The sequence below is a fragment of the Synchiropus splendidus genome, chromosome 5 (assembly GCF_027744825.2).
Source record: "Synchiropus splendidus isolate RoL2022-P1 chromosome 5, RoL_Sspl_1.0, whole genome shotgun sequence".
In the NCBI taxonomy this organism is placed as follows: Eukaryota; Metazoa; Chordata; class Actinopteri; order Syngnathiformes; family Callionymidae; genus Synchiropus; species Synchiropus splendidus.
In genome coordinates, this window is record NC_071338.1 from 25,046,584 (window position 1) to 25,315,596 (window position 269,013).

Below are 269,013 nucleotides of genomic sequence, written 5' to 3' on the forward strand. Positions count from 1 at the left end.
GCTCTCTGCTGGTCTGTCTGCATCTACATAGTTGTATGGTTTTTGGCACCTCCAAGTTCTTGATTGTGCTTGAAGACACCTTAAGAATCAGTGTTTCACTTGGCTGAGACAAGAAACAAAGGTCTGAAATACTTCGAGGCAGCAAAGTTGTCAATTATGTTCATCCAGGAGGCAATGTTTGCTCAGCTGAAGGTCTGACAATGAGGTTGTGGCAGTTTGCACGAAAGCACTAAGGTTGTTGAGGCCTTGTGGCACAAGGCTACTGACAGAAGTAGGGGTCAGGCTCAGATAAGTTATGCCCCCAAACTACCTCATTGCAAAGCTATATTTCACGGGATATTTAACACTGTGTGTGTATAACTGGCTCACTGCAGATCTGTCTGCATGTACATAGTTGGACGGGTTTTGGCACCTCCAAGTTTTTGATCGTGCTTGAAAACACCTGAAGAATCAGTGTTTCACCTGGCTGAGACAAGAAACGCAGGTCTGAAATTCGTCGAGGCAGCAAAGATGAGTCATTTATGTTCATCCAGGAGGCGCCGGCCGAAGGTCAGACAATGTCACAAACCTGGACTAGGACCCTGTTGTGGCAGAATTGCTGAAGATAAAAAGGAACGCCATCTTAGGTGCTGACTGAAAATCCCTGCTGATGCCACCACAGAGCAGCTATGACTCAGCTATGACAGCCCCAAATTCAATGAATTCATCCTGATTTGTGTTTCACATCTGGCTGTCGATCTTGAACCGGCAACTTGTTTCTTCCCCGTGGCCACATTCAGTGGCATAAGAGCAACACAGGGAGGTTAACTGCCAGCATCATCGGACAAAAGTCCATGTTGGAGGAAACGTTTTCTCAAAATAGCACACAGTTGGTGGTTATAAAACACTCTGACTTCATCTGGGTCTCCGATTCAAAACCCAGATCAACCTAACTCATCAGAGAGGCGCGCTAATGAGTGACACGGTCATTAACACTTTCAAGAGTGACTCATCGCTCGCCATTATTTCTACTGAGAACAAATCAAGTTAATAATAAGTCCACTGAAGCCACTCGGTGATCCTACTTTTAGTTTCATGACGGATGCATAAACAATAACAGTTATGGTCCAGAAAATGCACAGACAAACATGTTGCGGTGCTACACAAGGTTTTATTTGAAAGCCGGTGAAACCCAAATGTGCAGTTGCTTCCCAATGTTGCAGCATAACAGTAAACACAAGACCTTATTAAATATTCATACAAAGCTGTGTCCACTGTACAACAACTGTCATGAGATGCTGTACTGAGAATTCTGGTGTTCGACTGTGTATTCTGTGACCCAGTAAATTAGCAGGAAACCACACTCACTCATTCATAAGGTGTGTGATGGTGAGCGCCAGCAACACTCACTAGCTGTGCGCTTTTCGTTGACTGGATTCCTCACCACAGTTGCAGATCGATGCCGATACCATTGGTCAACACATCCGACCATCTGGTCACCTGGAGGACCTTTGCCAATCTGCCTCATGGTTTAATCCTTCCACCATGAATAATCCGTAATAAATGATGGGTGTTCAGGTGAAGCCTCTTGCTGTATAAGGCACTTTTTCATGGGCACCTTTTTTGAGACCATCTTTTCAGTTCTGCTTTTTAAGATCAAAGTACAACAAAGGCAAAATCTATTTGTCCCTCTCAGTACTGACCTGTGGTTGACATGTTCGAGTGCAAGAATCCACATTGTGATCCTCTGGTTTCCCGGACAAAAGGAAGTGATGTCACTCAGGTAAAAATGCTCTACAGAAGAGTTGAAATCAGACTGGCTCTTTGTCTATGATGCACTCTGTTTGGCTTTCATCTGTTCTTCAGCTTTCCTGGGAGGTTTGGGGCTGCCAGCCACCTTCCTACCAGTCTGTGGGCTGGAGGAACCGGCTCCCAGTTTCCGCTGCAGCAAGGGGCTCTTGGAGCCTCTGGGCTTCTGTGGTGTCATCAAAGAATCCAGAACCTTCAGAGACCTCAGGCCCAGCAGCCCACAGAAGTAGTTGCACTGGTGCTGAGACACGAACTGCTCGAAAAGCTTCGGGTTCCCCTCGACAGGAAGACCTTGATGTCTACGGAGAGATGGATAGGATCTAAATGTGAGTAAGATCTTGCCAAGTGGAAACAAGATCAGTGGACTGACCCGGATGATTTGGCTGTAATTCCAATGTTGGTGATCTTTGTGTCGACTCCTGCAATTTAACACAACAGGATTAGTTTTGTCAAAACATTCAGTGAGAAAAAGTTATTTGAATCATCAGAATTAAACAGAAATCACTATTTAACCACCTTATATTTAAATGTCTTTTTGACACCCATCTCACCCTCAAAAGGACCTGAGTGCTACACTATTAAGGTCACATTTATTTACAACTATGAAACAGACTTATGAAGGACTGACGAAGCTTCATGAAACAGTGTCCTCAGTTTCAGAGCTCAGTGGGTGGCGCTCTTGGTTTCAAAATGATGTGAGATTTTATTGAAATGGCTGAAGTTTCATGAAGCCTCATCAGCCTTTCGCAACAAAAGTCACTCACACATTGTCCTGCTAAACAACTAAACCTAGCCAGGGTTTGTTGCAGTTGATGGGCTGATGAGGCTTCATGAAACAGTGTCCTCATTTTCAGGGTCGCAAGACGACACACTCTGGTGTTAAGTCTTTGGATTTAAACAATCAGCTCAATGAGGCCTCACATCATTTTTGCTGGAGCCACAATATAAATTTTGTATAACGGCGTCTTTTATTGTTTTAAGTGTAGTTTTTTGGTTTGCCCAGTGGTGGCGCACTTACCAGCCAGGGTATTTAGGAAGGTGATGAGTGCCAGGTGCTTCTTGTTATTTATTTATGTTAGTTATTCTTGTTGTGTTTCTTGCATACATTTTTTACAGTGTCTGCGGTATGTCAAAGGTTCCCTTTCCTATTTGTGCAATTGGAAATCTACTTTTTTTGGAAAGAAGTCAAACTGTATTTGTGTTATCTCTTGTCTTCTGGAATATAGGACAATAAAACAGCTTTGGACAAAAAGAAAACAGGTATTGACTCATCACTGCTGTCAAAACACGCATACAAGTGAGTTTGCCTGGTTCATTGAAGACTCAATCCAGCGGAGAGGTCGCTACTTTTTTTTTTAATCAAATAGCGCCACCTGATGGGCTCTAAAAATGAGGTCCCTTCTTTTCATCTTTTTCAAAAACCTCCAGATGGCACTCTCTTCTCTAAAACCAGCTCCTTCTACACTTGGATTACATGGGCTCTGTATGTTGGATAGACAAGCTCTGCTGGATAGAAGATCTGGACCTGAGACTGGAATGCAATGACGGTAAATGAGTGCTCTATAGCATGGGTTCTTAACCTTTTTGATCTCAGGGCCCAACTTTCCCAGAACAAATGGGCCCGTGGCCCATTCAAGGAATGGAACTGATTCATTACTCTTGATTTCATTCGTGATCAATAACCATATGTAATCTACTTACATGTAAACAAACCAAAACCTTGAGAAATGACATGAAACCATGTGATCAGTGGAAAGATATTTGTCATCGAAAAGTCCAACCAGCAGCAGAACCAGGTGCAAGTCATATTCATCAAATTTACTGAAGAAAAAAAGAAAAACTGTACATCATGAATACAATTTTGAGTAAAACAAATATTCTAAAACAATGTCTAAATATCATGAAATAATAATATACTGTACATAGATTTTTCAGAATATAAACTAGAGAAGATATAAGTGTAAATGAAAGTATCACCATCAAATATGTAATTAATTTACAAAACTGCAACAGGTGCTTTCATCAACAGTTTTTACTGTTGGGGGCGCCATCACTTTCTTTATCATTTTTTCATTTCAAGAACTTCTCCACAGTTGTTAACTATCACAGATTTGCAGCCGTCAAGTCAATTCAGTGACACACTAAAGTGACATACTAAAGTGACCACCATATGTCACAAATGTATTAAAACTGAGCATGTTGTGGCCCAAAGGTGTAAAACAAAATACTTTTCCTGGCCCTGTAGGGGGCGCTCGCGGTCCAACCATGGGCCTCAGCACTATGGCTAAGAATCACTGCTCTATAGGAGGCTGATGCTGTTTAGTTATTGCAGATATCGGACTGATATCAGACCTTGGACCTGGACAACATAGAAAGTGAGACAGATATGGGGAGTTGATGATTGATTTATGATATCTATATTTATTTCATTTATAGAAATCCAAGCAACAATCAACAATAAATCATTGATAGCAATGACCTCAATGGGACTGCAGGTGGCAGCAGCCTTTTACCTCGCTTTCCTTGCAGGTTAGATTAAATGTAAGATATTTCACAACAGTACCTTCCATCTGAGTGAGCAGCAGGTTCCCGTGAGTCCACTGATAGATCCAGTGTTGCAGGGTACAGCACTTGAGCTCCAGCTCAGAGCTGCCTCTCATCTCCAGCTGCCCAGTGGCGTCCAAAGAAGTGTATGTCTTGAACACACCGGCCAGATCGGCCTCCACCGTGGCGTAGGGGATGGTGTTGGCGGGTCGGTACATCAGATACAGGGGGATGACTCTGGATGTGAAGGACACACCAGTCAGGAACTTGTGTATCAGCCACACAAGGAAAAGGCGATGACTTACTCAAAAGACGGCCCAAAGTTTTCAGTCACTCTGGTCTCAGCCGCGAAGATTTTACAATATTCACGGGCCAGGTTCTGGATTTTACACTCCTGCACCCAATATGACAGTTAAAAAAACATTTTAGTTGAAACAAAATTGTCATAAGAGTATGTTAGCTTCAACCAAAGATAGAGGGCAAAAATCTTTGCAAAGCGATCCTCGCGCTGTTCAGGCTTAGTGAAGCAGCATTGGTGTGTGCTGTGACTGTTGGGAGGGGACAAAAGAAGAGGGATGGAAGAAGAATGGCGTCGATTTTGTTGCTAAAATGCTTTTGATTAAAAAAAAAAAGTATGATCATGCTGTGACATTATATATTATTTCATTTTATATCGATTTTCTTGAAAGATTCTCTTAGAAATATTGGTAGATCTCTGAGGTATAGATCAGGTGTATGAGTGAAACAGGTAGCTATGATATAAAGGTACTTTATTAGGAAGTATTTATATTATTTATCTTCAGTTACTCATCAAATAATTATTTCATTTTGATCAAATCTAATCTAATATAATGTCAATATGGCCCGTAATTAGTCCCACAGTGGAGAAATTCGACAATATCTATGGGACAAGAAAAACAGGCACATAAAATGGGAATAAAAAGATATAGGCGTACAAATCTTTTGTAGTTTTGCTGTGACTTCATGAAGGCCACATAAACACAGGGCCTTTGCACACGATTGATCAGTGACAGGTTTTTGCTGCTTTTTTGCTGATGTCTGGTTCAGTCAACCAGGAGACACTCAGAGCAGCTGCATCACCACATCAAGACAAACCAGCTGAGGTGTCTCAGGCATCTTCATCCCTGGTGAGGCGGAAAGGAAGAAGACCCAGGACCCAGGATGATGACATTAGATAAATAAACACCCTACCCAAAGAGTTGTTCTTGACAGTTTGCCAAAGGTAGATACGACTGTCAGAAGCTCAGACTAGAGCCGCAGTTGAAATGATCAGCTACAGTTTTCTTTTTTTAGCTGCTACACTTCTACACTTTTGGGGGGCGTTCAAGTTAGCTGAAGCCACCAACAAAAATGGAGCCAGCACCTCTCTGTGTCTCTTGCTCAATGAAAGCAAGCAAAGAATTGTGAGAAAAAGGCTGTTTTGCCACCTCAATTTTAAGGTTTTCGAGCTCACATTAAGACAAGGAGACCAGGTTAAGCCCTTTCTCACCAGCGACGGGCTGATGAGGCGTCATGAAACATTTTTTTCCCAGCATAGGGAGTGTCTCCAATCGGGGATGAGGGCAAGTTGAGTGTATGGGGTAGCGTAAGGGGGCCCTATGCTGCTAGAACATAAGGCAGAACCCTGGGCTTCATTGGAATGGTTGTTCAAATCCAAATATTTTAGAGTGCAGAGTGTGATCTAGTGGGCTCTGAAAATGAAGACTCTTTCATGAAGCCTCATCGGCACACCAGGTGCCTTTTTTCCGTCCTCATGTATATGCTGAAGTCAATTAAATATCATTCATATTGTGTTCATAACACTCTTCAACAAGGACCACATGGACTTCTCACCTGTTTCACAAACTCCAGGTTTCTCTCCAGAAGGCAGCTTTCCTCTTTACCTCCGTAGGTGATGGGGCTGCGTGTCTTGATAATGCAGGTGTTTCCGGACTCAAAGACTGGTTCCAGCCCATAGATCACCTTCGCCCTCCACGCTTTATGCGAAGGGCCGTCGCCAACACGGGACCTCTGCACCAGAATCCGACCGAAGAACTTGTTCCCCCAGCTGCCCAAGTCCGCCACACCCTTGCTGAACAGCAGCGGCGTCATTTCAATCTCCTCTCCAACTTGACATAAAAATACAAGTCACTGAGTGAAGAGGGGAAGACGACAAGATGTTTCTCACCTCCAGCTTCGTCACGCAGCGAGCCTCCAGCCATCACTGCACAGGAAGAGGTTAGCATGAGACTTGCGGATCAAGAGTTTATGAAAAACTTGAAGATACATACGTTCAGCATTGAGGAGAAAGTCTGAGGAGTCGGTCCCAAACTCGTTTGTGATTGTGCATTTGTAAACGCCGGAGTCCTTGCCTGACGCGTGGACAATAGCAAGGTTGACTGGGCTTTCATCGGTGGCACTGGGACACAAAACGAAATATAATATCACCGTATAGAAACTTTATAGAATCAACACTTACCTTCGTTTAATCTGAGCGATCTCCACCTGATTTCTATACCATGTGATCAAGGAGTCGCTGAGAATGTTGAAGAACTGACACCACAGTTTCAAGTGTCCTGAAGAGTCTGCAAAATTCTCCCCTCGGATCTTACGGATGACCTGAGGAGCTGGACAATTGAGAGTCGTCATTTGCTCACCAGGGGTCGCTAAGGTACAGCAGATACACACACACAAATCACTCATCGGGGAGACAGACACCAAATCTGCGCGTGTCAGTTCTCTATTTAGACATCAAAATCAGATGGGACGCATCAGTCAGAGGATTTGAATCAGAATTTCAAGTGCTCTGATTATACCATCCAGCCGTGTCGACATAATTTCTCTCTAAGGTGCTAAATGTGGCGCTAAGGTTGCTGCAACATTGATCAACACGGACTGAGCAGTGACGACAGTGAGCCGTGTTCCCGTATGGAAGTAGCCACGTTGCTTGGAAATAACAAAGTTCAGATCAGCGCTCAGAGCCGTGACATGCGTATAAAAGATTCACACTGAAAATGATCTTTTGTTATTCTTGATCACGGCTGGTTACATCAATATGGAGCAAGACATTTCATTTGAGTGCAAGATAGCTGGTACAATGGTAGAGTGACTACATGAAAGAAGTAAGCCCATCTGACTTCAAACTGGACCTGAATCGGAGAACGAACATCTAAAACCAGGAGACCAATGAGTCCATCACAACCACAACTACAAGAGAAAATCCGAAAAGCAGCTTGTACTTGTGCCTGACTAGGTACTGTCCAGATTAAATTGCATGGGCAGGATATGAACTAACTTCGGATCATATTTTTTGGTCTACAAAAGCAGCTGATATCTAAATAAACATCCATCCAAGTTCAGACATACTTTGTGCGGAGGAACTAAAAGTAGATGGATCCTCTGCAACTTCTTTTTTTTTGAGTATTAAAAAAGAGATATTGCTTGCTCTTGCAGACTAAGCAAGACTACAAGAGCAAAAGCAAGATATGCCTGATACATTTAATAAAAAAGAAGGACTCAAAAAAAGGAAAAAACAAAAACTTTCAAAACAAATAGCTGTTGTAGCTGTTGATACCGTACATGATATAGGACTGTAAAGTTCTGTTTCAGTTTGACCAGTAAATTTGACCCAAGCACAGTTAGATGTATGCATGTCCATGTCGTGCTATGTAGAGTGCACTGGAAGTGCACCTGATATCCACTCTGCCCTCTTAGGACCTCAACTGTGCGACTTATGTCACTTTTTAAGAACACAGCAGCAACCTGTAGCAGTACTGTAGTCAAGACCAGAGTGTACAGAGACCGAGACCAGTACCAGAGATCAAGAGGAAGACCAAACAAAGTACAGAACACATGAACTGTGTGTTCCAATGAAAGCTTGATTTATTTTGGAAAAATGACCATTGTTTCTCTTGCAGTAAGAAATAAATGACAAGCTCAATATAGACTTGTGCTTCTGTTTCGTCTATTGAGTTTTATTTCAGTTTTGGTTCCTGTATGCTCAGGTCCTGACAACGACACTGACCTGTAGTGCAACCTTGAGGTTGATTGGGATTTCTAATATTTTGGCTAGCAGCAACTACTTGACCTTACATTTTTAAATGTTTCTCCACCTATCATTCTTGGTCTAACACAGAGAAGAGAGGCCATTATGATGAATTATGATGTGCACTATTTATCCAGATAAGTCGACTTGTGAACAGACAGGTTGACAGTAAAGTGATGCTTCCCAGTTAAGCGTATTACCTTTCCGTGGGTCTGGCCTGTTATTCTCCACCGGTTTCTCTTCTAATTTCTGGGTTTTCGTCTCCTCCTTCTGGATCTGGGTCTCTGGTGTTACCTTCCTTCTGCTCACCTGTGGAGACCGCTTCTCCGTTGTCGAGGGCCTCTCGTCGCTGGGCTGAAGCAGACGTGAGCGCCGCGAAGCGGTCGGGGAAGTGGCCAAAGTGGTGGGGCTGGCGGAGAGAGTGGCACTCTCTTCCTGGGGTGGAGAAGCACCATCGCTGGGCTCTTCACTTTTGGATTTTGGGGTGAAAATTTTGCGGCGGGCACCGGAAGCCAGTTCCTCTGGAGTGGCAGAGGGAATTGGTGATGGGCAATGTCTTTTCAACAGCAGTGGACTTGTTTCAGGGTTCGGATGAAGAGGTTCAACAGCCAAGATCTCCTGCGGGGTCAGCTGAGGATCATCTCCCTTGAAGTCCACGTTTTTACTGGATAACCTTCCCACACTACTGTCCGGTTCTTTAAGCTCTTCTGGAATTTTTTTGGAACTCTTCTCCTCATTTTCCAGTTCAACTTCATTACGGCGTTCTGGAGCTACAACAGCTACAACGTCTTCAGTGTTCTGCACTGGAATTGACTCCTCAGCGTCTGCTTTTGATCCGCCGGAATCCTCTTGGACAGCTTCAGCTTGATGTGATGAACTTGTGACCTGAACTTCCTCTTCAGGTAGCACATTAGTGACATGGTTTGTGGTGAGCTCAGGAGTATCAGCAACAGAAACATTAGCTGATTGGCTGGACTCTTGACCGACGTCCATGAAACCTTCAGTTGAACCTTTGACGTCACTCTCAGCAGCACTTGTGTCCACAACACAGATGGGAGGGGTTGTCGGAGGTTTTTGAGTGCTTGTTTCTGTAACTGAGCCCTGCATCTCATTTGCACTCTGATTAAGAAGTCGATAAATCTCCATGAGTGTTTCAGTCAGATTCTTTGGAGGCTTGTCAGCGTCTGGCTGCTTCTCAGTGACGGACTTGCTCGTTCCCTCACTGCTCATGTTTTCACTCTTTCCTCTGTCCTGAGTGCTTCTGTCGGCAGCAGAAGAATTCCCGGAATCAGACGCAAATCCATTTTCCAGCGACAGACCAAGAGCCTTTATTTGAGCTCTCAAAAGTTCTGCGATAGATATGACGCTCGTGACTGGATTCTGAACTTCTTGGACTTTATCAACAGATGTTTTGGGGGTTTGTAATGTCTTTGGCTGCTCCTGTTGCACTTCGCTTGGCCCGTTCACTGCTGCCGTCTTCTCGGTTACATTTGTGTCAACCACCGTTACCTCATTCTTCTCACTTTCTGGTTGAATCTCTATTTCATTCGGGGTCCTTGTTTCAGTCTCGTCCACTGACATATGGTCACCTGACACCGACAACCCTCCTTGCTCATTAACCGCTGCCTTTTCCTCCACTTGCATTTCTGTCTCTTCAACAGATTTGATTGCTGTATCAACTTGGCTCTGGGGGTCAAGGCTTGCAACATTACACCCCTCGGTGTTGTCATCACCACTCAGGCTTTTGACTGGTGACTTCTGGGAGTCTGTAAAAAGGAGCGTCTGGCCTCCACTTGATCCCTTGGAACGAGTTTGTGTGTCCCGTGTCACTTGGACGACGGCTGCCGCGGGATCGTCCTTCACAGAGGAGGTCTGGATGTCATCCGCAATGCTTCCTCTATCTGCTGGACTCTTTTGTAGCACTTGTACATCCTGCGAACACTGGTCGTCAAATAGCTTGACCTCAGGCGGGACGTCCTGCTTCATCTCTGTGCCGACCGGGGTAACCTTACGGACGATAAAAACAGTTTTGCACGTCGTAAATACTTGCGACATCGACTCCACAACAAACAGCACTCAGTGGAAAAGACTATAAACTAAAAGAATATGATATCTGATCAAGGAATGAGGGCCACATAAAGAACAAAAAAACATTTTTTTATGAGACTGATAATAAATTATGTTTTCAAAATCTCAGAATAAATTAGTATTTTTACTAGATTAATCTTGTAATAAATGTATTTTTAATAAGATTAATCTTGAAATAAATAAATTTTTTGATGAATTCTATCTCGTTCAAAACTCAAGATCGTAATATGACTAAGATGACGTCTTGTAATAAATTAATTTACTCATTCACTACTATTTACTATACTATTTACTAATAAATTCTTTTTCACAAGACTAATCTTGTAGTGAATTAGTTTCTTCTTTATGTGGCCCAAATAAAAGAATAAAGACTTTTAGCACTTCGTATTTTCGATTTCCATTTATAGTTCATTTCTTGTGCTTGCTGTAAAACAGGAACAGCAAACTTAGGAAACGCCACGTAACCTGCAGAAGGTGATGAACTGGGTTGCTGTAATAAAACATGGCGGTTAAATCCAGTGGCCATGACTTCAAAACTAATGGTTTGTGTGTGCTTGCACGGTTTTAAGGAGGCTGTTCTGTGAGCTTTCTATTTTACTCGTGCAAATTAGTCGGAAAGGAATTCCAGCCATTTAAAGAGGTGCTTTAAGTCGTGCCCTGTTATGACTCGGTTCTCAAAGCTGTCAGTAGCTGTACGGCTGTCTTGACAAGATTACATAAGCAGTGCGAGGCGAATTATAATAAGAGTGGCTCTAACGCTCCATCTAAAGTCTGAACACAGAAGATATTTCAATTCATATCATAACTGTCTTTATATGCCCAGTAGGCTTCTTTAACATTGAGATTTTATATTAAATTTCTTGAGTAATAGAACTTGTAATTTTCAAACCCTTTTCTGAATAAAGGTCATTGTAGATTTGTAATATTTCATAAGCTGCAGAAGTAGAAAGCATTCTCAAGTCGATTCGGATTCATACTGTTCTGTTGACTTGGAGATGTGGAACTTTTAGTCCAATTGTGCCTAAAAGTTGTTTAAAGTATGGCATCATCACAAGCAAACCAGACTTTACAATTACTTGCTATTTCAGTTTAGAAAAATGTATGATCACATTTTCTATCCAGTCTGTAGTCACAATATTTAACTCAGTGATGGTCGCATTTTGCATAAAAAGCGCTGAACATAATTCAACCAAATTTTCAGGAAATGCTGCCAATCGGAGAAAGAACAGATGAATGGGTTTTGGCGGTGTTGGGTGGAGACTGGCTGCTGGGCAGAGGTCTGCACTCTCTGAGTGCTCTTCTACTTTTGCTTATTTATTTATTCCCTTTGCTCCATGTACCTGCTCCACTGATGTGCGTCACTGGATTCTTGTGGCACAGCGGACGCACTTATGAATCTATAATTAGCTTGTGTTTCTGACGGGACCAGTGTTGGCAGCACAAAGAACTCATGAGCTCATGTGAAAAGACTCGCTCACCTCATTCGGCAGCGAAGGCTGAGACTCGCGCAACTTCTTTTGGACGGACCCGGTTTCCTTTTCCACCAGCTGATCCGGGGTCGGCTCGCTGGCAACAACTGTTTGTCTTTTAAATGGTGCACAAAGTGTCTTCATATTGGCTTTGGTTTTCATCTGAGCAGGCTTCTGGTCAATGTCCATGATGGGAGCATCCGCCATTTTGACAACTTTAGAAACCATGCTTGGAGGTTTTAAATTAATCTGGGGGTTGCTGTGAATCTGTTTTGGTAACTTCACTTGCGCCTCGTCAACTTTACTGTCCTTGTGCATCTTTGAGATTTGTTTGACCTTGGAAAGCCTGGGAGGAGGCGATGGAGTCATCGACGTGGAGATAGGTTCTTTCTTCACAGGTTTCGAGGAGACATTTTCAACCTTTGACTTCTGGTCACTATCTTCCCATTTCTTACGCACTGGCCTCCTCCTGGAGTCTGGATTGAAAGCTGTCCTGCTACTCTCCACTTCCATCCGCTCCTCTCCTGACTCTCGGCTGGGTGTTGAGATGGATGTACCTCCTCTTTTATCCTCGTTGACCTTCTCTTCTACAACATCTGCTTTTGCGCCTTTCATAAAGTTTGAAATCTTAATCTTCTTCTTCACAAAAGGTGCTTTGGGTTGGTGCACTGCAGAAGCCTGCGGGGCCTCCACTGCACCGTTGGTCACTCCATTTTCAGTGACTCCCCGTCTGTTATTACTCCCACTGACTGAGGAGGTTGCTGGCTTTTCATCCATCTGCTCCACAGCGGGCTCCTGCAGCCTCGCCTGTGGCTCCTCAGCCGCTCTCGTACAGGTGTCCTCCATCCCCTCGTCTTCTGTGGAGCTCGGAGTGCTCATAAAAGCCTCCATATTAGAGCGACGCTTCCTCTGTGTTCGGTCTGGACTGATGGTGCGAAACGGCTCCTGGTTTTCTTTGCCCTCCGCTTCTCTACATTTGCTCTCAGCCTTCTGCTTCAGCTTGGCAAAGTAGCGCTGGTGTATCTTGAACTCGTTCATCTCTCCGACCTCCAGAACCCCTGAGCACGACACGATACCTTTGGTGTTACTGGCTGACGCTTGGTATATGGCGGCATCATCCAAAGTGCAACTACAAACACACAGGGATTCTGTTTAAGCCATGTTGATGACATGATATGAACAATAAATCAACCACTGAAACAAATCGTAATTCAACATACTTGTAAATATGGAGGGAATGATTCTGTCCGTTACGAAATATTTCATATTTAGGCAGCCCACAGTATCTGTCCAGCTGCATGTCATCCTTGTACCAAGTAACTTGAGGGACGGGATGTCCTGTTGGTGGAGATGGAGAAAGTCAGGTCAGTGGCCAAGAATGAAGGCACTCTCTGACCACCATGTTTACTATTGTTGTCGACTTAGAGAGGTCAAGGTCTATTTAAGAATGTACAACAACTCATATAAACACCACACATTTAAAATACAAACAAGAAAAAAAAAAAAATCTAATATCTCTCAAGCAAAATGTATAGGCCCCCCTTATGGCTGGTTGTCAACATACAGGCTGGAATATTGTTTTCCTCAAGGTATTATCATTTTCTAAACAGAATCAAGGTTTGTTTAGTCCTAATACTACGCTGATGGGATGTTGTCGACTGGGTGACAGCAATCTTGTATTGGCAGTATTTATCAGGTAGTTGCATGTGATAGTCTAAACTCTGATCAATACCTGTGACGGTGCAGGAAAACTTGACGTTGCAGTTTGCACACACAGCTCGTGACCTGAGAGTCTTCTCAAACAATGGTTGTGTTTCCTCCGTCAGCTGGGCGATCACACTGCACAGTGTGCTCCTGAAGACAGTGGAGCAGGAGGCATGTTAGCGCTCAAGGAACGGAAGTGTTATCAGAGATAAGAGACAATCACTAAATCCATAAAGTCAGACTGTTTCATTTCACAGTAATTCATTCTGGGGTCCACGAACATATTTAACATATTGTTTTGCACCTCTCAGGCACCATATTTATGAGCATTAATCAACCACGAGAAAGGCAGAATTGTGTTCTTTGATCTAAATATGGCATGTAAAAAGAGACAACACATGAATTTTATTTGAGAAGCCTGAAGGCATAGCATCCTCAATATTCCACAAGGAACATGCCGTTTATATGGTACACAGTTTACACTGTGACTGTTTGTGTCCCTGCTGCTGAAGTGAAGTATTTATCAACAACAATATTTTGCTGCAAAAAATAAATGAGCAGCCTGGAAACGAAGACAAACAACCCATCTTCAAAAACAGTGTGATGCGAGAATGCTGCAGTGCATTAATGTCATCTCAACCATCCTTGGGCCACAGCTTTGTGCACTGAAACCAGCTTATTGAACATCCTGTCCTAGTTTCTCTCTGATTTTTCATGTCTTCTGAAACGTCTGAGCTACCTTTGTGATCTTCTGGAATACTTGCTGTCTTCACGCTCATCTGTATATCTAGTATTTCCCGCAGAGTTTTTGGTTTAGTACGACTAAGCATCTATGCCATCGACCAGAGTGTGAAAAAATAACACATTTAAAGCAAAACTCTAACAAGAAAAATCTAGACATCTGACTGGACAGTGTCCATCACTATGGCAACAAACAAACAACCAGCAATGCTTTTTTTGTCTGCTGACTTGGAAAAGCTTGGCATCACTGCACCATTGCACAACCGGCCCCTACCTGTTCTCTGGCCGGACGTTGGTCAGGTAACTGCAGCTGACAGGCCGACTCCCACCATTGGAGCTTTCCCCACTGCTTGATCGTCCGTTTCCAAAAGAGGTACGACTTGTTCTTCGGGAATCCATCACGTTTCCCCAGAGAAAACTTCAGCGGTTCTCCGACTACAGAAGTATCAGTTCTCACTTTCCAATAAAACACTGGAGGCTAGACTGCAGCTGTGAGAGAAGAAGTGGTTATTCATCTCAAATACTGTCGTTTAAGCCTGTTTGTGGAATCAACTCACCATACACATGCTTCTTTCCCTTCGTTCACAGATGCCCAGCAGCTCTGACTTCAGCGCTGCAATCTCCAATCAAACATGAGCATGCGTGAGCAGCTGCACTATTAATAGTCGGCCTGCAAATAGACACAAGAGCACATCCTAAAATCTCCTCTTTGGACCTTTAAAAACATGAACAATGAAACAGCCGCTGAACAGTTTTCACCCGGCAGTAAAACGCAACACAAATAGTTTTCCAAGTGGAAACATTCGTAGTCAAGGTCATCCCCGACGCAGGAGATCCCCAAATAGGAGCGGAGGATTATTGAAACATGGTGAGGAGTTTTTTTCTATTCAGATATGAATAGCAGCCAAGAAGAGGGGGACCTTTGGTTTTGGGAAGTTGAGATCCCCTCCTCCCTCAGGGATTTCTTTATTACTTAAAACAGGGCAAAGGGAATGAAGTGGTGGTAATATAAAACCTACTTCAACATAAACACGTCAAAGGTTTAATGGGAACTGGACATGGTTTATGACCATTTGAGGGCGTCATCACACTACTGTCTCTTGTATGAATGTGACATGTGAAGCAGTCTGAATGAGGATCATGGTTCTCAGGGAGAAATGGCTGGGATATCCTGAGCAGGTTGGAGAGGAGACCCTCCCTTAGGTGGAGTTGAAGTAGGGTCTTGTTCACGAATGAAGGACGGACAGCATTTGTGAGATTCAGTTTTGAGGAGTGTATTGGAGAAGAAAGAGCAGAGCCAAACGCTGTACATGCTATGGAGAATACCTAGCCTCACCTAAGGTCAGTAGTTTTAGGTCACGAATGACAGGTCACAGATTAAAGAGGACAAAATGATGCTTCTCTGCAGGGTTTCCGGCTACTATGTGAGAGAAGTGTGGCTATCCTGGAAAATCTCCAAGCAGAACCACAGCTCTACCTGGCATCTTATCACAATGCCTTCCATTCACCACTGTTATGAGGAGAAGCTTGGGCAGACAATGCTAGGATTTTCTCTCTGTACTCAACAAATGCATTCTTTAGTGTTGCACATTAATGAGGGGGGAATTTAACCTGAGAAATGTGGAGCTATTTATTCAGATTATTTTACCTTGTAGTTGTGAGCATTATATGCTAATATGATGTTGAGTCCTGCGGTTGTTCCCTGGTTCATGATGTCCAGTGACAATTGGTTTAGAATCTCAAAGCAGGCAAAAATAGAACAGCCTAATGTAAGCAGATCCAAATGACTGCCAGACAGCTCCAGTCTATAATCGACACACAAGTGCACATTCACTGTGGAGCAGGTTCCACAATATAAAAAAATAAAATCTAGTCCTGCTCTGTCAGGCTTTGATCAGTTTGGTTAGAGTTTTTATTTGATCTTATTCCCTTGATAGTGTCACAGGGAAGTGGAGCTATACTGGCTAACTGGGGCAGGGGACCCCCTGGAAAGGTTACGAGTCCATCACTGGACACATGTAGACAACCATTTGTACACACACACGTAGACAATCATCAGACACTAACACAGTGCCCAGAGATGCCTCAGTAGGATTCACACAGGGGATTCTTTCACTGTGATGGTGCAGCCCAAACCACTTCCCCATGGTGCGGAAAATCCAAACTTAACATGGATAAACACTGTACACAGACCGTCACTAAGCAGAAGACCGAATTCTCAAGGATTCGCTACTCAGCACATGAATGCATCATCTGGTAAAAGATCCTCCGATTGGTTACTTTTTGAGATTTTTTTCTGAGAATGTTGTTGATAACATATTGACCACACTGGAGCTAGCGCCACGACACACATTAATACACACACTGGTGGTTATTTTCGACATGTCCCACGTGTATCGGCCCCCCTACTACTGCTGTAAACACCCCACATGTCCCCATAAGACCAGAATTCTACACTACACATGGCTCGTAATGACAAGCGTGTTGGGCTGTGTGTATGTGTGTGTGTGTGTGTGTGTGTGTGTGTGTGTGTGTGTGCGAGAGGCTAGCCGCTGCTCTGGCGAGCCTCGTCTGCTGCTGCGTGGTCTGAATATTTCGGACAGGGTGTGTTCTGACATCAAAGTGTTCCATGTGGAAACATTACAGAAGCTCGGTCATTTGACTGCAGCTCCACGATGGAAGACATTTTTACAAATGTAACGGCAACTCAGGACTGGTTCATGTCATCTCTCACTAAATCATGAACTATTATTAAGCTTTAGAAAACATTCTGGTGACACATCCACCACCACAACAACAACTGGAGAGGTGATAAAATACAGCTAGCTAGCAAAAGGTTAATGCCAAAACCCTTCAGTAGAAAGCTTCCTCAATGTGTTCTGAAGAGCTCTTCACAGTGGCTGTTTCACCACACGAGACTAGAAACCTCTCCTTGATCCAGTGTAGGAGTCGGTTTGGTTCACTTTGTCAAACCTAGAGACAAGCTACGGGACTGCAGGAAGATGACAGCTGTGGATGACAGCTTATGTAGGAAAGGAGGCCTTCTATTATCTTACTCCCCTTCTAATGAATGCATACTAGTATTCAACAAAAAGAGCGTCATACAAGTCCGTTCTCAAGCACAGTTGGGTTTGATTCCGTGTTTCGTGTTGCAGCTACATTTAATAGCATCATTGTTTGGACAGTCCATCACGAGGGGTCCACAGGGAGGGCTGCATACCCATTGCCTCATGAGCTGCTATGTATAGCCAGCAGCCCAGCAGAGTTATAAATGAACCAGAGATGATGCACATATGAAATCACTACAGCGCTTATGTTTCATTACCCATCTTCTGAAACATAATTGTGCACCATCATGAATGAAAGACGGGCCATTACTGGAGACAGTCAAGTCAAGGGTTGGGGTGGGGGCTGCTGCACGCATAACCAAACAAATGTAGGAGAAAACATGAGCAATTGATGTCATTTTCTGAGCTTCTTTCCATTGCATTCTTGCAACATTCCTCACTGAACTATTGTTCAACAACAACACTGTCATCATGTTTCATTGTTAGAACAATATAAAGCCCACAAGCCAAAGAGGAGCCCTTGTCCATCAGACCCAGGGTCACTTCTGGGTGGATCGTGTCACTCACATGTATGTGATCCCCACAACAGTATATAAGGTGGGTGAGCAAGGCTTCCGTTCTTCTGTGGTATAAACATGCCAGTGTTGTTCTTCACAAACCATCTGGTCTCCCTAACATCTCTGACTCTCCCAACAGCTGCCGGTCTTCAGTTGAAACCATCTATCTGGAGGTTAGTTTAACTGCAGTGGGAGGGACTGCCGGCTAACTTGTCTCATCCAAAGAGACAACTGCGCTTTATCTGCATCAGGGACCAGGCTGTCTCAACAAAGGAATGTCCTCAGTCAGGTCCATTCATCAACTTTTGGATAGCACTACAACTATGCACCACCAACCTGAAAATGACAGTTTCTTTGCATAGGTGGTATCCCAGACGAAGGGGGAAGATCGTGGATCATCTCCCTGAACAGTAGTCCTCCTTAAAAGGAGGAATCTTCGGCGATAGAGTGCTTGCACTGCGAGTCACAGTAAATCGATGAGAACAACGGAACACCCCCATGAGAACCCTAATTCAAAAAAGCTGCCACAGCTCTCAAATTCAAGCACCAGCTTACGCTACCGCCGAATTAATTGGATTGTTTGCTCATCCGTAACCTATCGTTTGGTAGGTGTATATCCCACCATATTGGTTTACCTTTGCCCTATTTAATTCTGTCCAAATGCTTCCGTGATGTTGTGACTTCCCTCTTCTGAGAACACATCTTGTCTTAAAATAAAAAAAATGTCAGTCATAAAAGACGTTTTAAGATATTTTCAATTCTGAATGAGATAACTCTTAGTATAATATTCCTGTTGAGGTGTTTTAAAAGTGAACATTTAATAACTTAACATGTTGAATATAAAGCTAAATGTTCAGGGTTTATTTTTTCAAACAGTTTCTTCATCAAGCAATATGTCTGGAGTGCATTGGTAGTTTCAGATTGGCTACACATGCAGACATGACATGGTCGGCAATTGCAATTTCATGAAGTAGTGGGGCTCTGTATTGGCAGGTATCTTGCCATACGTATCCCGATACAGGAGCGGTGATACAATACATTGTGATACTGTAAGTTCAGCAATACATTGATATACGAACCATCACTTTAAAAGTAATAATGCAACACAATATTATGCACATAAAAATGAATTTTTGTTTTGACCTCACACCAGTCCAGAACTTTCAGTTCAGTTCAATTTCGCAGTCCAACAGAAGAATGAATCGCTCCCATAATCAACAAAGTTACAAAAACAGTGTACAAAATGAAAACCTTAGTATGACACATGTCACAAATGCAGCTGCATATCCAAGTGTCTATGTATCAAATATTGATGTAGCTGACTTAAAATGTCAAGACAATATCATTCGATGAAGAATTCCTATATTCTTCCAAAATATCAGCATTCAAGTATCAGGATATTTGAGGGCATCAATATTGTCTTACGCCCCTATTAAATTGTCCCATTGCATTTACAATATGTGCCATACTTTTAGCCTCCATAGACTTGCATCTCATCATGAGCGCGGAAGCCCAGATCTAAGTAAGGCCTGTGGTTCATGCTGCAGAGAGCCAAAAGTCAGAAATCGAGTTAAACCCAGCCTGGAAATCTGATCACCCCAGTATTCAAGAACCTTGTTTTTCAAAGTCTGTTCCAAGTTTCACTTCATTCACCAACACAAACGTAAAGTCAGAAACCAAAGACCTTTCTCAAACTCTCAAAAACTAGGTTTCAGTTTCCTCCTGAATCCACCGGCATAGATTGTTTTTCAGGTTCTAAAGCACAGAATATTTCTGGCGGCAGCCACACTACACATCCTGCCGATTAAAGACGAAGCTGCGGGACCCAGATCCCAGATCCAACATGCCTAGAGTAGCGACTTGTATGCACAAACAGAGGGGTAGCGAGGAACACTTGCTGGAACAAGTTTAAATTTAGGAACAGTTTCATGAAGCTGCCTCTAATGGCGCATTAGCAATAATTACAGAAACATATTTGCTCATTTTTGGGACTTAAACATGGAATCAAAAGGGATTTTATGAAGTTTCCACAGTTGCTCGGTTGTGTCCTGTCTATTAGAGAGGTGGCCCTGCGCCGACAGTGCCCACCCTCACCAGACCCACCCAGGCCACGTCTGTTTTGATGTTTGACAGGTCTCTGTGGAAACTGAGCTTGGCTTTGTATGGCTATCTGACCCGCTGTCAAAGTTGTGACATCATCTGGGAGACATTCTCACGCACACACACATGCGTGCACGTAGGCCAGCTCAGAGGAAGCAGAAACAGGAGAGGACAGCTGTGTGGCCCACAGACGCTCACACACACTCTGGCTCACACAAACATCTTGTCTCCACGCAGCACCATCAGATGAAATTATAAATAGTACCGTGAACGCTAATCAAACCAGTTTCCTCCTGCTGTTTAGATGCTTCCTCAAGTTCAGATCAACCTTGAACTTCAGCACTGTTGTCTCTCCTAAGTAGTGACACACACTGTGAATTAAATCCTGTTGTTTTCATCTGCGTTTTGTTCCAAAAAAAAAAAAAAAAAAGAAAATTACATAACTTTCATTCACCGTTTAGCCTTTTAATTGGAAAATCATACAAGAATATTAGGAATTAAATTTCATCCAAGCGTGTCATTGGAAATACTCATTTGCTTAGGTTCTTGACTAAAATATTATATACAATCAAATGAATTAACATTTGTTTCAAATCAAACTTAGTATAAATTTGAAGGAAGTGCAATGTGTTGTAGATATTATCTATTATAGCAACCGCTTGTGTGTTTTAGGTTTTCAAAATGTCAAGTTTGGGGAGACGCTATATAAACGTAATTTTAGGGAATCACGCAGCACATCTTAAAAATGTAATGTTTGAGCACCACACATATTTTAGAACATGTAACACAAAATAAGTGAAGTTGTGACTCACTCTAGCATACCACTGTTGAGCTACTGCTTTGTGTTCACATCAAAGCGAAATGAACCATTTTGGCCCGTGGATGACTCATAAAACCTGAGGCGTGAGCACACTCACCGTGTCTTCTTTCATTGAAGAAGTCTGTCGCTGCAGCCATGACCTCTACATGCCAGAAAAAGATGGAATTATTTGGATGAATGAAGTCATTCTTTCACATATTCTGGATGGAGTACCAACACCCCGAATTATGCACAGACTCCATCAAACAAATAAACAAGTGCATGCTGGACATTTTCAACCTTTAGGAGACTGAAAACATTGTGTAACAATAAATGGCACTGTTAATTACAGTTAACTCTACACGTGTTTTGGACTTGGTCTTCCAGTCATGTAACTTAAAGCAGAACAAAAAAAGAAACACAATTCACACATCCATACTTGTAATATATATTTTTGTATCTTGTTTGTTGTAGACTTTTTCAACTGCAATTTTGCGCTGGTTCTTCAGCGCGATCCTTTGACGTCACGTCCTTGAAGGCGAGTTTCCCCTGTGACGTCGAGTCGACGCTGAAAGAAACTGTAGAATAATAATTTCATTATTATCCTCACCTTGACAGCCAGAGAGGAATTTGGGTCGACCAAGTACTTCACCATTACCTTCGGTTGACCATCAGAATCCGCCAGGACTGCAATGCATGATGGGAAGCATCGTCTTTAGAAGTTAGTTTCAATCATATGCAGTATCATATATCATATGCAATAAAAATGAATTTTAAGGCGAGCATTTCACAGGATTATTAATATTATCTGAGTATATTCTCAATTATTTGAGTACGAGTTTCAGGCAACCTGAACTTTTGATTATGTAGCCTTTACTCTTGATAGATTCAGAACTCTGAGCACGTGATGGCAACTTAAGACACCAGCGCTTTCTGTCTTCATAGTTAAGTTGTTTTCAATTTATGTATTTAAACAGGGTTCATTTCATAGTTGAAAAGGTGGTGGTGAATAAAATACCGAGGAAAAAAACTGTGCCCCCCCTCGCGGAGATAAAGTGCATTACATCCAAACGAACGCGGGAATGCAGAAATACGGAAAATCACAAATTATTTTCAAATATTTAAGTTGTATTTTCATATATAACAAATGTGGTCATTATTTATTCACGAATTGTTTCTACATTTATTTGTTTCATTTTTTTATTCAAGCATTTATGAAATTGTCATCTGACAAAATGTGATTCGTGAAGAAAAATGAGTCAAACCAGAAATACATCAAAAGCAAAAGTCTACACTTTATTTCTTCTTTTCTTTCTTCTTCAGCATGTCAATGACAGACTCTGATTTACGCTTCACACCTGCGAACAAAAGCAGCATCAGGAGACATGGATTAATACGCTGATGTCCAGTGGATGTTGGAGTCCTTGCCACGTTTACCTTGTTTTTTTTGTGGCGACTCGTTGGAGGCGTTGGAGGACCTCCTGGCATAGGCGGCCTTCATTCTCTGGATGTTTTTCTTGCTGATCACTTCGTGCTCCACGATGGGACGAGGGTAATCTACACCGATGATGCAGCCTGCCGCCTGCTGGACGCTGCGAGGAGACTTCCACGGCTCGTAGATGTACTGGGACGGGAACTTTTTCAGAATGGGAAGGTATTTCCTGTAAGGCGAGAACTTAACCTTCACTGAAACTGGCATGTCATAAAACACATTATGATCAAGATTAGAACATTGTGTTTCTTCTCATCAGAATCCAGTCAGACGCAACTGTTCAACCACACTGAATCGCTCTGAATTGGAGTTTTCACGGCACAAAAACACCATTCTCCATCAACTCACTTGATGTACTCTCCGTTCTTGTCCGTCTTCTTGCCGAAGGCGATTGGTGAGTAGACTCTGAAGAACTGGTGAAAGAAGGTGCTGGCTGACAGCCACTGCCAGTTCCCGGCGTTCAGAGCCCAGTCGCCATCCAGGAGGAGTTCCTCGAACACCTTCATATCATTGGAGAGCACAGAACCTCAGACACCGGAGAGCATCTCGATCATTCATAAAGACGGTGAGTTGGCAAACCTTCTGGCCTTCCTCCCAGTTGATCCACAAGTCTCCTCTGGTGAGGAAACAGGCCACTGCGTGACGGGCCAGGTGGTGGATCCAACCTTCTTGTCTCAGCTGGGTCATGATGGCGTCAATGAAGGGGAAGCCGGTTTGAGCCTGGAGGAGAGAGATGACAAGTGCATTGGAATCCTAAATAAAAAAACCTTATTAGACAGGAAAAAGTGAAGTTAGAAGTCTATAAAATTTATACATTGACTTCACTAGGCTCAGCCAGAAGCCATCACATCAGTTAGAGCAGTTATTTTCCCTTAAACAAGCATAACAACAACATTATTTAAGAAGTAACTTCAGCATCAATGAGGATAGCTTTGAGGAATAGGCAGACTCCAGGGATTTCAGTCCAGGTTTTCTTTGGTGCCAATAGTAAACAAGACTTGCTGCACCACCCTTTTAGCACAGACTTGTCAGACAACTTCATTTCTTCACTGTTAGCAGAGGTGTAACGTTAGTGAAATGTACTAGTGGAAACTTTTTACCTTGACCTCAACTAAAAATAACTTGGAGATCTGCAGTGTTTTAAACAACTATTATTGCATTTATTAAGAATTATGTCCAATTAACTAGTTAACTGTTAGAGACTTCTGCTCAGATGTAATATTTATTATATAAATTTAAGAAGGAAAATAGATCAAGTCCTGCACCGGTCTTTGAGCCGCGGGTGCAGTGGTGCTGTCTGCGCCGTAGTAAGGTCAATGGTGCACCAAGATTAAAAATGCATGAGGATCACTTCTATATTACTTCTACAGGGTGCAGCATCAAGACTGACTCATGAAACAAGCTCGGCAATGTTCTGAACTTGAATCATGAACACCTAACATCTTTTATTGACATTAAAGCGCTCAAAATGTGGCGTTTTCACCCATGTGTCTGAAGTTTCAACAACACATCTGTTCTCAGCAGCTGCTTCTCATCTCCAGTCTTCCAGGAGACCATGTCTGTTGACGGAGCTGTGGACACGTGGGTGAAAACAGCGCAATTTGAGCGCTTTAAGGTCAATAAAATGTCTGGTCGGTTTGATATTTTGGCAGCCTGGCGCTCTTTAGCATATATTAGCCGTCGGATTCTGAAAAAAGTCGCAGCATATTGTCTAGCAAAATCCGGTAATGGATATCAAACTCATTTCACCACAGCCATGCTTTTCAACAGCATTATTTCCTGTGATCACAGTTCTTCCCACTAATGCATCTTTAACTTGGAGCACACAAATCCAATGACGATGAGGGTCATCCTCCTCCATCTCACCCTCTTCTCTCAAACCTACAAACCTCATGTCCTCCTTCACCACCTCCATAAATCTCCTCTTTGGCCAGAGTTTCTGTTTATAACCGAGCCTGAAAAGGGAGCGATACCTCTCTCCACGCTGCCAGGAACTCTGGCTTTGAGTCCCAGTCCACCTGAGTGCAGACAGGGTTTCCCTTCATCTTGTTGAAGTTGGGAATCCCCAAACTGGCGGTGTAGAAAAATTCCCTCCACAGCAACTGACCATGAAGAGACACTGGAGGTTCAGAGTGCTTCTTCTGCAAGCACAGACACAAACATGAAAGTTGCTTCTCTCAAATGTACAGATGAATCAGAATCAGCATTATTGCCAAGGTCAGTGAGGATCCCACCAACTAGGAAAGTGCTTTGGAACAACGTACAATAATGAACAAAACACAATAAAAACAACAATAATAATAATAATAATAATAATAAAAAAAAAATACAATTATAAAATAAAGACAAAAAAAATGAATAGAAAGGAGCAATGCTCAAAATATTCTTTCTCATCTTAAATTGAAAAATGAAGTCCTCAGAAGTCTCAAAACACTGTTGGGAATTCAGAAGCACATGACAGAGAAATCTTCATTATATTCTGCATATCTGAGCTCACCCCTCTGTAAACCTCCGTCAGCCTCCACCAGAAGGTTCGAGCAGACAAACATCCCATTGTGACGTACGGGCTCAGCACCGTGGTGCTCGGACTCAGTGAGTTTGGAGAAGTCTGGGGCTTCTCGAAGCTGCACACCCAGCCCTGCAATCAGAATCCAGCATTTCACTCTTCCAGTTCCAAAACAGCTAACAGAGACAGAAGAACATTACACTGCGCTGCATGTGTTCCTCCATTCTCCTCAGAGCCTCCTGCTCTCCACCCGGGAACTTCTCCTCAGTGAGGTCACCAACATCGTGTCCAAGCTCGTCCAACGTAGGGATTCCGAATTCTTTGGCATGGTTTTTCGAAACAGGAGTCTTCACGTCTGCGACAGAAGAGAGCCAGGTAACAATACTAATCTAGTGTGGTATTACCACACACTATAGAAATTCATGAGGGATCCCTTCTTCTGCATCAAAGATCCCAGTCCAATACCTTTCATATGCTCCGAGGTCAGGGCAGGCACCGGTCTTCTTGGTGGACCAATGCTCTTCACAATCGCCTGCATTTTGTTGTAGGTCAGTGGAGCTTTGCCATTGTTTTCCTCAATGATCCTGTGAGAAGAAGCAGAGTTATTGTTTCAGGCTTGGTAAGTGAGGTGAACTACTTTACCTGTCCAGGTCAAAGAGAGTGTGGGAGACCTTGTAGAGGACCTCAACTCCATTTTCCTCAGCAAGCACTGTAACTGCCTGGTCCCGGGTCAGACTGTCAGGTTCTGAGTCATACTCGTAGGTCAGCTTCGTCACCTTCCACTGGGTGAAGAGCTTGGCGAACACCTCCTCCGGTTTTCCTCTCAGAACAAACAACCTGAACACAACAGCCGGTGTAACAAACACGTCACATGTGGATGCGCTTCGATGCTTTTACCTGGAGTTGAGTTTACGGAGGCTGCTGTCCAAGTCGGCGAGCGCTCCGATCAGGAACCTCCAGCGGTTGATGCCGACTCTTGTCGTGTTGTGGAGATGAGGGTCGACAATGAACAGAGGGTAGAACTCCTTACTGTCCCGGAGAGCAGCCACCAAGGCCGGGTTGTCGTGGAGCCTCAGGCCTTTCCGGAACCAGTGGATGCACGTGTGCGCCATTTCTGCGGAGATAAAACCACATTAGATTGTATTTGAGTAACTTTGGTGGGAGACTTCCTTAGTGAATTAAAGAATAAACCCAAGATCTCTGTGTGGATCTTTTCATGAGCACCGAAGCTGGGATGTCACAATAGTATTACATTTTTAATCAAAAACTTATGACGTTTAAAAATGGCCAACCACCTGATATGGCACCTTAGTGTTTTGGGTAGAATTTTGGAAAGGCGTTCGAAAGTTTCCAACTCAAAGTGGATGGAACGAAATGTTGATCACATGGTCGTATGTGTTCAGAAGCTTAACCATGTCTAAAAATGCACTTCTGATTTCAGCAACTAAGCAACTAAAATTACCAAAAACAAATTACAGTGAAGTTTATTTGAAATACGAACTTTATCAGCCTCATAATAAGACGTGTTTTGAAACTATTCGTTTGCTTATTCGAACATATTTGGAGTGAACAACGCGACGAAGTGCATGCTCGACAAAACGTTAAAACAAAATGCATGCACGTGACTTCTATTAAATTACACTTTGGCGATGCATTGACAGCTAATTCCCAATGTTAGTTGAATGGGAAGTATTTCCACTTGAGAATAGATCGTTAGGGACACTTACCTAAACCAAGCAAACGTGTGCAAAAGCAGCGATGGTACTCTGGTTGCATAGTAAACGGCTCCAAGGCATCTTCAACTACGTGTCACAATTGTGATACTAAAACTCGAAAAGAGCAAGAAAGCGGCTTCTATGTGTTTCATAAACTAACTAAGAAAACCAATGCATTAAAACTTACCTTAGGATCGAATTACGCGGCGACTGGAGATCCTTCTGGTGCCGACTGAAAAAAACGATGTTTGGTAACAAACGTCCACGCTGTTACCAAACCAACACGTCATCGTCAACATAAGCCAATCGGAGGAGAGAAAACGATGGCACGTGGTGTGAGGGTCGCCGCAATTTCACTATGTCCACAAGGTGTCAGGATTGTACAACAGAGAATGTAGAAATACTCATCAATGTAGACGTCAATTCACCTCCTCGATTGTGTACAATACAAATATGATTTTGAGATACTCTGTTAAGGCGATCTGATAACGAAATATGTTTCTGAGGTAATTTGAACATCTATAAGAGCAAATAAATGGATTAAAATGCAAACAAGTTTTTGGCGATTTCTTGAAAAATTGGTCATGACACAAGGACGGAACACTCAGTCCCCTGTTGTCCAAAATAACAAAAATGATTTTTAACTAATTAATTTCTAATGATTTTTTAAATTATCAAAGGAATAAATAAAATAATACCACATTACACAAAAGAAAATAAATTACAAGCAATGTATCGAATAAATAATTCACAATATCACTCTCATCTAAATGTTTTTAAGTTTTCCTTTTGAAACTTAACTTCACATTTTTCTTCAATCTAAAAATGAAGGGCCACAATTTTCCAACAAAAATACATTTCCATCACAAGAAATTGCTTCATTTAAATTTTCCATGATTATTTTTTTAAACTCTCTTTATCAGTTAATATAACCTATAGCCCCATTTAGATGTTCATTTAGTTTCAATCAACAATTTTAACAATGACAAAATTATCATCCTAGTTCTCTCTACAAAATGAAAAACAAAATCATCTTTAGTCAAAAAATGCAATGGTTTTATGTGACTTTTTAATAAAAAAAGTCATAAATCCTCCAAACACAAGCCTTTTTATTCTGGTACAGAGCATGTTCCGTCTTAATTTCACTGTACAGCTAGCAAAGCTGAAAAACATGTTGACCAAGTTTACATTTCTCTCTCACATATTCCAAATATCCACAGTTTCAGCCACATCACATCCTCCACTCAGACTTTCCAATTCATCCCAATGCATTATCAGATCTTTCCTGTAAAAGTCCTCTAGATTTTCACATTCAATGAACTCATGTAAACACGTTTCTGTTTCTTTTCACATACTTTGCCATTTTTGTAACATTCATATCACCCTCTTATGTCGTAATAAAAATGTAGTTGCTCACACTCTGATTTATTTCATATTTTACCCTGAAGTTTCTCCATATTTTTGACCATTAACTCATTGAATTGCCTTCTCCCAGACTTCGTCAGCTGTTGATCTTGCTGCATTGTTCTTTCCAAGAATATTATATCGAGTTATCATTTCATTTAATTCTGTCCTCTTCTCCCCCACACCTTATACTGATTTTATCTGAAAATTTGAAAAAAAAAAAAAAAAAAAAAAAGAAACTTTTTTCTTTAAATTGGTCATCATTGTGTCAGGACCATTTTTCCCAAAAAAAATGATGCCAGACAAATTGCTTTTATGTCATTTTGTGAATTTTGGAGGTGGATGAATCAGTGCACCATTAGAATGCACTTAAAAAAGCTGTTCAGAATCAGTCACTGATGAGAAATGGCGAAGCTTCGCATGACAGCTGGGTGTTCTAATGGTGCCAGTGAGAATGGAAGCCTGTTCTACTAAGCAAAAGATGAAGCGCATCATCTGAGATAACTGAAGCAACTTTAAAGAATGAGGGGCGAGTGGTAACCATCTGCGTTTGGCTGCTTTGCAGGATTATTTTGCTCTGAAAGTTTGCCTCAAACAGGTTTTGAAACCGGCTGCAAATGCCCAGGGTTTTCCAAGGTAAGCAATTTGCATACGATGATAGACAGCAGAGAAGTTATCAAAAACATTGGTAAGGACATACTCTCTGGTGAAAGACTGAGTGAGTCCCACAATTGACCCCTATGCATGACGTGTTTTATGCAGCCGATCCTTCTGAAGAGAGTTATACATTGGCGCTCAATATTGCTTCCCGTCTCTGATCCGTTCAGACAGTTCACCCTCTCACAATAGTGAGTCGTGAACCTGCTCTTCATCCTCACACGCAGTTGACAAATCCCTCATTATTTGTTCAAGTTGTCGCCACTTTCACTGCTTCAGTTCACCAGTGTGTGTCCCGCCAGTGACATTACAAGATGCTCATCACAAACACAATGTACAAGTTGACGTAAGTCGAGGAGGTCATAAGTGGGATGTTACTTGTAATTTATGGTAGTATATAGTATGTATATTTTTTCTATACACGGAATGAAAACCCACTTTTTCGTGTCTTATTATGTCGCTGACTCTTTGAAAGTCACTTTCCATAGTTGTAGTTGCTCAACAGTGTTGTGTGTACGTGGAAAAGCAACTGCAGATGACAGAGCAAACATTGCTCAGATGGAGCAGCAAACCACCGTGTATTACTTCTTTGTTGACCCAATTTTCATGAACGCAGGTGAGGGTGGGATCTTTTGGGCTCAGCTCTGCCTCAGTGCAGCTCAAATCCACTCTCCAATTCGTCTTCTTTCAGAGAGAAGTTCTCCAGCTCAAAAACCTGCTCGAGTCCCACAACAGCAGCAGCAGGGGATTCACTTCTCTGCTCATTAAGGTGTCAGACCGACTAGCTAGTTATCACGGCGAGAACCTCACCATCATTGGAGATGTTCTTCAGTTATGATGTGTAAAACCCTCCCACTCTATTAAAACAGTGCTATATCAAGTTCCAGCCTTACAGGGTCTCACCAAACAAGTTTGTCTGGAACTCTGCGCGTCCTTTTCATCTGAAAGCACAAAAAGCCCTCTGACATCTGTTGGAATGTTCTGTCTTTTGATTTGGATGTTTTTGATACGACACACAAGAGCCGCTGACACAATATTCCTTTTTAATGAGCGCGATCATAGAGAATCGCTAATGCTGGCGGGAAAAGTGCCGAATGATTCATGGCTTTAATTTGCCGACACTCCAGCGCTGGGCTGAAGAGTACCACACATCTCGGCACGAGCCTTCATTTACACGCTCATACTCAGGCGAACCCTGTGCAGGAAGGACTAATGAAGAAATCACTAAACAGCAAAGTGCCAAGATGATTAATGAAGTGGGGCTCTCACAGTTTAGCGTCCGTTATAAATAACAGCTGCAAATATTTTTCAGCTGCTTTTTAATGAGTGTGATGGTGTCACTTTTGAGCCAGATCTGAACACCTGAACGTGTGGATAGCATCATCTCTCACCCTTCCCGCCTCCTACTAAATACCCACCTGGCTTGAACTGTCTCAGAAGACAGTATCAGGAAGTCTAGTTCAAAGACTGCAAATTGCAGCTGCGACTCAGGTCCAGCAGTGCAAGATAGAGGGTTCTCCTGCACCTGAGGTCATTTATCACCATGACTCATGTCCTGAGAGCATTCCATCCCCAACCAGAAGGACACTTTGTGTTAGGATTAAACCAATGTGAACATTTTACTTAACAAATAATGCAAATAAATAGATAAATGAAATCATGAAACACTCAATTAAAATATGATTGAGTTGATCTGTACTCTAAGCAACTTTAAAACAATTCAAAATGGAGGATGAAAACAACGGTCCCTAGTTGAAGTTGAACATCAGTGCAGTGCATTTTGTGCACTGGACACGATCCAGTTTTATCTCTTTGTCCGGAGATAGAGGTGGGCGACAAGATGTCATTAAATCCTGAACAAATAGAACGTGTTGACCATCTACCAACATGAAGAGATCACATGGATTCAGTCACATTCCTTCTATACACTGATCTATGCTTATGCATTGACTCGTCTATCAAAATTTAAAGCAGCACTGCACTTGGTTTTCCACACACTCACAGCAAAGAAGTCGGTGAAATGCACAACTTCGAGTTCTTTTCAATCCTGAAGTGCCTCTACCTTGACTAAACACCTTCACGTTCATTCAATAAAATGATGGAGAGATCCTTGTCAGACATCAAAGACTGTCTGCACCACAGAGCTAACAGAGCTAATGTGATGTGTCACTTGAAAACTTTATCGACACTCATAGAGTATCAATGTTTGCCTCGAGGTTTGAAAGTTGGCTGAAAACTAAACGCAGAACCAAATAAACGCACTCCAAAATGTAAGGAGAGAAATAATTGTTGTTGTTATGAAGCAAGATGAGGTAAAGAATGTTAAAGATTTGTCCTCAAATTCCCCAAACTAGAACAAAATAATGCAAATGAGATTCTGCTAAAATCAAATTTTCATTTTAAAATAAATAAATATATCTATATCTATATATAATATAAATATAAATATATATAATATAGTTTCCCCCTTTCTGGAATCATTTTTAAACAAATACATTCTCTGCAATTTGATTCTGCAAATAACATGCCAAAATAGCTGAGTGTCAGAAGGTACAATTTTTCACAAATTAAAGGGGATTTTCTACAGGGCTTTTTGACTAAGCACAATTACCCTTTGGCTGAGTTGGCTGATGGTGTGACTCAGGATTTTTTCAGTGAAAGAAGTGTGCCGACTACAAAAGGCTGAAAACACTGCATTAGTGGAGGACGTGAATATGAATGAGCAAGGACGTACAACAGGCATCAGGAGCTTATGTGGGATTTTTATGCAGGATTCTGTGACTGACCCACAATTTATTATATTTTACTTTTGGTTGTGCAACTACGTACCCTCACCTCGCTCTGTCATCGTGTTCATCATGAATTGCCCACTTTTGTGTGAAATTATCCGTTTTCTATTAAATGTAAATGCATTTTAAGCATCTTTCTAATGTGCATTTTCAGATACTGAACAAGAGGTGCGCTTTTTTTAACATTCTAAAATATCTCCTCCTCGCTTATATCGTTATTTTTGGAATATAGCTATGTCTAAATATAATTAAGAGATATAAAATTCATTTCATATGGAAGATATAGGTTTCCATCACCCTGCAGTTCATAAAACAAACATTTTTAAAACAGTTAAGAATTCGCTTTAACTGCCTGTTAGTGCTCGCTAGAGGTCACCAGTGAGCTGCAGAGCGTGCGCTCGTCCAGTCGGACGTGAATGGCGAGTCAATGTGTCTCAATGGAGCTTTGGACTGTGATGGAATGGTGATGATAATGACGGAACCGCTGGCTGCTCGCATGACACCGACAGAGGCAGAAATGGAAACTATGCAAAACGTTACACCATTTTCCTGATGATAATTGGAAATCACTGTTGTGTTTTATCAACCGAAGCGAGGCGAATGACCGCCGACGCGGAATTTTAATTACAACATGTAAATATGGAAATATCAATTTGTCAGCTCGAAGTCCAATCGATTTAGGTTGGACTTGCAAGTTTGCGCTTCATGAATTGTGTTATTGAATTTACGCTGGAAGACTGTTGCATAAACTGACTTCATATTCCGGAGGTATTTTGATGTTTCCATTTTCACAGAAAAGGTGCGCGGCCCGTGACCAAGTGATCCACACGGAGAGACTCCCAGAGAGAGAGAGAGAGAGCGAGAGAGAGAGAGGGGGCGCGGATTTGTCGACCACCTCCCTCCACTTACTCCGCGACACCCCGCCCGTCTGCCCGCCGTCTCCTCCCTCCACCTCCGCTGCTTCCAGCTCCGTGAGTCGAGCTGAAGCTCAGAGGAAGAAAGTGATCGAGACTCGACCCCATGCAGATCCCGAACCTGACCTAGGACCACCTGCTCCAGCTGAAGACCGGCGGGAGGACGCACGAGTGGCGGCGCTCATCCATGCGCGCCAGCCGAGCACGGGCATAACCAGGGGGAGGATCTGAGAGTGGAATGAGACTTGAGCCGAGCAACTGTTGGGAGAAGAAGCCTTGATGAGTCCATGCTGAGGAGAGTCATGCATCTCAACAGAGAGGAAGACGGCAGCAGAGGTGGGTGATGCTGCCGCTCCGAGGCTTTCCACATGCCCTTGAGTGTGTCATGATGTTGCCAAGTCCCGATGCTGGGGGTCATTGTGAGGTGTGTGGTGTCTGATTTGCAACACACCCACTCGCACTCGCGCATGGACCTCAGTGTAGTAACCGATACTTGAGCACTTGTTGTGCTCCATTTGTCTCCACTTGCTCCATGTTGGCCGTTACCACTGGAGCGGGGAAGCACAAGGTCAACCGTCCGCGGTCGCGGTGATGAGAAGTGTGTGTGTGTGCGCGCTGTAATTGATGCGCGTCCAGTGTCCAGTCTGCGCCGACAATTAAGAGAGCAGACGGTGTGTAATGAGACAAAACCATCGGGCAGCAGGAGAGAGGATGAAGAGAGAGTGTCGCTTGTGATGGTCCAGGCAGCGCCCTTCAGGGTCTGAAAGGAGGAAGGAGGTCCAGGTCACTGACAAACACCTGATGCTGAAGGAGACACCTTCCAAGTCTGGCGTCATGACGCAGCGCTGTTTGTGTTTTAGGAAAGCGGGGCATCACTTGTGGGATCCAGGTTGTTGCTGTTGAGAGAAAACACCACAGGCAGTTGAAAGGTGAATTACAGTCGAGAGCACTGCAGCCTGTTGACCTTAGACTTGTTTTCATTATTATTATTATTACTCATTATCTTATCATTATTGTCATGTGGACGTGTGGAAGAGTAATAGATTTTACAGGTGAAAGTTTAGCAGATAAAAAAATCACTTCCATCAGTGTAAATTGAATGTCCCCAAGACCAGCGTTTCACCTCATCCCAACCTGATCACTCCAGGGTCATGAGGTGTTCCAATGCCAGACTAAACCCTTCAGCTCATGAAGTTCTTGCTTGAAGAATTATGAATATTATCAGATGAATAAAGTTTGACTTCAAGTTTCTGCTGGACATATGAGCTTCTCCCTTGAATCTTCCTGGATTATTGTGAGATATGTGTAGCCTTCAAAACCCCTTCCTTGAACACGTCCAGAAGTTTCACTCCGTCTATGATAGTGATCGTCTCCTTTCCACCTGCATTTCACGGACTGAGCGTGTGAAAAGTTGATGAATGAGGGAACAAAAATGGATTCCCATGAGTGTCTCTGTTAAGGCTGTGGAATTCTGAAGTGTCTCACATTGTAGGAACCTGAAACATTCCCACCTAAACCTCATGATCACAGTGAAGCTTTAGGACAGGGGTCTTCATCTCGCTCCTCATAGGGCCACTGTGTTGCAGGTTTCTGATCCAGACACCAAACCGATTACCGGGCTCAGACACCTATGAGCAACACATCTAAGGCAGCTGTAGAGGATGAAGCACATGATTCTCTTTTAAGATTGAAGCGGAATTAAAGCTGTCAGAAAAAGGACAATTCCCAGCTGGTGTCAGCGTGTTCCTACCTTGTTTGTGGCATCTCAAACCTTGACCCTGACATGAGCCATCAGCTTTATGCTGCACTAGTAATTTCAATTCACACACAGAATGTAGGAGTGAGTGGAGTGGGAGACAGGTGACTTCAAACATCTGGAGTGCTAAGTACGATTCCATATGGACACCTGATGCTCGACCGTACTAGACGTGGCGAAGGAGGCACAATTACTATCATGATGGGCTTTTACTCCAGCTCAACACTGACTTACATGTTACTGGTCAAACACCTATTGAAAGGGAAAGTGTTGCTGTATATTTTCAATTCCAAAATCTTAATTGAACGTGGTATTTTTCTATATCTGCTGGTAGTTAAAAAGCGATTTGATAGGCTGCAGCCCTTCTCAGTCGTGGCACACCAGAAATGGCACAGTGAGTGAAACAGACTACAACACTAAAAACGTTGTGATGTAGGGCAGGTGCTGAGCACTTCCCAGAACATGACGCCAAATTAAACTTCTCATTGTTGGGCTGCCTAAAATGTCAATTTTCAGTCCTTACTTCTTCGGTCTACTAGGTTTTACATCACAACCAGTTATACCAGGTGTGTCCAAACCTTTTCAAAGTGGGGACCAATGTCAAAGTCAAACTCTATGTTTTAGCCATATCAATAATGTGCAGCTCACCCGTCTCATAAACGTTTAATTGGAAATGTAAACTTTGCTAGACCAACATCTCTCTGCCTTTTATATCTGAAGTTCACACAGCATAAAAAAGTTCTCTGAGAAACTTACAGGGAGCTGAAAGCCTTGCTTTAAACATGACAAGCCAATGTCAACTTTTACATAACATGAAACGTGGAGGAACACTACATTATGTGACGTGTGTCAAACTGATCTGGCTTCAAGAAGTGTTTCCTGCATTATTAGGTGGAGCTGTTGTGAACAACAATGCTTTAAGCGATATAACTATAACTATAATAGTAAGAGATTTTAATAATGTTAGCACAGCTTCCTGTCCGCCAGAAGGTTCAGGCTTCAAATCCAGCTCTGGACCTTTCTGGATGGAGTTTGCATGTTCTCCCCATGTACGTTTTCTCTGCGTACTCCGGTTTCCTCCCACAGCCAAAAAATCACTAGGTTAACTGGACACTCTAAAATTGCCCCTAGGTGTGTGTGTGAATGGTGTGTGTGCGCTGCGATGGCAATGACCACTGGGATGGGCTCCACCACTCCCTGCAACCCTGAACATGTTTTTTCTAATGTAGCGTATCATTGCTGCCATCAGTTGAAATAACAGATGTAACATAACTCCAAATAACCATTTATATTTATGATTTGAATTCAACAAAATATTTTTAATCCCGTAAATTGAAAGTTGTCTTCAGAGGCCGAACAGAGCAGCAATAAATCCTCCAGCCACCCAGGAAATCTTATATAAATGAAGTGACTCAAATGTTTTTTATGGCACCTTTTTCCAAAAGCGCTCTCATCATATTGGCCACTGATGTCACTCATGAGGTACTGGTCATCGGCAGTGTCAGACAGCCTCATTGTCAGGTCGGGTTTCACCAGGTCACCACATGAGTCACCATCACGCAGAGGTGATCTTGTGATGGCGTGTCGTGTTCAAGTTGAGATGGCATAGATTTAAAGATGAAATATAACATCTGGACTCAGCGCAACACCTTGTGAATTATTTCTATGAAAAACCTGATATGAAAAGCCGAGCCAACTCGGATTAATTATGCCACGTTAATGAGCAGCACACTTTCGAGTGAAGGCATCAGTCAGGACGAGTAATGGCTCAGCAGAATCATCTGCGCAACATGAACTGAAATAAAAACATAAATAAAACTTCAAGGCAAATCTGTTTTGTGAGTTGATTTATCACCGTTTGGCTGAGACCACTCAAATTAATTTTCACTAAATGACCCATTAGAATCATAGGAAACGTGTTTTATGATGCCCACCGCGGTGACAGCGGAGGACAAACAGAGATGGGTGTCAAGTTTGAAACAATAAGATTTGGCGCGAAAGGTCCCTGATACTTCACACAAACAGTGTCATAAACCTGTTGAAATGCTTGTTGTGTCCGTGACGTTCTGTGTTGGCGATATTTCAAATGTTTTTCACGTTTACGCAGCCACTATCAGACTGCATCAGGTTAACAGCATTGATTCATTACTCATTACAAGCCAGCGTCCATCTTTAATTGTTGTCTGACAAGAGGGTTATCAAATATTATTTTCAACACAATCCTCAGGCACTTGTTGGCTGCGGGGATCACTCCGCTTTTTTGAGTGAGACCTGAAGCAGAAGGGAAAAAGTGTATCCCGTAAGTCAATGGACAGGAAAATATACACATTTTCAGCACCACAGGTGGAAGAAACTACAGTTGCAGTTGGGTAAAATGTTGACATATTGAACACTAAATAATGGTTTCATGATGAGAGCAGTCACATTATAAGAGATCTTAGGTATTGCTATAAACATAAAATAAAACAATATTTAGGGGGAAATGTATCAGTAATATGTTAATAAAATAATATATTTAAAGATGAGGATTAGGATGAATTACACTACTACACTACTTAGAAGTAGAACTACATCCATTTTAGCCTCTGTAGTATACAGGGTTGCGGCTGCAGAAAGGGAATGGACACCCTGGAAAGGGCTGTTACTCTGTCACTGCCACAACATAATCTACAGTCCGGAGGGTCGCCTTCAACTGGAATTGAACCTGTGGCCGTCGAGCTGTGGGGCTGCAGTGCTGATCACTACACAGAGACATTCTATGTAGCAGTCTTGGTTGCAAGTGCATGGACCATAAAACCAACAGTTGACCTTATAACAATGACTTTAAAATATGAATTTCTACTCCCAGTATTGCATGAAATATTAAATCCATTTGAGAGAATAGTCAAAATGCTACTAAGTTTGATGCGACGGGTTTGTTCTGAGCTGGATCGCTAGGCTCGTATCGGTTTGTGTGTTAAAGTTTGAGATTTCAGAAATGTTTTCACTGTATTGTGGTGAATGAATTCTGAGATTGTGGGTCAGTCATGAGTGAGTGACAGGCTTATCACGGATGGCTCTCAATGAAATACATAATAATTTGGCAGAATTGGTGTGACAGTAGCTTCTTTTTCTCAAGTATTTAGGCATGAAAAGGGGTACTTTCCTCATGCAGGGAAAAAGGGCCGTTGCTCAAGCACCACTAGGGGTCATGTGTGCTCATCCCTGTTTTCGACTTTCTGGACAGAATACCCAGGCATTTACAGGTTATTTCAAACAGGATATTTATGGACGAGTGAGAATACAGAGTGCGAAGTGCCTCACACTTTTACCTGCTAAAAATCCCATTAAATAAAGTATAAATTGGTTGAAATGTATTTTACGACAAGATTCAAAACCATCATATTAAATTGGACCAGACATCAGCAACCTCTTACCTGAGGAGCGCAAAGATTAATATGGGGTGCGGTTTTTCTAAATTCCACCCATGCAGGACTCCAAAGGTCATGATCAAGATGTTTAAATGAATTCTGAATCCGACAGGAGGCCAGTGAGGTGAAAATGAAGCCAAAAAAAATAAATTCTGGATTTCAGTTTCAGTCGTGGTGGAGGATTTAAGGCGCTGTGAAGATGACTGGAACGAAAACACTGATCACTGAGGATGATTTCTCATTTTCTGTCCATCTTGTACCATATTATTTAAGAATTTATTGAGTTTCTGTCCCTGCGGATCATAATATTGCCGCTCCGCTGTGAGTGATTCATTATTTGTGGTATTTTGGGGCAGACGACAACACTGGGGGGTGAACCTCACTTTACCTGTGCGGATGATTCATTCAAGGCGTCATTTATTCTGAACTTGGTGAACCCACATTTAGAAATGACGTGTTTTTTCCATCATCTTTTTGCCATCTTTCACTCCTCATTATTCAACACGAGTCTAAAAACAATGTTGTAACTCTCAGGTGCAGCTGCTGTTTTGCCAACAGAAGCAGGGAAACACACCACCGTGTGACAAAACAGGCACATCTGTCGTTTGGCGACACGATAAATACAGCTCCGGCCACTTCACATTGGTTTTGTTCAAGGTTGAATTGGTGCCACCCTGGATCATTTCCAAAAACACACAGTTAGATTTGTTGCCATAATGTTTCTTTTTTCATATATATTTTTATTGACAGGTGGAAGTGAGTGGCTTGGTGGAGGCATCCTGAATAAAGAACAGTTCCCTGTAGACAAATTAGAATCACTAGTCGACCTCTGATGTTTTAGGACAGTGGGGTGAGACTGCAGAGTCTGGATGAAACACTGGCACACAAGAACATAGATAGTCCACACAGAAAGATCACAGCTGGAATGACACAGCTATGTCCACCTAGAAAAAGAAGAGCTATATAACTTGCATGACATGAATATTTTATTGGTCTCCTTATTTTAGCAGAACAATTTCCAGAGGACATCCTCCTCCACGTCGGTCCATTTTAATCATCCTCACTTGTCACACACATTCTCCTCATCCCAATGTTTACTGTATCCATGAACCACATTTGTTGTTTTGCTCTGTTCTACGTGAATATATTTGACACAATTCACCTATATTAATAAATAACTGAATAGGGACACTAAAAGGAAAGAAATCAATGCCATTGACTAAGAAGTGTGAAGTAAACCATAAATAATGTCACAGGCTCAGAAATGACAGGCGGACTCAAAGCTGGGAGTATGGGATGAGGGTTGGTAAATAGTAATACACAAAAACGGCAGAGCCAAGACAAACGGGACGCAGCCCAAAGTTAAGAACGGGAACAAAAGGAGTCTCCAACGAAGAATAAATGACGATCAGAGTTCAGGATGACCGTAATCCAATAAGCGAGAACAGGAAGAGTCTCCAATGGAGAATATACAGCAAAGAACAGTCCAAAGTCCAAACAAAAGAGCTCATGACATAGATCGGTCACAAGGAGGAACAGGAACACGCCATGAAACGTTCGCGATCTGGTGCTGCACTGATCCAGCTACGCCTTAAGAATGGGTGAAATCAGGAAATGAGGTGCAGCTGCCGGTCACACCCGATCTCTCAAAATAGAGGAAACACACACAGGTATGAGGAAGTGTCCACAAGTGTCTAGCGCATGACAGTAGAGGACCAGACAAATAATCAGCTAAAAGAGATTTAAAAACTTGTATATTTATTTATGTCACTGAATTATCAAATGCTGCAATGGATTTAAATTCGGGCTGCACCGATATATCGGCCAGTCTGTTTTATTTAACTATTTTAATAAGATGATATTTATATTTACACATGATGAGAAAATTTTTTTCTATCACAATGTAAAAATGACAAAACAAACCAATCATTTCTCCCAAAAATCGCACTGCTTGTTGTGATGCTGCAGCCCCTCCTGCAGAGTAGACCTGTCACTGCCAGCCATGATGGTGGTCGTATGGCAATATTTCTCCATCAGGAAAATGACAACCAAATTTCAGTTTGCAACATGCGCACCCATGGAGTCAGATACAGCATTAAAAAAAGACATTAGGCTTTAAATCACGTGCCAAATTTGACCACTACTGAGAAGCTAACGAACGAAAGCTAACCGGCTTTAACCACAGGTGAAACCAATGCTAATTGAGTTTATTGTTTTGGAAAAGCAGCCGAGTTCTGTTGCAATGTTTTCTGTATTGGGTTCAGTACTATTTTTATTGAGCAGGTTTATGTAATTAATCGAAGAAAATAAAGTGTGTGATGTGTGTGATTTAGTTGAGATGATAAAAAGAAAAACACAATTGGGAAAAATCAATATCAGACTGTCGAGACTTTCCAAAAAATTTGTACCAGCCTGTTGCGACTTTCCAAAAAATCGGTATCGGCCAGAAAAACGGTGATCGGCGCACCCCTAATTTAAATAAGAGTAGAATAAGAATATCAATTCACATAAAAGATCTGTTGGCTGGATAAAGACTGTAGCTCAACAAGTTTCATATTTGGGGGACAAAAAGGTGCTGCGGCTGACAGCCAATGTTGCACATGGAGGCACCAGGTGAGAGCAGAAGAGACACAACCACTGAGGTTGATTGATGAGGTGGAGGACATGAGGAGGACAGGTGTGACTCGAGGATGGTCAACGTAGGTGAAGGTGGAGGAGCCTGACTCGTGGTCACCTCTGATGCTGAAACATGACTGTTTACTCTCACCCTATTGGGTGTGAAGGTGTCTCCTGTCTTCCAGCCAATGACCTGGCAAAGACAAAAAACCATACAGGAAGAAACAAAACATGAGTGGAAATCATTGTGGATTCATCGCAGATGCTGGTCAATATTAACTGTTCATTATCAAACTAATTCAAAACTAATGGAGTGTAATCTAATTAGTACAGTGAGTGAAACTGTGAATGAACGTATGTTGAGTCGCTCTGGTTAGACCAGAGACAGCGAGGCCTTCGGGGGACTGTGTTCCACTCAGGTGCTCTCATATTTACAGCCACAGAAGATGAGGGGAGATCACATCAACAGCGATGGCCGGACAGAAATAGCAGACGGGAGGGCTCCAATAAAAACACACATCAGGCTCTCACAGCAAATGAAGCCCTCCGCTTCTTTCTTTGTCTTGCGTGACTTGAATGTATCACCCAACAGCAGTCTGTGATAAAAGCTGTTGCAACATTGATCGGTTTATAACGGAGAATAAACAGAAATGTTTGTGCGTTATTATACACTTCAAAGTGCACAGTATGGAAAGACATCTTCAGCTCATAAAAGCAAGAAACCTTCAGGGTTTCCACAATGATTTTTTTTTAAAACTGTGACAATAAAAGCGCTAATTTTTAATCATAGGAAGTAAATCCAATCCAATCTGCAGCTGTCGTCACTTGGTACACCTCATCATAAGTCCGGCTGAAATGCGCAACTTTAGTTTGAGACCTTAGTCATGTTTCTTTTGGGATTATTCTGTAAGAAACACGGTGAGAACCACAATAATCATGTCCACCTCCATGATGTGTTATGTGTTTTCAGCTTGTTTCGATGTTTCCACTTAATCATATATTTTTCATACATTTTCTCATACATTTTTCAGCCATTGATTTTTTCAGTCAGTAACTTATTCAAACTCTGACTTCTGAATAAGACATATTTTGACATTTTGTTCGTTAATAAATCACCGGCAAAATGGTGATCCGTACTTCAAAAAACATGAAAAAGCTGTCATGTATGTAGATGACATGTATGTGTAGCATACATTTGTCCAGGGCTGCACAATGTGGAACAAAACTAACATTGGAATTTAATTTTTGTTGCAATATATACTGCGATTTCAACACAAACTAGCAAAAATTCCCACCAGAACTTGAGCAGTGAGCAATGGAAAGGTTGATTCTCACAAGTGGAATTGGCAAGCAGATTAAAGTGATGAAAATATGGGATATAGATGTGAAAAAAATTCAGTTACTTCTGTGTTTCCTCCTCTGTGCGCCTCTGGACTTCCAATGAACGTCACTGCTGCAAAGGCACCATGACTCGCAATGACAAAACTCCACGGAGAAAACAGATTTATCAGTGATACTTAAATAAAGCAAAAAAAGTTGAAAAGTCAGGAAAAAAAGAATACAATGTCATGTCAAGCCCGATATTCTTCCATCATTGTCCAGCCCGATTTCATACCACTGTCCAAAAACAAATAAGTGACATGTACAGAGGAGAGAGAGCCAGTACATTGGTAGGAAGATGTTGAGGTTGGAACTGCCAGGCAGAAGGTGGAGAGGAAGGATTTATGGAGGTGGTGAAGGAGGACATGAGGTTTGTAGGTTTGAGGAAGAGGAAGCAGAGGACAGGGTGAGATGGAGGAGGATGATCCGCTATGGCCACCCCTGAAGGGAGAAGCCGAAAGGAAAAGAAGAAGAGTCCAAAAACAAATAAGTGTGTGTGTGGGTGGCGGTACGTCTGTACTGTGCTGTCCACTGTGTCACCTCTATCTCGAACAAGCTCGGATAGGTCCACGGAACCAGCAGAAGAAATGTTTCTTGGTCACTACAAAGTGTAATACAGCACCTTGAGATCTTCCTTTGGGTCAACAGAGCTTTGGAAATTCACATTTCATGTCTGTATCCAAAAGCAAACAGCTCTCTCCAGGCCCAGACAACGTCGACGTCACCATCTGATGTAGGGCTTTCACCGAGCTAACCTGATTCAATGGAGGGAGAAAGCATACTGTGGTTATTTTGGAAAACAGTCTCATATACTTGCAGTTCAAATGACGTCCTGGGGAGGAACAGGAAAGACAGATTTGAAAGATTCATAAAGTGGAGGAGGAAGTCTCCATCTTGCTTAGCAGTTACGCATCCTCAATCTTTTTGGATGGAACAGCAAAATACTTGTAGCTCAGAAGAGTTATTGTGGCATTCATTCCATCTCGTCCCACTTGACCCTGTTTTCCAGCATGTCAGAGTTTTACTTTGTGCCTCGCAATAATTGATAAGCACAGAGCAGAGGGAACACACAGATGACGGAGACGATTCAGGAATGTGGATAATGTGGCGTGAGGGAAGTGGGCTACCTCTGTATTGGCAGTGTGGGCTGAGAATGTTACTGACAGATATCGGGGGCTGGCGCACAGAAATAGATAACAGGAGACAGCAAAGGAAGAGCGCGGGAGTCTAGGTTTTGAGAGTATCTTTGTTATGTCTCTGCCAAGTGAGTGCTTTTGAAAGAGATGGCAAAAGGAGGGAAAGAGACACAACTGTTTAATCAGCGAGCTCAATGTGCAGCAGACGCTTCAGTCTGGGCCGAGAGGGGAACAGATGAAACAGATTCTACTGATGTATTACCGAAAGGTGCTCCTCCAAATGGATGTTTGAAGGGTTTTAACAATTGAAGATGCTCAGTCTTGCTTGCTGCATGAATGAAAAGAGTGAATCTGGGGAAGACGGTGTTCTGTCTGAGCCACATGGTGGTGTTCACAACCATTGTGGGCTTGTTTAAGAGGTCCGCTTTTATTTCAACGTCTCATATCTCAGCACAGTAGAATTGCTCAAGGACTTATATACCTGTTCATGCAGGAGACCAGAGAGTATTGATGAAAACTGACCTTGAAAAATGAAGTAAACAACTGTAAAGTCAGAAGGGATGGGGATTCCAATTCCGATTCCAATTCCGTTCAATGCAGCTTAATGATTCGGTTCTTTAGCGAGACTCTAAGGGATTCTTAATGGGACAAGAGGAAGAGAAGCAGGTCATTTAGCATCAATAGATTTGGTATTGTTTTAGATTCCATTTACAGTCCTACTTATTAAAACCTGTTGGAAACGTTTTTAAGAGTCAAATCAGGATCTAAAAGGATGTTTTTAAACATTAACTGTGCCACGCAAATGACGAGGAAACTTGAGTAACTGTCATTTAAAGTTCAAAAAGCTCTGTGGATTCAGCATCAGTGAAACAGGAATTAGTCGTGCTGTCTGAACCATGAATCAGTTGACAGAGAGCACCATTTCTTTTAAACTGGGGTCTTTATTGGTCTATGTGAACACTTTAAAACATCACTGTACATGTTTGCATCTTATTTAATATATCTGCTCATCGTGCATAAACGTCTTATTTGAATAACATTGTAAACATCACATCTAAAACGATGCGTTCAGTGTAGCTCCTGAGTTCAGTTCTTCTTGTCGTCTGCGCCTCCTGAGGAGGCAGACTTTGCTACATCACTGTAAAAACAAGTTTGGTAGTAGCGCAAATCTGACGTGTGTGACATTTTCAAATCAAATCAATTTCTTCTGACAACAACTGTCAGCGCCATGCAGTCAAACACAGAACACTTTTTCATCATTGTACCTGTTCTCAATCCCCATCCCTAAAAGTGGGTTTTGTAAAGTAATTCAGTTTTGCAGATGTATTACTTTCAAAGGCAGACTGTACAAATCTGTTTTCTAAACCAATATTTTACCCGTACAACACGCAAACAAGTAAACATTCACTCAGAGTGTATTCCATTTTATTACAAGTAACATCCGACATACGACCTGCTCAACTGACATCCACCCGTACCTGCGACCATCACGGCCAGCAGATGCTTTTTTACATTTTTTTTATTCAATGTCTGGCACCGCAGCACATAGCAGCCCGGCAACGCGTACAATGGTTACGGCAGCACAGTATCCCAGCATCTCACTCTCACACAGTGATCTGCCACTAGAGTACTACCTATAGTACCTATAACCCACGTGTTGGCTATTTTGAATGACTTACGTCCAATCTGACTTAGGACTGGTTGGTCGGAACCGATCCCGGTCGTAAGTTGGATGTTATTTGTACTTCTTTTGTTTTAATTAATTACATATTTCCCAAAACTTGAAACGGCTCGACTGCCCCTCACAACACACGCACCACGTGCTGCCTCCTCTGCACCAGAAATATGCGTTGTTTTATTGGTGACCTGCTAATTCCTGTGGCTACAGTGCACGATTCCCCAAATTTTCAACTTGACTAAACATCAATTTACTGGTGTCAGATACCAGAGCTCAAGCTAATGCAGCGGCGTATTTGAAGACAAAGGTTTCTCAGAAGGTCTGCCTCCATATTTGATAATCTGGGAGTCGTGGGGGAAATCTCTGCCTCTTCTTTTACTGAAGCTACTGAGACTCGTGGTGGCTTCAATTTGGCAGGTGAGCAGAGTGGGATTTTTCCTTTTTCTGACAGTCACACATGCTCCCCACAGTGGGCCTGTGTGACTGTGAGAGCTCTCAGGATGGCTACAGCCGAGGACTATTTATGGTTTCCTCTCTGGAGTGTAACTGGTTGGACGGATGGTTGGATGGCAACACCTTGGATTTATAAGAATGTGAACAGGATGTTGTAAGAACAGATACCAGCAGTATAGCCAGGAACAGATGGTGAGACCGAGCCTGCTGACAGAAACCATGTAACTCAAGATGCACGCACACACACATTTGTATTGCTATCCCTGTGGGGACGTCGTGAGGTTTCTCATTGACATCATGCTTTCACCAGACTCTCATTCTAAACCTAACCATCCAAAAACACATGGCTCACCTTAACCAGGACTCTGAACCAAACATATTATGATGACCCAGTTATTTTGAAGTCTTCATCTTCAAATTGTGGTTTGGACCTGTGGGGACCTGTCCCCACCAAGACATAAGGCCGCCACGAGGATAGTGTATTGTCAGGAATTGGTCCCCACGAGGCCCCCCTCCCAAATGTCCCCCAAAATGTGAAGACACTTCCTGTCCTCACATTTTGACCTGTCCCCACAAGGGGGTGTTTTCCCCAAAATTGGACCTCCGTAGGATAGATATGCCTAAACACACGTACAGTTATCTCCATTTAAATGGGCTCTTACGCTTGACTGAGATAATGCGATTTTACTTCATCAGCTTTTTAGTCCAGCTCACTTCCCAGCAAATACATTTATGGCTGACTGGTAAATATTTTATTACAGGTATTCGGGAGCCAATTAAATAAGCCAGTGCAACAAAGCTCCGGGGGACTATTAAATATAGCTCAAATGTTTATTTTGGAGTTAATTAGATACGTTGGCTGATGAGCAGCAGATATCCTAACTCGGGGGACCAAGAGGCTTTGGCTTGTTTCTTGTTAGAGGAAAGGTTGGATGCTGGATGTCCAGCGTGGTAGATGTGGAGCCTGCAGAGAGAGAGAGAGAGACAACATGTCTCGCTCCAACTCCTTCTTTGCTAATCTGATAGAAGAGCACCAGGGCTGCAAAACCCCCAAGTGTGATTATACATAGAAGACGTGTGCCTCGTAAAAAAAAAAAAAAGAGAAAAGAAAGAAAGAAAAAAGGGACAAAATATTATAAAGGAGTTCAGGGTAAAAATAAATAAGTAAGTAAACATGTGCAATGTTATGAAACAGCGGTGACATAACTGCCCGAGCAGACTGACGTCATCTGAAGATGTTTATGGAGTTCAATAATCATTGCAAGACAAGACATATTTACAAAAACAAATATGCATCCGAATAAATAATTTATAACAGACGAAACACGCTTTTTATGATGTTGGCATGAGCTGAGGTAAGAACTTCTTTAAAAGACAAGTGTATACTGCTCTGTTGTAGTTTTTAATCAAACATCATCAGAATATTTTTAAATACCAATGTGAATTAGGGCTGGGCAATTATCGTTCATGAGTAATTATCTAAATTGAAATATTAAAACTTCTGGTCGATGTCGATTATCGGCCGTCACCCTGTTTATCGATTGGACACCCCCCTCCAACAGAGAGGTTCCCAAAATGTTTCATGTGAATACTGTGGTCAAAGGAGTGAGATCACGTTTAGTTGAGTGCATTTGTTCAACTAAGAAATAACAATTCCCACAGAACTAAAGTCCCGGACAGACGTCTGCAGGAGCGAGTCGAGTCAGAATGGCAGCAGCCTGAAGTGACATTTACAATTCACGATTAAATAATAATGTTTTTATTGTCATGTCTTCAATAAATGTCAAAACTCCCCCCTTTGCTTCAGTGTTTCTCAGTCGGATTGCCACTGCATTTGCTTTAAAACGTTCCAGATTATGTCAGAGGGTAATTGGGGGGCTCCGCCACGGTTTCAGAAAATCCTGGTCAATTCCCTGGTTAGACTAGTTGTTTGTTGGTGTTTTTGGCAACTTTCTCTGACAATCGCGATCAGTTCCAACGCATGATGTCAGTTTCTGCGACTCGCTTTTATCATGCTGGAATACAAAATTAATAACCAGGTTGAGCAACGGTGAAACTGAGAGCAAGACAGATGATGTTACATATTGTGGGGGAAAAAAAGAATGTTGGTTGTGTGGCGGTGGTTCGGTTATCTCAGCAGTGACATGGTGCAATATACTCTGGTTTGCAAGCTGTGTCAGTGGCTGGTGGTGACAAAAACAGGCTGCACTAAATGCATCACCCAACTGATTATGATTCAATCATGAAGATTTGTGAAGTCCCTGCTCAGCCTGCTCTCAAAATAACTCCACTTTCCGTTTTCCTTGCTTTAAAAGACTGCCATTTTAAAAACAATGTTGAAAAGAAAAAAAGCATATCGAGAATAATCGATATGGAACAATATGGAGAAATATATTGTGATATTCTTATTATGCTATATCATATATAGTGTGAATGTTATTTTTTTTGGTTTCAAAACAGATGCTTCCAACAAAACTTGAGAGCCACCACTGTAGTGATCGCGCAGTCTGAGACCATCAATTGTCTTATTTATGCTTTGTCTACCCGTATTCAATCCTCCAATCTCTGTTTTGTCCTCTTCACTTTGTCCTCCGGAGACTTTTCTCTGGGACCCAACGAGTCATGACTGGCCCAGACACCCTCTATATTAAACCTCACCATCCATTTCATCAATTAACTATTCATTTTCTATACCATTGCACGCACTAATGAACGATCTTCCAACAAAGCTTTATGATCCTTGTCAGCTCCTTTCGCACCGTCGAGTTGAAGTATTCAGGAATCTGTGTAGAACCTCAGTTTATGTTGGTCTAGTATTTACTCTGATGAATTTATCATACGGTAGAATAGCAAGCTAATGGCTCTGCGGTTCTGTTGAATGTTGACATTTCAAGAAGTTATTTTTTTAATAATCAAATGGGATGAATCCAGATAGTAGGATTCAAGTACGTGATTGTTTTTTTTAACACCTTTCTTTGGCTTCCTCAGTCAGGGCGTCCATCTCTGGTCCACCAGCTGGATAACCTTCGGTGAAAGATGTGTCCACCTTGATCGTCTGTGATTTCCACGATTGTTATTGTTCATGGGTATAAAACCAGTCACTACTGCGGGATGAAATGCTTTACCTTTGGCAGAGGCACCTGAGGTCGCCGTCTGCTGCCTGGCTTGCTGTTTTTATCTCCGGCTGGCTGGTGTGCAACTGCGCCGTTCTTCCTCAGGCGTCATCAACTGTACGAAGCTGAGACTCCAGAGGAGAAGCTTGTTGCAGAGGCAGAAAGTTGTTTTCAGAAAATGCAAAGCAGGGGGCATTAAAATTCTTCTCTCCGATCCTATCTAATCCGCCCGAATATCTTGTCCATTCCTAATCATGAAGCATATTTCCCTTTCTCCTCCAATGTATTGCTTTATTTACCTGCATCAATCCAATCCAAAGGACCTGCCCGCGCGTCTTCTCCCGCTCATCAGTAGTCTGCTCACTCGCGGCGGATTGCTCCTCTGTTGTCTTGCCGGAGCGGTCAGTGCTGAAGGATGGCATTATGTCTCGCAGTGGTCTCAGCTGATGTGTAATTGTTAGGCAGCAGGAAACACAAACAGCAACCAGGTGTTGCGTTAATAAGAAATATAAATTGCTTTTAAAAGGCCGCTCGCGTTTCACCTCCCGTTTCAACCTCTTCCATATTTTCCATTACGAATAAACGCCCACCACCTGCGCACTGATGATTGTAATTGTTATACTGCTGATGTCTGTCTGTCTATACGGTGTGACTGTTCCAGTGGGGAATGAGATGCACGCATGTATTAGACTGAGCAAACAGGTTAGAGTAATGGATGCTTCCATCTCTTGGTAAACGCCGGCTAGTGTGAAAATGTTTACAACAATGATAGTGTTTAAGTCGAGCTGATGTTTTCCATTGTCTTACCTTGTCTCAGGACATATCCTCAGCCAGACATTTCAAAGACTAAATGAATCAAAGAGAAAGGTATTGGCGAAAAAGGCTTATGTACATTATTTTCACGCGTCCACAGTTTGAATAAAAAATTCCAGCGGGGGCCCAGCTGATCCTATAATATCCAGTATTTCTGCAGTCGAGCGCGACTAAACCCAAGCTATTTTTGGCGCTCGCTGACAGACACACTGACACAAGATAAACCAGTGTCAGAGGTCGGCCTGAGTCAACATGTGTTGTCAGCGTTTGAATCAGCATGTGTTCTTTGGCGTGCATGTCTTCTACACGTTAAAAGACCTGTTTTGACCTCAGTTTGCAAGTGTGACGCATGAGATGATAGCGTTATTACTCCCCCTCCATATAGACACGCGTCATGATCATTTAGGTCAAAATCTGAATTTGAGTGGCGCATGGTACTGATGCATTTTCACCTGAACACAAAGACTGTGGACCATCTTAGTCATTTGTCGAATCGATGTCATCAGTTGACCACATTTTGGACTATGGATATTGAATTCTTTGTCAATTTTGGTTTTTATTTAGTTCTGAATTTTTGTCTTTTTGTCTAGTTTTTAGAGTGGGTTGGCTATTATTAATTAGATTCAGTTTTTGAAAAATTGTTTCTGTTTTTATTGCTTTTGGTATTAGTTTTAGTTCTTTGTTTTTGTTTTTTTTTCCTTCAATATGGGGTGTTGGAACCAGATCGAAGATCTGACACCATGCATTTAGATGAGGCTTTTGTCACGAACTTGACATGCTGCACCTGGTCGACAGCTGTCGCAAAACTATCTGTGCCAAAATAAATTGTTTTTAAATCATCTCAAAATGTTTCTTTATTCAATAAACAAAGGCGAAAACTAAGGACAATTTCGCCATAATTTATAACAGTAGTTTCAGTTAGTTGTGTTTTTTATGTTTTTATTTATATGTTTCAGTTAAAAAATGATTTACAATTTCAGTTTTTGTTTTTTTGTTAGTTTTTGTTAACTATAATAACCTTGCAGGGAGCCGGAGAGAGAAACCCACACTAGTGCATTGAGAGCAGAGCTTCTTGAAGAGAGCCCACAGCCTTCTTGCTGTTAAGCTTCAAGTGTTGCCCATACACTTCTGTAGCCATTAAAATCTTGTTCTTGGTATTAGTCATAGTCTCTTGATGACCAGGTGCACAATTCAAGGGTCATCACAATTCCATCTGTAGCTGTACAGGACTAGCTCTATAACCATGATCACAGATCCCAGCAGCATTTCTAAATAAGAGGGTCGGTTAGATAATGCAACTGAAAACAATGTAAGCTCAGTTCCACAATTGAAGCATGATAACATTCCCAGCAATATTCATATTTCAAGCCTTAAAATTGGGGCTTCCTGGCTGTAAGAAATTACATCAGTGTTACATTTTCCTGAAACAAAGATGAACCTCCAGACTGTATACATCTTATCAGGACATTTCTTGGGTGTTTTACATGACTCCAGTGACGCCGGCGGGTGCGTCTCATAGTGCCACCAGTCAGTCTGAATAATTTAGATATTTTAAATTGCCCCAAAGTTCTTTATGCGATCATCATTGTGCATCCAGAACAGTTTTGTTTTCATCAAATGTTCTATTTTTAACAAAAAAACATGGCCTTTAGTTCAATTTGCTCGACAGTTGCTGAGAAAATTTGCTGGAAATGGAGTTAGCCGGGATCATTAAACTACGGAGGAGTGCCGCAGAACTTTTATTATAACACCAAGAATCTCTGCACTTGTTAATCTCCCCATTAAGCCTGCAAATCTTGTTTTCCGTAGTTCTTCTTGATTTATGCAGGAAGTCAGACAGGCAGTATTTGCAGTGACGAATTACCAAAGAATGAAGTGTTGCAAAGGAAGAATAGTGACACCGGAAGAGATCATTGGACTCACATGATATGCAATATATCCCTATTCCCATGCATTGGTGACTGTGATGAGATGAGAGGTTCTACAAGAGACATAAAGCGTAGTACGTGAACAATGTCCGAATTCCCATGATGGAAATGTATAATAGACAGAACTAATATACGGATTTTGCTAGCGCAGCACCCCGTCACCTGAACACTATACAGGGCTGATCCATCTCTGTCCACACTATTTGACATCTCAACCCTATGCAACATGGCAGCAGTAACTGTCTTAACTGGCTGAATTAATGAACCTCTGAACAACTCCGGTCGCCACCACCTTTACCTCTCAGACGCAGCCCATCCAAACATCCACCAGGCTCCACCCTTGTGAGGTGCTCTGTAACAAAACAACTACTACTCACTGAATATGATTTTATTTCACATTTAATAATTTATTGATTTTGGTTGTGGTCGTTCTTTGCATATTTTGCTACTATCATTGCAGACTGGAGCTCTTTTTTAGCTGAAACTGACTCGAGTTTTTTGTAAGCTAATGTACAAAGTTCCTTATTTCCTCCAACTTTTACCACAATTACGTGTAACATCCGACTTACGACCTGCTCGACTTACCTCCACCCGTACTTACGACTTCGGCCAGCAGATTTTTTTACTCAATGTCTGGCATCGCAGCACGTAGCAGCTCGGCATCGCGTACGACAGCTACGGCAGCACAGTATCCCAGCATCTCACTCTCACACAGCGATCTACCAATCTGACTCACGACCGTTTGGTTGGAACCGATCCCGGTCGTAAGTCGGATGGTACTTGATTTTTCAGGCATTGTTGGCCTGAAAAATCAATACAAAAGTCCATGAAATCCTGGTGGGACGGATAGTGGCACCACAACCTTCCATGTAACACTAGCAACTCGTCTCCTCAGCATCATGCAGGACATGTTCAGAATAGGTTAGTAGTTTTATTACCACTCAGTGGTGGGTCAAGACGGGGAGACTATATCCAGTCCATAAGAAGATTCATCAGGACTAATCTTCCTTATTTCCTTCATCTCTCTCTCTCTCTCACACACGCAGACACACACACGTAGGACACACATGAAGACACGCTCGCCCAGACTCACGAACGCACAGCGCTTCACTTAATGGCAAAGGTGCATTGGGTTATGGCAGTCATGGCCTCTGGCTGCAGCAAAGGAGACTCGGTGGGAAGAGCTTGACTTCTCTTATGAATTAAAAATGACATATTAGAGGGTGAGCTAAATTAATCACGACAAGGAATTCCAGCTCGACTCTGCCTTTAATAATGGCTAATTATTTACAGGGTACACCCGGGCAATGGACGATCACAACCAATTCTAATGAGCTCGTTGGATGAAACACTTAGCGGCCTTCAAATTAAAATCCTCAGCGTCCGTGCCTGGTTTTAAAGCGTACTCTTGAGCGAGATGGAACATATTCATATGAGTCTTCATAATGCCAACCTGTGCTGGAATTAGCATGTATACATGGCAGACGTGGTCTTTCCTGGACTGAGTACACTTGAAAGAGTGGAGAACAAAACCAGGATAATGTTGATCCCAGTCCTCCTTATTATTCCTCAACAAAGAGCTGCCACCGTCGTGACACATTGAGGCTTTCATAATTACACTCCTGCAACAAATGAGGTCAGCGTGGCTGTTCTGAGACGTGAGCAATGGGATTCCTGCACGGCAGGTCTGCCTGCCTCAAACCCTCACGATGGTTTCGTTCGATACTGTTCAATATGTGTGCTTTTTGGTCTCGCTGCATGGAGTTGGACGGGAGATTTTCTCAAAAAATCATCTCAAAGAAGTGAATTATTAAATTATGCCTAGAAGCCTGTTTGGAAGGGGCTTGTTCATGCTTTCATTTGTCTTTAAGTTCATTTCCTCCACCCTCTTGGGCTTTTATGTTTTAGTGTTAGCTCAACAGCACTCATATTAAAATGAATTATTTATATTATTATAGCAGTGGAAAGAGGAATTCAAAGTGCATTTCACCAAAATTATTTTATGTTATTTTTAAGTAATTAGGGTAAATTGTTCCAAAAGCCAGAGAATGTTCACACGAACCAGGTCGCCCCGACTGCCACCTAGTCCTCTTTGCACCCGACCCCTATGACTCCCTCTGTCCTCTGTGGGTGGTGGGTCTGCAGGAAGGGGCGTGAGATTGATAGACAGGTTGGTGCAGCGGCAGCAGTGATGCGGTCGCTGTATCGGAACGTCGTGGTGAAGAGGGAGCTGAGTCACAAGACGAAGCTCTCGATTTACCGATCGATCTACGTTCCCACCCTCACCTATGGTCACGAGCTTTTGGTAATGACTGAAAGGATGAGATCACTGATACAAGCGGCTGAGATGAGTTTCCTCCGCAAGGTGGCTGGGCGCAGCCTTAGAGATACGGTGAGGAGTTCGGCCATCCGGGAGAACTCGGGGTGGAGCCGCTGCTCCTCCACATCGAGAGGAACCAGCTGAGGTGGCTCAGGCATCTGATCTGGATGCCCGCTGGACGCCTCCCTGGGGAGGTGTTCCGGGCATGTCCTACCGGGAGGAGACCCCGGGGAAGACCCAGGACTCGCTGGAGAGATGATGTCTCCGGTCTGGCCTGGGAACGCCTCGGGATCCCCCGGGAAGAGCTGGAGGAGGTTTGTGTGGATTGGGAAGTTTGGGCTTTCTTCCTCCGAATGCTGCCTCCACGACCCGACTCCGGATAAGTGGCAGAAGAAGGGCCTAGGGTAAATTGTGTTTTAAATAATTTCAACGATGCCTGAATTTTGCTGAAGCCATAAAACTTCCCTGAAAGTATTTTACTTAACAGTTAACCAGTGGTTTTCGCTACATGTAAAATAGTGGCTTAAATGCAACGCCACACCTCCATAAAAATGTCTTTTAAAAGATCCTCCTTGAGGCGGACATCAACAGTTTTCTGCAAAAATTCAGAAAGAAACCTCATAATGGCTGAAGTCCATTGCTTGCTGAAGTCAAGTCACGCATTCCAGCTGGACATATGAAGAGACAGATCGCTGCAGATTGGAGAGACATTTACTTCACATGATGAAAAACTAATGTTTTTATTGTCACCAATTCAATATCCACGCTTCTGTTTTCTTGCCAGTGTAAAAAAATACTTGTGAAAACCTGTTTTACTAATACATTAATCAGAGTTTATGCGTACAGAGACTTTTCTGTCAGTCCGTCTATTGTTGCGACTTCTGCCAAGGAGGTGATATGATGTCTGTATATAATGTATACACTGCTTTTTTTCAGTAAGTTTAGGAAATGGCACAAGGAAGAAATGAATCACTCTTGGGAGTGATCCGATCCAGGATGAAGGATTCTTTAACATTTAAGACAGGGCTATTGGTGTTGTTTAAATTGTTGTTACATTACATGGAGGATGGAGAATCCTGTTATTGATTCAACAAGTATTTAGATGAGACTTGCACGTGTTAGTGACCCACATAAAATTTGAATGTCTTTTTGTATTTAAGAAAAGAAAACTTGAATCCAGTTGTGCTTGTTCTGACAACGTCTGCATGATGGTACAGTCCAGACTCTGTGGTCTGTTCAGGAGTCCCAAGTGGCCCATTTCTCTCTCTGTTTATGAGTGGACACTACTTTTGTGTTGTACGATGACCATGTCTATTCAAACTTGCCTTCATCTTAAAGCTTAAAAGGCGGCTTCCAAAGTTGTCAATATTCATTCACACAAATCTTCTCTTGAATCAGCTCTTATATCAAATTCTGTTACCGTTTATGCCACTCGAATCAAAAGGTTTATTCAAATGATCTGTTGATTTGGTTGAAAACTTAGTTCCGAAGCTTGAATGGTGCAGTTAATACTCACCCAGAAAAGAATGTCCGACCCTATGAAACACATTCTGAAAGTATCTGCAAGGTTATCTCTCAGTTTTACAGGGAAAGCAAGAGCTGATATATTAGCGATGATGGCACGACAAATTGCAGGCTGCGGACCTGGTTAATTGGAGCCGACCGCGCCGCAGACTTTTCTTTTTTCTGTGTAAACTCCAGCATTCTGTTAATTTAATCCCTGTAAGAGTATCTGGAAGTGAAATTAATGTTTGTTTTGTTGCTATTACAGCTCTGAGAAAACCTGAGACATTGGGTGACAGACGCAGTGATGGATCAGTGATGAATGTAATGAAAACACTCGGGTCAAACTAGGGCTGTGTATTGGCAGGTATCGTGTCTAGCGTGATATGATACGTTTCCTGATGCAGGAGTGGTGATGCATGGTGCATGAAAACTGGTTTATTGTTATATCAGTCCAGCATATCCAAGTATCTACAGTTTGTATTAAATTTTGACACAGCCGACATGAAATATGAAAACAATATCACACAATCAAGTATTGCGATATTTCAGCAAAAATATCGGTACAGTATCACGGAATAAAATATTGTGATATTTGAGCAATCTATGTTATCTTACACCCCTAGTTCAGATTAACCATTTGGATTCGATTTACTGTACAAACAATCACCTTTCTACCAAGCATTTCAAATTTTCTTCGGCCACAAATTTGGTGCATCTCCAGTATTATGGGTGGACTCGGTACAGGAGGTGCCAGCGCTCCAAGAGTCAGATTTGAGGCAGGAAATGCCACTGAATGAGCACATGGAAGGACATGTGAGTGATATTTGGGTTGAAATGAAAGGAATAGTCGATGAAATCACAAGAAAAATGCAGAAACTAATGAAGAAATGGTTGTGATGAAGGTTGAGGAGCTGATAGTTCACGAAATACAAGAGGAGACAAGAGGATAAAGGAAGAAATTAAGACAAAATGAAGTCATTACTCACCACTGGAAATGGTTGAGAAACCACCAGTGCTCAGGGCAGGTTGGGTCATCAGACGCGGATCACATTCCCTCATGACTTAAGAAGTATGTAGAGACGGAAACAAAGAAGCAGCAATGAGCTACATGAAGTCCCTCGAAGAGCCAGATTCTCATTTTCGCTTCTCCACAAAGCTCAAAATTCTGTTTCAAGATGACACCAAACTCCAGAACAAGCTCATTGTCGCATGACATACTCACAGGATGAGTGTTACCTGAGGTAACAATAATCTGATCTGATCTGTGCTTAAGCATCATTTTGAAAACCAACCGCAAACTGAGTGACAAAGATTTAACGTTGCAATATCAAGGGCAATTGTTTATCTCATGCAAGATACTGTTTAGTCCTCAGAAAGCAACTTTAAGCCTTCTCATACTTCATTCAAGAGTCTTCCTTACAAGTGATGTTTGCAGTCTCCTCTTGTTGTTGTTGCTGTTAAACACTGAGGCTGTAACACTGCAGTGGCAGTGAGAGTGGCATTGTGGGAAAACAGATTTCCATACATTTTTCAAGACACTCATTGTGAGTTTAAGCTCTGGTTTTGGATTTAGCCCATGTGTATCAGGTATACAATAGAAGGGGGAGATTACTGAAGGGTTTGGGTTGGGCCTCTTTTCTGCAGCTGCTGCCCCCGCAGGTAAGTGGGGGTGAACGGAGGCAGACGGTTGTGATATGCTTCCCAGCCCCGGGGGGGGGCTTAGCTTCTGATGGCAGAGGTGAAGCGGAGCATGAAGGTGGACAGCTGTGACATGATAGGGTTCTGATGTGAGTGGCTGCTGACTCCTTTTGACTTCTCGTCAGAGGCCGATCAACCTTTCGATGGGAGCAATTTGACATTCTACTTCGGGTGACATCAGGGAAGGTTTGAGGGGGAGGGGGAGAACTAACATCCCCGCTCAGGTTCATCTTGGGGTCCTTCAGTTGGGGCTGCTGATGTTGCCAGTGAACGGGCTCAGTGCAGTTTTTTTCCCTACAACTAGTTTAATATGAGACATACATGTTACACAAGTATTTCTCTTTAAAATGAACTGATTCCTCCTATTCCAAAAGTCTAGACTGGCAAAAAATAAATCTTTTTATTTGTCAATTACAGACTGTCAATCAGTCCATAATGTTAGTTTCACCAATAAGCAACCAACATCCAACTTTCACTAGTGGTTCTCTTCTTGAAATGCAGCATGTCATCAAACTGCTACTATCTCGTAGATCTCCCTCCAGTCATCCTTTAAATCTGTAACAAACATCCGTCACTAAAAGGACGATGAATTGTTGTTCTGCGAGGATGATTTCTTCCCATCCTCATGCCTCAGCAGTTTAACACTAGATCTTGTGCTGGATTATCGTAAATGGACAGGTAGGTTATCTGGCTGCAGGAAGAGCTGGGAGATGAAGTGTGACAGGAGCGCGACGTACTGAGGGCACTGAGTGGGCAGACTGGAAAGTGGCTGCTTGAGACCTGACAACAGGTGAGAGTGGACCTGAGAACAGTGCATTTAACTGGTGTAAGCTATGTACCTTCCTCATATATGATCTGTATCTCCTGGGAACGTCCTGCAAAATGAGCATGGAGAGACTAAGTCCCAGAGCAAGAGAAAGACCGAGTTGAGCCCAAGACCAATGAGGGACAAGACCAAAGTGAACACACAACCCACCCTCACTCCCATGCTGTAATGGATTGATGCTGGGAAAGGGGACTTTTGGGGACTTTTTATACTAATGCCAAAGGCAGCCCTCAGCGATGCATGTTCATACATTAGGTTTTCAATTGTTTTCAAATGTTCCCTGCCGCCATGGGCAGCGCATCTCATCAAAGAAAGGAGGCTGCCCTTATATTTAACACCTGTCAAACTGCTCTGCATTTCAACCAAAGTGATTTCCTGCCAAATATGGGGTTACAAACTATTTTATATCGCAACATCCAGTGCAAATCAGTGAAGAGGGCTTCCAAACATCTCTCTTGTGCTAGCCCAGTCTGGAACGCTGCATTGGAAGGAAAACTCCATAAAGAGTCTATCAGTCATACAGTATGGACACACACATATTTCTTCTGCAAAAGAAATGGTGGTCACTAGAAATAAATTCAGAAGTGAAATGCTTTCATTGGAACCAAGTATCAGTTTGTTCAGTATTGGTCTCAGTCTCCATCTTGGTCTCGCTCCAGTCATCGGTCTCGGTCTCTGTATGTTCTGGTCTTACCTCCCTCTCAAGTTATGTCCGGGGTGTCCAAACCTCTGTTTGGGGTTACCTTTGACTCCATGATGACTAAATAATAGCACTAGGATGTTACGCGTTGCTGCATAGTGGCGTATCAGCAAATATAGGAAGTCGCTCACCGCCAAGCAAAAATGTTGCTGGATGCTTAAACAACTGCTGTCGACAACGGTCAACTAATTTTCTGCCGTTTAAGTACCAAAAAGGAGAACGGTCAACACCATGACCCGCCAAAGCTCACGCTATTTAATTTTATGGTTACAGTTAAGTACCTTGAAAACAGAAACCCACAATAAATATGGCCACAAAGAAATGTGTTTCATTCTCTGTTGCAAGGGAGTCAAGCATGAAGCATAACCTTACGATACGTTGGTTCAGGCGAGACCCCAGTGATGCGTGATGTTGTAAATTATATCCCTGTTTAACGAAAAAAATGGGAAATAGCCTTAAGTCAGTGTTGTTGCTTTCAAGCTTTGTCAGGGATTAAATGAGATTATACACCACAGACCTTCAGAGGCCATGTCTCAGGGATGGAAACGGCAAAAAAAGAGCAGAGGGGAGTGAGAAAATGGAGTTGACAAAAGGAGTGCTGAGGAAAGATCGGTTTGAAATGAAAGATGGTGTTTCCTGTGAAGATGGATAACGACACATGACAATGGGAGGGAAAGATTATCAGTGTGTGGGTTGTGAATTTAGATCCATTTTCCTCTTTTTACCCATTCAGAGTTTAATTTCTGCTTCTAAATACAAATAAACGTCAGCCGTGGGACTGTGAATCCCAGAATTACTGGGTTTAAATGCTTGTTGTGACTGGAGACATGCCGACCCCGACAAGCAAGATTACAATTATAAATGGGGGGGGGGCACCGAGACCCTTTTGTTTTTTTTTTTGTTTTTTTTTCTGCAACTAAATGGCATACAAAATTCCCTCTTTTTAGATTACTTAGACAAACCTTGTAAATAACAATAACAATGAATAAAAAAATGCATCTTTTAAAGCAAATAAATAAACAAGAGAGGAATAGTGTTTAATGTACATATATATATAATATATAGTAATAGTATGTTTTATCTGTTCATTGTTCATTGGAAAGGGAATAAAACATATTTACAGTATTTTATATTAAGCACTTTGCCTTTTTATTGTTTGTTATCTATTTGCCACAAAAGTAGCGATGATTTCTATTCAATGTTGTTCAGTATTTTTGTTATTAAGTAGGTTTGTGTAATCAATCTAAATTTGTGATTTAGTTGAGGAAAAAAAAGGGAAAAAAAATCAGCAAAGATTGACAGCGCCCTGTTGGGACCTTAAACAAATCGGTGCACCCTTACTGCATACTGAAGCAACTTCTCACATCAGTGACGAAGTATAACTGAATGATGAAGCCAGAACATGCGTGCAAAAAAAAAAAAAAAAAAGATTGTAAAAGTGAGCCTGAGCTAAGGAGGAGGGCTGTTTGGCCGAGCCTCGGATGGATGCACACTGGTGGGCAGCCCTACCAGGGCACCATTAGCCAGGCCTCCAAGCCCTCATGTTCAGGCACATTGCTTCCAACTACAACCTCTGATTGAAAGAGACAACTCACTGAATTTTTACGGGCTTTTTACAAGTGAAGAAATGGAAACTCTCCTCACGATGCCCAGTAGAGTCAAACATGGCGAATAACTTTGTGAGGTCCGACCTCTTTTTGTCTTGCTTTCTCCAGCTGTTCAAGCGTTGTCTTGAGCATGATGTTTACAGCATTTTTTTTTTTGAAACAGATGATTTAAGACTAGGAAATTATGTATTCATAAGTGTGCTACCCAAAAGAGATGAGCCTGGATGTATGCTGAGTCTCAGTCGCTGCTCATAACCAATGTCACAGGTGTCAAAATCTCTCTCAAGCCCTTGCAGTGTATTGAATTTCTTTTTTGAGGGTGACAGCAGCAGAGGCGTGAATTCCATTGACCACAATCTCTGATTTACACATTGGTGTCTTGAGTGTTAAAAGGGTCATCATTTGAAGGACATTCCATTCCAGAGTACTGTGATTTTCTATTCATACACTTTATATACAAGTCGATTTTTGACTTTTCTAAAGATTGAGATTGTCGGATCAACAACCATTAATTTCTGACCTTGATTTGTGTCAGCTCTTATGGTCACAAAAAAATGATGGGGTGGGCGATGGAGCTGTCCAGCAGGCGCGTTAATGGCGGCGCAACAGAGCGTGTGAAGACTAAAGTTCCTCTAAGTGCGAGACCTTCCCTTGTCAAAAAGACAGGACACTGTTTGACTGATGAGCCATCTGACCAGAGGTCTGGCCCATTAAATGCCCACACACACTTCATCGCGGTGTATTTTACGCGTTTGTCTGTTAAATGCTCAAGTGAACAAATGGAGGTCATTGATAAAAGATCAGCAGTCAAGCTAAAGTCACGTCAAGTCAAGTTGCTGAGAGGATTCACGCTGGGCGACTTTGCTCCCCCAGAGAGACGGCAGGAGAGAAAAGGCAACAGACAAGTGCACACATGCACCTTCCTGTCCCAGCCACTCAGCGTGCTCGTCCATCATGGCGCTGTGAGGAAGAGTTAACGCTGTTCTGAGCTCTAACAGCCAGTAATGAAGTCATATAACTCCCCATGCAAGGCCCTGGAGTGACGACACCCGCAGAAAGAGCCTCTGCCAAGATCAGCCGCTGATTACTTTATGACCTGATGAGGCTTCTGCTTCACGTCAAGTCCAAGTCTGTACCACTTAAAAAAAGGAAAAGAACGCACTCCAGGTCATGTGATTTTTATTTTGCTCTATATTTCATAATGTTGGGCACAATTTCTGAGTTTAGCTGCTAAATTTAGAAAGTGAAAATGCATTTTTCCCCTCTTATTTTCCTGTGTTTGTCTGCAATTATTTATACAAGTGCTTTCTCTCAGCCGTGGGATTGAGCCACCTCTTCTCCTCCAACAGTGTGTGTTGGAAACAGGTCATGTGATCATGTTCCTGCTGGCGAGTTTTCGCTTTTCTATCAGAGGAAAAACACATTCCACACAAATTGACTGAATTTAACTTCAGGGGGAGACATTTTCTATTAAGCTGTTTAGAGTCCTAGCTTTTCCTGTGACACCATTTTGGGGTAACTCAGGACAGAAAACAAAATACTTGTTTATTTATATGGCACTCTTCATGCAAAAATGCAAAAACTGGCGGCATGTGCGCGAGCCTGGATACACACTGACAAACACTGTGTGCCAGTTTCACGAGTTAATAGCTACTAAAATATGCTTAAAGTTAGTTAAGTTAGTTGCTTCAAAGTTTATATGCTGCTGTGCTGCCACTTTTCTCCACGTAGCTTTAAATTGTGATGGTAAATTGCAATTATTCGCTTTATTTGGTCGATATATTGAATCAGTAAACATGTGTGCCAAAAACAATTCATATAAAAATCGTTACCGTCATTTGCTAGGATTCAGAATCGATTTAAAAGGTCCTGGCACTTTGCAACTACGTCCAGACGTTACAGCGCAGACCGTTCTGGAACAAACACTTGCACACACACCCAGAAAATACCCAAACAAAGATGGCAACAGAACAGCCGCCTTTACCAGCTCAGTCTTCAGCTGGCGTTTGGCGTCATTTTGGGCTACCAAGTGCCCAGAAACGCGGAGCTGGACACGCTGCATAAATTGAGCAAGCATTGCAAAACTAAGACACACTAAACATACACCTCTGCAACACAGCAAATGCACAGGCTCCTATTGCAAGGCGTCGGCCGGAGACTAGTGGTTGACAAGTGTGACAAGTGTCAACCACTCACTGCCGTGTTTTACAAACAACAGATGTTTTCCCCCTGAGACAGCTGTGCCAAAGCTTTACCAAGAGACTAAAAGAATGGTCGGCAGTAAAGTCACTTTACTCAGAATTTAAAAGGCATCATGTTTAACTGATGTTTTTTAAGTAAAGAGACACTTTTATTTAGTTACTCAAGCAGTGTGTGATGTTGCTTTTATGTTAACAGTTGCAATAATTCTATCTTAAGCACGTCATAAATGTGAAAATATAACTTTAATGTCTTCAATTGTCATTCCGTCTGTTGATGGGAGTAGATCATGAGCAGAAATCAGATCAGAAATCATTATCAATAAAATCATTTTGAATGGAAAAATCTATTTAAAATCGAATGTTGAGGTAGTAAAAGATACACATCCCTATTAGATGTGTCTGTAGCAGCACTGACTTTTGTGCACCATGATTGTATGCCTGGTTTGACTTCACGACTCACAAAGTTAGGAGTATAGGAGACCTTTTTTTCACTTCATCAGTCATCGAATGATGGAGAATGAAAGTGGGCAGAAAATGTTGAGCTGAACTTTGCCAGGCTCATATGACTCAAGAGGAAAAAGATTTAGGAGAGAGATTTCTTCAAGCTCCACATTTTTAATGTAGGGCGACGCTTTCACTGAAGAATTTGCGCTTTCAGAATACAAGGACATTTTACTTATCTGTTCGAACAGGTTGAAACAGGCGGAAGCAAAATCTAGATAAGGTGGCATCTGGACAAATCGGTGATACGAAGGAGCTCCAGTGAGGATCATTGAGCAGAGAGTGCCACAAAGAATGGATCAAGGTTATAATAACAACTCAACAAAAGACACCATGTTAAAAAATATTTTGGAAAAGATGACACTTGACTTGGACTTGACATGCCGCACCAAAAAGACACAAATGAAAGAGAATTTCAGTGAGTTCAATGCAATTTCAGTGAGTTATCGTTTTATGAAAAACTTGGAAATGGAAATGATTTACAATTCCAGTTTTCATTAGTCCTTGGGAAGGACAAGGAGTCAGTGTCAAGTATGACAAAGCAGCTTGCTTTGCTGATCAGTTCTTCACGATCTTGCCTTTTTCATCGTAGATACTGTATGAAAACCGCTCCTCCTGTTGGGTACAGCAGGCTGTCCCTGTCGATCAATGCTAAAAAGTCAAATGTTATTCTCTTGGTCTAAAACTTTATTTAAATCACAGAGGTCCAAAACTTTATTTAAATCACAGAAACATTTAATGGCTTTATTCTTTAAGGTTTGAAACACTCAAAGTCATGTAAACATACAGAAGTGGCCTACTGGCCCACAGAATGGGTGATATTTGCTATAAAAACATCATAAATATATCAGATTTATTTTAAATGAGCACAAGTAGAGTTAGATACGTAGCTGGCAAAATAATAATAATAATGATACACAGCGGTCTTTTACTCAACAGCCGTTCTACCTGGATACCTCCGTGACCGCAGATCTACCTGTTGGACACCTGCACTAGAGCAAATTATGTTGAGAGCTCTGCAGTGAAGATATTGCTCTTGGCACATGTCTGATAATAAGTCATGTAGCTGTCTCTATCCTTGTCAGGGCTAATAACGTTCTGTAGGCTTAGTCCTTTAGGTGAGATGTAAGTTGTCTTGGCCTGCAAGGCTCCAGTTTGACATGTCATCTACAACATTTTGCAGTCCGCGATGTTCCTCACTTGTTCATATACTGTTCAAATATAACAGGAAATGTCCCCTTCTCACACTGTACATACAGTCAGTCTGGAGACAGCGGAGCCTATAATAGGACTTTTAGATCATCTGTTTGAGTGGTGAAAGGTCAAACAGCTCTAACTCCAGTCATTATCCCCAATGTCTCTCTTCTCTCATCTCACACTGCCTTCATTATGTGAGCGCTCATATCCTCAATCATTTCCTGGGCGTTCAGAAAAACCTGAAGCAGCAGCCGAGGGGGGGCAGGTTTGTCTTTGAGAACCGAGAGTGAGAGGGGGCAGATAAAGACAGAAGCAGTCCGTTTGGACAGGAGCGAGAGCGGAAGACCTCCGCTAGAAGACTGATGTTATCGCTGCGCTGATGTTACATGGGGACAATTGCTATTTCCATCCTGGCACTGATCCAGACGTCTTAAATTAAGGCCACACGCTCAGAATTGGAAAGAGGGGTTTAGATGAAGGGGAAGAGGATGAAGGAGAATGATCTTGAACTTCTTAATCAACATGTGGTGGGCGGTTGTTCAACTTTGATTTGGTATCGCTTTTATATGAAGTCGCGTATGAGGAAAATGTCCGTCAAATATAGTGCAGGGAAGCAGCTGCTGCTGCTGATATTAAACCCCTTATAATCAATAATAAGGAGCCGGGGATGAAAATATGAATTGATGTGGTGAAAGGATTATATGTAATGATCGTGATGAATATTATTGCTATATATGCAGCTTACAGTGTAGTTCATTAGGCAGTTACTGATCCCCACTTTGTGCTCTGAACCATTGCAGTTTCTCACACACAGAAATTATAATGTCATATTTATTTTACATTGACTTCCTCACATATGATATTGATTTACATCTAAATGTACACTCTGAAATACAAGCAACATTCAGATGCAATATAGAACAAAGGTAAAGGAGTGAGTGCAGTTTTTGCTGCCTGAGAAAGTGATTTTACATTCATGTTAAGTAAGTCGTGTTGTGTGTCTCGGTCATCCTCCCTGGTCACACCTCTTTTCTTCTCATCCTCCTGTGCCATAACCCAACGCATCCTCACTCCCTTGGCGTAATGTACTGACATTGGGAAAGTGGGCGTTTGCGTCCTATACTGACGAAAAATGCAGCCATCTGCGCTGAATGTTGACGCATAGGTGTTTCAATGGACCAAAAGAGAGGAAAAAATTTTTTTTTATCTTTTATTTCCATATGACAGAGTGCAAGGGGCAGCACACGACAGGGTACGAGAATGTCAGTAGCCATTTCTAACCCCTTACGTGGCTGTCGTCCTCGGTGACAGTACTGAAAGTCACCGCCTGACACGTTATTAAATGAAGAATGAACGTTGCGCCATCCCTCACTTACCCTCACCCTAACCTAGGTCTTTTTTTCACGTGTCACGCTGCCAATGCATCAACATGCAATGCCGGAGGCTGCCTTTTTCGTCAGTATAGGTCACAAAAGGCAACTTTCCCAACGTCAATATATGACACCATGGGAGTGAACCTCATTTTGCCTCCACTCTTTTCCTCCAAAGTAGAAAAATAAATAAATAAAAGGCTGTCTCTGTAAGTCATCGTGTGATATCAAGCAATAATAAGCTAAATTATATAATACATGAAAACAAAACAACAGATAACAGAGGAAATCACTTTTAAGCCCTGAACATGAACATTTATTTCTCCGATAATTGTCCGCACTATTAAACAAGATGGTGCGGATTTAAACGAGCTCTCTACGTGTTGTTGCAGTGGAATTAATTTGCTTCTCTTTGTGAGTCTCCTGACACACTTCACACCGGCTTCACATCTATTTGTGTGTCAAAATTCAACTCAATAAATTCTCCTGTGGGTCGCCCTGACATATCTGCCTCTGATGTTTTGTGTTTATCTTCTCTCGGTCAAATTATGACGAATGAGTGACAAGGTGATTTTGCATCAAAAGGGAAACGGGGGGGAAAAAAGTTCAATACACGAAGACATAAAGATAGATAAATGGATGAACTCTGACTCATTTAACGACGCAATTTGGATGTTAGCTGTGAAGCTAATTGATGTTAGCTCGGAGCCGCTGTTGCTGGTGACCATAATTGAATTTAGTTTGAACGCGTGGACCTAAACAAATTCATGCTGTTATATGTCAGCAATGAAACAAGATTAGATGTTGACTGTGGGAGACAAAAACAGGCTTGGTGTTATTTCCTTGTCATATGTCGAGCCTGAGAGTGTAATGCTGAGGTGTTAGCAGCACGGTTTTGTCGGCAGCGACTGCTTCGCCTTTAAATGACGGTGATAAATACGCCTCGAGCAAGTTCAGAAATGAATCCTCTATTTTCTTCAGCATTTCCCGTCAGTTGCTGCCAGAGCAAGTCAGCGTGCTGCACCTTGACCTGTCTTGTGTGCTTAAACAAAATATAACCTCATTTCCCAAGCTGAAGGTTCAATTTTCATTTTCACCGGAATTTTTATTTTCATGGTCAAATGTTGCCGCTCTGTCAGTGTTTCCTCTCTGAAGGACACTCGGTTGTTCCAGTTTATCTTGTGAAATCAATAAATCTGTTGTACTGATGTTGCACTCCCCGTAGAGCCTCTCTGCCGTCCACTACCGCTGAACAACAGATCACACTACAGGTTGGAGGGAGGCATCTCCTCAGCGCCAGAAAAGATGACAGCACATAAAGTGTGAATGTGAATGTTTGAAACATGATAGACATTAGTGCAACATGAGGATCTATGAGGATGAGGAGAATGGAGAATGATTTTGGCCCCAGTATTTGTATTTATGCAGCACCCTGGTGCCTGAGTCAAACACTGACAGCTATATTTTATTTATATTTTGCGTCCTTGTGGTGATGTTGCATCGGGGAAGGTGTACTCGCAGCTCATCACTTGTTCTTATGTTTGTCAGTGATGCCATGGCTTCAGTAGCTTCTTTTCCTCTGGCGCTGTCATGGGAAAGAATGCAACAAACATCCTGGTCAGCTTTCTTTCTTTCCACAATAAATCAGTGTTCTTTCGACCATTCCTCACTGAATGAGGTCTGTCTTTACAGCGTCGTAAGTATGGGTAGCACAAATTGCCTTTTTTTGTCCTATACCAATTTTCGCTCATTGTTTTTTTCTAAATCGCACACAAAAGTCCCTTTGTAGATTTATTACACAAATCTACTTTGTAACAATAATGCTGAACAACACTGTCTGGAAAACATTGCTACTTCTAAAGCAAATAAACAAGAAAAAAGGCAATGTAATGTAAAATGAATGTTTTATTTCCTACTTCAAGGTTGCTCTCAGCCTGCCTTGGCATTTTCCAGTATGTGGCCTTGAAACAAGGTTTCAGATCAAACCCTCCGATACGTTCGCACTGATGAAACTAAAATCAACGCATGTCGATTTAGTGAGACTCACTAAATTATTTGTTTTCCAGCAATACAGATCACAAATGCCTGTAATTAATCCCTAAAAATGACGAGTGGAGTGAACATATTTGGGAAAGTAAATGTACTGTATTTTTGCTTTAAGGAGAAAACCAGTGTGTTATGAGTCAGCAGTCCAGCAGAGAGAGTAGCATGCTTATTTCCCTCCAAGAAAAACAAACAACCCAAAAAAAAAAAAACCTGGTGTCATTTTCGGAAACCAGAGTTATACCAAATAAGTTTGCTTGACAGAAAACCATTAGACTGAGAACACTTGAAGAAAGCTTCAGCAGCGGCCATCAATTAAATGATCAATTTAATCGTCCCCGCAAGCTTTCAGGTACTTGACCGGGAATTGGTGGAATTCTTCCCCTCTCTGGTGTGAGTAATAAGGCTTTATGAGGGTTTTACTCGGCCGTGTATGCTAAAAATATCTTATTACCTGGCACGGATGCCAACAAGAAGAGATTTATTTCAAGGACGTATCCTACATTTGTCCTCGAGCGACTGTCGGACGGTTTTGTCCGGCGTTTCTTCCATGGCTGCTGATTTTGTCAAGGCAAAATTCAAAAGCGAGATTCCCTTCACGATCAGAGAAAATGAAATCAGCTCAGAAAGAAGACCCATGGGAGTTTTTTTCTGCTTCACAAAGCAGAGCTGTTTAACTTGCTATTTCACAAATTTGCATTCAAAGGGAAGAATGAGCCGACGGAACAGTGAAAGAAATTGTCCGAAGGGGAACAACTGGAGCCAAATTAGTAACTAAAGCAGGATGTTTCATCAGGTTTGCCATTTGAGTGCAACCCATCGTCAACAAAGGTGGAAAAAGGACTCATTCGTCCATGACTTATTTGCTATGAAGGGTAAAAATGTGGTGATGTGGTTGGTAAATGGTGCTAAAATGGCTTCGGGAAGCTTTTAACACCACGACTATTGTCACATCAAAACAGAGGATGCGCTCTCCACTGTTATATTGGAATTAGGATGTCAAACTATTATTTATTATTTTACAGCTCATTTTGTTTGCCACTTTCGTTGTATCACAGATCACCAGATGGGTTATGTAATTGTTTTGCTTCAGGGAAGAGATGTTCACGATATGCAATAAACAGAAAGAACACGAGTCGGCAGGAATATAGTTGTTAACCTTTACTCACACGCTTTGCTGTGCTGTGCTGTGCAAACACACTGGCTGGCATCCTACAGTGACAAAATATCTATCTTTCTATCTATCTATCTACCTGTCTATATGTCTGTCTGTCTGTCTATGTGATGTCTGACCAAAGCTCACCAACAAAAAGTGAAAATCGAAGTCATAGCTTTGGAAACTTTACTAACTCACTTAATAGCTTTTGAAAAAATACACTCATTGTAAGTTGTGTCCAGTGGCAGAGGGCAAGGTCTTCCATTGCAAGTGATTCCTTTATGAGCTGCCTACATCGATCCTCTCAACACTTCCATCGCAGAGGTAAAGTATTTACTGCCACTGTTGCTATAGCGACACCTCTTGATGGGTCAGTCCGATGGTATGAGGTGAGGAGAAAGCTAAGATGACTAATACGGATTGTGTTGAGTTGAAAAAGAGAGCGATGCACTTTGGCTGTTCATGACATGTACAGCCACAAGTCTTGTGAAGGCGTTTCACAGGCAATTTGAATGGATAGTTGCAGTTCCTGTACAAAAGAGAAGTGAGCAGAAGCAGAGAGCTTTACCAAAAGGCATAATTCTATTTACCAATCTCTTTTCAGACCTCCTATGGTTATGGTTATGAGAGGTAGATCTCAGATACAAGCGACTGAAATGAGTTTCTATGTGGAGGGGATCTCCCCTGGGGTTGGGCTGAGGAGTTTTGCCACTTTTGAGAGACATGGAGTAGAGCTGCTGCGTCTCCACATTGAAAGGAGCCAGATGAAGGCGAGCATCTCATGAGGATGCTTCCTGGACCCTTCCCTTTGGAGGTGTTTCATGCATAGCCAGCTCAGAGAAGACCAAAGGGTTGACCTTGAGAGAGGCGTGGGAGCGTCTCAAGAGTCGTAGTACTGGAGTTGATTTTAAAAAGGCGTGTAGCTCTCTGTAGCGTGGTGGTTTAAACAGCAAGACAGGAAAGTGTAGCATGAGCTGGTTGAATTTCTAAAACAAGAACGGATTACAGTAAATGATAGACGTTGCATTATCATTGATTCACCCAAAAAGGATTGCAGTTTGTGGTTACAAAACTAGCTTTGAGTGCTACAAATAAACACTGCAATTTTGTGAAAATGTTTTAAAAATAAGAAATAGGTGGGGAAAAGTGCCCAACGTCCACTTGATTTGTAATGTGTTGTCCTAAATAGAATCTGCTTTGTGTATCACTTCATTCCCTCTGTAAACAAAAGTTGCAGACGCAGCAAAAATCACTCAGACGACTGAACATTTGGGAAAATCCGCTGGTGGATTAAGAGACGATTATTTAAGGGAATAAATGGTCTGCGTTTGCGTTTGCCAGGAAATAACTTGGCTGGTTCTGTGCTCGAAATCCAAGAGCGTTGTACCCATCACTCCAGGCTAATTCAGAAGTTAAGCTTGGAACACTGGGAGAAACTACTAGAAAAACAAAAACACAATCATTGTAAGTAGCACAATACATCATGCCAAAATAAGGGAGCCTGTCGGGGTAATTGGTAGAGCCCATGGCAAGGAGGTTGTTGGTTCAAACACAGCTTCAGGGAACTTGTCATCTGCAGTTGCAGGTTAATCGATGACTCTTAATTCTCCGTTTGCTAGTATGTGTGCAGGTGGTTGTCCATCTAAACCTGACCATGGTGCCCCTCCTCCCGCCGCCTCTCTAGGCTCCAGCCCCCAGCAATGAGAACAAGAAATTGACAATAAAAAACAACAGCTGGTTCATCACTCTGTGACCTTTACAGCCGTGCAGCAGTGACTTCAGAACCCTGATGCTGCGACCCATAAACAGCAAAGAAAGGTGCCCACAGCACTATTAAAACAATTTGTAAAAATCACAATAGACCACACAGCAGTGTGGTGATGGAGGTGAGAAGCAGAGGCCTGCTGTGATGCCCAGCAAGCCAGCAGGAGCCTGCAGCGCCGGCAACTCTAATTAATAGGAACCCACAAGACAAACCACCCTGTCAAAATGGCAATAGAAAGGATAAAGGAAATGTTTGGTTTCACAGTGAAATCAAGGTGGAAATAATAATTTCATGAAAGGAAAATTTGGCTCTATATAAGCTACATTGTCAAAGTGAAGTGGTGAAAATCCTTTTTTAAGAACTAAAGAAGCAGATTTTTAACTCAGATGAGGTAAAAATTACAAAAGCACTGAGGCAGTTATTCCATGATTCAAGAATTGTGTTGACTCAAAAAGTAAATTCCCAACCTGGTAATTTAGCTCATGTGCCTTGAGTTGGGTGACTTACAGTCGAGCTGCTACTATAACGCTGGGCGTGTTGGCAACAGCTTGAACCTTCCATATTACTCAAAAGACAACAGAACACCAGCAAAACGTGACCCTTCTAAGGTAGCCTGTTACTAACCTATCCTGAAACAGGCACTCCACTGTATACAAAAGATTCTGTTGCGCTGCCATTGGCTCAAATGAGAACCGCTACGCTACCAAGAAAATGCTGTCTTTTTAAAGATGCAATGTCAGGTGTTCAAACGTATCAAAACAAGCGAACAACACATACACATCATGGAGATGGAGGTGAACATGACATTTTTCGGCATGTGTTTCATGGAAAAATCCCAAAATAAACGTCATAGTTACTGAAGTCCATTGCTCGCGGAACTGAAGCCATGCATCCTGGCCGGACATGTGAAGAGACGGACCATGTGAGGGCAGCTGCAGATTGGAGCGGTATATGCTTTTCATAATTCCAAGCTACCGTTTTTACTGTCACCAATTCAGTAAATGTAAGTATTCTATTCTTGATTGGCTGCGTTCCAATCTAGGTTCCTTTTGTTTGTTTATTGTTGTGTTTTTCCTGCTGCAAAATGCTTGAGTTATACTTAAAAACAAGCAATTGGTTTTTGTGTTTGGAAGGGGGACCTCGCGATCGGTAGATGTCAGCAGCGATGGTGACCATTGTAATAGATTCTAAACTCACATTGAGAAAGTAAAGAAGAGCATGAAATTAAAGAAAAGACTTTTAATTTATCAACTTTACAGATTTATTTAATATATGTTTTAATGTAGTCATGTATTGATCACTGATCACATTGGTGCACAAGACATGCCGCGGCGAGGATGATAACAACAACAACAAACATGGAGGAATCCCTGAACAAAAGCAAACAAAAGCATCTTTTGCTTTTGTTCAGGGATGTTTTTCACTACACAATGGCCAGGGTTTCCACTACTCTGAATGAACTTGAAATTCTTATACAATAGAAATCTTTATAAATCTTTATAAATCTTTATTTAAGTATTTTCAAGACATTAAAAGAGCTTTAGTTTAAATAAGGTGAAATAAAAACTTGAATATAGCCACCATCGTGGTTTATTGTGCTATTGTCAAACTGAGAAGTAAACAATATTTTGTTGTTTAAATGTATGTATGGGTCCATCATTTGATTCAGTAATATACCAAATTCATTCAAATTGAAAAATGTGGCTTCTTGTGGCAAATATTCTTATACGATTAAACTGCGATGAATTGAGATTAATGACATAATGCCATGACATTATGTTCTTTACAAGTGTATGTAAACTTTACTTTTGGCTATATGTATATATATATATATATATATATATATATATATATATATATATATATATATATATATATATATATATATATATATATATATATATATATATACATAGCCAGTTCATTAGCCTTGATGAAGTGAACATTAATTTTCACGACTATAAATCAATAGTAAGAATATTGTGCACAGAAATCTGAATGTGAAACATTTTTCCCATCTCACCATAGAAGTCTGCCGAGAACAGCAGGCCCACCTAAACGTCTGTTTTGTCACCTCCATGAATCTTTTAATTGTACAGCATGTTCTGCCTCAGAACTTTGAGTTAACCCAAATGTCAGACAATGAAGGTTCTGACATTTATGTTCTGTTTTTTTTTTTTTTAAGGAGCACTGCAGGATCCCTGCATGTTGGCTTAATAACTGAGATTTGAAATTAACTGAAGCTCTTGTTTCCGTTTTGTGGCTGCAACTCTTCAGTACGTCTGTGTGAGTCATAATGACTCTTCAGGTGCTCATCCACCCGAACGCCGCCCTGTCATACGGAGTGAGGCTCTGGGTTCTCCTCATTACTGACAACAGACCATAGAAACGCTCTTTGATGGCTGCAGATGCTGAAGATGTTTTGCTTGGATAAACTCACCTGCCAGTCAAGGGCACCAGATTATTTCAGGGGTCTCCAGTGCTGCAGCCCTCTGAGACGAACCGCTTGCTGTTTCTAAAAATAAATAAATAAACATTGGGTTTGGTGGTTGAAGCGGCAAACAACAACATTCATGAGTGTTTGTTTTCCCCGCTGTTTCCTTTGAGCTTGATTCCAGCGGTGGTCATACATCACGCCTGACAGGCCGGCATGTTTACCTCTTAGACTGAAGAGTGGCCAGTGTTGTTTTTGGGGCATTGCTTGTGGGGCTTTTATCAGAGACACACGAGAGGGAGATTGCTTTTGACATTTTGGTCCATTGAGTTAAAGGGATGGTTTGGCAAGAGGGTAATGACGATGGCTGGCCTGCCTCGCACGCTGGCCACTCCCGATATCATGGGCACACACAGCAGGTGGAATTCGAAAGGGAGATTTTCTGAAGTGTCATGCACGCACACAGGACCATCATTTAATGCAGTGATTCTCAACCATCGGACAGAGGGCCATGGTTGGGCCGCGATCGCCTCCGCTAGAAGTTTTTTGTTTTACACCTCTGGGCGGTGAGGACCGTGAAACGCTCAGCTTTAATACATTTGCCACATATGGTGGCAGTAGCATGCCATTATATTTACTTGACAGCTGCAAATTTGTGATAGTTACAAGTATGGAGAAGTTTTGAAAAGTGATGCCACCTCCACAAGAGTAAAAGCTGTTCATGAAAGCAACTGTCGAAGCCGAAAATTTTATGGCGAAACTTTCATTTACACTTAACTTCTTTAGAGTTTATTTAGAAAATTATTTTATTTTATTTTATTTTATTATATTAATTTTATTCAGAATCGTACCATTTAATTTTTTATTTTTACAATTTTCTCAACAGTTTGCATTAAGTTTTTTTTTTTTTTCTCTAGTAAATTTGATGAATATGACTTGCACCTGGTTCTGCTGCTGGTTGGACTGATCCAATGACAAGTCTTTGCGATGATAACATGGTTTCATGTCATTTCACAAGATTTAGGTTTGTTTATGTGTAAGTAGATTAAATATGGTTATAGAACACAAATGAAATGAACAGTAATTATTCGGTTCTATTCCTTGAATGGTACTTTTGTTCTGGGAAAGGTGGGATCAAGATCAAAAAGGTGACGAACCCCTGATGTAACAGACTTCTTAGATGGTTGTGAGGCAAAGGTCTGGCTTTTTAAGGGCAGAGTTTGATGCGCTGCTACGAAACTAAATCACACCTGATGACAGCCACTGCGATGGGAATCAACACCATCATCAAACACTGTGACTTTTTTTCCCAGACGGGCAGCGAAGAGGGTGAGAAGTTAGAGAAAGAGCATCTGCATGGAAGTGTTAATTCTGTCAAGTGGGCCGAACATCGTCTGGCTAATTAAACCTTTGATGGTGTTGCTATTCAAGGAACGTATTGATCAACAGTTATGGTATTGAACTGGAGTTTTAAAAAAATCTCCAGTTTTTATCGGCGCTCATGTCGACCTACGACACCGAGGCACTGGATTTGAGTGTTTCAGTTGCTCGCCTCATCTGAATGCCTGTCACTGTAAGATGACCTCACTGTGTTGTGTACACCTCAAGCTCTCAGGCCTCTGAAATGTACGCAAACCTTTGAATAAACTCAGCTCTCATGAGGACGTGAGAGGTGATAACTGAGAAACATGTTCCCTTACCGAGGGACTGACACCATCTGCCACTGCAAGGGAGTGAATTAGAATTATTTAAAAGCATGTGGTTTGTTCCAGTTTCTTTTCGCACTGTGGAATATTGTCCATGCTCATTTCTCCCTTCACTCTCAATCCTTTTCCCTCCAACTCAATCCTCGATCTTCAACCTAAACCGTTGCAACTCCATCTTTGGCTATGTCCATCCATCCATCCTCGAAGACTTATCTGTTGCCAAATCGTGGGGGCAGCAGCTTCAAAAGGCCGCGCCAAACCCCCTTCTGGGCAACAGCCAACTGGGGGATCCCAAGATGCTCCCAGGCCAGTGAAGAGATATAATCCCTCCACCTGGTCCTCAGTCGACCCCGAGGTCTCCTCCCAGCTGGCCCAGCCTGAAACACCTCCAAAGGAAGGCCTCCAGGGGGCTTCCTCATGAGAGCCACCTCAACTGGCTCCTCTCAACACTGAGAAGCAGTGGCTCTACTGCGAGTCTCTCCCGAGCGACAAAACTCCTTACCATATCTCTAAGGGAGATGCCCAACACGGAGAAAACTAATTTCGGCAGCTTGTGTCTGGGATCTCCATCTTTCAGTATGACCCATAGCTCATGGCTGTAGGTGAGGGTCGGGATGAAGATTGTTGGGTAAATAGAGAGATTTGCCTTTTGGCTCAGCTCTCTCTTACACACAACAGTGCGGTGGAGCGACTGCAATACTGCCCCTGCTGCGTCAATTCGCCAACCAATGTCCAACTGCCGTACCCCCTCACTTGAGAACACGACCCAAAATACTTAACCCGTGGGCTAGGACTTAGAGGTGCTGATCCTCATCCCAGCTGCTTCACAGTCAGATGCAATCCGTTCCAGAGAGAGCTGAAGGGCTTTGTGTCAATAAAAATTGATGTGCAGATCCTCCTGAGATGTGAGGGCAGCATTGGACAAAAGCGGAGTTCAGTAAATCACACTTTACACTGAAGTGTCATGGTGACGGCTGTGCTTCATACTTGACATTATAAACAACAAATAAATGATCAAATAAAGAGGAAACATGTGAGACATGGGTTGGAAAGTCAAAATCATTTTCGACTCGTGTTGAACGACTACTGTTCAGTCACTAGCTGACCGGGCAGCGAGCCACGGAGTCGGTGCTGTCATTGCTTGCGCTGCTGGAGTACTGAGGTCATTTCACCTCGGCGGCACAGTTTTATATTTGAAAAACATTCTGTTGTATTGCATTGTCAATTTGAAGCAAAAGTCATCGTTCAGGCTGCACTGCACTGTGTTTCATTGAGTCATCTGGTCAAACACTATTCGGCTTCATTGATTCTTTGCCACTGAAGCAGAATTTTGCTTTTTTTTCACCATACGGCCAAATATATTTATATTGAATACATATCAATATATATTAATTCAAAAGGAATTAGAATTCACACTAAATATGTCCCTATCAAAAAAAAACAAACAAACAAAATTAGGAAGGAACTATTTTCTCTTCCTAAACCTATTAATGCACAATAAAACACTGTCAAAATTAAGTCATAATAAATCGATATTTTCGTCACAGTTATGGCTGAGCATATCTCATCTTAAATTTGAATGTGAGGTCATCGAGAGTTCATTGATTCACAACGCCGGAAGGAATTATTCACGCAACTGAGCGAACTTCCCTAAAATGCCACATAGATGAGAAGTCATAAAAATTGAATATGAGACTGTTTTGAGAGAGATTATGAAATGATGTACAGCTGCTATTATAGAATGCAGCACACATGTTGACTGACTGTTTCCATGGTTACACGTTAATGATGTATTATTACATACATCGTTGAAGGCTGCTCTTTTCTCAGCCCACATGCATTGAGCGGAGCTTCAGGTTCTGTGTTATAAGTCATTTCCTCAGTTATTTTTATGAATATCTTTTTATTTTTAAAAAGCCACTGTTGTCATGTAAGTGTCCGAGCAGGTTCTAATGAATATATGCTTTTCTTGTGGCGTGGAAAGGAAGCTCCGGCGCGTGATAAAGGTCAGCAATCTGCTGGAGTGGTGAAGGGCCCGGGCCAGTGCTGAGACTGGACCACATTACCACTCAGCAGGAGACAATGTATCAGCAGGCGTGTTGACCAGCAGCAATCTGTCACTAGTTTCAAGGTCACCAGTCAACTGTGAGCACACTGTCACTCGGCTCCTCATACATACAGTACCACAGGACCAATGCAGTTTGTAGCTATGTGCTAGAGCTAGAGGGGGTCTAAGGACAAGTCCAACGAGTCGACTGGGGAGCGATTCTGGAGTCTAGATGTAATGTGCAGTTCCTCCGCTCTGACTGGGAGTGAGGCAGGAGACAGGTTTATTAAACACTAGAATTAACAGTCAGTACCTGGAGCATTAAGGTTTGTAGTGTGACTGCGCATCACCTTCATCAAAAAGGCATGAAATTCAGATTTGAAAATGCCAAAAATACGTCTGAAAAGAGCATAAAATGGTGGCCCAGTGAGCGAGTAAATGGTAGTTCAGACTGAATCAGTCCTGTGTGTAAATAGGTTTGTCGCTTTAAATATCAATATACTATAAAACCGTGACGAGGGAACATTTAAAAAAAAAAAGAAATTGACAGATAAGTACTCCATCTGAATAGCTGACAAAAAATAGACACATAGTTTGTGATAGAAATCTGTCTGATGAAAAAATGAAATGGAAAACATTCTCTCTCTCTCTCTCAGTTGTGGTCTTTAAAAATGTTATCCTCCAGGCAAATTTCTTTTTTTTTGTTTCCAAGAGTGAAAGTGAAAAGCTCCATCTAAGCAACAAAGTTTTTGGACAGAGACTTTGTAAAAGAGATGGTTGGAAGGAAAAAAATCCAGAGAGAATTGTCAGATGCAAATTTGGAGTCAAAGAAGAATTTCATCTCGTCACATGAGAATATTTCTGACTCTGGGATTTGGTCTGAATATTTAGCTATGAGTAGATGTTCTGGCTGATGATGAGCATTGAAAATATCTCATTTGAGGACTTCAATTTAATAAGCTCAGCCCTGCATGGGTTATGGCGGAAGAGTCTTCATGATTGTTGTGAGTTACATTTTGAATTTTTCATCTGAACTGTTCCATTGTATTGTATTTTAGTTAGCAGAAAATTCACTTGTTCTCATATATGAACTACATAAGTCAACCAGTTTATACCACCAAGATTCCAGATGTGGGGAAAGAACTTGATATTGCAATATATTGTTGCGCTCTCTGTTGCAATTAATAATCTATACACTGACGGCAAATATTGACACACACTACAAAAACACTTTGTAGATTGTACATTAAATAAATGCATCATTACTTGACGTTTTCCTTTTTAAAGGTATTTTTTTCTGTTTCAGTCACATATATCGTGGTATATATTTCTCTCAATACATCAGACATTGCAAATGTCATATATGTTTTTTTTTTCAATGGTTGACGTCTTCATATCCTGATTTATTCTGCGTATCCAAGACAATATAATCCTCACAGACATAGTTAAATATGTACGGCATAAAGACGTGTTTATATGAGTCATGTTTGCAGTATGCAGTATGACTAAAGTGTATTTAAATTTAGAAGAAGGAAGAGGCCCCGAAAACACTTCCAACAATTCCCGATGATGGCAAACATCTTTATTTCGTAGTCTTTACAATGTTTGTTCAATGTTTTGAAGGTGTTACTGTTGGTGATGAAAATACCATTTGGGGACATGGGTTTTAATAACAGAAGGGTTTTGTTTGTTATAGCACTTTAAGAACAGGTGGGCTTTCAGATGGACTCCAGATGATGGAGTCACTGACAGACCTCTCCTCTATCGCACCTTGCCGTGGCTTAGGTGAGCTATCAGATCACATCTGCCGTCTGTGCTGTGAAACATTTCCAAATCGCATCATGCATATCGTGTTTCCTGTCCCCAGGTAGGAACCTCTCTTGTGTCATCTCTGCTTCATGCTAATGCATTTGGCAGCAAACGTACTAGCGCACAACAACTAGCTCAGGTCCAGAAGTGGATGGCTTGATGGTCCATGACTGTGACTTTGACTTTATGACTCTTGGTCTTCTGTCTGTCCTTTGGCTTGACGGCCCCTCACAACAGTCGCAGTATATAATGTGGGTCCATAGGAAATTTAAATCCCCACTGCGGGTTGAGACAAACAGTAAACTTTCCTTTAATAGAATGAATCTGCAAATAAAAAATAAACCACTCATTCATTTTGTCTTTGTTGCTGTAATTGAGAACATGCTTTGGCACTTATGAGGGGACTACTACCATGAGAGCTCATTGCTCATATCACATCACTATATCAGCCAGAAGTGCAAGAAAAAAGACAGTGGATCAGTTATTCGCGGTGCACCAATCGTCACTTTTTTTGGCCGACACCGAGTGCCCATTTTTTTTGTTCTTTTTTTCCACAACTAAATTACAGACTATTTTTAGTTTCATTACACAAACCTACTAAATAACAATAATACTGAACAAGAATATAGAAAACATTACAGGTTTTGAAGCAAAATAAATGACAAATAAACGGTGTAAAAGGCGAAGTGTTCAGTATAAAATAAATATCTTTTATTCCCTTTTCAATCGACAATGAACAGATCAAACCCAAAATGTAAACTTCACTTGCTAGATACCGTAATGTTGCCTTATAACCAGACGGGCGGCTCCTCTTTTCATCCCCTACATGTGCAGGGAATGAGTGTCTGTCCATGTGTGCTGTTAGCTGCTGATAGTGCAGTCTGCAACAACAGAACTGGGCTGCTCGTCCAAAACAATAAACTCTGTCACTGCCCGATGAAATTTTACATTGTGATGTAAAACTTTTAAGAGGAATAATATTGCTCATCATGCATGAATATAAATAGCATATTAAAATTTAAAAGATCAGTGTATATTTGTCGAACATAATGATGTCATAAATGTCCATATCGATTGGTGCAGCACTGGAAATTCTCACATCAAGTATGGAGTAAAATAATAGAATAAGGGCTTTGACTGGACCGCGGACCGCGAGTTTCAGACCCGCGCGATCTAGTGCTCATGCATGCGTTTGTGCCTGTTGTAAATGATAATGCTGGGAAAAGCTGCAGCCTCAGATCCTGGCCTCCCGGGGATGAAAAGATAAAACAAAGATAGGCAGGTTGATGTTGCCCGGTAAAATTTACAAGTCCATTATTTTTATAGGAATGTGTGGTTTGTTTTTATAAATCAACACAGCATCACAGTAGTATTGAAACAAGACAAGTATTTCAGTTGCCTTGGGTTCTCTCCATAATTGGATGCCCATGTTCCTCCCACCAGTCGCCGGTCCTCATCGGAGCATCTGTTGATCAGGTCAAAGGTCACCTCCCCTGGCATTTGGCCCTTTCCATGTTGTTCCAACCCACGGCAAGGAACGCTCCAGCGGGGGTCTCTTGTGACTAATGGTGCTTATTCCCTGTGTAGTGCCAGTCTCCAACCACGGGGTCAGAGTGATCACGGCACCGACTCACAAACACACGCAGCAGGTGGGAGAGATGGGGGCGGGAGTGCCACACCGTCTGGCACGAATTAAAGAGCTCAGAAAAAAAAAAAAAAAGCTGCTGTGATTTACATTCTGCCAATAATAATATTCACCAGACGCATAAGAACAGTCCACTTGGTTTCTATCTCTGCCTCCTCAGATGCACCAGGGGGCGGAGGAGGGGCGTCCGTCACGCGGCACCGATATCGGAAAACACGCATGCAGACGAGTGGAAAGAGAGAAAACAGAAGCTGTTTCATGACAAATATCCTTCAGCTGAACAGTTCATTTGTGCCACCAATCACATCATTTCCACCAGTGAAACTATTGGCATGTTGACAGAGAGGCTGCCAGCAGGCAGATGAGAGACAGGAATAACAATGAGAGAACAAATGAGTGGAATATATTTCACCTCTGATGTTGATGAAATATCAATCCACATTATATTACGTTTGTCCTAATGAGTGCCTGAATCAGTCTGGTGATGTAGCCAGTGTTGGAGAGATTGATTGGCAGAGTGTCATGTTTACACTCGCAAACACAGTGTGATGCCAAACATGACCCAGCGGGAGCTTCATCAAAACATAATCCATGTGTGCTGAACTTCCTTTGACCTGGATCCAGAGTTTGCATATGAGCCGCTGTAGAGGGGCTGTCAATGCTACATGGTTTAGTTCTGCTCATACAAGTGGGCTCCACCCGCCCACTCACTCCGGCAGAAGTTAGTTAGCTTGTACTGTACCTGATAATACTGTGGAGTTGACAGGGTACGAACTGAATAATTAAATGCTTGTCTCTTATTATTATTATGTGATTTCTCTGCCTACGCCTCCGTTCACCTGGGGATTTATTACGTTTTTGAATAGCTCTATTTGTAGCTTCTTTGGTTGGTACAATGAGAATCCTCCTTAAGTACGCTTCCTGTTCTCTTGGTTTATATCGAGATTTGCAAGTTTAGCCACTTTAAGTAAGAGGCAAGGTCATATTCCAACTTTTCAAAAGTTGCTGTGTTTTTTATGAGTGGATCTGAACGACTGAAAATGGTTGACTTAAAACAAAAGGTTTAATATTGTGTTTAAAATATGTTTCAAAATATGTGAAACAATAATTCTGATAAATTCATAATGAAGGGTGAAGAAATAGTACAACATAATTTAGAGAGTTTCTTGAATATATGTAAAACAATGAAGATAACAATAATAATAATAATTCCACACCACTGCTGCTGAAAAAGCTGAGTTGAACAGAGCTTATTTTTAATTCAGCATTTAAAGACTTTCTGCCACACAGATGTCTCGGGAGCCTGTTCTCGCGGTTGGGAGCGGCGAGTCGATGAGCTGATGTGGAACAGCATGGACACGCTGAGGTGTGAGGAGGACACCGGGGCGATGTAGTGTGAGAGGACGTTTCTGAATCTTCTGCTCAGGTCAATTATAGGCTGTATTAACCAACGCACCATTATCAATCACTGAATGTTTTACAGCGTCGGGGATAAACTCTTGCGCCACATGTGGTCTGATGAGTATCGAGTGCAAAGGCAACAAACAAGTCAACCACAGTGTTTTTGAAGCAAGCACTTTAGCATCATTTTGTTCCCGACAGAATATTGAGATTTCCTGCTGTGGACTCTTGAACTGGTGAAGACATCTCCCCGCGGGCCGTCTCAGTCCTCCTGGAACAAGAGTTTGAAAGTGAGAGCAGTAAAACGGACCTTATTACCAGTGATCTATTGTTCCCGTGAGATTGCTTCTGGATGATGATTAGTGCATCTTAATGAGGTCAGTTCCGGCCATCGTCCTGCCTCAGATGACTCTGTGAAGCAGTTCACTGCTGTTTTTGTTCTGAACGGCAGAATTGCATGAGGTGGCAGAGGGCGAGATGATGAGATGCTTTTCTTTATGGACCTCACTCTCTTGACTTCCTTGACATGCAGCCCTCTAACATTCACACCAAACCCCTCTACTTTTTAAACATCCTGCACCACCTGAATTTTTTCTAAAAATGGAGTGAAAAAGCAGCCAGTTGAGCAGAAGATACATTGCTACTGCTAACACTGGAAGCTGTCATCTCTATAGCAGCACCATGAAGCGCTTGTCGCAGAATTCTACAATTTTTCAGCAGTTTGAGGCTAAACTCTACCAGCGGGTCCCTTCACTGCAGAGCCCCTCTGCCTACGAGTGACAGACAGAGAGAATATGTGCACGACTGTGATGACAACACTTGAACTAAAGCTCGAGTCACAGCACATCTTCGGGTCCTGCGTATATCTGTCCAGAGTTTTTCTCTCATCTGCTCGGCAAGGTTTTTGGCAGCAACTTTTTTTTGCATTTGAAATGTATATCTCCAATAACTACACCGCACTACACCACACTAACCCTAACCATACAAAACAACTTAACCAGGACCTGAACCAAACTGAAACCCAATATATAATGGCCCAGTTCTTTTGACGTTTGAACCCTCAAAACTCTATGTGGAGCGGCCAAAATGTCCTCACTAGAGGAAGTAGTAGCTTGTCAAAAATTGGTCCATATAAAATATTAATACATGTTCACGCACGCACACACAGTGCGAGTGCAGAGGCTGTAAAGCTGTTGGGGCACACGGCATGTATCTCATATAGGGGGTGACCAATCCGTCAAAATATTCTTGGATCCGCACGGTTATCCAGAACTCCACCGGAATCCAATCATCTTTTCCTTGTTCGGTTGTCAACATCCCCTGACAGTTTCAGTGAAATATGATATCTGTTTTTTAGTTATTTAGCTGACGGCAGTGATCACAAAACCTCCTTGTCAGAGGTGATGACTGCAAAATGATGCTGTCCAAGGTGCTGAACCTCTTGCTCATCTGATCTCAAAAGCCCAGGCGCATCACAGTCAGGGGGCTGGACTGTGACCTTATCAAAGGCTGGTCTTAAACCAGCACCACTCACATGCTCACCAGGGACCACTGTATCTCCTCATGCCTGGTGAAGCCATCTGAGCTGAGGTCATTGGCTGAATGATGTCTGATATCTCTCAGGAACGAAGCTGTAATAAAGCACGATGGAGAAATTGATTAAGATCGATTGCGCTACAGTTTGATATCGATATTGTCTCCATTTTCACCCTGTTGGAAGATACAATCGAGTCTTGGTTTATTGCTTTTGATCTCATCTGCATCTATACCACCGAGTACCGTCTTCCATCAGTAAATGCAATTATTAGGCAGCGTGTCTCTGGAGAATGTTTTCCTACCTCCCACATGCAGGTCCGTTGGTGACTCGCTCTCATCCATACCAGTGTGAGTTGTCATCGTCTTACGTTTGAGTTCATGTTCTGGGAACCTGCTGTCGGAGCACTGCTCGCTCGTGAGTTTTTACATTCTAGTGATGCTTCATCCAAGCTTGCTAAGTTAGGTGGACACTTCGTACTTTTAGATGTAAAGTCATCACTGACATTACTTCTTTAAATAAACATTAAAACATAGAGCTCATGATATAATGAACGCTAGAAGAATTACGATGTGTAGAGTTCAGTGTACAGGTAGAGTTCCGTAGAGTTGGGGTGCAGGAGGTCCCTAGAGTCGAGGGGTGGTTAAAGGCCTTAGGCCAGGTGGCGTCCTGAACTGCAAAACATGAAAAAATTGACGTTTTTTTCTCAGCAGGGCGCACTAAATGTCCGACTTGTAGTGTCATTGCACTGGTTTTGATGAAAACGGTGTTTCCAAATATGATCGAAATTCAAAGATTCTCAACCCTTTTGCAGCCGTAGCATAGCCATGGAGGGCGCCATGTTTGCCACCTAGGGACTGGACAATGTGAGAATGTCTTTAGGCTGTCAGAGGAAACCGGAGAGAAAACCCACGCAGGCACACAGAAAGTCCAGAGCTGGATTCAAACTTCTTGCTAAGAGGCAACAGTGCTGTTTGATGAAGATGTAGTACAACAAACTGTTGAATTATGAAGAGGAGGAGGGGGTGGAGTTGATCATGATATAAGGGAAAATCACTTTTGTGCTGGAGACAGCTGCATCACATCTATGAGTCAAGGTCAGTGATGCCGTTCAAAAGGAGGGTTAATCGAATTGGTGTATATGTGTAGCTGTCTGTCGTCGACACAGATGGAGATGAAGAATGTAGAGTCCCTATGGGGCCATGTTGAGAAAGGACCATAAACAGAACCATAGGGGACACCATCCAAGTTACTTAGATATGATGCCACCCTCCACCAGCTTTTCTTATTAGAAGTACATTCAATTGTTATTTCTATTTAAATATTTATTCATGTTTTTGGACTTGCCTGCGAAGCTCCTGTTTGCTGCTATTCATGTTTTTCTTTTTTTTTTTTTCTATTTCTCACATTCAAACAGCTGGCTACATTAACATGACAATATAACAAGTGGGATTATACCGGAGGTGCGTGTCTTTAAAGGCTCTTTTGTGTCACATTCCACTACATTTGCGTCTCGGTGGGGCCGAGACTGTAACTTGAATCACTCAAATATATCCCATTTCGTCTGAACGCACAACTCCATCACATTTTTTTAAAACATTTTTAATTACTGAATGATAATCTATTCAGCCCTTTTCTCTATTCACTCAGTTCGTCGTTCATGAACTCCATTCATCTATTGTGGTGTTTCACTGCTCATTCTAGAATAATTTGCCTCAAACAATGTGTCCTATGCAAATGATTCATTAGCTACATTCAAAATTCATGAAAGAAGGAAGTGAGGACCACACGTGCGCTTGTGCGTGCGCACACACACGTGCACCCGCTGCTGTATACGTTTTGGAGCAGCTGTACAACACTCTACATAGATTTATGCGTCTGACCTCAGGTGTTAATAAGGACCATTATGTAAATTCTGCTCACGTTACCAACCGTTGATATTATTATGTAAATGATTTATGCACAGTTGGGAATGCTGTCAGTAATAAACAGCACAGCAGTTGTTTAGTTTATGTCTCTTGTATTTTGTATGGATGACTTGGAGTGAAAGAGCTTGGCAAACATTTCAACAGTCTGTACTATGAAGCTGAGCGAATTGAACCCAGATTCAACTTGCGTTCAGATATTGTCATTCAATTTTGAGGATGTTTTCCTGGTCCGAGATACTGAGTTGTTGAAAGTTTTCATCCAGACTGCGGGAAAGCATGAAGGGAAAATGAGATCGCCCAGCACTCAGGGTGAATTCCAATTCCTCCCTTAATCCTCAATCTTAACCTTCAACCTCAGCCCTCAGAACCAAGTGTTAAGGGCCTGGTGTGACTTAGCAATGGGACACTCCTTACATGTCATCAAACTGTGGGGGGCAGCATTCCGCAAAAGCAACGTTCAGTCTGTCAATTCAGCAGAAGATTGAGAAAAGATAAAATATAAGTAAATGTCATGCAACAATGAGGTAAATAATCCAAAAATTGTTGCTCAGATAATACAGTACTTTTCATAGTATTGTTAGTATTTCATGGCTTCATATCTCCATGAAGAAATACATGTGTAGCTCTCTTCCGTCGCCACTTTGGACACCATTTTCTTATTGGCTGAAAATACACGCAGCATTCTGGGTGTTCCTCAATCTTGGAGTAGAAGCGGACAAATCTCAAAATTGAGGAAAATACTTTCCTCATTCTTGCTCCTCAACTTATCTTCCTAAGAATCCGGACAGTCAGTGCGGTTGAGGACAGAATTTGAGGGTTAAGGAAGGAAATGGAATTCACCCAAAACCTTCTGGGACACCACCTCACCTTGACCATTAAAATGTGGTTGGAGAAGGGGGTTTATATGGTTTATATGCGATGTCTTAATTCATCTTTGCGCGAAATTGCACCACTAGCACTGCGCCCCCTATGGTGCCAAGAGACAGACAAAATTATATCCTCCACAAAGTCCACTCTGCCTTGTTAGTCAGGTTCACATAATCCCATCGTTTGACGTCAGTTTTGGTAACAGGACACAAGCAGACCAGTGGAGTTGGCACACCAGCTTGGGCATCTGATTCTCAGTGCCAGGTTTGGCAACGCCTCTTGTATCAGTGGAGGCAGAAAATAGAACGTCACTGCAGAGTAGCAGGAGAGAACGGTCTTTAAAATTCATCCAAACAACCTGTGGAATATGAGGGCATTGTGTCATTGGGCAAGTCTTTTCCTCTGTGCAGGAGAAGCTGCTGGGAAAAGCAAATCATTTTTAAGTGAGTAAAATCAAAAGCCCTCCCTGCTGAGGACCACCGAGCGAGAATCAGACACACAAGTGCGCACACTGAGATCCCACAACGGAAGAAATGTCTGAAAGGAGTCAGTCTCCTTCCACTTCCTCTAAACGAAGAGTGTTTGCTCACATCCTTCTTCCTCCAGAGTCCTCGACAGTTTCGCGGCCGTAAATTGGAGATAAGCAAATGTGGACGCCGACGTGTTTTTGCATTGAAAAGTATTCCGCCAAAGCAAGATTTAAATGAGGAGGAAGGAAAGAAATCAAGCCTGGCGCTGTTAATTGCCAACATTTTCCGCAAAGAGTGAATATTTAATGCCGCTGAAGAAAAAGCGAAAGTATGAAAACAGCCCCAAAACAAACCCAGCTTTCCTTTGGTCTTTAAAGAATGATGACTCAGTTAAAATTGGATGTTTCCGTCTGTGAAGTTTGATGATGGGAAGAAAAATGTGCTGGAAATATTGTTCAACTACTTTAAACTGATTATCGATCTTTTATTTCATGTTTTAGAGTTTTAAAGTGTATCCGAAGCCTGGAGACATTTGGCTCTCTCAGTACCGCGAAGGAAGAAACATCATTTAGCATTTGTTCATTTCAAACAATGGACAAATATCCATCAACATACAATTCAGTTCAATTCAATTTCATCCTGCAGATATCAATGTCTTGACTGGTCTTTTCTGCTTTTGCTTGTCTCAAGCAACCACATGAAAAAGTAGATACAAAGGAGAGTTGTGGTCCCTGTGGTCTTACGTCCTTCCCAATTGGTTAATCCACCTGCAGGCACCGGCCTGGCCCTGAGACTTCGATTCATTGACTCCCCGTCCACCTGTGTATAAACCCCCTGGTCTCCTGTTACTCTGCTCTTTTTTCCACTCAGCCTGCAAACTTCATCACCATCAGGTGCTTTGATTGCTTTGGACCGTGTTTGTAGGTCTTGCGATGGTACATCTTAACTCCTTGGACCAGCATGACACCTGTGTCTGGTGCCCGGAGCATTTGAATTTGGTGGACTCATGCCCCGCATCTTTGGTGCTTCCTGAAGAAGATGCCGGCCATTTTTGCACCATGGGTGAGGTTTCTTCCTCCCCAGCAGCCGAGTCCCGTCCGTTGGCTTCCGAACCAGCGCCTCGGAGGTTGGTCTGGGCCAACCTTAGGGCGGAGAACAACTGGCATTTTTAAGAACATGAAGCGGCCATCCCGGTCTTCCCTGTTGACAAGGACACCATGCACTCTGCTCTTGAGACTACGTGCCTCAAGATGGAGTCACTGCTCTCAACGTGTGCGCCCCCTAGATTCGGGGTTCTTAACCTTTTTGATCTTGAGGCCCACATTTTCCAGAACGAATGGGCACAGGGCCCATTCAAGGAATAGAACTGGTTCATTACTGTGATTATTGGTTTCTGATTTCAGAATTAGTGATTCAGTTCGTGTTCAGTAACCACACATGTAAACAAACCAAAACCTTGTGACATGACATGAAACCATGTGATCAGTGCAAAGATATTTGGAAAGTCCAACCAGTAGCAGAACCAGGTGCAAGTCATGTTCATCACATTTACTAAAGAAAAAAAGAATACACTTGATGCAAACTGTTGGAAAAATGATATGTCATGAGTAAAATTCAGAATAAAAATAATATAATAAAACAATGTCTAAATATGAAAAAGTATTTTTTTCATAAATAAACTCTAAAGAAGATTAATTAAGGGTAAAGTGTTGACATAAAATGTTCAAATTCATTTTAAAAACTGCTCCAACAAGCAAACAGTTTTTACTGTTGGTTAGTGCCATCACTTTCTTTATCATTTTTTCTTTTTAAGAACTACATCATAGACAAAATTTGCAGCTGTCAAGTCGATTCAATAACACACTACTGCCACTATATGTGGCTAATGTATCAAAACTGAGTCCCTCACAGCCCACACGCATAAAACAAGAAACTTCTAGCGGCCCTCTAGTGGGCGCTGGATTTTGGGCCGCGGCCCTATGGTTAAGAATCACCGCCCTAGACGGTGGCGGGAGTGGACGGCTCTCGTGGTTTGGCTCCTACTGGCCTTACTTGCCACAAACGTAGAGTCAGTCTTCAGCCTTCTAGAAAATCATTGACGCACTTTAAAAACAGGCTTTTCGTCAGAGACAGTGAAAACAAGCCAGATTCAGCCTGTGCTCCGCAATTATCATTCAGAATGTTTTCTCTGGCTTAAAGGATTCCCTTAAAACACTTTTGACGGTGTTTTACTCCAGCAGCCGGGGCGAGATGAAAAGAAAAGATTAAAGGATGTAGTGAAGCTTGATTAGGTTGACTTAACTAATCCACCGTTGCTGTTTATCAACCACCACAAACATGTTCATATGGAAGCGGCACATGCAGGGATAAAATAACTGAGAGTCCTCCGTCACTCTGGCGGGTAGATCAGAGGGGAAAATGATGTTTTACGCTCTTTGTTGGCTGGTGCTGCTTCCTCACGTGGCAGCAGGTGAATAAAAGACGATCAACTTCACTGCAAGTTATCATCTGTCAAGGAGTCTGAGCTTGTGGAGGGAGGGAGCAGGTACCTCGGAGAGAAAACAGAAGCTGGTGAATTTGTGCCTTCTGGCATCGTGACCTGCTCTGCCTTGAACATGTGTGCATCTGTTGAGGCGTGCAGCTTTAATGCTTCTCCGACATTTCACGGCCGCTGCCAGGTGTAGAAGACAGGACGTGGCGTCATCTGACATCACTTTTCAAATGTTGGTCCGGAGTCAGACGCTCGAGAGTTCGATATTTCTGACGACTCCTGCTGCTGTGGTTCGGCACTTAACCACAACTGTCACTGCACAGCATACAGCCAGATTAAAAACAGCGGGAAGGAATGACTCACCTGTTGCAGTTTATTAAAACTTATCAAGGCAGAGTGGAGATGTTTTTCTCCACCTGCTCCTCAGTCAAACCTGAAATTCTTCCCAAGGTGTCTATGTGGTGGGGTGGCAACATACACGTGTTGAATTTTTTTTACAGGGGGAAGCGGGAAGAAATGCTTTAATTTATTGCCTCCGAAGGTGATTATGAAAATAAACATCATTTAATATAAAAATATAAATTACAAAATACAAACATATTTAGAACAAAAAATGAGAACACAACGCATTTTTCTTAAAAGGTACTCAAACAAATTCATTAGCTCATACTCAGGTAAAGAAACACCCACTTTAGGCCCGTGAGCGCCCCCAAGTGGGTTGCTAAAAGTTTTTTTGTTTTCCACTTTTATACCGTGAGGGCCGCAAGACGCTCAGTTTTAATACGTTAGCAGCATATAGTGGCAGTAGTGTGTCAATGAATTGACTTGACAGCTGCAAATCTGTGATAGTGAACAACAAAGTTCTTATAAAGGAGGAATGATAAAGAAAGCAACAGTAAAAACTGTTCATGAAAGCACCTGTTGAAGCAGTTTTAAAATTAATTCGCACATTTTGCGGTGATACTTTCAATTACACCTCACTTATATCTTCTTTGGAGTTTAAATATGAAATACTATTTTTATTTTATGATATTTAGACATGGTTTTATTATATTTTTTATTCAGAATTTTATACAATTTTCAAATTTTCTCAACAGTTTGCATCAGGTGTTTTTTTTTTTTTTTTTATTTGATGAATATGACTTGCACCTGGTTCGGCTGCTGGTCGGATTTTTCAATGACAAATAAATATATTTGTGATGATCACATGGTTTCATGTCATTTCATAAGGTTTTGGTTTGTTTACGTGAAAGTAGCTTAAATATGGTTGTTGATCACAAATGAAATCAAGAGTCATGAATCAGTTGAATTGAATTGAATGGGGCCCAGGCCCATTTGTTCAGGGAAAGGTGGGCCCCGAGATCAAAAAGGTTAAGAACCCCTGTGTTAGTGCAAGTATTAGTCATACTGAGTATAACCAAGAGGCAGGTGAACAGATGGGGAGGATTGTGTGGGGTCATATGCAGCAGCTAGAGTGAAAGGGAAGAGAACTGCCATGGTTTATGGTTTACAGACAGCAGCTCTGATACAAAGACAGGAAGCAGAGTTAGAGGAGACAGGGTGGGAGCTGCTCAGGTTTTCATAGGGAGTGACTTGGAAGGACAAAACCAGAGACAAGTGTATCAGAGGGACAGCTTCAGAGGTCAAGCAAGGTGAGACTCATGTCCTAATAGATGATGAATGGTGGAAATGGAAGTACTGGGCAGAAGAAGAAGAGGAAGACAACTAATGAGGCTCATGCATGTGATATGAGGATATGAGTGACCATGGCGGTTAAGGTGGAGGAGGCTGACTTGACTGTGGCGACCCCTGACTAGAAAAACCATAAGTCAGAAATGGAAATCTTGTCTGGAACACGTAATGCTGAAGTGTAGACTATATGGGCTTTAAATAAATCGGATTGGTCCAAGTATATTGTCCAATTTAAAGACTGTGTCAGATTTACTGTGGCATCAACTGGCCTGTGGGGGCGGAGCTTGGAGGCGGGACAATTGAAATGGAAAACGACGATTTTGGAGAGACACAGTAACAAAAGGAAACTGAACGGATTGGAGAGAATCAGAGGTGTTTGAGACCAATGTGGCATTTAGAACCTCTGACAGCACCGGCACATGGGATTGAGGATTTTCTCAACAGCAGGAATCAGTTTCTGACTCCCAACTGAGATGCTGATTGCGGGGAATGCAATAAAGAGTAAGGCTGTGTCCCGTTTCTCACCCTCACACTTGTTTTTTTACCCTTTTTTGCACATTCAAGTGTAAGTGTAGTGTCGCAATTCTCCTAACACAGAGTGAACTGTCCGTTCACCACTTGAAATGATCCCTTCAAACCGCGGGAGCTCCGGAGCTGACTTGAAACCAAGTGGGAAGACGAAGTGTGGATAGATTCCCAGGATACCAAAGTACTTTATTTAAAAACAGTGTTGGATAGGACAACAGGGACATTTTAGTAACTAGGACTACTCTTCCGTTTGTTTACTTTCTCTCGTAGCACACGTTAGAAAATCAAATGGTTTACCTTGTCCGACAACATTAGAAAACGTTAGAAAATCAAGTGGTTTACCTAGTCCGACAACATGAACAGTACAGTCTTAGAGTCTTACAGGGTGGCTGGAGAAAGCACATCCATAGTCTGGTGGTCTTTGTTGTCAGTATAGTTTCCCTCAACGATGACGATGACGAAATTATTTCATTACGATGACAAACTACACTTGGGATAACGCAGCGATTACGCTTTACTTGTTTTTCTTGACTAGATGAGACTAGACAGAAATGTACGTAGATGGCAGCGCTGCTATTTACTGATGGTCTATGGCGGCGCTGCCAGTTGGTGGCCGAAAACAGCATACTAATGCAGTACTTCGTTTACTTTGGAGCAAAAAACAAATGTGTAGTGGAGGAATAGCGTGGTGACAAATGCGGCACCAGATCGAGCCAAGTTACATTCAGTCACTGCAAGCTCAGTGAGCTTCCTCAGCTTGGTATTAGCAGTGTCAGGGTGCGTCTCTCTGTAGATGCGGAGAGTGAAGTCTTTGCTAAGAAAGAGTCCGATCTTGGCTGAGTGGAAGACGTGATGGATGGCAAACCCAATCGTGCTCACCACTTTTAACTTCTGCTCAATTGCGATTGCGATGCTCTGTGCCGCTACAGGAAATTGTGTATCGGTGTTGATAATTACAATTATCGGAACAAGTGTCCACTAAAAGGTCAGGAAATGGAATGAGGAAATGGTTTACATAGAAGAAAGAGAAGCAAGTGATTGTCGTTGACATCGTTGTTGACAGTTTGGCAGTGTCATTAAAAAAACTGCTATTGCAATAAATGCGTACTCGGTTCATACTGCCATTTGTCGGCTGAGCCGCTCTTGATTTGTCAGCTCGACAGTCGGCTCTGAAACCTGACTGCTCTGAGGTCTGCTGCTTGACATGGATGCTGCAGGAACACGGACAGTTTGTACCAGATTTTTGCAAACTGTCTTCCGAGTAATGTGCTGACACTCTCTCCTTCCTCTGTGCTTCTCTCCTGCAGGCTCTGTGTCTCTCAGTGTTTTCCTGGTGTCTGTTGCTCTTGTAGTCTGTGCCGTCTGGCTGGTGGCCCTTTGCGGCGTCTGCACCTGGTGTCAACGAAAACTGGTACGTATTTATCACACTCCTCCAAATATAATCTCAACAAGACAAAATGGTGTTTCCACTCATTACTCATCTGTAAAAAGGAGAATAAATGTCTGTATTGAGATTTACACTAGGCTCAGAAGTCTATAATATATGACTGTGACAGTCCATTCAATTAGATTGATTTTTTTTTTAATGTTTAATTATTTTGAAAAAAAAAAATGCTGAAGAAAAAATGAAAAAGTTCCTGGTTTACATCTTAAATGATTTATTTCAATAATATTGCTGCGATAATATGAATATACCTATACCTAAATATGCTACAATATAATAAACGTTACGTAAAAATATAAAGGATACATGAAGTCAAATGTGCAAAAAATCAATATAAACATTAAAATGTGGATGATAGTTACATCAAAAAATGTATCTACAGAACAGGGTTTGACTGTAGCAATGATGAGAAGCCCAACTCCGTCCCGACATGCCGTGTCGTGGACTGGACTGTAAACGTCCTGTTTGTACAATGATAACTTTTTATAAAAACATCTAAGTCAAATAATCATTAACAGAGATGAACTTGGCAGCTGATCCCTGTTAAGCTGTTTTGCTTGTATTGGGTAAGCGCTGTTTTAGGCGGGGTGCGGGTGGACCGTGCTTTGTGCCAAAAAAAAACAAACAAAAAATCTCTGAGTTGGTTTCATTCGCACTTGCATGCCGCGAGTGTCAGGACTCAAACATGGCGACTGCGATGGCCAGGTGAGAAAACAAGACGTCTGTTCAGACGCCCTCTGAGCTAAAAGCCTGCTACAGAAGGGGAAGATACTATTGTGCAGGATATTTGTGTAATGTTTTATTAAAAAGCAATCAAAATGAAATACAGGACCATTCATAAAATTGTGGCATTGAAAAAAGGCACTGAAACAAATAATTTCACAATATTACATGTCATAATTATTCATATTAAAATAAAGGAAGCTAGGAAACTATATAATGGTTTATATTCCTTGAAATATATTTAAAGATGATATATTAGTCAGGATACTAAAGGATTATAATAAAAACATTAGATATGACATATAAATCAGGGATGTCAAACTGATCCTCAAAAGGGCTGCATGCTTTTGTTCCATCCCTGCGAGCACATACAGGTTATAATAACCATTCTGGTGTCAGCTGTAACAAACAGCACCAGACTCTCAACTGATTTCAGCCGTCTTGATCGGTTGGAACAAAAACCTGAACCCACTGTGGCCCCTCGAGGACCGGATTAACTCCCCTAATGTAGATATTAGATCGAACACGACACATTCACAATGTTAAGTACCTTAAAGTTCAATGGCCGTTTTCCACTTGTGTTGTGCTTGTCAGTTATTCTTCTGTGTCACAGTTAAATGATGAATACTAACCCTTTCTAATTTCCAATCCTTGCTTCATCTCCATGGTCTCGTCCGCTCCTCAGACCTTCACTAGATCCATCCATCTGTCCTGTTAGTTCCTTCATCTTTTCCTTCATTCAATTACACGCTGCTTACTTTTAAAGGTTACTTCTGACTTGTGTCCCAGGCAGAATGAAGATTCAATTCATTTCTAGATAGGAATCTGGCAACTTATCTTACTCACTGTTTCCTTTACATCTAAGTCCATGAATCCCCTCCGGTCACTGTTTGTCATTTCCATTTGTCACCAGAAGGTTCCCTCGAGTGTCTGACCCTCCTCTGTATAATCAGGACTTTTGACTGCGATTACGTTTTTAAGTTATTAATGGCAGGAATGAGACGCTGCATGTTGATTGTCAAGTGGTGGGGTAATCAGGTCAACACGCCGGAAGAAGTACAGTATAGCTCTGGATTCGGAGTCTTGCCCGAGGAAAACCTGAATACAAACCTGCCACAAATCTCATTTCTTGCCAGCTGAGTCTCCAGAGAGTGTTTCAGGCCCAGCTGTTTAAAGACTGTCAGGAGTGAAGTATTGCAACAGGAATAGGCCATGAAGAGAGAGTTTGCAGTTCCAGAAAAGGCCACTGAAAGTTGACGCCAGCTGCTCACGTAGCTTTTAAGTCTCAGATTACTTAATTTCAAAGCAAAACCCTGCACCTGAAAATGAAGAAAAATGTCTAAATGCAATGGCATGGAAATATATATGTTAATATGAAGCTTATCAAGAGACTGTCACGGTTGGAGCAAGAAGGTTTTATCTCTGAATCATCTTGGATTTTGAGTCATCCTGAGCGTCTGCAGAGGATGTTTTCACTCTGGTCCAGAAACATGCAGAGGTAAATGAATGACTCTAAATTGTATACAAGTGTGTCTACACGTGCGTGTGCTAAAACTGACCCGTCTCCTGCCTATTTGCCGCATCCTCCTGTGATCCTGTCACAAGAAGAAGCAGCAGAAATTCACTGAATACAAGTGGCTTACTACTCTGGCTTCACTCAAAACAATTTTAGACTTCAGACTTTATTACATCCATGTAGTGTCACCGCAGTTTTGTAAATGCTTGACAGAATCAGAAGTATTTGCCAGTATAGCCTGATACAGCAGTAAAGAAATGTTACTGATCTAACACTGTCAGCAGTTTCAGAGTTGATTTTCACGTCTGTTCCAGTTCAGTCAAATGAGTCACTAGTGACCACCTTCTGCTCACCATGGATCAACCCCTGTTTCTCCTCCAGCCACTTCTCCAGCCTCATTTTTGTTGGTGCTGTTTGTCGCCGTCTAACCGATCTCCACGTCTTTTTCTCACATCCTCCCACACTCTCTTAACATTCTACCTTCTCCACCATCCTCCAATCTTCTGAAGATTTTATGATTCTTCTGAATGATAGATGAGCTGCTTTTGATGGAATCTCATATTAATATCTCCATGGTGTGTACATATTATGTGTGTGTGTGTGTGTGTGTGTGTGTGTGATAGATAGATAGATAGATAGATAGATAGATAGACAGATAGATAGATAGACAGATAGATAGATAGATAGATAGATAGATAGATAGACAGACAGATAGATAGATAGATAGACAACTGTCAGACTTTTGGGGGTTTGCTTTGGACCAACATGTTGTTCTGGGGTATCGACCGAGCCCTCATTTTGAATACTCAACTCTCAAAGGTCTATTACTGTTACAGAAAAAGGGAATTCTGTCTCTTTCTCTGAGGACCTCTGAAACATGACATTCGCTGAAGGCCTGTCTGTTATTTTATGGTACACATTCACTTTACAGTCTCGTGGTTACGATGAATAAAACATTATGTAAGAGCAGCGTCTCACTCTGACTCAGCCGGGAAGAGAAAACCCTCAAGAGTTCAATAAAATGTTGGGGTCAGTAAACTGTAACCACTGTATTGCCGCTCTGAAAGCCTTTCCATTAGATAGTAAAAGTGAGCGGTGAGACAGTAAAGATCCACATATACGATCTGCCTGCGTGTACGAGGTCACTGGGATGTTGAAGGTCCTGTATAATTCTGTGTTTTCTGACGCGCTAACAGTGCAGGGGAGATGAATAACTGTACTCGTGGACGAGGAGCGATTATGTCATGCAAGCTTCTGTCCAATAAATCTGTGGGCTTCAGCAGCATCCGATTGAAAAAAGAATTGTCACTTGCTTAACCCTTGACCTCGGATATATATATATATATATATATATATATATATATATATATATATATATATATATATATATATATATATATATATATAACTTAAATCACCTTCATCATCATACTGAAAAGCTGTTTCTCTGGGATACATGACTGCATTGAATATGCTAGCACAGCCATTGGGAATACACTTCTATCTTGGCTGATAAGTCCATTGATGCATTTCATAGACAATTGGGTGGTAGGAAGCATGTTTTTGTGTGAAGTCTATTGTGCTATCAGCAGCTAACAGCGCAACTGGACCCCGGATACTCGTTCCCTGGACATTAGTCGATGAAAAGAGGAGCGGTCTGTCAGGTTATAAGGCAACATTTCGGTATTTCGCAAGTGAAGTTTGCGTTGATGGTTTGATCTTTTCATTGAAAAGGGACTAAAAGTTATTTATTTATATTAAGCACTTTGCCTTGTTTTGTTTATTTGCTATTTTTGTTTATTTATGACTTTAAACGTCGCAATGTTTTCTGTACAGTGTTGTTCAGTATTATTGATATTTAGTAGTTTTGTGTAGTTCATCTTAAAAAATAGTGACTAAGTGTGGTTTAGTTGAGGGGAAAAAAAAACAAGAAAATAATCAGCAAATAATCGGTCTTTTGGGAATTTCAAAAACATTGGCAATTGGTATCGGCCAAAAATAGCTGCACCCCTAGTTCATTTAGCTTACTGTTTTGCTTCATTTGAATTCCCAGCTGCCTCATGAGCGATTCCAGCTGTCAGTGTATGCATTTATCTCCCTGATAGAATGAATCGCTCAATCAAAACAGAGAAACAAATGCAGAAAATTGGGAACAATGATAAAATCATAGAAATTGTGTCTTGATGACTGGATAGATGGAAAGGTAGACGGATGGATGCAAAGGTAGCTAGATCAGAGCTGGATGAATGCATGGGTGGACTGGCTGGATAGGTTGATAAATGGAAGGATGGATAGCTGACAAAGTGGAAATGAGGATGGATTTATGGATGGTTGGAAGGATAAATGTATGGGTGTAAAAATGGATCAGAGAAAAGTTTGCAGGGTGGCGGCAAAGACTGGTTGCCACACAGATCAGTCACTGAAGGGTGGAAGGAATGATGGACGGATGGATGGAGGGATGGATTAAGGGATCCACGTGGATGGAGAGAAAAATGGATGGCTGTATCGGCAACGGAATTAATGTAAATGACTACCAGATGTATGAGTAAAAATCTGTAGTAAAAAGAAAATAAGTAAAAAGTAGCCGTCATTTGAAATTGAAAACAGCAAAGAAATGCGATGGACTGAGACAGAGGAGACTGATCCTCATAGCCATGTAAAGGTGTTCATGCCTATTTAATTGTGCAAATGTTTTCTGTTTATTTCTGTTTTCAATCCCTTCTGCATTGAGTCCACCGTCGAAATGGGTTTCAGAATAACATGCTTGTGATTATGATGTCATTCTGTTAACATTGTTTCGTTACCTGTGGAGCAGCTGATGAACTCAAGAAATGAAACGTGCATTAATGAACAACTTAATAGTTCTACTAAACACACATTCCGCAAACTCGTCTCTGCGAGAGCAGAAGTGGGGGCGCCGTGGTTAAATTGGAGCAACAGTCCTTCCTGCGCACAGATTCCCTTGACTGTGCAAACACTTATCTGGATGTGAAGTGGAATGCTATTAAAGGATTTCAAGCTCTTTTAATGCAAAAGTCAAAGCCCAGGCAGTGATATAGCTAATACCAGTCTTAAGAGTGTCTTAGGGCCAGAAAACACAGCTGACATCCGTGGACTGGGGTGAAGCTGTATGCTGTATGCTGTAGTGTTGTAGCAGCAATAGGTTTTAAAGAATATAAAGCAAGTCTGCACCATATTAGTCTGGGCAGTATTTCCTCGTTCATTAAACGGCGTTAACCTTACCTCCAGCTAACTTGTCAGCTGATGTCAAAGAGGTGGTCCGGTCCAGCGGCTGAGTGTTATGTGGTCTGTCTTCACTCCGTCGAAGGTCTTTGCCCTGAAGTCGACATTCTGTCTGAAATCTGTCACATCTAAGTGGAGGTCAGTGAGGGCGGGAACAGCTGGGCCAGAGCCATGCAACTGATGCAGATATACAGCAGAGTTGCTGAGGGGCTCTTACTTTGGTACACGTCGGTGTGTCCGAGGTGGTGAGAGGTTTCTGGTGAGACTGAAGTGTTGCCTTCTGTTTGTTATGTCTGACACTAATGAATGAGCTCTTGTCTTCACCCAAAGTGACATGGTGATCAGGACCTCCCCGACCTTTACCGCGTGCCTCTTTGTCGCCTCTTTGCAGGGGAAGAGGAATAAACCTGGAGTGGAGGCTGCCAGCTCGCCAGAGTCCGTGAGGGGTCGAGGGGAAAATGCCATCAAGTAGGTGTGATGACGGTTGTGGATGGATGTGCAACTGTAATAAGGTTCTAGCTGAACTCACCTTTTGGAAAAAGACTGCAAGGTGGATTGTCTCTTTCGTGGAAGTGAACTGTAAATAAAAAAAATGTGCTGAGGTGGTAAAAAGCTCTACGAGACCTTTGACAAAATTCTGGCAATGCACTTAAGTATTTAGCTCAACCAGTTCCGATCATCACCCTGGCAACACTCCAGTGCAAAGTGTCATGTGAAGTCACGACGGAAGCTCCCACAGTGTAACCCAACGGCACAAAAAGGACCATACATGGTAACCTGCAAGATGGAAAAATATTTGCGAGTGTTCAAAATCATAGGGTTTGCACAATGATAGAGAGGGCTACTGCATTATACGGTAGGTATAGAGCACTTAGGTGCACATGGACTCGTTGACATAGTAATACAAAGTCAAACAACTTAGATATCTGAAAACCAGAAAGCGAGATTACATTACTTTTCTGAAATGTTTAGCCACTTTCTCGTTTGGTCCTTGGCAACAGCAGTCTCAGCTCCCGCCCGCTAACTTCCGCTGTGGGTTATGTAGTAACGTTGTTGTGTTTGGGGGTTTGCGTTTGTCGCAGTGTTTTGCATTAGCAGTGAGCTTAGTATGTTGAAGAGAAGTATGTTACTGAATGTTTTTATGTTAAATGTCATGCTATGTTTGTATCTAAACAAGTGTAACTGTACTTCTTTGAATTTTGTTTCAGCGTCATTTCATGGAAAACTCATAGTGACATAAACAGAATTTGGTGATTGACGTTTACTTTACATTTTATGTGTTACTGAGCTGACGCTGTTTCATCATGAGCAGCTGTTCTTGTGTCTCTTTGCAGTCACAACGACCTGGACAGAGACTTCTGGAACAACAACGATAGCAGCAATGTGCAGCAGAGGTGGAGCTCCTACCCACCCAAGGAGTTCCTTCTAAATATGTCTCCTTATGCCCCCTATGGAGACCCTCGCCTCACACCCAAGTGAGTCTCAGTCATGTCTGGTATGATTGTGTCACATGAATAAATCAGGGTGTGGGGGGAAAAAAAAAGGAAGAAAAAAAATCCCTCCACTGGACACAAGATTATTTTGCTCATGAGAATTTACAGTATGGAGCAAAAGACTAGTGGCAGAGATGTAACAAATGAATATAAACTAGTGCTGGCAAACGACCTTTTAGAATTCAGTCTGGCACGTCTTTTCGACAAGTCTCCGTTCATCCGTGATAATCCTCATGTTTTTTATATCGGGGCTGGTCCACAGCATGCAGGTGTTTAGTATGCACCGCCGGCCTCCCAGCACATGATGGAGATGTGCACCATTGTTTCTCAATATTGCCGCCATTTACAGAGCTGGACTGGAAGTCTGAAAGAAATTTAGAACGTGGCCCTGTCTTATGGTGCTTAAAAATAAAAATAAAAGTCAGTAGTCCTGCCTGCTCAAAGGCCCGTGGGAAGCGTGTCACTCGCAAATAAAGTTAAACGCTCCCCTGAGGTGAGACAGTGAGGGTTTACAAAGACATGTCACATTTTACCTTAGTAGGTAACCGCCCCCCTCTTTTCCTTCCATCTGACTAGTCTCATTAAACCCGCTTACAACTCACCTGCAGCCCACTGAGCGTTACCATGGAGACGGGCAACTCTCAAAGCGCAAATCGGTTTTACCTGAATCCCATTCCCTTCTCTCTGCCCGCGCCAATCAACTGCAACCATTCAGCTCCTTGATTCTGAGTAAGGCATGTGAGGAAACCCCCCCCACCTCCACCGGAGTTGAACCCTATGGCTCAGATAGTTAGGTCTCATGTCCGTGTTTCGTTTGTGTGTTGCTCACCGTTTCTTCGTTCACTCTGTTTCTGCTCATTTGTTGGTCTCACTCTTCACATTGTGTGCATTTTGCTGACACAGCAATATTTCACTATCAGAATATCATTGAATTTGAATTATTTACAGGGTGTCCATAAAGCCTCTTCAACAAGCCTCACAGAAACAAACATTTGACCAACAAAGATAGTTCTAAACTAAAAATATTCATCTAGTTACAATATTGAAGAAATAAGAAGCTTTTTCATACCTAGTTACTTTTGGACATTCTCTGTTACCTTTATTTTCCATTGCAGATGTGATTAAAAAATGTATTTTTTTACCTTTACTAATGGGGAAGAAACTTTATGGACGTGCTGTACATTTACACATGTATGAATGAACATTCTGACGCATTCAAGAGTGAATGGATAGATAGAATAAGTGGACAATGGATGCTTGAATCCAGTGATGCATCGATCAATTTATGGCGGCTAAGATAAATGGATGAATGCATGAGTGGATGGATGACGAGAATGAGAGACCTAACATGGATGGGTTTAGTAGGACGCTTTGATCAGTGGATAAAATGATATTTGGCTGCATAGAAGGATGGATAACTGGAACAATGGAAGTCTACCTGGATCAGTTTACTGAAGGGGGGATTAGTGAGGTGCTGTTGGACGGATGAATGGCTGTGTGAATCCTTGTCTGCATGGAGGAGTGGATAGGTGCATTTATTTACCTGTAGCTCATAAACGCCGATGAGTTTGGAAAAGAAAATCAAGTCTGTGTGAATTCACTGAAGATCATGGGAGGTGGTTCAGACTTGTCTCTGTCACTTTATCACCACTATATTGTCACATCTACGTTGTCTCTTGTGTCCTGCAGACAAAGTTGACTTGTGTGTTGTGTGGTCCGTCTTCACTTGGCCTCCAGTGGGAGAGAACGTCCTGTCGCACTTCCATGTTTTTGTCAGGGAACTAGAGACGATCCGTCCGGACCAAAAGATTTACCCACACAGACATTTCACTCTACTCACTTTGCGTAAACACATTTGTCTCCATCACACACAGCAGGTGAGATTTAGGGAGAATATTGAGATGGATAACTTGAAGTTTACACCTATAAAATTCAGAGGCTGATGCATCAGCCGAGAGCCAACTGTTTTTCTCGGGAGAATTGTTGCGCCGATCTCTGATATACTGCGACTCCAAGCTTCATTTCTCTCGCCACATTTTCTCAAAAAGAAAAAAAGAAAAGATGATTACAGTGGTTACTGCAGCACTAAAATAAGGTCCCCTGTAGGTAATCTTTCAAACGTTGAGTTTGGCAATTTCCGAGTGAAAGAAACTCTGGAACGAATCAGTAGGTGTTCAACTTTGATGGCCACTATGATCTTTGAGGAAGTTTTCTTGGAGTCTGAGAAAAAGAGTTCAGCACCAGTCTTACAATAGCCATCTTTGAACGCGTCTGACTTCTTTGTTTAGGAGTTCGACCGACGTGATAACATTTCTGCTCTTGGTTCTCTCCGTCTGTCGTTTGTCCGTCTCTCTTCCTTCCGTCTTTCTCCGTGTCTGTTTGTTTCTGGCCCACGCTGTCATGCCTCCCCCCTCCAGCGGGGCTGCAGATAAAAGTGGGCAGAGCGGTGCTGGACCCTCGCCGGGTGCCAGTGACGGCGGGGGTGGTGCTTGCTCAGGGGCTGGGGCAGGGCCCAGCCGCAGTGACAGCGTCCGCAGCATGCTGACCGGTGGCATCAAGGCTGGACGGTGGCACACGGTCCAGAGCCACATGCATGCCGGAGGTCTGCGCTTTGGCAAGTGAGTGGCATGTGTTGACACACACGTGAGAGATTCAGTTGAGCAACAGGACGAGGTTTGATGTGGTTTCATGTTCATCTGTGGCCGTCATCAGAAGCATTTCGGGGGGTTGTAGTGGACAAGCGTGTTTACCTGAAACACATGAACAAGTCTGAGAGTCTGGTCGGCGCCGACAAATAAAACTCTGTCAGCTGCCAAACTCCCACCGGCGCACGTCCGTATATTCCTTAACAGAGTGAGTGCACACAGTCACACTGTGCTCCTCCAGGCTCCAATTTAGTGACAAGGCTTTCAAACAAAGCAGCTGTCGAGGAGAGAGAGTCTTTAAATAGTCTGTCTACTTACCAGGATTTTATCAACAGCATCAAGGAAGGCTGCCTCCACAGAGGATCATTTTATACTGTATGTCAACCACAGCCACTTAATTCGTCAGTGTTTATTGGGTTTATATAACTTTAGCTGAGCCCCGATCTAAATTTTAATTTAACAATTCATGGTTTCCAGTTCATCACCAATATAAATGCTGGTAGAACAGTTGAACAAAAAATGGCACTGTTGTTGTCCAGTTATTGTTAATATTTGGGTTGTAATAGCAATACAGAAAAATGTAAATAAAACATTTATAAGTTTGCTCATGGCGTGTTGCATTTCCGGTGATGTTATTATTCGCAGATCTAACAATAAAATACAGTTAATGTTGCTCATGTTTATATATTATCATAACATTTGTATGTGTTTCTGTTATACATCCTGAATTACGTTATGCTGGCACTATTTAGTTTAATACTTTCAAAACATTTGCTCTCTTCAATAATGTAAATATCACATGCACTTTAATGTGAACATGCTTTGCTGTTTGTTCAATATAAATCTTGTTGGAAATCGTTTTGCGGAATGTCTCTGTATTGTGGACGTGACAGGACAAGCAAAATGCCACGAGCAAAATTCTTTTTCATTGATATTTTTGTGTATGTATTGTACCAAAGTCATCACTGAACAACAGTTCTGTTGTTTCTAACATTAAATGAAAAAAACAAACGTGGAAATGCCCAGTTGCCCAGCCTTGAGAAAATAATTTACCTACAGTATTTCAAACTGAATAACAATATATTTAGCGTGTTTTTAACAACCACAGAACAATCCAAAATGTCCAAATATATAGTAGCAATAGGGGCTTTACCTGTCTGAGAGGAGCCACTCTGCACAGCATGAGGAGTGGGAGGGGCCACGGCACAGACTCGTGCACTGAGCTGCAGGTCGGGGAATGATTCTTGCATAACCTCAAATAAATATCCTGTCAGGGATCAATTGATGAGCGATTTTTTTTTGTCAATAGTAATAATAATAATAATAATAATAATAGTAATAAGCTCTAGAAGGGGCACTTGTCAGGCAGGGCTGCACTTCCCTGCATCTCAGCATCAAGCTATACTTGTGTTGTTTGGTGATGTGATGTTCGGAAGTCATGTTCTGTTTGACGTCTACTTTCTCTGCTTGAGAGTGCTCATACCCACAAACAAACATCTAATGCCACAGCCATCCCAGAGGACGTTTGGATCAGACAGCACCCTGACCTAAATGAATGACCATTTCCATCGAAAACCTTGAAAAAGAAAACACAATTTCAAATTGTTGACCGCTTTACTGAAACAAATCCTGAAACGATTCTTCCATTTGGCGGCTGCTCACTTGTTCGGTCTCATTTTCCTTCCCTGCTCAGTTTAGATTTTTCCTCTCTTGTTTCAGTCTCCCTGACCCTCTCATCTACAGCCTTCTCGCAATCCCTAACTGTCTCATCTCTAACATCTCTCCTTTCTCCAGGTCCCGTCGTAGCTGGTGTCAGTGCCTCCCAGCATCTTTCTCTGACTCACGTCTAGCACAAATCGCTCCTGCGAATATTAGATATCCCTAGCTACTTCATCCACATCTTCATGTACATTACTGAGACTTAAAAATGACATGATTATTTTTAGTGACTGCCACTTGTGATTGCACTTATTCTTGCCTACATAGTGCAAAGTATTCTCATTTTATAAATCATAAGTTTGTGGCTATTTTTTCCAGATTTATAGAAGACGCTTGCAGTGAATGAGTAATTTATTATGTCTGTCAGGCCATGACATCCCTCATCTGGGGAAACCAACAGGTGCAGAAAATAAAAAACTGAATCAAAAGATTTCCTACCTGTTCGTATGTTTCCACTTGAATCCAGAATTTATTTTTTTTTTTTTAGAATAATGACACAACCCTACTAAATAACAATAATACTGAACATCAATGTATAGAAAGAAATGCAACCTTTAAAGCAAATAAATAACAGATAATAAAAAAGGCAAAGTGCTATAGCGCACCTCTGGTTTTCAACAACAGAACTTGGCTGCTTGTCCAAAACAATAAAAGCTATTAGCATTGGTTTCGCCTGCTGTTAGCTCCGGTTAGCGGTTTGTTCATTAGCCTCTTTGTATCACCCGAATTCAGCGCGATGATCAGAGGCCAAGTGTTTTAAGTATTAATGCTGTGTCTGAGAACATGGGTGACATGTTGCGAAGAGCAATTTCTTATATATTGTAATATATCGCCGAACGCCATCGTGGATGGCTGGCTCTGGAGGTGCAGGGCTACTCTGCAGGTGGGACTGCAGCATCACAATTGACATAAATAAATAAATGAAAAAAGCCTTGTATTTGTCCACGATGACGTCGTAAATGCCCATATCGGTGCCGATAAGTCGGCCAGCCGATCATCGATGCAGCCCTAATTCATTACACTGTTATTTGTTGTTTTTACATCCCATCAAACCTGTCAAGGTCTGTGTCTCACCGTCTTTTCCGGCTCTACCCTCCTGACTTTCTCCCATCACTGTTTGTATTTCTCTCTCGCTCCATCTCTTGCTCTTCAATTCCCCTTAATTACAAAGTCATTCAAGGTTTGAAGTCATCTTAATTGACTTTCAAGCAAGAGGGAATGTGAAAATGACTCTCAGACTCAGTAACAGGATAAAGCAGATAAAGCGGGGCGGTGCTCGGAGGATCGGGACGATGCTGCAGCTGCTGCACGGTTTGATAAAGAAGCACAAGAAAATGCAATGCTCTCTCAAATGCAAAGATCTGCAATTTCTCACATGACTGAATGTATCTGGTGCTCAATGAGGGACTTGCAAACAGACATGAAAATGTATGAGGCCTCTCCACACCTCCACACCGCCTCCTTGCATCCAACCAGATGTATGGATTTATCATGATGTCCCTCTTGATAACATGTTTATTCTGAAAATCTATGAGCCATGTAGAGCCAGCCGCTATGCGAGGTGTGTTTTATGTTTTTAACATTCAAATTAATGCTGTGGAATATAGACGCAGTTATGTGTCCATTTATTTCCCTTTTGAGGTCATTCATTATCGTGACACACGACGGCTGATCTTGGATATGTCACGGGCAGGAAACCAGGCTCCTTTACAAATAACCTTGTCATTATTATTATTTATCTCACATGACAAATATGAAATCTAACATTCATCAACAGGGATGTCATGAAAGAATTGAGTGTGGGGAGAAGGTTGAAATACTGCTGCTGCTGCTGAAGAGGAGAGTTGAAAGAGACATGGGAACGCAGCGAAGGAGCGCGTGACTTTTTCTCCAACGTGTCCTTCAAACAGAGTTGAAAGTTGAAAGAGACATGGGAACGCAGCGAAGGAGCGCGTGGCTTTTTCTCCAACGTGTCCTTCAAACAGGCCTTGAGAATGAACTATTACTGTCAGAAAAATAGTTAGCAGTGTTTCCACGCACACAAAGGTTCAGTATATGGTTGTGCTCTTGAAGTCAAATTTAAACAATTGAAGTGATGCATAAATTTGGCTTGAGCACGGTGATGGTATTTTTGTGTCATAATCCTGAGCAGTTTGAGCATGTAAGAGGACAGTTAGCGCGAACAAGTGTTTTAGTTTTTTCCCAGATTCTCTCTCTGTCCTAAGCCATGTTTTTCACAGTATTTTGAGAGAGAAAGCTCTAAGATAACCACCAGTTTGCGGGTTAAATATTTTGCTTTAACGTTGCCGAAAAAGAGAAATGAAGCCTTTGCTTGAGCGTTGCTTCATTACGACCTTCCGTTGTTGCTGCTGCTCTTTAGACATTTTATCCAGCGAAGAGCCTATTGATTTATTGATAGACTTGAATGCAACTATTTGCTACAATTAGCGTCGCTGTTGGAAACCAACCGGCCAATAAGGAATTAGCATCCTCCAGTCTCTGTGTTTGGCTACTTTTTTTGTCTGATTGTGAAGAGTGTCGAGGAGAACAAGAGCATACAAGAAGACAAGATTACGCGATCACACAGCAGCCTATGGACTGTCATGAATTGACAATTGTTGAGCTCAACATTGGTTGTGTTTACTCAGACAGCTTCATTTTTTGCCTTTTTTTTACTTATGTGTGCACAAACTGTCTTCTAACATGCCACAAAAAAATCTTGTTGAACGCCTCGCTCAGATCGGAGGAAGAAATATCAGGGGAAAAAAAAAACATTTCATTTAGTTAGTCTCCCATAAAAAAATTTAAAAAATAGTATGTCACACTGTGCACAATGCAAACAGAATTTAAACTGGTGACTGCGGTCCATAACAAACTAGGAGGACGAATACCCCTGAATGCTAAAATCATCTTCCATTGAAGGTGAACCTGTTGCATATTGGGAAAATTTTCAAGAAATGGATTTGTTAACGTGGATTAATCCTTTGTCATGATTACTCTGATTTAAAAAAAAAATACCCATCTGTGATGTTGGGCTGAGTGCAGTGTTGGAAAGTGCTCTTAGTAGCTTAGTGTCTCCTCCAAAGTGAGCAGTCGGGTTTGCAGGTCCAAAGCCTGCATTGATGCTCTGGCTTACTGTGATGCAGAAGGCCCCAGATGCCTCTGGACAAAAAAAAAAAAAAAGCTTGTGTGCAAGTGTACGTGCTTCCACTGGACACCAGGGACAGGGAAAGGGTCGGCGCAAGGTTAGATATCCGACAAATCACATTGTCTAACTGGTTGATTGACAACTCTGATTGTGACATTTGGCCAATCAGAGTGTGCACTGACTCAGCAGCGACTTCAGGATTCAGATGGAGGCAAAAATACCTGGCAAACTAAATTGTTAGGAAGCAGTAGCAGGCCCTTTCGCACTGTTTTTACAGGCCTGGCGACAAGACCAAAAACCACAGTCAACAAACCCAGAGCCATCTCCACTCACTTGCAGTTCTTGTCATGGTTCCTTGTGGAGCGAGTAATATCTAGTGTGGAAGGCTTCCTGAATTTACATGTATTTATCATAATATTTTTTATCATATTTTATATATCTTATATCATATATTTATCCTATATTGTATTTTTATCAGGTTTTTATATATTTTTTTATGTATATAGTTTTTATTTATTTCTTTATTTTCGGGTTTCAAGGGCCAAAGACGTTATTATTTATTTATTTATATATTATTTTGTTTGTGTATTTAACTTTAAATACATACAGACAATAATACATATACTTGGATACGTGCCCAACATGTGGATAATCCAACACCAGTCGCAGCCACTTCTTTCTTCAGTAATTTTTCACGCAAACGGAAACATTATCAAAATGGATCACAAATGAATGATGTTTGATGGTGGTTATAGAATTGCATGCAGAGTAACCCACTAATTGACATTATTAAAAATGTCAATTGCTTCAGTGGACTTCTAAGTTTTGTGTCATTCGATAATATTCCTGGAAGAACTTAAGAAGATTCATTTTCAGAATCTTACCTCAGAAGCTCTGCCAAACTATGAAAGGTGATCCAGACTGGATGTGATTTAATACCTTTGCTTTAATACACAAGCAACACGGTGTGTCATTAAAGGTAAAAATGGGTGTGTGTGTGCGCGTCTGTGTGTGTGTGTGGCAAAGCATCTTTCAAAGTGGATAAGCTCTGTCTCTTATTTATTCTGTCCAGCAAACCCGCTGCTCCTCGGGAGGCTCGTCTCCAGGCTCCTGCACAGTTAGCGCTGAGATAATACCGACCATTGCCACGAACATCGCCCAGGTGCAGGCGGCAAATCCTCCTGGCGGCATCAGCTGCAGATGGAGCTTTTTAGATGGAGCTTGTCGGCGTCAGGAATAACTTTGATTGGGGAAGGGGATCAAGGGTGAAGCATTATGACATGATTGTAAGAGTGGCAGAGCGGTAATTGGAAAGGAGACTTTAAGAGCAGTGATTGGAGATGGAGTGGGGCCAGATTGATTCTGGTGGGAAACTTTTACGGGTGCGGGAAGGCAGCTGACCGTTGAAGAGACCGTGGCTGTTTCATGTGGTCTGCTTTCTTCATCGCCTTTTTTTCCCACCCTTTTTCACTCTTCTATATTGTAATGTCAGTCCATCTATCCATCCACAACCGCTTATCCGTTGCCGGGTCGCAGGGGCAGCAGCTTTAAAAGGCCACCCTTCTTTCAGGCAACATCCACCAGCTCCGATGGTGGATCCCGGGATGTTCCCAGTCCAGTGTAGAGATATAATCCCTCCACCTGGTCCTGGGTCGACCCTGAGGTCTCCTCCCAGCTGGCCCTGTCTGAAACACCGCCAAAGGGAGGCCTCATGAGAGCCACCTCAACTGGCTCCTCTGAATGCGGACAAGCAGTGGCTCTACTCCGAGTCTCTCCCAAGTGACATAACTCCTCACCTCATCTCTAAAGGAGACGCCTGCCACCCATCGGAGAAAACTCATCTCAGCCGCTTGTATCTGCTAATGTTAGTCTGCACGTGTTAACCCTCATCAGTTCATGCAGCTAGTCTGGTTCTAGGGAGGATTCTGTCTCAAACAAATTAGGGTAGTTCAAAAAAGGCATGTAATTTCGTTCAAATGCAAAACTGACTAATCGACAGAATGCATTTTTTCCCCATTATTTAAAATCGATTCTGAAACGTTTCTGTCTTGTATTTTTGTATTTTTTTGTATCATTATTATTATCATAAATGGAAAAATTGTTTTCCATTGATGGTTTTCAGTGTCATCCATATTGTGAATGATTGCACATTTATGTTAGTGCATGTAGAGCATTTGTTTGGGTAAAATGTCATGTTTATCTTTTACAGTCCAAACTATAACCTTGTGTCAGAGAACAAGTAAGGAACGTGCTAATTGAATCCTCCATTCGGAACAACAGCCTCACTAAGGACCAGTGGGAGAGGCAGCGAAGATACAAAACAATAAAGAGGAGGTTGAAGGAAAGTAGGTCAAACAGCGAGGCGGCTGACAGGTGAAACTCGTGCTCTGCAGATTGAGCCTCAACTCCGTTTAACCTCAGATTGAATTGAAATTGGATTAAACAGATGGCACTTTCGGCACCTGATCTAAGGTTCAAGGCTCTTGTCTCCCCTTGCAGACAGTCAACGCTCCACTATGGAATTCTGCCGTGTATGAGGTTTAACCGAAGTCAGCTTTTCAACACTGCTGTTCTATTTTTCTCCCTCCACATCGTTGTTCTCAGCCCTGCTCTCTTCACAGAGATTCCACTTCCTCGGCTCCCAACCATTTATTTATTCTCTCACTTGTCAATTCATTAGGTATTTTTGCTCCTAACTGATAAATGGACAGACCTGCGTCCTCCGCCGTCGACTTTTCTGTCGCCTCCTGTTTCTGCATTTTAATTTATCTCTTTCTGTTTTCCCTCAGTTTTGGAGACGCCTCCCTCTCCACAACCTCCACCCTGGAACACATCCCGTCCTCGGCCGTGGCGCGGCCCCGTCCTCTGGTCCGGCAGCAGAGCCTCCAACAGCCCCTCACTCACCAGCCCCCTCCGGGTCCCAATGACCCCCCTGTTACCTCACAGAGCCTGGGCCAACTGCACACCGGCCCAGGCGGTGGTGGCCACCGCGGGGGCCCACGAGGGGTCCGGGGGAGTCCTGCTGGAGCCTCCAGGTATAGAGGGACAGGAGCAGGCCGATCGAGGTCAAATCCAGGGAGCTGGGACCACATGGTGGAGCAAATCCGGCACAGAGGACTGGACGTCAAATCATTTCTGTGAGTCTGCTTTTTCCTGATAGTAGATCAGATACATTTATTTATCATTCACCTTTGAATAGATTCTGTATATGTGCATGTAAGAATTAGCAGCATGGGTTGGCTGCTGTTCTCCTGCCTCACTCACAAGTTCGATCTCACATGGTCATCTCTGTTCTGACTCCATGTTTCCCTCTGACTACCTCGCCGACATCAAAAAATACACAGTCAATTGATGACTGAAAGTTGCCCGGTGACGTGGGTGATTATGTGACTGGTTGTCTGTTTTGATGTTGCCTTAGTGGACTGGGGACCTGCCCAGGGTCCTCCAGTTGTGAGGATAGGTGGCAGCTTCACGCAACCAAATGATGGGGGAAAGTGGTAGAGCATGAATGAATGAATGAATGACTTGATGATAAAATATTCTCTTGACTTTGACAGAAGGGAATAACTTAAGAAAAATATGTGAAGGAGGTTACTGGGGTCTCCTAAAAGAAAAAAAGAATTACCGTAAAAAAAAAAAAAAAAACGCTGGGTGTCCAGAAGTTAGTACAACCAAAAAAAGATCCAGTCTGTTAATAACACACAAAAAAAATGTGTGCATTTATTACTGTAGCAGTGCACATGTTCTTCTTTAATTAGATTTAGCCTTGTTTGAGTATTTAAGACCTTCTCTGTTATGCTAAAGCAATAAAAGTAAATTTAAACATTAAAAAGATGCAGTTGTTATCAGAACCATAGTTAGTGTGGTTTTACTATGGGCTTTTTAGAATTTACAGTCTGACACTGTTGAGGTTGAACAGTTTTTTTTTAACCGTGAAATCTGTGATGATGGTTCAGGGGACCAGATCCAAAAGCTTCATTGTTGCCAACAAAGAGAGTAGGTAAAATACATACTTCAATACACAACAAACACAAATCAAAACACAAATGATAACGGAGAACCAAAAGTCACAATGGTTAATGGCTGCGTCACACAGTGGAGCAATGGTCAGCACTGCTGACTCTCAGCGAGAAGGTTCAGAGTTCGTTTACATCTTCTCCCGGCGCCTGCGGGTACTCCGGTTTCCTCCAACAGCCCACAGACATGCTCCCTAGGTTAGTTGGGCACTCCCTTGCCCCTAGGTGTGTGTGCCCTGCGATGGATTGGTGACCTCTCCAGGGTGTATTCCTGCCTGTCGTCCAATGACTTCTGGGATAGACTCCAGCACTGCCCGCAACCCTGAACAGGACTAGGCGCTGGTTAACTGATGGTGTATGTACTGTACTTACTTATGTATGTATGTACAATAGTCAGTGCTTAGGCCACAGTTAGTCCAGTTTCTTCAGGCTCAATCCGAATGTAATGTTATTGTCAACGAACATGGTTGTCCACTTCACCCTCGCTGTGTAAGATTCTGCTAATATGCAGTGTTTCCACTGAGCGTCCTCGGCCGTACCGTAGATGATAGATTGCATATGACATGCTCTAGAAAGCAGGCCAATGTACAGCCCCTCCTCTAATGTAAAAACACAAACATACAAACACGCACATCCCCGCCCCCAGTGTCTGTTTGTAGTTGTCTCCAGGCCAGTTACCTCCCTGACTCTGTGAATCATCGTTTTAATGAGGCCAGGCACCATAGCAGGAAGGTGCCATTGTCCCCCGTGCTCACGAACCCCTCTGGACCAAACACGTCATGCTTTGACCCTGTGACGCCACAAAAAGTGGTCAGTGAGACTCCGGCGGACTCCATGCATCTGCGGTGAGTCAGTGGAGGAGAATCAGCTTCGGTGACCACCAGAGTGGAGGACGACAAGCGGAGTGGCAGCTGAAACGGACTCCCATCGATTAGCTGGTGTGGGTGGTAATGATTTCAGCAGTGCGTGTGTCCTTTTTACAGCCGTCTATACAAATCCATTGGCATCATCGATGAGACTAGAGTTGAAGCCGTTTACAACTCCCCGGTGGGATGAAGTGTGAATATGCTGCTCTTGTTGTCGATATTGTTTCAAGAAATATCCTCCTGTCAAAGGGGGGTGTGCTAAAGAAGATCCTTGATGGGTGGGAAGCGATGTGGAAGAAGCAGAGCAAGGGAAACAGTCAAGGAAGGGAGACAGAGTCAAGGAGGAATTCATGTTTAATTCATAATATGTTTGCCGACATACTCTTCTGCCCGAAGGAGACAATAAATCAGAAGGTAATTAATGCGACATGTTTTTCTTGGAAGTACAATGTTTGTGATTATTCAATGAAGTAATATAACAACGAAAAAAGTGCAGACATGGATGTATAGTTCAACATTTTTTGACAGAAGAATGGAACGATGGGACGTAATGAGGGAAAACAAGTAACAAGTAGCGTCATTCAGGATAACAAAATTCCAGGGTACTGATCATGGTCTTTCATGTTTTAAGGGGCTATTCACACGGCAGACTCTGACCACTCATCAAGTGCTTAAACACACACGGATATCACACTCAGCTGTGACCACGACACTTCCAGTCTAATGAGACTCCTAATTTAGAAGTGCTAACTAAAGATATGGGAGGATGTCTTCAACTGCGCCGGAGTCACTGGGGACACGGAGGTTCACCACACAGAGCCTCCAGTGCCTGGCCTAGTTTACACAGAGACGCAGCTATTGAGTATTAAAATGAAAAGTGAGAGAGTATAAACAGGAAAATCCAGTCACATTTATAGATGCAGGGGATTCAGACTTAGCAGTAGCAGCCAGTTGTTGCACATCTGGGAATGTTGTCAAGACATTTGCAGACATCCCACCATTTGTATTCAATAGAAATATGACTGCAGTTCTTCACTCAAAAAGAGATGAAAAGGGATGTGATTTAAATGTCATAAAAGGACATTTGTGGCTCTTTTGAATGGCCCTGTGGCTTGTTTGCACAGTTCAGTTGCAAAATACTGCTGCATCGTTTCCATTTTAGTTAAAATATTTGTGCCAAATACCTGCAGATGAAGAGAGGATCATCAGTTAGTTAGTTATTAGTATAGATTCACTTACATTTGTCCTCAAGCCATAAAACCACAGGGTTATAACCACCTCATCCACAGAACCTTAGACAACTAGACGGCGCTACCGGGGGGAAAAAAAGCATTTTAAAGGCTCTAGCTTGTAGCCGGTGGCAGTTCATGGCCCGTAATTAACAAGTAGAAGCGTCTCACTCACAACAGGTAGGACTGTTTGTGATTCACCACACACTCACGCCATCAGGGGCACAAACGCTCCAATTCTGATTTTCTGCTTTTGTGCTCCAATCCCCAATGGACTAACCAGAAGTGGTGAGAAAGTGTCCTCAGAGCCTGTATCGGTTGCGAAGCGAAGAGCAATTAAAGCAGCCGTCTCATCTCTAGTCTGTGTTAAATACATCAGCGGTTCCACGGCTGGTGGGTCCTGCCATTGAATAAAGAGTGATCGGACCCAGCAAATGTGACACGGGAGCTGGGTCTGGAAACACTAGCCGATGGAACCAAATGGAGTTGCTGTGAACAGGATAAGTTTGTGGCTGTGGTTAAGGCCATGGTATTGATAAAGTCTTGATCTCCTCGATAAAGACAGAGCTCTGTACAGTAGCATTCATTTTGTTGCCCATTTTACAGTTTAGTCTTGGGCCAATGTACCAATGTTCATCTCAGTTACATTTAGTCATTCACGTCACATCATTTTTGTTAGTCATGTCTGAGTTGCCTAAAAGTCACAATAGTTTAGTTTCAAACGAAAACTCAATGGAATTTAGGCCAGTTTTAGTCTAAACATTCCAGTCATTCTTTTCATTACAGAGATGCTTATTTACTTATGTTCCACAGCAGAAATATCGACTACAAATCTGAAATAAATGAATTGAATAAACTGAACTGAATCCTCAATGCAATTTTAATGCTGTTCGTATCTCGATGCCCCGTCTCTTTAAATAAAGCAGAAATGGAAAGCAGCCAATCAAGAAGCAAAGCCAAGTCTTGACTTTCATTGAATTGGTGACAATAAAAAGCTAGTTTTTAATGAAGAGAAGTAAATCTCTCTTCAGTCTGCTACCGTCTTCACCTGGTCCGTCTCTTCATTCGTCCAGCTGGATGAATGACTTGAGTTCCGCGAGAAATAAACATTAGTTACTATGATTTTTGTGTCGGGATTTTTCCGTTAAAAACACGCCAAAAACCACCATCATCAAGCCCATGCCAATGATATTTCCACTTTGTTTTAATACGTTTGGTCAAATGAGTTGATCTTTAAAAAGAGATCATTATTCTGAAGGCATGGCGGCTGGGTTTTAAGCTGACATGTTGGCGAAACCCTGATATGGCAGACCTACTGTCCCGCAGTGATCCTCCTGCATGCAGTTCAGTTTGAAGCCACTGGGGGCAGCAAGAGGACACATAGTTGGAGGATACTTCTGTCGTCATAAATGTGCTGTACGTTGTTTTGTGTTGCACACGAACACGAAGAGGGTGGATTTTAAGCCTCAGAGGTGAGGTTTGAATTCCTCCAACTGCTATGATGAGCTTCTCTTCTGTTGGTCTCTCTCTCTGCATAAGACTCACATTGGGTCACACTCCACCAGTCAGATTGTTCAACTTCAGCATTTGATGCAACAGTTTGTCACACATAATCACGCTTCGATATTGGCTCCTCGTGTAGATCGGTCACTTTTGTCGCTGAAATCATCTTTGTTGTGAACGTACTTTAAGAGTACGAGTGGAAGATGAAGTGCTGACGTTAGTCGACCGTGTCATCACCGCTCACAGCATCGCTCTCTGTCGCCACATGTCCTGCTCCTTTCACCCAGCCATCTCCACTTAGCACCCAGGACCGTTCTCCTGCTCACGCTGTCTTTGATGCTGCAGCTGTAATCAACTAGATCCCATATACAGTCCTCTGAACCAAGGTCCTGGACACTTTGATATTGCTCGGCGGACGTCCACGTTGGGAGAGGAGTTAGGTGGAAATGTGGCTTCTGAATCCAGGCAATGCATGAGCAGAGGGGAAAAATGATTTTTAGGAATGTGACGTTTTTACCTCTGGCAAGGAGGTAAGGAGATCCTCATTACCCGTGATGGGTGATGAGGGTCTCCTTACCTCCTGTAAGAGTGAAATGGGTTTCAATGAAAATGCTGTGATGGGACAAGGAAGGGATGACTACATTTCCCTGGGCCTCTATGACTATTGAGAAGACGTGTTAGTTTGTCAATAGGAAGGTGCTGTGTCAGACTTCTGTCATACTTCCATAACTTCAGAAATGAAATTAATTGAAAGTGTGTTGAACTTAAATTTACAAAGCTTCATCTTGATGAGTGGAATCCGTAAATGCAGTTGTGAGGTTCATTGGGATAAATAATGAGATAAATAGAAGATTTTCATTTAATAAAAGACGAGTCTAATAGCCGTTGATGACTCACACGATACAGTGTTTCCGCTTGGTTTTTTGTTTGGCATGGACCTAATGATCGGTCGTGGTTGACTATGGTTATTGTTGTAATAGTTTAGAGACTGTTCGTAAATCTGTAAAATAAAATAAGCATTAATTCATTAAATATATGTTAAACTGACTAATAGTGTATTATATTCAACAACTTCAGCCTGCAGTTTGAGGATGTCCAAATGATGGCACCCAAGTAAATGAACACCTGCACTTACCAAAGAAATGCAAATGTTTTGGCCTGACTTCATTTATACACCATCTGCAATTATTGTACTACAAGTTCTGTGAATGAAGTCTGTTGTTTCCATGCAGTAGGTTCCGTGATATATCCAGTTTAAATGTTATGATCTTGTTGATAGCAGCATTTTCAACATAAATATTCTCTCGATATAGACTCAGGTTCCACACTTCATACTTACTCTGCTAGCTTAGTTAAGGTGCCTTGTGCCGCGGCCTTGCCTGACCAGTGGAGAAATTTCACAATGATGCATCAAATTTAAGAAGAAAAACAACAGCATAAAGTGTAGAATTGTATATGTTTTTCCCCTCTCGTATACTGAATGAATGAGTTTTACCTTCTGTTTTGTGATTGCCAGTGAGGGGAAGATGGTGGTTCTGTCTCTCGCGATTGGACTGGCTGAGCAGGATGACTTCGCCAACCTCCCAGACCTACAAGAAGCGCCAGCAAACAAAGAAAATGAAACCACGCCAGAGAAAAGGTAAAGTGAAATTGATTGAAAGTGATTCCATGCGGTCCTTTGTCTACTTTGCTCTGTGGCTGGCCACAGTCGTGTGCAACTCCAGCAAATGACCTGGACTTGAAGCACTTATGCGTGTTCCCTGTGTTCATGAAATGATCTTTATGCTTTGTTTTATGATCGATCGTCTGACATCTCTGGGGTTTGTCTATCTTCACTTGTATGAGGAAAAATACTGGTGGAAGCATGATATATCTATACCTCAGTCTCGACCTTACAACCACTAAAGTAAGTAAAATATGCTGTCATCCTCGCAATTGTGGGAAACATTCAGACCAGCTTGACCTGATGTTTGAGAGCACAGGCTGTCCTGTTATCACTCGAGAGAGTTTGAAGGATAAAGTGCTTACGTGCGACACAAATGGGCTTTGTGGAAGCTTTGGCAAAGTTCTGCATAACCTTGCTGAAAATGTGGCCTTGAATTTCAGCATGTTTTCCTGTCTTACTTGTGTTAAAATCTGCTGCTGGAAATATTGGTCCGGCAAAGCAGCGTCTCTCTCTGCGCTAATGTTGTGAGCACTGATCAAATGTCCATGTTACCTCACTTACCTCTCTGCCTTTCATCGTGCGGATGACAACAAATAGCCCGACTTTAATCTAAACCAGCCTCGGCCTTCCATGTGGGTCGTCAGGGCCGAGTCGTCTGGTGTCCTTCTACGAGTAATCCCAGTCCTCCATTGTCATCATCTTCATCATCCATGCCTCTTTCATCTTGTCTGTGCAGTTACCTTGTGAATGTTCTAAAAACATCTGCGTCTTTTTTGTTTTTTTTTAAAGCATGCAGACTTAAAAGACAAGGATGATGATGATACCTGAAGACAGGATGCTGTCTGACAGTGAAGAAGAGAGTGAGGGAGACCTTTACTCTCAAGCTTGTGGAGAAACAGTTAAAAATAGACACTTCCCAAGGGATTATGGTTGGTCTTAATTAATGATTCATTAGATGAGTTAATTACAGTGGACAAAATAGACCAAATATAACCACCAGTTTTTGTACTTGGTCATCAATAACTACATTGTGGACTAAATGTGGATTCAAGAGCCACATTATTTCACAAGGATTTACTCAACAATTATCATGAAAATACCGTTATTACCAGACTATAAGCCACTGCCGTTTTCGCTGTCTGAGCCCTGCAGCTTATACAATATACACGGCTAATATATGGATTTTTATGGGCTGAAATCTGATTAAATCAGATGAAATCCGAGACTTTTTATTTACGCTTAAAGCACTCAATATGCGCCGTTTTCGCCCATCAACAGAGTCGATCTCCTGGAGGTCCGGAATCTAGAAGCAGCGACTGAGACTGGCAGTGGTGTCGGAACTTCGGGCACGCGCATTTTTAGGGCTTTAATGTGAATAAGAGATGTGAGACGCTGTCTCTGTCAAAGTGCGTTCGGTGCGGCTTATGTATGAACAAGATCCATTTTCCTTCTTAAATTTAGTGGGTGCAGCTGATGTTCCGGTGCTCTCTATAGTCCGCGCTCTATACATTTATTTTTGTTCCACTTCCTGTCTTGTAAGGCATTTCAAATTTGAGACATCATTCACCAATGCCTATCAAACGCACTCCCACTCCTCACATTTCAAGTCCCATAATGCGTCGCAGCAGGTGGAGCTTATTATAGTTACCATTTTAAGAATCAATGCTTTAAAGTATCAAGTATCTATTGCATATTCGACAGGAGTTTCAGAGAGCTCAGTCACTGTTTGCTTTGATTGACCAACTAGTTTAAGCTTCAGAGCTCTTTTGTAAACATTATTTGCAGTGTTATACTCACTTAATGGTGCATAAATAATGAACTTGGTGATGAAACACGACTAAATGTATTACTTCTATGCTCTAAATTATGAAGCATTTTCATCCGTAATGGATAGTTTTCATTTATGTATTTATTTATTGCAAGATTAATCATTAAAAAATCCAACTTGTGTTATTCGGAATTTTTTTTCGTGCTCATTTACCATTCTATTAGAAAATAAACATGGCCCGTAATTTGAATACTAAAATAAAAATACAGCTTTCACAAGCTGTTCATACGTTAACAGTAAAAAATGGAGCGATGACTAATCATCATTTGAAAAGAACAACGTATCAATAAAGACACCTGGATTGCTGTTGTTTTGTCTGTTGCGTTAGTAATTGGTGAAGCTGCTAGAATGTTGACTGGTTCTGACTCGTGTTGTGCAATTGACTCACACTATAAAGGTCCTGGGTGCTGCTGTCGCCAGGGGCCATGGTGGGTGGAATGTGCTGGTGCTGGCTGGACGGCTCTTTCACTCCTCCAATTTCCTCCTATAGTCCATACAATGATTTCAGGATGCTCAGCTTTTTATTACCAATTTCACCACATTTTATGTGTCTCCTGCATTGTTGTGATGCTGAAATGTCCACTGGTGCACGAGTTGCTCTGTAGGCTTTTTCATGGTCCGTTGTCTGAATAAACCCCGTAGTCATGATACTCCTATGACCATGTTTGACTGTGGGGTTGGTGTTTTTTTGGGATGATGAAGCTGCATGCTGTAAAAAATAGAGCCAGAAGTCCACCTTCTTTGTATCTAGCACAATAATCATTTTTGAACAAAGAGAACTCGAACATTCATGTTTGAAGTGTGATGCAGTTTAAAGGGTTAGTTTAGTTCCAGTTAGTTTTGAAATTTCACTGAGCATCTCTTCTGTGAAACACCAGCGGCCTCTGAAGCCCATTCGCATGTTAGGATGTTGATAAGAATTGGTTGCATCCATGACTGCGGTTCCATACAGAGCGTAGCCCGACTACAGAAATGGCTCGATTAAGCCACAAAGTCCGATTACGTTACGTCCTCCCGGCTAATCTGCAGTGCAAATACAATGGTGCTATGGCACGCTATGAGGCGCACGCTATGAGGCGCCATGAGCTCTTCAGTCCTTCCAGTTCCTATGACCGTAGAGGAAGGGCGATCGAAGCTGACAGGCAGCAAGGAGCCCTGTCAGACTGTTATATTCAACTCAGTAGACAGTGATCGTGCTGACTGACTAACTAGTTTAACTTGTGAATCAGCGCGTCGGAGCGATGGTTCAACGGCGTCACTGTTCATGGAGCTGTCTTCATCGTCAACGTTATCTCTGGCAAGCTTTGGGAATAAACTCTCAAGTTTCTGAATAAAATTAAATATTCTGGAGGTTGTGTTGTCTATGTTTTCAAGAATGATAGATGTTGCGTAACAAAAGCACAGAGCTTTACATCACCGGTGCGAGCCCCGACTCGCTTAGCAAACATGCTAACGGTTGCTAATGTGGGGGTAATGTCGTCTCCTTAAACCAACACATCAGGTCGTCTTATGAGAACTAACAATGACAACGACCGGTGTGACGGAAGTTGAAGACAAATCTGCTGGTGAGCGTCATCACGAGTTACGAAACACAGCTGGTATCAGGTTTGTCATGTGTTCACCGCAGACATTGGCTAAGATGAAGGAACACACACGCGACTTCTCGATTGTAAAGAAGGTTATCAGACAGAGCGTGATTAGTCTAGGAGTTTGTTTACTTCCGCCGCGTAGCTGAAGCTCGCGCAGCTGCACATCACCCAGTCTGGTCATAGTCAAGCTACTCCGCTACATGTTAGCTTAGTCCAGGTATGAAGCACATTATCCAGGCTGTGTAGTCCGATTATTTCTCTCCAGTAGTCGGACCAAACTGTTGACATGCATTTTAAAAGTCTGAACTTAGCCAGACTAATGCAATAATTCAGTTTTGTGGACCATCATGCTCAATGTCTGTTGCTTATGGTTCAAACCCTTATGACTTGCCAATGAAATTTAAAGAAGCTAATAACATGGAAAAGACATAAGACATAGCTTGTGTTGGACAGCCTTAATATGGCAATACTGAACCAAAAGAAAGTTATTATGCTGTGTCATTATATTAAAAAAGGCTAGAGCTATAATCAAATCGTATATATATTTCATTTTGTATACATTCCTTTTTACTCTAAATACGTATACAAATACAAACTATAGACAACCTCTTTCTTTTAAATGTATTTTCCGTGGAGGAGTACACAGTCTGGTGTCGGCTGAAGTAAAAAAAATCTGTAGTTGACTCACTGAAATGACATCCAAAATTCTGCCGCCAAACTGCGTGATTACGCTGCTGTGGAAGGATGCGTTCAGAGGCAGAAAACCAGTTTCCGTGAGTAGCCTTGTGTTTCACTTGTCAGCCGCTCACAGCAGTGGACTGGACGAAGCCCTGCAGCCGAATGGACATAATCACCCACCTGCAGACTGTCACGACTCAACTTTTGAACTCATTCCTGTTAATATCATCACCGAAAAACTGTTGCAGCGAAACTGACCACATGCAGACAGATGAGCGAAACAAATCGACTCATCGCTCGGTCGGCACGACCTCTGCTCTGGCCTCTTTATTTGTAATGGCTGTACGATGAACAACACCATCTGAAATGAGGCATGATGGAACGTGTTGTGTCGGGGAGCTGTTCCGTGTGTTATACATTTACATTTACCATTAATGTTGAAGAGGGCGCAACGAACAATATATTAGTGTTGGAGGGCTTTGAACCTCACATAATTTTCATCATCTGATCAATTAGTTGCATTAATGAGAAACAGTAACCAGTGTTTTTCAACCTTAAACTTGAGTCGCGGCACATTTCACACGTTCATTGAAAAAATCCTGAGTCACACCAGCAAAGGCAGCTCGGCCAAAATTGTGCTTAGTTGCTGTAAAAATCCCTTTCAATTTGTGAAAAATCACAGCTACTGACGCTCTGCTATTTTGGCATGTTAAATGCAGAAACAAATAAATATTAAAGTAAATATTTTTGTAAGAAATGTTCCAGAAAGTGGTGGCAATGTGGCAAAAATATATCATGATTTATTTTAAAGTTCCTTTTTATGACAATCTGTTTTGCATGATTTTATTCTAGTTTGAAGAGAGATAGATAAATCTTTAACATTCCCTTCACATTTTGGAGCGCATTTATTTTGTTTCGCATCTAGTTTTTAGCCAACGTTTAAAGAATGGAGTAAACTTTGTTGGTCTACGAGTGACAATAAAGTGAGACGTCAAGTTAGCTGTTAGCCCTGTCTGCTCTACGGTGCAGACAGTCTTTGGCATTGTGGGTCTGACAAGGATCACTCCATCGTTCTGTCATGAAGGTGTGTAGTCAAGTTAGAGACGCATCAGGATTAAAAACAACTCCAAGTTGTGTATTGACTGAACCGATTGAAGGATCAACATATCAGTGTAGATGTAAAGTGTAGACAGAATGTGACTGAATCCCTGTGATCTCCTCACGTTGGTCGATAGTCTAATCTTCTAATAGTTCATGATTCAATGCCATCATATGGCCCACCTCTATCTCTAGAGCAAGCCGCAGGCCGTTGACCAATGAGCCCAGATTTTACAGTGATGTACACAGTGATTAAGACCTGCCCTCCCCGGCACTTTTTATTGCCATTTGAGAGATGGCGGATGTCGTTTTGTCACATTTGTCGCAGAACGACCACTTGGATGCAGGTAATAAGACCTAGGAAGTGTCACTGAATCATGTTCGGTGTCTTATTCAATATAAATTTGATTCTGGTTCTGGCATTTGGAACTGTGTCACTGTATAATAAACCTACAGTATTGATGAAAAGACTTCATTCCTTGCATTTTAAGCCTTCAATGAAACATTTGAGAGACCCAACCTAGACTAAATGAATGTCCGTTTGCTCCTCCAGAACACCTAAACTTTCTTGCCTTTGATGTTGACTCTCCACGTTTGTATTGTCACTCTCCAAATTTTCAGCTGCTGGATTCCATAAAGACACTTGATGTGCACTTACCGAGACAGACCCCCAATTCCCGGGTCTCGCACTCCTGATTCAAACAGATAAAAACAGAAGTAGTCCTAGCAGAGTTATGTGTTTTTGTTTTCTGTGCTGCATTTTAAAGCCTCTTTGCACTCATGTGCCTTCTGAGTGAATGCGAGGGGCCTGTAGCTCACAACCATCACAATAGCAGCCGCCTATCTGCTTCACAACGTGCTGGGTTCTGCAGCTCCAGTGTGTTTGTCTCAGGGGAGAATAAAGACCAAAGCTGCAATAGCGAACACATGTGCTGATACTTGTTGTTTGTTCATTCGGAGACATACTCTGGAACAAATGTTTATGTTGTCTTTGTGTGCTTACTCAGTGGCGTTGGGGTTTGGATTAGTTCTGTGCACACCAACGATAGCACTGTCCTGACCCAGCCAGATTTTTTTGGGGTGGACACGCAGCAGAGGCTTTTCACCAGGCAAGTAGGAACAAAGTAATATGTCAAACTCTTTTTAAAATGAGATGCTTTCTGTCATCGGTGTATTTGGAGTCGTCTTGAAGATGTGAGAATCGTCTTCCGGCTGAGCCGCCAAGTCGTCCAGCATTTGCCATTGCTTTTGGTGGTGGGTCTGTCTGAGCCAGCCACTGCTGTGAGTCAACCACTTTAATGACTCCCCAGGCCAGGCATCGGTCCTCACAAACGCAATGGTCGGCCAGGGAAGGAAAATTGAAAAGAAAAAGGCATGTAGGTCATCACAAGCGAGGCTCCCCAGAACAACTTGGGAGCTCATTCAACACTCCCCCCATTGTGACTTCAGGAGAATATTCCTGGGTGAGCAGCAATAGGAAAGCATGAGAGACCGTCTGCCACAAGGCGAAGGTATTTTTCAGTATAATTGTCATCGACAACCGCTGCACACAGGTTCCTGCCTGCTGCTTGGTTGTGATGGAACAATGTCTCCAACAAAACGCACTTATTAATTCATGGTAGATGCCAATACAATTCCATTTAATTGCATTGCAGTTTGCTCTTTTCAAAAGGTAACACTGTCGCAGAGTCTTAGATAATTGAACAATTGTTTCCCTCAACCCGGTGAAGAAAAAGCTGCTTTCAGTCGTATATGGCAAGACTCACATCCACAACCAAAGAAGACCTAGGTCTCTCCCTGACAGAGGACACGTGGACCAAAATTCTTCCGGTGATAAACTCAACCTCTGGCTGCGCACGGCACTGTCTGACTCGATTTAAAGTTGTACACATCCCTATGTCTCAAATATATCCAAACATCAGTCCCAGTGTAGAGTAGTGGAGGCTTCTCTCATACACATATTTTGGTCCTGTCCAAGGCAGCATCATCCCAACATCCTATTGGAACCCAACCTGCTCACTGCTTTATTCAAAGTGATTACAAAAAGTGCTGAATTGTTCTGGGAGCGTCATCGAGCTCTAGGCTTTGCCTCTTTTAGTCTGACTCAGGTGACCAGATACCTTTCCTCCTGCTCATGATCAGAGGTCGCGGGAGGTCCAGAGCTGGGTAAAATTGGAAAAATTTAGATTTTCATTCCAACAGCGGTGGAATGTGGGGTACATTCCTCAATGTTTTAGTACATGTTAGACATAAACATGGCTGGCTATGGTTTCCTATTATCTATTCCAAATGGAGAGCACCTGTGTGAGTAAGTGTGACTTACCTATATGTTCATGGCAATGATGGTGAGATTGCTTTATTATATGTCAATTTTTTGTCCATTCTTTTGCATTTAATTTGTCCTTTTTTATTTTACTTGTGTATAATATGTATAAGCGGTTGTTGATACAAACACTCTCTATTCATTGCAAGCATTACTGCTTTTTGTTATAGTGAAAAGAATTCTTCAATAAAAAAAGATGTGTATTCAAAAAATGGTTGGATTGCACCAACATTCTGTACTTCAATGCCACAGCCCAGTCAGCAGCGGAGCTTTTCTCTGGGTATTCCAGATGAACGACAGTCAGTTGTTGATAATGCATCGGGGAACTCACACACAGAGAGAAGATTCTTTATGTCACACTAACATGTAAACAGACTTGTACTTTTAGCTGAAGTGACTTTGTTTTTCGTTTATTTCTCAGGAAGATACAAATCCAAGGGCAGCTGTTTTGTCACTATTCCAAGTGTCTGTGACGCTCCATTCATCCATTAATAGGTATTGATGTTGATCAGTCCCCGGATGACTCCTGGTACTATTTCAGGTAGCAGTCGAGGTAATTGTGAATCACAGTTGGAATGGACAAGGCGAAGATTTAATCCTTCACCTATGACTCTATTAGCTGCATTAACTAGTGTCGAGTGGTTGTTGACTAAGTCATTTGTCCCTCTCAGCTGTGAGTGCTGGCCTCAGCACCTGGGCTTCATCCATCACCGGACATGGAAACTGTATTGGGCTCTCCAGGGCCACAGTGTGAACAGCAGCACCCATATAGAGTGTGTTTATGGAGAGCCACTTCCCATCACAGACCTGCTTGCAACCCTCATCCTTCATGTTCGTGCTCTGCACCTCCCATGCCTCCCCTTGCTTTCTCATCAATTTCCCCACAACCCCCTGCGCTCCTCATTTGTGTTCCCCAATATGATTTTGTCACTCCGCTCCACCTCTTCCATTGTTTTTTTTTAGATTTTTCCTGGCTGTCGCGACAAGCTGCCGTTTTCAAGCAGAGATTTTTTACTCTGCCTTCCTAGCCCACCCTCTCTTGGGGGTGTCGACTAGCGTGTTGATGGGATGATGTCACAGAAGCGCTCCTGTCTGTCAGCCTGGTTAGACACTGATAAATTTATTTCTTCGCTGAATGTCAGAAAAAGGAATGAGATTTCCCAGTGGACAGTTTCCATTCGCCAGTATGGTGCTGAAGGAGAGCTCAGGCTTTCGACATTTATCGGCAAAAAGGGTTCGACCCGCGTGTGTAGAAGATGATATGATTTATAAGCGTAAAAATATGAAATACAGCGACTTTATACCTTTATAAACAGTCAACAACAACAGCCTGCTTCATCCAATTACACACACCGTGACATGCTTAAGTCACTTGAAGATTGAGGGCATGAGGTCAAAAGTCAGGGTTTCCAGTTTCATTACACCAAATTAAAGTGGACACTGTCCAGGGATTTGCCTTCGACCCTGGTGAGATTGCATGTGTGCGTTCTTTTGTCTTACTCTGTTGTCATGAGGTCTGAAGTCTGTATCCTCCTGCTCATGCTTCCTCTACAAAGATGTTCTGAATCTGTCACGAGCTTACATGAGGACCTGGTTACTCGTGACTTTGACAACATTTTTGGACTGACATTTATGAGTCCATGCTCTGGCGCTTCCCTGGCTTTGAGTTCTCTGACTTATGAGTACAATCTGAAGTGTGTTTCAAGTCTGTACGAGGTCATTTGTGGTTGTATTTCCCGGCGCTGTTTTCTCGCAGTTTCAAAGCTGCCTCTGTATAACTTCCTTGGGTGTCACTGACCTCATTTGCAGACTGCTGTTGCCATGGTTACACCCGCCCTGTGTAAAATTGACAACAGTAGCAAGTACAACCTTAAGTGAAAGCAGTCGTCATAGCAACAACAACAACAACATCTCAAGAATTTGTTACATATGAGGTTTTCATGCTGGAGAAGTTACTTCATGACAAATGGACGAGAAATTCAAGTAGTATATTTTCGGATTATAAGTCACAGCTTTATTGAAGTTTCAGTGGTCCTGATACTCAGGTACAATTTGTACATATAGAGATAGATAGATCATTTTGCATGTTGGCTTGATCAAGGACTAAGGATTATTTATTGTTCATGATGCGCCCTGGTAATCTTGATTCAGACCCTATAAACTCGTTGTCCATGACACAAATCTCGCCCATGTGATCCCATGTGTTTTAGCCTCGCAACAAGGAAACCACCACACAAATCAAATGAACAAGGTCATGACATTTTTGGTGTCTTTAAATGGAAAACACTGAGTAAACACCCTGGCCACCTGAAGGTACCAGGGACCACCTAAGAACAGCAACAGATGAGTGATATTTATTTACTTCTCATTGTTATAAGCTCGTATTGCTGCTGTGATCAGTAAATGTCACCCCTTTGCTTGCTTGTGTCTCAGTCTACTTGTATCTTGGCTACGTTCTGTTCCACCTCACATCAGGAGCAATGAACACAAATGACTTTGCGGTAGGGATGCGCCGATCCACTTTTTTTGACTTCCGAGCCTAGCCCTATACCTGAATTTGGATATCTGCCGATACCGATATTCCTTTGATCCGATACCAGTGCTCAGTTTGCTATATTTTTTTATTGTGGTGGGTGTATTAATTACAAAAGGCAACTAGATGTGAGTGTAAGACTACTGAAGGAAGCAACACATCCTCATGCCCATGGCATATATTGCATATATCGCATACATTGACGTTTTGAAAGTGGACTCATGCTTCCTGCACTGACAAAAAAATGCAGCCTTCAGCGTTGCATGTTGCCGCCTGGAACGCTCCGAACGTCCATTGAAACACCGATGCGTCACATTCAACGCCATTTTCGTCGGACTGAAAAAAAACTTCTGAGGTTTATGGACAACATTCATTATCTTACAGTAAACAACAGTTTATAAAGAGAGCAATAGATGTGAAGGAGCAACAGTATTGCTCTGTCGGTTCACTGACTGAAAATTGAAATTCTTATACAAATATTTTCAAGACATTAAAAGAGCTTTAATTTAAACAAGGTGATGTACAAACTTCAATATAGCCACCATCGTGAAAATAATAAACAAAATAAATAAATAAACACAATATGGTGTTGTTTAAATGTATGTATAGGTCCAGCATTTGATTCAGTAATATACCAAATTCTTTCAAATTGAAAAATGTGGCAAATAGTCTTATACCATTAAATTGAGATGAATTACACATAATTAACATATTATATATATATATATATATATATATATATATATATATATATATATATATATATATATATATATATATATATATATATATATATATATATATATATATATGCAGTTAAACTGCGGAGCGTTCCCAAGTGGAATAACTTTGGGATAATGGCCGGTGTCAAGTTGGCAATTATTACTGAATGAGGTCTAGTTATGAAGGTCCAGAGTTGTTCCAGCTTTACTAACATGATTCACCAAAGAGCTTTTCAGGCAGTTAATGGGCCTGTAGTTCAGCGAGAGGGAGCACAGGGGCATTTATGTGATAACTATGTGCAAACAAATCTTTGGACGCAATAGGATTATAACAGCAGCTGGACCGCTTAAGGTTGCGTGCTGATCAGCTCATGTTTTGTTGGAGGAGTCATGACAGATGTAAGCTTGGAGACAGAGGGGAGGCACATCCATAACGCTGAGGACCGTCACCTGTGCAGGAAGCTGGACAGACTTATGATCCACAGCCGTCAGGGTCATTCAACTGATTACATACTGTATATATGCTTGTGCATGTTTCCGGTTACCGTCAGATAAAGCTGCGGGCCGTCAGCAGGTTTTATGTGGTGAAATCCCAGGATGGAGGTTGGAGATGGATGTGGTCTTTGTCCCGTGCTGGAGGCTGATTTAGTGTCAGGCTGTCATCCAACTCAACACTTACAAGAGGGCGTTTATGGACTCCTTTGGTTAAGGTCCTGGTTGACAGTCATACATCACAGGCTTTATGGCCAGTTGACAAATGTCTCCTCTGAGTGAATGTATTTCTTTCTAAATTATTTGTTTGTGCGAGTGTCATAAGTCTTATTTGGACTGGCAGATCATTTCTGTTCATTACGACCAGGCGGATAGCATGTTCCTGAACTGACTCCAGACACAGATGCCTGACTGGATCCCAACATCCATTCGAATCTGGTCTTATGACAACACACTGAGACCTGTTAAGTCCCTTGGTAGAGTTTACATCATTTTCACCTCACAGACTTCATAATGAGATTTCTGGTTCTGACTTGTAGCAAGTGTTGTTTTTGGCAGCCATTTCAGTTTTAGCCTCAGTTCTACTCTTTTGGACGAAAATAGTTATTAGTTTTAGTCACATTTGAGTCAAGTCTAAGGCGATGAAAACTAGACATGGAGTAATGTTTATAATAATAGTCATGAGAAATAAAATAAGGCATACAACTACTGTATATACACATATACATTGTATAATAAATAATGTAGGTACATCAACTTTATTAAGATATAAATATCTTTCAAATCTAAACATGTGCACCTGAACAATATTTATATTACACACACCTGCATTTATGACGCATCACATCATAAATCACATCTTTCAGCACATCATTATTGATCATTTGCTTACTAACCACATGATGGCGCAGAACATATTCAACACTGACCAAAATCATAATGTTTTAGTTTGTTTTTTTCATTTGTCTCGGCAACATTTAGCCACCACATTGCGAGATACAGTCATAAGCAACTGATGTGATGCACAGCCAAGCTAACTGAAGTTGGAGATCAGCAGCGCGAACCAACAGCAGCTCATTTGCAGCAAGAGGCATGTGGGAAAAGTTGTGTATCTATCCTGACTAATGCTCTATATATGGCGACACGCCATATATAGAGCATTACTATACTTGTTGTGACTCACCTGCGAACAAATCTCACCACAGTCATCCCTCAGGTGCCGTCACAGGCCTGTTTCTCCACTGCACGTTAGGTTTTTGCTTTGGATTCATTGTAAACAAAGTGCTGCCACACATCAGCGCGCCGTTTCCGACCACCAATTTCGCCACCAACTTTTCAGTTGCATCACTGACTTGTATATTTCTGTTTGTTTGGGTTTTTTTTCAGTAATGTTAAAGCTGAAGACTGTAGGAGAAGATGTGTTTGGCTTCCTGACAAGGAAAATCACATGACAGTTCGATCCATTTAAGATGAACCAAATCTGAATCTTTCCTATTCAAGCGCTGACAAGTCATTAGTGAGAGTCGCAAATTTTCTGGAGATTTATTGATGCATTTCATCCGTCTCCTATCACATTACTGTGCGCAGCCGTGTTCTGACTGGTGAATAAGAAGAAACAAACATGGCGTGACAAATCTATTCTTTCTTTTCTTCCTCACTGAGGTGTTTTCTTGCCGTCTCCGTGTTGCCTGTCGTGAGCTGGCTCATTCCTTTTACTTGTCTCTACGCTGTTAAGCCCCTGTCCGTCTCTGAGAGTCCTCTCACTTCGCCAACACATGCAGCACACCAGCCTGCGTTTTTATTCTGTTTTGAAGCGCTTGTCATATTTCTGAATCTGGATCTGGGATGATTTTCTCTTATCTCTGCTCGGATGTTTATGGGTTTATCATTATCACACTTGTTTGAGCAAGCCTAGTTATCCAGTTTAATCCTGGAAGTCTTTACAAGAGCTCTTCCTTTTCACACCAGTATTATGGTGTTCCTTCATAGTAAATGTTTCCCACCCTTTCTTTTTAGCTTTAGTTTGTCCCCTGATGCCTTCGCTTCCTTAATGCCCTTTGACTTCTAGAAAGTTTGATCTGCTTCAGCTTCAGCTCTGTACATGATGCAGTCAGGAGGCGTGGCTGAAATGATGATTTTTAAAATACATTTCTGTTATAGTTACATTGTTTTTACAACACAAAGTGCCATCTTCTCTGAAATGATCATCAAATCGGTGTGAAATAAATCGGCGTGCGGTGTATTTGAAAGAAAATACAAATGCTAACACAGCTGTTGGCACAAGGGAGCTCTGACTGATGGTCCATCTGCCACAGTGCCTCATGAAGAGGATCAGAGTGGTTGTTCAACATGCTCTCAATCTCGTCCTTGTCTTCCTCTCCATCGCCCCTCCACCTGACCTTCTACTGTTCAGCCTGTTGGTCCCTTCAGTCACTCCCTTCTCCGGTGTGCTGGCGACTTCAGAGACAGTCTGAAACAGCTGTTTAAGGGCTCAACCTTTTCTGCGCGGCCTTGTTTTCTGCAGCATCTACACGTGCACGTTCACCTTTCAATCATTTTATTTGCTCCATTAAACTCGCTTGATTCCCCGAATATGCTGCGTTGAAAATGGATTTGTCATGTTTCTAAACAGTTTAAGTATTTATGCAAATCAGCTTGCTGTTAAAGTTCACTGAGAACAATCTAATGGTATAATAGAGCTGCCATTACGTTTAATGGCGAGCGCTTAATGTTTGGTATTTTTAATGAACTTGTTGACCTTTCAATGGGACTGGAGGGTGTTCATTAAAAGACTGTGGTAGATAAAGCGACCTGAATATGAGTAAATAGTTTTCCACGACTCTCAAATGTTTTCCCACTTGAATAGATGGGGGTCGCCGCTGTAACGAAAGAGCTATTTTTCTGTGGTTGTCTTGTTTTCACGGCTCACATCAACAAGGACTCCTGCTACCTTCCCCATCTGTCCTTAATATTCGATACCTTTCATTCGATCCAGTGCGCTCCCATTGAACAATAATGGGCTTGTGCATCTAGTCTTGTAGTAGTAGTACTCGAGACTGGTTTCGACACTACTTGTACTTGTGACTCATGACCACTTTTTTAGGGTCCTCGTCTCAGTCTGGAATGCATTTTTACTCTGCCTTGTCTTGGTGTCGGACTGGGAGGACTACGCATTTCTATTCAAGACCAGTCGAAAGCGACAAAGAAAAAGTAGGATTTTGATTTTATTTGTCATCTTTTCTGTTTTCTTGTGTTGATCAGGGGTCTCAAACTGATCCACTACTGGGCCACAGTGGGAGCATGCTTTTGTTCCTAACTAACCAGGAGGAAACCCAAACACCAGTCAGGAGTGTGAAGACTGTTGTTTGTCAGACTGGTGTTGCTTGTTTCACCTGACACCCGATTGGTTAACCAGCGTGTGTCTTATAAATACTGTCTTTGTCTTGTCTCGGTCTCCACCTGCAAATATCTTGGTCTTGTCTGGATCTCGATACTGTCTTGGTTGGTGTGGTCTTGACTAGAGCACTATGAGCATCAGTGTGTGAAAATCGTGGCCACCTACCTTTTATATGCCCCTCTCCATACTTTTGCAGAACCTTTGCCGTGTTCATGGTCAGTGGAGCTCGGTATCAATCATCTTGGCGCAAGAAAGGCCGGGCGGTGAACTTGAGCCAGGGTCATGGGCTGAAACTAACAGGGGTCCGCGTGGCCACAGTAACCAGTTTCAGTCACTCATGGATGAATTACAGTAATTGATGGTGTTGGGCAAAACACTTCAAAAATAGAATGCATTATTCATGATGCATATATTATTATATATGTCATTTCATTTGTCAATAACTGACATTACTGTCTACACTACAGTGTTAGTGGACTGGCACCTTTACATTACTACCTGGTACTAGTTTTCCCAAAATAAAAATATGGACTTGGTGTTGTATTTGCTTTTAATGCAGTACAAGTAACATCCGACTTACGACCAGGATCGGTTCAGACCAGAGTGGACATAAGTCGAATGCCATTCAAAATAGCCGACGCAAGGGTTATAGATACTACTGTAGTGGTAGATCTCTGTGTGAGAGTGAGATGCTGGGATAGTGTGCTGACGTAACTGTGGTACATGATGCCAGACTGCGACGTTGAATAAAAAAAAATAGTCATCTGCTGGCCGTGGTCGTAAGTACGAATGGACGTAAGTCGAGCAAATTGCAAGTCGGATGTTACTTGTATATTACACATCTAGAAAGAGGTTACGTGGTGACGAGGTCCTCCCAAATATATATGGCTACATTTGTGGCTCTTGGCAGAGTACAGTTTGCGTCAGTAATGTATTACTTTAAGTGACTTGCTCAACACTGTTAATTGACAATGTGGCTGGTTCCCCACGATACTAGTGGCCGTCGCTTTGTGTCCATGTGTATCATTGTGTTTCTCCTTCTCTGTCCAGCACTCCAGGTAACAAACCAGGGAGCAGCCCCAGAGGTCACACCCCGGACGAGAGCCGCCGTCGCCATGGAGCGAATCACGAAGCAAACTCTTCGGTGTCAGACTTGGCCAACTCCGTCAACAGCGACTTACTCATGGTAACTGCCGTGAATCCTGCCCTCCTTCAGTCCGCCGCTCCTTATTAACAGCCGTCCTCGGCCAGACCTTAGATGAAAGAGAGATGGAGTCAGGCAGAGTTCTTGTTTGAGTGGAAAAATCTCAGAATAGCACGTTGACTCATTAGTTATTTATCATCAGTATGAAGACTTTCTAAAGCAGGTCAGGTTTTCTTACGTAACAATTAGATAGAATATCAGCTGTAAACATTAATGGATGGATGACGTGAGTGTTTTCATCGTTTGAAGTGTGTGCGTCTCTTAATATGAGGCAGAACTTTACAATTTTAATGAGACTTCGATTTTAACATGGATCTACACTGCCTTGTTTCTGGGGAAAATATCTCTCTTGGTGGTTCAGCCAGTCTTCATTCAGTTAGAGTCAGGGGATGGACTGAGGTAAAAACCCAGAGCATACACTCAAGGGCCTGTGGAAAGGGTTGATCGCAGGAGTCCAGGAGGCCCATTCGGGGCCCGTTTGAATGGTGACACTAAGTGTGAAAGACGGCCAGGCAGCGGACTGATATCATCCGTATCAGGCGCTTGTTCATGAACGCTCAGTCCTTTTCCATTATCAAGCAAACAATGAAAACATTCAGCACTTGAATTTCCTGTCATTCTGACAGCGCCTGAACTCATCATCCCTGATAAGCTCGGGATTTTAAACCGGAGCTGAGCGGCAACAAAGCAGTCCAGAGTGCATAAATGAGGATTGAGATCAGCTGATCAGTTAAAGCCACCTCACTAAAAAAAAAAAAAAAAACGAAAAACGAAAGAAAGGCCAATCAGATGTGCGCCCACAAAGGCGTTCCTTCAGGGATGTGACATCAAAATAAAGCTATGAATTAAAGGCATACACCTGGTGACCATGACATCTCATTGTGACTCTGCTGCAACCGTCTGAAATCATCGCCCTGCGGCGAGAAGGGAGGCGACGTTCACCTTTTCATGGCGCAGTTTGGTAATTAGCTGTGGAAGAACACACAGTGCTGTGGGTGTAGCGGGATATGGCAGAGATGGCTAGCACAGTGTAATTACGTGGGTTCTGTGGCGCATCTTAGGAATTCACAGTGGTTGTGCTTAATGGTAATTCTCATTCAGTTTGGCCTCAGGCATCTGCAGATTACACAACTCCCTTGATCCTGCTGAAAATACCCATCATGCACTTTGGAGACAATTGCCAAGCTGGAAGAAAGACAAAAGTACACAAGAATGAATTATTCCAAGATCATTCACATCAAACTTTTACAACGGCGAAGAATGCTTTTTTCATATTGTCTCAAACTTGTCAAGGTAAAAGATGATGAAACTGGTGGAGGTGTTCCACTTTACAGGGATTAGTATTAGCACGTACGGAACTACTCCTCTGACCTAAATCGACAGTGAACATTTTGACGACTGTCCTTTGAGATGAGACTATTCATATGCCTTTTCAGATTCATGATCTCTAGAAAATGTCTGAACAGTGACTTAGCAAGAAGCGTTTTATTTCAAACCAGGTGTCGGGTAACATTTTGGCTGTGAGAGCCAAAAAACCCACATATTTAAACCAATACTACTGTCGATAATGTTCCATGGGACAGAGCAGCAGTGGACCCATCACTCCCAATAATAAAGTCAGTTACGGTGACCTGAACAGCTCCAGTTAACCAATCAACATGCTTCCGTGGCGCTCCGGGAACAAAAGACAAGTGGGAATACATATGGACCAAAACCAGGGATGGACTTCCTGGGCAGTTTAGACCTTGGGTCACCTCTCCTTTTTTCCCCACAATTTATCTGCTCCTACTTTGCTTCCTACCTTTTTGCATTTTAGCTAAATATTTGGAAAATTCATGGTCCCACTTTAGAGCAGTGTTCAGCACCACTTTCGATAGGACCCGCCAATGGGCCACTTTGTTTGTCATGACAGTGAACAGCAAAGAAAGCAGCCCATTGGTTGACAAGACGCCATTCCTGATCAGAAAAAGCCCACTTAATTAATAACCAATGGGATTCTTTATTTGTCATGAAGGGGGGGGGGGCACTTGTCGAGTGCACCCCCCATGCACTTCATTTGACTCACGCGCCGTCAATCAAAACGTCGCTTTCACGGACGACTGAGAGTAAATCTATAAATCACATCGACCCCAAATGCGCCTGATTGCCAGTCCATACCTGAGCAAAACAATACATGTCAATTACATAGGTTCCCGACCCCTGTCTTAGACATTTAAATTCAGAATCTGTCATGCCTCATTGCTTGTAAAACCTGTAGCGTCTTGGTTCAAAAGCACTGTCGTAGGATCTGGCTTTTTGTAATGGGTTCCTGTTACAAGCCAATTCATATTTTAGTTCAATTTTAGTTCAATTTTTCCTGTAAATATTATAACGTAAACATTATTATTTTTTAAAAGTCTGGTCTATTTTGTTTTTCTGGGTAGTGCTTCTGTGACAGTTATTGGTCATCGCAGTGGTAAAAGTCGCCCCATGCACTATTCACTGGCACATTGTGCTTTGGTTTTAGAATACAAGAGAGATTCGAAGATTTGAATAAGACATGATTCTGGGGGAAAATAGAGCCGGCGCCAAATCCAGAAATTGTGAGGAAGCAATTTGGGCCAGCTGTTGGGTGGAGGACTGCATAATGAAAAGTGATCAGATTCAGCATGGCCAATGAGCCTGAGCAGCACCATCAGAAATGTGTGGGAGAATAGAAAATTGGATATTACATTTCTGGCACTGCTCCTTGAGTAATGCCGTTAGCCTGTTCCCAGATCAGATTGTACTTTTTAAACTGGATTTCTTCGCCCCCCCTCCTCTCAGGTCACACCGTTATTGGCAGCTTTCTGCTTACCAGCCCATAATCGGCATCTAACGTCTAACAGGGCCGTATTTTCTCTGTCCATACAGCACCAACTACAGCAACGGCCGTTTGTTTTTGCTTTGTTTCGTGTGTGTTTCCCTCTGGAATAGATAGATAGACCGACTGACCTGCTTTCATCGTCTCCAGTTGTCACCAGGTTCTGAGGAAGATGACCACGAAGGCCCCGTTTGTGAAAAGCTCGGCCGCATCCAGTTCAGCGTTGGATACAGTTTCCAGGACTCGACACTCACCGTCAAAATTCTCAAGGGCCAGGATTTACCCGCCAAGGATTTTTCCGGCACCTCAGATCCATTTGTCAAACTCTACCTGCTGCCAGACAAGAAGCACAAATTGGAGACAAAAGTGAAGAGGAAGAATCTCAACCCCCATTGGAACGAGACCTTCCTGTTCGAAGGTTTGACACCCGCAGATTATGAACAGTGCAGTGTAGCCATGCCCGGCAGATTGTTTTGAACACCCTGGAGTTTTATTAATTTTGTTCGGAGGTCACTGTGGACATGAATCACACAAATAATTTAGAGAAAGAACACTGAAACACTGGTCCGCTCACAAGGTCTTGAGAAAATCAAGCGTATTAGTTCACTGTCAAATTCACTTTTTTTCCTAGCTGGCTCTTCACAGAATAGCTAGTTAGCCATGAAATAAAAACTCACTTAGTTCTTTTTTATTTTATTGTTTTTCTATTTGTATTTATAAACCATTGGCATCTAGGTCTTCCAGCCATGAAGGGCCACCTGTTCATAATTTTCTCCTGCTCTTCTATCTGCTTATTTACAATTACAAGCGGACAAGCTTCCTGGACCTGAAATTTGACATTTTACACCCTAGCCTGGTGCTCTTTAGCTTCTATTACAGCCATAGATCATATACATTCAAAGAGTTTTAATCTGTGGATAACAAATGTGTATAGTTCTTGGAGGATGATAATAAAGTTGATGCCCGCGACTTTGTAATACATACACCTTCAGCTAACCACTAGTCCAGCTAACCTAGCAAGCATGTCTTTGGGAGGAAACCGGAGTACCCAGAGAAAACCTATGCAGGCACAGGGAGAACATGCGAGCGCCACCCAGAAAAGTCCAATGCGGGATTCTAATCCTGAACCTTCTTGCTGAGAGGCAGCTGTGCTAACCAAGGCGCCACAGCGCCGCCCCTACTTTGTAATATTTAATACAAATATACTTCATTATTCATTTGACCTCCAGATGTAGCCGTCCACAAGTGTTTTAAAGTATGTCCTGTGTGTGTGTTCGGCAGGATTCCCCTTCGAGAAGGTGGTCCAGAGGACGTTGTACCTGCAGGTTCTCGACTACGACCGCTTCAGCCGAAACGACCCGATAGGCGAGGTGTCGATCCCCCTCAACAAGCTGGACCTGGCCAACATGCAGACGTTCTGGAAGGAGCTGAAACCATGTAGCGACGGCAGCGTGAGTGTGGAGAGGAGATGGGGGGATGAAAGAAACAGGAGAGGGAGGAGGGGAATCAGATGATGGGACAGAATGTAACCGGTGATGTCATCCTGTGACAGTCCCAGGGGAGGTTTGGTTGTGTGTTGTTGGGAAAAAAAGGAGATGGAAGCGAGAGAGACTGACAGGTGGATGGAGAGAATCCAGACTGCCAGAGGAGCATAGGAGCATAATGGGAAACAAGGTCCACAACTGAGTTGTCGGTGTGTTGTGTCTGCAGGGAAGCCGAGGGGACCTGCTCGTCTCTCTGTGCTACAACCCCACAGCCAACACCATCACTGTGAGCATCATCAAAGCCCGTAACCTCAAAGCCATGGACATTGGAGGCACTTCTGGTATTACCTTTTTGTATCGCACTTCAAAGAAATCAGAAGTGATGGCACGATTTGTCGGCCGCACAACGTAGAATGTTCATGAGGAGATTAACAAGCTGCTCCCACTCTCCGCAGACCCCTACGTAAAAGTGTGGCTGATGAACAAAGACAAGCGTGTGGAGAAGAAGAAGACAGTGGTAATGAAGCGCTGTCTTAACCCTGTATTCAACGAGTCCTTCCCTTTCGATGTGCCTGCCCACGTGTTGAGGGAGACCACCATAATCATCACCGTCATGGACAAGGACAAGCTCAGTCGCAATGATGTCATTGGGAAGGTATCTCCTTCCTCCTTTATTCCTCCGTGCGTCTTCCTGCCTCTGTGTATCCCTGCCTGTCTGACAGAGCAGCAGCATCAGTCTTTACTGACCTCTGCTGGATCACGTCGCTTTCTTTTAGACCATCAGCTGATTCGCACGTCATCATTAGTTACAATATATAGAAATGTTCAGCAGAAGCTGTGTCACCACAAGGTCAGTGATTTCATTTTCACTCATCACGGTGTCTCAGCGGGGAATTTGAACGACAACTCTGTCTGTATTTGACTCCAGTGGTAGTGATTTTAACTAACTCACTATTTACCATTTAAAAAAGGAATAGTATTCGAACCCATTGAAATCCCCCAAGTGAGTGTCCCTCTGATATAGATCCACATCCGTTTTTAACACAATGTTTTTGCATTCATTTTATCAACATATTTCAAAACCTGTTTGGGCATTTGAAATATCATTGATTGCAATGGGCTCAATCAGACTGTAAGTGGCAGTAGAGTTACACAGGGTGTTTTTTTAGATTGCACCAGCATGAGCTGGTCATCTCTTGGTGGTGTGTGTCTAGTTCCATGTAGATTTAAGAAGGTGTGTGGATCGGCTAAGACCGACTGTGGTTTTGTGAAAAGAGCTCTGAGGCGGAGGTGTGTGCTGTCTCAGTGCTTTTGTAGCACAAATAAAGCTAAAAACTACATCACATGATATTGAAAGGCATTTTTATGAAATCATGTCACCCATCTATAATAGTCGGGAAAGATCAGCTTGAGGAGAACAAAAAACAAAACATGCAACCCTAGATCCGAGGACCAACAGCCATTGAACTACCGAAGTGTAACCCATCAACGTAAACTATGTCTGCTTGCAGCACTAGAATGAGTCAGTCTTGCCACCCAAACACACCCACGCTGTTGGTCTGTCAGAAAACGCAGCTTCTTTGCCGTATTATAACTTGCTACTACTAGCTCAATATATTCCCTTGATCCTTACATCAACTCTTTTTACTGCCTACACTAGTTAACTGCTTATTTGTACTGCATTCGTACTACACTGTTCCAACTAGCAAAACTAAAGAGTTCCTCAAGCGCACATTATTTATTGTTAAGATTCTCTTTACCAGTAAATAATGTTGTGTTTTCTCTGTTCCATTAAAGCTGGGACCATCCAGTCCCATCACAACAGATTATATCTATATGTCCTTTCCCTTGCAGATCTATCTGTCATGGAAGAGTGGCCCTGCGGAAGTAAAACACTGGAAGGACATGATGGGTCATCCTCGTACCACTGTAGCCCAGTGGCACGCTCTCAAAGCCTGAAGGATCCAGCAATCAACCTGCCGACCCGAGTGTTTTTTCAGCCCCTGCCCTCCAAACACGTCCTGTGCCCTCAAACTGCAGTCCCGTGTCGTCTCTTTGTTCTCAGGCCTCTTTGATATCCTTCCCTCCGCCGCCCCAGTCCGTGAGACAACGTCGCCAAAACCATCACCCCTGTCTGCTCACGCTTCCTACTTGACTTATCCATTTTGTTCCCTGAACTTTCAAAAGGTCTTTGATGTCTTTCTGCCTTTGTCCCTGGTTGATCTTCTGCCCTCCCACAGCTCCAGTCAGTACGGAAGTCCAAAGCTCTATATTGATCATACGGACCATCCAAATGTCCTCTTTGGCCACTTCCCCCCAGAGTCCAAATAATTGTCTAAATTGTCTTGTGTCACTGTCACTTCTACTCCGTGTCCATGACTGAATTAACAAAGATGCCAATGAAGGAGTGGAGCTGGAATGGACCCATTTGCGTTCCACTTCTGTGTAATAATCCCTCATTGGCTAAAGCCCAGTGTTGTCTGTCAGTGCTGTGGGTGATGTGACGTAACCCCTCGATGAAGTTTTTTATCTAACAGGAGAACTCCAAGCGCCATGTGAGTGATGCAGTTTGAGTTTATTCTTCTATTTTTTAGCAACACAAAACAAAGGGTGTTTGTGATTATTATTATTATTATTATTATTAGTTGAAACAGTCAGTAGTTAATCTTTTGAACGACTTTAGTTGTAGAATGTTCAAGTGAAACAATGTCAACAGAGCTGCCATAGACCAAGATGATGAATGAGACCATTGAATTCCGTCCTCGTGTGTAATAACATGGTCGTGATTACAAGTTTGAATTGATGAAATATCACCTGCTTGAGATATGAAAAATTGTAAAGTAATATAACACATAAAATGACCACTGTGTACCACTATTTCTGACTGTCTTTTCAGCAGGGGTATGAAATGAAGAGGCAAAATATTTGTCAGTGTAAGTCGGTGTCAATATTTTTTTGTCAAAATGATTAAATAAATAGAAATTTTCTTGAATATAATTCTAAGGTCAAGATCAAAATGTATTTCCCCCCCACATTAAAAATCAGATTTAACTCCATAGATTCTGTGGTTGGGTTTGGCAGCCCTAATATAAGGATTCTTCCACCTTAGTCGAAGTACAAAAGTACGGTCAAGTGATGTAGACATCTCTTCCCTTTTCCGATGTCCATGATGTGTTTAGAGTTCACAAACAAATTTGTAAGTGGAGTCACCGGGATTGTCCCGTTTACTTCTGATGTATCTGGTTTACATGGAATGGTCAGAACATCAACTGAATAAATGTTTATTTAATCGCTAATGAAGTCATGAAGAGCAGGCCCAGGATGGAAAGACAGGTGAAGTTAAGAGTGACGTTATTTATAGCTTTGTGAAATCCTTTGAAGCCAGTGCAGCCCTTTAAGTTAGTGTTGTTGCTACTGAAGTATTATCACCTCAAATCAGACGCCATTAATAAGCAATATGTGCGACCTCTGATGTTCAATTTCATCAGGTTTTGAATAACATCTCAGTGACCTCACAGTAAGGAGGTTGCTGGTTTGAATTTGGCTACATGCTGTATACTCCAGTTTCCCCTGTGAATTTAGGGCCCTACATTGTTTTTAAAGTTTGAGAGAGTCTGTAATGTGCCAATGATGGAGCAACTGAGTATTGGTCACAGCAGGGGTCAGATCAATTTTTTATAACCTGTCGTTGAATCTCACAAACTGTGTGAAAAACACAAACTGCTAGAGTTAATTAGGTGTGTGAGTACATTGGCCCAAAGATGACCTTAAATCAGCCCGGTAGATACTTCAGCTAACCACTGCTTAGTCCTGTTCAGGGTTGCGGCGAGTGCTGGAGCCAATCCCAGCTGTCATCGGGCGCGAGGCAGGAATACACCCTGGACAGGTCACACGCCGAGGGCAATTGGGGGCCGAGTGTCCAGTTAACCTAGTGAGCATGTCTTTGGACCGTGGGAGGAAACCGGAGTACCCGGAGAAAACCCATGCAGGCACAGGGAGAACATGCCAACTCCACCCAGAAAGTTATTGCTGAGAGGCAGCAGTGCAAAACATTGCTCTGCTACTACCCAGTCCTCCTAATATATACAAGTCATTTCTACATACAAAAACGGACCAGTCCTGATAACGTTTGGGTTTGCAAGAGAAGAATCTTATGTGTTTTTAAGTCAAATATGGACTCTTGTTTTCTATTTTTGAGTGTGTGTGTATGTTTGCAAGGGTGGTATTGTACCCGATTTACCTATACTTGTGGAGACCAATTCTTCGAAACACACTTTTTTTTCCCCTATTTTGCCGTGTGGCGACCTTTTTGCTGGTCCTCACAAGGTTAAGTTTGAAGGTTAAAACTTCCAAGTAACTGGGTCATTATAATGAGGTTCAGGTTTGGTTCAGAGTCTCGGTTAAGAGTCTTGAGGTCACGTCTTGAGGTTATGTTTGGGGTGAGAGGCTGGGGAAAGCACTAAGGAAACAAGAGGTCCCCACAATGACAGCGGTACAAGTGTGTGTCCCTTCTTCGCGAGTCATTCTCTGGCACGGAACAATTGTTTACCGTTTTTTTTCTAAACGAAGCAGATGTACAAAGAGCCGTGTTTTTAATGTTGTCACTGCTAATGAGTCTCTGCTCTTATTGACAGCACTGCTGGACCAAACCTCTCTTTATTAGCAGGATTGATTTACTCACAACGGATGACTAACACACGTCAGATCGTAAAATGTCTGTGATAAACTTGATGACATCCTGAATATAGATATTTTCCAGCACATATCAGGTTAGACGAACTGATGTGCGCTGACTCACCAAAGTCTTGCGTCCTCAATGTCACATTTTCCCCAACACCCCATGTCGTGCACACATGCTTTCTGGCACAAAGTGTTCTGTGTGTGCCTTATAAACCCGACCACGTCCTGCTCCTCACCATATGTGCTCACTCTCCAAGTGTCGGGGGGGGGGAAGGGGTGAGAAATTGACAAGATGCTTGCTGTCATGCAAAGAGGTGAAACACCCTTGACTCAGTCGGAGGTCAGAGCAGAGACTATTTTACCTTGGATTCCATCAAACACACACCTGATGTGTAATAAACCAGCCATTACTGTGACGCTGCTGATAACAACATTACATTCCAATGACTTCCTGGAAAGTCACTATAGTCAAAACAACCTCAAATATTGCTTTAACACGAGTCAGGGTTTGGTAAATTTGATGTGTACATTGAACCAGATCTCACGTCTCCTTTTAGGAATTCTCTTTGAAAACTGCTTCAAACAAAGAGAGGTTAACCAGCAACTTTTCATTTATTTACTGTTGAAATGATTGCCAATCGTCCTGTATGAGAAAAAAAAAAGTCCATATTCACAAGGGTTGTTGATCTGTGTCAGTCTTCTGTATCACTAAGCTGCGTCTGTGTCTCTCTTTCGTTTCTATAGTTAGCCATCCGTGGGGTGCACAATGTTAAATATCGACCGTTTATTTTTCTTAAATATGTACAGTGTATATAAAAAATATAAATGTATATAAAACAAATCCGTATCTCTGGTGTTCTTGAATCATTTTCTTGATGCTTCTCTCTCACTCATCGATATTAAAAATCATCTGTATTAAAAATTCTAGACAAATTTGGATGGCATAAATACAAACTGAGTTTCATTCTGCTGCTGGATGCTTTATTGATGTTTGAACTATAACGCACAGTCACACAGTTTTCGTCACTGTCCTCTGCATTGATGATAAGGGGGGAAAAACACCATAGTTTGAGCAAAATCACTTTCGCATTAGTCACCGAGTGCATCATGAGAAAGGAGCAGGTCCATCATGAAGCAAAATGCCACAATGGACACACCAAGGCGAAAGTCAGATGCCATATTTGCCTAACACACGTTTCAAATCCCATTTTGTGCAATACAAATGTAACTTTCAGGACAATGTTTCTCACTCAACAAGAGTGGACAACAATTCATGTACAATTTACAGTGTGGGTTTGTTTGTCCGAGTTCAAAATAACTTGAATGAATAACGGACATTTTCAGGAAAATATGTGAAATGGATCACAGGGAACAAGCGATCCGGATCACCGTCTGGATCCAGGAAACGTTTCAAATCTTTTTCATTGGTGGAGGTTTGTGCACGGCAGTCACCCGTGCGTCAACACATGTCATGTACTGCCGTCCTAGGTATGATATACAACAGATATAAGTTTTTAAAGTTGAATAGAATTTCCAATACAACTTCCTATGTGCCGAACTTGTATGCGGTTTGAGCTCTTCCTGAACCTTTCTTCCACAGGACCACAGGAATTATTTAAATGAAAATAGTCTAACCTTAATATTTATTAAAAGTCAGAGGACTTTCCAACTTGCAAGGTTGTTATAGTTCACAAAAGCTAAGGAAAAATCGAAAACTAGAATTGTAAATAATTCTTGTAAAATGATATAAAAATAAAAACATTTTTCGTAAAACCGTTTACAAAACTAATCAAATGAACAAAAATTACACTGAGATTTATTTAATGAAGAAGCATTTTGAGATTATTTAAAATCTATTTGTTTTGGCTCGGCTGGTTCTACAACAGCTCTCGGCCAGGTGCGGCATGTCAAGTCCGTGACGTCACTTGTGTTGACGACCTGATCTGGCAACACTGACTAGCGCAACAGTAGTAGTTGGGCAAAAGCGCTAACTTTCCTAACTCAATGTATTTTTTTACATGGTGTTTTTTGTAGGGTTTTATGACTAACTATTATTGAGACCTATTTCAATCTACAATCTTGTTCCAGTACCCCATAATGAAGGGGAAAAAACCAAAAACAAATAACTAAAATTAACAAGGAAACTAAACTGAATCAAAGTGAAACTAGCCAACCCACTCTACAAACTAATTAAAGCCAACTGGATTTGAAAGACAAAAATGCAAAACTACATTAAAACAATAAGTAATGAAAAATCCCAAATGCTTGTAACCTTGTCTGGAAGAATCGAGATGCGTGAAGTGCTGAGGAGAACAGATGCCTCAGTGTGCAGTGAGCTGTCAGGCACCTGTGAATAAGGAGTCAAGAGGCGTACAGGAGGCAGAAAATACAAATGATAGAAAGCAAAGATCTTCAATTTGTGAGGGAAAAAAAGCTGAACAGTCAATAGTTTTCTTTTGTTTGCTCATATCTCACTACTGGTTTTATTTTTGACCAGTTGCGAGTCCAGCAGTTAAAACACCCTCCGATTTGTTCAGACCATAGCAGGCAACATCCAAAGAAAGTTGAGAGAGATATTGTGGAAATGGTGAGACCTAACACAATGCTGGGAAGTTTATGCCGTCAAAGAAGAAGCTTCCAAGGAAAGAGATGGACGCTGGGCTTCCCGTGAGGAATGGAGGAAACAAGAGAAGATGATATGAAATTTTAAGTGAAGCAGAGAGTCGTGGAAGAGGCTGCAGATGAAACAGCGTTCTGTCACGACACAGGAAGCAGCGGTGGAGGATGACAGGAGCACCGGGCTACAGATAGGCACAGTGGGTGTGCGTGGGAAACGGATGAATATACACTCCAAACAAGGCTTGAAGCTCTGAAGGAGTGATCTCTGCTCCCAGTGCAGCCACAGGTGGCGTCTTCTATTCTCTTAGAGATGAAATGCTTCTCATCCAGCTATCGCCGGGAAGCGCTCGCACCGAGTGATTCAAGGGTCATTTAAAAGATCCAAGGTGTACTCTGTGAATGAACGCCGGCAAGGAAAGGCAGATGAAACTTGCTTTTTTTATCATTTCAAGGCAAGAAGAGCTGACGAATTCAGAGGCCCCAAATGATCGTGTTGGATCATTTGAAGCCAGTAAATAGGAATGATGCTTCCCCGGCGACACCGTTGGAAGATGTCGTTATTATTCCACACACGCTCGCAGACAGACTTGTCTTCAGTTTTTGGATTCGATGCACATCTGGCCAGTGGGCATTTCCCTTCTGTTCCCGGTTCATGTTTCTGTGAACCGCCATGACACATGGGTACGATTATTTAAGACGCAATAGAGGATGAGAAGGATGCCTGACTTGTACATCATTTCAATTTAGGACAAGATTGAGCCATAATGATGCTGAAGACCATCTGCATTGTGATGCTGCACTGATGATGAGACTTCCTCCTCTTTATTATGATGAGACTCAGCACATGCCATCAGTCACAGATCCACTCTGCTCTCAAAACATCCACCCGTCGTCTCCTCAAGCGCAACTCCAGTGTGGCTTCCTTTAATGGATGCTCTGTTAATGGATGCTCATATGTTAGTGCTTATGAGTCGGTATTACATGACCTTATATATATATATATATATATATATATATATATATATATATATATATATATATATATATATATATATATATATATATATATATATATAACATATTTTATTGTTTTCAGTGTATTTTTTTGGAGGATGATGGGCAACAGGTGTTTTTGTTTCATTTTTGTGCAATTGGAATTGGATCTTTTTTTTTTTTAATAAGTCAAACTTTATTTGTGTTACAGCGGCTTCTTGAATATTGGACAATAAAACAGCTTTGCAGAAGAAGAAAACAGGAAGGAAAGATAAAATAATACCTGGTGTGGTTGTCTTCTTTTTCCCAAATGATAAATGCGTGTGTACAGAAGAATCCTCCAGAATCACGGTCACGTCTTCTCAGGTCACCGGGCAGTTGCCAACTTATTTCCGTCACGTTAACAGGTGACACCAGCAGACGCGCACGTGCTTCCGCCACACAGCGAGACTCTGCTGCCACCAAGTGGCCCTCCGCTGCAGGTGACGTTATTATGTAACCCGTCTCGCGCAGGCACGTTGTCACGTGAATCCAGACACAGGTTTTCTAAAAATAGCCACCCAGGCATGGACAAGCGCCAAACGATACATATTTAATAAACAAGAGCCACATCTTCCACGGCACACCAAAGTCGCAGCTAAGATATATCACACTGAATGATGATATTAAAATGTACATTCCTGCATCAGAAAAAAACAAGTATTTACTAGTTAATTACCGTTTGTCTAGTCACAAGAGGCATATTGAGAAGCACCTGTTCACAGTGTATCATTATATAACTCCTCTATTTCCATGATTTTTAATTTAAGAAGACAGGGATTTGAATTCTACAGGCACAGCAAACAACATGGTTGTCTTTTGCCCATTGCAGTCATGAGTCTTTCTCTCTGATGTGACCCTTCCAGAGAGCCACCTGGGCTGATCACATTTCCTTCTCCAAATACTCCAAGCTGGGCGCGTCCAGTCTCTGTTCCTGGTTACGGTTCTTTGTGAATTCTTTCAACATTTCCATCACCTCCCCCTGGTAGACCTCTGGAGTGGGCTGGGCCTCTGCAGGGCGGAGGATCAATCACTGACAACACGGTATGACACAACATGCAATACACTGTAAATATTACTGTAAATTCCTGACTATGGAGCGCGCCTGAATATTAGCCACACCCACTAAATTTAAGAAGGAAAATAGATATCATATATACGCCGCATACGCCGCATCGGATCATAAGCCGCATCGGATCATAAGCCGCGGGTGCAGTGGTGCTGTCTGCACCGTAGAAAGGTCAGCGGTGCAATGAGCTTAAGAATGCATGAGGATCACTTCAAAACGGGTTCCAGCATCGAGACTGACTCATGAAACAAACTCAGCAATGTTCTAAACTTAAATCACTCATAACTAAACAGTGCTGAAAATGCACTGTTTTCGTCCATGTGTCCGAAATTCCGACACCACAGCTGGTCTCAGCTGATGCACCAGGAGATCAGTTCTGTTGGCGGAGTTTGAGCGCTGTGAGGTCAATAAAACGCCTCTTATTTCATCGGTTTCATGTGACAAGGCTCAATATTTTGGCAGCATGACGCTCTTTAGATTGTAAAAATCAATATACTAGCCGTGTAGTTGTATAAGCCCCAAGGTTCAGATCGTGAGAAAAAAGTAGCAGCTTACAGTCCGGAAATTACTGTAGTTCATACTGCATTTTGTTTTTTCACTATGGTGAATACTACCTAACACTCCTCACCTGTTGCCCAGTAGTAAATGTCCCAGTCATTGCTTGGTTCATTGATGAGTCTGTCGTACTGCTTCAGCTGAGCTGCACTCATCGTGTTCAGGTACCTCTTCGCAAAAAGGCTGCAGGAGAAAGGGGGAAAGGTCGTCCGCATGTTTCTAAAACATGCTTTACAGCGTCACCCACCTGAGTAAGATGCAGTTCTCCAACATCCCCCTCTTGCGACTTTCATAGAGCAGGCGGCGTCTTTTGATGTCAAGTGGCTCACCAGCCCTTTCTTCCCATGGAGGAAGAGGAATCTCAATTAAATCGCCCTTTGTGTCATCGGGTGAGTCGCCACGGTAGCAACGAGACGGCACCACTCCCCTCACCGTCGGCCTCCACGCTGCCTGGCAGACCCCAGCCACGACCTCATGGGCAGAACACAGTGTTTAAGAGTTCAGCTTTCAAACTAGACAAGAGTATGGTGATTCCACCTTCACCTCCAGTTCCAACTGAAGCCAGGTATTTAGTTAGAATATACATTCGGATCGTCGTCAACGCAAATATCATTGCCAAAAGAGGTGCAAGATCATCGGCCATAAACAGGGTCAGAGGTCAGCACCAATATACCCACATGACTTTGGGAGTTCACACTGTTATCTTTGTGCAATATTAATACACACAAAACAGTGTTGGGTCTATTCCTGTTTTTTTTTTTTTTTTTGTCTGCTGATGCACCAGGGCACCTAAGCGAAGCTTTTTTTAATTCTTTCGTTTTGCCATGGTTCAGTTCTAAATGTCCACATGGCTATTGTTTGTACTATTGTCAGTGAATATGATTCAGTGCATTCGCCATGCCTTAATTCGCACCAACATGTGATGCAGCCGGTTATTTATTTAAACGAAATTACATGAGGCAATATAAAAGAAAGAAATACTCCAGGACACGGAATACTAAATCATTACACTTATATTGAACTAGGCAAAAATACCGTAAAACTGGCAGTAGAGGGGACGCTCGGGGGTGACTTGCATAAGAAAACAATAGCGTCCTGTTGTGCAACTGGCAAGATTAACATCCAAATGCAGTGGAGAAGCAGACACTTAACGTTACAAGTCGATAAAATGAGATCGAGCCTCAATGGATTCTTTCATGTTATTCCCCCAATATTGCGGTTACAGCGAAGACAAACGCGGCACACACATAATGATGAACTACTCACTCTTTTTGCGATCATAGACGAAAGCATCTTCAGTCTTCTGTGATCCTGACCCTTGTGCAGGTCGCCGAGCGCCGGGAAGTCAAATCTTATAGAAGACACAGTCCTAACTTACACAAGCTGTTATGACGTCACACCGGAAGTGATGTGAAAGGGACAGGCCGGAGGTCAACCAACAAATGTGAGGTAGTTTGACGTTGTTATTGATATTATAAAAAAAAAAAAACACCAGAAACGGAAACAAAAATTTATAAAATTTTAAATGCGGTATAGTGCGGCTTGTTTTGCTTTCTCACCGAAAAACAAGTGAAGGTATGACACAAGTAGCCCGAGGCATGGGAACCACTTTAGTCGTCAAGTCGGTCCCATAAGCCTGCCGCACTGGAAGCTTCCGGTGGCAAAATATTAGCAACATTAGCGAACACGTAGCACTGCAAAACAGCGGATCCTTGCTGTTTCTACCTAAAGTGCACAACTGTATATTTTTTATTTCGACCATTAAATGCTCAAAGCATTTATCAAAGCAAACGATAGTGTGTTCGGTTTGTAATGTATTCTGTTACGATGTTGCTCGTGTACAGATGTAGATTCTAAGCTAGCGTGTATGTAGTCAGGTGCGGTTTGTCCAACGTTCTCTGATGCTTTACGCGAATGAAAAGCTGTGCACGCTGAAGACGCCAGAGTGGGTGAACACGTTCAAGCTAGAAGAATGGATGACGATTTAATATATGCTGACGGACCAGGTGCCTCGATGGAGAGAGACGCCGACAGCAACAAGGAAGAAAACCATGAGGTGATGATGAGATTTTTCCTTTGTATCTTTCCGTAGATATGTATAGGTCAAATAGCATATTCTTTTAACTGGTAAATGATGTTCTGTATTCTTGCAACTTTTGCTTAATTTTACTTATTTGAACTCTGTTTACTAAATTGTGGCTCAGAGGAGTTTGAACGAGTGGCCGGGGGAGGGGGGGTACTATCAGGGGATAAACACAGAAATAAGCTAAAATTAGAAACATCAGTGTGAGACACTAAAACAAGGAACATTTAAATAATTGTTGTAGTCACACTGGTGCTCCAAAATTAATATATCTGTTGTTTTGTTTCATTGTTTACAAGTAACACTACTAAGTAAAACGACTACGTTTCACCTTCTCAAATGTTTCGCTCGATGTCCTTGTATTTACCTACGAAGACACTTAATCTCTTTGTCTTTATCACATTATAGGACTTGGACAAAAGTTCCGAAACCAATGATGACCTTTTCGATGCTGTCCTGACTGGTTCTGTAGACTGGGGTCCAGATAAGACCGCTCTGAAAAACAAGACTGAAAGCAAAAAAGAGCAAGCTGATCTGGCTGTAGAGGAGAAGAAAACTACAGTCACCCCTCAGGGAAAATTGTGTTTATATGTCGGCCATTTCCCCTGGGTAAGTTGGTCATTCTTACAAGAACTTCTGAAAATGTTATTTGAAATGCAGTTATGAAATGGATGTGAAGCTTGCCATTGCCTTCAGACATTTAAGCTCGTCTCTGTTCTTGTAGTGGGTGTCTGACGAAGACCTCGTGTCAAAAGCCAAAAGTTTGGGTGTTTGCGATGTTGTGGACATCAAATTTGCGGAAAACAAGGCCAACGGCCAGTCAAGAGGGTAAGCTATCACTGGATGCAGAGTATTTACTTTTTCACTTAATGGGTGTTATCATCAGCTCCATGTGCAACAGGATTTTAATCCTTTCTCTTTCTTTTTTTTACAGCTATGCAGAACTGACGGTTTCTTCAGACAAGTCCTTTCGAACGTTGATGGAGAAACTACCCAATTGTACAATGAATGGGGAGAAGATTGAATGCCGCTATGCCTCTCGTCACAACCTCGGTGTTTTTGCACAGATTGCACAGCAGCGTAAGATGACCCACAAGTGGAGTTTAAAACCCTATCAAAGCAGCTTACTGAAGATGTGCTTTTCTTCCAGGTTTTCCATTGCGAGCACACTCAAATAGTTCCAGAGAGACTTATACGTCCGACCTGGACCCCCCACAAGAGACTGGACCACTCACAGCGCCGCCACCATTTCTGCCGCCTCCCCTTGCAAACGCGTTTCCTTCTCAGCCTAGTATTTTCCCTGCTCATGTAGTTCCTCCCTACCCGCTGATGCCACCAAATATTCCTCCCCCAATTCCTCCCTTGTTTCCACCTCCATTACCGCCAATGTCAAGTCAACCACCACCCAGCCTTCACCTAAACCCAGCATTTCTTCCACCACGCCAAGACAGGTATGTTTATGCCATGTAAAAGTAAATAAAACCAAAGTTTTCAATTATGAGGTCTGCCCATCTATCAATATCGCAGAACAAGCAAGACATGTTTTTATTTTTATTTTTTAGAAACATGCATCAGATGATGGACCATGAATTTGAGGATCTTATTAACAGAAATAGAGCTGTGGCTAGTTCTGCTATCACAAAGGCAGTGACGGGAGCAACAACTGGTAAGCATGGATTAGCAATGGCCACTGATTTGGAAACACAAAAGAATATTTATAGTGCATTTGTTTTGTCCTGAAGTCAAATTAATAATGATATGGACAAAATAAAATCAGATTGAACGCATGTATTCTGAACTCTTTGTCCCCAATTCTTTCCATCGTGACTTCAGGAGACCACCAAGAGTCCATGGAGACTCTATTAACAGCCATTGCCATCATAAAGCAGTCCAGAGTATACAGCGACGATCGCTGCCAAGCTCTGGTCACCTCACTCAAAGATTGTCTAGTCTCAATCCAGGGGAATGGCACGCATGGGTTCGTATCCTATTCTTTCTGTGTGAGCATTAAGAGACTTGAGTTCCGGTGGGTGAGCTTTTGTTTTTATTTGCAGGAAGAGCAGTTTTTCAGAAGATGAAAGGGATCGAGTTAGAGATCACGACAGAGATCGTGACCGAGACCGCGACAGAAAACACTCGTCCAGCAGGGATGGTGCGGGAGGATCTCGCAGACATAGATACAGAGATCGGTCCCGGAGTAGAGAGAGGGACAGGGGCCGCTCCAGGGGACATTCCAGGGAGCGCTCCAGGGAACGCTCCAGGGAACAGGGCCGGCACAGAGAATACAGAGAGCGCTATCGCTGACTTGGTAAGTTTACTGCTGCTACTTTGAGTTTAGAACCAAGATGTAGTCTGGACAGCTAGTGTCGAAAACGACAACTTTTGTTTTAGTAAATGTGTATATTCCCATTTGGTTCTCTGTATATTCATCAGATTTTCCTCTTGTAACAAGCTCCACAATTTTCCCAACTAATTCTTATATGATTTTACTGCAACTTGCTTCCTGTTGTGATGTATGAAGCAACTAAACAACACCTAGTTGTAATTTTGGGTTGACATAGCTTAATCCGCAACTGTAGTTTGAAAGTGTTTTTGTTTTTCCTTCAGGCTCATGCAACATGAGGGGCTAAAGCAAAGACCTCTAGCATCTTCAGCAAGCTGTAAATATGTTGTTATATCGTGGTGAGGAGCAGTATTCCACACTGAGGCCTGTTTTTTCTTTCCGTGTACACTATTTGACATGAACCTGTTTTAAAAAAAAAATACAGTAATTGTCATGATTGTTTAATGGCCTACAGATTTTAGTGGTGGCATGTCAAGACACCTGGTATAAAACAAAATGTCATGTTTTTTTTGTATTCCATCATACGATTAAAGAATCTCCCATCTTCTGTTGTTCATCTACCTGAGCTCTGTGTCTTGCAATTGTCATTTAGTTACACATAAAATGCCATGAACATTGTAGTGAGCTAAAATAGAGACGACCCTCTCAAGATTTCACTTGCAGTGAAAGCGACAAGAACTCACACTTGGACTTCACTCGTCTTGAATTTAAGTGATCATTTTAGAGTGGAACCTTGACTCGAGAACTACGTCGATGGTAACTCTTTTTGCAAGATCCTGCTCCAAGTTTCTGTTAGTCCAACTAAACACTGTATGTACCAGTTCATATTTTAAGAGCTCCTCCGTTTGATCTTATCCCTTCATTCAGGCCGTAAACAAGTGGCAGGCGTTTGTCGCAATTTGATTTCTATGTCGAGACAATGACCACAAACACAGATTAATGAAATTCAACTGCTGTATTTAGAAAATCATAAAAAAACTACATTCAAATTTTTTACAACTGTGTCATTTGGATTCTTAACAAAACTATAATTTCAAAGTCAATCCGATTCACTTTTCCAGAGGAGCGTAATTCAATAGCTTCTCGATCAGATCCACGTGAGAAAGAAGCATCCTCCGGCAGCAGTATCTCTTCAGACCCAGGGCATCGAGAGCATCGCTAAATGGGGAGAGAAAGAGAGCGTGTCGATGAATAATGCAAGGTTATGCACTTCTGCTATCACTGCAGAGTTAATGGTCAAGAGTACAGGCCTTTTACTATGCAACAATTACCAAGGACACACAACATCCTTCATAGGTGGGCAATAGAAAGTTTTCTGCACTATCAAGCTTTACCTGATGAAAATGATTGATGGTGTCCTCTAGAAAAGTCCTCATTCAGAAAATGTCCCCTTAGTGTAATAAAAAGGCCCTGACCTTATTCATGGTAGCTGCAGAGGCAGCGCTGCTTGTGCACCATATTTTGGATCCAAAATGTTAACTTATAAAAAGCATTGGGTCAAGGAAAGCTAACCAGAAAGCCAAGAGGAATCGCAGGAGAATCCAAATGTGCTCTACGGATAAGTTGTTATTAAAAGAACCGATACCGATCCTTGGCCTAGGGAGAATCGACCAATACCGGTCCGATACCAAATATTAACCTCGTGCCATACAATGGGACTGGGGACAGTGCAACACAAGCTGTAAACAGTGATAATAAGGAACCACAGTGCAAACAACCCTGACAATGTCAAGCTCTGGATGTGATCACAAAAAATAAAATTGACAATTTTGGGAAAAGTTGAGATTTCCCAGCAATGAACAAAAAAATCAAGTAGCTTAACATCTGAACATTACAACAGCAATGGTCACTGAAATGCATTGATAAATTCTTCCCGGGTGGCTTCTAGAGATGCTCTACAGCTACTTCAAATCTAGGCCAGTGGAATAGTGGTCAACCTAAGGAATTCTCCAAAATATCATTATAAATATGTACACATCCATATTCAAGAAGCAGGATTTTCAAAAGGCTTTTACTTTGAAATGACACATGAAATTGAGTTCCAACTTCCTGGGTGTCTTTCACAGGACCAATTAGTTGGGTTTTCAAAAACAATAAGTTACATTTCTGTGCCTTTTACTTTCAAATCAGCTTTGTTTTGGCATTAACGTAATACTCGCATTTGAGTTCCGTCTTGGTGCGGGCTTGACTCCGGTATTAAGTTGGTGGTATTAAATTTCGTGGCGTCACTCGCTCCCCTCGAAACATTCTCTTTGCATAAATTGCATGTCGCTTCAGCCGTTGTCGGTGTGACAAGTGTAAAATACTTCCACGCCGCTGAGCCTTTGCTGCGTGCCGGCGCCATGTTATTGCTCTTTAAGACATGTGCCGTCGCTTGACGTCAACGTGTGCACAAAACATAAAGATGCCCCGCGGATCGGTTAGGGTTAGAGACCCGATCCTACTTTGTGGGGCTGGATCGGGAAAAATAGTTTTCAGAATCGATTGCTCAATGAAGCACTTCCCACAACAGATCCATTCATTCATTCAAGTCTGCGAGGACTGTCAGGATCGGCAATTTTTCACAGATGCCCGATACCTGGATCGGATCGGTGCATCTCTAATCTGCAGCTTCTTCTGTGTTCATGCCACCAGAGTTGCACTGTTAGTTTATTATCAGCTATCACAACATGTGTTGTTGCCAATAGCTCTTCAGTTGAGCAATTTGAAGAAGCACTTACATCCAATACTCCTGCAGATACAGGGACCATATTAGCTATGGTGCCCAGCAAGTGTGAGTTGGTGGTTGGTCCATGGTGGTCAACTTCATGCCACAACATCACCTCTGACATCAACTAACCTTTCAAGACCGTCAGTGTACCAAGTCACTTACTCCAATGTGGGAAGGCCAGATTTATTTTCACAGTAACTTTGACTCACCCTTCAGTGTACTCGGCCTGGAGCAGGCCCAAGTACGCTTCCCACTTGTTTCCCACGATCTTGCCACACGTGAAGCACCGAACAGGGATGATCATCCTGGCAACACCTTCAAAGATACAGCACTTTGATCAGACCCTTTAATCCGGAGGAACCTTCCTCGAGCGATATGTCGAATCATTTCCTCGCATATTCCGAAAACTAACATGAACACTGAAATAGCTTTAGCGGAAAACAACAACAACAAAAACACGAACCTACCAGAAGCTAACTGCTAACTGGCAATATTTTTAAGCTCCCCAGAGTTAAGTTACACGTGGATGGTAATAGTAGTTGCCTTTAAAACTAACAAAACAAAACACATCCATTAAACCAATATAAAGTTCTTCCACATGAATCATAATGTACATATTTGGACTAGCTAGCACATGTTCAGCGTTAGCGCTAAAACTGCGCTCATTCATTTAAGTCTCGTCTCAGAGATCGGATCACATCATTACACAACAATAGAATCAAAACACCCAACACCATCAACTTACGGGCTGTGAACAAAAATAAATCGAGTAACGTTTCTCCTCGTTGTGCCACAGTATGTTGACACAGCGGTTAGCGCTTCAAAATAATAGTACTTCCGGTGCCGTTCATTGTCCAGGAAGTGAGCGATTCAACTCACCTGACAGTGATGGCGACTGTTCATTTGCGGTCAAGGAATTCATCCGTACACAATTAAAATAACAATAAAACAAGTACTAATAGTAATTATTATTACTAAAAGCACAAAAGACAACAATAAAGAGACAGAAACGTATTTTGGCTGGTTCACTGCGTTTAATAGTGGTTTAACAACAACCTGTTTGTGTACATTTGGATTGAAATGAGGGTGAAAAAGGAAACTATAATAAAGTATATATAGAAATTGCACCATATCCCCTTATTCAAGTGACAACCATGTCTGTTATCCTCATCCCTTACATCATTGTGAACACACACTGAGTATCATCAGCATCTCTACATCACCTAATAACTCGCTACTAGCACATGTGCTAAATAAATGAGGAGTCCTACCATTATTATTGCATTTATACGCTGTTGAGGTTATGAAAATAGGATTTCTTTTGTACAGTTTATTGTACAATATATGATGAACATTGTTTTGGTGTTGGTAATCGGTTCATTCTGATTTATCTTTTAGACTGTTAAATCTACTTCTAAATGCCAACTTAAACCGAAGTGTGGCACGTATCCGAAGTATATATAACGTTTTTTTTTTTTTTTAATGTGAAAAGACAGTGGGGTTGTGTCTGTACAAATGAGCATACCAGACTGTAATATGATTTTTGTTGTTTTCTGGAGTAAATATATATAGATATATATATTTTTTTAATTCTGCCTCCTGTATCTTTATTGAGGAAAATAACTCTACTCAACATTTATTGACAGATGCAGTGTGAAAGCAGGAAAAAAGGGAGAAATAAAAGTATATATCAGCTTCCACGTTTAGCGGATATATACTGGATAATGCAATATTTACTGGCTAGCTTTGAATAAGTACTTATGATACACAGACAGTTCTGGCTTTGGTGTAGCACATGATCTTTAACATTGCAACAAACATCTTCCTTATCTACTGCGAGAGTTAATCTTACATTGCGCTCCACACACCCCAATGCCATATTACATCAGTGGCAAAACTTTGGCTTTTTTATTGAAAAGCGTGTTTTGTTTTAACACAGAAATGTGTTTTCTTATTCTTTTCATCGTCACTTCCTCTTTATATGTGCAAATAATCTACATTTCTGTTAAAATGTCTATACACACTTGCAAAACAAACTTGAAGCTTTGTGTTGTGCCTCAATTCTTCTAGAATCATATTATGTTCAGGAATGCAACACAAATATTGCAACAGAGTGAGCAAACCTGATTTAAAGGAGATAAAGCCAATTGTGTCCCACAGAGGTCTTTCTATTTAACTTCAGGATAACGTTCTAGAAGCAGTTAAATGTTTCATGCATATTTCATTAGTATCAATGCCTCATAAATATATTAAAATGGGCACATTTTGTTAGTGCAGACCCTCAGTAATGTAAGTCGATAAATAGAAGATCGGAATTGTCATTGTCATTAACAGTGATAGTCTGTGAACCAATTCGGTTTGAAATGACACAGTAAATGATCACCTCATGAGTTATATAAATTGAGATGACAATTGTGGGTTCAATTTCTTCTCGCCAGCAGCAAAAGCCCGAGTAAGACGGCCCCTGCAGCAATCACCGCGCCACCGATGAGAAAGGGTTTCAGATGTTCCAGAGAGTCTGTGCCAGAGGCTGCAGCATCAGCACCTGCATCCGTCTCCCCATCCTGAGGTGGAGGAACCTCGGGCTCCGGGGTGGCAGGGGCCGGGTCAGCCTTGCGTGGGGCAGCCGGCTCCTTCTTCTCTGCTTTAGACGCTGCCTTGGGTGCCGGAGTCGTGGACTTGGCCTTGGCCTCCATGGACAGAGGTGTGGCGTGGTCTGGAGGAGACTTTATAAGGTCAGCTCTGTGCTGCTTCACTGAAGAAAAACAGCAAACACAAATGACCAGAGTCAGAATCTAAATTAGACCAAGACCCGTTATGATCCAGCTCAGCGGACACAGGAAGGCGCTTCATAGTCACTGTACGCGAGCAGTCAGGTGGGAGTGAGGCCTCAAATGTGACCTTGGAAAAATATGACATTGATGGCGAGTCACTTGGGGGTGTTTAATTCTGGTCCACGCAGCTGTGACACGAGATGTTCCCTGAAAACTGACCTCCCATCTGCTGCCTGGATGACACATTTACCGGACAAACTGTGAGGTCCTGCACTTGAGGAGCTGAATTATAGGTCATCATGGGATCTGGCTCTTGTTGAATCCACAGAATCCTCATGTTAAATTGTAGTTCTGCACTTCTCTATGCTCCAGTTGAAAAACTGCATGAGTCATAGTGGCTAAAAATAGAGCACCAGAGAAGAGGATGAGAAGCAAGATGTTCACGAAACATAAGTAAAAACTGAAACGATACAGCAGAAGGACCAGCTCTGACTGCAGCTAAAATGCACTGAGGTTTCCAGCAGAAACGATTTCACGGATCCGCAAGGAATATGCATCTTAATAAAGGCAGCGAAAGCAACACCTACCGTTCTAAATGGGATGATGAGATTAACGGAATAATTTATGTCAGGAGCGGCAGCGGTAGCCTGTAGTCAGAACGTCCTCAATATTAGAAAATGAGAGCAGAGAGATGGAGGACGCAGGAGGAGGAGAGAACGGGCTGTACCATTTGAAGGGGACCAAAGGGGGTGCACAATCTGAATAGTCTCTCTTACTCGCCGTTCAATTTCCATCGGGAAATTAATGTTATCTTACTTTTTTTTTTTGATAGAAGCAAAATGTTCAGCTTCTCAAGAGATTATTTATTGTTATTTGTGCATATCAGTCACATTCGAATTGCCCATGTAAAGATGGACAACACTGTTGTTTACAATTATATCTGCGTATTACTGCTTTATTGTTTAGTGTGTTTTAACATGCGTTTTTCAGTACAGCAGATGTCGAACAAATGTGTGTCCGCAATGACTTCTCACGTGACCCGAATACGTCTTGACAGTAGCACAGCTATTTCCATGTGTTTGATTTATAACGTGACGTTGAACCACGCCCAATGTACGCCAAGCCAAAGAGGAACACAATGAGTCAAGATACTAATCTGACTTGTGACGCTATTCAACGACGAGCGTGCTATGAAACGCAACAGTCACTAAATTGCCCAAATACTGAATGCGCATCCAATCTATTAACTAGCGTGTTGTTATTAGAGTACTGGCGACGAAGCTACGATTAGAAATGTGTTCTAAGATTAATGTCGAGTAAAAGTGCCGGAGTTGAGATCGGCGCTGTTGTGTTACGTTAAACTTCGGTTGTCTCCATGGAAACAAGTGTAGACGTGAACGCGATAACAAATCTGTGAGGATGTTGAACTTAGCGATGCACAACAACCTTTTTGTGCTATGTGTTTAAATACCACCGCGATGATATATTAAAACATCATCAAGCTATTAGATATTGATATAGGTTTCGGTTTTACTCAGAAATATCAGAATATTAAGGAAAATGGTTTCGAAACAGGTCGACGGGGTTAGTGTCAAGTCATGTTTGCATCGGGCGTGAAACAGCAGACGAGAGTCATCTTGGGCCTTTTCTTCTTTGAGCGAGTCGCTGTTTCCTTGGTATCGGACAAACCACCGGCGGCGCTCTTCCTCCGCAGGATCTCCGCCGAGCGTCTTCCATTTACCGAGAGAGAAAACGGGTCAGGTGTGCGTAATCAGAGCGCCATATCTGTCAGACTGAACGCGGAAGGGGCGGGGGTCTCCCATTCGGTAGTTTTCAACTGGGGAAGTGTCCCGGGGATGGGCCGGGTGATCGCGAAATGCCGCCTCCGTGTTGCTCGCAGCGATTCGGGAGTTGTCCAGCTGCTGGTACGCACCGTCTGCTGACGCCAACCTAGGACTGGGAGAGGGTTTTTTTTCGTTTTGTGACCAAAATCAAAGGACTGTTCCTCAGCAGGATCTGAGAAAACACCGAAGCAAATCTCATGAATGTTCCGATTCATGGTTCTGGTCCGCTCGGCGTCGGAAGCCACAGCTGTTTTATGCCTTCAGGTCCACGCATGCACCGGTTGAAATGACGTCCAAGCGGTGGTTCTGATTGATCGACCAGACCCGCGAGAATCCACGTCGTGTATCTGCGCCGGGGAGAGCGAGGCTGAGGCGGGTCAGAAGCCGGGAGGATATGGGAGAGAGAGTGGAACCCAAGCAGCGGCTCTTGGCGAGACGTCGTCGAAATACAGGTGAGATGACGCTCGCGTGTGTTCGGAACACGGTGCCGCTTAGAAATCCAGGCGAGAGCCGAGGAATTTAGGCCAGAAAACAAGCACACAGGCCACAGGATGCCACCTTGAGGAGCCGTCCTAGTCATCGAGATTACACCAGGCTACTGGTCTACATTACTTGTTGGGAAAGACGCCACTGTTGACCGCAAACACACTCGATCTACGTCTTCCATCGGGTTAATATGATCAGCCGCATCATGAGCCGCAACTGATGGTCTCTGTTAATGTAAACAAACTTGCATAGCCCCAGATCCATGTTGCAAAAATGAGGTTAGCCTTTAAATTGAAGACACATACAGGTGACATGTGTCAGTGAAAAGGGGTGTGTAAGGGGTTAACTCTGGGTCACCGTCACCCCTTGAAGAAAAACTGTCAAGTACATCAGATGTGTGTCACAAGTCGTGAAATGAGTTGGATACACTTGTGCAGCATGATGGAAATTATGTTTTAAATTCAGTTGCTGGCCGACTGTTTTAACACTTCAATGTTTGTGTACATGTTGTTCTCATTTTAGTTTTGTTAGTCCAACAAACAGCCCTGTCCCAAGTTTCCCAACTTCAACATGACACCCATACGTCTCGTCACGTCAAGGGAAGCAAACACACAGAAAATATATGCATGAAAACAACTCAAAAAGGGTTGTATTTTAGCTAAGAAGCACAAATTATGGCAAGGTCTCCTCCTCAGATCTTGAGTAATGACCGCCAGAATGAACTGTGTCTCTCTACTGTGTGTACAAAGGAATATTGCAAGAGTTTAACAATGTCTCATTTCCTCTCGTAAGTCTTTTTTATAGTCAATTTTCCGGTTCTGTATCTGTTTTGAAATACTCTAGTGGAAGCACTCTGACTCATCGACTCAGTGGAAATAGGAGGACCCCAATTTTTTTATCACTGCTGAGCAGAGCAACTACACAAGCAGAAAGAGTTTATCAACGCGAATGAAGCTGTTGCATGTATGGCATCCGCACATGACGACTGCTCGCTTTGTAACTACAGTATTAGACAAACTGGTGCAGCTCTATGGTCACAATAGTGTTATTCACTGTTAATTTATTGTCGCCTGTAACTTTTAAAACAGCTTATCTGTATGTTCAAAGGAAGATGGTTCGAAGATTTGGGGTTCAAAACACTGCTGCCATTAATAACAATAATTAATAGCAACCACAAATTTTGTTGTATTGTAGTTTAGTATTATGTATTAAGTATTGTCCCAAGAATATAGGGATGATAAATGTGATGATCATACAGCATTTTGGGCAAACACCAGAGTACGATTTTAATAAAATGAAACTGTCCTACACAACTGACATTTAGTTCTTCTCAGATCTAATTCCCTCATTATGTTACGGCTCATTTCCTAAAAAAGGAGTGCAATGCCAGAGACCTTGAAGTTTGAGATTCAAGCCATTGAGAAATTCGGAGTTCAAAAACAAAAACAACTGCACCTACTTGTGTAGAACGCTGCCTGATAAATGCTGTCAAGTAGCAAATCCAACTTTGATGGCACAAATTTGGCATCATCTATGAATAAGGAAATAAACGTCCTAGTCAAAGAGGGACAAGAAAATGGAGAAAAAAAACTAACCTGGGTCGCCACAGCTAGAAAGAAGATAAACCTAGTTCATTTTCCACATTGCCATTTTAGGAATCATTTTGGAAGGGCTGGGTATTTAAGCCCAATGCCATTGTTAACCAGGTGCTATCTTGGTTACACTTAATTATTTTACACTGGCAAGAGGAATCTTGCACTTGTTCTGCCACTTTCCCATTGAATGTCTGAGTGATATTTTTGTCACAATCCTCAGGACGTGCGTGTGAATCATTTTTATGGGCAGAGAAAGTGTTTGATATTGACAGCTTCCTTATGCCTTCATTGCAAAGTCGGTTGTTACGTGGAAAATTGAACAAATGGTTGCACATTTGATCGCACCTCTTGTCCAAGCTTAAACACTTTGTGCAATATTAACCACATTTTTCTGCATAAATTCCGGCTGTTGTAATTTAAGTAGGGATGCGATACCGGGCCTGAATAGTCGTACTCATAGAATGACCACTGATACCATGAGACTGATACCGCTTTATGTAGGGATGCACCAAATTTAAAATTTGTGGCCAAATTTGAAGAAAATTTTGGATTCTTGGCCTAATAATACTGAATATTCAGTGTCTTTTCTACACTTTAAAAGAATCCATTGTCAACACTGTCTTTAGACTTCGGATCACACTTAAGCGTTGCCATGACGGCAGTCAGAACCGGCACCATGGACAATGATCAAATAAAGCGGAAGCGTGTGATACATCGGAAAGTCAAAATCATTTCCACTTTCGTTGAACCGCTCCTGTTCGGTCAACAGCCGACCAGGCAGTGAGCTGGGGAGTCACTGCTGAAGGATGAGGTTTGTGTTGCCAGATTTTTCTTGGTGCTTCAAGAATGGTAGAGTGGGTTTCCTGAATTTCATCAGCAAGTTCATTTTTGTGTTATGGTTTAGAAGCAAAAAACTTGCAAAAGGCTTGAATGGTGTGGTCACGTCACACACCCCATTTTGGCTTCTTTGTGTAATGGCGGAAGTACTCAGTATCGGCGAGTACTTGCATACATACATTTTGGAAAAAACATATCAGTACATCCCTAAATTTACGTAAATGCTGGTATCATTTAAGTTAATATCGAAACTTAACATATCAAAGACATGTTAAGCTGAAAATGTTTGGAGTCATCTTGATGCAATGAAAGGCAAATATTAGCAACTGTTGTGCAAATTTAGAGTGAGAGTGATATTCAAACATTTGATAAAGCACAGAGGGATCTATCTTGGTTGTTTGCTCATATTTCCTTGCCAGAAAATGTATTTTTTGCTGGACGCTTCACACTGTGTGAGTTATGTCTCTGTCTGAAGTACAAGCCACCCACATTTGTGTTTTAAGCAATCGTTAAAATGTTGTATACATGAATAATGTGATAATTGTGGGTCTTTGAAGTTAATAGTATGTCTGTCCTGCATCTTTTTTAAAACCGAGGTAGAAGGCGACAGTGTGCTGCGATCATGTATAGAACCATGTCTGTCAATGTACCTGGAGCAGCCAAGATGTTCATTTACGTTACGAACCAGGGTGCACGAGTTGATGGTCTTGTTTATCTCTTCCTGTTGTTATTGCTTGTAATTTAGGTTGGGATTTAGGAGCAGCCTGTGTCTTTCTTAGTTCACTATCTTGGATTGCAGTTCTGATTTAAGATGGCGAGTTAATGTCAGTGCAGAAAAGCGTTGCTCACAAAAAATTATCAGTTGATCACATTCTTTGGCGCCTTGTAATCTGAAAAAGTGTGCTGTACTTTTGGTTGTCAGCTCAAGATTAACAGCAAACACAGCAAAAGATGAAGATAACTTGGTCTGTTTGGATGAGCGTCACTAAGGTATGTGAGGTAAAATCACTTTAGCCAGTGAAGGTTAGTGATATTGATGGCTGTTTCTCTCTGGATGAGAACTGTAAGTGAAACTACCACAGGTGGGAGGGGTCGATCCCACCCTGGCGTGTGTAAGATATTGCTTCATGTGCGTGCCTCACTTCTTCCTCATAATACTGCAATACAAAGCCAAAAAAAATGTGTCTCCACGCCTTACAGTTGCTTCTGAAGAAGGCAGAATTTTCACCAGCAAGCTTGTTTCTTACATGGGCATCCACAGTTCAATGATATGGCTCACAACTAGGGCTGATCTATGGTAAGTGGACAAAATACCATATCTCTGTCCGTGCCTGATATCTCCATATTTATGCAATGTGATGATGGGTTGAATGGAAACCATGTATTTTTCAAATGAAATCACAACACCAACAGCTATAGGCGGATGTTTGCCATTGTCTAGCTTCAGTTGTTGATCAAGGTCCAGCAGGTAATGACGTTTGTGGGCGTCGGGTCTGAGCGGTACATTGAAGGCTAGGTGCCAAAGTGACGTTTTCCATTGCCTCAGGTTTGCAGGCAGGACGCTGTTGTTGATGGATTCCTTTATTCATTTCAAATATCTCCATACAGATGCAGTGTCAGTAAATAGTTCAGACCGAGTCACAGAATTGTATATGTTCAGCCTACACAAAGGTGTTTGCTGCTGCTCTGTTTGTGTTGCATTAGTGTCTGGCCTCTTTCAGTTAGCTAAACGTTCAGGTCATGCACCAGGTGAAGATATCTGACATGGCGTGTTTGGATGGAACTAGACAGTAGCTATAACAAAGTTTTTTTTTTTTTTTAGGTGACTCTCCTCTTATACTGATCTAAATATTCAATGATTTCTGCTAAAACTGCAGGCTCGTCTAATGATATCGCAGTAAAGATAAGATTAGTCTTGGATGTATTACTGAGCACGGTGACATGATGGGCCTAGAAAACCGAATTATTGCATTAAATCTGGGATTCTAAAATGCATGGAAACCATTTAGTCTGACTGTGGGAGAGATATTCAAATTTCTCTTATCGGACTACACAACCTGGACAAGGCGGTCAGTAGGTGGACCAAGCTAGCAGGTAGGGAAGGGCGATATGGACAAAAAAAGTAATCACGATGTCGTAATTTCAGCGCTAACAATAATTACCACGATTAATGCATTTTCATTCTATTCCATGTGTTAAAGATTTAACTAATACTTGTGACCGCTTTATAATTTGTTGATGGTCCCTAACTGATGCCGGGGTGTAGTATTAGTGCTGCCTGTGAGAGTGTGTCCGCGATCAGTGAACCCTAATGGAAGCCTGTAGAGGACGACGCCGCCGCCAATACGGGAGTGGAGCGCCGTCCAATAGCCAACTATGTCTCCAGGTCCAAAGCAGCGAGTGAGACGTATGTTTATCGAATTTATCGTGAAATACCATCGTGGAGTTTGTGTTTGGCTGCATATTGCGTACAATAAATTCTCGCCTATCCCTTCTAGCAGGTAGCTGTTTTTCTAGGACTGGTTCAAAAAGTCAAAGCATGAAAAAATACTATCTGGTGCTCCTACACTATTGATGTGGATGCAGGCTGGTGTGCACGCTGGACTGAGAGCCTGATATGAATTACAAAATCGATACACTGCAGAAGTGAAATCACCAGATTCTGCTGCATGCATTTTATAGAAGTGAGAGGAGCCTATTTCACTATTCGCTATCACTCGGTCTTTGGCTGCAGAGATTGGCAGAAGATCAAGTGTCTGAATATGGTGCAGACACTGACTGCTGCACTGAAAGCATCTGACCAGGTGAGGTGGCCATTAAGCCGGTGCCTGCTTTGTGGCGGGTTGCCATCGCCAGCTGCACCCAAACAATCGGAAATCTCCACGTATACACAAAACCCCACATTATTTGTTGTGTGCATTCTAACAGCTCGGATGAGAGAAAGATGGAGTGGGAAGTGGTGAAAGGAATTGAGTGGGTGGCAGTGGGAGAAAAAGATGGAGAAAGAGGCAGAGGGAGAGTAGGAGTGAGTGGCACATGGCTTTCTGTCTAAAAAAAGATGAGCAACACAAAACCAGAATCTGGATAAGGAGGAGGAGAGAAGAAAAAGAAGGGCAGGGGGAAGGCTGCAGGAGAAATGTAGGTTTTCTCTGCTGAAAATGGGTGCAAAGGCCCATGTCCTCTTTCATGGGTCTGCATGTGCTGTGAAATATGAAAACCGACTGAACGAGTGTGTGGGTTTGAGCAAGCATGGCGATAAGGATGGTAGAAATAGTAGTGCGGTCAGTTCAGCGCTGTAGAGAGGAAATCTTGAGTAATGGTGGGAGTCGAAGGAACCATGTGACTTCTGATGAGGAGAATCTTGCTCGCCTCAGACTAACTCTGACTGAGGACACACGGACGTGTGACTGCAGTGGAATTTCTTGCAGAATTATGTCAGACTGTTGCACCCACTACCGTGGACTTTTCACATCAATACAGATATTTATAGCATAAATGCTTTAGCTTGGGAAGTTCCTTAGCCATTCAGCACTAGCTGAGCCGGACCTGGTCTTTGTGACGACCATGTGTCCCAGGTCTTCCCTTTGCTGCTACACCTGTCACAGTTGTGATAGTAGCCTGCTGTTCAGAAATCGTAGTAGCATGGGGAGCAATGGCTTCCCTAGGTTTTTGTGTTTGGAGGGGTGGGAGGGGTTTGGCCTTATGATGGGTTGATGTCAGCTACGGTGACCGTTATAGTTTATTAATACAGACTACCCTCTCCAGAGAATTGTGGCGGGAAACGCTGAGGAGATAAACTACAGTGACCACCATTCACATTTAAATAGAGAGAACGTTGAGAAAACCCTGATACGTGGATCACGAACACACAAATCAAGGTCCCAGTGTTTTCTCAATTTCCTTTTACTCATCGATTGTTTGGTCACATCACATCATCTGTATTTAAACCAGTTATTCCCACACACGCCCACAGACACACAAAAACACTCCTGTGTACTCGTGTGTGTATACATGCTCACACCCAAACCACTACGCACACAGAAGACGTTCACGTTCAAATGTTTGTTTTTGTAATGTTGATGATGGCTCAAAAGGTTATAACAACACTCTGCTGGGTTTGATTTGATTCTGCTCCCAACAAGGAAAAAACGGTCGGACAATAATTCCTGCTTATCAAGAGGTCATCCGCAAAATAAGGAAGTAATACAGTGGCCATACGCTGAATTCTGTTCATAAAGGTCACAAATAATACTAGACACTCTGGTACATTTGTCAAATTCATTAGCATATTAGCTCACCTGCTTTTTGCAGTGGGGAACTTGGAGTGTAAGTTACCATGTTGTGTTTTTGGACAGGAAAATGAGGAATTAAATTTGGTTCCTGGCGTGCAGCATTCTCCCCTGTGCATTTTGATCTTCTATGCAGCAGTGTCCCCCAATACTGAGATATTTCCAGCCTAGGTGGAGTTTTCTATTGTGTCCGGTCCAGTGTTGTTACCATCAAACGAAAACTGATGAAATATTCTCGTCAACGTACCTCTATCACATGAGGAATAATGAAAACGCTGCACATGTAAGTGGCTATAACAAAATACCGGTACATAATGCATAGTCCATTAAAACAAGCTGCAAACTATGATAAAGATTTTTGTTGACTAAGACACGATGCTAAGAGACTAAAACACTGGACGAGAATGTCATCAATTTACATCCACAACCAGACAAATATAGCTATAACGCTAAAAGGCTCTGCTTCTTAGTCGACTTAAACAGGACTAGACCGAAAAGAGTGTAGATATAACTCAAACTAATAAAGCTATAATGACTGCAAAGGCTATGTAGTCCAGTGTGGCTCGCAATGTCGGCGCTACCTCTGTGTAAGTTGTCAAGGAGGACTGTTAATTACATGTAACGCGCTCCGCCGCCCTGTTTTGGCATCTTCTTCTTCCACCTCATCTGTCCTCATGGAGGTCTTTGTTTCCACATTCAGGCTGTTAAGCGAATGTAACACGCCACGCAAGCTTCATAACTTGCGTCTAAATCCAGCCTGCGCGTGTATAAGTGCCGATTATTTGCGCGTTCTTATGAAGTCGAGGTTCGACCGTGTTGACGTCAAAGCAGAGAGCAAGCTGTGAGAGGATAACAGTCAAGATGTTTCTTCCAGGACCACCTCAGTTGCCCATGAAGAGGATGAAGCCCCTGTTCCTTATGTAGAGAAAACCAAGACAGTTTTTGAGCAGGAGAACTCTTTAAAAACAGCATTCAGTCAGAAGAAATCCTGGACGCAGTGTATGATAATGTGGTCGTTGAAACAAAACCTACACTCCATTCCGCTCAGTTTTATTGAAAGGTGTGTGTTTATGTGGCAGATGACCTCATGAAATAACATTAGCACTTTTATCTGTTCCGATTTGTACACCCAGAAGTGTGACTCACAAGAGGTCTGCCACACCGCTATGGCTGTACTGGCTGTTGATTTGTCTTCCACTAAATGTTGAATGTATTTTGGCTAACTGGCTTTGGCTCATTAGCATATTTTAAGCATTTTTTTGGAGTCTGTTTTGACAACAAAGCTGCAATAAGAGATGGGAGCCCAGCTATTGTCAGCCGCATCACATGGGTTCGAGTCGGAGCCTGGCACGCTGCAGCAAGCGCCGTGGAACACAAAAGCTTCCCTCACACACAGGGATATCTCTTTTTATTTTTTCCTCTCGCGAAGCGTGTGCCACTTCTGAAGGGGCTCAAGTTAGAGTGAGGAGTTGGCGTGACTCGTGCCTCAAGGGGAACTGCGATCCCAGTGGGGTTCGTGACAGATATTTATCAACTCTCTTTATCACCAGCACAGATCGACGTCAGTGTTGTCTGACTTGAATTTGATAAAACTTGTGAAATGATAACAGTGTGGCACACACGGAAAGGCTGGTTTGTTCATGAGATGAGTTTATTTATAAGTAAGGTGTCAATAATTTATTTATGCCAAGTTCCAACAATGCTCTAATATTTCATTTGAGGCATCTTAAACAACCTCAGAGCAGAAGCAGTAACCTCCGTTCTAGTTACTGTTATTACTCAAAAGACAGTGATTAAGCCCTGCTATTAGCGTCTTCACTTTCCTCTTTTAATCCTTTCAAGAGGTGCACTGATGGCCATTTTTATGGCTGATACCAGACCCTACAGGCCAATACCGTTTTTTGCTGATTATTTTTTTTTCAACTAAATAACACAAGTCACTTTTTTTTTAAAAATACAGTGGTACCTGGGTTCTCGACCACAATCCGTTCCAGACGGCCGTTCGAGAAGCGATTTGTTCGAAATCTGAATCGATTTTTTTCCCATTACAATGAATGAAAAAAGAAATAATGCGTTCCAAGCCTTAAAATAGGCTTTTGTAGGAGTGAATGTAGAGTGTCTGCTGCAGGTGCGCTGTTCCTCTATGTGTGTGGCCGCTGCATGTGGGAGGGGTTGCCGAGTGAGTGACGTCTCTCCAGAAGTGAAGAGGTGCCCGGTGCGTGTCCAGCTCTGAATGTGCGCTTCTGTGCAGTTTGGCTGTGACAAAGTCATAAACCAAGTCACGCTCTGTCCCAGACTCGCCTCATCCCTGTCCCAGCTCCAGCCCACAACAGGACATCAAACCCTTGAGTGAGAGCGAGCACCTCCCCTCTGACCATGGTCCAGTGCAGAGACAGGAAAGGTTTTACACCTCATTATGAAGGAAAAAACAGTCAGTAAATTTGCCTCTGTTTCTTTACTTCGGCTGGAGTTATGTGAGTATGCCGTTGCATTGTGCAGGGTCTCCATAATAGATGTATGCGTCGTTGAACGACTCTCAGACTGCTTTCCTTGGTCAACTTACAGTTTGTGGTGGCGTTTCAGGTGCTGATAAAGATTTGTGGTGTTTACGGTGCTGCGACCACTGAAAAACACGTCTTGCAAATCACTTAAGACTGATGCCCATCATCCTGTTTGAATCCAAAATACAGCATTGCAACTGTATTGGAGCCTTTTTTCAGTTCGTTTTGAGAATGATTGGTGGGCTGATTCTCATAACTAGTTCCCGGTTTGTCATCCATATTCTTTCAGTTTCCATTCTGTCACCGAGCCATCCAATCACCACCGCGTTCATGTCACGAGTGAAACATGTGACTACAAGGTGCTTTGTCATTGGTTGAGAGTGAAGCCATGAGCATCCAGTCGGTTTCTAAATGAATGTGAATGAATGTGAATCGAAATTAATTGAAAATTAAATTTGACACAAGGGTGAATCGGAATCGACGATTTACTGTGCAGGCCTACCTACTAAATAACAATAAAACTGAACAACACTGTATAGAAAACATTGTAGTTTTTAAGAAAATAAATAATAAACATTAAAAAGGTCCAAGAGATTAATATAAGATAAATGTGTTAACAATGAACAGATCAAACTCACAATGTAAACTTACCTAAAAACATGACAGACTACTCCTCTTTGCCTCGACTACATGTCAATGGAAGAGCGAGTATCTGGGGCCCAGCAATGTATAAATATAAATACCATCTTATCCAAATAAATAAATAATGAAATATATTTGTAATTTGATCAGCCGATCATGATGCCCATATCGGCACAGATAAATCGTACCCCTAACCCTTTCACTTTTCTTGTTTTTATGTAAAAATGATATGCCAAATTGATCTTTTAATCTCTTCCAAAACTGCTTGCATGTACTGTTTTGTGCCACTTCGAATGTCCTGAAGTTGATTTATCTCTACCTGTCTGTGATAATTGTATTGTCCTCTCACTTGCATCCTAATAAAATGTTTTCCTGAGCAGAGTGTGTTGACCCTCGATAATCTAATTTTTTTCCATTGCTCTCTATTGAACACGCGCAGTTATGCAGTGTTGTAATTCAATGTACAAGCCTGAGGTCTGCATTGAACAACGTAACCGTGGTGTTTGGTTTCCAAGTGCTGCTCTTCGTGTCTGTAGAGGCCACAAATTTGTTCCAGTTCCGTGAAAGATGGATTGAGGAGGCTTCAGGGAGGCCGATACAATTGAAGAGGATGCTTGGTGAAGTACTTGGGTTCTGCGCAATATAAGATAAGGCCACTGCCTCCTTGTTGATGGCAATACTGATCGAATCTTGGGAACCTATTTTCCATCCACTTTGACGCATCTGTCATTAAGCCAAGCATGTCTGTTATCATATAGTACATGGTGTGAATGAATAATTCACAGTGGCGGGTAAACCTCTCCCAAAAACTGGAGCTCAGTTGTGATCTTTAGAGAAGCGTCTTGTCTCTTGTTTACTGTGAGGCAATATTTGATCTTTACTCCTGTTTGTACTATGTATACTTACTGAGAGAACACAAAAACACTTTCTTCTGAAATATGCAAAAATTGCTTTGACTTTTGAGTGACTGTTTTGCAACAAATTCTAACAGCTAGAAATGTACTACTTTTGATTGTTTCATAGCATCTTTTCTTGGGGCGTTTTTTTTTTATAGCAAGAAATATAAACCAGTCTTCTAAGATTTAGAATCTGTCAAATGTTACATCAGATATTTGGTTAATTGTGTCTCGGTTGAAGCATAAAGATCCACTCTATTGTTGTTGATTTTTAAATCAAAGAACATGGAAAACTGCACCAGCTTAACTTGATGTACAAGTGACAACAAACTCACAATCACACTCTGTCAAGTAAAAAAAGATTTTGTAGCGTATTTGAGTTCTCGTGCTCGACTTGCTTTACAATGACCTTGGATTTTGATATGACTCGCTTCAGGATCTAAATTTAAAAGTACAGTCCAAATCAAGAATAGTGGAGTGAAAAGTGTAGAGGAGCCTCAGGTGGGACCAAGATAAGAATCCTCACTCCTGTCCCTTCTTCCTTGCACGAAGAATTTACAGTAAAGGCCTCAACCTGTAATCTTCAAAAGAGACGGATAATACTCAGGTTATATTGGTGGTGGTGAATGATAAGCTTCAGATGAAACAGGCCTGCAGCGTGAGAGAAACGGTGGGCGATAAATAAGCAGATAAATGATTAGAAGTGGTTGTCAATAATCCATTCTATCCTACATGTCTCTTAAGTTTCGATATGTCCTTCCATGTTTGCCTTATGTGGATGTGTAACACTGCTGAAGGTATCAGGAACTACAACAAGGACTACACCCTTAATCTGGATAAGTTGATTGTACTTTCACAGCTTTTATCAAGTGAATGGTTTAAGTCATCGACGGCAGTGAAAATGGATTTGTTCAAGTTTCGTCAACTTAAATGTGCAATAGTCAGAATGTATCAATTAAAGTGATAAATACTGGTGGTGAGAGTAATTGGCTGTAGAAAAAAAGAGAAGTCTACTAAAAAGTAGTGCAGCCACAACTTATTATTATGAGTGAAATTAACTTGAAATTCCAGATCAGATTCATTAATTCAAATCAAAATATATTTGCGAAAATGTTTCATCCTTCCATTGCCGGTGACCACACAATGCACTGTATTTTATTGGTTTATTTGCCTGAGGTTGGACCCTCACTGATGACCCCCACTCTTAGTTTTGGTGTTGGATGGTTCAGTTTTGTGGACACTGAGCTTCCCTTCAATGTCCTTGTATCAAATGATTCCCAGTGGAATATCCATGGAGTCATTCTATAGTGACAAAAACATGGAGAAAGAGAAGGTATTCTGCTTAACAGCAATTTCTCTGTAATCAGTTGTGTGGTCTTTGAAAAGTTTCATAATTCGCAGTGTTTTTATTTTCGATAATGAGGTGTGAAAAAGGATTGGTTAGCTTGCAATTGCTCTTTGAGATCGGCCCAATTTAAGCCAGTGATGTGTGAGACACAGTAGCTGTTGACTGAGTGCTCTGCAAAGAGATATGAAAAAAAGTACTTCATAATTCGAAATTTTCTCTACAAAAATGCCAATAGTGAACGCACCATAAAACACGTGAGTATAAATCGCCAACTTACAAAACCTATAACTGAACTCAAACTGGAACACATTCAAATGTACATGTTTCAAACTAGAAGTGTTCAAGTAAGTCTTGTGTAAAGCAGGAAAACTCACCTAATTTGGTGAGAAACTGTAGATACTTAAGGCAATACACCCCGGGCACATACCCAAATTTGTCATGAGCTTTGAGCCAATCACAGCAGGGCACACTTGACCTCAGGTAAAACTTGAGTTGAAATTTATTAAACTTACCCAAATGAGTACATTCTCATACGCTCTCCATACACTCATACTGTTTAGGTAATGGGATTAAAAATAATATTTAAGAGTTGTATTTACATAATCTGCTTGCTTGGTTGGGTTGTAGGCCACGATTGCATTCTCCATGGCCTACAGTTGCCCCTGCTTCTGACCTTTTGGAGAAGGTGTCTGGGCTCAGAGTGGGGATTTTGCAGCTGAGTGAACGGTTGAATGCATCAATTTCCTGTTGACATTTCTTGTCATTTCTTGCCTGTGACCTTCAGAAATAAGTTGTCATTGGGTTCCAGCAGAGGCCTGAGGTCCTGAAAAGTGACTCGACTTTGATTAATTGTCTTTTTACATGTATCTTTTACAGTTATATTTTTACATGCTGCATTATCCAGGGGCTAAAATATTTATCTACTGCAGGTTTTTTTTATTTTTTTAAGCTGTGGCGTATTTCCAACCCAGTCTCAAGGCAATTTGTTCACGTGGTCACAAATATTTAATCTATTGAATCGTGCATGGGGTCACGATAAACGCCTTATTTACGTTCTGAGGAACACGAAAAAAAATGAATGGGGCTCCAATTGTGGCTCATTCACATGCTATAACATCGTACTGGTTTAGATTGAGATGAATGTTCATTCGTTTATGATGAAATTTCATGAAAACAGAGCAAGTCCATAACAACACTGCTCTGTCATCAACAAGGCATGTCCAACTGTATGAAAAAAAAAAAAAAAAAAAAAGTCTTTGTTGAGGAAAATGTGTTTTAAAGGACTACAAACGTGGCGGCCATGCTGATGCTACTTATGATGGGTCTAGCTTGGGAGTTGTAGTTTTTACATACCTCCTCAAATTCTCTTAATTCAAAGGTAAACAAACACTAACAATATGTTGTATGGTTCGCAGATGCTGGCAGACACCCAGACACCCTCCTAGCTAAAAGCCTGGTCAACGACGTCAACTGTAGCGTTAGATTTTGGTTGGATTTTTCAACATTCCATTACAGATGTTCTATCATATGGCTAGCATGCTAACACTATTTGCTTTTTTTTTCATTTTCTTTTTCATTTTAGAAAACACTTTTCTCTTTCGTAAGGCCAACAAACAAACAAACAAACAAGCTTAGTTAGTGTCACTGACAGATTAGCACACGTGCTGCTCAAGCGTTTGAGGTTGAACGCACAATTTGTTTTTGTCTTGATCCTGCTGTGATTCAGTTTTTTTACTTATTCATGAATTCCCCCGACACTTCCGCCCAAAAAAGTACCGTCACCAATACAGTATCTAGATGCTTGAGTAAATATAACATCAGGAAAATGAAATACAAATTACACTCTACATACACACACACAGATACACTCTACAAGCTGATCAAGTGTCTCAATGCTTTCAACAATTTAGACAATCCCAGACTACAATAGCCTGTACGCTCACCCTCTGACCTGATACCAAGAAGCCTAAAAGCATCTTATGTTCAGGATAATGTGCTGCTTGCTCAAAGGATCCAATATGTGTAATATGCTTTGAGGATTAGACGTATTTGAATAGGGTAATGTCTTGCCCAGATGGGCAAAGCCTAATCTTTATATTCAGCTTGGCACTGAACTATTTGTCACTAATGCTGGCAAAGCCTGGTATTCTTATTTAAGGCTCCAGTAAAGATGTTTCATGTCAGTGAGGAGAGGTGTGGCAGCAAAATGAATTCAGCTGAATAAGGATGATGTAGATCGTTTCTGCTTTTTAAATTTAAGAGAAATCTAATTGTATATCTGCACTGAGGAAAGGTTTTCTTTCTTTGCTGGTCCTTTTATCACTTTTTTTGGTTTCAGGCAGTATTTTTAGGTGGAGCACCATGAAGCCTCTGAGTGGACTGTCATAATTAAGGTTACTTTAGTTTGGGTGCTGGTAGCGGCCTGAATGAAGGGAATTTGTCAGAGGCAGTTGTTGAGCTATTGTTGCTGCGTTTTCTCCATATTTCTTTTACCATCTATATATAGTCTGAAATGTGCCCTCAGGCCGTCGACAGCTCTGCAGGAGCTGCTCTTCATAAAGGCTGCATCAGCCTGTATCATCATCGGAAGCCTGCATCAGCCTCTCTGTGGCTCTGCAGCCTACTGTTTTCCTCCTGGCATTCTTTTTGCCATGAAGCGTAACTTTCTTCTTTTCAACTCTTTATCAAGGTTGATGAGTTTAGGCTCTTCAGGCTCTTTTCACCGATGTGTGTTAACCTCTGTGTATGTCTTTAGATTCCCCTCGCTAGTGCATTTTGGTTGCATGGATTTGATCCCTTTAACTGCCACCTCAACCAAATGACAAAGCAAATCTTCAGACCTTTCAACTAGGGTTGCACCGGTCATTATTTTTTAATGCCGATGCTGATTGTTTTTTTTTTTTTCTTTTTTCCGCAACTAAATAACAAAACTGAACAACACTGTAGAAAACACTGCAACTTTTGACGCCAAATAAATGGCAATACAATACTGTGTTGAATATAGAATACATAACTTTTATCCCATTTTTAATGAATTCAGATCAAACCCACAATGTACTTCATTCATCAGCATTGTCTGCAGTAAGCTCCAGTTTGCTTTCATTCGACTTCGGTGCAGTGATTTGACACCAAGAGTCTTGTTTTACTCCGTGGATGTACATGTTGAGAACTGCAATTTGGTAGTCATTGTTCTTGATAAAGTATGGCTGCAGGTCCGGTGGTGCGTCCGCAGCTTCACAACAAGCGGCGTGATTTTCTGCCGTACTGAAGGTGAATTATTTGCTCGGCTACTGACATTTTCTTGAGACGGAGCCACGGTCCATTTCCACTGGCGACTGATTGTCGTGACGACGTCACCGGGGAAAGCAACACTCCTTGACTTCTGAATGTTTTATTTCCATTGCTATGTATGTTTTTTTTTTATCCCAGACCTCAACGGCAGGGTGCAACAGATGGGTTCTGCTGTTTCTTGTCGTATCACACATCATTAGTCCTCAGCGGCCTCAAGAAAATTTCAGTAGCTGAGAAAATAATTTGCCTACACCGGAGGAATGCCTGCATAGTTTTATCATTTTCACATTGTGATGTTAAAAAAGCATCATGTATGAATATAAATAGCATTGAAAATAAATAATTGGCGTATATTTATTTTCATGATGATGTCATAAATGCCCATATCAGTGCGGAAAAAATGCCCTACTTTCATCTCATCGTAAGGAGCTAGTGACTGCCTGAGCTGTCTTTCGGTTGACGGGTAAATGGAAAAACATATTGAAATTAATTTAAAATAATGTTTTTATGAAGAATAGAAAATAAATGCTTATTTCACTTCAGCCTTTTTGACCATCTTGTGGCAAATTTCGATCCCTCAGATGTCAGAGAGAAAAAGTGTGAGAGTTGTTGTATGTTTGATATAGATTATAAAAAAAAAAGACTAAACAAGACTACTGCTTGTTCGACAAGTTAAATGGCAGCTTTAATTTAATTCGCAACAATGAATCATGTATTGTCAGATGCATTCACGTGTCCATTTGACCTCTCACTTTCCTGCCTGATCTCTTTGATGGATTGGCGATCAGTCCAAGGTCTCCTCATCCCACTGATCCATGTCACCAGCGCAACCTTGCAGTGTCACAACTGCAATTTATGAGTGGAGACAAACTCGCTGTCTGAAGTGGACGTATGAGCCAGGACCTGAGCTAGCAGCAACCCAAAAGCAAAGGGCAGGGGATTAAGTATTAAAATGGCATCAAAGTTGGTGTTGGACTCCGAAATTTGGGGAATGTAAATGTGGTGCTTGTTTCTCCACTTTTCACGACTGTCACATCAATATATTGTACAGGTGTCCATGGCACACAACACCAACATACATCTTGAAAATGAATTCTTGGTTGCACTTCTTCCTTTCTGTCTCTGGGTGAGTCCTGTCAGGGGCTGCCCCAGAGAGCCGGCTTCCTCCTCCTCCTCAACCTACACGCTGCACCCTCCCTGGTCACAGCGATCCTCACCATGTCCTCTTGTATCTCACACATGAATCTTAATGGTTGCTTCTTCTTTTGCCTGGTACTCCACCTATAACATACTTTGGAGTCGGAGCTGGAGTTACTTTTTGTAATTCAAGTCTTGAAAAATGAAATCTCACTGCATCACCCCTTTTTATATGTGCAGATGAGGTGTCATTTCCTGGAGAGCTCTGATTTTATTAGACCTTAGGCAGTATGTTTTATTGCAGTAAATCTGATTTAGCCAAAATTTAGTTGTGCAACACCTTTTTTATAATCTCACTGGGTTGTAACTGCACTATTTTGCTAGAGATTGGAACAAGACATTTTTTTGAACGACTGGTAAAACTTAAAATGCATTTATTGCCGTTGACGTTGCCTCTTGCCCTTCTGTCTCCCACAGGGCAGTGATGCCTGGAATGGTGATGTTTCGGCGGCGCTGGTCAGTCGGCAGTGATGACCTGGTGCTGCCCGCTCTCTTCCTTTTCCTACTGCACTGTATCTGGTGAGTCATTCACTCAGCCAAACCATTTTTTTCACTTTTTGATAGGGTTGCACCACATGAATATATATGAATATATTGGCCAAATACTGCCAAATAAATAAAAAAGCAAGATTCAGAGTCACTGAATCCAAATAGTGTTTTATATATATATATATATATATATATATATATATATATATATATATATATATATATATATATATATATATATTAATAGTATTCGAAAAGCCAAGTCTGAAACATAAAATATATATATATATATATATATATATATATATATATATATATATATATATATATATATATATATATATATATAAATATATTCTGTATTATTTGTTATTTAAATTTTTCTTCAGTGCATCCCTACTTTTTGAGTAATCGTGAGATTCTGAACTCTGATCTTTTGCATCCAGGTTTGTGGTTCTGTCCGTGGTCCTGTTCGGCATCCCCTACAGCCCGGAGCAGCCCTGCTCTGTGACACTTGTGGAACATGGGCGAGGGTATCTGGGCATCCTGGTCAGCTGTCTGATCTGTGAAAGCGCCATCATGTGGTTAAGCATGAGAGGCAGCATTCTGTACACGCAGCCCAGGGAGGCTGTGCAGTACGTCATCTATATCCGACTGGGTAAGAAGATCACTGAAAACCAAAGCTCACTATTTTTAACTTTGGTGACTTTAGAGGTCAGTGGATGTGACATGTACAAATGAGTTTCAGCACAGATTTTGTGTTTTTGATTGACTTCTGTCTCAAACTGTACTTACTTTTGGTTATTCCTGCATAAGGATTTTAGGTGGCTCGATAATTCAAAATAAAATCCAGCCAAAATGATCCAGAAAAAGTAACTTCTTAGTGAAATGTCATGAAAAATATTACAGGATAAATCCTACAACTAAAAACAATCGTCCCTCAAGTGACCACTTATCTGTCGCCACTCTCTATGCAGCCATCCTCCTGGTGGAGTTTGTTTATGCTGTGGTGGGTATCGTCTGGCTTCTTCAGTATTACCAACCCTGCTCTGATGTCACTGCCAAAAACCTGGCTCTTGGTGAGTCCTAGTCAACCGTTGCCGATTGACGTAGGTATTGCTATTTGTTTGTATGCTTATTTCTTTCATTTGACAGGAATCGTAGCGTGCAACTGGTTAGTGATACTCAGTGTTTGCATCACGCTCATGTGTACCTTCGACCCGACCGGGCGGACGTTTGTCAAGCTGAAAGCGACACGACGGCGACAAAGGAACCTGACCACTTACACTCTGAGGTAATGTAGAGTGGCTGATGTCAGACGTGCCTCTCAAGAGTTAAACAAGACTGATATTCTGTCCTCGTCCACAGACACAGACTTGAGGAAGGACAAGCCAGCAGCTGGAGCAGGAGACTGAAGTTCTTCATGTGCTGCACTCGAGCTCAGGACACTCAATCAGTGAGTCGCTAGAAGTGTCATGCCCCAAAGTGGGTCATATTTCCATCCTGTCTTCATCAAAAATGTTTCATAAATAGGTCTGTGTCGCGGTCAAACCTGGTCTTTGCTGTAGTTGACCTTATTATTGACCTTTTTCAGTCACTTATTTCAACATAAATGCTCAAAAGTGATATGTCAGAAATCATTTTCATTATATGAAGATAGTAACATCCATCTGTGGAGTGGCATTCTCAGGCGTTTTTAAACCACATGAAGGTGCATTGGGACGTGAGGAACAACATATGATGGATGCTAAAGAAATACCCAAGTACATGACCTGGGGCGAGATAAACCTTGTCAAAGAGAAATGCTTCTAAGATTTGGGCGTGTTTGGACAGAGCCAGTGTTGGATTGAATTATGCTGTTATGCATGTGGGGAGAATCCTTTGCAGTACTTTCTCATAGTAAATTATTGTCTCGCCTGAGTTAGTTCTGTTTGTTCCTGATTGTCCATAGTTAATGTTGCCTCTCTCCTCATACGTAGGATGCGTATTCAGAAGTGGCCAGCCTTTTCGCAGAGTTCTTCAGAGACTTGGATATTGTGCCTAGTGATATCATTGCTGGCTTGGTGCTCCTGCGTCAGAGGCAGAGGTCTAAAAGATCTGCCATTCTGGACCAGGTGAACACACTTGTCTTGGCTTTATTTCACTTCAGACATGCCTCTTGATGTACTTTTTTTTTTTCCATTCAGGCTAACAACGATATTTTGGCCTTCTTGTCTGGGATGCCTGTCACTCGCAACACTAGATACCTGGACCTTAAGAACTCTGTAAGTGTTTTTTATGAGATGAGGCATGCATTGTGTCTGATACAAGTTGAACTCTTCTCAGGCTGTTTTTACAGTGTCTCTTCCTCTCCCTCCCAGGCTGAGATGAACATGTACAAAGATGTGTGTTATTACATGCTCTTTGCCCTCGCTGCGTATGGTTGGCCCATGTACCTGATGAGGAAGCCTGCCTGTGGGCTGTGCCGCCTTGCCAGCTCCTGCCCGTAAGCTCTTAGTCATGATCTTGGCTCCCCTGTCTTATCATCTCCTCCAATGTTTATTTCATTCACTGTACATTAACGCACAGCCAGTGAGCGGCAATCCACCGAGACCGTACCGCACCAGTCAGACCCACACACTGAGGAACCCTGATAAATCCTTCCTGCCAACAGCTGCACCAGTTTGTGAGCACATCCTGTTTTCTTCCGACTCTTTACAGCTGTACATCAGTTTCTGGCTCTCGGTTGTCCATGTCTGTGACGGTGGAGGAGGACAACTGCTGCGGCTGTAATGTCCTAGCCATACGGAGACACTTCCTGGACAGGGACCTCAAACAAGTTCATATTGTCTACACTTCCTGCCACGATGCTGTGAGTAATGCCACAACAAGCACTGTTAAGATCAGCATTTCTACTCAATAATGAGGTGTGTGTCTCCATGACTGAGGGTTTGCTGAAGGTTTCCTCTAAATGTTCATGTGTCTGAGCAAACACAAACTCTCTGAGCGGTCACCTGGACCACTGTGAGCGATCTGTGGTGACAGCTGTAGCGTGTGACCGTATTCTGTGACCGCTTGTCATGGGACATTGATCAGCGTGGATCAGGCTGAAATGAAGGAGGAACAGGTTTCACTGACTACACAGTTAATTTCCTCACCTGACTAGCGTGTCCTCTATGTGTACTGTAGACTTCAACCTGCGCTGCAACGATTCTCTCTCTCTATTGTTTCTTTCTCTCCAGTGCGTAACTCCGCCGCCTCAAATGGCTCAGTGCATGTGCACATTTTGACCAACCACAAGTGACTTTAAGCTCCAATAGTTCACCTCAAATAGCAGCTCTTCTAGTTGCTGCTCGAACCATTGTGTATGTAGCGGTGTCACTCGGCGGACGCTCTTAAGCGCTGTTGCGCCGGAAACTGCCGGTTAAGGACACACACGGTCGAAAAGCGCTTTATTTCGCAAGGCTTTATGTCTGGACGGCAAGAAGCCCTGTAGTCCGGAAATTGCAGAAATTTATATGTAATTCAGGATTCATTTTTGTTGCGCAGAGTAGATATTTATGTCCCTTGAAATGATATCAGCTGTGCGCAATTGCACACACGCACATCTTACAGGGAACATTGGCTGAATTCAACCTGTGACACTTCAATTATCTGGCAGGTTTCGAACCTTTTTGACTCAATCGATTTTTGATGGATGATGACGATTGTGGAGAGACCAGTCATCCTCCAAATGACCACTGTTGCCTGTCTGTTTAAAGGCTTCATTTGTGCTACTCTCTGAACTCTGGACCTGACCTGTCCTCTTTTATGTCCACGTCTTTACTCAGGTTTATGAGACTCCCTTTTTTGTGGCTGTGGATCATGAAAAAAAGAAGGTTGTTATAAGCATCAGAGGAACGTTATCGCCCAAGGTAAATATCATGTCTTGTGTATGCAAGTTGTTTGCTCACGTCAATCAGGATCAGCAGGCTGTGATTTCCCAGCCACCGAAGACCAGTCAACGATCCGCGTTATTGGCTGCAACTCTGCTGGGTGATTTCTACCGCATATTAATCTTCGAGGTCTGATCTGGTAATGAGGCCGTCTGAGAGGTTACGACGCATCCATTATGTCCTGTTTAGTTTGACCCCTCTGCCTGCTCTTCTGGAGAGATCAGTCGCTGCTGTGGCGTCTTTATCAAATTACTGTGGAGGCATTCATGGAGCGTTTCTGTCCTGGCTGCGGGTGTTATTTCCAATTATATCTAGCTCCCTTCCTTCTGTTACTCATTATTATCCTGTGTGCCCAGGATGCCTTGACTGACCTGACGGGCGATTCTGAACGCTTGCCGGTCGAGGAGCAGCAGGGGACGTGGCTGGGTCACAAGGTGGAGTATTCATTCTTTTCTGCAGGTTAAAAGGAGTAAAAGTACCAGACTTCTATGCATGAACTGACTCTTTGGTCTCGCTCTCAGGGGATGGTGTACTCCGCAGAATATATCAAGAAGAAACTGGAGCAGGAGATGATCTTGTCTCAAGCCTTCGGAAGGGACCTGGTACATGGATGAATGCTCTTTTTAGCCTTTTATTCAGAGTGATTTCACTTATTTGACTTTTAACATTCTTTTACAGAACAAGGGTACCATGCACTACGGCCTGGTGATCGTAGGACATTCTCTGGGTGCAGGCACTGCTGCTATCCTCTCCTTCTTGCTTAGACCCCAGTATCCCACCCTCCTCTGCTACTCCTACTCCCCACCTGGAGGCCTTCTCAGGTGAGAAAACTGGCTGGGAGATGTCAGGCTGATGTCACTGTTGGTGTACAAGAACTGGATTACAGGATCCTATTCAAGGTTACTTTGTGGATTATGTAAGATAAAGAGGCTTTCGCTTGTAAAAACTGAATGTTGGTAATTGTTATGCTGTTCATTCACACCCACTCCCTTCTCTGTGTATTCCCTACCCACGATATGACTAATAATTGTCTTCTGTTTTCCCAGTGAGGACGCCATGGAGTACTCCAAAGAGTTTGTCACGTCTGTGGTGTTGGGGAAAGACTTGGTCCCGAGGTATGTCCTGAAATGTCTCATGAAAAACTGTCCCTTCCAGAGATGTTGACAGCAGGAGGTGTCTTGCAGGCTCGGCCTCTCTCAACTAGAGGGTTTCCGACGCCATCTCCTGGAAGTCTTGCAGAAAAGTAATAAGCCAAAGGTGATATAATTCTCAGTACTCCTTGAATTAAGAATGCTTGTTTGTCAGAATCCATCCTGCAAGCGAGATACTTTATGAAGTGTGAACCTTGATTCGGCAGTGTTCATTTTCTAATTGGCATATTTTTGTGTACAGTGGAGGATCATTGCAGGAGGCACCAAATGCATCCCCAAATCCGAGCTTCCGCTAGAGGATGAAGATCCTCAATCTCAGCAAGCAGTCCCACCCCCCAGCAGTCGCCTTTGGCTTCACCCGAGTGACCTCAGCATTGCACTTTCAGCTTCGACGCCCCTTTACCCTCCTGGAAGAATTATTCATGTGGTGCACAACCATCCTCCAGAGACGTGGTGAGACGTGCTGTGGTTTTATTTTGCAGTAGGGAACTCACTTTCACCTTTTAAAGTTCTTCTCTCTTCAGAGTCAGAGACGATGAACACTGAATGCTCAATATAGACCCGGACTGGACTGGATTTTGAGCTTTTCATTTGATCTGTGTGATGCACAAAGATGTGCTTATAAATGCTGATCTAAAACAAGTCAAGTCTTTATGTCTCCCAAAAACAAACAGAATCAGTTACCCACAATTTCATTCAATGGCCGTTTGAATGCATCAATCCCTCACAAAATCTCTCACAAATTCATCGATAATGACTGGCATCCGCACAACAAGTTGACAATAAATGAATCATTCCTTCTAACTTTAGCTTACTATCTTAATGGTTCTCATTTCATTTCAGTGCGAAAACCTTTTGTTGTCGTTGGTAGTGACTGACAGGCCCTGACCGCCTTAATTCTCCTCCTCAGCTGTTCTCAGGAAGATCCCACCTACTCTGCTCTCTGGGGAGACAACAAGGCCTTCAACGAGGTCATCATTTCGCCCGCCATGCTAAATGAGCATATGCCCCACATGGTGATGGAAGGACTGAACAAGGTCTGCTTTTGTTTTTGGGCACGCTCATGAATGCTAACGCACTTTTCACACTGACAACGGATCAATCAATAATTCATGTTTTTGCCTAAGCGTTTAAAAAAAGGCATGTTTACTGGATGGAAAATATTTTAAATACAGAGTCGGCTATGGAAATTTTTTTAATATATAAATCAATTTTTCTGTCTGGTTTTCGCGTAATGGTGATGGAGATACTGCGGATATCATCCACACAAGCATCGTCTTAGTTTCCAGGTGTACAAAAGTGCTAATCACAGCGGCTGACAAAAAAAAAAAAAATCAATTGTTTAATAAATATTAAAGTAGATGTCTGTTGAGAAGTAGAAACACACAACGCCGTGAATAATCTTATCAAAAACAAGCGCTCTTTGTAAAAACGTTGGCTCCTATTTTCTCACATTTATAGAAAATAAATTACAGTTGCTTCAGCTTTTATTTAAAACCTTCTAGAACCAAACAAGTGTACATTTCACTTTGATTTTCACTCTCAAGTTCACTCGTGTCATGCTGGCAATGTTTGACTTCTGGTTGACCATCTGTGTCATTTCTCCCTGCTACTTTCTAATAACAGGTGACTCATGTAAATAGTTGCATGTGAGTGATCCACTTCACCAGCTTAGGTGTTCAATGGCTTCTGTCTGTGCCTGAGGGGCTGATCTGGTTTGATTCACTTCTGAGAGACTGGATTGTTTTTCGGTGGGCTCTTTCCTCTTCTAACACGTGACTTGTGTTCGCACAGTGCCTGGAGTGTTCAAGCTTGTTGTATGATGTTTCTGCAGGTACTGGAACCGTTATGTGCCATGTCTGAGCAGGAAAACTCAACAGGAGAGGAGCTTGATGTCACCGACCCAACCATCAGCAACCCTGACATCCTAACCCTCAAAACAGGAACCATCTCTAACCTCCCCCCTCACACATCCTCCCCCACCCACAAAGAGCTGCAGTGGCCGGACAGCCAGCAGCTGCCTGAACTGATATCCCCTCCTCAAACTGTAACCTCTTCTTCGCTTTCAGATCCTGCGCCTGTTTTGTCCTCTTGTGCTTCATACTCCGCTTCTGCTTCCTGTCAGTCTTCTGTGTCTGTCGCACCATTTCATTACAACCTTTCAGACTTGGAAGATTCATGTGTTCCTCGTTCAGTAACCCCATCACACTCTCCCGTTAATCTGATTCCTGCTTCTGTGCCCCAAACTTCATACAGCGACCCTCATGGTTTTCAGGTTCAATGTTCGTCCGCGGTCTAGTCATTTCCTAATCATTTCAGAAGTCAAGAGCTATGTTTTGTCAACCAGTGTTGATCGTTCTTTCTCTGAGCTGAACAGTTCATGAGGGAAAACACATTTTAAAGCTGCAGAACGCAGGGATTAAAGTGAATCAAAGCCCAAAGATGCTTTTCTAACTACCACAAGTATTAGTACATGTACAGTTCATCTGTTTGCCTCTCTTCAACATGTGGAACACTGGTCAACATCGGTAGCAGGAACTTTTTTTTTAATGAATGAAGCCTTCTTTTTTATGTAACGGCGACAGTTGAGTTCACCTGAATTTTTTCTGTCCGTTGACAAATCAGACAGAACATGTAAAAAATGCTGCATTATGTGGATAATTCTTTGTCATGTTTACTAACCGTTGCTCTTTTAGATCTTTCTATTATCATGGTGAACTTTGTTAGACGAATGTTGTAGGATCATTCAAAAGTCGATAAAAGTGTTGCCAGGACTCCTCGCATTAATTCAACTTATTCTAACTTTTCCATCATTATAACTGTGTTTTGTTTCATTATATTTAACTTTCTCATCATTATCATAATTTTTTTTTTTTTTTCGGAGGTCACAGGTTTAATTCCAGCCTGAAGACACTTGCGATTTAATTTAAACCGTGTCAGTGCTGTTCCTCCATCATGGTTGGACTAAGTTCCGATTAAGACAGATGGTGGTGATTGAGAAAATACCTTGATTGTATTGTACATATACATCAAATACCTGCAATGCAAAGACGTTCCTCGCACTAAATTAAAGACTTGCAAGTGAAATCTGGTGAGACGTGACAGAGTAAAGACTAATGATGTGCATCGTGTTATTGACTGTGCTCCTCTTGTTGTCTTGAAGGCTCAGACAGGACAAATGCTGGCTACTTGGAAATGAATTCTAGGTTTGCCATAGGTTTGGCATTTGTCTTGTCCAAAAGTGATCATTTTCAATAAGAGTCCTGTAAATGTGTGTCCTCCCCAAATATTATGAAACCTTTCTGGATGACTGTAAATAAATATTACTTCCTCAGGGATCTGCGGCTGCTTCACGCATGAACCTGTCGGGTTTGTTCATTGTCCAATATTATAAACACGCGCTGCATCCAATGTCTCCTTTGGAAGTCACACCTCTGAACGAGCTGTCCTCTGGCAGGTGCTGGAAAACTACAACAAAGGGAAAACTGCCTTGCTGTCTGCAGCTAAGATCATGGTGAGCCCGACAGAAGTGGACTTAAACCCCGAGAGTATATTCATGGACGCTTCAGCGACATCCCAGCAGCCGACACCTGCAGTCCATCATCGCAGGAACAGTAGTGTTCGGTCAGTACATGAGGAATCTCTGGGCGAGTTTTGGATCAATGGCTTTTAATTGATCACTTTTGCATGTATATTCCAACTTCTAATCCACTGACTTGAAACTAATTAATACTTTGCTTTCTCAAATAAAAAAAAAGGCAAAAACCTTTGCTACGGTAAGGAAAGCATGAACTCACTAACTTGTGCTCCCCTCTCATGCACGCATGCACGCACGCCGTTTGACCACAGAACTGTTGCAACGTATGGTAGTATTGAGTTCCCTCCTCGCCCTCTGTGGTTTAACCCTTGTCCGAAGTCGGTGTGAACTGATGTTTTAATTCGTGTTTCTTCCCCTGTGTTGGAAGCTTTCACTAGAGGCCTTAGACTTCTGTCCGTCACTTTGTTCCGCTCTTCTTTCCCTAGTATGTCATCTTTTCTACGTTAACCCCCTGAGCCTCACGCTGGCCGCGCATGCATTATAGGCACTATGTAATGCATTAACGTAATGCATTACATTTTGACTTCACGGTGGCACCCCTGTTAAATTATTCAGATTATGCTTGTGTATACTCTTGCTACTCACCCTCTTAAAGGATTTAAACCCCTTTATTGAAAAAGTTTTGACTGGCAGGTGCAGCTGTCAAACTAGCTACATCAGACCTCATTTGTCGGGTTTTTCTGCCCAATAAATCCATGCATTATTATATTGTATTGGTCCGGGGATCAGCAGGTTAACCACCTCTATTCTCTCCCTACCAAGTCTCTGTCTACTTCTTCAGTCAGTGTTTGGTTAGTGTCCTCCACCGCTGTCACTATTCTTTTATCTTTTCCTCTCCTCTAGTTCATGCGCCCAGTCTGAGATCTCTCTGGACGGGTTTTCCGAGTGCCCTCCTCCTCCAGTTCCTGTAGTTCTACGCGGAGCCCGCGAGCGCCTCACAGTGGCGCTGAGGGACCGCAAAGCACCACTAGCCGTCATGGAAAGCCTCTCAGATGCGGAATCTCTTTATAGTTTGGATTCCCGTCGCTCCTCTGCCGCTCTGAGAGGCTCGCCGATGCTGAGCAGCCTTCCGTTCCCACTGGACGCCACGATTCCCGAAGAGAACCCGTCGCTTAGCTCTCGCACTGAATTGCTGGCCGCGGACTGCCTCTGCCAGGCTACACCAGAGCACCTTGGAGAGGTTGGACCTTTTTTTCCACCCCTGGAGTCCACGTCCACCCCTGAATACCCAATGCAACTGTCCCCGGCTACTCCCTTCTATAGCGGACACCAGTCACCAGCTCTAATAAACCAGAGTGTCTTGGCTCCCACAGTGAAGTCTGAGCCTATAACTCTTCCTGATATTGATCACCAACGGATACCAGGCATCTACAGTCCTGGAAGCACCCCCAATGCTCCTCTCAGCCCTCAAATGGGCTCCAAATCAATTGATGGAGAGAAGGAACTGTGGGAGATGGACATGAGTGCAGATTTAAGGCAAGCCGATGCAACGCCTCCGTCACAGATGTCCAACGGAAACCCCAGTCGGGCGGTTCTGGAATTCGCCCAGTATTTGGACTCTCTATTTCGGCTGGATGGCAGCAGCTCCCCTCCACTGGAGCTGTCCGACTGCGAGTCCGAGTCAGGCCGCGGCTCCCTTGGTCAGGTCGAATGTCTAGAGGAAACACAGCAGTTAGATGACAAGCAGCTTCTGGCCAGAGCGACACTGGAGCCAAACCTCGTCCCCAAGCCTCCGCGCACCTTTGCAGGATCCGCCGACCCCTCCTCTGGAATCTCTTTGTCCCCTTCCTTCCCTCTGTCCTCATCGGAAGAGCTCAACGATCTCTCACCCGCCGAGAGCGCTCCGCCTGCCATTCTCTCTCTACGGACATCCAGTCTGAGCCACTCTCCGGAGGAGAACACGCTCTCCTCCATGGTGTAGTGGGCTTGTTTCTAATATAAGTGGTGCAGTCATTCAGATTTTGAAAACATATCACTGAACATGCATGCAATGGAATGCACGCACTCATCAGAGATGTAATGGCAGAACCATTCTTCAGGAGTTCCCTTGGAAATGCTCGACAGCATTTCACACTATTGCAATGACTTTAAAAGAAGATACCTCTCTCTGCATGCCAGGGGGCTGTGCTGCTTTCGGGTAAAATAAAAATAACTGTAGCTTCACAATGCCATTCCTGAACAATGCCATCTCACCCGTGTAGAGATGCGTCAGCTTTACATCCCAGATTTCACGAAAGAAGGGGAGAGATCGGGAGCAGTGATGTCCAAGAGGTTGGGAAACAATACTGCTCCATCAGCAGCTCCGACATCCAGCCTTTATTTTAATTTCAAATCAGGAATGTGAAGATGCACATACAGTACGTCAATCAATAGAAGTGAGAAAACGTTGGGTCGTGTTCCTCAGGTCTACTCAGAGTTGACTTTCAGAAAGAGAAAGTGTGTTTTATTGGTGAGAATTCATGTGTCTTAAAAAAAAAAGTTGTGATTGTGAAAAAGTTATTACAGACGCCTATGGATGTTTGTGGGTTTTATTTTGTTTACTATTTATAGTGCATGAATAATGTTGTCATTTTTTTAAAAAGGAGATGTCGTCACCTGGGCCACAAAGAATGATCTTGCACAGCCACTCAATCCTCCACCCACCTGCCAAAAATGTAACTTGCCAAATGTGTTTCATAAATGTCATTTTGTACGTGGATGTCGGTCTTCTTTCGACTCAGACCCAGGCTCTATTTAATATCTGACAGTCCAGTCCCTTGTAGACTGTTACATTAGCCCTCAGCTACAGTCACATTCAAGGCTGCTCGCCAACATCAGAGGCACAACCGAGAACTTGCATATAGTTCCTATCTGAACTACTGTAACTATATATTCAGGGAGCTGTTGTCGATGTTCCCACGTGTCAATCTGCATGTTTTCGGCTTCTCAGAGTAGCATGGCTTGTACTTTTTATTCAGCAATGATATTAACATTTACTCCCATTTCGCGAAGGAAATCAATGACTGTTTGCGTCAGAAGGAAAAGCTCTGGAATTGTTACTTTAATTATTCAAAGTTGACTTTCTGATTTGTGTGAGGTTGATTTGACGCTTGGCGCTGCGTTTTTTACTCATGAAATATGAGTCTCAACTGAAAAATCAATATTCAGTGGCTGAAACGATTTTCCTTTGCTACTTTACGTCGCTCTTGTTAAAAAGGTTTGTGGGGCTTGGATGCAGGATGCAGTTCAGAGAGGTAGATGACGACAAAACGTGTTGAAAGTGAAGTTGAATCAAAATGTAGAGCAATGTTATTGGACAATAATTGGCTTGTGAAAGTTGTTAAAATTGCAAACTTGAGATTATAAACAAAAGTTAAGGTTGTTTATATTTAAAAAAAGTGGGAGTGAGTATGGAAGAACTGAAAGCTAAGTTGAGTACGTGTCAAACTCAGGCCCGGGGGCCAAATCTGGCCCGCCAGGTAATTTATAATGGTCCCACAAAAGAATCCGATTCAAAAAGCGCACTAAATTGCACTAAAAACTAGACATATCATGACCCACATAGATCCTTGTTCATGACAGGCTAGCAAGTGGAATATTTTTTAAAAAATGGTGCAGGTAAAGGGGAATTTGATGAAAGATGGGTAAAGCGGAATGAATGTTTGTCCTTCAAGAAGAAAACCAGACTGTCTCCTGTGTCGGGTCTGTGGTGGAGGTTGTGTTTTGAAGCTGACCACTGAGAAGCCTTGTGTTGAGATTGGCCTTCAAGAATTGAATGTGGATTATATTAGATTAGATTAGACCGCCTTTGGAAACCACATCTTCCTTGACAATGAATGACATTAACGGATGGTTTAATAAATATATATTTTGTTTGGCTGCCATTTGGTCAGTGAAATGATGCGCCCTTTGCGTAATTGAAGTTGACACCCCTGTGCTAGAAAGTTCAAGCACATTCTTGTCCAGGATAGGATTTAGATCTATTTTTAAAAAGGTGTCTTCCAGCATGACACTTCGTCGTTTAAAGTAGAGTTGCCGTTTTTGTTGGCCGATACAGACTGCAGATTTATTTATTTATTTTTCTCCTCAACTGAATCACACAATCATTTTTTATTCATTACACACACCTACTAAATAATTAATACTGAACATCACAGTATAGAAAATATTGCATCTTTTAAAGCAAATAAACAATGAAAAGACATAATGCTTAATATGAAAATGTTAACATTTATTCCCTTTTCAGTGAACAATAAATGGATCAACCCACAATGTAAACTGGTAAATAATCTCAATTGAAGGTCTTCTGTCTGCCTGAAGGTCTTCTGCCAGGACTGTCTGTAAGGTGCTTTTGCTCAACATGGATCTGTGGGGTTCTGATTCCCTTTAATCTGGTTCCAATCTCTCATTTGGGGTTGAACTACACCTCTCAATGTGCCCCATTTGTCATGTTTTTCTAGATATTTGGCGCATCTTCCATATCACAAGTGTAAGCAGTGGCTCACCTTTTGTATTATTTATTACTGCTATTGTTCTCACTTTTATTGCTGTATTTGATGGTATTATCTTTATTGCTCTTGGAACGGATTGGTTTGATGTCAGCTGTTTTTTTTATTTTTAACTCTTGTTGGGACACTGGGGAACATTTGTTTTGGACTTTGCCAATTCGGAAGTTGTATATTTCAATTTTTCGGTTTCGTCTGTGTGGATATGTATTTGACATTCAACCACGGCATGGTAATAATATGCTCTCATTTTATGGCTATTCCTTTTGGCAAATGTGATGAAATATGCCGTCAGGTTTGTGCAGTTTGACCCACATACCTGCGATGAGTTTTTGCATTGACACACGAGCCAACGTCCAGCTAACCTTCCTTCCAGTTCACGGTCTGATGCTAGTTTCAGCTGCCAGTCACAGACGTCCTGCCCAGAAGGCAGTGAGGTGAAGGCAGCGATGCCTAGTAGCGTTTCCTTCTGCTGGTCATTACACAAACATCGCTGGACGACAGTGTTGTGATTTCCACCAAAAACATGTACAGCACCATCTTCTATGTGTAATTATTTATGCAGATGTCTATTTAAAAAGAATGAATTCCATTGAAGTGATATAGAATTCCATTGAAGTGATATAGAAAAGTGTATAACAATAAGGACACTATATCAAGAAATACCAACATTGATGTATTTAAAATAAAATATTTCATCCCAAATAATTTATCAATTGGTCTGCAAGTGAAAGAATATTTCAACTCTATGTATTGTCCATGTAAACCTGGTTTGCTTCCCTTTGACCCACAGTGTGAATGTATTTAATCCCTCCCTGCCTGAAATGGAATAAACAAACCAAGATAATATGTCTTGACTTGATTTTTTTTTTTTTCAATCACACTTTTTTATCAAAATCTGGTAAATGTGCTTGTATTAAAAACATGCCCTATTACAAAACATACCACTGATTTTCATGGGACTGTTGACTCCTATGTTTAGCCTACTTGGCTGCATGTGACCAGTGCATTATATAATTCATTTGAATTATTTCATTAAAAAGTCTTTGCTCATCTTTAAAATGTGTCCATTAAAAGGATGCTTTTGGGCTAAATTGTAATGTTTAAAAAGATTTTCCTGAGTTGGTTGTATCTCCGCCACTAGAGGGCAATGAAAGTAAACGTGAGGTACAAAGCAGAAGAAGAAGAAGAGCTCTCGGACTTCCTGGGGCTAACGGTACTGTGGCTACATAGCTTAGCGCGTCTGCTGGACCACGGACCGATGCCATGATTTAACGAAAGATGGATACCTGACCTGTTCACAATCGAGGTACGTAGAAAACGAATTGATAAATATCACCGCCGATATATATTATCTTGATGAAATCCCCCAAAATACACCAGTGCTAACTAGCTATGCTATCTTCAAAGTTAGCTTTGCTGTTTGTCCTGAATAAACTACTGTCAAGTATTCGCTACGTTCTCATTTGTCTTGACTGAGTTTTGTATGTTTTTATTGATGTCATGTGTCATCAAAGTCCTCTTCAGGAGGACTGTTTTGCCTTGTGGAGCGGTCCTCCTTCACGTCACTTCGGTTGTTATCCCATCTCCTCAGACTTGATCTGAACAAAACACATCTGCTGATGCGTTGTTAAGTTACCTTTTTCTTAATAAAACAACGACTCTAACCCATTGCTGGTCTTTGTTGGCAGTGGCTGCTGGAGAGAAGGGATTGCAGTATGTACGCCTCTGGGAAATACAGCTCGCGGGGTCCAGCCCTCATTCCGCGCATGAAAACCAAGCACCGAATTTACTACATCACCCTTTTCTCTGTGGTGTTGCTTGGACTCATTGCCACGGGGATGTTTCAGTTTTGGCCTCACTCGATCGAGTCTACAGCCGACTGGACCTTGGAGAAGCGCAGTGTCCATGACGCCCCTCTGTTCCGCCTCCCTGTCTCCAGCCCAATTCCTGAGAGAGGAGACCTCAGCTGCCGCATGCACACTTGTTTTGATGTGTACAGATGTGGATACAATCCAAAGAATAGAATCAAGGTAGGCTTTGCTTGGTGCTCTAGTATCTCAAATTCTCCACAAACCACCCTTCTTTTTAAAGAAGAAATTCTTTGGTCTGCTGCTGTTATGTTTAAATCATTTCTTTTTCAGGTTTATATTTACCCACTGCAAAGGTTTGTGGATGAAGTCGGTGTTCCTATCAGCAGTACTGGACTGTCAAGAGAGTATAATGATCTCCTCAGCGCCATCTCCGACAGTGATTTCTACACAGATGATGTCACCAGAGCTTGTCTTTTTATCCCATCCATTGATGTGCTGAACCAAAACTCACTGCGCATCAGAGAGACTGCGCAGGCTCTTGCAATGTTACCCAGGTCTGTTCTTAATGCTCTGCACGTAGCTGCAATCCACCACTGAATAAGCGATAAGCAAACATTTATTTATATAAATACCAAATGTTCTTTATTTGTGATATGTATTTGTAAAAACAGTTTCATTATAAGCTATTGTTTTGTGTGTAGGTGGGACAGAGGGATGAATCACCTCCTTTTCAACATGTTACCTGGCGGCCCTCCAGACTACAATACTGCTTTGGATGTCCCTCGAGACAGGTAGGTTCACTGAAATGAAATGGGAAAAAAAATCTACAAACAGATTTTGTTTATCATTGTGTCAAAGTGAAATTGCTTGTGTTGGCCCAGTACATACCTAGAGCAAGCAGTGTTAATTATGTTGATAATTACTTAGTCATTACTTAGTCATAGTTATCGTCAATGACCTTTCTTTACTAAGTCGATAAGCAAATAAAAATCCATTCACGAGGACAAGAGCGATAATGAAATGTATTTGCATTTCCATCAACAAATACTAACATGTCTGGAGACAAAATCCTACCCGAAGTAATGATGTTTTGGGAGGCGGGAGGAGTTAGACAAGAGAGTCTGACAGCGACATGGTAAGGACACTGCGTGCACGGTATGAAACTGGCCCGGGAATAATGGAAATCAAGATACTGTAAACGGTGTAGCATGAGCCGACCTGGCAAAAACACTATTAAATTGAAGAGACATTTACAGTTGAGTCATTGTGAAGTACACACGCATGTACACATAAGTAGTTAAAAAGTACTTTTATCAGACTTATCATGTGTAAACCTGCTCGTCTGGTTACTCTCGAGCTGTTGTGCAAAACCTTTGTGTCCCCTCTGTGAACTTCTGTCTGTGTGACAGTGCTATGACAAGTTCTGACACGCATGAGTTCTCCAGCCATGTCACATGCCCCCTTTTCAAAATATGTTTTCAATAGTGCGAATACACTGTTAATATTTAGTCATTTATGACATCAGAGAAGACACAACCACCTGCTGATCCTGTTTATCTTATCGTGTATATGAAGTCTGATTTATTTATTTTATTCATTTGAGTGAAAAAACTCTCGCCTTAGAATTTTTACATGAAAGATTGCTGTCACACTAAGACACACGCACATCTGTTTGAAGTCTGTGGAGGACTGTAGTCTAAGTGATCGTTCTGCTGAGCTGACTGTGGAGACACTGCCAGTGACTGGTCCTGGGTCGACCCCACGGTCTCCTCCCAGCTGGCCCTGTCTGAAACACCTCAAAGGGAGGCATCCAGGGGGCATCCTCATGAGATGCCTGAACCACCTCAACTGGCTCCGGTCAATACTGAGAAGCAGCGGCTCTACTCTGAGTCTTCTCTCCTTAGTGACAGAAAACTCATTTCACCTGCTTGTATCTGGGATCTTGTTCTTTCGGTCATGACCCAAAGCTCATGACAATAGAAGATTGATCGAACCAATAGAGAGTTTTCCCTTTTGTCTCAGCTCTCTCTTACACACAATGCCTCAGAGCGACTGCAATACCGCTCCTGCTGTGCCAATTCGCCAACCAACTCCCTTACCTCCTCACTCGAGAACATGACCCCAAGATATTTAAACTCCACTTGAGGCAGGAACTCATTCCTCACCTCAACAACTTTTTGAAATATATTTGTTTCTGACTAAATGCCTTCTTTGAGATCCAGACTTATAGCTCTTTAAGAAACGATTGCAACAGCTAGTGAATATCGTTGTATAAGGCTTTTTGTTCATTGTGCAACAGAAAATGAAGCAGCTTCCTCTTAATAAGACAAACTACGACCAAAGTGAAATAAAACCTGGCTGCTGGTTACAGAGAACCAGATATTTCTATTTCTGACCAGCTTCCAATCTAGTGTGCTCCTCGCTGGTATCATCATCCTTGCACTTACTTGAAATCTGCTGATCACAACTAACTCTTTTTGAAATGTGGTCTCTAAAAATGGTATTCTTATTAAACAAGGGTTACAGATAAGTAGACAAAAACTTAGATTGACCGGTATTGCCAAGAAATTCTGGAACCTCCTGATGTTTTATACTACACAGGTCTTGGAATTTTGGTTGTTTTTCAATGAATACACATCCACTGGAGAGTGAACACTACCTTTAGCTGTAGGGAATTTCCTTGACTTATCCGACTGGCCCGTGTTCGGCACGGGATTTCATCAGAACCAGCTGTAGAATACAATAGTCACGTTTCCACTTTATATTCTGCTTCCTCATGGCGACTACATTAGGAAGATGCCATTATAACTGTTGCCAACTTAACTGTGCTTCATAATGTTTTTTTAATTTTTCATTTCATGATTTATTTTGGGGAAGACTTATGTTTTCTGATGGAAATTTCTTGGTGTTTTGTTTTCCTAGAGCACTTTTGGCTGGTGGTGGCTTCTCAACGTGGACTTACAGACAGGGTTATGACGTCAGCATTCCAGTTTACAGCCCCCTCTCTGCCGATGTGGAACTGCCTGATAGACAGCCCGGGTGAGAACTTCTCGCAAAAATAACTTCATTTTCTGATGTTTGTTGAACAAGAAAAGCTAATATGTTCTCATATTTGTGAATTATTTGTTTGTATTTTGTTCTTAATATCAACTTTGTCTCCCCAGTCCCCGGCGTTACTTCATTCTGTCCTCTCAAACTGCCATTCACCGAGAGTATCGCGCTGAACTGGAGCGCTTGAAGGAGGAAAATGGTGAAGCTCTGCTCCTCTTGGATAAATGTAGCAATCTTTCTCAGGGCGCTGCATCTGCACGCAAGCGCTGTTACAAGGGGCAAGTGTTTGACTATCCCCAGATCCTGCAGGTAGGAAACTTGGCAATCCAATTGTTTTATGCTCTTTGTCAAACCATTGAGACCAATTTGAAGTATGGATTTCAACCAGGAACATTTTCCTGCAAATGAATGCCTGCACTGTTTTGCTAGGAAGACCTGAAGACAGCTTTTGGAATTGGGTTGAGATATTGACGAAGTCCAAGAACGGTTCAAAAGGTTTCTTTGTATCTGCACGTTTTTGATCCACAGGAATCCTCATTTTGTGTGGTCTTAAGAGGGGCACGTTTGGGTCAGGCCACCCTCAGTGATGTGCTGCAAGCTGGCTGTGTCCCTGTCATTCTGGCTGACTCCTACATCCTTCCCTTTTCTGAAGTGCTCGACTGGAAAAGGTTTGTTCGTGTGAACTTTTTGTTGAAAATAATCTTAAAAGGAGATTTTTGACTATTTGTGGGTGATCCGGTGTTGTGTCAAGGTGAATGCTTGCTTGACTAAAACGCTCAATACTTAAATTTTAATTTAATTTATATCTGTTATCACACATAATAATGCAAGAACTTCAGAGATAAAATGTTAATACGCAAAAGATACGCAAAAAAATAAAGAAAGGAAAAAATCAAAAGGGAAATGTTTTTTCCTTCCTTTTCCATTTTCTTGGTTAAGCTCTTTTACACAAAAAATTGCATTTTAGTAGTTAAATATCTGTATCTGTACTTTTGTTTTGTAAAACATTGCACTAGTGTGACCCAGAAACATGGCTTTATTTTTACCGTTGGACCTTCCAGCATTCGACCCTACTTGTTCAATTATAGGCCGCTGAGGTGCTTTCTGCTCACACATCTTTCTTTGTTCTTTTAAACAGAGCTTCAGTGGTTATTCCAGAGGAGAAGATCTCTGAGATGTACGCCATCCTGAAAAGTATTCCACATAGGCAAGTGGAGGAGATGCAGAGACAGGTACTTGTTGGATTAATGAATCTTTGTGATAGCATGTAACTACTTGTTGATCTAGTTCACACAGATCTACAGTCAGGATTTTCTCTACAAGCACTCATGTGTTGTTTGCGAGCAGATGTCGTGTCTGAAAATGGCTAGTTTTAATAAAACTAACACTAACTAGTAGTAACTAGACCTTCCCGATTCAGAGAAAAATGAAAATCATTTTTTTTCGCTTAGAATTTATATCCCAATTCTCTGGCGCAATTTTTTCTCCTTGTAAAATATGACGTTCATAGCACAAACTCTACGTTGCGAGGGCATCCTTCAGTCCCTGCGCCATGATATACCCTTTGTGGTCATCAGGGAAATCACCAGTCTGGAGGCACTTGCTCTTCATGGTGAAATCGGTTGCTATGAAGTGGACAGTTATGGACAATTCCATGTTTCAGCTGGACCACAAATCAGTCATTGCAGCAAAACAGTCTTCTGCCTCGACTTCTGTCCGCATCTCTTGTACACAGCTGGTAGTTTGAAACAGTTACATGTCAACCATCGTGGCGCACCTCCGAGACTTGAATGAGAGCTGCCATGATTTGAGAATGACGGTGTCATTGTTAAAGAAGAAATCTCATGTGATCAAACATATTAAAAAGAAGTGCAAACATCAAAACAAGTGGACAGCACTTAATGCATCATGGAAGTGAACATGATCATGCCGTGTTTTTCATAGAAAATCCCAAAAGAAACGTCATAACTGAATGATAGGAACTCATTCGGTGCTTGCAGAAACTAAACTCACGCACTGATCCTTCTGCTTCCGTGTTTTGCCCTCAGATAGCTGCTTGATTGGGGGATATAATGGGGCAGCTCTTTCAAAAAAATTCTGGCAAAACTCTGTATGATGTATTACTATGAATATTTGCTGGATCCATGTTACTTTCCACTGAATGATCCTCCGCTGTATTCTGACTTAAAGCGTCCTGAGAGACAATCAAAAAGACAAAGAATTGAGCGGAGGCATAGTGGCCTCAGGAATCTAGTTTGCCAAGAATGACAGATTGACATTCATTCTATGTTTAAGAAATAAATAAATGGATAAATAACATGTCTGTTTGTGCAGCGTGTGTTGAACAAGTGGTGCTGGAGATGGATAGAGGAGGACGGGCAAAACGACACGCTGCTAGGCGGCTTGATGCTGTTTTGTGTTAAGGAAAGTTAGTGTCATGGTTTAAAAAAAAAAATCCTCGAACAAAAACCCCGACATTTCGTGACATTTCTAACACTTCGCTATTAACCTTGTGATTGGCTGGCAATCCATATTTGTGTGGTCTGATTTTGCAAAAATGAAAAAGGGGGAACTCGCATTGATTTATTCATGGGTTTCAGATGCTTGAGATTTAGAAGTTGATGTATCAAGCCACAATAAACAACTGTGAAAGTAGTTCACTAGTTCAGCTGGTCTTCATTCACTCCGAACCATTTACCAATTATTCCAGCCAAACAGACTGCAGTGTGCTTGGGGTCAAATTACACCTGCCAAGCTGTTGGCGGTTATGCGTCCCCAAACATTTCGTTTGGTTGGGTTTCTAAATTCATACAGGTAACATGATAATTCATAATGAATGTGTTTCCGAAGAGGAACACCTTAAAAGGTCCGTCAATAGTCAAGATTTTATTCAGTTCCTTTACGCTCCAGCAGAGGGCTCAGTAAACTGTTATAACCGCGTATCCTTCCATAGACCTCATCCACTCTACACACTGTTTATGTAAGTGTTTCTCTGGCCTTCATCATGGTTTCTAGTGTACGGCATTTGTTTGTCTACTCACAACTGAAAGATTGAACATATTCATAGCTGGAAAAGTTATTCATAAGCAGTGATTTACAGTCAGGGTGACGCCTTGAATACTTTTTTTTTGGACCAGGTGTTGACTAATCAGGGCTGAGGAAAAGACAGTATGTAATGAATCAAACAGAATTAAAAGACAAAGTCAGAAAGTGTCTTGTGCTGTGTATATAATCCCTCAAGCCTTAAGATTTAAATATTACAAGAAGAAGCACAAATGATCACTGTGTTTGACTGCCAGTTTTGGCTCCAAGTGTCAATCATTCTTATTGAGAAATGCATGTCGGCGAAGACTGATGTTCTTAATCTCATTCCATTTAAAAATCTTATTTGAGTAATATTTGATTCCCAGCCTTTTTTGTTTTATGCTTTCCTGATAAGGCGGTGGACATATTGAAGTTGTTTATCTACATTCTGCTAGACTTGGAGGTGGATGTGATTTAAAATGACTGCTCCTTGGATAATTCGTCCTGTTCATATTTTTTTTAGCTCATTTTATTCCATTTCGAAATGCATTGCATGACATTGTAAGAAATTGGTTTTGACTGTAGAGTTGCCCCCTAAAGAATAGGATTGTTTTCAGCTGAGCCTTTATTAGAAAATGGGGTCTCTCTCTCTCTCTCTCTCTCTCTCTCTCTCTCTCTCTCTCTCTCTCTCTCTCACACTCTTTCCTGTCGAATCTCTTCTGCTCTTAAAAAAAAGCTGCAGACGTTGGGTGAGGGTGGAGGGTGGTGGGATTGACCTTCAGGCCAGCACAGTTTGCTTTCTCCCTCCTCCCAGTTGGAAAAGAAACTTTCATCGCTGACTGATTTATGGGCCGTTGGGATTCTCTCATGAGATGAGGAGGTCTTTTCGGGTAGATCACAACCTTTCTTTCAAAATAAAAGCTGGTTTCATTCAGCAATCTCTGGCTTTTCGTTTATAAAAGAACAAGAATTTGTCTTGTTCTGTTTTCAACTAGATTCTCAAAAGTTTAAAATATCAATAACTCTGTGCGCTATTTAGGCGTCTGGTTGTTGGAGGTGGAACGTGTTCCCAGGACTAATTTGACTAATTGGTCATTGGAGTGCTGGTAGGTGGCTGTCGCACCGTGAAACAAGGTTGTTTGACGCTTCATTAACTGTGGTAGTTTCACACATAGTCAGGTGTTCTAAGTCCTGTGATCTTTTTTTCTCCTCTATATAATGTATCAAAGGTTCATCACGCCAAAAAGAAATGATGGTGGCAATTTCTCATTAACATGTCTTATGAGTATCTAACATTTGTGACTTTTCTTCATGTTTTTTTTTTAATCTAGTTACTTAAGCGTATGTTTCCGTTAGAATTAACATTAAGATCACCGCCCTTTTGTGAAACACTTTTGTAACCACTTGTTCTTCTGTGGTTGGAAACCGGCTGGTGAAAAAATCAAGTTGATCCATCCAGATAATGTGGATGTAGCGAGATGGTGTCCACAGCGGTCTGATAACTCTGACAAGGGGTTAAGAGTTCATTTATCATCTGCTTTCCACATCAGAGATTCCTTGAAGTAAAACAGGCACATTTGCAGGAGATTTCAGGGTTCTTCCGAGGTCGAGTTGTTGAAAGTCGTGAGACTGAAGAGCTCACCAAAACTCTGCTTTATGGACTTTACCCCGAGGGTGAAATCTGTATTTTACAGTTCTGGCTTCACACTTATCTAGCATGTAATGAATGACCTTTCCTTACCACTAGGGTAAAAACCTTCTCTGTAATTGTTAGCTATATATACACCCACCAGTCCTTTTTAACCCTAACCCTAACCCAAGTAAAAATGACTGAGAAAAGTGATGCAATTGTTTGGTGGTATTCAGGACTTATGTTGCCTTTGCTGATGTTATATAGCTCCACAACAATTTTCGATCAGAATGTTTAACCATTGACTGTTTTTTTTTTTGTTGTTGTTTTTTTTTTTGCTGAGTTCCACTTTTCGTTTTGTCTCTGCTTATGAAACTCAATTCAAGAAGATAACATTCTTTAAACTTTTATAAGTTCTAATGATTGACTTATTTTTTAATAAATAAACTGTCAATTTACAAGCCTGTTAAAACAAATTGAAACTACATGGAAAAAAAAGAAAACCTTACTAAATATTGAGGTCATCACCAATCCCTGTTTGTTTACATCTTGCAAACAAATGAGGTCGGTCTTATTCAGTTTCTCCACTGTGTATAGTCTAGCATTATTTGAATACAGAGATCATTTCTAAATGAAGGTGTTTATTTCCTCTTTGTCTGCAGGCACGTTGGTTTTGGGAAGCCTATTTCAGCTCCATGAAGGCCATTGGCTTGACAACACTGCAGATCATCAATGACCGCATTTACCCATATGCTGCTCGCACTTATGAGCAGTGGAACAATCCACCTGTTGTGGTATGTATTAACATGCATCTTATTTATGACTTGTTAAACAGAATCTTAGTTTCTCTGCCGCACCACACCAAACATACTTTGGATCTGACACTCCTTGTTTTGTGCCTGGAGGTGGTTTTGTCTTGGTTGACAAGAATGTCTTGAGTCACCGCTAGCGCAGAGCTCTGGATGTGAAGAATGATGTGTGTGTGTTTGGCATCCCTGCGGTTGTAGGTTTTGTGGCTGCAGACTGCCTGACTATGACCATCTCTGGGGAGTTGTTAATCAGCTCTCTCTGATCCAGTGTCTCCTCAAACTCCAGGCAATGTGTGTGAGAAAATGTGTGAATGCCGCATCAGTCAAGCTGCCACATGCGCATGCTAGTGTTGCATGTGGATGTAAAATTCTCTTGGTGCAATCAAGCACAGTGACGCGCGGCACAAATGTTCCCGAAATTTCAGAATGATACATCTATTTCCAGTTGGTGACTCTAAACCCTGTTGCTCGGGAGCTGTTGACTAAACAACAGATGCATTTGCAATTTTGAGAGGTCATAATCTGTCTATTGGTGTTCACATTTACACCCTTGTGTTGGTACTTTTCTCCATTATTGTAAAGTGTTTTTTCAAATGCATGCATTCTGTTTAAAAAAACAACAACAACAACAAAAACAAAAACAACAGGTCAAAAATGTATCGTTTTTCAGAAGCTCAACGTAATTTATTTAGTGAACCTTGAATTTAACTGGTGTGAATTTGTCTTTTGCATGTGTAGTGACCCTGTTTGTGCAATATTGGAGCTGCTTTATACCACTAAAGGACTGGACTAGGTCCTCCTAAAATGTACTACCATACTTTACTAATAGCATTCAAAGTACGACAAGCTTTTTACTTTTTTCTCGTGCTCTGAACCCCGCTGCTTATACAATGATGTGGCTAATATATGCTGCCAAAATATACCAAAATATTGTGCTTCGTCACATCAAACTGATAAAATCACAGGCGTTTTATTTACCTTAAATCCCACAATTCCGCAGCTCTGCCAACAGAGCCAATCTTCTGGAGTGCAAGACACGAAAAGGAGCAGCTGAGACCGGCTGTGGTGTTGGAACTTGGGACACACGGGTGAAAACAGCGCATTTTGAGCACTTTAAAGTCAATAAAAGATGTGAGGAGTTCATAATTCAAGTTTGGAACATTGGCGAGTTTGTTTCATGAGTCAGTCTCAATGCTGGACCCCATTTTCAAAACCAGTTTAGAGGTGACCCCCATGCATTTTTAAGCCGGATGCCCCACTGACCTTTCTGTGGCACAGACATCCCCACTGCGGCTTATAGACTATTTTCCCAAAAAAATGTCTAACATTTAGTAGGTGGGGCTAATATTTCAGTGCACATTGTAGTAGAGAATTCACTGCATTTGATTTGATGGAATTAGAGGAGAAAACATTGTGTCTTTCCTTCAGAAAAACTTGGCCTTAGACTCTCAGCTGCTTTATGCTCAACTGGGAATCGACCCATTGAAGGGTCAGAGTTGTGGACTGATGGAGCCAAAAACCACAAAATCTGTCAGTAAAAGTGATCTGTTCTCAGGTCACTGAACCACAAACACATCTCTCTACGATAACAACTTGAAAAGTTATTCATTAAAACCAGGACAGGATTGCCATTCTCCTTGTTCTATGACACGTTTTTTTTATCTGTTGTTCAAATGATTTCAGCTTGTTGAAAAAGGCAGATCAGCCTCAGACAAGGGCTTGATTATGTATAACCACAGTTCATTGGTGTTACTGCTGCCAGATTTTTTAAAGACAATTCTAACCCAAGACGATGGAGATAAACTTGTTTTCTCATTGGCTTTGGTAAATGGACGGTGAAAAGAACTTGAACACTAAATAAATCAAGCAGTGAACGTAGCGCCCCCCTCCCCCCACACCCTTTACCACCAGCACCTCCTGTCGTCTTCAGGCTGGTAATTGAAAGCAGATTTCAAAGTATTTCTGGTGCCGTCAGTGGGGGTTTTCAGGCTAACAGACAAGCTGCTTTTTGTTTGGCACTTTTATGTAGCATACATTTGTACGGTTGAAGAATCTCGGACTTTAAAATTAGTTTATTTTTAGAAGTAGTTATCTCGGCTTTCGTAGAGAATTTTAGAATAAAAATACTTCAAGAGGCAGCCCAGTTGTTTACAACACTGGATCAAGATATTCCTTTTTCATTTGGGAAAAGTACGCAGTGAAACACTTGCTGGTGCTTGGTTTCAATGACTCTACTCGATTAATTGGACACTGTTCTGTCCTGCACCGACCTGCTGCTGAAATGTCACCCAGGTCCTGCATATCCTGTTCAGTAGCTCAAGTGGTACTTTGAGAGCTTTTTATAAAGAATAACACTGAATCGGCTTGACATTCAGACACTCAGTTCGACTGTCAGAGGCACTATGTTTACAGTTCTGTGATTGGTGAAGTGGTTGCTCAAGTTGTAATTTGTTTCAGCTCACAGATTAAACCTTGCTGGTGGTTATCTTGCTTTTAAACTCGACTCTTACAGTTCAAATAACCAAGAGTTTCCTTCAAAGAGCCACTATCAAGCGGCTTCCACTCTTTGAGATGTGTTACGAACGTATTAAGCTGCAGCTGTCGTTTCATCTAATTGACAAATGGGTTTAGGTTAAGTGGCCTGTGCCTCTGTATTTGTCTGTAATGAAGCTGTGTGGATGTGTGAGTTTAATTATTTCCTCTGTCGCTTGTTTGACAATGTGAAAACGACCTCGGGGAAGTTTCCACTTGCCCGTAAAGAGATTTCTTCTTTTTATCGTTGCCGTAGTGACAGATGTTGTGGAAGATGTTGAACTTCTTTGACAGATTTTTATGGACGTAGCCGTATTATCTATTTGTTTTTATTTGCCTCATTGGACCAGATAACTTTATATTGGCTTCACGAACACCACAAAACAGTGGGAGTCTGTAGTTGCTGTTTTGGGGAGAAGATGAACATAAGGAAGTCTTTGATGTGGAAGAACTTGCCAAGAGAATAGTGGAAAATATGCAGGTGTGAGCAAGAGGCTTTAAGAAACTATTTTGGTTTGTAACAAAAACTGATCTTTTCCAAATGTGTTCTTTTCTCTTTGTCTTCTGCAGAAGTGGTCGAGTGTGAACAGTCCCCTGTTTTTGCCCCTGATACCACCGCGAGCCCCAGGATTCACAGCAGTGGTGCTGACGTACGACCGCGTCGAGAGCCTCTTTCGTGTCATCACTGAAATAAGCAAAGTGCCCAGTTTGGCCAAGCTGCTGGTAGTTTGGAATAACCAAAACAAAAGTCCCCCTGAAGGTATGTGTTTTAAAAGCTGAAGACTGACAAATTTGTGCCCAAACACTTTGAACAATACTCAGGCGGCTGGTGCATGACTAAGTTTATACTGATGGTCATGTTGTAATATCATCAATGTGTCCTAAAAAATGTCAGTCGACCGATGTGCCCATAGTTTTACGCCATGCAAAGACTGGTGTAAAGTTGAGTTGGTCTTCCTGTTAATTTAATGAACAAGTGTGCTGACTTTGAAGTGCCTGTGGAAGCTGTGAGTTGCATTTTCATTAGAGGCATCAGCAGCGCCTGGCTGGAGCTTTGTGACCCATTAGAATTAACAAGAGGCCATTGACGGGTCACACTCACAGAGTTTAGACCAACACTCGGCGCGTGTTGTCTTCATTCTTTATGCGATTCCTTCGCTGCCTGCTGTTGGTGCATCACTGTGTTTCTAGTAATGTTTTTTAGACACTGTATACTGTAAAACATAATTATGTAAAACGAAGATGTTCTATGTTTTACATAGTTATGTTTTACAGTAATAACTGTATTATTACTATGCAACAGTAATATACTACTGCTAGCAATAATTAACAGCAACATATATATAAATTTTTATTTTTATTTTTATTTTTATTTTTATTATTTTTTTTTTTTTTAAGTTCGGCACAAAATCCGTCTTTTCCTTCTGTGTCTAACTTAAAAAAATTGCTAACAATGGACAAAAACTTGATGAAAAAAGCATTTGCGGTTGTCACAACAGCAGGCTTTGACGTGAGTTGTCGGGCGTGGTTCGAAGGACCTCAAAGTCGTCTTGATGCATGCCAGGACACATTTGCTCCATTAATGAAGGGACGCACTCTATGTGATGCATCCCTGCTGTTGTCCGTGACATGGACACTGTCCAAGCTCTTCGAAATGTGTCAGAGAAGACGCGTGTTGTTGATCTCTCTTGAAGAATTGTACTGTGGTTAGTTTAGCATGCGCTTGAGGTTTGAGCGGAAAGTTAACTTTAACTCTGCCAAGACTGACTTCAAATGTCTGTTAATAGTGAACAGCATCCCCATCAGTCTATACTGCTCAGCTTTCCACTATTTGAATTGTTTCTTCTGTGTTTTTTTTAGATCTGACCCACTGTTATTTTGTTCCAGTCAGCAAAATAAGAAATTCTACATTCATGTTGCAGCACAATTCTTAAAGCCAATGGACAACTCTTGCTAACTTATGATCAATGGTGCATTTTCTCCCTCCAGAGTCTCTTTGGCCCAAGATCAGTGTCCCTCTTAAAGTTGTACGAACCAAAGAGAACAAACTGAGTAACCGATTTTTCCCGTATGACGAGATTGAGACTGAGGCGGTGCTGGCAATTGATGATGACATCATCATGCTGACGTCCGATGAACTCCAGTTCGGCTACGAGGTGAGCGGACATCCAGTCAAAATTCAAAGAAAACAGCAACCTTGATCATGCTTCCTCATCTCCCCTCACTGACGGCAGTAAAGCAGGGAACCATTTCGACTTGATCCCAGCGTTTAAAGTCGTTCAGGGAGATTACAGTCTCATTCTCCACTCGTGAGGATTTGACCGCCTGTTGCTCGTGTTTGATGTGTGAAGAATGATGACAGCTCCAGAGCTGATGCTTTCCATGCCTCCATACCTGCCCTGCGTAATCGCCCAATGTATTTAGGGAACATTTAATAAAATTGTGCCCATTTTTAGGATAATTATGTTGAATTACGCACAGAATACTTTGGATGTGTTGTCCAACAAAATGACAACTCTTCTGTTGGGTGGTGTGAAGTTCCCACAGGCTGCTGATGTCAAGCGTCAGGCCTTGTTCTTTGTATTCAGTTGTAAAGAAAAACACATGCAGTATATAGATATTCTAATTTCCTAGGTTTGCCTTGGAAGGTACAGTTCAACTTATAAGCTGAGACTAGTCCTACTTGTTTATTAACCCATGTTCGCTGACACTTCTCACACTGTCTAATCTGTGCTCCGTATTTCGTCCCTCCTGTCACCTGATGAAGGTGTGGCGGGAATTCCCCGACAGGTTGGTGGGATACCCGGGTCGGCTGCACCTCTGGGATCACGAGATGGGAAAATGGAAGTATGAGTCAGAGTGGACCAACGAGGTGTCCATGGTTCTTACTGGTGCCGCCTTCTACCACAAGGTGAGTCGGAAAACATCTGTGCAAAGTTTTTAGCTTTGATGTTTTGTTTGTATTGATTAGAAATGTGTTATTTTGGGAGGTGGTCCACCAAACAGGAAGTCGAATGAAAGATGGAGAAAAACCTTTTCCTCTCAAATTGTACCAGAGAAGATGATGAAGGAGTCCAGTGTCAGCAGAGGGGCAGGGTTATCACTGCTTGCTTTAAAATCTCACTCACCTACTTCAGTTCAAAGGACATCGTAGCATGGCGGCTCCTCCCACATATACTGGGGGTTATCGTTGTTGAATATAACAAGTCTGTTTTTTATCTCCCCCCGACACGTCTCATTTCAGTACTTCAACTATTTATACACGTACAAGATGCCGGGGGACATCAAGAACTGGGTGGATGCGCACATGAACTGCGAAGACATTGCCATGAACTTCCTGGTGGCAAACATCACCGGCAAGGCTCCGATAAAGGTACATTCATCCCACTGACTACTGTGGGGGGAGGGCGGTGAGGGTGAAGACTGACGGAGCACTCCAGGATTTCTGGGTCTGATCAGTTCTCACCCTCGCTCCTCCTCCACATCACACTGACTTTGCCCAGGTGCTGGGGCCCAAACCAAGCCCAACCTTCACCTCCCTTATCTGACTCCCACTCAGACACCCCCACCCCTGCACTACTCTGTTTTCTTAATCTCTCAAAAACTCACTCTCTCTCTCTGCCACCAGATCACAGGTTGCACACTTTGCTGTTCCATGCAAGTGTTGTGGCCTCAATGCGTGTCTTAAACACAAATCTGTCCTCCCTCCTTCTGACTAACTGTCAACTTCTCTCAGTTTTTGCTGGGTACAGGCATGAAAGGGGGTGATGGAGGTCAAACTGAGGGTTAATACTTCATCAATGTACTCCACACAATGCGTCCCTCACATATAATGCAATTGGATGGCTTTGAGAGTCGAGTCCACCAGTTGTTGGTTTCTGTCCTGTGACTCAACAGTCTGGTCTGATTTTGCTGTGGTGTGATTCAGGTGACCCCCAGGAAAAAGTTCAAGTGTCCCGAGTGCACTGCCATCGATGGGCTGTCCCTGGACCAGACGCACATGGTTGAGAGGTAAGAGTGCGCTCACCAGAACTGGTCCAGATTCCGATTTCCAGTGAGTCATTTAAGAGGCAGGATCAGGAAAGTTGATGTGTGAAATGTGTCAACTGGGTGACTTTTCCATGAATGTTTTGATTTTCATAAACTTAAATATGAATTTCTCATATGGTTGATTTCAACTATTGTATACATTCCAAATGTAGTATGAAAACAATTTATTTTCTTTTCACAAGAAAGCTTGACTCTAGATAACCCCATTAAAACACATGAACCCACATGCCGAGTGTCTGATGCTGCAGACACCTCCACATGCTTCTGTGCTCGCAGCAGTTTTCCGACTTGTATCACATCCGCCATCAGCTCATGATTTAAGTTATGTACTTCAGCCGTACTATTGTTTTGATCTGGTATTAGCCATTGTCAGTGGCAGTGATGAGTTAGTTTAATTGAGTGGATCATGTTGGCCTCAACTCACACACACACTCACACAGCACTTCTGACAGACTCTCACACATCACCATCTGCGATTAGACACCAAGAGACTATTTGTTCTGTGAGTCACTTGGAAATCAAAATACATGGATTTCTAAGGATTTCCCTGGTTTACTCTGCAGCGATCTGTGCACTGCCGCCACTCACACAGTACTGTGTGATCTCTGCATTTAGTTTTCCAGTATTGAAACTGATGTTTTATTGAACGATGATTCCAGTGAGGCAGCATAAACACAGCTGCCTCTTCGATCATGGGTGTCTCCTCCAGTGAAGAAAACACAAAGTTGGTCAAAGCTCGATGCCCAACCCTACTCATCATGAACATGTTAAACACAACCATACTGACTTTCAAAGAACATGGCGCTCGCCAAGATGGTGAGCGATACCGACTTTCTGGATACAGACTTGAATCCTAGCGACCTCTGAATTTCACTGTCGGTCTGTTTTGATGAGCTAGATTTTTTTAAGCTACTACTGCTTTTAGCTAGAATCATGAAACAATAATTTATCATGGAGACGCAAATCTATTCAGTCAAATTTATTTAGAAAAATTTCCACTCATATTTGTGGCTGATAATTGTTCCACATGCAAAGTTTATGTGAAACTTGATTTTGTTCTTCAGATCTGAGTGCATCAACAAGTTTGCGTCCGTTTTTGGAACAATGCCTCTGAAGGTGGTGGAGCACCGAGCCGATCCAGTCCTCTACAAGGATGACTTTCCTGAGAAACTCAAGAGTTTTCCGAACATCGGCAGCCTCTGAGCGCTGTGCTGTGCTGTGCTTGTGCTTGGACTCATTACAAACGGAACACGTCATCCGTCTCTACAACGCTCTGGTTTTACCGAGATACCTGTTACTGAAGTGGTGCATGTTCACGTCATCTTTCAGGTTCATGTTTATTTATATTCTAAGCCTGCAGAGCAGTTCAGTTTATTTCCTGTAGGTCGCAAAGACCAACGACAGAATACTGTCACGGAAGATCGAGAAACTGCTGTTAGTCGAAACCCCATAGGGAACGTGTGAATGTGTGTTTTGAACAGAGGTGTAAATATAGTTAATAATTTATCATGCTATATTCAGAATATTTTTCGCAGATATTACGAGTCTCTGAGTGAGAGAGAAGAAAATAAACTCTATCATTTGTTTCTCCGTCAGTCAAGGAATGTGCCATCGTGGTGTAAATTTCATCCCGTGAATATCAAAAAAGTATCTTACTGAAGAATATAAACAACCTGCTGAATCCTGCCCTTCCCCACCTCCAAGTCACGGCTCTTCATATGGACTCACGTTTTTATGCTTGTGAACTTTATATTTCATTTGACGAAACAGTTAAAAACTGTGAAAATAAGGTTTTAGTTTTTTTCATGTTTTGTGCCCATCTGACTCACAACTTTTTACCGTTTTATGTCCTTTTTTTTCAGCAAATTGTTTAATTTTTTTTAGTATCTATGATTGTGATTATAATAAAAATGACAAAACACACTTAACATTGTCTCTGTTCTCATGTATTTTTATGTGGTCTTCAGCTCCACGTTCCCTTTGGCGCGTCACCTGTTGTTAATATCGGCCGTCTAATCCACCCTGTTCAATGTCAGCAGTTCAAAAGGGCGCAGTTCGTATTTTTGTCAACTTCAATTAGCCTGATACTCTCGCGGGTTGTGCGATCTCGTTTCAGCACTTGCGTCCCTTCAAAGCTCGGAACTGTGAGGGGATTTCTGAGGAGACCTCGAGCGATGGCTCAGCGTTGGGATTTATTCTGATGTGATGTGGTAAAGCTGAAGATTCAGTTCTCAAACAACAGGAGATTTGAACAAGGCTGAGCCGAGGATCGACGTCCAAGTTGACATGCTTTAATTCCATCGTTTTTCCCCCAGTTCTGCGAAAATAAAAAGTCAGGACCAAGTGCAATAACTTATTGTATTTTAATCACCCAATCCAAAACATACAGAAAAGAGCTTGGAGCCACAAAACACTTTTTGATAATCAAAGGTAACAGACCTACTTAAAAAAAAAAACGGAAACAAAGTAAAACATTTCATTCCGTTTTGCATGCACCACAAACAAACACGAGACCTTATATATAAAAGCACACCTGCTCTGCCGCTTGCCTGACGTCAGTAGTATTAAAGTGAGATCATTTTGGTGGCGCGGCGACAGGAGCGACGGCTTTTTGGTGAAACGTTTGCTGGAGAATTGTCGCTACCAATCAACAAGACATAGCATAAATAGAGGACAGCCATAGAAGGAAACTAGTGGACAACCTGAGCTACTGGACACTGGTCAGTGAGTTGTCCTCACACGCGGTCCTGTCCGTCCTGACACACAATCCTGCAGCCTCCGCAGGGCTCAACATTAATTAAAAAGCCTTCCTGGTTTGGCTGTGCGTTGCCACTGAGCCGGAGCCCTGCAACGAGTGGACGGTGAGCGGAGGAGAAGGCACAGTGCATTGTGTGTGTGTGGATTGGGGGGGGGTCTTTGAAAGCAGAGCCCTGACAGCTGAGGGGGAAGCATGTGTGAGGCATGTTTGTTTTGCATTTAGCCCCTGAGCACAGCTGTGTGCACTGTCCTTTTCCCAGAACACCGGAACACAGCAGACGCCCTCACGGCTCGCCCTCCATCCAACCCCTCATCCAGAGCAAAAGGGGGCCCCAGATTTTTTTTTTTTTAAAGGCAGATTCCCTTAGTTTTAAGGTTTTCGCTCAAAGGTCCGGACCATCCATATGCTTTGGATTTGGACCGAGAATCCGAACTGCTCTGGCAGGTTACAGGTTGCCCCCTGAAACTCGTACCTGCTTGCCAATGTGGTTCCGTTTAGAGAATTAGCAATGGTTGCTCTGCCTGAAGGTGCACCACACCGTATCAGGTTTGCTCGCGGAAACCGCGATGCCCTTTGTTCTGCTTTTAGTTTCAAGCCCTTCCGAAAAAATAGATCTCTCATGGATTAAGCTCCGCCTGATATTTCTGTCGCTGTAGTTGTGGTGGACTCACCAGGGTATTCAAGAAGAAACAGTAGACTCATGTAAGACTGTTGCCTTTTTTGTACTATTTGTGTGTGAACAGATTTTCAAATCCGCAAGCGTCGTACTCAACAGGAAGTTGTGCTTGAGTGTGAGGGTCTCTCACTTCAGGATTGTCTTGATGTGACTAAAAGGGTGGCTGATACTCTGCAGCACATACATATATAGGTAGTTCTTACATGGGTTTGGTGGCTTTAGCAAGTGTTTTAAATAATTCTCTTCATAACCAAAGTATATGAAGAATCCTCCAATTCTGAGGGCAGATCTGCTTCATGGTGTTTAATGCCAAACGTAGTAGAAGGGTTTTAATACGATGCTGCTTGTGCACAGATGGTGCGACATCGATGTAATGTGGTTCTTTTAAATGAAAGTATTTCTCCTTAAAAGACATTCCAAACATACTTTGATGAAGCCACTGAACTTCACACAACAGTGTCTCTGTCAAAATCGTCCTTTTTTTGAATGACTGACTGAAGTGAAACCGATATGCCTCAGTATAAGACGAGCCCTGTCTTTTGTCACGCCTGGTTCACCAGTCTCGGTGTATATGGCACAATTTGTCTCTCTTCCGACAGTCAATCTTAAATAATTCTCATGGTTAATAGTTCTGGACAGTTTGTGGGTTGTGGTTTTAACCCCTTAAATGCCAGTTAGATTACCCGACGTCAGTGCTTTTCATAAAAATACCCAACTAGCTGGTTTTAAAATGGCTGAAATATTGGTGATCGATGACTTGATCAATACTCAAGGTGATGGCTTAATACATCAGGGAATCAAACCGTAAAAACTGTAACATGTTTGTTGCTCTAGATCTGGAAATTCTTCAAAAGAAAGTGACTCAAACTTGGAAGTAATCTGCGTGGCATGGTTTGTGTTGCGGCGATCAAAACGTCGTCGTGGTGTCAATAATGGCTTCCATCCTTTTAGCGTTTTGGAAGCACGTCCTCCATTTTCTACCGAGACAGAAATGTGTTGAAAGAGCAAAAACACTGAACCCAGCACTGCTTCATGTTTCCTTGCTCAGCAGACACGGCCCAACGCAGAGTTTCAAAGATGAAACTTGTAGACGTCCTTTCTGTGTTGACACAAACTCCAGCGCTCCGCTCCGTTCAAAGGTGGCTGCTGCTGCTTCTCCTGTTATTTCTGGCAACTTTGAGTGACTACTAGGCACTTCGCTCGCTAATGCTCCCGAGGGTGGAAATGCAAGGGGGTGAAGTTGTGTCCTCTTTGAGTTGGTCTTGTTGAAGACAGAGCTGGGTCTGTTTGGACGGAGGCCGGCGCTCCCAGGCTCCCCAGCCCTCGGAGCAGCAGGCCCGCTGCGTCCCTCTGGTTCCTAAACATCGCTTCCTGGTCGTCAGCTGGCAGAGTCGGTGCCACAGGTGTCGCCCTCTCTGCACTTAAATACGCCGTATTTGTCTTTTAACACGTGAAGACATCCTCGGTTTTTTTGAGAGGGATTGAATCTTGTTTGCAGTTCAGCTTAAGCAACTCAAATTTTAAATAACAAAACGAAAAAATCCTCAACAAAAAGCAACACTCAAACCGTTTTCCTGTATTTGAACAATTAGAGAATTCATTTAAAATAATTTCAGTTCAGCGCTTCCTCTGGAAAAACTCAAATCTTCAGTTGCATATTTATGTCAGCTGTTTTCTGAGGGCGTTTCCTGTCAGAGTCCAGTGCCCCGTCACCACGCCGTGTTCATCTGTGGGGGATCCAACATTGTCCCTCCTCCAACATGTTCCAGCAGATCATGTGGCCCAGGAGATGGCAGCACTGTGCTCTTTGGCCTTCATGCGCAAAGCAGCTATACTGGAAGTCTTGCGGTCGGGGTCCATGTTGAGATCGTACGTATTGATGCCGGTGGCCATGCCGGGGGATCCCCCGAAAAGGCCACTCATGTGCGTGGGACCCACGTGACCCCCTGGGCTGGGCACACCCAGGAAGTCGGTCACCCCGCTGGCTGAATGCGGGTGAGGGGTCATGCACGGAGTCACGGTGTCGCAGGACACGACGCAGCCTGGCACTGGTGATGCCGCGCTGCTGCCGCCGATCCAGGACGGGTTCTGGATCTAAATGGCGTGAAGGAAGAGAATATCAGTGTTGGCTTTCCATTTCATTCTGAGCTGAGTCCCAACCTGTTGGACCCTCTGTCCAGTGACTCATTGAAGGCTCTAAACAAGATCAGCTTCGGGAATTGAAGTCTCACCTGTGCGTAGTTCTCTGGGCGCGTGAGGAGCGGAAGCTCGTACGCGGTGGTGAAGTGCGTTCGGACCTGCTGCATCTGGCCGAAACGCTCTCGCTTCCTCCATTTCGCTCTTCGGTTTTGGAACCAGACCTGCAGAGCACATTCAAGATGACGGTTAGCCATGTGTGCGTGAATGTCTCCGAGCTGACGAAACGCAATGAAGTGGAGCAGACGTATTTGAGGGTGTTACTGATATGTCGTGAAGGAAGCAAATTTTGTAAACAGCCTCCCCTTGTGCACTGTAAACACTCGTCTCCATCGCTGCTTATTTGCTCTGACAAGCGCAGGCACGGCTCCCCGGTCACTATAATCATCACTGACGTTCAAATACAAAACATTTGTTTGCAGAATGCCTGGGCACACAAGGAAAATAACCCGCAGTGTGGTTAGCCTTTTAGCTTTAGCCTGTAAGTCCTGTAACTGGCTGATGTAAACAGAGACACATGAGAACTCAGAAACCAAATGTTGCTGGCAATTTGAAGACAATGAATTCCTTCAAACTGCACAGAGTAGCCCACCAACATCAGGACAGTATACTGCGTGTTTCTTTCATAGGATAAAGTATGAGTTGTTTACTTATCTAAAGATACCAATTCGGAGTGAATCCTATCTATTAGTCAGATTTTTTTATCGAAACAATTCCACATTGACAGCCATTTTCACAAGAAACTGAATCGCTATTTTCGGGGGAACAGTAGTCGTGTTTCAGCTTCAGTTTCGTATCTATTTTTCGTCCCAATCGGTTCCCTCCAGTTTACTAATTTCCTTATTTGTTTAGTGTGTGCAGTTTTGTAGTACTCCAGTTTGGTCTTGGTCCTGAGACTGGTCCCAAGACCATTTTTTTCACGTCTCACCTCAAATGCATTTTTACTCTGCCTTGTCTCGGTCTCGGACTGGGCGACTCGGTTTTTATATTCAAGACCGGTCGAGACCGACAGAGAAAACTGTCATCATTGGTATTTGTATATCTACTGTCTTGCTCTTGTCTCGGTCTTGGACCTCCAAATGCTTCAGGCTCCTCTTGGTCTTGATTTCCAAAAACCTGGATCTACTCTTGGTCTCAACACTCTCCAGTTGGTTGGTGTGGTCTTAACTTCAAGATTGGGTGTTTGTTGCTCAAGCGAGTTCCAAGAGGTTACTCATTTGAATTCGATCATTAATGTAAATAAAATATAATTATATCAAGATGGTAAATGTACTTTTTCAACTGAAAAAAATAGCAGAGGAATAGGTTGAACTTTCTATTGAACATTATTATGATTATTATTATTATTATTATTGTTATTATTAATGGAAAGCAAAACAAAAAATGTTTTCCAGTGCCTTGTTCTGAATATATACTAGTAGTACTATCTGCAAGTATTGAAAACATTTTAACTGGCACGATGTGAGTAATACTTCTCGATCTGATTAGTTTTTAAAGTAATAAGTGGAAAAATTAAATTAACATGAAAATATCCATGACGTGTTTCAATGTTTAACAACAATCTGCATCCGAGTACAATCCAAACAGCAACAATAAAGAGCCTGGTGAAGCTGAGAAAACGGCGGAAGAGAGCGGCGCCCTTTGGCACCGGCACGTAAAAGCACACGAAACGAAAACTTCATGTCATAATTCAGCTTAAAAAATACACATTTTTTTTATCACGTTATCCACCATTTTGTTTTGCTTTTCGGGGGGTTTTGAGGGGAAGACAGGGAAAATGGTACTTAATAAGCACCAACTCCAGTCACAAGTGTTTCCGTCGCATTGTTGGTGCTTTGGGGGTGTCGGAAAACTGAAGCCAGGCTCAGCCTCGGATTTGGTTTTCACTTTGGTTTGAAAGCTGACGTGACTGACAGCAGAGGTGGGTTATCAATCCTCCGGGCGGCTCTCTCACTTCAAAGTCCTGTGAGCCGGCTACAGCTCTCCTGCTGGGGCCAGTTTGGCATTTCTCTGCTCTCGCTCTCTTTGGCTGAAACATAAATAAAGCCTCATTGAAAGTCCACCAGCTACTTAAGCTGTCAAGGTCTTTACCAATTACTGTCACAACGCCGAGAGTGCAACACGAAACTGTGTTCCTCTGTAATGGCCAACAGACTCGGCGCTGGAGAGTCCGCACAAGCGGTGGGTGACAATTCTGGCTCAGCTCCTCCATCACCACTGAACATGAACTTCAGTGGGAGGTGCGACTGAAGACAAAAGCATCCAGAAAGTTGGATTATATTCTTGGCCCTTCGTGCTTCTTTAATTTAGGAAGAGACAACATCTGAGAGCTGGAGCTCGAAGCTTCAGGAAATTAAAAAGGAAAGCGCAAACAAACCTTCTAATCCATCTCACTTTTCAATTTCCCATATTCCCTCCTTAAATTTGCTCTCTCCAACACTTTGCATGCAACTCCAGTAATTGCAACAGAGAGCTGGTGGTGGTGGACAGATATATTGTTGAATAAAATACCCCTCCGTGGCCACTCCTGGAGGTGGCACGAGCTCCACCGCTGACCAGCACTACAATTGAGCAGCTCTTCACCAGATGAAAGCAGCTTCACCTCCTCCTGTGCTCGTCTGAACTTTCCAGACCAATTTGTGCCAACTGTGCCTGAGTGAGTTTTTTTTTCTGGTACTCCGGTTTCCTCCCACAGACATGCTCACTAGGTTAAATGGACACTGTAAAATTGCTCCTAGGTGTATGTGTGTGAATGGGGTGTGTGCCCTGCGATGGACTGGCCACCGTTCCTGGGTGTATTCCTGCCTCTCGCCCAATGACCACTGGGATAAACTCCAGCACGCCCTGCAACCCTGGACAGTACTAAGTTGACTATTCATTCTATTCACAAACCTTTATTTCCATGGGTGATTCAAGGAGTATCTTTTTTTCTAGTGAGCTTTCTACTGTGGGCAATAAAACAGTGTCACAAAAACACAAACCCTACTGAGTCTTGTCAACATTACCGTCATCAGGTGTGGTCTGTACCACAGTACCTTCCATCTCAGCATTCCTGACGGTCTCTCTAGTTAAAGTTAGACTAGTAAAGACTAGTACGAAATTGTAAATGACTTGTGCCTCACTAGTGACGCCAACAACAATGCTTATGCTTGTGTTGCTTGTAATCTAACCCTAACAAATCAGTATTTCATGTGAAAACCCTTCACTTTTAAGGTTCCTAGTGTCTTTTTCTGTCACGCCAGACTTGTGTCTCTCATGCTAGACAGTCTCTGCACTCATTGAGGTATCCAGACTCAGTGATTCCATGTTTTTATGACCCCTGACACTTGACCTCTGACCCTCCTGTGTATCTGTAGTGGATGTGATCCTACTTCATCTCTTTGAAAGGCAAAATAAGCAAACAATTCCGAACCTTAAAGAGCCTTTTTATGTCAGCAGTAATAGAATGTGCAGGGCTCAGATGCACTGATACTCCTGTCAGGGGAGAACAGTCTTCACACGTATTCTGCCCTTCAGATGCCTGGTATATGTTGATGATCTGTCACTTGTCTGCTGAAGTACTGAGCCCAGTTTTCTGGCTTTCTTTTTACCTTTTTAACTTGAGTCTTTAAGAGGACTCTGGGGAGGGGACATAAGGCTTAAAGCTAAAGCCATCTGACGATAGTCTGAGATAGTTGCTCTTGAGTACATCTCTGTTTGTTTTTCATTGTAAGAGAACTTTTCGTGGCTTGCGTCCTACTTGGCTCCAAATATCAAACACGAACTTGCCTCAAGGCTCTCGGGAAGGGTTTCACACCTACCCTGGAGACCTCAGCGGGGACACATTCTTGTCTGAACAGGAAGTTAATGAAAGAAAAACACTGAGAATCCTGGGGATTTGGTGAGCACACACACACAGGCGCACATGTGCCGCACACCCGCGTCCGACGGGACACACGAACCCGACATGTGTCTCCGTACCGCGATCAGTCCGAGAAGAATCGCTCTATGTAAATCAGGCCGGAAGATGACCGTCGGGGTCTCTGAGGGAGGTCTGCACGCTCCAGGTTTGACGGATAATCCGCAAAAAAAAAAAAAAACAACAACTCAGGAAACCAAACAAAAAAGACCACTGTTGTTGATTCCACAGCAGGCTCATTGTGAGCTGATGAAAGTCTGAATCTGAACATATGAGGCCCAGGCAGCTCAGACCTCAGCCCTGTGGGCCCCCTGGCCTCACTTACTCCCCCGCTCCCCTCCTCCTCTTCCCCCAACGTGACCAGATAAATCTCTTATGTTGTTCTGTGAGTGACGTTATCTCTGCAGAGCTGCAGATGTTGGAGCTTGCGTTGCTCCTGCCACTGCTGGTGTGTACTTGCTGCCACTTCTTGCTTGCAGTATATAGCCTCATTCTGTAGGTATAAAAATCATTTACCTGCACCCGCGCCTCGGTCAGGTCGGTCCTCAGTGCCAGCTGCTCTCGGGCGTAAACATCTGGGTAGTGCGTCTTCTGGAAGACCTTCTCCAGCTCCTCCAACTGATAGCTTGTGAAGGTAGTGCGGTTGCGTCTCTTCTTTCCCTTGTTGCTGTCGGCGCCGTCCGACTTGTCGAGAGAGTTGGCCAGATCGGTGCCCAGCGGTCGCTCGGAAGTCGCCTTGACAACCTGGTCTTTCACACTCAGGTAGGTGGGGTCCATCCCGCCGTGGTCTGAGATGGAGGTCAAGTTGGAGTCTGTCAATTCTGAATTGTCTTTATCTGAAAATGAAGGGAAAGTTTGTCGCGTCAGTGAAGCTGAATGGCAAATGTACCTTAAGTTTAGACATGTGTTGTGTTCCCCAAGACGCCCATGTACCCCATTTGACTTGAGCTGGGCTACGTGTCTTGTTTCATAACTTTCTGTCTTCAATCTGAGTCGTGATGAAAAACAAACCAAAGACCCAGACGAAAGGTTAAAAAAAAATGAAATGCAATTACAAGCAATATGTTTGGATATGAGGGGACGTCATGGGCTGCTCGTATACTGTTCCTCAGAACCTTTATTTCCTCTCATGTAACATCTCACCAGCCACGTCTGTTCACACTCCAAATAACTACAATTTGTCACAATTCTCACACGGACTCGACGTTTATGTGACACTGAGCAAATGTGAGATATCCAGTAACATCACAGGGATGAACATCTCCCAACATGGACTCAGGACACGGCGGCCGGTCGCTGACTCAGCACTGGTTATTTTGCTGAAGCACCAACACCTCCAGGGGCTAACCTGACAAGAGCCATGAGCATAGATGCATAAAAATATCTGAACCAACTGAGATCAGCGAGAGAATCATGTTACCTGGTCAGAAAATAACCCACCGATTCATACTGAAAAAAAGCTTTATATCGACCCTGGAGGGGAAGTAAACTGTGGAAAAATCATCAGTGAATTTTGGCTCTGGAAATTGTGTATGTTACGAGGACAAAGTGTATTTTCTTCCAAACGTCTTAGATCTTGGTTACAGAGTCACTTTTGTGCTTTAATTACATCCGCCCTCATGAGACAACCGTTGGACGACAGCAGGAAAAACAGCTCGAAGCCACACGCTTGCTGGGTCCTTTCATGAAACGAAAACAGACTGAAACACTTCGCTCGATATTAAAATGATGTCTGATAGTGGTATGAACTCTTATTTTTTAATCTGCATCCCAACAACAAGCTATAATTCAAGCTTTGAAAACCGGCATATCAAAAGGAAGGCCTGTGGGCCACATCTGGGTCATGACATTGTTTCATGTGGCCTGCGACGTAGCTTGATCGTGTCTATTATGAATTCCCATCATACAAGCCCCATAATGCACTACCACAGCTCTTAGTTATAATAATTCTGGTGGAATGGATCTTTTACAATGAAAAAAACTCCAGTTTGTTTAGTCTTATTTTTAGTCAAAATATCTCATCCCACTTGATTTAAGATAATTCACATTATAAATGATGTCCAAAATGTTATTTCAGAAAGATCGAGAGACTTTTAAGACGATACAATCTTAAATATTTTGTTTTTCCACTTGTTCTAATGGCAGACTTTTTTTTTTTCGCTTATTTCATGATAAAAGGAAAACAACATATTTAAAGGAAGTCCCAGCATCTTTCATTTATAAAGTGAGTGTATCTCAACTCAAGTGGGATGAGATATTTTGACTAAAAATAAGGCTAAACAAACCTAGTTTTTGCAGTGAAAATGATATTTGCGGCATCATGTTGGCAATACAGGTTAGCTTTTATTTTAGTCTGTTATTTTCAGCACACTTTTAGCTCACACTTTGCTACGCTACGAACCCAACGCTGGGATCAACTATGGAGTGGAGCTGATGTTGCACTGCCAGGCTAAGAAGCTTCAATTTGAGGGCAAAGGTGGATCCTAACGTAGTTCCTTCAGATGCCATAGTCAGGATTTACTTGTTTATTTTCATAAGGCAAAAACCTGAATAATGTTGAGCCCAGATAAGTGATGTTTATGAACGCCCGAAGCCCAGACGTGCAGTTTTTTCGATGATGGATCATCTGCAGAGAAGCCTGTCACTCGGCGGTTGTCATATTAAAAGATGACATACTTTGTGGTTCACTTCATCTTCAAGAGTCTGTTCAGAAGATAATAATTCTCATCTGAAGCCAGCGACAGCAGCATCCACCCATGGGGACTCATTTTGGGGCCACAATAACTTCAAAGTGTTGTTTAAGTGGCAGTGAAGCACCAGCGGAGCGTCCAGACTCTTCACTGACTCGGGTCAGTTCACTGTGTAAAAATGAAACACTGTAAATCAGGAGATTATTGGGGGAGAAAACATCCCAAACTGTGAGAAACGTAAATAAAGGGAGTTTGCTCCACTGAGGCCGTTCGTTTCCTGGCAATTCGGAAGACTGGTTTTCCTGTTTTACCGAATCAGAACGTTCAACTGTTTTGGAAATTTGAGGAACTTAGTGGAACTATTAGCCACTGAAAGGATGTGAAACTATATTCAGAATTATTTGAATGAAAGAATTACATTCTTTAGTTATCGCCTTAATGTGTTATCTGTGTCATGTATGTTTTGTCAATTTAGTGAATTTATTCCATGATAAATTTAAAGCCGCATTAACTCGCACCTTTCTTATTATCCTCAATTGACAGCTAGTATTTTGTTATTATTTTGTTAAAATAAGTGAAAATATGTTTCTGTATATTTTTCTGCATTTCAAACATACTTTAAAGGATATTTTAGAAGACATTTGCGTATTCCATAATATTACACTTTTTTTCTTGTCAATAATTTATTTAAATTTAGTTTATTTTTTGAGCAAATGAGTGCATTCTGAATTTGTTTTATGACAAAGGTACACTTTTTAATGAGCTCCTTCTTTACCCACTGTCCTTTTTTTTGCGTATCACGTAACTTTTTTGGCGATTTAATAACAGACTGTTTGGTCTCCCCCGACAACAGCGTGGGTTTTTCATGTGGCCAGCGAGGAAAAGTAATTGCCCTCCTCAACATGAAAACCTGGCTTTTCTCCATCCATCGACTTCTGCTGCTTATTGAGGGCAGGATTTTCGGGAAGCCAAGTCAGCATGTGGCCCTCCAACATCCTGAAGTCGCAGCATCCAACCCGGCAGATAACTGAGTTAACCAGCTTGTTTTCCTTTCAAAAAGCTTTTGTTCCTAATTGTTTTGTTTTCATGAGACGCTAACATTATTCTTTGAGAGCAATTCTGAAGAATTATCTTTCCTCCCGCTGCATGAGTTTCTTGGTCGCGCACGTGATGAGTAGACTTTTGAAATCCAACTCTGCTGACTGAAGGGAGATGATCGATCTCTGCAGGCAGAAGGTTTCACAGCCAGCGTACGAAGACAAAGAACCTGATAAATCACTGCTCCAGTGTTTTCTTCTCTCTCACTGTCTTCACTTCCAAATGTGTCTTGGACCGAACAAAAATCCTAGTTTTGCTTTAGTTGATGGTTTGTGTGTCAACAACTATAAAAACAAAGGGATTCATGAACTAGTTAGTTCTTTCTTCAGTCAAAATATCTCAACCCACTTGGTGTAAAAGTACAGTGAAATGAGTGAAAAAAAACTGCCAATAGAACAAGTGAAAAAACAACTTGTTATAGATTGTCTTAAAAGACGTCCCTCTATCCAGTCTTCCATCATTTTCACATACAAGTGATTTTAAAGTAAAGTGTGATGAGATATTTGGACTATTAACAAACTTGGTTAGATGTTAGACTCTCAACAAACCACATGCATAACATCAATCTTGATTTTTAAACTTGTTTTAAACTCTAAAACTGTGAAATTCTCACCTGATTTCAGACTCCACTCTTTTGCGACTCCTTACTTTGTCAGTTACATAACTTGTAACAAAATATATGCCAAAACATCTGTTTAACAGAGATTTGTAGGATGTTTTGGAATATATCGTCCTTGGCTACATATTACAATAACTGAAATAAAATGAATAAAAAAAAAACCTATTCTGAGAAGAAGATATTTTTTTAACCTGGGGATGCCACTGTACATCCAGGTTTCATTTTATTGACTGAGAAAAATACACATCCATTGAATGTTGGGAAATTTAGATCCAAATCTGAGGCCCTTTATATCACAGCTACTTTATAACATGTTTTTTCTATAGATTACTTTTCAATAATTACATTTATTGGTTGAAAACGCTCCGTTATTTCTCCTCAATATGTTCAGCACAGTGAATGTAGAGCGTCTTTTCTTTTCTTCTCTAGAGCTTCTCTGTTGTTTTTATTTTTAATGGTTGTGTGAGCTGGTTTGCCAAAAATAATGCTGAAGTCATGAATGCAGCGTCCATTCCCTGGGGAAACACACAAGTCACTCTGCAGTCAGTTAAGTTCAAATCTGCGCCGCTGAAATCGACATGTGCTGGATGGAAAACTAAGCTCTGGCTGATCAGCTCCGTCATGTTTCCCAAACTAATCTCCAAACCTTGCACTTCTGGACTCCAGCGGCAGTTTCGCACTCAGACCTGCCAGAGCAGCCCAATGTAAATTGCTCCGCCAAACTTATAGCTAAATGGTAAACCGATCCCGAGGCCTGTCACCTCCACTCAAGTCAGCGACTCGCTCCAGCGTGTCTCCTCGGTCTGCACTCGCGACTGGTTTTTATTAACGCTCAAATCTCCCACTTCAGATGGACATTTAAATGAAGTTTTGTTCTGACAGCACAAAGGAAAATGGAGGTGATGAGGGAAGATTTATTTGTCAATTAATTTTTGGAAGTAGAGCGATCATGAGAGCATTGGGAGCGACTGCAGCTGAACCTGCATCACTGCTCATTTGTTCTGGGATAACAGGCTGCTTTGGCAGTGAAAAGCACTCCAGACACTTGACTGTTGTTTCTTATGATGGAAGTGCGACACACTTGGCGAGGTCAGTGACAAATGTACATTTTTTTAATGTACGCCAAGCTTTCCATTTTAGTGTCAATAAATTCATCTGTCGCCTAAAGAGAAGAATAAAAAAAAATGCATATAAAAATAAAATAAATTTATTTAATAAAAGGATGTCAGATAAATTGGCAAATGAAAACTTTACTGCGGCCAAAGCATCCGATATTATTAAATCCTGCTGTTAAATAATTAAAATAAATCTGCTTATCTATGTGTTATATAAGTTACAGCTCTTTAAACTCTAATATTAGACATTATAGTTGAGTTTATAAAGTCATTTTCAGATCATTTTGCTGAACAGTATTTAGTCAAGGTGTGTGTGAGTTAAAGCAGTCTCAGTGTTCGTAGACCAGTGGTTGTGGTGACCTGTCGTGGGGGTCCCCACCTGCGGTGCATTCAGATTTGTATGGATATCTGTGAGATGTTGTTCAGTGGAGGCAAAATGTTAAACTGTGACTAGACAGTTGAGTCCTACATGAAGTCCTCATCGTGAAGTGAGTTCACCTCTCACACAGTGCTTTATCTCGTGATTCTGAAAACAACCTTTAAATAAAGTGTGTGTTGGACGTGTCTGTGTGTGACGGAGATGCAGTTAAAAGTTGCACAGAGCAGTGGTGACTTTACACTGCTGCGAATGGATTTTCTCTGGTTCCAGAGGAGCTGGTTTTTGCTCTTTCTCCTCCTCCTCCTCCTCCGTATGGAAGACAGGAAGGCCGAGCTAAAGGTCAGCAGCCTCAGACACGGAGAGGAGACACCAAAACATCAAACGTGGAAGAGAGCCGTCTCTGGGGAGTCACAACCACCAAGAGGTGGCTGCTCCAGGATGAGTGTCTGCTGGAGTCTCCAGAGGACACTTTGCCATTTTATTGTCCGACAGAGAGTCCACCACTGATGGGCTACCTTTGGTGTCATGTTACAATCCTGGGTCACTATTCTAAAGTTGAGTTTTTAACTATGTCATTAAATAAATTTGACTCTGATCTTTAAAAGCAAGTGAAAACAAAACAATATGGATTGGAACTACTAGAGAAAAATACACTTAACTTAATGTTTATTGTTATTATTCTTCATTTTTGTGATTTTATGTATTTATTTTATTTTATTTTTTATTTTATTTTATTATTTTATTTTTTATTGTTTTTTTTGGCAGAACACAAAACAGCAAAACATGATATCAAGGCCATGAGGTGAATTCTGCCAAATAACAGAGTAGAAAGAAAAAGAAAAAAAAAAAACGTAACAAAAACAAACCACCAACCCTCCCTCCCACCCACTTATGGTACATTCAAAATTATGAGCATTGATACAACCAAGGCGCATGGTGTTTAAGCAGAAAAAAGTAATATTAATGATCATGCAAATATACAGTACAGTAGAAAATAAATTAATAAATAAATGACAAATAATTAATAAACATGAAAAGACTGAACTTTGTTTTACATATATATTGGACTAAAAAGTAAGTGCAACAGCTGCAGTATTTTGTCGAAGTCAGGTCGTGGTTGCAGTTGAAGTTATGTACTGTATATCAGAATTATGATTAATATTGTTGTTATTGTTGCTGTGGTAGTAGTTGCTGTGTAAGTAGTGGTTGGATAAGGAGTTAAAGAGTGGGAAAACAATTGGTTGTAATAGTAGCTCTTTGTGGTAGTAATAATAGAAGCAGATGTGATGGTAGTCATGGCAGTCGAAGTAGTATGAGTAGTTGTAATAGTGATATTGGTCGGTAACTATTTTAATAGTACATTTCAGTAGTAAAAATGACAGCTTTAGAAGCTAAAGAAGTGACAGTATTTTAAGGTGTAGGGTTTTATTTTGTATATTTCAAGTGCGTAGTATAGATGCAGTAATACTGAAAGGTGTTAGCTGAAATAGCGGAAGAAGCTTTTGTTGTCCTTGGAGCAATATTTGTAGTGAAACTAGAGATACTGCAGAAGATGCAGTAAAAGCAGAATATCAATAAGAAGAAGTAGAAGTTGGGGTAGAAAAGTACTGTCTGATGAATGGGGGTGAAAAGGTGGTATGATAGTGTGATGACATTCACAGTTGAAAGTAAAGTAGTAGGAGTCGAATGCTAACAAATATCAGTACTAAGTCTGGAAGTGAATGTAGCAGAGGTAATGCTCAGAGGAGCTAAGAAAGTAAAGTAAACACATTTTTAATAATACAATTTGTCCTTTGTATAATCATGTGGTGAAACTGTAGTTTCCTGTGGCCACGGTAGTGAAGTGGTATATGAGAAGTTGCTGTGGAACGGTCCACTCTTGCTATCAAAGACACTTGGAGAACATTATGTTTGTGTCCTCTCACTCTCCTGTACGCAGATGACACGCCGTGTTGTCCTTGAGCACGCTGGCCCCTGTTGTCGACAGCTGACCCAAGGTCAGTCATCACTTCACCTCTACATGAAGATTCAGCCGCAAACGCCACATCCGCGCCAGCCCTCATGTAAAAACACAGTTTGGATAAAGTCCCCGAGCCAGGAAACACAAAGATACACTGGAATCGTCCAATAAAAACATCAGGAATCATTTATATTTATTCTGCTGCTTCCAATTTATGTCAGCGCAGACGCTGACTCCGATTGTAACTGACCCAAATTTTTAATGGGATCTACTTAATGGGGAGGTTTTTCTTTTTCCTTGTTCACTCAGACTCCGAAGGGGAAAGTAAATAAACTGACATGTGAGACCTTCATTATTTTTGCATAGTGAGCCGGCAAAACCTGGTCAGAGCTACTGATAATTAGAATTAGAACCTCAAACAACTGCTACAAAATACTGCTTCTAATAATTAAATTCTAACAATAACAATTATCAGAATATGATTTCCTCTAAAACCTTCCCTTTTTAAGTTTTGTTAAGGTTTTAGTTGCATGTATTACAACTGGAAAAGTCTCAAATGTTTTTTTTGCATTTTTGTAGTTGGCAATTTTTTTTTTTTTCATAAAATAAAATATTTATGGAAACATATTGACATTAACGGTACATTGCACATGTGACGTCCCTCATCCGATCGTTTTGTATAAAGCAGTCAATAATTCAGATGGCAAACGAGCCTGTTATGAATTGGTTTCGGAGCGTTTTTACTGCCTTCCCGCCAACAGTCGCGCACCTGAGCGCCCCGCGTGTCTGTTTCAGTTTTTCCAATCCGGTCCCTGAAACGGCGCGTCCACTAATGGAGGGTCAAAGTTTTATTCCCCCTCGTTACAACGACGTAATTGGGGGCAGCGTGGGAGCAGTGACGTGAAAACTCCTCAGTCCACGTCACGATCTGTGAAAACCTGTTAATTCAATTGTCTGAATCAACTTCAATATCGAGGATTAAATGATGCAGATTATCACTTTCAATCGGCGCTGATGTTGTGGAGGAGACACGCGACAAGGCAACGCACGGCCTCGCGCCTCCTTTCGCTTCCATTGGTGACTTGAGTTTGTGACTTTTGTTTTACGTTACCCACAATAAAACTCTTTAAAACCTTCATTTTAATTCAAATAAAACTTTCTTCAATGAAGATTTTTCTCTTTTTTTTATTATTTCTGTAAAAACTATTTTGTATAAAAGCTATTTTACTATATATTAAATGTACTCGCTCTGCGACGTCTAATTTATTTCGACCTATTAACTTTAAATCATACAGTTAAGTATGTAATATTAAATATTATTTAAGAACCATGGTTTCGCAGATACATATTTTTACGCTTGATTTCCGAACATTAACAACAATAAAAATGTAAACACAGACATCCTTATTTGAATGTCTATATAATAATAATAATTCATCATTATTATAATGGTGTAATATTTATTTTTATTATTACTTTTTTGCTGCGTCTAAATTTCAGTGTCATGTTTGGACATTTTTCGCTATTTATAGCATCATTTTTAAATGGTGTATCGGATGTTTAAAAAATGAAAATAAAAGGAAACTATGACTTCAAAAATATATCGAGTTTAAGACTATAAACTATAAGACAACAAACGCACGGACGGGTTCGACACTAAATTCAAGTCATAGGTTTTAGACGAATCCGCGTCACGGGCCCGTGATGTAAACGCGTCATTTTGGATCAGTTTTTTTTCTAGGTGTCATCGTCTTTTAATGTGAACCATCTCCATTAGATAGAGAAGTGTCACGGTGCTTTTGTTTTATATATTTCAGGTCTGGTAATGTAGATTAGTTTTAGGTTGAAGACGAGCGCATTTATCCGTTTGTTTCTGACGCGCACCTGAATCATAACTGTCATACAAGTGACTTTTCTGTCACTTCAAAATCAATCACAACATCGAAAATATATCTGTAATAACACGTATGCCAAAATTTCAATATTTCTATCACTGTAGTTTAGACGGTTCACTGATCATCACTACCCTTTTTTTATCAATTACTGAAAATATTTTACAAAAACACTGCATTAATCGCGTTTATCGCATCGTTTATAGAACCATAAACCTTCTGAAACAACGTTTAAACAAACATCCATTCGACAAACCCACTTTCTCAGCAGTGATTTTAAAATACGTCAACATTAGAATAAATTGTAGAGTATTTTACACATTCTGGTGCAATGTTAGCACCTGCTGCAGTGGAAAACAAAACCATAGTTGTATATATAATAATAGTCCGGGATCACGTGTCGACCATCAGGTCTTTAGAATGGCGAAAGTCTAACGTGAAAGTCTTAGTATGCAACTCACCGAAGCAGGAGATGAGCGCGGCGGAGGCCTCCTGCTGCGCGCCCTCTTCTTCTGGAGGGGTTTTGCACGGAGACCTGAAGAGGTGGTACTTGCTGAAAGCCCCTTGTGCAACTGCGCCGGCATCCAATGGCTGGCGCTCCTGCTGGAAAGGGCTCCTGGGCTTCTCCGGGTGACCCTGACCTTTGCTGGAGAGGAAGGAGCCGGGCGAGTATTTGGTGTCGGGGCCGCTGCTGAAGGTCCTGAAGTGGTCCAGCGGGTGCTCCCTGCCTGGCGCTGCCGTGGAGCTGTAGTACGAATCCATGGATGTCATGTCGCTGTATGCAGAGCAGCCCTGGCTGTTCATGCCTCCAAAAAAAAAAAAAAAAAAGAAAACAACTTGAAGGTCCGAACCTCCTCTCCCTCTCTCTCTCTCTCTCTCTCTCTCTCCCTCTGTCTCACTCGCCCTCTCTTCTTCCTCCTCCACCTCCTCCTCTTCCTCTCAGTCCCGGATGGCTCTGGTTACATTCGGAACTCTGCTCCGGTTCTGAACATCTGATCCGAACCCTGCCTTTTTAGCAGAGAAAACTGAACGGGGGCGGAGGGTGTGAAGGGGGGAGGGAGGTGAGGGGGGGTCTTGCCTCATGACAATAATGTCATTAGTTCACGTGCAGATTTATAAAGCTGTGGAGCGGACAGGCGGGATTTCACGCTTCATCGGTCACGCTCATCATCCACGCGCACACTCGCACCATTGTCCCCCACGGGCCGAGGACCCCCGAGCGAAACCGCCGCTTCCGAACAGCGGGGAGCGTCTCCGCTCATCACTGCGGATTCAGGACCTTATTTATGGCCTCGCATCCAGACTGACTTTTCCTGATCCAGAGGAGATCATCACAGAACGAGACACTTTTTTTATTTATTTATTTAACTTTCTACTTTGTGTCATATCGTTCTGAAACATTTCGGATTCACGTTCATTGAAACGCCATAGAGAAACGTTGGAAGAAACGCCAACATATATATATGGGGTGAACCGGGAGGAAAGGTCTGTCAGATTATAGCTGTAAAGATCAAAGTTGTATCTTCCTGGTTTTTCACTCAGACTCAGCCTCACACGCTCAGATTCACCCACAGATGGCTCCGCAAAGTGTGTCCCCGGGGCCACATGAGGCCCTTTACCTGTATCGATGTGGCCCTCATAATATCAGAGCATGTGTTATTATATGAATTCAAATGATGACGATGATGAACTACAGCAATAAGTTGAGGTCTTTGTGTCACGGATTACTTTTAAAATCAAATTCTTATAAAGAGAAATCCTCATTTTAGCAGTATCTCAAGATAAATAACTGAAAAACAATGTTTGAATGTGCCTCTGTATCTTGTTTTACTTACAGTTCTCACAATCATGACATCACTTAACAAGAACGATACATTGTAATAATAATAATAATGAAAAATGTTTTAAGACGATGTTAAGGAGTAATTACAGTCTCCTCTTTCAAATGATATTTTTATTAAATTCATTATATGAAACATTCAATGTTACAAAATTCAATTTAAGATAAGTCCTGCTATTTGGCTTCACAGCCATCGCACACCAGTCTCAGAAAGGATTTTGCTTTTGTCGCCTGTAAGAATAAAATAGTAATATTTGTTTAAAAATGTTTGTCATTTGGTTTATTGGTCTTGTAATAATAATAATAATAATGATTTATATATTACTGACATTTTTTGTTGCATTTTCTGCCATATTGGTGTGAGGCAAGGGACACTCTGGACAGTTTTAAATTTGAAATCAATTGAACTCTTAACTATGGGAGGGAATCAGAGAGAAAACGGAAGCCCCTGTGCACCGGTGTTGTGGGGGCAATAAGCACTCAGGTTGTACCAAGATATAACCTTGAAAAACAACCTAAAAGCTCTGTGCGCCACACAGTTAGACGTCTGCCGTCACTGTGCTTTCTGTTGTTATGTTTACAATGTATTTAGACGGTGAAGAAGCAGAAGGAAGTGATGGTTTGTCTGTGTGTGTTGAAAATAACTTGAAAGTTATGGACAGATTTGGATGAAACTTTCAGAAAATATATGAGATGGGACAAAGGAACTAATGATTCAATTTTGGGAGTGATCCAGATCACCGTCTGGATCAGTCTGTTCAATGATTCTTCAACAGTGGGTGACAGGACCGTTTTCAGCCTTTGCGGCAGATTTTTTAGTAGTATATACAGGAAATATATATATATATATATATCTGACACAAAGGCTGAAATATCTAAATATAGTTGTTTTTTTTACGTCACTGGCAGAAAGTGTGGAATGAAGAAAGTGGGTTTGACAGCTCTTCATTCAGATGAAGTCAGTGTACGTCCTGGGTTGGACCAGATTTGTGTCCACCTCATTGACATTTGGAGATATGAGTTTTAAAAATAAATAGACATGGACATGATGTTCATGTCAGAATTGGAAACATTTTTGGAGAAGTAGTAAACTCCGGGAGCAGCCCCGACAGCTCGCATCATCCTGGCGATCTGCTCCGTACACACATGGAGAACATGTGACCACAGCACGAGCAACAAACACAACCAGGAAGCATCAGTGCCGCATCACCTTTAGGATGCTTTGCTTTAAATGATCCCACTGGCTGATTGGTCTGCAGGACAACTTCAACGTCAAGTTCAGACTTGAGCTAAAATAAACCTGGAACTGATGATCGAAGAGTTCCAACACATCTTTAAGTTTAACATGAAAACACTCAGAAACATCGAACTGAAATCAATCTTTTGTATCAAAGTATTGATGCAGTTTGTCCTGTAGATAGTAAGCGCTGACTTCTCTTGAGTTCCTTTAAGATTATTTATTTATTTATTTTTAATTATCTGGGATCTTCGATGTTCTTTATTGTGCCCTTCTGACACAGCAGCCGTGGATTAATAGCTGTCCTCAGTAGTGTCTAGTGGGCTGCGAGTGACGCTCCTGAACTTCTCTTGCCTCACCTACTCACCTTTGATGTGTTCAAAGTCTTCATTTAAGTGACAAACTATATTTCACATGTGAAAATAATGACCAAAAATTTATGTTTTTACACGTAGCTAGTTCCAGGGCTAAACTCATTAGCAATGCTAAAGTGCTAACTGTCACTCATAGGTTTGTAAAACATGCTTTATTACTGCTTTATTACTAAACTTCATCTGTCTCAGCCGCAAGTGATCATTTAAATATAAGACTTATCTGACTTATTCAGGTGACTTTCAAGTACCTTAGAATTCAGTCACAAGTGCTTGTCTGTTTGTGTGTGTGTGTCATGAAGAAAAAAAAAATGGCAATAAAGAGTAATCTATATCACATTGCCTTGAGCAGTCAGAAAATAGTCTGTGGAGAGAGCCTGCAGAATTTGTGAGGTCTATTACGTCAAATTTCACCTTTATTGCATCACACAATCTCATCAAAAATAATCTCATCAACATACATACATAACATATATTTATTATGAATTCAATAAGAAGGAAAAGAGGATCAAATTTCAGTTTTTTTAAATAATGTTTAAACAAGGACAAAGATAACTGATCCTGCTTTTCATCAATAAAACTGGTTTTTCAATTCCATTCAGTGCTGGGAGCAGAGTGAAGAATATTATTTTTATTACTTATTATTCCTGCTCCAATTTCAGTGTAATATTTTCTCAGACAGGTGTTTCTGATTTTGACTAATTTTTGGTTTCAACATAAAATGCTCAGCACCACCTTAATAATAATGAGACTGTGCAACTATACGTCACATTTAGAACCAGGGGCTACGAGTGAAATAAATACTTCAACAAGTACACTACAACTACTAAAACTGAATAAAAATTAATTATAGAACTAAATCATAGATTAGTCATTCTATATAAAAAAAAAATCCAAATAATATTAAATAAAAAGTGGTTATTATAATTTAGCAACATTTATTACAACTACGAACAACAACAATAATGAAATATAGATGTTTATTATTATTGTGTATATTATTATTTGTATTATTTTAGATTTAAAAAAATGTTAATTCTACTACAAACAAATTTTTAAATTTTGGTTCAGGTATGTATTAAGTGTTTCTTTGTAATATCCAGACCTATTGTCATGTTTATTTACAATTAAAATCAACAGTATGATTTTTTTGCATTTTTGAAAGTAAACTAGAATAAACTTGAAATGAATGTGAACGATGAAGAAAGACACTTTTATTGTGCACTTTTGGTTTTGTTGATCATATTATAATATAATATGATTTAACTCCACAGCGTATATATATGTATAGAGTAGTATAGTGTGAGACTGATCTCAACAAAGTGCATCATTCCAGCCGAAGAAGTCAGGTGACAATTGTGAGTGTTCATATTTTTTGTCACCGGAAACTGGCGAACCAAGAGTCTATTGAGTCACAGCCGTGACCAATTTTTCGGATGCCCTGCCTAATTGAGTTTTATTTTCTGAATTTTTCCGCTTTCTCAGTGAAATACACGCGGACATTGTCCGTGTGGCACAATGAGTGAGACTGTTGGCACAGTGCAGTGACCTCGCTGTGGCCCTTAAAGGCTCTGGCCTTTGTTCCTCTGGAGCCTTCTGATATTTGTGGGGCTAAAAAGAAAACATGGGGGAGACATGAGGCCACATCCTCGCATCTCTGCCAACATTAAACTTTAGCCTCTCTAGCCCGTGGCTACGAGGCTTGATTGAGGCCTTTGATGGGCATTAATGCAGCGTGGAGAGTCGGCTTTGTTGGAGGATGGAAATGAACATAAAACGGAAATCACAACAGGAAGCGGAGAGGCCCGTGAATGTATTTTATTTAATTTCACTTTTAAAAAAAACAGACCATGGCATATTCACAGGCGGTGGCTGTGCAGCGGATGTGGCTCCTCCGTACACAGGCAAGTCAAATTCACAGAAACCTCGTGGCCCAGTGATACCTGGTGGTCGCGGCAGAAGAAAGCCCTGGATCAGAGAAGACAGCTCTTGTTAGGTTTTTATTTCTGCCTGTGAATGTGACCCTGCTGCTTTTCATCGCTTCAAACAAGCATTTCAGGAGAAACCTGAGCAAATAAATAAACAAATTTGAGGAGAGTTTGCTTTTAATGCGGATCAGAACCCCAAACACGACTGAAATCTCAACACCATGTGGTCCCATCTTTATAAAAAAAAACAACAACAATCTCTCGGTCTGTCTCCACCACCGATAATCTCAGCCACTGCACCACCAGCTGCTGAAATGGTATTGTGCTTGATGTCGGGTGAAGGCGTCCCTATAAAATAAGTTCCACTCTGTGAGCAAGCAAGAGTCTTATTGCCAAATTGGGAGCTTCAACAGTTGCAGTGCATTATGGAATACAGTGTTTTTTAACCGGTGTGCTGCCGTGAGACAGTGTCAGGTGTGCCATGGGAAATGATCCAGTTTCACCTTATTTGTCCAGAGATAGAGGCGGACAATATGATGGCATTAAAATCATGAACAGTTCCAACGTGTTGACCATCTATCAATGTGAGGAGATGACTTGGATTCGGTCACTCTTTTTCTATGCACTATAGATCTATGTTGATGTGTTGATTTCTTCCTCCTCCACACAAAACCTGCAGCGAAGAAGTCGCTCAATTCCAGTTGTTTTTAAACCTGATGCACCTCTGACTTGACCACACAGCCCTGCGACGCCAAAGAGAGACCTAACAGCGCTAACGTCTCACTTCAAAACTTTATTGACACTTGTCTATCAAAGTTTGCTCCATGGTCAAATAGTTGGCTGAACCAACTAAATGTACTCCAAAATGGGAAGTGAGAAAGCATAATTGTAGTAATGAAGCTGAGGCAAAGAATGCCAAAGATTTGTCTGGAAATTCCCCAAACGTAGACGTTCTTTGGCCTAAATTGTGAGAAACTTGCTAGTGAGTCCCAAAACAAGTCTGCCACAGCTTAAAAAAAGTTGAAAAACACCGGGATGACTGGTGGCCTTTTATCTTTCTGAATTGGGCAATAGATGGATGCGGCCCACGAGCCTAGAGTTTGACACACCTGGTGTTCAAGCAGAACTTTGCAGTTGTATTTTCTTTTCTGAAAGTTGAAAGGACTTTGATGTCATGGCTTTTATTTACACTCAACCAGGAGAAGAGCTGTTTTGACCAACCGTTTCTTTTTTCTCCTGCTTCTTGGTCACTTGGGTGAGTGACCTGGCCACCTAGTTACCCAGGCTCCACATGAATGAATGAAACACTGTCATCACTAGACTGCTTTCGTGGCACATCTGCAATCGGTGTCTATTTTGTTGCTCTTGAACTGATCCCTTTTCACTGTAAATGATTTTAAGAAACGGACAAAAACGGAGCCATTTCAAGCATATATTTTGGGGTTTGACTTGTCATGGGGGCCAGACAAAAATAGCTCAGAGCTGCATGAGTTCTGGTGAAGTCGCACTGTCTTGCAGAGATGTTTGCAGTAAAACTGCGCACCAAAATGTGACGGTGAAGCTCCTGAATGGGCTCAATCTTCAACATAGAAAAAAAGAACTCTTTTCTATTCTCCTTTTTGTTCTTCGTGTGTAGCTCACTGAATGCAGCAAACACAGCTGATTTTGCATGTCTGGAAATTCAAATTCTGAAATGTTTTATTTAAAATGATGATACATGATTCACATCCTACAATGCTGGAATATTCACACGATTCGATCAGGTTTCGTTCAGCGGGAAGGAAGCAGTAACTTATTTAATGGAGGTGAAAACATTCTTGCAGGGATGCTTGTTTGGTGATTCATCACCAGGTCAACTCAAGTGGAGTGATTTGGGAGCAGCTCAGTCAGAACAGAGCGAGAATTGTGCGCAGATGTGTGGTTGCTGCTCACCGTAGATCATCTTCACAACAATTGCAGTTTGTTTTAAACCATTAAAGGCACTTTTGTTCGCCTGGCCAACAAGATTATAGTTGCAATTTTGAATGCTTGTTCATTTAGATTTTGAAGAATTTACTGCAACTTGATGTTGTCAATTTGATTTTCCAAAAGTTTTCATCATGGGGATGGATTTGAACGTCGCAGAGGACTCAAGTCACACAATCAAACTAGAGGCTGTTCTGGTTTTGGTCAAGCTCTGTTAGACCCATCAGGCAAAACTGGGCGCAGATAGTGAGAAACGATACGATAGTGAGGGTCGTCCAAGGCGAAAAAACCCTGCGACTCCTTCCGTTTTGTTTTCTGTGGAGAAAGTTTGTGTTCAGTTTTTGCATATATATATATATATATATATATATATATAGAGTTTTCTTTTTTCATATTTATTGTACATTTTAAATATTTATAATATGTATATTATAAATAATACTCATAGAATGGCCACAGATACCACGACACCAATACCACCTTACGGCAGTGGGCAGTTTTTGAATTTCGTAAAATGTGTGTTTGTACTGCAGTGAAACTTGTGCCCATGTACAAGATCAAAGTAACTTTATGTGTAATGACGTAAGTAGTTGTTATCAGTAGGCAAATGCAAATACTCGTAGACTACTTGTTGTGGTATTGGTGCATCTCGGAACAGACAGAGCTGAACTCAGAGATCTTCTGATGGAGGTACAGGTACAGATGGAGTTCTGATGAGTCCTTTGTGGACCAGGAAGGGTGTAGTGTGGCAGTGTTCACTTGTTCAGTTAGTGTTAAATGGCAAATGTATTTCCTTTAAATGTGAACTATCAGATTCACTCAGCACATTCAAGAGTCTTGTGTTCACTGTGCTCATCAACCTGAAGGTTCCAGCTGGACCGAGCCCAGGCTGAGGAGGAGCCCTGTGTTTGAGAGGCGCTAAGACGAGCTTTATGTGCTGCTGAAATTGGTCTCACATGAGTTGGAGACTGGACTAGATCAGCAGTTTTCTGATTCAATTAAACCGAGAAGTCGGGATAATGAGAGCACTCGGTCGGAATAACAAAGAGAAATACTCACTTGGTTTCTGGAAACTCTGCTCCATGTGTAGTCCCGCACACAGTTGCAGCCTCGGCCTCAGTCGCCAGCAACATTTGCTGGACTCACTCGGCAAGGGCTAAACGTCTGGTTACTAACATTAGATTCGTGAATGAACTTGACTAAGATTCATTCGATCATTCTTGGTTTCGAGGGCCATTTTCTTCGTACTTTAGCCTGGTGTGACCTTTGACCCTTCGGGCTGCGACCTGCAGAGGTGATCCAGGACCAGAGCCAAGAGAAGAGACTGAAGTTAAGGTGAGCTGACATCTTCATTTCATCCAAATGAGCGCGCTCCCTCTGAGTCTGGAAGGAGTTCAGGGCTGTTGCACCACCTGCCTTCCCTGAGAAAAAGGACAGAGACTGGTTTCTAAGAAGTGGAAAACTGCTGCTCAGCACATCCACATATTAAAGCTCCAGAGATGGAACTTTATTAGAACCTGTAAATCCATCCCACATGTGACCGCCGCACAAGTCTGGTGATCATCTTGGGATCTTCTCTGACATGATCTGCTGAAAGAATTACCCCACTTCATCACATTCAAAGCACACACAGTGCGCCCACACGCGCTACAGTCAGCGCTGAGCGCGCGTGCTTTCCCCCCTCCAAGTTTGGACTTGGTTAATGATATGTTTTTGTCACCTTACGCCTCCTTATGGTATGGAATTGTACAACAATTTGACTCAGAGACCATGATATTGAATCAATATCTTGTGAAAAATAGCCTTTAAATTGGAGTGTTTTCCATTCTGGCCACCATTTGTCTAAGAGTGGGTTGTCAGCAATGGTTTGCTCAAGAATATTCTGAAAGTTTTATCACTTACTATCATGAAACAGGCAGCTGGGTCCATGACCTGACCTCCAGTGTGGAGTGAGCGGCGTGGTCTTCCTCTCCTCCGAGCATGGATGACCAACCTGCCGTCTCAAATTTGAGCAGTCACTCACTTTCTTGCCGTTCTTCTAAAGCCCTTTGGTGCTGCATAAGATCTGTATTTATTTATATTTGCTCAAACAAGAATCACATTTGATCTTAAACAACACTGTGTTTCTATTTAGACTCTATGCTTAAATGAAAGGAGAGTTGGAAAAGTTTGGGCTCCTGATGTTCACAGGCGCAACGGGTCGCTCATATTAAGTGCTGTGATAATGAACATCTGGCAGGACGTGTTTCGATTCAGGTTCGCAGCCTCACCAACATCTGTTACCAGAATCCAACCAGAGTTGTCTTTTTAGACATCCATATGTTGAGTAGTCGAGACCACACCAACCAAGACCATTGAGACTGGAGAGTATCGAGAGACAAAGACTTTTGGAGGTTAGACCGAGATGAGACCAAGTCATTTGGAGGTTGAGACTGAGACAAGGCCAAAGCATTTGGAGGTCGAGACTGAGACGAGACCAAGTCAGTTGGAGGTCGAGACCGAGAGGAGACCAAGTCATTTGGAGGTCGAGACAGAGACGAGACCAAGTCAGTTGGAGGTCGAGACCGAGAGGAGACCAAGTCATTTGGAGGTCGAGACAGAGACGAGACCAAGTCAGTTGGAGGTCGAGACCGAGAGGAGACCAAGTCATTTGGAGGTCGAGACAGAGACGAGACCAAGTCAGTTGGAGGTCAAGACCGAGGCATTCGGAGATCAAGACAAGACAAGACCAAGACATTCGGTAGTTGAGAGTGAGACGAGACCAAGTCATTTGGAGGTTGAGACTGAGACAAAACAGAGGCATTTGGAGGTCGACACCAAGTCATTTGGAGGTCGAGACTGAGACGAGACCAAGTCAGTTGCAGGTCGAGACCGAGAGGAGACCAAGTCATTTGGAGGTCGAGACAGAGACGAGACCAAGTCAGTTGGAGGTCAAGATCGAGGCATTCGGAGATCAAGACAAGACAAGACCAAGACATTCGGTAGTTGAGAGTGAGACGAGACCAAGTCATTTGGAGGTTGAGACTGAGACAAGACAGAGGCATTTGGAGGTCGACACCAAGTCATTTGGAGGTCGAGACTGAGACGAGACCAAGTCAGTTGCAGGTCGAGACCGAGACGAGACCAAGTCAGTTGGAGGTTGAGACCGAGAGGAGACCAAGTCATTTGGAGGTTGAGACTGAGACGAGACCATGTCATTTGGTCGTCAAGACCGAGACAAGACCGAGGCATTCGGAGATCAAGACAAGACAAGACCAAGACATTCGGTAGTTGAGAGTGAGACGAGACCAAGTCATTTGGAGGTTGAGACTGAGACAAGACAGAGGCATTTGGAGGTCGACACCAAGTCATTTGGAGGTCGAGACTGAGACGAGACCAAGTCAGTTGCAGGTCGAGACCGAGAGGAGACCAAGTCATTTGGAGGTCGAGACAGAGACGAGACCAAGTCAGTTGGAGGTCAAGACCGAGGCATTCGGAGATCAAGACAAGACAAGACCAAGACATTCGGTAGTTGAGAGTGAGACGAGACCAAGTCATTTGGAGGTTGAGACTGAGACAAGACAGAGGCATTTGGAGGTCGAGACCAAGTCATTTGGAGGTCGAGACTGAGACGAGACCAAGTCATTTGGAGGTCGAGACTGAGACGAGACCAAGTCAGTTGGAGGTCGAGACCGAGAGGAGACCAAGTCATTTGGAGGTCGAGACTGAGACGAGACCAAGTCAGTTGGAGGTCAAGACCGAGGCATTCGGAGATCAAGACAAGACAAGACCAAGACATTCGGTAGTTGAGAGTGAGACGAGACCAAGTCATTTGGAGGTTGAGACTGAGACGAGACAGAGGCATTTGGAGGTCGACACCAAGTCATTTGGAGGTCGAGACTGAGACGAGACCAAGTCAGTTGCAGGTCGAGACCGAGAGGAGACCAAGTCATTTGGAGGTCGAGACAGAGACGAGACCAAGTCAGTTGGAGGTCAAGATCGAGGCATTTGGAGATCAAGACAAGACAAGACCAAGACATTCGGTAGTTGAGAGTGAGACGAGACCAAGTCATTTGGAGGTTGAGACTGAGACAAGACAGAGGCATTTGGAGGTCGACACCAAGTCATTTGGAGGTCGAGACTGAGACGAGACCAAGTCAGTTGCAGGTCGAGACCGAGACGAGACCAAGTCAGTTGGAGGTTGAGACCGAGAGGAGACCAAGTCATTTGGAGGTTGAGACTGAGACGAGACCATGTCATTTGGTCGTCAAGACCGAGACAAGACCGAGGCATTTGGTGGTCGAGACCGAGACGAAACCAAGACCGTAGATATAAAGAGTCTCAAACCGATCTAAGCTGCCGTGGGTGCAGCCTCACACTGGTTAACCAATCGGGTGTCAGCTGAAACAAGCAGCACTAGTCTGACAAGCAACAGTCTTCAGACTCCTTGTTGATGTTAGGGTTTCCTTCTGGTTAGTCAGGAACAAAAACAGCTCCCACTGTGGCCCAGTAGTGGATCAGTTTGAGACCCCAGGTAAGTATCAAAGAAAACCACAACAAAACAGAACAAAAAGCCAGAATCCTTCTTTCACCAATGACAGTTTTCTCTGTCGGTCTCGATCGGTTTTGAATAGAAATGCCGAGTCGCCCAGTCTGAGGCCGAGACAAGGCAGAGTTATAATGTGTCTGAGACCAAGACAAGACCAAGACCCCTCTTGAGTACGACCACGGTCATGATGCACCCGCCAGTTCAAAACAGAAGACTCTTTAAAGTGACCCGACTCTAGAGACAATCAATCTCTTGAGGAGAAACACGTGAAATGTAGCACCTTCGAACCAGCAGAGGCATCAGAAAGTAAAGCACCAGCATAAAACTGCTCTGGTATCCAACTCCAACCACTTCTGAGAGATAATGTCGTGCAAATAGGTTGCAGGCTCCAATCCAGCAGGCATTTATTCAGAATAAATTACACAAATGTCGAGCGATTGTTTTTTTCTGTCCTTACCACCCTGTATTTGCAAATGTCCAGATGTCTCCGTGTTGCTAGGCACTTTGAACTTCACAATCTCTGCATTGTCTTTACTTTAACACACACACTTATTTAAGACATGCGTGAAGGCTTCAGCTTGCCTTGAAATATTCCAGAAGATATTGATCTACTGTGAATGATCATTGTCTTTGAGCGCACCCGCTGATCATTTTGTGCAGGAACAAACGTTTCCGAACACTTTCTGAGCTCAAGTCTTGATCGACTAGTCTGGTAGCAGAGCAGGGCAAGTCATTTTTCTCCTCCCAGTCGTTCACTCCAAACACAAACCAACGTTCACATCAAGTAACTTGATGGCATTTTTTTGTTATACTCATATTGTTTGGCTTGACAAGCTGATTCATGACTGACTCATAGCCTCAGCTGGTTCCAGATGTTTTACCTCTGTCCATCAATTACATGAAATTCCCTTCAAAATACAAAGCGGCTGCGGCTGATTTGCTGGCATGATTTTATTCGTTTTCTCACCATTCTTCTCTTGGACAAGTCAGACTTTCACTGCTTTATCACTGACGTTGTAATAAGGTTGTAGTAACTGTCAAGCACAAATGAAAGAGAATATTTTGAAGAAAATATTACAATGTTTTTAATCTAAAAGGGGACACCTGGGATTGAAAATGTGTGTGGAGGGCATGTTTCTGAAATTCCGCAGAAATATAATATCAAGCTATATTTAAAATCTTTAGATTGTTATTATATATATATATATATATATATATATATATATATATATATATATATATATATATATATATATATATATATATATATAATATACATAATAACAATTTTTTTTGCCAGCTTTTTTAATATTTTATATATATATATATTTTATATTATTATATATATTTTTCTTTTTTTTTATGTGACAGTACATGAAGTCACCAACACTTTCAGGACTGTCAGTCTGTGCTGAGGGACAATAGAAGGCAGGTGAGTGAGTGCTGGGCTCCTTCCAAAGTTAGGCCGTCTGTTTGTCAATGTCTGTGTGACGCTAGCCTTTGATCTCCTGGTGCGACCTATGACCTGGACAGTATTTGGAAGAGAGGAGGCAGGATCCCGTGTGGACTCACCGTTTTATCTCTCAGCCTCCGTCGGAGGTGAGAAGAGATGCGGCAGGGGGGCTCGGACCCTCGAGTGTTTATTTTGGTGGGTAGAAAGGAGCCTCGCAGCAAGGTGCTCGCTGTCATCGCGGAGACCTTTGGACTCCGACTGTGGGACTTCACTGAGGCCCTGGAGAGCGGCAGCACCGTGTGGGATGGTTCGTCGGGGGTCAAAGGGCAATTCAGCTGCCGAACATGTGCGCAGACGTGGTTTGCTTTGCTCCCACTTTGACGACTGCCAAAGTAAAATTTGGAAAACTGTGAGCGGAGTCGTGAAATGCAATGAAATGATGTGCGCGTCGCAGGATTCCTCTGTGTCATGTGATCGCAGAGGATCAGAAGCTAGTGGCTTGGCTTTGATGTCAATTTGGTTTCTTAAGCAGAATCATGCTCATTCTCAAGAGACACTGCAACAGTTTGAGGACTAAAACAAACAGTAAGTTGTAGTCGAAAATTCAATTTGCACTCAGAGACAGGCTCTGTTAATGAAGTTATTCATCTCAGAGGAAGATGAAGGACTCAGGAATTCTGCTTCCAGCTCCAGGGAAGGCTGTCTGTCTGTTTGTCTGTCAAGTTTTTCCTAACCTGAGGATCGAATTTACAAAACAGCTGTCGCATTTATGCATGATTTCAAATGTTCTCTGAATTATTAGACTAAACACATCGAAAAGAAACAAAAGTTCAAGAAAAGTATAAAGAACTAGGCTAAGGAAATACACAAAATTTATAGTGTTTATACATTTTTAAGTAAATCAATGGAATTATTCATATTTTAGTTGGCCTCCTACAAGAAAGGATCCCTCCAATACAAAATAGAAAATAGAAATTACTATAATAATTCAATATATATTCAAAATATCACAAGCCATGGTAGAAGTGATGGAAAGCTACATACATATTTTGAATGAAGAAATACATTTTGGATGACTTTCCTGTCCTCATGAAAATAAAGACAATGATCCTCAAAATGATGCCCGGTGTGAGTTCTCTTCATGACTCTTGCCTTCAGCACATGCTGCACAGTGTCATGGCATCGGTGTCACTGGTTCCGTACCACGGCGAACGCCCTGCGGCCGAACACAGAAGTGTGTTTTTCCTGTAGAAACCAGATCTCAGTTTGCACTTTTCAAACATGACTATTTTGACTTTCTCCCTATGACCAGTAAAACACTGATACTTTGTTCGAAAGTGAGCGGGGAGCTAATATTAATGACCATCTCCAGCACTTCAGTGACCCCTGGACCAAAGGTCGTCGGAGAGAGCGAAAACAGAGAGAGCCCTCACTGGTCTAATATCCTGGAATGTCCTGAGAGCTGCCAGAGAAAAAACATCCCTTTCAAAGAACATTCTAATCAGAGTCATGTTCTTTATTTAATTTCAGAAGACATGCTCGCCACTGCACATGGCCTTTTCTTTTCATGCGTCATTCACTTCAGGAAGTTGGTGGGGGACACACGTAAGGACAGAGTGTTCGCAGGGAAATGTTCGGGTTCTGAAGCCGATGGTGTGGGTTTCCTTTTCAAACGTGAAGAGTCAAGTCAGTGTGCTGAGCTCACATGACCTTGGATGCAGGTCTTTAACACACCTGTCGCTGTGTTCTGGCAGCTCAGTGCTCAACAGGAGTGGGACCACTTTGTTTTGGGGGTATTTCGTGTGTCATTGCTCTTAGCTTAGTTTGTACACCACGTTATGTGTATTTCCCCCCCTTTTTTCCCCTCTCCATTCGGTGTGTTTTGTCCGTATGTCTTGCGTTCTTGTGTTCTTGCATGTGGTGTGTATGGTAAGTTTCTATTTTGGTTGTGTTTAAGATTTCTTCCCTGTGTGTGCTTTTGTTGTGTTAATGTGTGAGTTTTGGACGTCTGTATTTTTTCCAACTCTTTGTTTTTGTTCGATTGTCATTTGTCTTCTAAATTTTTTGGGGTTAAACTGTTGTTAGTGTTTTTGTTTCTTATTCCTTTCATGTACATTTTTCGTGTTTGTGTCAGCATGAGTCTATTTTATTGTGCTTTGTTTTTTTCCCTTTTTTTCTCTGTCTTGCTTCTGTGTTCCACATTTTCTGATATTTGTCTTTTTCATTTCTTTTTATTTTTATACGCATTGAATATATGTGTGCATTTACACGTTCCTGTGTGGGTTTTTATGCATTTGTTTTTAGTTTTGTGTGTCATTTTTGTGCTTTGTGTATCTTCGGCTTTGTTTTTTTTTTTGGGTGGTTGTTTTTTGTTTGTTTTAAGTGCAATTCTACGTTTTTGTATTTTTTTATGAGAATATTTTGGTGCGCTAGTATAACTTCTTAATATTTTTGTATGTTTGCATTTTTTTTTTATTTCGTTAAAGAAAAAAAGTGGAAACTTTCTCCAACAAGTTCAGAATAAATGATGCTAAAACAAAACTAGATCAGAGTAAAACGGCAAAGGTGAGACAAACTCGCTCGGGCCAACAGTAGAATTACACTAGAGTTTTGTCTTCAGTAGGAGCCCCAGGTAGCTTCAGAGTTTCTAAAAGCAGCTCCCTCTTAGCAAGGCGTGAATCCACTGGACTGACCGCTGAAGGTCAACGTTTTGGCCCGACACCACTGACTTGTGACTGCAGAGGTTCTGTCAGAACAAATGTCCTATTGATTTCATGCTTTACATCACTGCCATGGCTAATTTAATTTGGGCTAATTACTCAATTGAAATCACATTGTATGTTAAAAAAATAAATAAAAATGAAGCTTTCAACCAAAATAGCTCTGGAGCTCACATGTATCTGTTGCTCACAAAGACATTATTTTTTCGCATAGTTCAAATATATTCAGAGAGTATCAAGACAGAGCCATTTTGTCTGAGATTAAACTTGTTGAATTAAGAGGAGAACGTCAGGGATGAATCGGGGCCGACAACGATACTTAAAATTTCCACACGCCAGCCCAATTTCCTGCCTCATCTCAGAAAAAAAATCAGAGTAAACACGGAGTATCTGAGCTTTGTTTCCAGATTATTTGCATAATACACTTTGATGGGTGGATACTCGTCTCAATCCCTGGCTTCTTTTCTATCTGCAGATCACAAAAGGTCTGTTTCCAGCGCCGAGCAGGCTACCAAGTCGAGACTATCAAAGGGAAGGAATGGGCTTTCAAGTCGGGACCCTTCGATTGTGTTACTGATTGGTTCCAGGTGAAGCAGCTTTGCGAAGTTCAGCCGGAGGAAAATTGCCCTTCCATGCAGCGCAGCAGAGAGGCAGGGAGGCTTCACGGTTGGCATGGTGCTCCGGAATTCCAAAACTACTCACGTTTGGTGGGATTTCTGAAGGATGAATGCTGGGCCTCAAAAATCTTGTTGTGGTTGATTGCAGCTACATTAAAAGCTGGGCACAGAGGGAGAGTGTCTGTCGGCTGCAGCCACTGGATCCTCCGCACCAATAATTGGCCACATTACGTCCAAAACGCTCCTTTGATTCCCTTGAAAGATAAGCTGAGGAATTATTGTTCAGAAATGACACTCTCCAGTGCTTCTATTTTGCAGATGAATGAGCCGCTTTTCCCTGGTTCACACGTGAAGACAGGAAGGTGTTTCAAGGACTCAAGGCATCGGCAGACGCCGCCGACATTCCATCGTTCTATATCAAAGCTTTTCGCTATGAGTTGACAAATCTCTTCTCATCTTCAACTGTTTATCTTTTGCCAGGCCGCGGGTGTAACATTATCTTCCTGGGTTCCTCTCCAAACCACTTCTGACGGACTCACTGGGTTCCCTCGCTGTTGCAGAAACATAATCGCGGCATCTGAAGCAGCGGCTCCGCTTCAAGTCCCTGACGGATGACTGAGCTTGAGAAGACACCAGCTGTCCACCCAAGTGAGCGCGTTTAAGTCTTGATCTTGCTTATTTGGAATTCATGGGAAAAGGGCTCTGGGAAGGAAAGAACATTTATCAGAGAGTGAAGCTTCTGGCTCAGCTCATTTTTCATTTCTAACTGTTATCACTGCTTACCAACACACAGTTTTAGGCTTGAAAATACAAACAGGAGTCAGTACTTTGGTTTGTACACGTCCCATTCTTGCTGTTATGCTATTCAGCCTCATATAACACAACATGACCAAGTCAGTATTTGCGACAGACAACATTCCATCAGGCTTCTTCCACACACTACAGATGATTTTGATGGATTGAGTTTATTTTGGATGATTTACAACAAACAAACCTTGAAGCTAAATTCAGGTAGCTTGATTAAGTACTGCATAAAAAGATCTCCGTTCACTGGTTGCTTTACATGTTACATGCAGGATGTTTGCAAACAGAAAACTTGTGGATAAATATATCTCAGAAGTGATTTCCCTTTCGAAGGGTTCTGTTGGTTTCTTTTGGATTAATGAATGTTGTATAGATCTGATCAGTTGACATCTTGTCATGTGACCAGCTCAAAACAAGTAGGGAGTCGACATATTGACCTCATAAAACTCAACATAAATCATGTCACTCTGGTGATAAAATGTGGATTCTCCAACGTTTTGAAGGTTTTCCGTTCATTCCATGCAGCGTTGCTTCTTCTATGTGTCTTTACCGTGAGTGTTACAGGAATTTGGTAGCGCTACTGCCATCAGCTGTCCATTTGAGCTCACACAGAATATATAAAAATAAAATACGCAGGATGATGATATTGGGTAAAAAATGAATGACAGTGTGGATGCAAATGAGAGGCGTGGCGGAGCTCTGTGCTGGATCTTCCTGGTCGCGTGTTTTTCCTCAACACCAGGGCATCAGTGATCCTTTCTGATCTGGAATACTGTTTTGACATCCAATGATAGCATCGCTGAGTTTAAATCGATGAACTGAAGAACAGTCCTTTGTTGTTGACCTTGGAAAAATGAACTCACCTAATGCACAATATCAACTTGTCCATCAATCCTTCGTCTGAAGCACTGGTGGGATGTGTGGGTCGAGGGTTCACATGGCTGGAGCTGATCCCAGCATCTTCCACACCGGTTCTCCATTGGGCTTGAATTTATAGAGGTAACCTGACTCTTTATCTGTTCAGCGAGGAGAAGACGCAGCACCACTCACGTCGGTCTGTTCACTCGTCCTGAGTGGCACCATTTGTTCAGCAGATGCTCTTCCTCGACCATCATCATCCTCCTCATCACCCGTATTTTCAGATATTCATGCGCACACTTCACTCAGCCAGGGCCAGCTGTACGTTTCAACAGCAGCTCGGAGCAAAACACTTAGCAGACATGGGGCACATATGTGGAGAGCGGTTCCGTGTGTCAGCTTCATGGGTTTGGTCAGAGCTGATGTGAAGCAGGCAGAGTGTGGAGAGGCTGCCTGCCACGGCATGCCAGTCAAGATGTGGCATGATGCCTCTCACTCACCTGTCTCCTCATATAATTCATAGTGTTGTAGCGCTCGACTCGAGACTGGTCTCAAGACCACTTTTTTTGGGTCTCGGCCTCAGATGCTCGGCTTTATAACTCGGCCTTGTCTCGGTCTCAGACTGGGCAGACTCTGCATTTCTATTCAAGACCGGTCAAGACCGACAGAGAAAACTGTCATCATTGGTATGAAATGGATTGTGGCTTTTTGTTCTGTTTTGTTGTGTTTTTTCTTTGATATTCATCATGGGTCTCAAAGTGATCCATCCATCAGAGGGCCACAGCGGGAGCATGTTTTTGTTCCTAACTAACCAGGAGGAAACCCAAACACCAGTAAGGAGTCCGAAGACTGTTGTTGAGAGATTGGTGCGGTTTGATTCGGTTGTCACCTGATTGGTTAACCAGTGTGTGGCTGCAGGTCATTTGTGGATCAGACTCCTTATATCTACTGTCTTGGTCTTGTCTCGGTCTTGACCACCAAATGTCTTAGTCTTGTCTCTGCCTCGATACGCTCCGGTCTCCATAATCCATAATGTCTTGGGGCAGTTTCACACTGCGGACTCCGTCTCAGACAAAGCCCGTTTGGCTCAGAAGTCTGCGAGTCGGGATTTGGCAGCGGACTTGATCCTGGCTGAAGAGCTGCACCTTGTCTCGTGAAACTCTCCACGGGGGGTGAGATTCTCGCCTCAGCCTCAGCGCTAGATTCCAGAAACAACTACGCAATGAGTAGGAGGGATTTACATTAGTCAAAGATGGTCCCTCAAGCGCAGGGGGCTCACTCCAGCAGCTGGAACTGTGCTGGAACTGTGCTGGGAGGGGAACAATTGAACTGCTCCTACTGTACGTGTACAGCGCGACTCCACACAAACATGATAGATGCCGGACAGTAAAGGGTCTGATCGCTGTCTGTGCGCAGAACATCATTCAAAAACAACTTCATAAAACTCCCAGAACGCTGAGGGAGCTACACTGGACTCACCGTGTGTGGGTGTTTGAAGTCATTGGTGTTGCTTGGTGTGGTCTTGACACCAACACTAATACTTCAAGAAAATGAAGTGTCTTAGGTTGCTCTTACAATTATTTTTTCTGTTTCATCGTCTTCAAATAATTTAACAAAATGAGTCGTTTACTCTTTAAAGAAAAGGAAGAATGAACCCTGCTTTCTCCTTAATGCAAAAGTAGTGGCAATAGAAGCTACCAACAAAAAGTGGGGGTGAAAACACTGTAAAAACAGCAGTCGTATCCAAACGACAATGCCGTGAAATATTGCCAGGTTTTGGACAAAACCCCAAACGCGAGTGTATGTTGGGTAAAAACAAACCATGCATCTAGGGTTTCACGTTGGGCACAATGATGGACGTCCGTCTCCTGGGCAGTCCACCGCGCCCACGTCGAGAAAACCTGCTGTTATTCTCCCGATGTTGGAGCGGATTGCAGAGAGATTGGCCTTGTAATGAAAAGAAAATAGAAGGGATGTTCCCATGACGGATATGTTAAACCAAATTGAGAGAGACTGATCTGTTGGCGGAGAGTTCACACCTCTGGTCCCTCAGCAGCCCCCCGCCACCCCCACACCTCTCGCCCCGGCTCCTCTAACTTCATTGACTCACCCTTTCCAAAGAATCTGATCCGGCCCGGAGGCCCATGTGCTCATGTCCTGTTGAGGATTTGTTGATTTCTCTAATCACTGCTCCAACTCTGCTTGTCTTTGTTTGTTTAGCAGAACTAGCAGCGAACACAAATGCTCTCGACGGTTCTGCGGAACAAAGAGAAGCGAAGTGCTGGAGGACACTCAGCTCTTGATTGCATATGGAAGGACACTGTAATTATTTTGCCCTGTCTAATTTTATCCTCCAGACCAGTGCGGCACATTGATGTCATGTCAATGTTGTTTTTGGGATGAGAAAAGCGATTTGTGGAAAGTTTTTGTCTTTTTTTCTTTTCTTTCGATTTTGTGCCCACTTTTCTAGTGTCTCTTTGTGAGGCTGTCAGGAAGAAGATGCTCTGAGAATGAAAACCAGGAGGTGGAAGTTCGTTTTTTCTTTCAGTGAAACACAAGCCGGTGGCTGTTCGCAGATTCCTGAAGCATCGCTCTGTTCTCCCCTCCAGAGCCCAGGCGTGAACTCGCTGACCTTTGATCCGATAATGTGCTGCAAATGACGTACGGGAGGTCACAAATATAACACAAAGGGCATGAATTAGCTTTTAGAGTAGCAAAATCCCCCAACCATAAACGTGTCTCTAACATTCACCATCACATTCATAGTGAGGTCAAACGCATAATATCATAATATTGTCACTTTTAATTTAATCTGTATATTTTCTCCAATATTTTCTTTGCTACTTACTTCACCTTCTATTGTGAGTGGCCTTCTTTGAGAGCGATGTCACAGATATGTCAGTCATTTTTAAGCACTCAGCGAGAAACAGGGGAGCAGCCTCTGGTCACATGCTTGCCTGACATTTGACTACTAGGGCTGTGGAAAAAAATATTCTCAAATATATAGAGATATTTTGTGACAATATTAAATGTGGATATTTCTGCCCGGAATTTATTTTTCCACATGATGAAGGCAGAAAGACGCAACGTCATATCCACTTCCTCGTAAACAGTACGTACGAATGTAGACCAAGGACTCACGTTGGTGGATTCACGTCGCTGATTCTTGCATTGGGCCTGCCAACTGTCAACTCTCTTGAAAGAGTTTCATGCTGGTTACGAGAATTGGCAGCCCTGTGCTAACATGTTAACGCTCTCTGCTAACTGCTGCTCAGTATAGCTCTGGAGGATTGTAAAGACTGGAATAACATGACGTGATCAATGGTCGTCCTGGCTATACAACTACGGGGAAAGGAGTTAGACATTGGTTATTTAATCCAGCTCTCACATCGTCTCTCCCCTTCTGCATCTGTGCTTTGGTCTGTGATAGTGCAGGCTCCTTGGCACCTTGGTGTTGCACATAAACTGCTGTGTATGTTTATAAAGAGTGAATAATACTTTTTATAAATACATCAAGACAACCACAGTCACCACTTTGACCAAATGTCTTTGGGAAACCATGATGTGCATTTTTATTGTTATTTATTTTGCAAGACACAAATCAGAATGTGATCACCTTGGGTTCGCCCTGTGTTGGACTGGTTTCATTGATGTCCAACAACACATTTTCCAGAATAAATGAACATCTCTCAGAGCAAAGAATTCCCTGTTTTGCCAGATGAAGCACAACATAATTTATTGTTTGACAGTGGGGAAGTGTCCAAGCCTAATTGTCTACAGCCTGTTTTTCTCCTTGTGAAGTAACAAAAGGCTGCAGCTCAATGAATTCATCGTCACACCAGCGCTGCATCTGCAGCTCCCACAGCTCCATTAGCTGAAGTGCTTCAGATGTCAGTCACTCTCTCTGCTCTCTCACTATCTCCTCTGGAAAAGCTTGCTATAATGAATAAAAGACACATTTGAAAACTCTTTCAGTGACCTGTGAACTGAAGTTTGAAATGATTTGGTTGTGGTGATTTTATTGCTGAATGACAAGTTGTGGTAATTTAATGCTCGGCGCGCGTCCCATTTTCTGCATTCACTCCACTGTCTGACATTGGCTGGTTTTTCTTTCCTTCCTTTTCGTGTTCAAATGTTCAGACCTGATCGCGGCATAAAACATATTTCTTTCGACTTCACGGTGACATTTAACTTCTGTTTTTGTGACATGATGGAACCTTTAATTCATTAAAAGTTGTGGCATAAACACATGTCAGATTTTTCAGAATTTATGGGAAGAAAATGAATGAAAGGATTATGGGGAGGCTGGGACTTGAAGTGATACATTTTTATTTGTTTATTTAATTCATACACAATGAATGGAAGCAAATAACACAGTTTTGTGCGCTTTATGCAGGTCTCCCTCCTGACCTGATGTTTAAGCTCATGTGCACAGTTTCAACTTACATTTGACCATTATGGAGTAAAATATTAAAACGTGATGAATCGTCATTAATTCATTTAAAAAAATATATATATATATTTATTATCTATTAATAATTTAAAATCACCAATTTATTCTTTTCTAATTTGAAAAGTTAAAAAGCAAAGAAAATGAGTATGAAGAGAATATTTAAAAATACTGACACTCTCATTACTAAGGTACAGAAGCTGTAGTGGCGACTCAAAATTCAACCCAAGTCAGAGAGTAAAAGCGAAGTCTTGCAGTGAACCGGTGGAGTTAGCTGAAAAACAATGCAGCGCTTACATTCATAAACACACAACTTAAGCTCAGGCCTGCTCCCCTGCTCTGTGCAGCGCCCGCTTGCCTCTAGTGCCCCTCTAAAATCAACATGCGTGCCAGCGACCCAGCTCTATTTTGGAGTCCGAAGGTGCTGCACGCATCCACGTCCCAGGACAGATGTCAGATGTGTAATGTCAAACGTCTGCCTCCGTCAAATCTACTCACGCTGAATCTACTTTTTGACCTCAGATCGTCCGCAGAGCACCTGCCACGTCAGCCCCTCTCCCTGGTCGTCATGACGCCCGCTTCCTCGCCGACCCCAGACATGGCGGCGGTGTGAGCGGCTCTTGAAGAGCCGTAGACGGGCGGGGAGGACAAACACCCAGCTCCATGTTATTCCTGTCATTGGTACAGCAATCAAAGCTGATTCAATTAAACTGCGCTGTGTACTTGAGGTGGTCAGTGAGCGACTGACAGGGTCCAGACTCTCACCAGAGCCACTTGTGGGATACAGGAGAGCCATGACAGAGACTTCTGACCATGATGCTGGCCAGACATCAGCTGCCTGTGTGTCCTGACGGAGTGTAGGAAACAATCGTGCACATATCTGCCTTTAAAACACTGGCTCATTTGTCATTGTCCAGAGCCGCACTTGTTTATGTAACTTCTGACTGGAGACATTACACATGTGAATTGTGCAGCCATGTGTTTTCTGCAGGTTCTCCTCCTCGCGGGGACGTTTTATTTATCCAGACGTTCAATCAAACTTGGTGCCACAGAGGATTTTTGAAGCTGGAGCTCTGCTGGTTTGGTGACTAACTCGTAGATGGCACTGGTTGCAGAGCGTCTCCAGCTTCACTGCTCTTCATTGCGCTGTAAATGTCTAGAAAGGGAGCAACATCTGAGGGAAGATGGAGGAAGGACAAACCTGGGCCATCCTGTTCACATGTTTCAGGAGGCTCCTGGATTCTTTTCCATCGTAATAGAGCAGCGGCAACAATCTAAACTTTAATCCAGAGCACCACTCATCTCTGACTCGTGTCAAGTTTGGCTCATACGTTCTGAGGCACAAACATGGCCGCTGCTTTCAAGTCAAAAGCCGGAGCAAGATGTCGAACACGACCGTGCCAAATGACCGGCTGGAAACCAATCTGAACCACAAGCCAGTAACAAACCTCAGTGTTGCATGGTGCTGAATAAAATGTCTCTGGCTGCAATAAGGATAATGGTCGTGGTTAACGGGAAGATTACGTCTGAAACATATGTGGCCATGAATTATTAATGCGGCTCCGCCAGCGTAAGAGAGCAGCCCATCCTCTTCTGATGTCAAATCCTTCCCAAGTTCCTTCTACGAAAAGTTGTTTTAGAGAAACTGAGAATGTTCAAATGAAAGTTTGGAGCTGGTGTGAGGTTCTGCAGATGCTTTCTTGCTCTCCACTGAGTCGTGTTTCAAATGTTCTAAGGCCTGAGTGTTTGTGGGGCTCTTGTGGTTTTTTTTTTTCCAGCCTATAAATCTTCAGCGTGTATTTAATCCGGTCCGATGTGCGGCTGGAGAGGAGCGCTGAGGGATGTACGGCCATTACTCAGCAGGCCACATCACAGAGGGAGAGGAGCCGGAGATTTACTGTACTTCCCACCTGACTTCCAGTATCCAGCAGAAATACAAACGACCGTGAGCGAGGTGTGAAAATTGTGGGTCAAAGTTCACGTTTGAAGCGGTGATGCCGCTCAAGCCACATGTGAGTTTTGGCACGTGCGCTAAATGTATAACAGCAGTTCTAATCCTGCTTTGCAACTGATTTCTTTTTATATGTCTTCTCTATTACAGTTTCACAACGACAGTCCCTTTTAATACATAATAAAGAAATGACAATGAATGGACTGTGTTGATCTTACGTGGATGAAGTTAGTGGTATTTTCTTGCTATTCGCCGAGTGGCATTGAACGCACCACGACCGCCTTTACGCATCGGGGCAATTAACTTTATGTTATGGGTCACTTCAAAAGACTTCCGGACATGCGTGTGTTGATGATTCAAAAAACCAAAAAGAAATACAGAAATAAAACCGGGAACGCGTGCTGAATACTGGCGACATCTTCTGACAAATGGTTATCATTACAGGGACATGTGCAAACGCTGAAAATGGGTCTCGTTTACAGAGTTGCTTAAAAAATTGATGTGCGAAAACGTCGCGGAATGGAGTGAAAAAAAAAATTGTTTTATGTTTTAATTTCAATTAATAAAAAAAAAACCAAAATGTACTGTAAAATTATATAGAAACATACTTATATGCAGATTGCACATGTCCCCATATGAAGGGTAGAGAAAACAAACAAAATACAAAACATAAGCCAGAAACGTACAGGAACACATGCTGGCCATGCAAACAACGGTTCTCTGTTGGTTTAGTGGGTATGAAACAGAGAGATGGATATGGAAGGACCGTCCTCCCATTTGATGCACAGGTCCAGATGACACCACCAAGTCAGCTGACGTCCCCCACCGCAATGTTTGATCATGTGGTTCTCAAGCCAAATATCTTGTTGTGTATAATGTGCAAATTAGAAAGTAACAAAAGGTTCATTTGCAAAAATCTGTATACAAAATTGGGTCAGATATATTTTTCTACATTTGGTGTCGTATTCTGTTGTTGGATTAGCTTACAATTTATTTATGATTTCTCACTAACAATGAAGTGTGATTGTTTGTGCGCGTGCTTGCGCGCGTGCGTAAGGCTATCCTTTTTTAGTCAGGCAGCGTTTCGGTCGCTCGCACAGGGGTCCTCTTAGCCGTTAGCTCAGTAGCATCCAGCACGGTTGGCCGGTGTGAGTCCGAGCATCTCTGCTGAAAAAATCCGTCTGAAAGTAGAATACTGCCCACAACGTCTTAGAAGCTGTCAGTCGACATCTGTTTGAAGACCAAGAGTATAAAGGTAAGGCTTTGACGTGGCTACCAAAGACAGCCTCAAAGCTGTTTGTGCCTTAATCGTCTTTTGTCATCTTTACGACATCGTCTTTGTCCAAGAGTGGACGTTAAAGAGCACCGGGCTCGCGCACACCGCCGAATGCTCGTCTCGCCCGTGGTTCGACAGGAACTGACATCCGGTCAATTCGGGCTGTGAACCATCATTGCTCTTCGCGCCGCTAACAATAAGACGCGGTATTAATAATGCGAGTATCGTCTTCTGTTTTGGCGTGAAACGATCCCGTGTCGGGAGCAGAGGCGCTGCTTCGACGGACGTTCAGGCCAGATAAACTTGAACATCTAACGCCGGTGGTGCTGCTGGACTGGTCAGTTATATAAGCTCATGTCCGCCACTATCAGGAGGTTGAAGAACCGTTCCCAAACGGTATTTGTCGTTCTAAGCCTTTTCCTATGTGTTGACATATATGATTATTTACTCGCCTGTGCCTGGCTTTCATTATATTTATTGTATTTCAGTGAACCTGATACCAATGAGCCTATGGGAGGTAGGGTTTATAGAACTAGAACAATGAGGAATTTCTTCCAACAACACAGTGGCAGAACTTGGTGTAAAGATAGCTGTCACTTTGTTGAAACTGATTTATTTTAGGGGGGGAAACGGGAAAGTAGAGCTCTGTCATCCACCTGGTATCTGGAGTAGAGCAGCAGGATGCCCAATTAAGTACATTAAAATACATAAGTATAACTGACCACTATCCCACTTGACAGATGAGACACGTTTATGCTGTGTAATGGCCCGTATAATCAGCCATTCTATTAATTCATGCCTGTGTGAGAGGGGTTGGAGGACCAGATGGACCATTCTGTCATGGGGAAGATGAGCCCAACCACTCAAGTCCAAGAATCAAGCAAAAGCCACTGTGTTGTATTTCTGACTGACAGAAATTGGGCAAATTTACCATGCCACATTTATTTATGACATTTATGGGGCTGTTTCAGTCTCTCATTGATTCTGTTTATGTAATAGTTTCCTATGAAAGCATGACTTCATTGGTGCGCAGCCTTTCCTTTTTTTCTTGGTCATTCAAGGATATTTCTGAACGTGAATAGGTCATTTTGATGGATAAGGTGGGTCTAATTTTAATACTCAGAAATGAATGATTACAAATGGTCGGTGTTTAACGATGACTTGTGGACTAAATATGAAGCTCAAGCTCTGGAACAACAAACTATTTGCACCACATGTTGAGCTATTTGAACATCAAGTTTCAAAGCAGCACTATACAACTGTTTACTATTCACCACACCACGATCAATGCTGACATGTTGACTCATTAAGATGGTTGTGACGAATCTACTTGGTTGTTATTTGACACATTACTAATGTTTATGACAATTTACATACAGTTTTCCATTTTGTAATAAATATTTATAACACTATAAATCACACCAGTTTGTGGCTTCATCATTCTGCACACAAATTGGCTTAGCTAGTTTGTGCCGAGTGGACTATTAAGATAGTCATTAGTTGCAGCACCATTTAGATAAACTGTTGTGCACTTGGATTAAAATGTAAATTCAAAAACGGTGGGCAGGAGATAAAAATACAAGAGTGATATTTTTACTGTTTTTAATGATAAGTAAAGCCGCTTTTTGGCTGGGGGAAAAACCTCTGTCAGCATATGTGTGGTTGATAAATGTAAGTCTTTGAAGTATAAACAATGCGGCTCATTTGTTTGCGTTGCATAATATTCCAGGCAAAAGACCGATTGGATTGCCAATTGACTTGTGGTTCTCGTGTGTGCAACTTTTGCACATGATGACTTTCCCATGTAGCACATAATTTTCTTAAAATATTGCTATTTATTTACGTTTTTGTTATTTTAAAATAGCACAATTATTTTGTGTCTGCCAATGATATTATTATATTACAGTGACATTGATTTGTATCTCTCTATTCGCTTAATTTTTAGTTGCTCGACTGTATTTACATTTAAACGTCAGCAGTCGACCCACCAAGGTAAGCATTTTGATGAGAAAAGACAAAAATGCTTTATTAATCAATTTGTGAGATTTGCTTTGCAAGGCACATTTGATGGTGGTGACCTGTTGTTGTGTGGTGTATCTTCGCTGCAATTCTCCTTCCCAATTGTGTTTTAGTATTATAAGGGCAGTACCTTTTTTGAGAGTCATTGTCTCTGGGAGTTGCAATTCTATTCACCAAAAGTGGGGATATATTCTTTGGGGTTAATCTCTCTCACTTCCTCCTTTGTCTTCCGTCGCAGATGCCTTCGGCGATGGTTGGCAACAACGCTGCTCAGTCTGCGAGTCCAGATCTGGGGAACGGAAGTCAGTCAGAGGCCATGAAGCAGTTCCTCGGTGTCGTCGATAAGAAGGTTCGCAACATGGAGAAGAAAAAGGTACATGTTGTTCGAACACCAACAACAGAGAGCAAGGAAAAAAACGCTGTTTTCATTCCCAAATAGAGTAACCTCAGAGACGTGACATGATATGATCAACTGTCGATGTCCTGCTGTATATGGCGCCAGAGTGCTACTGCTGCACCACCTTGATTTAAAGTAGTTTTTTTCATCCATTTTTTACTTCCACAGTCTAAACTGGATGACTATCAGGCAAAGAAGGACAAGGGAGACAACCTGAACCAGGATCAGCTGGCAAGTCCTCTTCTGCTCCATTTCTCTTGGTGATCCAAGTAAAAGAAAGTTTGCCGTGATGCACTCAGACGTTTTGCAGACACGACTTTGCTTTACTGTGTCCTGGTATTTGACTTCTCTGTTTATTTCAGGAGGCCTTATCGAAGTACCAAGAGATCTTGAACAACCTGGAGTTCGCTCGGGAATTGCAGAAGAGCTTCCTTGCTCTGGGCCAAGAGGTTGGAGTCTCAGCTGGATCATTTGACATCTCATGTTTAATGTGTCAATTCAAAACCCAGTTGAGATAACACGTACAGATTGTGTGTTATTTTGTCCCCTCAAAAAGCCTCCTCTCAATCAGACTGACACAATGTTTACGAACCCAACCATGCACACTCTTGCTTTTGCAGATCCAGAAGGCAGTGAAGAAGTCGGCACGGAGAGAACTGCTGCAACGGGAGGAGCAGGAGCAGCAGCGACTGAAGACCGTGCTGGAGCTGCAGTTCATACTGGACCAGTTGGGAGACGACAACGTCAGGCAGGACCTAAAGCAGCCGGGTGCTTATGGCTCCCCGCTGCTCACGGAGGCTGAGCTGACATCGCTGGATGAGTTTTACAAGCTCGTGGGACCTGAGAGAAACTACGACTTCAGGTATCAATGGCTTCCTCAGGTCTCTCTTCTCCCATTCTCTGTTTCCTCCTTTCTGGGTTGGTCCATGACGGCTGCTGTATTTTCAGAAGGCACCTTGGTTCTTGTTTGTCTTATCGATGGGTAATTCACAGGTTGACCAACCAATATGAAGAAGCATCGCTGCACCTGTGGGAACTGCTGGAGGGCAAAGACAAGGCTGTAGCAGGAACCTCATGTAAGATGTTGACTAGCGGTCATGTACGTGGTGTTGGGTTAACGCTTATTGACCTCTGACCCACTTATGCTGTGTTTCAGACAAAGCACTGAAGGACATTTTAGACAAGGTGCTACTGAGCGAGTACTTCGACCAGCCTCAGACGCATCAGAATGGCACCTGTGAAGAGGAGAAAGCACAGGAGAAGGACACTGTGGTGACTGAGCCTGCTCCGGAGGAGAAGCCGTCAGAACCTGGTCAGTCTGGTATCTTCGTGTGAGGGGGTAGGGATGGGCGATAAGTTATCGTACACGATATACCGCCAAACACAATCTCCACGATGACAATTCACGCTAAATTCGCTAAACAAGCAACTCATTCACTGCATTGGACCGGCACACGTGAACATGACGAGACCGCGCTCTCCAGCTCTGCGCGTTTGGCAGCCAACACCAGCGTGGTACAGTTGTGGAGTGTGTGGTGGATGGTTCACGAGCGTAGTTTCAAACTTATTTTTAATCCAGGGAACCTTTTGATAATGACACCGGTCCACTCTGAGTCTCTGGATAGGTGTTAGTTTTATTAGATGAAAGTGATGCTGATAGGTTTTCCTTCGTTCATATCAAACACATGCACGTCTCCCGCTGCGCTGGCGCCTCGGCGAAACACCGTGGTGAAAATAGTTGGATACTGGACGGACCTCCGCTCCAGTATTGGCAGCAGCGTCCTCTTCTGTGTCCCAGATTAGGGTTCACTGATCGCAGACACACTCTCACAGGCAGTGCTAATGCTACGACCCCGGCATCAGTTAGGGACCATCAACAAATTCTAAAGCGCTCACAAGTATTAGTGAAATCTTCAATAAGGCAATGGAAAGCAATCATTTTAGGAGAGAGAATTGTGAAAAGGTTTTTCATCACACAAGACAAAGGACTGACAGTTTGTATAATGATTTGGAGAATAGAATATGACTAAATGATCATTTATTCACAGTGTTTCTAGTATTTCTTCAATAGCATCTAGGAAATGTGTCCAGACTGGTCCATAGTTAAAGTCAACTGTTAAGAGACATGAGACACAGCAGACAGATGGCTCAATTTAACCCCAAAATAAAACTGGCAGAGCAGTCTGTCAGACACCAGCGGCTTCTACCAGAGACGTAAAACACTGAATTCTCATCTCATCTCTACACTTAGTTAACTATTATATTTAAACATAAACAAATATTGATGTTGGAGACAAACTTCACTAATAAGTTTAATCACAAAACGGTTTCACGAGAGACTTGGTGTCCAACACATGGAATTGAATGGAAATGTATTTATCGTGATAACTTTAATTATCGCCGAAATTACAACATTTATCGCAATAACTTTTCTCCATATCGCCCATCCCTAGTGGGGGAATTAGGAATGTCACTTCTGTGACAAGGAAAAGAATCAGTTGACGGATTTTCCTCAGACCTGAAGACATGAACTGATAATGGTTGGCGGATGGACTAATTTTAAAAACCTGCACCCTCCTCTTAACTCCCATGACCCTAAAACTTGTGGTGCCTGTGTCCTCCAGAAGGAGCCGCCACTGAAACCTTTGCAGAGTCAATAAAAGTAGAAACCACAGAGGTGAGCGTGAATGCATGATTTCACCGGTCAGTTCTGTCTGCTGAGCTCATTCTATTTTTTTTTCTTTCCCTAGTTTGTAAACACACAGTTCATTCCTGAAACCACTTACAGCAGCACAGACAAGGAGCAGGTGGAGGAGTGGTCAGTGGAAGCGCAGGTGTGGAGTCTACCGCAGCTTTGAGATCAGCTCTGCTGCGTTGCCACTTTCTCATCCCTGTGTGTGTGTGTAGTTGGTGAGCTCCCTCCAGCACGCACCCCCCGCCCGCTTGGCCCCAGAACCCCCGGCTCCCGTCAACCACGTCGCTCCTGTGCCGTTGACCGACCCCGTCATCCGGAAACAGGTGGTTCAAGACCTCATGGCTCAAATGCAGGGCACATACAACTTCATGCAGGTGAGCAGTGAAGTGATGTTGACTCGATCTCCATTCAGATCACGTGATGACCTTCAGCTACGACTCTGGAGAATTAGGGAAACTATTATGCTCTGTGCATGTTTTCCTTCAGGACTCGATGTTGGAGTTTGACGGTCAGGCTCTGGACCCAGCTATTGTCTCTGCCCAACCCATGAAGCCGGTGCAGCCCGTGGACCTGCAGCAGATGACCTCCCGTGAGTTGCAGAGCGTCTCTCTGTCACTGATGCTCATGCTGTGGTCCATCTCACCAGCTTGCTGATCTTCCACAGCACATTCAGAGTCCAGACTCCCTCAGATGAGCTCAGTGGCCGGACCCCAGGAGTCGTCTCAAGTAGGTTCCACTGGCAACCAAAGCTGCGGGGTGAAAGTGGACGTCTCATGTTTCCTCCTGTCCTGCTCTTGCTTCCTCTGTGACCCCCTCAGGGCTCCCTGTCTCTGTCCTCTGATCAGTCCTCTGCCCCCTGCTCCCTCTCCTCTGCTTATCCGCCCGCCTCCAAACCCGCCCACATCGGAGGCATCAATGTCAACGCAGCTCCTTTCCAGTCAGTGCAAGCGGTAATGCTTTGTATCAATGTGGCCACTGAGAAACCTTTCTCCCCTCCCCCCCCACTGATTTTCCTTCCTTTCTTATTCTATATTCTCATGTTGGATTTTAGTGTGTGTGAGACAGCTGTGCTGTTGTTCTTATTGGTGTCCATTTTCTGATCAATGAGCAACTTAAAACATTTGCTGAGAAGCACCGTGTTTTGGGAGGAGTAGTGGCTTGTCCAGTTCCTCTTCATCATTCAGTAAAGTCGAATGAAGAAAAGGATTTGATGATTTGTCCAATGCCCTTGGTGTGTTTTCCAAGCAAGGAAGAGGTGCTCATGTGCCCCTAAAATATTCATGGCTTGATGCTCCTGCAGACTAAATTCAGTTCTGCTGGTCTTCACGTGATGCGGGACTTTTCACAAAGCATTGTTCTCAGAAAAAAACCGACTGAAACTCATCCATTTTCTCCAGGTATTCAACCTGAGCGCCTCAGTGCCACCTGCCGGCGACGGGCAAGAAGACACCCTGAAGGCACCGAGCCAGTTCCCCGGCAGCTATGGGCAGAGCTTTGGTCACGCAGAGCCGTCAGCAGACCAGTCTGACCTGCCACAGGAAACACTACAGTCAGGTAGACACCCGTGTTGTTGGGATGGATTTTATGCATTTTACGGTTTGATGTTTTTTCTCACGCTTTTTGCCCCTCATATTCATATGCTGAAATGTATATTCTAACTACATTGTCAAAGAACTACCCAATAGTTGCCTTGCTTCATACAGCTATGAATAGCTTGTAAAATAACTACCGCTTAAAAAGGTCACTCCAGGTCACCATGTTGTTCACCCTCCTTCTGCTCCAGTGGTTGCCGGCTTCCAGTCCCAGTCCCAGGCCATGCCGACACCAGGGGGGCATGAAGAGTCCGCCGCTGGTGCCGGGTTTGGCCAGTCAGGTCAGTCGTTCTACAACAGCCGCGCGGCGCCCAGGGCCGGGCCCAGAGGGAGTCGGGGAGTAATGAACGGCTACAGGGGATCCTCCAACGGTTTCAGAGGTGAAGACTAAATCCTGTCGTCGGTCACCAAACCGCAAAGCTCTGACACACGCTGACTTCCTTCTGCTTCAGGAGGATACGAAGGTTATCGACCACCCTTCGCCAACACCCCCAGCACCGGTTACGCTCAGAGCCAGTTCAACACGCCACGGGACTTCTCTAATGCCACCTACCAGCGGGTACGAGGCCAAGCGCTTCCTTGAGACGGGGGCGAAATGTTTTGGTTAACCTGTTGTTGCTGTTCTCCCCAGGAGGGCTACCAGCAAGGATACAAGCGTGGAAGCAGCCAAGGACCACGAGGGCTGTCTCGAGGGAACGTTCAAGCCATGCGATCTTAAAGGCGGCCGGGTCACACCACATCAAACATTCAGGATTTTTGAATGTTCACCAAGTTCACTTTTATAACGCTTTCTTTCTCATCGTCTTTTTTTTTAACTCCTGTTCTACTCGTCGGTCGACCTCTCGAGGTCCTTCCATATCCTCTTAATGTTTTAACACAAAATGCTGTACTCCACAACATGTAGGACTATGAGCAGGTCTGTGTGCTACAAAACAACAAATAGTTATTCCTGTAAACTTGAAAGATTTCATTAATTTATTTTTTGTACAAAAAAAAATGCAAAAAATACCCGCCACTGTCGATCTGATTCCAGGATTCTTTGTTTCCTTCCTTTCTTCTTCTGCCCTGTACTGTTGGCCACTTTGACCCCGGATGCTCCAATTTTCATAGACATTCAATGTTTTTTTTTTTTTTTTACCCCCGTCACCTCCTGCCTCATAACCTCTTTGTATGCCGATGTAATTGGTCAAGACTGTTTCAATAAAGTTGTGATCTATTAAGCCGTTCCATCCATTCTTCTGAACAGTGGAGGTGATTTGCATGTACTCACAGAACTGGAGTTACCTCCAGGTAACTAGAATTTGTATTTCATACATGCTCCGCCTTCTAACGGACTTTGCTATTGGTTTATAAGCCAAGCGAAGGCCTTAGGGACGAAGCCCACTGGTGAGTCTTTGTGGTTTGGTCTGGCAAGTAGCTGCTTTGCCTGTGCTTTTCTTGGGTCCCACATTGGGCACCTCTCCAGTTGGTGCTGACATGAACTCAAGCTCAGTTTCTAGTCCTTTTACCGCCATCACCTCTTGATGCTGCCCTATTCTATCATCTTCCCATCATTTTTTTCCAGAAGTCGCCAAAGCAGCAGTGATTGGTTTATAGCAACAAATTTATTAAATTAAGAGGAGATTCAAAACATGTTATTTTTTTTATGTACAATAGAATATCCAGCTTTTTGTTTTGAGCGTAACAAATCCAACATGTCAAAATTCAACTAGTAAAATGTCAATTTTGCACGACTTTTTAAAACTTAACTGCAACTTTTTAAATCCACTGAAAAATGAACGGACAGAACAGATGCGATCCCTGGGATACAACAGAAAATGGGGCAGACTTTTCAGTATCCTCAATTGATGCTCATGATCACTGTGTTACGCAGACTGTAAACCTACCTTTGTAAAAGGTTATGAAAGCAATGCCTGAACAGAAACAGCTTCAGCGCCAGGAGTGACTCCTCCGTGAATCCACAGGGTGGCGCCAAAAGGCCTTTTGGTCATCGACAGACAAAGAAAGCAGGAGTAGTTTTAAAATTATTTTTTGTCATGGTTTCAAATTATAACACCGGGATTGTTCATTTTGTCCGACTCCCAAAGAGTCCTGCAGAGCCCTGGGTTGGCTCGTGAAAGCGGGCCGGGCGCCCTGGAGAGACTGGTCCTCGGGGACTTTTGAAACAGTCTGAGGGTCCTTGAAGTGTTTTCTAAAGCACATTATTCTGCAGGACCTCTTGCCCTTGCTGCACAAACTGGTGTGTCTGCTGGGGAAGGTCCTGCTTCTGCTGTTGATGGTGCTCCTGCAGCTGCTCTTGAGGGGCCTGGTCTGGAGGCTGGTGATGTTCTGCTGGCAGCGCCGCTGGGTCCTGATGCAACTCATGTGCTTGTGACTCTGGAACTGCGTTTCCTTCCACTGCGAAAAAAAAAGCAGACATTTTTTACCGTCAAGCCACAGTAACACCAAACAAATCAACGTCAAAATAAGACCCACCGTGAACCTCGGGAACATCTTTCTGGAATTTTAGTTTTTCCATGTGCTCAACCGCCTGCGGAACGGAAGGACATTTCTTAGTCAAGTTTTGACTGGTGGTACCAGAATCCGCTAGTTCAGATCAAGGCTGTGCCTCATTCAGAGTCTCGAAAGGGTCTTGAAAAAAAAAAAAAAAAGCTGAGCCAAAAGGCAAAGTGTTCTTAAAAGAAGATACACCCGGGAGGTGATCGCCCCGCATGCATGACAGCACAGCCTCAGAGTGGTGTTCACCTGCTGCAGCTCGATCTTCTGGGCGTTCAGCTGCTCCTGCTGTCTCTCCAGCTCCTCTCTCTGCTTCTGGAGGTCAACAGTCTTCTGGTTAAGATCCTCTTCTTGCTGAGCGAGGTGCTCCTCAAACTCCCTCATCTCCTCATCGGTGTACAGCTGGTTCTGCTCGAGTGTCTGAAGAGCAGCAGAAGATGGTCATCAGGGAAGGAAGGTGTGTGACCTTTACAATGTGCAGGGTCTTTATCCTTTGAGGCTGCCAGGTGGGAAAAAAGTGACAGCTCCCAGCTCCTTTTTTTAACTGCTGACATTTACTTTACCCTGGTCATGTGTTTTTTTTAAGTGATTTTTATTTTGAGTGTTTTATGAACAGGTTTGTTTATCCCACACTTTATCAGCCGCCAAATTCCTTCCAAAGGCCTGGGTGATAAAACGACAACGATAATTATCACAAAATAATTCCAGCCTTTTGTCAAATGAACAAAGACATCCTCAAAAATAACCACCGTGGGAAAAAAATCAACGTGAAAAAATGTTCCAAAGTATTAAAAAAAAATAAAAATTCCACATTAGAGAAACACTCAAAAAAGGAGAAAAAAAGGTTACAACAAATTAAAAATCAAACAGGGGAGAGTAAGAGGGTTCAAATCAGTGAAAAATAAATTACCAGGAAAAAGAAGAAAAAAAAAAAAAAATCACTGGAGGAACATAAAGTTACCAGAAACTAAAATCACCGGGAAAAAAAAATATTGGGGGAAATTAAAAGTCACCAGGAAAAAAAAGAAATCCACAGGAAAGAAAAGGAAAAAAAATCACTGTGGTAAAAAGTCACGAAATAAATTAATGAATAAACATGGGTGGTATCAAGTCACAAAAAATATGGGAAAAGAAAATCATTAACATCAATGTTTGGAGTACTTAGACACTCGTAACAATAACTGAGTTCTACTAACAAAGAGCTCTTTTTCCCGCATGATGCTTTTCAGACCTTTTAAAAACAGATATTTTCTTTTACTATATTCTTACTCTCTTAGACTTCTTATCTGACACAACTGTGCCTTCGACTGACACAGTGCCACATTATACACATGACGCAGAAATGTGTAACGCTTTCACTGAAAATGGTGTATAAAAAAAAAAGTGAAAATGCCTTTAGAAGCCTTTGAAGAATGGCTGCACCGATCCATTGGCCGGCTGATTTAATGGCGCCGATATGGCCATTTACAGTAATGACATCATGATGATCGGTGGATCAGATGACAAATATGAGACCTTTTTTAAAAATTAATTATTCATTTTTATTTTTTTTTATGTGATGAGAAATGTTACTCTTTACAATTTAGCATCATGATGTAAAAGTGACAAAACAAAGCAGGCATTTCTCTGGAGGAGGAAAAAAATAAGGAAAAAAACAATCTGCAAAAATTGTTATTGGCCTGTTATGACTTTCGGAAAAAAAAAAGGCATTCGGTATCTGCCAAAAAAATGGCCATCGGTGCACCTCTACTTTCAAGACCAGTGAACGCACCCTGATCCACAGAGAGGGCAAATGAAGAGCTCAGTTTTGTGGCTCACCTCCCAACTGTCAGGCTCCAGGAACTCCTTTTTCTTAGTGGCAACCAGGAACTCGTCCAGAGACACCAGTCTGTCGTGGTTCGTATCCACCTGCAGACAGAAGGAGGCAGTTGAGGGCCACAAACCAACATCCTCAAAAGACAAAACAGTAGGTGGGTACTAAATAAATCTCATGACTTCAGAGATGCTTTGGCAGTTTTCCATGTCTTCATGTGCAGATCACCTCGTTCATGACATGCTCCCTCATGCGCAGCCGCTCTTCCTCCATCTCCACCATATCGTCCTCCTCGTTGGTGGGGTCGTAGATCTTCTCAAGCTGACACAGAAACAAGTGGAAAACGATGAGGCTGTAAACATCTCCTGAAGATACGAGCAGTACCTCTTTGGTGAAGAGCGACTCCAGTTCCTGCTCGTCAAAGAAGCCGTCGCCGTTACTGTCTGCATGAGAGAAAACACCACAATAGTGACACTGGATTCACCGAAGAGACAGCCAGGCAGTCGAGGTCTCACCGTGGAGGTTGAAGAAGGTTTTGGGATCAAAATCCTCGGGGTCCAAGCCGTCGGTTTCCTCCCACACCTCCTTCAGTTGGTTCTGACTGCCCTGCGACGCATCACCAGCACTGTTGACACATCACCTCCGGACGAGACGCATCGGCTGAAGTCTCCTCTAGAGACTCTGACTCACCGGGTGGTTGACTTTGGGGTGATCGGCGTGTTTCTTCCTCATCTCCTCGTAGTGCTCCTCCTCCTTTTTACGCTCGGCTTCGTCCAGGGACTTGAGGTGGACCCTTCTGTCGTGCTCTTTCATCATCTCATACTTTTTGAACTCCTCGTGTCGCTCTTTGTCGAAGTTCTCCAGGTCATTTGTGGCCTTGAAGCACAGACAAAACCAGTGTTACAAACAAACGCATTGTCAACCAGAGACATTTGACCATGTTGGTAGGAAATAAGGAGCTAAACCAGTAGTGGTGAGACAATAGAGCCGAATAACTCACAGTGAACAAATCAAAACCACACACACTTCCTGTAGCTCTTACAGAGGAAAAGACGTCAGCCACAACTCTCATCTAATGACTACATTTCAAGATCACACGAGACAGATGGACGTTTACCGATTTTATCAGTCGATCCAGGTCCTCTACCTCAAATGTGTGCGGGTTCATGTGATTCAGATACTCAAACTGTTTGAGCAGAGCCTGGTGGTCCACTGCAATATCTGTCAGTGAGAGGAAACAGGAGCGGTTTTTCAGACAAGAACATGGAGGATGTTGGCTTAAGGTGTGTATCAGATATTCAAAATTAGCTTGTGCATATTCATGAGAGCGAGAGAGCACCAGCTGCTCGGCTTCATCCGTTTGCTTTGTGAGTTAGTGTGTGTGTGTGTTACAAGCATAGCAACAACTGTTTCTGTCAAGTACAGGAATCGTACTTGTGAGACACGCTCTGTATGTTGCAACACACTGATATATTTGGAGCGAAACACACCGTTTCCTCCTTCGATGTCTTGCTTGGCTTTTATCAACGTGCGTAGTCGATTCACTTCCTGCCTCTTCAGCTCGTCCAGCTTTGTCCTGACGTGGTGACTCACAAAGTCCAGCTCCTTCGCCAGCTTCCCTTGCTACGATCAACAGAAGAAAATCAGCCCAGTTGTGATGGACAGCGAGTTGGAAAAGTCTCGTCCCACGCCAGACCACTTGCCTTGATGTCCTCCATGTCAGTGTTGTGGAGCTTTTCTCGAAAATGCTGATCTTTTTCTAGAAAGTCAATGACTTCCCTGAGGTAGCGGTCGTAGTGCAGGCCAGTGTCCTGACAACAACATCGAATTTAGATTCACTTCAGACTCAACGTCTCTGTGATTGATCTTTGTGTTTGCGCTTTCAACTCTGTGTACATTCACTTCACAAGCAAATACTTTAGATACACAGCTGCGGGCTGAAACCACGGCAACCTTCCGTGTACGCTCACATCAAAGCGTTAACATTTCAAAAAGTGCAAATAAAACCATTCTTTTGATTGACTCGCAGTGCCTCAACACACTGAAAGCTCAGTCAGACTGAATGTGAACATCTTATCGCTGCTCATCATGGTGATCAGGAATGGCCTGAGGTCTCACCACACTGGCTGGAGGCTCGACGGCGATCTTCTCCGGCGGCTTGATCTTGGTCTTGTCCATACTGATGGGAACTGACTCCACACTGACCAGCAGCACCAGGCTGGTGACCAGGGCCTGATTCCACCGCATCTACCGGGAGACACAGCGTTACACCACTTGTGTACACACTTCATTTCCAAGCGTCACGACTTATATTCAGGGACCCATTGTCTGTGGTTGATCCATAACGATGACGCGTCCTGCCACTGCGGAACGGTTGGACATTATTAGCCTGTCCAATAACGATCACACGGAGGTTCTGCGGTTAGCTTTAGCTGATGCGCTCGGTTCAGGACAGCCGATCATGAACGGTAAAGGGTAACGGACATGACATGAGACACGCTGGAGGCAGTCTTTTCTCATAGATTAGCTTGTTTACTCACTTTATTTCCGACGAAGAGCCTCATCTGAAGCAGCTGGGTTGGAGTCGACAGTAAAGCCGCTCGCTACTGAGCAGGCGACGACAGTACGATCTCCAAGCTCATTGGTCAGATCAGATGCCAGTCAAAGCCGGTAGCATGTTGCGTTGCACTCGGTCGTACGTGGCGAGATGACGGAGGGGCGAGTAGGCGGGACTTCAGCGAGTGCCGGAAATATCAATTGCGATTCACGAGCGCATTAAATCGAAAACGGTTTTCATTTCATTCATTTAAATAAAGTTGTCTGGGAAACTGTGACGCAAAATGCGAATTGGTTGGAGCTTTTTAGCTCAACAAACTGGACACAGACTTGAAAGAATGCACCTAACCAGGGTAGAATTTATAAAAACAGCAGAGAAAATAACATGTATTGTGATTTAGATAAAATAAAGAGGACGAATAATGTGTTTTCTTAGTGCACACACCACTCGGATCTAATCTAAACTAATCTCAAATTAAAGCTTTAATTTTTACAAAGATTAAAATATATATATTTTTTCTAGGCAACAAATATAGAATCTGACTAAATTTAATCAACATATGTTTGATATCTGTACATATACTAATAAAAAGGGGGGTATTTTTTTTGTTTCTGCAGTTCTCGCAGCATTATTTCTTCATTTTTGGGGCAGTCTCTTACAGGTTGATGTCACAGTCCTTGAGCATTAAGGTCACGTCAGTACCCTTCTGTTGCAGTCCTTTCCAGGTTAAGGTCTGTTAAACAGAGCAGACTGCGACTATGATCTGTGTGCTGGCGCTGAGATTTTACACAGGCAGCACTTTGTGATTAATGGTTTCAAGTGGAAGTCTCAGACTCGCTGAGTCACAGGAGAATTGATGGTTAAAGTTCTCGCAGCCATGCAGCATCTGTTCTTACAGATGGCTTCTCTGTCTGCATCCTGTAGCCCTGTGCATTACATGACTTCACACAAAGCAAATGAGATACATGGAACATGATACTGGCGAGTTCAGTGGAATTGTTCAAGGAGCTATTCTAACCAGTTGAAAGGTTTTCAGTGCAACAAATGACATGGACTCTCAACTAAAAGAGGCATCGTCCTGGGTGTGGAGAGGCCAGTAGGCAGTGAGCAAAAGTGACAGCGTATTTGCACTGATGCTCGATGATGCAAGAGGGAGGCCGAGTGATGTGATACAAATAAGGACCTTGAATTCAAATGTCTGAGCGCAGTTTTAGCCTGAAGTCAAAATGTTTTTGGAACATAGCACTGGATAACAAGGTTTTGATTAGCAACTCCCTTAATATGCGAACAAACATAACACACAACAACAACAAACATGGAGGAATCCCTGAACAAAAGCAAACGAAAGCATCTGTTTGCTTTTGTTCATGGATGTTTTTCGCTACGCAATGGCCAGGGTTTCCACTACTCTGAATGTATTTGAGATTCTTACAAAATTGAAATCCTTATACAAATATTTTCACGACATTAAAAGAGCTTTAGTTTAAATACGGTGATATAAAAACTTGAATATAGCCATCATCGTGATTTATTGTGCTATTGTCAAACTGATTCAAAATAAACAATATTTTGTTGTGTAAATGTACCTGCGTTTGTGCAGGTATGTGTAATATACCAAATTCATACAAATTGAAAAATGCGGGTTCTTGTGGCAAATATTCTTATACCATTAAAATGCGTTAAATTGACATTAATTAATGAAAAAAATCTCTAAGTAACTAGATGATTGTTTTTAAATGGAGGCAGTAGTAAATATACTATAACGCATACAGTATATCTACGCAGCCCGCCAGCAGAGGTCACTGTTGTCAACCTCAGACTGGCAGGAGGCAGATACCTGGATCCGCCGTCGCTCTCCAAAAATGACAGTCTTTATTGGGAGGTACGCTTGGAGACTCAAACTACTGGGTATGATCTTGTTGTTCTTAGCGTTATAACATGCTCAGTGACGTGTCATCTCATATGATCAATCTGATGAGCAAACTTCAGCTCTGGCTGTAAATCACTGCTGAAATCAGTTGGGTTTTGTGCACAAAATAAATGACAAACAAAAAAAATCAAAACATCCCTGCGGATGCCGGTGCAATAAATAAACCAGCTGGAAGGCAATTAATCACCTTTTTTACTTCAAAGTAAAAGTGGGGAACGGGAGGCGCGGGTGAACAGATGGAGAGCACAGCAACATACCTGTGATCATGAGAAGCATCATGGAGCTGACATGGTCTGAATCCACTTCCTCTTATTGTTTGATAGAAGTCTGAGCGTGTGAATCCAAGAAGACTGTTCGTTTTTACATCATAGACAATTGATTTCCAAGTCAAGACAGTGATTCAGCAGGAGGAGGCTCTCAGAGGAAACCACAGTAACATTGAGTCACCTTGCCGATCCACTGGCAGCTGAGAGGCAGGAGTCAGCCGCACGCTGCCGCTGCTGCAGAGCTGCGCATCCATGTGTGCGTTGTGTCCGCGCACATTAGTATGTCGTACATGCAAAGGTGGTGACAATAAATCACGGCAAGGTCAGACATGGCATTTGGATGAGTATCGGATGATTACACTGCAGCGTCCTGACAGGCTCGGTGTTTCCTTTGGTGGTGCAAGGTAATTGAGTCCTGAGTGATGTTATTTGCAGTTATTGATACAGTCTGGCAGAGTTTATTGCCTGACAGGGACCTTTGGCGGTTTCTCTTCAGCTCTGATGTCTGAAGGAGGTGGGGGAGTGCAGAGTAATTACATCTTTAAATGTGGTGTACCACTGCAGCTCTTTCTCTGTTACTGGGTCTCACATACATAATCCATCATAATCCAGCGCAATCCAGACGGATACAGCTCAATCTTTTATGATACTTAGTTGGTTTTCATCTGAGCTCGGCACAGCAGGGATGAGGACCAGAACCTCCGAGCTCAAATTCAAACGGCGTGGAGGGAGTTTCTTTCTTGGTGGTAAATAATCTTGGTTTTGATTCCCCAGACTTATGTTGCATGGGAGGAAGAGGCAACTTCAGTGACACAAACAGAGCTCTTGACTTCAGATGAATGAGGTGCACCATTTACTGTCCATCCTTTAAAAAAATGGACATAAATTATCACAATTTATTCATACAAAAGAATGTTGTCCACCTCGACCTCTCGTGCATCCTCTCCAAGCAAACCTTACTGGGAAGCTGCCTTTTCATTACAGTAAAAAGTTGTACTTGTCTTATCTATTTTGCTGCATACATTAAGGAACCTGTGTCGTTGAGAAGTGCCGAGTCCACACTTACCAGTGGAGTGCCTTTATAATTGGGAGAGCAGTCCAGTTCAGTGTTGAGGAGCAAGATAGTGCCCATCTCATTTCCCGTCCTAAACAGAGAGACAATGCCAAACACCCCTCATTTTAAACCAAGCTAATGGTATAATTATCAGATAACACACAAGCTGCAGTTGTACAGGGCCTCACTGGGGTCATTTATATTCATCAATTCTACACAGCAAAGTCAGTGTCCTCATTATAGCAGCCTGTAAATCTTGCAGTAAATAAATGTTTGCATGTTGACAATACTTCTGTACAATGAAAGTACACGGAGAAAATCCCTTTGCAGTCAAAAACTTTTCTGACACATCCTGACAGATGACAGCTGCTTCCAGCTCACTGAAAAACAGCCTGCATAGGGAACGTATAGGGGGTGCACCTTTCAAAATCCTGCTGCTCTTGCTGCAGTATTACTCAAACGCCACGGTTATTTTGACTTTGAGCAGCGTAATCGCACACTGCAGATAAAACACGAAGGAAGTGTTTGTTTTATCTGGACAGGGACTGTTTGGTGCGATGTAAGTGATACGTGACATGGTCTGGAAGGTTCTCTGTCCTCAGAGAATTACTGCAGTCAAGGTGAGGTGAGGATGATGGATTTACGAAAAAGTTTGCAGATAAATCTGATTCAGTGGTGCACACAGTCGCTCTATGGTTTCAAAGGGACATTTCACAACCATTTAAACCATGGCAAATGAGCCAGGCTCTTCTGCCACCTGAGTTGTAATTCCTTCGGGCATATTTTCATTAAACATCATGATATTACAGTATAACATGATCACTTGATCCACACATCCAAATGACTGGCAATTCAGGAGATTTCTCAACAGAACATTAGGCAAAGTTCCAAACTACTTTGGCGCTCAGAGATGCGCTGAAAAAAGTTCCATAATGTCAGCTAACACTCCACTTTTCCTCTTCTGTCTTCCTGTTTTCCAGGACCAGGTCTTCCATTGGATTCCCTTCCATATGAAGTAATTGAGGAAATTTTCAGATTCTGATTCATTTCTGACACGTGTAACAGGTTTATAAGCAGCTTGTAACATATTGATGATCTTATTTTTCTGCACTTTCAAACAGTGTTTCAACTCCTGCAGACCAGAGAAAACTATTGAATTGGAGTCGTCTTCTTAGGGTTTCAACAGTTTGTTTGACCCCTCCCCCCGGTGCCCAGTTGGCTCAGTCCAGAGACACACAGAGGTTCACCAATGACCTAAATATTTGGGGGTAGTGTGAGTGGTTGTCTGTCTATACCAGACCTGGGCAAAGTGCGGCCCGGGGGCCAAATGCGGCCCTTTGACTGTATTTATGTGGCCCTCCTGGAGTCAGAGCAAAACTATAAAACTGACATTGTTGTTGTCTCTGACATTTTGTCTTATGGATTGTTTTTTGTTTATTATGATGTAACTGAAACATAACCTTCTTGTTTAATTATTTTTTCTAAATCTTCTCTCGTGGCTATTTTAGGAGCATTTCTTGTCCCTTAAGTAAATTTTGAAATGTATGAGCCACATTGACAATCTTTAAATGGAATGTGGTTTAAATTAAATAAAACACAACAAACCAACAGTTTCTATGCATTTTTACAGTGTAGATTCATAATCACACATGATTTTTATTTTCTATTTTCTCTTGTCCTCCTCTCTTTGTGTTTGGCGGCCCTTCTCAACGGTCACAATATATAACCCGGCCCCTTGGGAAATTTAATTGCCCACCTCTGGTCTATACAGTCCTTAGACAGACTGGCGACCTGTAAAACCTGACCTGTGAAAAAAAAAACAAACCTGGATACAGACAGTGATATGGACCACTCCCGAAATTCAATCATTTGTTCCACGTTTCCTGAAAATTTCATCCAAATCCACCCACAACTTCAAGTTACAAAGATTTGACAAACAACTCTGAATAATAACCAAGCATTTAACAACCTGACTCACAAAGTCAAAACGTCCGTATCAATCCATTCCATAAATAAAATGAAGACAATAAAATAGACAGAGATTTCGTTTCACTTTCACCACAGTGTAGAT

The 269,013-nt window shown here is 42.3% G+C and overlaps 11 protein-coding genes and 2 long non-coding RNA genes across 16 annotated transcripts; 5 read left to right on the plus strand and 8 right to left on the minus strand.

The window, feature by feature from the left end:
- Positions 1-1,170: 1,170 nt before the first annotated feature.
- LOC128758895 (alpha-protein kinase 3-like) lies at positions 1,171-21,638 on the minus strand. Of its 2 annotated transcripts, XM_053865364.1 has the most exons (17): positions 21,562-21,638; positions 21,343-21,481; positions 21,022-21,066; positions 14,937-15,049; positions 14,654-14,868; positions 13,667-13,788; positions 13,155-13,272; positions 11,944-13,063; positions 8,578-10,384; positions 6,812-6,959; positions 6,624-6,751; positions 6,521-6,556; positions 6,187-6,461; positions 4,638-4,726; positions 4,352-4,569; positions 2,159-2,207; positions 1,171-2,087 (listed from the first exon to the last, which is right to left on the minus strand). In XM_053865364.1, the coding sequence occupies exons 5-17, from the start codon at positions 14,776-14,778 to the stop codon at positions 1,808-1,810; spliced, it is 4,515 nt and encodes a 1,504-aa protein (XP_053721339.1). In that variant the 5' UTR covers positions 14,779-14,868; positions 14,937-15,049; positions 21,022-21,066; positions 21,343-21,481; positions 21,562-21,638; the 3' UTR covers positions 1,171-1,807. The 2 variants fall into 2 exon arrangements, with proteins under 2 accessions (XP_053721339.1, XP_053721340.1); XM_053865365.1 differs by lacking the exon at positions 21,343-21,481 and having other exon boundaries at positions 21,514-21,569.
- Positions 21,639-22,178: 540 nt separating this feature from the next.
- cry5 (cryptochrome circadian regulator 5) lies at positions 22,179-26,758 on the minus strand. Its single transcript, XM_053865366.1, has 11 exons — positions 26,629-26,758; positions 25,799-26,015; positions 25,544-25,738; positions 25,367-25,485; positions 25,102-25,256; positions 24,893-25,033; positions 24,369-24,536; positions 22,975-23,115; positions 22,744-22,895; positions 22,341-22,564; positions 22,179-22,261 (listed from the first exon to the last, which is right to left on the minus strand). The coding sequence occupies exons 1-11, from the start codon at positions 26,675-26,677 to the stop codon at positions 22,200-22,202; spliced, it is 1,623 nt and encodes a 540-aa protein (XP_053721341.1). The 5' UTR covers positions 26,678-26,758; the 3' UTR covers positions 22,179-22,199.
- A 5,612-nt stretch (positions 26,759-32,370) lies between these two features.
- syt7b (synaptotagmin VIIb) lies at positions 32,371-141,033 on the plus strand. Of its 2 annotated transcripts, XM_053864876.1 has the most exons (13): positions 32,371-32,716; positions 91,413-91,516; positions 97,423-97,499; positions 98,366-98,506; positions 100,942-101,142; positions 108,826-109,173; positions 115,167-115,289; positions 131,027-131,162; positions 134,173-134,440; positions 135,304-135,473; positions 135,733-135,847; positions 135,962-136,161; positions 137,361-141,033. In XM_053864876.1, the coding sequence occupies exons 1-13, from the start codon at positions 32,668-32,670 to the stop codon at positions 137,463-137,465; spliced, it is 2,037 nt and encodes a 678-aa protein (XP_053720851.1). In that variant the 5' UTR covers positions 32,371-32,667; the 3' UTR covers positions 137,466-141,033. The 2 variants fall into 2 exon arrangements, with proteins under 2 accessions (XP_053720851.1, XP_053720853.1); XM_053864878.1 differs by lacking the exon at positions 100,942-101,142 and having other exon boundaries at positions 32,372-32,716.
- Positions 111,352-115,809, minus strand: LOC128758678 (uncharacterized). The gene is made up of 3 exons (XR_008414534.1): positions 115,679-115,809; positions 115,146-115,239; positions 111,352-111,752 (listed from the first exon to the last, which is right to left on the minus strand). It is a non-coding gene; the product is annotated as an uncharacterized LOC128758678 (long non-coding RNA).
- Positions 141,034-144,369: 3,336 nt separating the features above from the next.
- Positions 144,370-146,874, minus strand: sdhaf2 (succinate dehydrogenase complex assembly factor 2). The gene is made up of 4 exons (XM_053866626.1): positions 146,728-146,874; positions 145,709-145,932; positions 145,535-145,644; positions 144,370-144,848 (listed from the first exon to the last, which is right to left on the minus strand). Exons 1-4 carry the CDS (start codon positions 146,752-146,754, stop codon positions 144,721-144,723), a joined length of 489 nt encoding a protein of 162 aa, XP_053722601.1. The 5' UTR covers positions 146,755-146,874; the 3' UTR covers positions 144,370-144,720.
- A 215-nt stretch (positions 146,875-147,089) lies between these two features.
- On the plus strand, positions 147,090-150,840 carry LOC128759567 (cleavage and polyadenylation specificity factor subunit 7-like). Its single transcript, XM_053866625.1, has 9 exons — positions 147,090-147,517; positions 147,953-148,153; positions 148,269-148,372; positions 148,479-148,624; positions 148,695-148,995; positions 149,107-149,210; positions 149,378-149,522; positions 149,599-149,852; positions 150,152-150,840. The coding sequence occupies exons 1-8, from the start codon at positions 147,434-147,436 to the stop codon at positions 149,846-149,848; spliced, it is 1,335 nt and encodes a 444-aa protein (XP_053722600.1). The 5' UTR covers positions 147,090-147,433; the 3' UTR covers positions 149,849-149,852; positions 150,152-150,840.
- polr2l (RNA polymerase II, I and III subunit L) lies at positions 150,820-153,451 on the minus strand. Its single transcript, XM_053866627.1, has 3 exons — positions 153,344-153,451; positions 152,808-152,913; positions 150,820-151,046 (listed from the first exon to the last, which is right to left on the minus strand). The coding sequence occupies exons 2-3, from the start codon at positions 152,900-152,902 to the stop codon at positions 150,938-150,940; spliced, it is 204 nt and encodes a 67-aa protein (XP_053722602.1). The 5' UTR covers positions 152,903-152,913; positions 153,344-153,451; the 3' UTR covers positions 150,820-150,937.
- A 161-nt stretch (positions 153,452-153,612) lies between these two features.
- Positions 153,613-156,093, minus strand: LOC128759212 (uncharacterized). The gene is made up of 2 exons (XR_008414567.1): positions 155,960-156,093; positions 153,613-155,353 (listed from the first exon to the last, which is right to left on the minus strand). It is a non-coding gene; the product is annotated as an uncharacterized LOC128759212 (long non-coding RNA).
- A 969-nt stretch (positions 156,094-157,062) lies between these two features.
- dagla (diacylglycerol lipase, alpha) lies at positions 157,063-187,549 on the plus strand. 2 transcript variants are annotated; one of them, XM_053865003.1, is made up of 21 exons: positions 157,063-157,668; positions 174,716-174,817; positions 175,234-175,445; positions 175,765-175,866; positions 175,943-176,081; positions 176,156-176,243; positions 176,767-176,901; positions 176,974-177,051; positions 177,148-177,272; positions 177,488-177,638; positions 178,597-178,680; positions 179,058-179,135; positions 179,223-179,303; positions 179,380-179,522; positions 179,748-179,816; positions 179,886-179,958; positions 180,094-180,305; positions 180,763-180,889; positions 183,310-183,476; positions 183,611-183,628; positions 184,294-187,549. In XM_053865003.1, the coding sequence occupies exons 2-21, from the start codon at positions 174,723-174,725 to the stop codon at positions 185,369-185,371; spliced, it is 3,255 nt and encodes a 1,084-aa protein (XP_053720978.1). In that variant the 5' UTR covers positions 157,063-157,668; positions 174,716-174,722; the 3' UTR covers positions 185,372-187,549. The 2 variants fall into 2 exon arrangements, with proteins under 2 accessions (XP_053720978.1, XP_053720980.1); XM_053865005.1 differs by lacking the exon at positions 183,611-183,628.
- Positions 187,550-189,097: 1,548 nt separating this feature from the next.
- ext2 (exostosin glycosyltransferase 2) lies at positions 189,098-206,767 on the plus strand. The gene is made up of 15 exons (XM_053866672.1): positions 189,098-189,243; positions 189,626-189,967; positions 190,079-190,302; positions 190,450-190,539; positions 192,671-192,787; positions 192,913-193,108; positions 193,328-193,467; positions 193,938-194,031; positions 198,116-198,247; positions 201,365-201,554; positions 202,784-202,950; positions 203,562-203,705; positions 204,039-204,167; positions 204,723-204,805; positions 205,909-206,767. The coding sequence occupies exons 2-15, from the start codon at positions 189,653-189,655 to the stop codon at positions 206,045-206,047; spliced, it is 2,160 nt and encodes a 719-aa protein (XP_053722647.1). The 5' UTR covers positions 189,098-189,243; positions 189,626-189,652; the 3' UTR covers positions 206,048-206,767.
- Positions 206,768-207,267: 500 nt separating this feature from the next.
- alx4a (ALX homeobox 4a) lies at positions 207,268-224,929 on the minus strand. The gene is made up of 4 exons (XM_053865899.1): positions 224,587-224,929; positions 214,889-215,208; positions 210,510-210,638; positions 207,268-210,372 (listed from the first exon to the last, which is right to left on the minus strand). The coding sequence occupies exons 1-4, from the start codon at positions 224,927-224,929 to the stop codon at positions 210,052-210,054; spliced, it is 1,113 nt and encodes a 370-aa protein (XP_053721874.1). The 3' UTR covers positions 207,268-210,051.
- Positions 224,930-250,194: 25,265 nt separating this feature from the next.
- Positions 250,195-258,037, plus strand: caprin1a (cell cycle associated protein 1a). The gene is made up of 18 exons (XM_053865690.1): positions 250,195-250,519; positions 250,612-250,640; positions 252,069-252,115; positions 252,381-252,515; positions 252,708-252,770; positions 252,902-252,988; positions 253,160-253,401; positions 253,533-253,615; positions 253,696-253,851; positions 255,164-255,216; positions 255,290-255,373; positions 255,447-255,608; positions 255,721-255,823; positions 255,899-255,960; positions 256,632-256,788; positions 257,018-257,206; positions 257,279-257,385; positions 257,458-258,037. Exons 2-18 carry the CDS (start codon positions 250,634-250,636, stop codon positions 257,542-257,544), a joined length of 1,824 nt encoding a protein of 607 aa, XP_053721665.1. The 5' UTR covers positions 250,195-250,519; positions 250,612-250,633; the 3' UTR covers positions 257,545-258,037.
- Positions 258,038-258,839: 802 nt separating this feature from the next.
- nucb2a (nucleobindin 2a) lies at positions 258,840-263,796 on the minus strand. The gene is made up of 13 exons (XM_053865691.1): positions 263,676-263,796; positions 263,254-263,382; positions 262,839-262,946; positions 262,626-262,758; positions 262,253-262,356; positions 261,826-262,011; positions 261,651-261,741; positions 261,520-261,578; positions 261,364-261,456; positions 261,141-261,230; positions 259,572-259,742; positions 259,302-259,356; positions 258,840-259,223 (listed from the first exon to the last, which is right to left on the minus strand). The coding sequence occupies exons 1-13, from the start codon at positions 263,697-263,699 to the stop codon at positions 259,018-259,020; spliced, it is 1,449 nt and encodes a 482-aa protein (XP_053721666.1). The 5' UTR covers positions 263,700-263,796; the 3' UTR covers positions 258,840-259,017.
- Positions 263,797-269,013: the final 5,217 nt, after the last annotated feature.

Coding starts and splice junctions, on each gene's coding strand:
- sdhaf2 (XM_053866626.1), bottom strand. CDS start 146,754: ATGCTTTCGTCTATGATCGCAAAAAGA. Junction 145,645..145,708: donor GAGAACTGCATCTTACTCAG/GTGGGTGACGCT, acceptor TTTCTCCTGCAG/CCTTTTTGCGAAGAGGTACC. Junction 144,849..145,534: donor CATTTACTACTGGGCAACAG/GTGAGGAGTGTT, acceptor TCCGCCCTGCAG/AGGCCCAGCCCACTCCAGAG.
- syt7b (XM_053864876.1), top strand. CDS start 32,668: ATGCTGAGGAGAGTCATGCATCTCAACAGAGAGGAAGACGGCAGCAGA. Junction 91,517..97,422: donor CCTGGTGTCAACGAAAACTG/GTACGTATTTAT, acceptor GCCTCTTTGCAG/GGGAAGAGGAATAAACCTGG. Junction 101,143..108,825: donor GGAGGTCTGCGCTTTGGCAA/GTGAGTGGCATG, acceptor GTTTTCCCTCAG/TTTTGGAGACGCCTCCCTCT.
- LOC128759567 (XM_053866625.1), top strand. CDS start 147,434: ATGGATGACGATTTAATATATGCTGACGGACCAGGTGCCTCGATGGAG. Junction 148,625..148,694: donor TGCACAGATTGCACAGCAGC/GTAAGATGACCC, acceptor CTTTTCTTCCAG/GTTTTCCATTGCGAGCACAC. Junction 148,996..149,106: donor CTTCCACCACGCCAAGACAG/GTATGTTTATGC, acceptor TTTATTTTTTAG/AAACATGCATCAGATGATGG.
- polr2l (XM_053866627.1), bottom strand. CDS start 152,902: ATGATCATCCCTGTTCGGTGCTTCACGTGTGGCAAGATCGTGGGAAAC. Junction 151,047..152,807: donor CAGGCCGAGTACACTGAAGG/GTGAGTCAAAGT, acceptor CTCCCCATTTAG/CGATGCTCTCGATGCCCTGG.
- alx4a (XM_053865899.1), bottom strand. CDS start 224,929: ATGAACAGCCAGGGCTGCTCTGCATACAGCGACATGACATCCATGGAT. Junction 215,209..224,586: donor CGCGCTCATCTCCTGCTTCG/GTGAGTTGCATA, acceptor CTTCATTTTCAG/ATAAAGACAATTCAGAATTG. Junction 210,639..214,888: donor TGACCGAGGCGCGGGTGCAG/GTAAATGATTTT, acceptor TGTGCTCTGCAG/GTCTGGTTCCAAAACCGAAG.
- dagla (XM_053865003.1), top strand. CDS start 174,723: ATGCCTGGAATGGTGATGTTTCGGCGGCGCTGGTCAGTCGGCAGTGAT. Junction 176,244..176,766: donor GAGCTCAGGACACTCAATCA/GTGAGTCGCTAG, acceptor CCTCATACGTAG/GATGCGTATTCAGAAGTGGC. Junction 177,052..177,147: donor ACCTGGACCTTAAGAACTCT/GTAAGTGTTTTT, acceptor TCTCCCTCCCAG/GCTGAGATGAACATGTACAA.
- nucb2a (XM_053865691.1), bottom strand. CDS start 263,699: ATGAGGCTCTTCGTCGGAAATAAA. Junction 261,231..261,363: donor GGGAGCATGTCATGAACGAG/GTGATCTGCACA, acceptor TTCTGTCTGCAG/GTGGATACGAACCACGACAG. Junction 259,224..259,301: donor AGATGTTCCCGAGGTTCACG/GTGGGTCTTATT, acceptor TTTTTTTCGCAG/TGGAAGGAAACGCAGTTCCA.
- caprin1a (XM_053865690.1), top strand. Junction 252,116..252,380: donor TCAGCAGTCGACCCACCAAG/GTAAGCATTTTG, acceptor CTTCCGTCGCAG/ATGCCTTCGGCGATGGTTGG. Junction 252,771..252,901: donor ACCTGAACCAGGATCAGCTG/GCAAGTCCTCTT, acceptor TGTTTATTTCAG/GAGGCCTTATCGAAGTACCA.
- ext2 (XM_053866672.1), top strand. CDS start 189,653: ATGTACGCCTCTGGGAAATACAGCTCGCGGGGTCCAGCCCTCATTCCG. Junction 193,468..193,937: donor GAAGTGCTCGACTGGAAAAG/GTTTGTTCGTGT, acceptor TCTTTTAAACAG/AGCTTCAGTGGTTATTCCAG. Junction 203,706..204,038: donor GTGCCGCCTTCTACCACAAG/GTGAGTCGGAAA, acceptor GTCTCATTTCAG/TACTTCAACTATTTATACAC.
- cry5 (XM_053865366.1), bottom strand. CDS start 26,677: ATGCAACCAGAGTACCATCGCTGCTTTTGCACACGTTTGCTTGGTTTA. Junction 25,257..25,366: donor GACCTCGGAGCATATGAAAG/GTATTGGACTGG, acceptor CTTCTGTCGCAG/ACGTGAAGACTCCTGTTTCG. Junction 22,565..22,743: donor AAGAACGGAGAGTACATCAA/GTGAGTTGATGG, acceptor CTCGCCTTACAG/GAAATACCTTCCCATTCTGA.
- LOC128758895 (XM_053865364.1), bottom strand. CDS start 14,778: ATGGATTCCCGAAGAACAAGTCGTACCTCTTTTGGAAACGGACGATCA. Junction 13,789..14,653: donor AACGTCCGGCCAGAGAACAG/GTAGGGGCCGGT, acceptor CACTGTCTTCAG/GAGCACACTGTGCAGTGTGA. Junction 6,960..8,577: donor CAGGCCAGACCCACGGAAAG/GTAATACGCTTA, acceptor TCAATTGTCCAG/CTCCTCAGGTCATCCGTAAG.